The sequence below is a fragment of the Lampris incognitus genome, chromosome 9, assembly GCF_029633865.1.
Source record: "Lampris incognitus isolate fLamInc1 chromosome 9, fLamInc1.hap2, whole genome shotgun sequence".
NCBI classification, from domain to species: Eukaryota; Metazoa; Chordata; class Actinopteri; order Lampriformes; family Lampridae; genus Lampris; species Lampris incognitus.
In genome coordinates, this window is record NC_079219.1 from 25,157,664 (window position 1) to 25,446,021 (window position 288,358).

Here is a 288,358-nt window from a genome sequence, read left to right on the forward strand (position 1 = left end):
ACTGATGCACGTCCAAGAAACGTTATATTCTGCAATGTGTCTTCTATTTGTACAGTCTGTTCTCTGGGACAAACGTCAGCAATGTGTGAATCTCAACCAGTGCCTCTCCTCGACACCAGTTCTTCAACTTGTCTACGACCATCGTATGACACTCTGCATGTTTCATGTATTGTTATAAACTGCTATGGTCACTAAGCTATTGACCCTGACCAAGGGCAATTAGAAACACAAGACACATCCTATCCCAGCGGTGCGTCCATTTATGTAGCCCACTTATCCCTAGTCTAATCAGGGAAGGACCTGAGTTCTTTAATTCACTTAAATTAATGTACAATAAATAATACTTAGATAACGTGGTCCTGTTTCTCTTTTACCTATATACCCTTTTTATTGTCTTGAGTCCCTTTAAGTACCGCTAATGAACCGTGACACTCATTATTAGGCTATGTTTACATAATCCTATCACATCTTTACACTAATCAACCTTTGAGCAATTGGAATGATGCTACTGCAATAAAACTCCTTTTTATGAAACTGTCACTACTATCTAGCTCCTAAGTTTTAATACCTATATTAATATTATTGATATTAATTAATACATCTATTAAAAGGAATAACCAAACATCACACTGGAATGAGTTTTAAAATAATGAATTCCTGTTTACTTTTATCAATGTATTATAAATGTTATAAAACAAACAAATGAAATAATGTTTGGTCTATTTGAAGTTTCATTTTTCCTTTCTTCTCAATAACTTGAGTTACAGGAATAATTCTCTTCAACTGTAAAACACAATCCAAATGAAATTCAGATTTCCTCAAATTTAACCTCATAACAAAATCAGTGGGCTCACACTCCCCAAGCATGCACATGCAGCACGCATGCGCGCACACACACACACACACACACACACACACACACACACACACACACAAAAGCTGGCAGATATTAAAATAAACTCCTGTTGCAGGCCTGATTTGATGCTTGGGAGCGGAGAGGCCCAAAACTATTTGGCCGCTTCACTCAATAGAGCAACAAAACAAAAGTGTGGTACCTTGATAACGAGTTCTGAGTTCAATCTGCAGCTTATACCGGTCTCTCTGTCTCCAGGGAGGAACTAGATGGTACACAGGTGTCTGCTTCCGGTGTGGGAAAATGGCGGTGCGAACTTACGTTTTTAGCGGCCTCACCCAGTTCCGTCCATGCAGTGTCTTTGTCCACGTCTGCATTTAAGATTGTGTCTTCATTTGATGGCTGGGAGAGTTGGCGCTGGGTTGTCTGAGAGAGCTTAGTCTGCTGCATCCTGTGGGCCCAGGGACCACGGCCCTGCCCGGAGCTGCGCCCAAAGAGGAAACGCCGAGGGCGGTCTGACGGGAAGCTGGGCAGGCTAAACTAACTGCTAGCCAATGCAGGCCGACCGTTCCGATAACACCGAGCACCGAGGGCGGTCTGAAGGCACCTCGCCTAGTGTTGACTGTGTTTTTAGTGTCGTCGTCGTCGTCGTGTGGAGTGCGGGGAGGTGTGTTGAATGTGCTAGCCCATGCAGACCGGCAGTCCCGACAGTCAGCCTCACAGCCTGCGTTCCTTCTCTTGGACAGTGATTTTTTTTTCTTTCTTTTTTTTTTTGTAGTTTGATATATGTGTTTTTGTAAGTTTTGGATATATGTTTTTGTCTTTTTGTTGCACTGCTGTGGGCTGGGGGAAGCGATATTTTATTTCATTTCATGTACGCAAGTACATGAAATGAAATGACTAGTGTTCCTGATTCCTGAATGGTGGCGAGACTGTCCGTGTAGTCACAGAATCTCAGAGCATTGACTTGGAAACGTTAGCTCGTAGCACTATCTGGTAAATCCTCAGGGGTTCCACGTCGGAAACTATGAACTAAAGCCTATAATGTTAGCTGGGTTAGCTCTACGGTGGCTATGAGTCCATTCACTTTGCCACTGAATGCATGGTTCTATGTTAATAAGCACATCTGATATGTTCTCTTCTGAAACCGTAATACTTTTCTAAAGGTTTATATTATGTTTTAAGAAAGAAATTTTTTTACACTTTAATGAGATCTCAGTTTGGAGGTCGAGTGAATTAACCTTTACCTAACCTCATACGAAGGTTGGCACTTTAAAAGTCAGCTGGTAGAACGAGATGAAACCATAAAAATATATGTTCACTTTAATTAGATTTCACAATTTGAGGACAAGAATTTTTGTTTAGTAGTAAGAGTTTGTTGTATTCAGTAGTTCCAGAGAGGGGCACTACAACAGTCTTTAGTTCCAAAAAACCAATATCCTTAAATTCTTTTAATTTTAATTTTAAATTTTTACACCCTTTTTGTGTATGTCTTCTTATGTTCTCTTATGTTTCACTTAATACTAAGGGTCGAAGAGATAATATAAAAAGAAAATCGGCATTCCTGTTTTGTAAAAATCAAAAAGCACAGTGATTTCTTCTTCAAGAAACTCATTCAAAGGACATGGATGAAAAATTCTGGTCAAACCAATGGGCAAAAATATGTTTTAGTCACGGTACAAATAGATCAGCAGGAATTGCAATTCTTCTAAACAATTTCCCTGGGAAATTTTAGCTACTAAAAGGGATACTTTTGGTCATTGGATAATTTATGTTTTTGAAATAAATGATGACTTTCTGATCTTCGGTAGTGTGTATATATATATATATATATATATATATATATATATACTACTTTCGGCTGCTCCCGTTAGGGGTCGCCACAGCGGATCATCCGTTTCCATTTCTTCCTGTCTTCTGCGTCTTCCTCTGTCACACCAGCTGCCTGCATGTCTTCCCTCACCACATCCATAAACCTCCTCTTTGGCCTTCCTCTTCTCCTCTTCCCTGGCAGCTCCATATTCAGCATCCTTTTCCCAATATACTCAGCATCTCTCCTCCGCACATGTCCAAGCCATCTCAATCTTGCCTCTCTTGCTTTGTCTCCAAACCGTCCAACCTGAGTGGTCCCTCTAATATAATCGTTCCTAATCCTGTCGTTCTTCGTTACTCCCAGTGAAAATCTTAGCATCTTCAACTCTGCCACATCCAGCTCCGCCTCCTGTCTTTTCGTCAGTGCCACTGTCTCCAAACCATATAACATAGCTGGTCTCACAACCATCTTGTAAGCCTTTCCTTTAACTCTTGCTGATACCCTTCTGTCGCAAATCACTCCTGACACACTTCTCCACCCACTCCAACCTGCCTGCGCTCTCTTTTTCACCTCTCTACTGCACTCCCCGTTACTTTGGACAGTTGACCCCAAGTATTTAAACTCCAATGCCTTTGTCACCTCCACTCCTTGTATCCTGACCATTCCACTGTCCTCTCTCTCATTCACGCATAGGTATTCCGTCTTGCTCCTACTGACCTTCATTCCTCTTCTCTCCAGTGCATACCTCCACCTCTCCAGGCTCTCCTCAACCTGCACCCTACTCTCGCTACAGATCACAATGTCATCCGCGAACATCATCGTCCATGGAGACTCCTGCCTGATCTTGTCCGTCAACCTGTCCATCACCATTGCAAACAAGAAAGGGCTAAGAGCCGATCCTTGATGTAATCCCCCCTCCACCTTGAACCCACCTGTCATTCCAACCGCACACCTCACCATTGTCACACTTCCCTCATACGTATCCTGCACCACTCCTACATACTTCTCTGCATATAGCAATAGCAATGAAGTTGAGTGTGCATTTTAACTTCTGGAGTGATTCTGAATTGCTGGTTCATCTAGAATAGAGTAAGTATCATCTTTCTTGCTTAACAAGTTGCTACTAGTCTTATTCCAGCTGCTTCAGTATTACTCCTCTTGTCTATCTATACATCTGCTGCTGGTTCCTAGAGGGATCTTATCCTAGCTGTAGCTGTCTTTTTCTGTTTACTAACTTGTCTTATTTACTTATTCTAGCTGTAGCTGTTTTTCACCTAGTGTGCCCTTAAATATTTCTTGTTGCCTAGCTGTTCTGACTTGGTTATCCTTTTAGCTTGTAAATATATTCCTTGGTAACATGCTGTTTGCAGTTTTAGTAGTATTGTGTGAGGTTTGATAGAGTTTTACATAAGTGTCCAGTTTCTGGGAAATAGGCCTCTTTTCAGTGTACCTCTTTGGCCAATTGGGTGTTAAGTGGCCAGGGTGTGGCCTGCACTCATGGCAGACAATTAGCAATCAGTGTTCTTTAAATCACTGCTGCTACTTGGAAACATCAGCTTCCAATCATCAGGCAAACAAGCCTAGATTGAACGAAGGCTAGAGTAAACCAACACAAGCGCGACTTTTTCAAGCCAAGACTTCGTCAAGCACGGACTGCTCTTTTTAGATCCGGTCAGTTGTCTGTATTTATGTACCTAGTGTAGACTATGTGTTTCCTTCGCATTCTTGTCCTTTCCTCTTCCTGGGGCTGGCATAGACGTTGGGTCACTCCTAGGCGCTGTGACCCTACCAATCTCATCTATCCCACTCTCTCCACTCATTTGAGCAAGTGGTGACGGGAGGGCTCTGGAATTGCCAGTCTGCGGTGCCGAAAGCTGAGTTTATCTCAGGCTACACATCCTTGCTCTCGCTCAACTTTCTTGCTCTAACTGAGACCTGGATCATGCCAGAAAACACTACCACACCTGCAGCTCTGTCTGATGTGTACTCTTTTTCTCACACTCCCAGAGCTGGGAGGCGGGGTGGTGGTACTGGCCTGCTGATCTCCCTGAAATGGGAATACTCTCTTGTTTCCATTCCACAATTTTCTCCGCCCTCTTTTGAATTTCATGCTGTTACTGTCTCTTATCCAGTCAAACTCACCATTGTGGTTGTGTACCGCCCACCAGGCCCCCTTGGTGAGTTTCTGGGGGAGCTTGACACACTTGTCTCGCACTTCCCTGTTAATGACTCTGCACTTATCCTTCTCGGTGACTTCAACATCCACACCAACAAGCTAGATCCTCTTCTCTCTTTCCTCTCCTTCTTTGGCCTTCACCTCTCACCCTCTCCTCCTACCCACAAGGCCGGCAACCAGCTGGACCTTATCTTTACTACTGTCCTATTTCCAATCTCTCTGTTACTCCCTTCCAGGTCTCTGACCACTATTTCATGTCCTACTCTCTCTCCCTCTCTTCACCCCCCTCAGCCCCTTCCCCTACCCACATGGTTTCCACCTGTAGACACCTCCACTCTCCCTCCACCACTGATCTTTCTTCCTCTGTTACCTCTATCCTCCCTACACCTGAATCTTTCTCTCTTCTACCCACTGACACTGCTACTGATCTTCTTCTCTCTACCCTCTCCTCTTCTCTGGACAATCTCTGTCCCCTCACCTCCAGGCCTGCACGCCCAACTCCACCTGCCCCTTGGCTGACCGACTCAGTACGTACTGACAGATGGAGCCTGAGAGTGGCAGAGCACAAATGGAGAAAAGGCAAACTCCCAGAGGACCTTCTCAACTTCCAGTCTCTTCTTTCTACTTTCTCCTCCTCCCTTTCTGCTGCTAAGGCTGCATTCTATCCTCTGCCTCTAATCCTAAGAAACTCTTTGAAACCTTCTCTACACTTCTTCAACCCCCACCTCCTCCTCCTCCTACGTCCTCCCTTCTCCCTGATGACTTCGCTAACTTCTTTGACAAGTAGGTAAACGACATCAGATCCTCCTTTTCTCACCACCCGGTTAGTGCTGCTTGCACTATCCCACCCTCTGCACCCTCCTTCACCTCTCCACGTCCCACCCTATCCCACCTCGCTCCCCTCTCCCCTGATGAGGTTCTAAACCTCATCACATCCAGTCTCCCTACCACATGCTCCCTTGACCTGGTCCCCTCCCCTCTTCTTCAGTCTATAGCACCTGAACTCCTTCCCTATCTAACCTACCTCATCAACACCTCCCTCTAGGCAGGATGCTTTCCATCTGCCTTTAAGACTGCTAGAGTCACCCCCCTTCTCAAGAAACCATCACTTAACCCCTCTGATGTCAAAAACTACAGGCCAATTTCCCTTCTACCCTTTCTATCCAAAACTTTCGAACGTGCTGTCTTTAACCAACTTTCTTTGTACCTCCACTAGAACAACCTCCTGGACCCCAACCAGTCTGGGTTCAGGGTGGGTCACTCGACAGAGACGGCCCTCCTTGCAGTGACAGAATCGCTGCCCTCTGCAAGAGCAAACTCTCTCTCCTCTGTCCTGATACTCCTGGACCTGTCAGCTGCGTTCGACACAGTGAACCACCAGATCCTCCTCTCTACCCTCGAGGGGCTGGGTGTCACAGGCTCTGCACTCTCAATGTTTGCAACCTACCTGATGGGTCTCTCCTACCAGGTGATATGGGGGGGATCTTTGTCGGAGCCTCACAGACTGACTACAGGCGTTCCACAGGGTTGGGGTTCTGGGTCCTCTCCTTTTCTCCCTGTACACAACATCCCTGGGTTCTGTTATTCGGTCGCATGACTTCTCTTACCATTGTTATGCCGATGACACCCAGCTGATCTTGTCCTTTCCTCCCTCTGACACACAAGTAGAGACACGCATTGCTGCGTGCTTGACTGACATCTCGGAGTGGATGGTGACACACCACCTGAAGCTCAATCTGGACAAGACATAGCTGAAGTTCCTCCCGGGGAAAGGTTGCCCGCACTGAGACCTGGCCATCACCATTGACAACACCGTGGTGACGCCAAATCGGACTGTGAGGAATCTGGGTGTGATCCTGGATGACCAACTGTTGTATGCTGAAAACGTTGCATCGGTTGCTCGCTCCTGCAGATTTCTCCTCTATAACATCAAGAGGCTTCGCCCATTCCTCACCGACAAGGTGGCACAAGTGCTCATCCAGGCTCTGGTCATCTCCCGGCTGGACTACGGCAACTCCCTCCTTGCTGGCGCTCTGGCATCCATTATCAGACCTCTGGAGCTTGTTCAGAAAGCTACAGCTCGTCTGGTGTTCAACCACCCTAAGTTCTCCCACACAACTCCCCTTCTCATGTTCCTACACTGGCTCCCAGTAGCTGCTCGTATCCAGTTTAAGACTCTGGTGCTAGCCTACAGGGCAATGAAAAGAACAGCTCATTCCTATCTCCAGGCCATGGTCAAGCCCTACACCCCCGCCGACCACTTTGCTCTGCTGCCTCGGGACGCCTGGTTGCCCCATCGCTCAGAGGCCCTTGCTGCCGATCGACCCGGTCACGGCTCTTTTCTGTCCTGGCCCCACAGTGGTGGAATGAACTCCCTACTGATGTCAGGACAGCGGAGTCACGGCCCATCTTTCGACACAGGTTGAAAACTGACCTCTTTAAGAACTACTACCCTGTTACTTGTTCTTAGCACTTTTTGTATTCACTCATTAAAAAAAAAATCTCTTTCTTGCACTCTTACTTTAGAACTGGTTTTGCTCTTAGATGCTTGTTTAGATCCACTTATGACCTCTGATGTCTAGTAGTTTTCCTGATTTCCTACGTTAAATGCACTTATTGTAAGTTGCTTTGGATAAAAGCATCGGCTAAATGACTGTAATGTAATGTTAAAATGTTAATTTGGGTGTCAGTCGTTTCTTAACAGACATATTAACATACTATGCAATGCATTAATATCTCAATTTGGTATTTATCTTGACAGAATATAGAGTTTAAAACCCGTGGTTGTTCTAGTAGTTTTTAAGTTCCTGTCATTGTTTGGGACCGTTTCAATATTTATTTTCAGTTCTTTTTTTTTTTTTACATTTCAAGTTTATAAGCCTAGTTATGTTTGTAGATTAGCAACATGTGTTTTCCCTTTTGTTTTTCAGGTAATATTTTCATTCTATTTTGCTATTGAAGATCGACCATGTCTCTCTGAAGTTTAAATTGTTTAAAATATTATTATAGTTGTTAAAATGTTAATTTTGGTGTAAGTCGTTTCCTAACAGACATACTAACATTTGCAATGCATTAATATCTCAATTGGGCGTTTATCTTGACAGAATATAGAGTTTAAAAACCGGCCGTCATGGTTGTTTTAGGTAAGAGTGAAATCCCAGACGTTCTTAAAGAAATCAATTATATCTGTAATAAATCCTCACTGAGAAAGACAATCAAAAACTTGTTCTCCTGCAGTCCTCGCTAGGAAAAATTTACATTACTAAAGCCAAAGAATCAAGGGCGAAATGGATAGAGGGGGAAAGAAGTTCAGCATATTTCTGTAGATTAAAAAAAGAGAGACGAGCGGAATGCTGTAACAGCACTGCTAATCGATAATCAAGAATGTGCGGATCCTGATAAGATCTCTAATGAAATTTTCCAATTCTACAGTAAACTCTACTCTTTATGTACAGATACTGATGCTTTCTTTGAGCACGTTAAGGAATTGGTCCGTAAAGTGCACAAGAGCTTCAAACATGTATGTGATGCAGAAATCCATATGGGTGAAGAAGCCATTAAATTTTTATCTTGAGACAAATCCCCGGGTTCGGGTGGTTTAACAAGTAATTTCTGTAAGCATTTTTGGGACTATCTCAAAGAACTTTTTCCATATGTTAATAGAAATCTCCGAAACCCAAATTCTTCCAACTACTATGAAGCAAGGGATCATCACCCTCATCCCCAAACCTGATAAAGATCCAAAATTAATCGACAATTTAAGATCCATAACCCTGCTTAATAATGACTATAAAATTCAAACTCATAACTATGCAAACAAATTGAAAACCGGTATCACACAAATTAACTTGGAAACACAAGCAGGCTTTATAAAAAGACACTCAATTCATAACAATATGCGACTTGTACTTGACTTATTGGCTTGCAACTATTTGATTGAAGAGGAAGGTTTTATCTTTCTTTTTTTAAGGCTTTGACACGATTGAACACAAGTTTGTTTTGTACTTTAGAATCGTTTGGATTAGGAGAAACATTTTCTATATACAAAACTATAAATTTATTTAAACTCATTGATAAGGCTACCATAATAGCACAGTCTTATTACCACAAGGTCCATGTCAAAGATTCTTAATTGACAAAGGAATTAAACAAGATTGTCCCATCTCTCCTCTGCTTTTTATTGCTGCGGCGGAAATGCTCTCCATTCTTGTGAAAAATTCAGATTTTGAAAAACTAACATTATTAGGCAAACAGCTGATGATCAGCCAACTGGCAGGTGATACAACCATATTCATGAAAAATGAAAATGAAATTCCAAAAATTATCAATACAGTCGATTTCTTCTCTAATGAATCTGGCTCAAGATTAAACCTTAAAACATGTGAAATTCTTCCAAGTCATAACTCTCCTCTGACAGCAATTCACAATCTCCCTGTTAAATCAACTGTGAAATACTTACGTATACACATTACAAAGGATAACACACTGGAAAATCTCAACATTTGGAATAATCTAGATAAATTAAAATGTTATCTGAATTCGTGGTCCCCAAAGAGACATCTCTATTATTTGCCGAATATTTCTCACAAAAATTGAGTGCATTTCAAGATTAATTTACCCAGCTTACTCGATGTCACTCCCCAAAAATGCAATGAAAGCAATAAACCATCTCATCTCATCTCATCTCATCTCATCTCATCATCAGCCGCTTATCTGGGGTCGGGTTGCGGTGGCAGCAAACTAAGTATTCCAGATGTCCCTCTCCCAAGCAACAACCTCCAGCTACTCCTGGGGAATCCTAGGGCGTTCCCAGGCCAGATTGAACATGTAGTCCCTCCAGCGAGTTCTGGGTCTACCCTGGGGTCTCCTCCCAGTTGGACGTGCCCGGAAAACCTCCATAGGAAGGTGCCCAGGAGGCATCCTAATCAGATGCCCGAACCACCTCAACTGGCTCCTTTTGATGCGAAGGAGGAGCAGCGGCTCTATTCCGAGCTCCCTCTGGATGTCCGAGCGCCTCACCCTATATCTCTAAGGCTGAGCCCAGGCACCCTATGAAGGAAACTCATTTCAGCTGCTTTTATCAGCGATCTCACCCTTTCAGTCACTACCCAAAGCTCATGATCACAGGTGAGGATTGGAACAAAGATTGACTGCTAAATTGAGAGCTTTGCTACCTCTTTGCCACAACGGTCAGGTACAACATCTGCATTACTGCTGCTGATGCACCAATCTGCATGTCATTCTCCCGCTCCATCCTACCCTCACTCATGAATAAGACCCCGAGATACTTGACTCCTTCACTTGAGGCAACAACTCACCCCCAGCCCAGAGGGAGCAATCCACCATTTTCCGGTAGAGAACCATGGCCTCAAAATTGGAGGCGCTGTCTTTATATTAGTATAACGACCACAGATGTGTAGACTTGCTAGCCCTTGGCTAACAGGTCTGACCCTTTAGTCGACTGGTTATCCCAGCTGTGGCGGTTCCCAGCTGCCCCCTGAATTCGCTACATTGGTGTCAGAAGTGGGACGGTGAGACCGTGAAGCTATTGGAAGTGCGTGTGCCCAGAGGTGTGTGGGAGTTGGTATGCTGAAACATGGGGACGCGCTTCCCGAAGGAGGGGGGTACTGTATCGACCACGGATGTGTAAACTCGCTAGCCCTTAGCTAACGGTTTGGACCCTTTAGTCGACTGGTTAACGTGGTCGACCACGGTGCGGGAGACCCAGGTTCGCGTCCTGGCTGGCCCCTGAATTCGCTATAATACACACACACACACTCACACAACCAGGTGTGAGCTTCCTCTGCATCCTATTCTTCCCCATAGTTCTGTTAAACTTGAGCTTCCTTGTTTTTCATCCCTTGAAATGTGTTGCTTAAAGAATAATAAGGCAGCCAGACGCATTATTAAGAGAGAGCATGTATTCAGATATTCGTCTAAAGTTATGGGGGCATGCTGAAAGTTATCAATATTTCAACGTTTGAATAATTACATTCAATATTTATTGAGAATGGTAGATCTGTATTTAGCAAATATAGTTTGCTTTTGTATATGAGGTGAGGTTTTGTTTTGGGGGGATTAATGTGATTTAAATATTGTCATGAGTAAGGTATTAATTAGTTCGGTGTGAATATTGTCACAAGTACATATTAAAGTGTGGATTTAAGATTGCATGTATTTACTGTGGTTTCAAGTACCGTGCAATATGAATGCAGAGCACAAACAGCCTCATAAATGATTACCGTAATGTCCCACATTGTTTTTATCTTCAGTATTCCAAACAACAGCTCAAATTTCACCCAGATCAAGAGAATAACATATTCTAATCTGGTTTGGTTTTAGTTTCCTTGGTTCCTTGTTCACACATCTTTCTCCCTCCGGTGTCACTGATTGGATCAGGCCCACAGCTGGTGGTAAAGGCTACGGAAACTACTGTTAATTAAGAAAGTGACAGTTCTGGAGAAAGACAACAGCAAACGCCATTCCCTATTCTTCTGTATCTTAAACGTGTGTGTGTGTGTGTGTGTGTGTGTGTGTGTGTGTGTGTGTGTGTGTGTGTGTGTGTGTGTGTGTGTGTGTGTGTTGCTTCATGGAGTGACCCTCTGCAAATAGGATTCCGCGATACATCTGGTCCCAGTCAGAACAGTTTGAGACTGGCTATGGCTCAATCGCTGCTGATGATTGGTGTTGTTCTCGCGTGTGGTACTGCACCTGTCCTTCCCTTTAAGCATAACATCCTCAACACAATGATGCCAGAGAAGCACTGTATTTAAGCTGTGTCCGAGGCAAGCATGACAGTCCACTTATTTATCACTTGGCTTTGCAAGATATGACAGCTCTAGTGTGATTTTGGGTTTTGACAAATTCGCATCAATGCAAGTAACCATTAAGTTGAATTCCACTGGGAACACAAAGTGGGCCAAGATTTAAAAAAACAGAGTATCCTAAGTCCCTGTTTCACAGCTTCATATTTCATGTTTGTCATTGAATTGCATCATTTCTCCCACCCCCCTCCCCTCCCCTTTTTAAATGCGGCGTCACCAGCCGCCCCATAAGAAATTTTACCATGGTAAACTATAGTACATACCATGGTATACCATAACAGTACCATACCATCTTACCTCAGATATTACCATGGTACACACCATGGTACCTCAGACATTACTATGGTACACACGATGGTACCTCGGACATTACCATGATACACACCATCAATCAATCAAGTTGCATTGTATATAGCGCTTTTCTAGCTGCAACAGCCACTCGAAGCGCTTTACACTTATTTCACACGCGCACACCCACACGCTGATGGCATGTCAACTATGCAAGATGTGCAAGACAACAACTGCTCATTGGGAGCATTGAGGTACTTCAGATATTACCATGGTCGATATCATGGTATCTAAATGTGGTACCTCAGATATTTCCATGGTATCTCAGATAGGCTATTACCATGGTACTACATGGTTCCTCAGATAGGCTTTTACAATGGTACTACATATCATGATAATCGCATTAGACCCATGGTACCAACATGGTAACAGCTCAGGTACCATACACCACAGTACATTGGAGGGTACCATGGTAGTATCAGTGTAGATCACTCTGAATTGTGACACACCAGGCTGAGTGTTGTGAAATACCAAAACAGTGTACCCACATGTTGTGTCAGTAGTTGAGAAGTCCCCTGTTCAGTACGTACTGTCTCTTTAAGAGACCTCAGTGCTGATGATGTCATCCCGTGAAGTCTCGTGGGAACAATGTAATCTTGTAGTAGTTCGTAGTAGGTATGATACCTACTGCATAGTTGGTTAAGGTAGGTTGAAGGTTAAGTTAACATCTAGATCCCTATCTAATATTATCTTTTGTCATTTTGAGTTTGGACCACATTTTATATTGTATTAGTGTATAGTGTATTGTGTGTGTTTGCTAATATTGTGCGGACATAAGAGTCAGCTAAACTTTAACTGCTGGTTATAAAACAACCTTTGAATGTGTTTAAAATACTTACTTTTAATACCTACCTTAGTCGTTTATCCATATGTTTGTAGCTTATACCTCGGTGAGTCTTAATTTCATTTGTTGTTTCCCTTTTGTGGACAAAATATTGGATTTGATTATGTATGTTATGTTTACGTATTATTAGGTTTGTATTAGACTCCAGCATATCTGATGCATATTTTATTTATGTACAGTTTACAAACATTCATGGTATTGTATCTTTACAGTTTTACCGTACCTCTAATTCACCATTAAAGATAGATAGATAATTTTATTAGCCACACAACCAAGGCCAGTGAAATTTGTTTTTGCTACACTTTAAACTCTGCAGCACAATACATACATGGACAACAACAGACACTTCACATATTCTCACGAACAATACAGTTACACAATAACAAAAATAAACATATCACACATAAAAATTAGGTGAATGGTGGTGTTTATGCCAATGGTGGGTGTGGAGGGGACTATAGGGAGGAATTCAGAGTCCTTATGGCTAGGAGAAAAAAACTGTTTGCGAAGCGTTTAGTCTTAGTGGACAGTGACCTGTAGCGCCTCCCTGAGGGGAGGAGCTGGAAGAGGCGATGAGCAGGATGTGAGGAGTCAGAGATGATCTTTGCTTGCCGGTTAGTATGTAGAGATTCAGCTGAGGGGAGTGGGTTGCCTATGATTTTGGATGCCCTGTTGACAGTCCGCTGCAGTTTTTTCCGTGTTTGACTGTCCATGTTGCCGTACTCTACTGTAATAGAATATGTTATGATGGACTCGATAATCAGTCTTTCGGTCGTGATGTCACAATGCCTCTGATCCTTGGAAGATGGCACCCGGCATCGCATTGCCCTTGGAAACGGCCCAGTCTGAAAGACCGATTAAACTCGAGAATGGGTTTCACTTTTTTTCTTTCCCTTCGTGGAAGAGAAGCGAAGGAAAGAACATAGAGGACTTAACCAAGAGGCGCAGGATGGCCTGGGTTGCAGCAGTGAGACACAAATCGATCACGTTCAAATACATTTTGGCAGCAATGTTAGTGTGTTCTTTGCATTTTCACAAAGGTAAGCTTTCCTTTCTCTAACATTGTTAGAGAAAGAGACGTTAGCCAATAACATTGGCTAACGTTACGTAGCTAACATTACCATACAGTTTCACAGGCACAGAATTGTTAAACCAATTAACTGCATTAGATGGGTGATGATAACATTGGCTAACTTTGTACATGGATACGATTTGAGTTAGCTCTGATCGATTTAGCTTGCTATGATACGAACAATTAATGATCCATAACATTAACGTTAGCCAAGTAACATTTATGCAAACGGAAACAATGCTTCTGATCCTTGGAAGATGGCGCCCGGCATCGCATTGCCCTTGGAAACGGCCTCAGTCCGAAAGACCGATGGCTGAGTAAAACAGAACGAGCAGTTGATGTTTGATCTGGTATTTTTTTAAGCTGCTTAAGAAAGTAAAGTCATTGTTGACCTTTTGCAATGATGTGTTCAGTGTTAATTTTCCACTTCCAAGTTATTGCTGATGTATGTTCCAAGGAATTTAAAAGAGTCGGTGGTGATGATGGGGTCTCCGTTCATTTGTATGGGTGTTTTAGGCAGGCATGGATTAACCAACCATAGGCCCCTGGGCTGCCCACCTTTTTGAGGCCCCTATACCCCATCTAAAACACATACATTTCTGCATGAAAACAAACTGACTTAATTGTGTATTGCATCTCAATTCACCTACACCATATTCATAAAGACAACCCCTCTACATTTTACTGAAATACCGTCTGCGCTACAAACAGCAGTGTCGCATTTTATTGTCAGAATGCATCACTGCAACGTGAAATCAGAATTATAACACACATTAAGTCACTCCCTCAACTTGTCAGGGCACACTCTACCAGTCAAATTCACAATCCAACAGTTAGCAATATGGTCAGTGTCAACCTGCAATCGAACAACATTGTCTAAGTAGTAGCTAGCTATTGCTATTAAACAAATACAGCAAATTAAAGCCTACCTTAAAAGCATTTCCTCCTGGTTTTTCGGGCTGCAAAATCCGTGATTATGTCTGAAATCCAGGGCCCGGAGCAGGTCACTCTCAAGTGACATTAAAGTCAAATAGTTCAGTCTCCCCTGATGCATTTTAGATCGCAGTCTGTTTTTCACCAGAGCCAACTTTGAAAAAGATCTCTCACCTCCCGCGTTTGTTACCGGTAAAGTCAAGAATAGCCGTAGTGTAATGTCTATACTTGGAAACACAGCCTGTAGATTCCTTTGCCTCAGCAGCTGCAGCAATGTCTTCGCAGATTTCTTCTCCTCATTTCTGATGAATTCCCTGAACTGGGCCAGTTCATCCGCAAAATCATTTTGCAAATCCGTGCGGTATTTCTTTTGCAGATTAAGTGCAGAAGAACGAAGGTCCTGTGGGGAGAGGTTATGTAGATTGTTTAAAAATCGAAAGTTGTGGTTAACCTCCTTATACGACTTATACCTTCAATCTAGCTCCGCGACAAGTTTGTCAATGATAGTGAAGACCCCCACGGAAAATGTTTGTCTGGCTGACATTGACATGTGACAGTCAGGTTCCGATGATTCATCAGAATGTTTTTTTCGTTTTGACCCGCGTTGCGTGTCCGATTTGTAGAGTTGTGAAACTGAGGGCGACAAGCATTTTGCTGCCACTTTTGAACAGAACATGGCCCCTGATTGGTTATAAACGAGGTCAGCTAAGGTAGCATTTAGATACACCTACAACCCAGGGTCAGCTAAGGTAACGTGAACATGAAAGACGCACATTGCCATTTCGACGATAGACTACAAGCACCATTTGGAGGGGGAGGGGGCTCGGATTCGGGGGAGATTTCGGACTTGGAGCCTCTAAAAAAATGAAAGTATATATGTTTTCCCCTTTTATCATAGGCCCTCTCTCCTGATTGGCCCCTGGACTCAAGCCCAGGTAAGCCTGTGCATAGATCCGTGCCTGGTTTTAGGATTCGGCATGCATCGGAACTCAATAATGAGTTCGTGGGTTTTAAGCAGAAGATTGCTGTTTGCGCACCAAGTCACAGCTTGGTCTACTTCAGTGCGGTACTGAGTTTCTTCATTGTTGGAGATGAGGCCTACAATGGTTGTGTCGTCTGCTTATTTTATTATTTTCACAGAGTTATCCGTGGATGTGAAGTGGGTGGTGTAAAGTGAGAAGAGCCAGGGGGAGAGAACACAGCCCCGAGGAGCATCTGTACTGAAGGAAGTTGAATTGAATGTCGTCGTCATCATGGTGATTAGGGGAGGAGTTATCTGTCTGTTGGCTCATGCAGGACGCATGCGGGTTACAGAATAGTAAAACAACAACTCCCCGGCAGACTGATCTTCAGCAGACAAGACCAGTTCCACTGCTACATTGTCACGTCGCAGAGCAAGCCAACGTCAGCACAGCAGTCTATGGACAGGTATGCAATACATGATGGAAGAAAACAAAACGCCGTCTCACTGTTCCTTTGGTACCAGATCAAAGGTCTCCTCATCATCTAAGTGCTCTCATAGCTCTACTAGTAGCGCAGCTGCAGTTAAAGCTAGAGCTGAAGCTGAGGCAGCTACAGATAAAATCCAGTTTGCTGAAAAAGAAATGGGGATAACAATGGCAAAAGCCAGTTTGGATGCAGAAAAGATGCTTGGATGCACGTTTAGATGTACTAAATGTTCAACGAGAAGCAGCAGTAGCAACAGTCAAAGCCGACGCCTTTGCAATGGCACTTGTGAATGAGTCAAGTTGTAAATACCACAGTGTGCATAGAGGTCAGTCTTTTGACTCCTCACAACGTGTTGAAGAGTATGTTCAAGAACAAGCTGAATTACAGGCTAGGCATTTGACACCAGAACTACAGCACAGGGACCTTACACCTGCAGAGATCCCTTTGCAAAGCAGGCTGTCCATGGACAACATTCCTAGTGTCAAAGTGGATCTCTCTCATCAACACATGCGTGGAGTTAAGAGAGAAGTAACTGACATCAGCGCAAACACTGCTAAGTTAACCCCCAGCAGGCAGCACTCACCCAAAAGAGAAGTGTCTTATAACCCATTCTATAGCTATAGTCGGCAACCAGATGATTATGATTACCCACATTCTCATACTCACCAGTGTGCAGGCCCACAGCTGTCAGCTGACCAATAATACCATGCTCACCAGTATGCTGACTGTCCACACGCACAGCCTCCCCATGCTTACCACCATGTAACAGCAAAACAGGCAAACAAAGGTGAGCAACAGAATACAGCAGACTTTGTCAACTTTATGGCGCAACGTGAACTCGTCACTACGGGTCTACTGTAGTTCAATGAGCACCCTGATCATGGAGAGTGTCATTCTTAAATGCAACCAGAGACCTCAGCCTGACAGCAAATGAAGAGATGGACCTCTTAGTTAAGTGGTTAGGCTCAGAGTCAGAAGTACAAGAGAAACGCATAAGAGCTGTGAATGTGAACGACCCAGTAAGTGGCCTCCAGATGATTTGGGAACGTCTCGATGAATGTTGTGGAGCTCCTGAGGTCATTGAAAACTCGCTACTAGAAAGAGTTGACAGCTTCCCAAACATTTCTAATAAAGACTACAAGCAGCTCGGACAGCTAGGAGACTTACTGATGGAACTCCAAGCACCAAAATCAGAGGCACACCTTCCAGGCCTAGCATGCTTAGACGCGGCTCAGGGTATAATTGGCATTGTGCAAAAGCTACCATTTTGCTTACAAGAAAAGTGGATGACACTGGGTTACACATACAAAACGCAACATAAGGTTGCTTTCCCACCATTCATGGTGCTTGTTGACTTCCTCTGTTAGCAAGAAAAGATGCGTAATGACCCAAGTTTCTTCTTACCCAGTGCTGATAACGGTAAGCCAGAAAGACACACTTTCAAGCCCACTAATCAAGTGCCCATCTCAGTCCACAAAACGGAAGTTTCTTCAGACATCTCCCCAACAGATTATAAGCATAAGACATAGACTGATCCTGCTAAGCCCTGTCCTATACAGAATAAGCCACACCCTCTATACAAATGCCGTGTGTTTAGAGAGAAGTTCCTCGAAGATAGGATATCCTTTCTGAAACAAAATGGTATCTGCTTTGTGTAGTGTCGACAACACATTAAGCAAAGAACTGTGAAGAGTGTCCAATGAATTGAATGCAGCAGTGAATGGCATCACTCAGCACTACACCCTGGGCCTGCCAAAGAGTGCACAAAGGCTCCCACCGCTCCAGAGGAGCATGGTGGGGAGGAGAAAATTGATCCCCTCCCAGACAGTGTCACCCAGGTGTACTGAGGTTTGTGAAGGTGGTCTCTTTGGAAAATCTTGTTCTAAGGCTTGCCTCGTCAAAGTCTTTCCCAGTGGTCAGCGAGGGAAGGTAATCAAAGCCTGTGTGATTGTTGACAATCAAAGCAACAGATCACTGGTGAGGTCAGACATCTTTACCCTTTTTGACATTAAAGGTGACAGTGCTCCATACTCACTTAGAACTTGTGCTGGTACAGTTGAGACAGCTGGGAGAAGAGTGCAGGGTTTCAAGGTGGAATCAATGAATGGACAGGTCACCCTCCCTCTACCAACCTTGATAGAGTGCAACCAGATTCCAAATGACCGTTCAGATTCCCACACTGCAAGCTGCCCTTGGTCATTCACACCTGCAGACTATTGCCAGTCAGATCCCGTAACTGGATCCTGAAGCCCCAATCTTGCTTCTCCTCGGAAGGGACATCATTAGGATACATAAAGGGGGTAAGCAGATCAATGGCCACATGATACCCCCTATGCACAGAAGTACACCTGGGTGTACTGACCACTGGATAAGGTATTGACGAGGCAAGCCTTAGAACAAGATTTTCCAAAGAGACCACCTTCACAAACCTCAGTACACCTGGGTGACACTAGACTTAGGGTGGGTTATAGTGAGTAATGTCTGCATCAGCAAGGTTCACAAGCCAGACAAAGCCAACATCTTCTTTACAAATACTCTGGAGAATGGTCTGCCATCTTTTAAAACCATATCCCAACCTCTACAATGTGAAAGAGAAATTCAATAACAGCAACATGACAGGTTTCCACACAGGTGTTCACATGGAGAAGTCACCTGAAGAGGAAAAGGGAGACCATGTTGGATGTGATTTGTTCAAGAGGACAAAGGATGATGACAAGTTGGCCCCTTCTGTTGAAGATGCCATCTTCCTCAATATCATGGAGAAGAGTGTCTATAGAATGACAAGAACAACTGGGTGGCTCCTCTTCCCTTCAAACTAGAAAGACGCCATTTGCCCAACAACAAAGCTCAGACACTGCAGCGCTATGGGTCATTGCAATGCTCTTTCAGTGGAAAGCCTGAAATAAAAGATAATTTCTTTGGGTTCATGGAAAAGGTTTAGAGAAAGGCCATGCAGAGGTAGCCCCTGTCCTTGAGAAAGATGAAGAATGTTGGTATTTACCCCTTTTTGGGGTTTACCATCCCAGAAACCTGGGCCAAATCAGGGCCGTCTTTGACTCAAGCTGTCAGTACGCTGGAGTCTCTCTTAATGACGTCCTCTTAACTGGCCCTGATCTAACAACAGCCTCCCCGGAGTACTCCTCCATTTCAGGAAAGAAGCTGTTGCTATTACCGCAGATGTACAGCAGATGTTCCAATGCTTCTTGTTCAGCCTGAAGACAGAAACTTTGTTCGCTTCTTCTGGTACAAAGATAACGACCCTAATCAGGACGTTATAGAGTGTAGAATGAAGGTCCACATCTTTGGCAATAGCCCTTCACTGGCTGTGGCAATTTACAATCTCAAATGGGCAGCACGAGAAGGAGAGTCACAGTATGGAACGGATGCTCGGGAATATGTAGAAAGAGATTTCTATGTCAATGATGGAGTAAAGTCACTACCGACTGCAACGGCTGCCACTGATCTCCTGCAAAGGACACAAAGGATGTTAGCTTGTTCCAAAATGAGGCTGCATAAAATTGCCTCAGACAGTGAAGAAGTGATGAGAGCATTTCCTCTTGAGGATCATGCCAGTGATCTCAGGGACTTGGATCTTGCTGTCAACAGTGAATGGTTTGTATGAACCCCTTGGTTTTGCAGCACCAGTCATCATACCTAACAGCTGACTCATGTGATTGGGACATACCATTGCCTCCAGAGAAAGTGGAACAGTGGGAACAATGGAGAGATTCTCTAAAAGAACTCCCAACTCCTTCAAATCTCTAGGCCCTATGTTCAAGCTTCTCTACAGACTGCACAATGCAGAGAGCTTTGTGTCTTCCCTGATGCCTCCGTGAAGGCCATAGCTGCCGTTGCCTATCTTATGGTCTTGGACATGGATTGAAACTACCACTCAGATTTTAACCTTGCGAAAGCAAAGCTGGCGCCTCGCCCAGATTGCACTTTTCCTCGGCTTGAATTCTGCACAGCTGTGTTAGCTGCGGATATTGCAGAGCTCATTACATCGGAAATGGACTTAAAATTAGATGCAGTGACTTTCTTCAAAGACAGCAGGGTCGTCCTTGGATATATCTACAATGGAAGGCTTAGATTCTATGTCCTCGTGAACAACAGAGTCCAAAGAATAAGAAGATGCTCCAACCCTCAACAGTGGCACTATGTATCTACTGAGCAGAATCCAGCAGATCATGCGACAAGGTCTGTCCCAGCAGCTCGTCTCAAGGATACTACATCGCTTACAGGTCCGACATTCTTGACGCAACCAGGGTGGATGTCTCCTAATACAGACACCTACGACCTTGTGGATTCAAATGACGATGTTGAGATTCGTCCTCGGGTGTCAACTCTCCGTACTGCCACTAGAGAAGACTGTCTTAAGTCGCAGCGCTTTGAGCACTTCTCTAGTTGGAAGACACTCTCTCGGGCTACAACATGTCTCGTATACATTGCTCGTCTCTTCAAAGGAGACAAATCTGAAGATTTGAGACTCTGCAAAGGATGCAATCATTGTGAAAATGTGTACACTGTGGATGTGCTGACACAAGCCAAGAATGTCATAATCAGAGCTGTAAAGGAGGAAATCTATGCAAAAGACGTTTAGTGCATCAGAACCCACAAGGATGTACCAAGGGACAGTCTCTTTCATACACTGAACCCCATCTTAGATGAGAAAAGTCTTCTTATGGTAGGTGGGCGCATATCTCAAGCTAAAATTAGATATGAGGAGAAGAATCCCATCACAGTTCCAGGACGACACCACATCACAACTCTTGGTAAGGCACTATCACGAGCAATCACAACATCAAGGGCGACTCTTCACAGAGTGTGCTGTCTGTACAGCAGGTTTTTGGGTAGTGGATGCCAAGAGATGTCTGTGTTCCGTTATCTACAAATGCGTTACTTGCCGCAGGCTCCGTGGAAGCTTTCAGGTGCAGAAAATGGCTGATCTCCCCACAGACAGACTCAGTGTTGACCCCCCCCCCCATTCTCCTATGTTGGCATCGATGTATTTGGGCCCTGGACTGTCTCCACCCACAGAACCAGAGGTGGCCATGCTAATCACAAGAGATGGGCCGTCTTATTTACTTGTCTGAGCATCCGAGCTATTCACATGGAAATCATTGAGTCCATGGACGCTTCTTGTTTCATAAATGCCCTGAGGCGTTTTATAGCCATCCATGGGCCAATCAAACAGATACGGTCGGACAGGGGAATCAACTTCATTGGCGCCTGTCGCGAATTTAATATGCTTTCTAATCTTGATGAAACCAAAGTGAAGAGATATCTCACAGATCAAGGATGTGTTTGGATTTTCAATCCACCCCATGCATCACATATGAGGGGAGCGTGGGAACGCATGATCGGAATCACCCGGAAAATCTTGGATTCCTTGATCTTTCAGTTGGGATCGTCTAGGCTTGCACATGAGTTCCTTTCTCCCATGATGGCTGAGGTGACAGCTATTGTGACAAGACCTCTGGTCCCAGTGTCCACAGACCCGGAAGAGCCTTTCATGCTTACCCCTATGACACTACTCACTCAAAAAGCAGGTCCTCCTCCTATGCTTCCTGGTGAATTTGACAACAAGGACCTCTATAAGCATCAGTGGAAGGAAGTACAAAGTCTGGCCAGCACCTTTTGGGATCGCTGGCGGAAACAGTATTTGTCTATGCTCCAACCAAGATCGAAGTGGCAGTCTGACAGGCAAAACATTGCAGAAGGGAGCATAGTCCTCATGAAAGACTGTCAGACTAAAGGCTTATTTATGCTCCTTTTACGAACATAAATAGATACGTCCGTTTCAAATGTTCTAAACGTCACTGCCCACATACTTCCCATCCGTGTTTTACGTTGGCATGGTTTTTAAGCAATACATCCACTAGAGGGCAGTTCAGAGTTAAATTCAGAGGTCACTTCCGAGTTCAGAAGTAAGGTGTCTAGGCTGCCGGAAATTCACATGAAGAAGAAGAAGAAGAGAGCAAACATGGCGACAGTGGAGGAGATCATGATCATGTATCATTTCACATATTTGCATTGTGGTTTAATAATAAGACAACATCAGCCCCTGTATGTGTTTTACTAGCTGTTTGGCATCAGCTTCAGGAAGCTCCAGCAGAAACGTGTTTAGGTAGGCCGTGAAAGCGGTAAACATGTTTTTGTTTGCCTTTGTCTCTTAGCGAATTTCCTCCTGTCTTTGTAGGAATGCTGTGTCGACTGGATCTGGCTCCTGGCATCCCTTTCTCTTCTTTTTCTCATGGGATGGTGTCGCAGCTGGGCTAGGAGGAGGAAGGCTTGCCACATCAGAAGATGTGCCAGAGTTTGACTCAGGTGAAGAGGGATCGACGGTGTACAGAGTCAGCGTTGTTGTCTCTTCGCCATTATCATTTGGTAGCTGGAACAACAAAGAAGCCACATGCAAAGGGTTAGCAGTGTGAATAAATAGGTGCCAAATTATTTTTTGTGCAATTCATAATTTTTTACGAAGTAGTCGAGAAAAACATGAATAATTTATTGTCAACTGGGCCAGCACAGCATAGCAAACGTCCAGCTAGTTTGTCAAATAACACAATGTTAAATAAGAAACTCACCATATCATTATTTGGGTAGTTGGTCGCCATTGTTCGGTGATTAACGTATGCCTTGAGCCAGCCCAGACGCCGAAGAATTGGCGGATCATTCGCCCCATCAGCAACATCACCACTCCGTTTGCTCATGGACTTGTTGTGGGTTCGAACAAATCGGTCCCGCACAGACCTCCACTTCTCCTTTGCTGCTGTCCAACTCCCTCCCAATTCATGTCCAGTCTCCTCCCAGCTGTTCTTTAGCAGTTGTTTGTCTCTGTGCCCAGGCAAGGTAACATCATAGATATGTTTGTAACTGCGTACTAACTCGCACAGCCTTTCCTCAAAAAGTTCCGCCATTTCTTCGTCTTCTTTGTTGTGTGTTGCTGGCTGGTCGCACGTGAGCTATTAACTGCACTGTGCAACACTGCCCCCACAATTTCCTGTGGTATTTCCGGTGGTACTGCTCCATTTGTACGGATCCGCAAGCTCCCAGAAAATGTGCAGAAATACGGATGAAATGAATGCAGAGTACAGACAGAAGGCTCCGTCCGTATACATGTTTAACGTTGAGCATAATAAATGAGCTCTAAGCGAAATGAATGGCCTTTGGGACACGTCAATAAGGCTTTCCTTAGTAGTGACGGCAAAGTTCATAAAGTTGAAATTAAGATAGCAGACAAGGACGGGACGAAGTTGCTCCTTAGACCTATATCTGAAATAGTCTCACTTCTGCTCTCTGACAAACCAGGAGAGTCTACCCCCTCATGTTTGGATAGCAGTGGTAGTAGTGTAGTAGTGGTATCCTAGGAAACCAGAACAGGGAGTGTTGTGTCAATAGTTGAGAAGAAGTCCCCGTTTCAGTACGTACTGTCTCTTTAAGAGACATCAGTTCTGATGATCTCATCTCGTGAAGTCTGGCAGGAACAAGGTAGTCTCGCGTTAGTTCGCAGTAGATAAAGAGAATAAGCAAGAGCATGGCAGATCATCTCCTCATGGCTTCAGTATTCGCCGACATCCTGCTACATTTCATCCTTTGAGAGTGTTGTCGGTAGGTTAAGAGTTAAGTTAACATCTAGATCCCTATCTAATGTTATCTTTTGTCATTTTGAGTTTGGATGACATTTTATGTTGTATTAGTGTATAGTGTATTGTGTGTGTTTGCTGATATTGTGCGGACATGAGAGTCAGCTAAACTTGAATTGTTGGTTATAAAACAACCTTTGAGTGTGTTTAAATACTTACCTTTAATACATACCTTAGTCGTTTATCCATATGTTTGTAGCTTATACCTCGGTGAGTCTTTATTTCCCTTTTGTGGACAAAATATTGGATTTGATTATGTTTATACACATATGTTTATCTTAAAATAGCAGGTTAGACTCCAGCATATCTGATGCATATTTTATTTATTTACAGTTTACATCAATTTTTTCCAATTTTCCTTATACAGTGTGTAACCAAGTATCTATTTGTCCCTCTCTAAATAGAAATAAATCAAAATGAGACCAGATTTAAATTGTACTGTAACAGGAAATTTATTCCAGGGTCTGGTAGTAGTATGCTACCTAAGTCCAAATAATTAACTAATGGACTGGAACGTATCCTCCCTCAAATAAATGTCAACCCTTTGTTTTAAGTAAATGCACATAATAAATAAATAAATAAATAAAATTAGCTTCTGCTATAATTTGTAAGTTATTATTTATAAATGAAAGAGAATGAATGACAATATAACAAACACGAATTAATTACATTAAAGAGATAGTTAACTATTAAGAAAATTTAAAAAAAATCAAATTCTTGTTCAATATTATTTTCTTTCAGTCTTAATCAAAAGTGACATTTTTACTGTTGTAAACCAATGAACAGTTAAACCTCCCAGAAAGGAATGTCTTTATCCTTGATTTGATCGAACTGGCAATCCCCATGTTGGTAGACAACAGAATAGACCGCTACGCTACCCAGACGCCAAATTGCATCATTTCTTACCTCTACCATCTCACTTCGACATCTGTTATTTCTGTTATTTTGGCTTCATGAAATCATCTTTGGAGAATCCTGCCAAACATAAAGTAAATTCCCTAGCATTTTGAATCGCTTCTCATTCAGAGCATGCCATTTTCAACTGAGAGGACAATGAGAGCTGTGATAAAGATGAATTGGTGGGTGGAGGTGCTTGGTTTATTCAACTTTAATCTCATATTTAGCGGTAATAAATGTAATGCATTATTGTTGATATGCCGCATTAATGCTACGACTGAAACCAAAACACATTCATGTCACACCACTGGAACAGACTGGTATTGCTGCAACATGGAGTATTACAGAGTAATGTTTTAACAACCAACAGTGGCTTCCAGAGAAGTAGCTGCAGGATACAGCTGCTTTAGCCACCTCCATTTATTTCCTCTTGTCTTTACAAAACAAAGGTCTTCAAACACCATTCTGAAAATAACTGTGGCTTTCCTTCACGGTTATCCTTTATTACTGAGACCAGTGTCTTATCACTGTTTGTCTGACACATCTCAGTCAGCAGTACAGACGCTGTCGATGTGTATGGAGACAGGTGTGTGTGTGTGTGTGTGCTTGCTTGCGTGCCTGCGTGCTTGCGTGCGCACGCACGCGTTTGTTGGTGGGGGGGTATCAGCATGGTTGCCAAGGAAACAGGAGATCCCATCCCTGTTCTGTTACAATGGGCAGCAGGAAGACTCCATCAACTCTGGGTGACCCAAGAAACAAACATGCAACTCTCTCTCTCTCTCTCTCTCTCTCTCTCTCTCTCTCTCTCTCTCTCTATCTATCTATCTATATATCTAATCCATTTATCTCATGTCTCTTTCTCCCACACGCCCACAAACACACACTGCAACACAATTTTATCACCCCATGGTCAACACCTTGACAAGCCGAACGAACCCCTTGACATCCATACAGACCACTATTATCGGATGAGGGGGGTCTGACATATTGGGGGGGTGGGAGGACAATTTTGGTGTATGGAGAGAGGGAAAAGGAGGACAAAAAAGAGGGAGAGGGAAAAGTAGGGACATATTGGAGAGGGTGTGAGAGAGAAAGAGGTATATAGAGAGAGATGAGGGGGACATGAAGAGATTGAGGGTCATAGCTGGGGCAAAACATCACTGTAGTAGGTATGAGGATCATCAGCCTATCTACGCAGCGTGCAATAGGTGGCTTGGGAGGAAACGTGCTTGACCTCCATTCAAGCTGTACACTAGTATAATATGCATGGTACGTAGTCAGCAATAGGACCTACACTCACCGGCCACTTTATTAGGCACACCTGTCCAACTGCTCGTTAACGCAGATTTCTAATCAGCCAATCACATGGCAGCAACTCAATGCATTTAGGCATGTAGACATGGTCAAGACGATCTGCTGCAGTTCAAACCGAGCATCCGAATGGGGAAGAAAGGTGATTTAAGTGACTTTGAACGTGGCATGGTTGTTGGTGCCAGACGGGCTGGTCTGAGTATTTCAGAAACTGCTGATCTACTGGGATTTTCACGCACAACCATCTCTAGGGTTTACAGAGAATGGTCCGAAAAGAGAAAATATCCAGTGAGCGGCAGTTCTGTGGGCGAAAATGCCTTGTTGATGCCAGAGGTCAGAGGAGAATGGCCAGACTGGTTCGAGCTGATAGAAAGGCAACAGTAACTCAAATAACCACTCATTACAACCGAGGTATGCAGAAGAGCATCTCTGAACGCACAACACGTCGAACCTTGAGGCAGATGGGCTACAGCAGCAGAAGACCACACCGGGTGCCACTCCTGTCAGCTAAGAACAGGAAACTGAGGCTACAATTCGCACAGGCTCACCAAAATTGGACAATAGAAGATTGGAAAAACGTTGCCTGGTCTGATGAGTCTCGATTTCTGCTGCGACATTCGGATGGTAGGGTCAGAATTTGGCGTCAACAACATGAAAGCATGGATCCATCCTGCCTTGTATCAACGGTTCAGGCTGGTGGTGGTGGTGTAATGGTGTGGGGGATATTTCTTGGCACACTTTGGGCCCCTTAGTACCAATTGAGCATCGTGTCAACGCCACAGCCTACCTGAGTATTGTTGCTGACCATGTCCATCCCTTTATGACCACAGTGTTCCCATCTTCTGATGGCTACTTCCAGCAGGATAACGCGCCATGTCATAAAGCTCGAATCATCTCAGACTGGTTTCTTGAACATGACAATGAGTTCACTGTACTCAAATGGCCTCCACAGTCACCAGATCTCAATCCAATAGAGCACCTTTGGGATGTGGTGGACCAGGAGATTCGCATCATGGATATGCAGCCGACAAATCTGCAGCAACTGCATGATGCTATCTTGTCAATATGGACCAAACTCTCTGAGGAATGTTTCCAGTACCTTGTTGAATCTATGCCACGAAGGATTAAGGCAGTTCTGAAGGCAAAAGGGGGTCCAACCCGGTACTAGCAAGGTGTACCTAATAAAGTGGCCAGTGAGTGTATGTTCTATTGCTTTGGCGTTTTTACGAATAAAAGGCAAAAACCGAGAAGTTTCCATGCAAGGCATGCATGTGTATACCCAGTCGCTGTTGCACACAAGTTGATTGCAGAAGCTGATAGACTTATCTGCTGCTGCGGCACATCATATTTATAACAAGACCTTTTCATTATAAAGGTGCGCTATTGTGCTACAGATACCTTCTACATGTGATGAAATACAATGTGGCTGTGATGCAGGCGGAAAATGTCAGACCACTTTGACAGACAGAGAGGAGACACACAAGATGGATGCCAAAGGTAATAAAAAAAGGAAAGGAAAATGAAGGAAATGACATTATGATTGTGGTGTGTCCCCATTTCAAATGCACAGATAACTGCTCTGTGTAGCAAGTCTTTAAAGGAAGTGAAAACAGCTGCCTTTCTCTTTGCAATTTTTTTAATAGATTAGATTGTCAAAAATAATTACATGTACAAGACAAAAGGAAGTAAGAGTAAAAGATAGAGAATATCCTGATCCTCCGTCTGGTTGTCTCTCCAACAGGAAGTTTGGGGGGACGTGTGGCATGCAGCCCTCTCCTTGGCTCTGTGCCTCATGACTGTAATTTGGATGAGTGCAGCTCGCTTGCCTTTGGGCTCATTAACAACAATATAAACAGTAATTACTGTGATCGCCTAATTAATTCATTTAGAAATGCTGCATGGTTTAAAAGGCATGAGCAAATCTTTTCTGGAGATAACAATTTTACGGAATCATTGTTGACATAATTTGCAATTTCATGTTCCAAAATGTGCCCGAAATAATTGAAAAACTTTTTCGCCCATTTCATACATTTGAGCTTTTGTTATCCAGCACCCCCCCCCCCCCGAACTCCCCTTTCTTTTCCCAGTAAGCTGGCTCTCTGTGAGTTATCCGCCTCAGATCCAGTCTTTCTCTGCTTTCCCCAGTATTACCGTAAGTCTCCCCTCCATAGACACACCCGGGCCATTTCAATGTTAATGTCTGATCACTGAGTCTTACTCATTATAGCAATTATCCGGTTTCATTCTATTTGTTTTGTTGAGGTAAAGAATGGTCATTTTGCCCCTCATTCTTCATTCATCCTACTTCAATTACTAGACAGTTGATTGTGATTAACAGTGATTAAGAATCAGTAAGACAAAAAAAAAGGATTTACAGGGAGTTCTGGGCAATATGCATAATAGATGATGAAATCTTTACATTACTTTTTACAATGCTGAGATGTTCTCCAAAATTTTTTTTTCATAATCTCATATTAATGCTGCATGCATTAACTCTGTTCCATTAAAATAAATTGTTGTGATAATTGCTATATGAGCTATGAGAGATATGATCACAATTTACATTATTATAGCAGATTTATGTTAAATGCATATTTCTTATTTTAGAATACACCTTTAGGCCATATTGAGGCTTGCTCAAGAGATTCCTCTGTTGCTCTGCATGGCTGCGTAACGAACAGCTGAAGCTGAGGACAACAAGCATGTGACAGTTTGGTTTATGTCACACATGCAGGTCTTTGACCCTTCAAAACCCTAATTAGTATTCCTGCAGAATGTATTACCCATCCTAGCATCACATCTTGTTGATTGCCTCTTTGCTCATTAAGAGGAGAGTAGATTAATGGACAGACTTCCTTGATGAATGCTGTAAATGTGATAGGAGACTCCTACAAGCACAAACTCATGTGTCAATCAGGGTACTTTAGTTGGATAAAAAAACTCAGGAATTGCAAAGATTGACCATTTATGTAGCCTATGTATGGGTAGGTGGGATTGTGTGGTGTAGTGGTAGCCCTATAGAGTATTGGACCCGGTGACAACAATCTTGTAAATCAATTTCTGACCAGGTCTATAAATGAAATGGGTTATATGGTATATTTTGCAATCTGACAAAGGTCGAAAAACCACTGGCCATGTTTCAGACACCTTGTCTGAACTGAACAAGTGCAATTAGGAGGTACAATACACACACACACACACACACACACACACACACACACACACACACACGGAGCGCGCGAGAGAGAATTTAATTCAATTTCTCCTTTCAAATGTTCTTTTCCGGTGGGTTTCTATGATTGCACTTAGATTGATGTACGTGTGTATAGCCGACTTAGCCTTCTAAACGTAAAATATAAAATGTAATATTACTGCAGTGAATTCTGGACAAAAGGGCTTTTTGAAATCAGTCTATATATCTTACCTGTATATCATATCTAGTATGACATTTGTTACCTGATCTTTTACATTGTCACCTAATGCTTCATTGTGAAATCGTAAAAACAAATTCAGACCATTTTCCATCATTGGTCGGGCTACAGTACTCCATTACCACCTGGTGGCCGAATCTATAGTGAACATAATATGTTGTATTCAGTAAACACCCTGAATGTCAAACCGGGCACATTGCAACCATTTTGATTGATTGATTGATTGATTGAAATTTGTCTGTTGACATTTAGGGTATTTAATTTGACAATAAATACTTAATAGTCCCCTTCTTATAAGTCATGATTAGGTATAAAGCTGCCATAAATAGTTTGTTGAATGTTGAACAGAAATTTGAGCTAGCCTGTGTATTGTTTGGATTGTCAATTTAGGCTGCATGTTGTGATGGGTAGATTTGTCCTTTAATAATTCTAGAAATGTGCTTTATAGGGCAGCTGGCCTATAAACTAAAATGAGACCGGGGCTACTTGCCGCCCCCCCCCTTTTTGTGCCGCAGGTTGAGGGCTCCCTTGCATAACCTAAAAAAGCTTTTGTACTAATAGCATTTTTTTTAACCTGAAGCACCAACATTTCGTTGTAGGGTATCGTTTTTTCATTTCGCCAGGGAACGTCTCACGGGATGAAACGCCCTGTCTTCTCTCGTTTGGCCGCTAGATGTCACCAAGCCCATTACAAAATGGCGATGTGAAGCGTGTAACGCGTCCTACCACTGTTTAGTTTGAAAGTATATACACTCATCCCACCACCCAGTTTTAAAAGACGATTACTTTGACGGTGCCCACTGCATAACCCACACACTCCTGGATATTTAATTCATTCAGAAATATAGCACCAGGTCATATTTATGGCCGCCTGTCCAGCATGCCCTCCCTCTCGTGCGCTGCGATGCCCCGCCTCCTTCAATGAACGGGACAGTCTTTCCGCCTGATGGGTTCGGCGGTGTCTAATGAGCTGGGGTCCGCCAACACTTGTGGGATGGTGCCCGTGTTCCTCCATCCGTGAGGAGACTTGGTTGGAGAGGACCGGCTCAGGTCTTTCCTGACGGAGCTCCGTGAGTTTCCCCACCTCGTTTGAATGTTTTTACAGTCGCTTAAAGTGACTTATTTCCTCCCAGCGTGGACAGCCTCCGTACTAATCAACCGCGGTACTGTTTAAAAGCCTGACCATAATAACCAGCCTCCGTCATTCAGGAGCTGACAGTGTTGTTTTTTCGTTTCGTTTTGTTTTGTTTTTTGTCGAAGACTTTGCAAATAAAATGTGATTTCACGGACACGGTTATAACGTCCAGGAAATGGTGTTAGAAGGCATGCGTGCAGAAGTGTTCGCTGTGGCTTTGGTGCGTGTCGCCACGCATCAAGGCCATTTAAATACATGACAACAAATCACTTATACAACGTTATACGACGGTAACGCTGTAATTACGCTCTCCGTTTGTCGACGCTAACAATTACTAATCAATAAACGCGTTATTGACAAGTGCTCCTTCCAGCTTCCTGTGTTTGAAGGCAGGCTGGTTGCAGACTTTGTGGTTGCATCACTGCTGTGTTTATTGCTACACTGTTGTCCTGCAGTACCTGTTCAGAGTTTACTGTTTACTTACATCTGATTGATTTTGGGTGACAAGGTAACAGTACAGCCCATGTATATTATTAACCCCACCTGCTGTACTTAACATCAGGTGCACCACTGCTTCCAAGAGTGTCAGGTTTTCCAAGATTCGCTCTTAACTCACATTTTGTTCACGAAAGCTCACAATTCAGTTTTGAGACTCAAGACAGTAATGGTGAGTGTTATTGAATAATTATGGCGGCACGGTGGCCCAGTGGTTAGCACTGTTGCCTCAAGAGCAAGAAGAAACGGCGGTCGAACCCAAGGCCGTCCCAGATCCTTTCTGTGTGGAGTTTACATATTCTCCCCTTGTCTGTGTGGGTTTCCTCCGGGTGCTCCAGTTTCCCCCCACCATGAAAAAGACATGCAAGTTAGGGTTAATACTCCTGTCTGTGCCCCTGACCAAGGCAATGGAAAGAAGAACTGGAGTTGATCCACGGGCGCTGCAGTTGCCCACTCCTCCTATATAATAGGATGGGTTTAATCCAGAGAACAAATTTCATTTTAAAGAATACAATGTTGAATAAAATGGCTTTATTGGTATCCATCACCTACAGTGAGCGATGAAATGGTAGCTGAGGGAGATTCGTTGCCCTCCTGCAGACATTCAGTGGGATTAGATGGTGTGATTTTGCATTCATAAGCCTCAAGTTAACCACTCTCCATAGTTGGAAACATTTCTTTCTTACCTTTCTGAAAGTATACCTCGCTTCCTTTTTCTTTTTTTTTAATATATATATATATGCTGTTTATCTGTAGGTTTGGAAGCATAGCAGCACTATAGAGATGTAGATGCATTAAGAAGGAGATGAATGCAGGCCTTTTGCTACACAACACACAAAGTGCATTTCTCACATTACTGTTGTTTATACAGAGAGACAGATGAGCTGACACCGGGGACAGAGCAAACATCATCAGGCAGAGTGACCACATCAAGAATATCTAGAAGTCAAACAGGTACGCATTTCACACATCTGCCTTTAGTTAATATTTGTTGATCTGGTTAAATGTAATTAGGGAAGTGGTACGACACACCCTTTGTCTCTTTTTTTTTGTCACAGTAAATGTGTATACATGTCAAGTAATGCATATTAAGAATATTATGTTTGGGTCAGCATTGCTTTTGACTTGACACATTTAAGCAGTGCTCCTGGAGGGCTATTAGTGTGGGTTTCCATTGTGAAGTGCCAGGGTTGAAACCTGTTACATATTTATGCAATCATTTGCAAACGTGCTTTGGATAAAGGCATGCCGCTGAATTCCACAGTACCACTGCAGGATAAATACTGGAAACTTCCACAGCAGCTGTTATTGCGATTATTGGATCAATCACTGGTTGAAGTGGGATGGTATCACCAGTGTGCTGTACTGGTACTTCTATTTTTTGCTCATCCAGTACTGGGTCTTTTCCTTGTGTATCGCCACTAAGAGATCTTATTTGTAACTTGCTAGTTTATAATTGAAACCCATGTCCTTTTGATCTCAGTAATATGTGTTGTGAAAATCATCAATACGTATATTAGCATAGCTCTTAGTACATTTTATTCCCGATAGAAATTCCAAACTTGATAATACCCAACAGTTTGCTGTTATGCATGTCAAAATGCCAACAAGGGCAGTACCACACTTGTTTTTCCCACTTCAACACTGGCAACAACAACACAGCTATTGGTTTGTATCACACAATGTGTCTTAACTTTAAACTGGATCTGCTCCCCTACTGTAGGTTGACTAGGATGCACCAGATATTTCTGTGTTCATGGTCAATATTTGTGACTGCAGAAATCGGAAGTGTGGAAGCACAGCTAGTTTTAGTGCAGTTTAGTGAAATATTATGAGACAGGAATTGCTGTTTTGAGGTTGCCCTGGCCAAAAAAAGCTTTTCAGATCAGGAAATGCTTTCAAGGGCTTGTAATTTCTTGCCAGAGCAAACTCAAATGTGGATACATCACTTGAAAAATGAGGGAAATTAATCAGCCGCTCCTTTTTTGTACTTGTGTGACAGTCAAATATTTGAAATGAGCAGGGCTGCACTTAAGTTTGCCAGGAGGAATAACTTGAACGGAAGCAAATGAAATCCGTCAGCCTCTGTGATCAGCAGTATAAGACTGTACAAGAACATTTCATGATTACTAAATCAAATTAATACATTATTACTGTAGTGGTCCCCTCTTACATTGTCCCTTGCCAGATGAATAAGCTCCATAAAAATGAATATACATCCCAAAATAATTTTTTGCTTCACTAGATTCTGTTATCTCCTCATATATATGACAAAATAAGAAGACACAAGTAGGCAAGATCCTACTTCAGAGGCTCAAAAGAGACAGGGGGGGATGGGGCTCCCTGATATCCACCACTATTACTGGGCTGCTAACATTCGCTGTCTTGCTTTTTGGAACCACTTCTACCTTCAGCCCAACAGCAGAATGGACATCTCTGGAACTGAAATCATGCCAGGATATTTCGCTTCCAGCACTCCTTGGTTCACCGCTTAGCTACTCTCTGACTAAATCAGTAGACACCCCGGTTTTGTGGCATACCCTGAGAGTGTGGGCCCAGTTCAGGAGGACCTTTGGCTACAGACACCTCTCTCTTTTGAGTCGTGTTGCTTCCAACCATCTTTTCATCCCATCTCGACATAACTCAATTTTTCAGGACTGGCACAGGAAAGGCATCAGATTGTGTGAAGACATGTTCAAAGAAAACTTTTATCTCTTTCAACCAACTGTCAGAGAACTATGACATACCCAAACACGTCTTTTTTTCTTTGGATTTGCCCCCCCTCCTTTTTTTTCCTCCCCAATTGTATCCGGCCAATTACCCCACTCTTCCAAGCCGTCCGGTTCACTGCTCCACCCCCTCTGCTTATCTGGGGAGGGCTGCAGACTACCACATGTCTCCTCCAATACATGTGGAGTTGCCAGCCGCTTCTTTTCACCTGAGAGTGAGGAGTTTCACCAGGGGGACGTAGCGCGTGGGAGGATCACCCTGTTCCTCCCAGTTCCCCCTCCTCCCTGAACAGGCGCCCCAACCGACCAGTGGAGGTGCTAGTGCAGTGACCAGAACACATACCCACATCTGACTTTCCACCCGCAGACACGGCCAATTGTGTCTGTAGCGACGCCTGACCAAGCCGGCGTAAACACGGGGATTCGAACCAGCGATCCCTGTGTTGGTAGGCAACGGAATAGACCACTACGCAACCCAAATGCCCCCCAAGGCATCTACCCTTATATTACCCCCACTTGCAACAAATGCAAAAACAATGTTGCTATCCTGATCTATATTTACTGGCTGTGCCCTCACTTACAAAAAAAATCTGGGGAGACGTCTTTCATACCCTATCCAACATCTTAAAGCAGAATCTAGACCCAGACCATCTGATAGCTCTGTTTGGCATTACTGATGGAGACGATCCTCATCTGTAATCTGCAGAGTACCGCATGGCTGCTTTTGCCTCACTCTTGGTGAGATGAACAGTTCTGCAAAAATGGGAAGATGCTGCCTCTCCCACGTGTAGTCAGTGGCTTCGAGACATAACGTCCTGCCTTAACTTGGAGATGATACGCTTCTAAGTCAGTGGTGCTGAGAAGTTCTAGAAGATCCGGGGATGCTTTTTTTTTTTAATTTATTTCTGATTTTTCCCTTTTTCTTCCAATTTAGTGGCCAATCGGTCCCTATTTTTGATTCAAACACCCACCCTCGCACTGCATGCGTTCGCCAACTGCATCTCTCCGGCCGGCAGTCTCGAAGTAGATGTCTCCAAGGAGACGCCAGGGATGCTTTTTGACATACTTTCATAATGTTCAAATGACAGAATGACGTGCACTCTAACTCTGCCCTTGACACGAAAAATATCACCTGAGTTTATGGAAATAGCTTCATCTTTAGTTTTATTTCGTGATTTCTAGACATTGTGCCGTATACCTGTTTTAGATAATCAAGGGGGTGGGGGGAGTTGTCTTATTTTATTACTGTTATTATTGTCATTGTTATTATTTTTATATGTTATACATTGATTTATATTTTATAACAATGTGGAATATGTTTGCCCAACCCTGGGAACTTTTGATAAAAAGATTCTGGAAAGAAAGATATACATAAATAGAAATACAATTCGGTAGGTTCATGTGTCAGTGGACAGATGGCTCTATATATAAAGATTTATTTTTTGTTAATAATTGGCCTCATAAAATTGTGAATTGTGAATAACATGAGTGGGTGCATTTATGACTGCTGGGATAGGCTCCAGCATCCCCGTGACCCTGTGTAGGATAAGCAGTTTGGACGATGGATGGATGGGTGGATGTGGTGCTCCTTGTTGGCTGGACTTAAAATGAGTAAATGTGATTTTTGCTTTGCAAGCCAGACAACTTTTGCAAGTTGATCACACTGAAGGCACTTTGTGAATATCTCTATCCTCCCACTGAGAGAAATCTCAGAAAGACACGCCGGGATATAAAGTGATGATTCCTATCACAGCTTTGCAGGCTACTCCAAGGGTGCCTCATAGGGGAGACATGAGGCAGCAGATGGAGACGAACAATGGTGGCAATGTAGAATGTCGTATTTGCTAAATTTTGTGTCAGTTCACTCAAGTTGGGTTCATGTTGTGGAAGATATGGCCTCTGAATGTGACATTTAACTTTAGGACCTCAATTCTGGTCATGGTTCTCATTTGGTTAACTGATCACTATTTTGCATATGCTAACTTCAATGTTATAGTGCAATATCTAAGAGGAAAGTGTAAAAATATTTGAAGGAGAACCATTCAAAGGTGATCAGTATTGAAGCCTGCATGCTGGAACCCACAAGTCTCAGGTCCATTAACTTGTGTGCAGTACTATACGTATTCTGGTGTCTGCGGTGATAGACACTGTTACTGTCTTATTTTGGGCTAGTGTTAAAGGCCATCCTTTCTCCTCTTCTTAAAAGTAAGCCAGCCATCTAATATCAATAAAAACTGAGTAATCCAGTTGGACCTATGTTAACTTTATCCAGAGCCCCTTCTGTACAGGCTGAATCATGATCCCAGTTGTTTGTGATCACGGATGAATGATTTGGAGAATGAGAGTATGAGTTGCATTGGTAAGGCAGAGCAAGTGCAAACATGTTTTACAATTAAGTAATATCTGCGCGTAAATGACAAGATATTTTGAATTAGAATTGATGTTTTTTCGGTATCTGACACACATCATGGAAAAAAGCTTTACATTTGTCATCAAGTTTCCCTACAGTGGCTTTCTAGTATTAATAACATTACATATTGAAATCCAGGGCACAGATAATATAAAGTTGCAGCTGCTAATGCTCTCCGGTTTGCAACGAGGAATGCTAACAAACCATTTTAGGGAAACTAAAAGACAAATTCCCACAATGTGACAAGAGCCTAGCGATAGAAAAATAACATACTGAAATGTAAATGTCCAGACAAGCCTTTCATGAAACGTCTCCAAAACACTATACAGAGGAAAGAGCATATTATCCCACACGTCCTCCAGTTTCCAGCTCAGTGTGTTGGTTTCATCACACTCTTGATCTCATATCAAACAGGGCTGTCAGCTGTCAGCCTCATGCGTCCTACAGTGGAGATGTAGCGGTGACAACTTGGAAGTGATGAACATGGCATGCTGCCTGCTGCTCACAGGAGATAGCCTGGCACAGTACACCCACTCACTCCATACATTCATACAATGATTTATGAGTTTTTAATGTTTGTTTGTGTTGCTACATGGCTCGCTCAGGTAATGACGCCGAGTCGTGTTAGGTTTGTCTGATGCCACATGACAAAGACTGGGGTTTTTTTTGGGGGGGTTTTTTTTGCTGTGGAAACACAGGACTGTTTGTCTCACGTTAGCTGCTCGTCCCATTTATCCTGGGGATATATGCGATGATCTCTATGACAAAACTTGTGCAATACATTAACAGTGTCTTAATCATTAATCAGTAGTTGAGGAGCATGTGGGATGGGGACCTCAGAGCGCAGGACAAACCGGTTCAGGAGATCTTTTTTTTTTTTTTTGGCTATTTCTCCCCAGTTGTACTTGGCCAATTACCTCACTCTTGCGAATCATCCCGGTCGCTGCTCCACCCCCTCTGCCGATCCGGGGAGGGCTGCAGACTACCACATGCCTCCTCTGATACATGTGGAGTCGCCAGCCACTTCTTTTCACCTGACAGTTAGGAGTTTCACCAGGGGGACGTAGCATGTGGGAGGATCACGCCATTCCCTCCAGTTCCCCCTCCCCCCGAACAGGCGCCCCGACCAACCAGAGGAGGCGCTAGTGCAGCAACCAGGACACATACCAACATCCGGCTTCCCACCTGCAGACATGGCCAATTGTGTCTGTAGGGATGCTTGACCAAGCCAGAGGTAACACGGGGATTCAAACCAGCGATCCCCATGTTGGTAGGCAACGGTATAGACCGCCATGCTACCCGGACGCCCCCGGGTTCAGGAGATCTACCAAGTCTATTGTTCGGTGGCTTACGTCCAGCAGGAGCTGGCAGGGCCTGTAAGCATGGTGAGAGTTTTAGAAATGATCCACTCGCGATCATTTAGATGGTGGACTGGATCTGGAGGGACTCATCCATGGAGACTGTGAGGGATGTTGTTTGTGCTCCAAACTGTAATGGACGAAGTGTAAAGTGCTTGCTGTGGTTGGTGTGCAAAGGACAACCCGTAGGCATTGATCGACTGTATTTGTTGAGCTTTCCAAGAAAGTACGGCTCCTGCTGGGCTTTGCTGCAATTATGGTCATGCTGATGGAATGGATTGTTTATTTAAAAAGCTGTTTTTCATCTCTGTTGTCCATTTTTAGAGGTTCAAAACTGGGCTGTATTAGAAACGGCAATGTGGAGTAATAAAGTAAAATTTAGCCACATGTTGCTAGATACTAGTGATTTTAGGCCTTAAACTTGAAAAACTGTTTACTGTAACATTTGTTGTTTATTTGGTCTTTGGTTTTAGTTATATTTGGCCTTTAGCATCTACTGTGTACATGTGACTTCAAAAAACACGACTACCAATTTGCATAGATTGTGGTTACCCATCTGATGCTGTTTTGTGTTTCCCATCATTAACTATGATAAACCTCCCATGTGACAGACCACAATAGCACATGAGATGCTGCCTCACATGTTCCCTATGCTGACATGACAGAGGCCCTCTATCTCTATCTATCTATCTATCTATCTATCTATCTATCTATCTATCTATCTATCTATCTATCTATCTATCTATCTATCTATCTATCTATCTATCTATCTATCTATCTATCTATCTATCTATCTATCCATCTGTGTCTCTCCATTTGCCCAGTATAATTTAATATTATTATGATATTATTATTTAAATTAAATCTAATTTAAATCAAAGGTGAATTAAACTTCATTTACTTTTCATTTACTGAGTTTAATTTGGTTTTTGTAAATTTTGCTTTTTATAGTTACAGTTTCTCTCAGTTGCTTTTGCTCATTTCTTGAAGCCATGTTAACATCCTCCCAAGCTCTAGGTGCATTTGTCATAACAGTTTATATTGTGTAGCACCACACCATAGTCCACCTGCAGAAGCTCACAACTCACCCAAAACATTTAATGTTTTCCACCAAAGTTATTGTCTCATATAAAAAGTCAATGCTCCCAAAATTAAAAGTTTATTCGGCAGTGTGTAAACGATGGTGGTCAAAATGTTTAGATGTTTTGTCAGTATGGCAGTGAACCCTGGAAATGTTCCTTATTTCCACATTGCAGTCTTGTCCTATTTTTTTCATTGACCCTGAATGTTTACTGAACTACAATGTTATTTTTGTCTATCAAACTGAATACTATTCAGATGAAGATTTCAACACTACAAGGTTTTGCATTACACATTGCACTCATATTTCCATGGATTTTGTTGCGTAAGGGAACTGTCTTACACCACATTAATTAGGAGACCTGGACAGCACAATATAATGCAAAAATACATCATTACAAAACAGGGAAAAAAACCGTAATATATATAGCCAAACACTCTAGCACAGTAAAGCTGGCGCGTTACACTAAAGACTCCGCGTACTGGATGTCCTGTCGTTCCTGTCTGTCTGGCCACAGATTTTTATCACCATCACACCTGATTTTTCCCCCTTGTGATGCAAGGGGGAAAAATCTTCTTGCATGCCGCAACCATCCCCTGCATTCAATTTCTGCTGTGATGTCATCACAAGCAGCATCCATTGCTGCAAGCAGAAACATTTGGTCTTGAGACCAATGAACATACACCTTCCACCTCCATGTAGAAAAGAATTCCTTGGTTGGATTCCTGATGGAGAATATGGTGGAAGGAACACCATCAGCATCCTTTGGTGGACATTAAACCATTCCCTGATGACATTTGTCTGGTGGAAGCTTATATTATCCAACACAGTTACAAAAGTTGGCAAGTCATGCCTTACCAAACCTCTCTCATTCTCGGGGATAAGATCTCTGTAGAGGGTGTCTGAAATCATTGGGAGTTTCTGGTTGTTATGTGGGCCAGTATTGGAAATATGTGTACTCACACCATTGTCAGATATTGCAGCACACATAGTGATATTAGCTGGCACATCCATCATGGCTCAGTGGCTTATAATATTTCGGCCATGTCTCCCGCCTTTGGCCAAATTAAAACCAGCCTGATCACAAACACAAGGGTGTGAGGGATTTCACTTCCTTCCAGCTCCATTATTCTCTATAATAGAATAAGCATCAAACCAGTTTTACTGTAGAATCATGCAGTTACAGCAAAGTAAAAATGTTCTGTGTTCTTCTTTTCAACTTCATTAAGTATACAGGCCTATATACTGTAAGTATATACAGGCCATAATGAAGGAAAACCCCTAACACTATACAGTATGTAATACACATCACTGCTTTACCTCTACATACTGGTACATATTGCATGCGTACATACCCTACCTGTCTGAGCATGAAGCACAACTCCAGCCCTTGTAATATCACACATTGACTACAGCAACTCCTTACTGGCAGGTCTCTCTGCATGCACTTTCAAACCTCTGCAAATGATCCAGAATGTGGCAAGCACATCTGGTCTCCAACCAACCCAAAACAGCACGTCACCCTGCTGTTTGTATCCCTCCACTGATTTCCAGTTGCTGCCCGGCCCACATCAAATTCATAACCCTAATGTTCACTTACAAAACAAGGGGAAAAAAAGCTCTGAGCCCTTTCTTGTTTGCAATGGTGATGGACAGATTGATGAATGCGATCAGGCAGGAGACTCCATGGACTATGATGTTTATGGATGACATTGTGATCTGTAGCGAGGGTAGGGTGCAGGTTGAGGAGAGCCTGGAGAGGTGGAGGCATGCACTGGAGAGAAGAGGAATGAAAGTCAGTAGGAGTAAGATGGAATATATATGCGTGAGTGAGCAAGAGGACAGCAGAATGGTGAGGATGCATGGAGTAGAGGTGGCGAAGGTGGATGAGTTTAAATACTTGGGGTCAACTGCTCAAAGTAACGGGGAGTGTGGAAGAGAGGTGAAGAAGAGAGTGCAGGCAGGGTGGAGTGGGTGGAGAAGAGTGTCAGGAGTGATTTGCGACAGAAGGGTACCGGCAAGACTTAAAGGGAAGATGGTACAAGATGGTAGTGAGACCAGCTATGTTATATGGTTTGGAGACAGTGGCACTGACAAAAAGACAGGAGGCAGAGCTGGAGGTGGCAGAGTTGAAGATGCTCATTGGGAGTGATGAAGGACAGGATTAGGAACGAGTATATTAGAGGGACAGCTCAGGTTGGACAGTTTGGAGACAAAGCAAGAGAGGCAAGATTGAGATGGTTTGGACATGTGCGGAAGAGAGATACTGGGTATATTGGGGGAAGGATGCTTAATATGGAGCTGCCAGGGAAGAGAAAAAGAGGAAGGCCAAAGAAGAAGAAGGTTTATGGATGTGGTAAGGGAGAACATGCAGGTGGCTTGTGTGAATAACGGAAGACACAGAGGACAGGAAGAGATGGAAATGGATGATCCGCTGTGGCGACCCCTAACAGGAGCAGCCAAAAGTAATAGTAGTATTAGTAGTAAAGCTGGCTTACAAAACAGCAACTAAAACGGCTCCTGTCTACCTGAACTCCCTCATTCAGGTCTAAACTCAGTCCCACTCACAACGCTCTGCCAATGAAAGGCGCCTGGCACTTCTGATACAACGGGGCCCTAAGTCACTTGCTAGACCCTTCTCTTCTGTAGTTCCCCAGTGGTGGAACAAGTTACCAAACTCCATTCAAGTCCACTGAGTCCCTGTCCATTTTTAAGAAGAAGCTAAAGATACAGCTCTTTCTCCAACACCTCCACACCTGATGGTATTAATAAAATACAACAAAAAAAACGCTTCTATGCACCCTATGCATTGCCTTTATGTACTGCCTGTTGACACCTATATGTCCTATCAGACTTGAACCTAGTTTTTTGGCACTTACTGCATTGTCGCCTCCTGACTAGATCCTTGCTTGTGTTGTATTAACTCTCAGATGTACACTACCGTTCAAAAGTTTGGGATCACCCAAACAATTTCGTGTTTTCCATGAAAAGTCACACTTATTCACCACCATATGTTGTGAAATGAATAGAAAATAGAGTCAAGACATTGACAAGGTTAGAAATAATTATTTTTATTTGAAATAAGATTTTTTTTACATCAAACTTTGCTTTCGTTAAAGAATCCTCCATTTGCAGCAATTACAGCATTGCAGACCTTTGGCATTCTAGCTGTTAATTTGTTGAGGTAATCTGGAGAAATTGCACCCCACGCTTCCAGAAGCAGCTCCCACAAGTTGGATTGGTTGGATGGGCACTTCTTTGAGCAGATTGAGTTTCTGGAGCATCACATTTGTGGGGTCAATTAAACGCTCAAAATGGCCAGAAAAAGAGAACTTTCATCTGAAACTCGACAGTCTATTCTTGTTCTTAGAAATGAAGGCTATTCCATGCGAGAAATTGCTAAGAAATTGAAGATTTCCTACACCGGTGTGTACTACTCCCTTCAGAGGACAGCACAAACAGGCTCTAACAGGTACTATTTAATGAAGATGCCAGTTGGGGACCTGTGAGGCGTCTGTTTCTCAAACTAGAGACTCTAATGTACTTATCTTCTTGCTCAGTTGTGCAACGCGGCCTCCCACTTCTTTTTCTACTCTGGTTAGAGCCTGTTTGTGCTGTCCTCTGAAGGGAGTAGTACACACCGGTGTAGGAAATCTTCAATTTCTTAGCAATTTCTCGCATGGAATAGCCTTCATTTCTAAGAACAAGAATAGACTGTCGAGTTTCAGATGAAAGTTCTCTTTTTCTGGCCATTTTGAGCGTTTAATTGACCCCACAAATGTGATGCTCCAGAAACTCAATCTGCTCAAAGAAGTGCCCATCCAACCAATCCAACTTGTGGGAGCTGCTTCTGGAAGCGTGGGGTGCAATTTCTCCAGATTACCTCAACAAATTAACAGCTAGAATGCCAAAGGTCTGCAATGCTGTAATTGCTGCAAATGGAGGATTCTTTGACGAAAGCAAAGTTTGATGTAAAAAAAATCTTATTTCAAATACAAATCATTATTTCTAACCTTGTCAATGTCTTGACTCTATTTTCTATTCATTTCACAACATATGGTGGTGAATAAGTGTGACTTTTCATGGAAAACACAAAATTGTTTGGGTGATCCCAAACTTTTGAACGGTAGTGTATGTTGCTTTGGATAAAACGTCTGCTAAATGAAATTGTAACATTGTAACATACTGGTACTGCTTCTCCTTCGCTCTATCACAGTTCCTCTCAAATGGTACCTAGTAGAGTTGTTTCATGGTCATCTGCTGTGTTTTCAACACTATCTAGATGCTTACATAGTTGATATTTGGAAAGATATCAATTTACTAATTCAGCGAACCTTTCAAAAAAACAACTCATATTACTGTAATGATGTTCATATATGCTGACAGATTTGGACAATTGAATGGGCTATTGTGCATGTGATGACACAATTAAAGAATTCATGCATGTTTTGGAGAGTACAACTATTCAACTGAGAAGCAACAATTTTTGATCAGCAAAATATATTCAGTTGGTAATTGTGCAAATTGTATACAATTGTAATTACTCATCTGCATGGATGTACCAAAACATTTGCAATTTGTTTAAAAGAATGAGAAATTCAAATCTGTTGCGAACAAGTGCGCAGGCATTTGGAGGTTGGCACATGTTGTCTGGAAAATATTCATTATCATTTAAGAATTGCGCCAGAGCAATTGAGAAAAACTGTAATTTGATTTTAATCTGCTGGAGGAAAAGCACAGGGACTGTGCAAAACAGAAAGAAATGACGCTGAATGGAAAGCACCCAATGTTTCTGCTTGTCAGGGATGAGGCACAGACCAGCAGTCCACGGATGACAGGCGGGTAACACCCGGCCGTGTGATTGGTCAGATTTTTCTCACTGACCTATGAGTAATGACAGCTATGCACGTCCATCCAATCAAAATAAGTTATGTGTCAGCCTATAAGGATAACCGATATAAAACTTGTCAAATGCCAGCACTAAACACTCTCCTCTGAACCTTCAGCCTTTTTGTTTTTTGTTTTTTTGCCTTTTCGTAGCATATGGTGACTTAGCGAGCATATATCAAATATTTGCATTTGGCTCTAAATCCCACTCACATGATCCCTTTCTCTCTTGTCAGCACTATAACTTTTATAACTATATAACTTTTCTACTAAGGCAGATATGGAAAGTATATCTGTTTACAATGCAGAAATGCATATAAATATGGGGAACTGTTTTGTAAAAAAGAGGAAGGCAGAAAACCAGCGACTGATGGCACCAGTCCCAGTTTGTCTTCATGACTTACTTGAATGATTTAAAATGGTATCCTATCAGCATTGATAGTTAAAAAAAAAAATACTTCCTATACTGTCCATAAATCATATGGACATCAGATTTAGAGCACTTGTTCAGATAGATCTGACTGATTAAGAATATATTAATTTTCGAATAGTTTGTCCATGTGGATTACAGAATCAAGGCCATGCTGTGTGCTTGGATCAGAACAGATCGAATAAAACTTCACTCCATTTGAAAGTAAGATGAGAAAATAAGCAGACAGTACAGGAGGTAAAATATAACCACATAACCGTTACTATAACCAGAAAGAGAGAAAAGATAGAGACTGATGACAAATAAACAGAAAGAGAAGGGAGGACCATCAAACGTAAAGATAGATGACAGATTTGAGGTTTGATCTGACGCCGGCAGTAGTCTCTCTCTACCATTCGTGTGTCCTCAGGAACGATACTTGTTTTTGATGATTTGCCGGTGATCATCACTGAATCCTCAAACACACCCCACACTGCTGTTAAAGCTGAAAACCAATATCCCTCTGCGGCCTCCTATTCAAATGTCAGCTGCACAGACCAGCTGGCTGGGACAGTTCAGCCCTACTTTGTGTGTGTGTGTGTGTGTGTGTGTGTGTGTGTGTGTGTGTGTGTGTGTTGGTTTGGGATGACTTTCCGCTCTTCAGAAGGTCAGAGGGACCAACTGCTTATGTTTGACAGTCTGGTTATGTGCTGCATGGTCTGATACTAAATAATGTCATACCAGTCATTCCACATTCACAAATAATCATAGCCTGAGGGTTTAGATGTATAACATGAAGGTTTAATACATTCGAGTTTTTTTGGGTTATGCTGAGCGACAAGTAGCATAATAATTTACCACGTAGATGTTTGTCAGTGGCCCTGTGATGGCCTGGCGGCCTGTCCAGTGTGTCTCCCTGCCTGCCGCTCAATGATTGCTGGGATAGGCTCCAGCATTCCCGTGACCCTGAGAGCAGGATAAGCGGTTTGGATGGATGTTTGTCAATAATAATTTAAAAAAAACTCATATTGTTGAGGTCATATTAAAAATAATATTTTTTGTGTATTTATTTTATTTAGTTCATATTGCAAAGCTAATTCGCAAGTGAATATTTTGGTCCAAAAAAAAGTTAATTATGAGGTTGATTCACAATAAATTGTTGCTATATTCTCTTGGGTAGATTTGCCATATTTGAACTATTCTCCACAGTAAGCCATAGAGAGATTTTCTGGACCTGATAAATGACACACCTCTTTTAGACGACACCTCGAACCTTGTTCACACATCAGGAACAATCAAGAGTCAGGAACAATTTATTTGTCATTTCATATTATGTACTACGTACACAAAAGAAACAAAATTCCGTTTCCCCCAGCCCACAGCAGTGCAACACAAAAACGCATCCAAAAACCTCCAAAAACAACACCACCAAAAACATACAAAAACAGAGAGAACAAAGCAAAAAAAAACAAAAAACAGCCAACAGTCTACCCACAATCCAAAAACTCCACTGTTCAGGAGAACGAACGCCAGCCAGGACAGGTATGCATGAGCTAGCAGTTAGCCTAGCCTGCCCCGCCTCCGCCTCCCATCAGACCGCCCTCGGTGTTTCCCCCTCGGGTGTAGCTACAGGCAGCGCCGTGGTCCCTGGGCCTGTCGGATGCAGCAGACGAGGCTCCCCAGCCGATCCAACGCCAGCTCTCCAGCCAGACACCCTCGACCCACCTCCCCCGCACTCCACACGATGACAAAAACGCAGAAGCAGACAAAAACACTGCACAGTCGATGCTAGGCGAGGCCGTCGCCATACCGCCTCAGTGTTTCCTCTCAGGCAGGGCCGTGGGCTAGCAGGTAGCTTAGCCTGCCCCGCAGCAGACCAGCTCTCAGCCGATCCAGCGCTAGCTCTCCTATCCAGACGAACTCGACAATCAAAATAAAAACTTAGCACGATGACAAAAATTTAGACGCAGACGTGGACAAGGACACTGCATAATCGGCACTGTGTGAGGCCGCCGCAAATGCGAGTCTGCGCCACCATCTTCCCACAGATGCCGTCTAACCCATAAACTTCCCCTCAAGACAAGTTTACATGTCAGGTTCAAGTTTTATCGGCAATTTGCAACCTCGCTACCTCGTAACATTTATCAGGGATCAGGAAGACTTTGTCACCCCCCCCCCATGTACTTGCGCACATGAAGTGAAACGAAATGCTGTTTCCCCCAGCCCGCAGCAGTGCAACATACAGACAAAAACGCATTCAAGAACTACAAGAACACACATATTCAAATTAACATATATCCAAACCAAAAAAAATCACTGTCCAAGGGGACAAATGCCAGCCAGGATGACTGTCGGGACCGCCAGTCTGCATTTATGGAAATGTTACCAAATGACGATAGTGTGAACAAACTCATCAGACTGATGTATTGAGATGCATTCACAGGTGCATGAACCAGTCATAAGGAATGCATTCATGACATGTTCACAGCAGGTATTTGTCTCTGAAGTGAGAGATTTATTTGTAAACCGGTAAAAGTAAGAGCATGTTTACAGTACCCCTCCACTCAAAAATGTGTTTCTCTTATGGTCTTGTCCGCTAAAATGGCTGGCGTTGACCATACTGACTTGTATCTGTGCAGTTTGTGACTAGAGCAGTGTTTTCACATTCCTCTACTGTAGCAAAAGCTGTCCGTAAAATCTGAGATTCAAACGTACCCCGGGTAAGATAGAGTTTGTACGTCACAAATCCGAAAGCCAATCGCTGTCTAATATACAAATACAGGGCGTGCAAAGAAACCTGAAACCTCCTGCGTGGAGCGGACTTGTCAGTACAGAGAGCGAGTTTGCGTTAGCGTAGTGAAAGTTTTGACAGCAAACATGGTAGAGTGCAGTTTTTGGCGCTTCCACTATCTACCAAAAAAAAAAAATCCCACTATACTACTGAAATAGCTGGAATTTATTCACAGATATCAGGCTCACATGCGTACAAATCTGTAGAGACTGCATATCTGCCATGCTCATTTAAGTGAGGAGTGTTTCCATAAACTAATGCAGAAGTCACTGGGTTTTCACAAGAAATTAGTTTTGAAGTCTGATGCTGTGCCAACTATTTATCCTGGGACTGCGACAGTGAGTGGGAGTCAGTATGCAACTCAACCAACAGTCACATGAAAGTTTTCTGCATAAAACATATTTCCTTTGTGACTTAGAAACAGTGGTGTAGTGGGGATTTTTTTAGTGGGGGGGGACGCTATTTTAATGACATCGTCACAGAGAATGCTGCACATTGACACATGCTTCATTTTTATAATTACAGGCCGCAGTAGCTCCAAGCCGGAGGGGGAGTCAAATCATTGCCACTACTTATTATTATATTCAACACCAGTCATTTCGATTGGGCTACACAGTATAGGCCTAATTAAGTTTGAAGTTGAGATTGTAATCCATAAAAAACATCAAGCACAACAGGCCATGCCTAAAAAAAAAGTCACCAGTGTTACTCACAATTTATGTTTTTATTTTGACCACAGGACGTCCTGTTCAAAAAAGTCAAAGAAATCGCCTCACTGGGTCAGGAAGAGAATCCTGAGAGATTCGGTTGAAGGTCTCATTCTCATGTCTTCAGCTGAGCGATGGTATCTCAGCCAAGTTGTCACATAGCCTGTCGGATCCCACTGGTTTAGAGGTGGCCTGTGTACTTGGATGAACATCAAGGCGGATACCTGTTCAATCAATAACTTTGTGCGGATCGGGGTGACGATTAGATTCATCTGGCACTCTGCAGTGCTACATGGGATGAGTTTGGTGCAATTCATTAAAGGCTTGAGCTCATCAGGTGTAGCATCCCTATTGCTCACGATAAAGTCTCTGAATCCATTAATTGCTCTAAAAGTTGGCAGCCTGAATCTTTTACAGAGTTCACTTATTTCCACCGCTCCAAAACCGGGTACTGGTGCTGGTGGCCAGTTGTCGCGTTCCAGGACTTTCAGTTGTGCAATCAAATGGACCTACTCCGACTCGGCTTGGGAGGTTGCTGCTGGCCCTGATGCAGTGGTGAACATTCAGTGGTTCAGATTATTGCTTAGACTTCTAATAAACTGTTGACGATCGATGGAAACTATTTTTGAGTTATTTGTCAGCACAGCCGTGCCAAACCTGCCCGCTGATATTGCCATTTCAGCCGCAAGGACTTTAGTTCCTGGTTGGTCTCCCAGTCCACCAATGAACCGAATGCTACGTCTGATCAGTTTGTCTGCATAGGCTACTGACGGTGTGCATTTTTGTAAGCATTCTGATAGCAGGGCTAGCTCGTTTAATGTGTCATACATGAGTGCTTAATCTAACTCGAACTGCTTTGAAGTCAGCCGCCTTAACAGACTGTCATACAGTTTCCTATTGGAGGTCGATCGTTTCTCATCTGTGTTTGCAAAGCTAAAGTGAGCACACAGTGACTCAAAATTATTCCAAACAGCAGACACGGTGCAGAAAAAAACTGGCCATCTCGTGCTCAACACACAGCCGATTTTTCCCACTTGTTGCAACTTGGTAGCACACTCTGTCAGTTCTCGTTGATTTTGGGGTGATCTGCTGTACACAGTGTATAATTTGTCCATAAATGCCTGAAAATGGTTAAGACCACTGACGTCAGACACAGTGTCACCCACAGCGAGCTCCAGTCGGTGATTTAGGCAATGCCAGGTCAAGATATTAGGATACTGTTCAGACAGTTGTTTAGCTACGCCAGATTTTCACCCCCAACATGACGCTTGCACTGTCACTTGCAAATGAAACCAAGTGCTTCTTCAAGTATGTGTCATCGAAGCTATGTGCACTGAGGCATTTCAACAAATGTTCCATAATTGTGTTGGCTCTTTGGTTTGGAAGTTCAGTCAATCTAGAAACATAAAATGCGGGTCACAGCTCTTGTCTGTTTCACATTTAAGGTACACAGTCAGTGTAGTTTTACATCCCAGGCTTGTTGATTCGTCTATAAGAGTTGAAATTTTACCTTCTATGGCTTGGATGTTTTGGCAGATTTTTTTTACGCATCTCTGAACCTATATGGTCTGTAATCTGTGCTGTGCTGTATCTGTAGTCTGAACCGATGCCAATGTCAATCCCATTTGCACGTTGTAACTTCAGTAATCCATAGTTATCAGAATATTACCTATTGTTACATGCTAAATAGTAAACAGAACGGAATACGGCACATGATGTAGCCCTCAGGTACGATGCATTCATATTATCACACTTTCTCCAGGGTCTGTTTTTTGGCATTCTCGTGTATACGTTCAGCAGCAGTGTGGCTATTGGACTGTTTATGTTTAATTATCTTTTTTCTCAGCGAAGTCAAAATTGCACTCTTATCCTTTCCGCTGTGCATTACAGTGTAGTGATGCCATTCATCCCCCATTTGGGAACCCTTTGATTTGAACACTGATAAATCACCAGCAGATGACCAGAGCTTGCACCCCAGTTTCCCATCCTTACAGTCAATCCAGGGGTATGCCTCCTTCTTTTTGGCCCACATCTTCTCTGTCCATACTGTGAATGGAGAGCTTCCCACCACCACCCCTGTGCTAATGTTAGCAATCACGGGGGGGGGGGGGGTGCTGGACTGTTGGTGGTGCAGGCTGTTTGAACTTCAGACTCCTGAATTGATGCTGTTTTTCCTTGAGCTTCATTATCAACATCCTTACGGGAAAAAAACTATATTTTTTCTGGCAATTAGCCATTTTAAACCATACGTTCTGTTTTAGGAGAGAGCGGCAGCGATATTAGTTTTCAAATGTTTATGCGGAATTGTAGATGGCAGTGTCACAGCTTGATGAAGGTCATCCTGTAGCATCTTTTTGGGGGGAGAGGGGGGAATTTGACTTTTTTATGACAAAGAAGACATTATTGGAGAGGTTTTCTTGATGTGTGAAATTATTGTTACCGTTGGTGTTAACGTAGTTTTAATATTAGAATGTGAAAAGTGTCAGAAAAATTAAGGGAAAATAAAACCATGCCGGAAGAGGTGGGGGAACGGCGATTGTTGCTAGCTGCTGCTAGTTGTTTGGTAATAGTAAAACTGTAAACTATGTATTTAGCTAACATGACGGTAGCATGAGGTGCGTCGTTTTTCACCTGACAAATAGTGCGGTATGCAATGTAAACTTTTTTTCTAGTCTGGACTTAGATCCCGACCGGACTCTCACAGGTCCCCCCTGCTCCAGTGGTGCCACTAAAGGCATCCATCATCGTACTCTCAGAGGGCTGACAAGAGCAGCGTCCGTGGCATTGAGAACCATCGGCAGCGGGGATTTCCCCCTCTGGTGTTTTCCAGGCTTAGTTCAAAACAAAACTCTCGGAACTATAAACTCAAGTGCAGTGCGGGTTGCCTCGCCCTGATGTCCTAGCGGTTTTGAATTTTAGACTACTGCTAATGAGGCAGTTCCTAGGCAAATTTGTTTGGCTATGAAAATAAACGGATATTACACATGATATAAAAATCTCAGCCAGATGGAATATATTTTTCTGCAAACTTTGATTAGCCCTCTGGTGTATGATTACGTAATAACAATGTGAACACTGTAACATTGTAGCAGATATTGTATGTTTCACAACCGCTGCTGTGTCAGCCACTGCCTGTTACAAGCTAGAATTTTAACAGTATTGTGATGCTTGTAGCTGGAAAACATCTGTGCCCTGGCGAGGAGGTTTGTGGGTCTATCAATAAACACTTCAAAGCAATCTATAATAACAGTAGCTTTTAGACCAAAAGCATCCACAGAACATCTGGGCATTGATTTTTGAATGTCTTCTCATTCTGGCCAGATTATGAGAGGTGATAATCTGGCGTCCATTGCTTCAATCCAGGCACTAATAACTTTTGAAACAACTGGCCTCGATACAGAAAATCGATAAGCAAGGTCCTGATGTGGGACATTCAAGCGTTACTTCATTAGGACCATAACAAATTCCTGAAATGTTGTTAAAATTGCTGGTTGACATAAAACATGTGGTGCCACAAAATCAAATGTTTTCCTTAAAACCTCAAAAGAATGAAGACCAGTGTAGAATTTAACCTTAGCATCATCCTTAGAAAATTCTTCTTTGTCAGGAATCCTAACTGGTGCTCCCTGATTTTGAAACAAGAAGCTAAATTCATCTGTAGATGTGGCTGCATCTTTTGTAAGGCATAGCTCTTCCAGAACATCAGGTATTTCATCAAATTGTTTGGAAATATCATTCTGTTTAAAGATGTCTCTAATTGAAAAGCTTGTTTCACTTAGTTTTGAAGCCTTTGCTTCCTCTCTTTCCACATTTTCTTTCTCAGCAGCCTGCTTTTGTCGTCCAGTTGCTCTATCACTTCAGGCCTGCATTTCATCTCTTTTTTCATTCTGGGTTTCTGATTTGCCATGTCCAAGTTTTCAGCTTGGTACCCTGTCAGGGTTCTATCTATCCCATGGCTGTGCAGCTGCTCAACTCAAAAAATGCTCACCGCAAACACGATCATTTTTCAAATCTTTTTGGTTAGGCGATCTCGACTGATAGCAGCAAGCCCTAGCCTATGTCGCTCACTTGACAGTTCTTTGGCTTGTTCTCCTTGGTGCCTAATGTTTTTTGAAACATGACAAGACGTTAAGTGTTTACATTTATCGCTATTATTACCACATTTGTAAATTAAGCAAAATTAAGGCATGTCTGATTACGACGACGATTTTTCTGCTAAAGTGCAATTTGCCCACAGCGTTCTTATCCTTCAACATAGCCGACAATACATTTTTGGTGACTTTTAGTTACATGTTCGAACGCACACTAATAGATCCTTTGTCGTGCTGGACACACAAATTCCCTGATTCAACAACATCATGCAATGAGCAGTGTTTAAAAAATACTATGAGATGATTAAAATATTGTTTAACATGGTTTTCCCACATAAAAAGTAAAAAACTCTGAAAAGGGGCTACAAGTCAACATGATCTCACAGAAATACGTGAAATGACCACGACCTCTTAACAATCGCATTATGTGGTGGTGGCACGTAATGTGTTAAAATTACATGCCGGCACCATGGAAACAATGCCAATTGAAAGTCAAATAGGATCCTTTGTCATGCTGGACACGTAAATTCCTTGATTCCGATTTTTTGTTCTCTTAAAAACACCGAATTATGTGTGCTTTAACTCATTTTGATGTAATGAGGTTAGGGTTTTTAGAGAACAAAAATCCTAATTAAGGCACTATAATAAACTCAGTCAAATGACAATAAAATAGCAATAAAATAAAAAAAAAATAAGTAGGAAATATTAAACTAAAACTTTTCTGGAAGGGAACTTTGAACATATCTGGAAAATGGACCGACTTAGAAATAAGAGAACTTCTTTCAGTCTGTGCAGAGAATGAAACCAGTTGGCAGCTGTGTGGTGCAGTTATATAAAAGAATGAAGAATGTCGAAAAATAAACAAACAAACAAAATAAGGTTGGAATTACAGATGCTGTAGGTTTTGATATAATATAAAACATCCTGCACAACCAGAGAATGAGACAGAAGACACCGTCATTTCAATTGTGAATAAACGCCATCTGTAAATATTATGGATAGAAGCTGTATGTGGGAATGGAGAAATATCATTCCAACAATGTTACAATGTATGTGTGAAAGAGGCTTCTATCAGTATGTATCACCTTGGTGCTACAGGGCAGTGCGCAAAATCTGCCCTGCCGGGCAATATTTCATAATGAATCCTGCAAGGTGGCTAAAAATCTATACACCAATCCCCCCTTAAGGGATAACATTCTCCATCATCTCTTTCTCCTCCTCCCTGTTTCGGCTTTAAACTAATCTACAATACATGCATGTATTTCACATAAAAATATAAATGTTACACAATGAACATATCTGATTTTAATTGTACATCTTTACTGCCAAAGGAGGCATCCATTATCGAAACTGCTTATCCTGCTCTCAGGGTTGCAGGGATGCTGGAGCCTATCCCAGCAGTTATTGGGCAGCAGACAGGGAGACACCCTGGACAGGCCGCCAGGCCATCACAGGGCCGACACACACATACACATTCACCCCTAGGGACAATTTAGTATGGCCGATTCACCTCGCGTACATGTCTTTGGCCTGCGGAAGGAAACCGGAGCACCCGGAGGAAACCCACGCAGACACGGGGAGAACATGCAAACTCCACACAGAGGAATGTGAATACAATGAGGCAAAATTGGCAGTGACTGTATCCAGACAAATACAGTGACACGCAATGAAGCAGCACTGGTGATTCAGTATGCCACAGTGTTGAATGTTATCAGTGTGCATACATAGAGTACATGTTGTATATCACACATGCACAGTGAAATAAACCATGAATAAATGGGAAGATGTGCTTGGCATGCTGCACAATGATGTACATGGTCAAATATGTTCAGCTGAATCTTAAAATGTTCAAAAAGCTCATTAAATTCAGCAAATCATGCTAAAAAAAATAAATTAAAAAAAATCCATTAACATGAATATGCCTGTTGGCTTGTCTCGTCTCAAACTGTGTTGGTAGCTACTGGGTACGAAGCAACCTGCCCTGACAAAACTTCCATTGAACTTGTTCCTCCACAACCAGTAAATGCCACTGGTGTGATAAAGTCAATAGCATCAGTGGTGTTTTTGCCAGCTGATGTTGCTAACATCCAACATGTGAGTAATCTTTTACAACAGCTGCTAAACCTCAATGTGAAGCATATTTAGCCTGTGTCCAGACTCCAGCCCTGCAAACTCCCCAAACCAAATGTTTAAACAGACAGAGAGACATACAAAGGGGTAAACATAATCAGATAAGCAAAGGCATAAGGACAGATACGCATAGGGGTATACAGTTAAGACTACACAAACCAAAAAGTGCTGTAGACAGACAAATGCACACACACACACACACACACACACACACACACACACACACACACACACACACACACACACATATTTATTTATAACTCTGTTAAAAGAAACACTCAACGGTAGGGAAAGTGCTCAACAAATAAGGAGCAAACTAATCCAGTGATTCAAGTTAATTCTTTAATAGAATATTAGAATTTATTAAAGTCTATTAAAGAATGTACTTGAATCACTGGATTTTATATATATATATGAGTCAAGTAAATTCTTTATGAGACAGTACAAGCTTGTTTCATGCCATAAGCAATCATTAGCTATCAATCAAGCTACTCGGGAAAGAACATACCGTTTATTGCCTCATCATGCACGGTATGTTCACTGGATTATTTCACGCCTTATTTGTTGAGCACTTTCCCTACCATTGAGTGTTTCTTTTTCTCTATGAGACAGTACAAGCCTGTTTCATGCTAAAAACATGAAAAGAGCATGAACAGGCTTGTACTGTCTCAGAAAATTTACTTGACTAACTGGATTATATACTGATACAGGAAAAAAGTTTTATACATTGCAGTACAGGCCTGTTTCGTGCATCGCGCACTCATCAGCTGCTAATTAGTGCGCAACGCACGAAACAGGCCTGTACTACAATGTATTAAACTTTTTTTCCTGTATCAGTATTGATATTCCGTTCCTCATTAGTTGAGCACTTATAACAACACCATTTTACGGTTTTGGAAAAAAACGCTACATACATATACACGGTGGTGCTGGAAGGTTTGTGAACCCTTTAGAATTTTCTATATTTCTGCATAAATATGACCTAAAATGGGCATCTGGGTGGCATAGCGGTCTATTCCGTTGCCTACCAATTGTTGGACTTCAGCTCACTCTACCAACTCATTTTCATCTATGTGAGAGCGTAGTCCTGCGTGTTTGTTGATAAAGCAATAGGAGAAGATGTTCGGTCTCAAAACCATCCGTTTTATTTAGCAGTAAATGGATAAAGCATACAGAGCTCTGGGTCTAGATCTTCCTATCCCTGACAAACAACAGATTGTGTCAGTTCACGAAGTCTGACTGTCTCTCATTTCCCTGACCCAGTCTTTATACTATACAAAGTGTTGACTGAATATGGATGTGTGGTCTTCTTTCTGATTGGTCCATTCATCTGACTCCTCACTGATAACACAGGGATCACCAGTTCAAATCCCCGTGTTACCTCCGGCTTGGTCGGGCATCCCTACAGACACAATTGGTTGTGTCTGCACGTGCGAAGCCAGATGTGGGTAGGAGTGGAGTAATTGGCTAAGTACAACTGGGGAGAAAAATGGAAGAAAAAAAAAGACCTAAAACATCATCAGATTTTCACACAAGTCCTAAAAGTAGATAAAGAGAACCCAATTAAACAAATGAGACAAAAATATTATACTTGGTCATTTATTTATTGAGGAAAATGATCCAATATTACATATTGAGTGGCAAAAGTATGTGAAGCTCTAGGATTAGCAGTTAATTTGAAGGTGAAACTAGAGTCAGGTGCTTTCAATCAATGGGGTGACAATCAGGTGTGAGTGGGCACCCTGTTTTAAAGAACGGGGCTCTATCACAGTCTGATCGTCACAACACATGTTTGTGGAAGTGTATCATGGCAAGAACAAAGGAGATTTCCGAGGACCTCAAAAAAAGCGTTGTTGATGCTCATCAGGCTGGAAAGGGTTACAAGACCATCTCTAAAGAGTTTGGACCACCAATCCACAGTCAGACAGATTGTGTACAAATGGCGGAAATTCAAGACCATTGTTGCCCTCCCCAGGAGTGGTCGACCATCAAAGATCACTCCAAGAGCAAGGCGTGTAATAGTCAGCCAGGTCACAAAGGAACCCAGGGTAACTTCTAAGCAACTAAAGGCCTCTCTCACGTTGGCTAATGTTCATGAGTCCACCATCAGGAGAACACTGACCAACAATGGTGTGCATGGCAGGGTTGCAAGGAGAAAACCGCTGCTCTCCAAAAAGAACATTGTTGCCCGTCTGCAGTTTGCTAAAGATCATGTGGACAAGTCAGAAGGCTATTAGGAGAAAAAAAATTGTGGATGGATGAGACCAACATAGAACTTTTTGGTTTAAATGAGAAGTGTTATGTTTGGAGAAAGGAAAACACTACATTCCAGCATAAGAACCTTATCCCATCTGTGAAACATGGTGGTGATAGTATCATGGTTTGGGCCTGTTTTGCTGCATCTGGGCCAGGACAGCTTGCCATCATTGATGGAACAATTACTTCTGAATTATACCAGAGAATTCTTATGGAAAATGTCAGGACATCTGTCCGTGAACTGAATCTCAAGAAAACTTGGGTCATGCAGCAAGACAATGACCCTAAGCACACAAGTCATTCTACCAAAGAATGGTTATAGTAGAATAAAATTAATGTTTTGGAATGGCCAAGTCAAAGTCCTGACCTTAATCAAATCGAAATGTTGTGGAAGGATCTGAAGTGAGCAGTTCATGTGAGGAAACCCACCAACATCCCAGAGTTGAAGCTGTTCTGTACAGAGGAATGGGCTAAAATTCCTCCAAGCCGTTGTGCAGGACTGATCAACAGTTACCAGAAATGTTTAGTTGCAGTTATTGATGCACGGGGGGGGCGCACACCAGATACTGAAAGCAAAGGTTCACATACATTTGCCACTCACAGATATGTAATATTGGATAATTTTCCTCAATAAATAAATGACCAAGTATAATATTTTTGTCTCATTTGTTTAATTGGGTTCTCTTTGTCTACTTTTAGGACTTGTGTGAAAATCTGATGATGTTTTAGGTCATTTATGCAGAAATATAGAAAATTCTAAAGGGTTCACAAACTTTCAAGCATCACTGTATGTAAGATAAACAATGGAATAGCAGAATCTATAGATGTTCCCACAAAGGCAAGACCAAAATGTGAAAAATGTACCTATAACATATAAGCTATTGCCATCAGCTGCTATGCATTTTCTGATGCAAAAATAAGAAATAAATTCACCAGCTTGTGGGAAATATTTTAAATGCATGCTGCTCCATAACATCACAACCAACCAGCCACACTGACCCCCCAGAGCCCAGGCCTGACTGTGGCTTGACAGAGATGTTAGCATTAGTTTCATTGGTTTCATACTCTGGCCGGCTGTGCTGCCATGGGCATGCCCTAAATTAGCAGAGGACTTTCCCAGTATGTGAGAACAAGGAAACAAGGTGGCTGGAACGACGCCTGTCACTCCCAGCCAAGTGTGAAGACATCAGTGTACAGTAACTAAAGATGGATTTTCACACAGACAATAGGCATCTATTATTTTAATCCCTTAAGTATGGGTTAAGGGCATGAGTCAAAATCATCACTGACCATTCAAGTTGATAGATACTTAATCTACAACCTTTCTGGTTTGATTGTAGCAGCTTAAGTTTTCTTTTTGTTTTCAGAGGGGGGCTGAAAAATGTGTGTTGAGAAAGCCTTGGCCATGGGTATGATGATAATACTCAAATTAAGATATTTACCAATATTATACAGCCCAAGCATCACTCATACATTAACTAACTAACTTGAACATTACAGTTAGTCATTTTTTAAAACATAAAGTATTAATAATTTTAAGCTTCGAAGTGGGGTGGATTTCACACTGGTGGGCGACTCTATAAGGTCATACAACAGCCCTCAGAATCTAAAATAATGCTTTTGGAACCAATTCAGGAACCCAAGGCAAGAAATACACACTGATACAATTCAGCTAAAGAAACAACATGTGCTGGATTTGTCACATTTTCTTTTGGGTGTTTTATTCGCGGAAAGCTCGAAAATCTTGATCTTTGTGAAAATCTTCTCCTTTCAAGCTAATTGTTAGTCATCATTGGCGGTCACTCGGTGTCGAGTATGACCGTCCTCCCTCTGGGTCTTCAGGTGGGTATGGAGGCCAATCCTGAAGTCGCAAAATGGGAGGATGCCTGTGCGTGACAGCTTTTTATGTGTAGAGGCTGATACGCTTGCAGCCACCACACGGCCCTTGGCAGGGGGGTGGCCAGAGTCCAATGGCATGGAGAACCAAGACGATCGGGGACCATCCTCTGTTGCAGCCTTCATCCATCTTCACTGCCACTGTGACCTGTAGACACCTTCCACTAGTTCCACCGTTGAGGTCTTTGTTGAATCGTGCTATGTCTGGAACCTTCACCTTGACCTATACGCTTTGGGTAACCCTATCAGCAGCCAAGCTGTGGACTGCATAGCTCTTGGGATCATTGGTACACACAAGCTTTTCCACCAAGGCAAGGTGGCGATCCAGGAAAAGACGTGTGCGCGCGCACACTTCGCACACACACACACACACACACACACACACTAGAGTGAGGCTCAGGCCACCTATTTTTTGCCTGAACCTGAGCCAGGCTCAAGGGCATATTAATCACACACTCATATATGTAATTGCAATAATGCATCAGAACCACATTGTCTTTACGTAATGTGCCAGTTTGCCAGTACAGGAGAGGTAGGATGAAAGCATCTCAGAGTGACAGTTACATGAGAGGAATGCTGATGAGTGGGTTGAAAATCGTGACAGCCGGTCTGCTGCAAGTAGGAAAGAGTAGAGAGAGAGAGCGAGCGAGAGAGAGGTACACGGTAGAGAATAGCACAGGGAATACGATAGGCAGACACCCGCTGCTGGAGCATCCTAGTTTTATTGAGCGGACAATCGAATAGCAAGCGAGCGTGTCTCGTCCAGACACCCACACTGCCTGGGCTGGAGTCCTAGGAGATTAACACCACGCTGTTATGTCTTTGTCGTCTCTACTTTTTCTATTCTATCTTTTTTTTTTCCCCCACACAATATATCCATCTCAAAGACAGTAGGTACTTGCCACTGAAACACTTTCCCAAGTTTCACATTTAAGTCGTTGAATCTTTCCTTGCACACATTGAATAAATCATCCCACCTTGAAAGGATTTTCTGGTTACCCTTATATGACAAACAAGACTCAGTTTGGTCTGCTTTTCCCTGACATGAGTGTGTGTTCAGTCATTTGATTTAGCATCGGTTTCCTTTGCTCTGTTGTAATGTCTTACCTTTGCTAGCACTGTAAATTGTGTAGGACATCCTTGGTTATATTGACCCTTGAGCAAGGTTGGGCAGAATGCTTTGAAAAAGTGTTTGTGTCTGAATACTGAATATACTCTCCTAAATGTAATCAGTAGCATATTCATTAACAATTCTCAAAAAGAATCACTTATTCAGATATTATGTTACATGAACGAGAAATATGGTATGACAGGGAAGCGGAAATTTACAGGCTTGAACTGCGCACGTGTGTGACACAGACGAATGCGCACACTACAGGAACTATGATATATTATAATCATTGCAGTTTTTGTGTGAGCGCGCACTCGAAGCGTTAAGACGTCTTCCCACCCATAATGTCAACACCAATTAGGAGGGAAGTATTCTACAAGTATTCTCAAAATGTATAAAGTAAGTGTAATCTGAAAACTGGTGTTTTGAAACATAACGTGGGTTGAATACAAATACTTCATTCATGTATTCTGAATAGCTAGCACGGTTACTTACAACCCAACCATGCTCTTCGGTCCACTGACTCCACCCTAGGAATCTATCATCTGTTAACAGATAATCTTCTGGATCGCCACCTTGCCGTGGTGGAGAAGCTTGCATGTACCAATGATCCCAAGAGCTATGCCATCTGGAGCTTGGCTCCTGGTAGGGTCACCCAAGGCAGATTGGTCAAGAGGGAGGTTCCAGACGAAGCGCAATCCAAGAAAGACCTCAACGGCGAAACTGGTGGAAGATGTCTCCAGGTCACAACAACAGTGAAGACAGATGAAGGCTGCAACAGAGGGTGGTCCCCAATTGTCTTGGTTCTCTTTGCCACTGGACTTTGGCCACCCCCTGCCAAGGAACATGTGGTGGCTGCAGGCGCATCAGCCACTCCACGTAAAAAGCTGTCACGTGCAGGCGTCCTCCCATTATACGGCTCCAGGATCGGCCTCTATGCCCAACTGAGGACCCAGAGGGAGGACGGTTATACTCGACCCCGAGTGACCGCCGATGATGATGACGAATAAATATCCATTATGATATTTACCAATCATATTTGCCTCCAGTCATGAAGAAAAGCTCATTGTTCTTGACAAACAGCATGGCTCTTTCACACAGTGGTACGATACATCTGTTTAAGATGGCGACCTTTGTGGAATCTGTCACTCTATAAAATAGAGCTGAAGGTGCTGTGTGCTACCGCAGTTGTTAGAACCAGGCAGACATCTCTAGTCCTATAACTGAAATCGAGTGAGGTAGCTCATAGCTAATAGACTGTAAATCCCTTGAGTTACATAATCCCCTTATTCAGTTGTCAGTGTCATTGGTGTGTTTGTAATTTGTCAGAAAACTTTATCTGGCAGAAATCTATCAGCTCATCGCTAATAGATTTCTTGAATTGCATATCTCCCTGTTTGGATGTCATTGCCACTGGTTTTTGATACTTTGCATTAATGCGGGCACACAGTAAAAGAGGAGTTTATTTTTAAGGGTACTCTGTCAGCTTAGTAAGGTATTAGTTTGTCATGTTTAAAACATAAGATCTAAGCTCCGCAGGCTCCCCCGTTCTTGCTTCTCGCTCTCTGTGCTTCCAAAAGGGAGCTGACTGCGCTGTCTTATTCTCTCAAAGACTTTGCAAGACTGAAGCAAGACATTATTCAGAAAATATATTGCTACGGTGATTAGATTTTTTTTTCACAATTGGGGACTGTGTAATCCCTTACCACTGTATAAAATGAGAAATCTGCATGGGGATCTTTACCAATCTACCAATATGGCAGTTTATCCCTAAAACTTTCAACGTTGGATTTGCCTGTCACCTGATTAGAAAACAACCTCTTATTGACAGCAGAGTCGTTTGTTGTCAGCGTGCCAAAATGCTTCTGAGGCGACGCAATGGAACTGAATATATTCTCATGCCATAGCTAAACGTCTGGCTTCCTTTGTGAAGTTTCTCTATTTTTAGCTAATTTCTCTCCTTTTTACCTCCCTCTTTCACATCCTGTCCCATCATTGTGATTGAAGAGTTTTGCTATAGAGCCATGTAGGGCTTTCATATAAACCTCTGAATCATTAGTGTTTATCTCATTTTAGAAATTGTTTGCAAGCAGCCAGTGTTGCTGCATTCAATCATGGCTGTGTTGAAATAGTGCTAAGCCGATCCAGCTTGCACCTTACAAGGGGAAATACGGCCATGTGATTTAGGGCCATTGGCAGAGTTAAGAGAAAGGTTATTGAACTGAACTCGATGGATTATCTTTTATCTGTGGTAAAAATCATAGTTTCATGTACCCTGAAGAAGCAATAGCTTCTTGTTTCCCTCCCTCCCTGGTGTTGGTTGCAGAGTGCTGAGCTGAAGATGGATTTGTATGGTAGCTTTTTGCATAGTGAAAACAGTTCATCCGACAGAAAAAACAGACACAAATATTAACAGATTCATAATGATTTGCAGAAAAAAAGATATGTATGTATCGCCTATGTTATTGTATCAGGTACGAATAACTGGATAGTTAATTTGACAATTTCTCAGCCCGAAAGGTATTTGTGTGCTCTAAACATAACCTTCATGAACAAGGTTCCTCACAATTACAAAGTATAGCTGTTGATTTGATGTAGCCTGTGTACTGGAATTAGCTAATTCTGCTCACTGACTCATTTTTCTGTGGAAGCCATGTCAGCAACATGTCATATTTGTATAGTAATAGCTGTTATGGTTTCCCTCACCAGTCTTCAATACTGCATCAGTTCCCTTTTGAGTTGAAGCATCAATGCAGCAACAGTAGAACAACTGTGTAAGAAGTGGTACTTATTTTTGATTGCTCAATTTGTACATGTTGACTTTACGTACAGTGCATCCGGAAAGTATTCACACCCCTTCACCTTCCCTACATTTTGTTATGTTACAGCCTTATTCCAAAATGGATTAAATTCCTTTTTTTTCTCATCAATCTACATACAATACCCCATAATGACAAAGTGAAAAAGGTTTTGTAGAAATTTTTGCAAATTTATTAAAAATAAAAAACTGAAATATTGCATGTACATAAGTATTCACACCCTTTGCTATGACACTCAAAATTGAGCTCAGTTTCATCCTGTTTCCACTGATCATCCTTGAGATGTTTCTACATCTTGATTGGAGTCCACCTGTAGTAAATTCAATCGATTGGACATGATTTGGAAAGGCACACACCTGTCTATATAAGGTCCCACTGTTGACAGTGCATGTCAGAGCAGAAACCAAGCCATGAAGTCAAAGGAATTGTCTGTGGACCTCCGAGACAGGATTGTATCGAGACACACATCCGGGGAAGGGTACAAAAAAATTTCTACAGCTTTGAAGGTCCCGTAGAGCACAGTGGTCTCCATCATTCATAAATGGAAGAAGTTTGGATCCACCAGGACTCTTCCTAGAGCTGGCCGCCCAGCCAAACTGAGCAATTGGAGGAGAAGGGCCTTGGTCAGGGAGGTGACCAAGAACCCGGTGGTCACTCTGACAGAGCTCCAGCGTTCCTCTGTGGAGATGGGAGAACCTTCCAGAAGGACAACCATCTTTGCAGCACTCCACCAGCCAGGCCTTTATGGTAGAGTGGCCAGACGGAAGCCTCTGCTCAGTAAAAGGCACATGACAGCCCGCTTGGAGTTTGCCAGAAAGCACCTAAAGGACTCTCAGACCATGAGAAACAAGATTCTCTGGTCTGATGAAACCAAGATTGAACTCTTTGGCCTGAATGCCAAACGTCACGTCTGGAGGAAACCAGGCACCTCTCATCACCTTGTTAATACCATCCCTACAGTGAAGCACGGAGGTGGCAGCATCATGCTGTGGGGATGTTTTTCAGCGGCAGGAACTGGGAGACTAGTCAGGATCGAGGGAAAGATGAATGAAGCAAAGTACAGAGAGATCCTTGATGAAAACCTGCCCCAGAGCACTCAGGACCTCAGACTAGGGCGAAGGTTTACCTTTCAACACGACAACGACCCTAAGCACACAGCCAAGACAATGAAGGAGTGGCTTCGGGACAAGTCTGTGAATGTCCTTGAGTGGCCCAGCCACAGCCCAGACTTAAACCCCATTGAACATCTCTGGAAAGACCTGAAAATAGCTGTGAAGCGACGCTCCCCATCTAACCTTACAGAGCCTGAGAGGATCTGCAGAGAAGAATGGGAGAAATACCCCAAATATACACTACCGTTCAAAAGTTTGGGATCACATTGAAATGTCCATATTTTTGAATGAAAAGCACTGTACTTTTCAATGAAGATAACTTTAAACTAGTCTTAACTTTAAAGAAATACACTCTATACATTGCTAATGTGGTAAATGACTATTCTAGCTGCAAATGTCTGGTTTTTGGTGCAATATCTACATAGGTGTATAGAGGCCCATTTCAAGCAACTATCACTCCAGTGTTCTAATGGTACAATGTGTTTGCTCATTGGCTCAGAAGGCTAATTGATGATTAGAAAACCCTTGTGCAATCATGTTCACACATCTGAAAACAGTTTAGCTCGTTACAGAAGCTACAAAACTGACCTTCCTTTGAGCAGATTGAGTTTCTGGAGCATCACATTTGTGGGGTCAATTAAACGCTCAAAATGGCCAGAAAAAGAGAACTTTCATCTGAAACTCGACAGTCTATTCTTGTTCTTAGAAATGAAGGCTATTCCATGCGAGAAATTGCTAAGAAATTGAAGATTTCCTACACCGGTGTGTACTACTCCCTTCAGAGGACAGCACAAACAGGCTCTAACCAGAGTAGAAAAAGAAGTGGGAGGCCGCGTTGCACAACTGAGCAAGAAGATAAGTACATTAGAGTCTCTAGTTTGAGAAACAGGCGCCTCACAGGTCCCCAACTGGCATCTTCATTAAATAGTACCCGCAAAACACCAGTGTCAACATCTACAGTGAAGAGGCGGCTGCGGGATTCTGGGCTTAAGGGCAGAGTGGCAAAGAAAAAGCCATATCTGAGACTGACCAATACAAGAAAAAGATTAAGATGGGCAAAAGAACAAAGACTTTGGACAGAGGAAGACTGGAAAAAAGTGTTGTGGACGGATGAATCCAAGTTTGAGGTGTTTGGATCACAAAGAAGAACGTTTGTGAGACGCAGAACAAATGAAAAGATGCTGGAAGAATGCCTGACGCCATCTGTTAAGCATGGTGGAGGTAATGTGGTGGTCTGGGGTTGCTTTGGTGCTGGTAAGGTGGGAGATTTGTACAGGGTAAAAGGGATTCTGAATAAGGAAGGCTATCACTCCATTTTGCAACGCCATGCCATACCCAGTGGACAGCGCTTGATTGGAGCCAATTTCATCCTACAACAGGACAATGACCCTAAACACACCTCCAAATTGTGCAAGAACTATTTAGAGCAGAAGCAGGCAGCTGGTATTCTATCGGTAATGGAGTGGCCAGCGCAGTCACCAGATCTGAACCCCATTGAGCTGTTGTGGGAGCAGCTTGACCGTATGGTACACAAGAAGTGCCCATCCAACCAATCCAACTTGTGGGAGCTGCTTCTGGAAGCGTGGGGTGCAATTTCTCCAGATTACCTCAACAAATTAACAGCTAGAATGCCAAAGGTCTGCAATGCTGTAATTGCTGCAAATGGAGGATTCTTTGACGAAAGCAAAGTTTGATGTAAAAAAAATCTTATTTCAAATACAAATCATTATTTCTAACCTTGTCAATGTCTTGACTCTATTTTCTATTCATTTCACAACATATGGTGGTGAATAAGTGTGACTTTTCATGGAAAACACAAAATTGTTTGGGTGATCCCAAACTTTTGAACGGTAGTGTAGGTGTGCCAAGCTTGTAGCTTCATACCCAAGAAGACTTGAGGCTGTAATCGCTGCCAAGGGTGCCTCAACCAAGTACTGAGTAAAGGTTGTGAATACTTACGTACATGCAATATTTCAGTTTTTTAAATTTTTAATAAATTTGCAAAAATTTCTACAAAACCTTTCTCGCTTTGTCATTATGGGGTATTGTATGTAGATTGATGAGAAAAAAAAGGAATTTAATCCATTTTGGAATAAGGCTGTAACATAACAAAATGTGGAGAAAGTGAAGGGGTGTGAATACTTTGCGGATGCACTGTATGTTACATTGTTTTATTTGATTCTAGCGTCATTGAGCAGTCCTATGTATAAAGAATAGTAGAGCAGTTGCAGCTATCTTTCCAGGTATCTGTGTATCCATGTGTGAGTGTATGGATGTTTATAAATTCATGGGGTAAACTTGTATTTTAATGTACAGGCTGTGGCAACAGATCTCCTCACTTATTTACTTACTTTTCTCTTCGCCCACTATGGGGCATAACGCATCGATGGTGTTCCTCCACCTAACTCAGTCTTTGGCAACTAGTTGTGCCTCGCCCCATGAAAGACCCATCTCCAGCAGTTCAGCCTCTACCATTACCCCCCCCCTTTTTTTTCCTCCCCAATTGTATCCGGCCAATTACCCCACTCTTCCGAGCCATCCCAGTCGCTGCGCCACCCCCTTTGTCAATCCAGGGAGGGCTGCAGACTACCACATGCCTCTTCCGATGCATGTGGAGTTGCCAGCCGCTTCCTTTCACCTGACAGTGAAGAGTTTCAAAAGGGTGACGTAGCACTTGGGAGGATCACTCTAGTCCCCCCAGTTCCCCCTCCCCCACCGAACAGGCGCCCCGACCTACCAGAGGAGGCACTAGTGCAGTGACCAAGACACATACCCACATCCGGCTTCTCACCCACAGACACAGCCAATTGTGTCTGTAGGGACACCCGACCAAGCTGGAGGCAACACAGGGATTCGAACCGGGATCCCTGTGTTGGTAGGCAACAGAATAGACCACTACGCTACCTGGACGCCCCCTACCATTACCTTTTCATCTCCTTGGGGATCTGAGCTCCTTTTGATGGCTCCCACATGATTCGGACATTCCATGTGCCAATTTTGATGTTACATTTTGGCTGGAGCAGACTGTTTTTCACGCCCATGGTTTCCAAAAGGCTTTCACCATAGGGGATCACTCTGCCTCCATGGAAGCTTGAGTCTGCTCCAGGCTTTTTAATAGGTGTAGGTGACATTTTTCACAATTTCCATAACAAATATTTTTTACAGAATTTTTTACAGCAGGTTTTGGGTAACTTTCCATTATCCATCCGCCTGTCCACCAAGGTTGAACCGAACAGGAGTTTAGCTCTCCAGACCGCATAGCCTTCAGGGTCATTGTGGCATGCAAAACTCCCTATCACTATAAGGTAGATACCCACAGGAAGGAACAGATATCCTCAAGAAAAATAAAGTATCTATTTAGCTAGCTATAAGCAGTCATTTTCAAACTTTTGCAGACTCTTTTCTTAAGTTTAAGCATAACTCTATGTGTACTGAAGCTTATGTGATCAAATAAAAAAAAATCCAGTTATTTGAAACCATGAAATTTCCCTTTTGGAATTTATCTTTATCTAGCGCATGCACGCACACACACACACACAGCTGTCATGGCCTGTCATTCTGTCAGGCTCCAGCTATTGCTAAAGACAAAGGCTCTGCAGACAAGAACCAGGGATATGAGAAGCAGGGTAGTGATGGAGAATGGGAGAGGTTGTTGGAGAGGGTGACAATGAGAAAGGTAAGCGAAAGAGTTAGAGAGATAGCTTGAAGCGAAAACAGCAAGAAAAAAATGTTTTGTCAGCTTGGGATAATAGAAAAAACAGATTTGACGAGTGGGAGATAAATTCTGATATGAAGGGTATTTGGAAAAATGTGTGAGGAAGAGTGGGGGAATACTAACAAATTAGAGGAGGGAGGCATGGGGCAGGCCTCTCTGACCTATGCTGTCAAACCATAATGCCAGAGATCATATACCACCTCCCCAGTGGTTTCATACATGTATCTGCTTGCTTTTCAACCTGTGCAAGTTCTTTTAACTGCCAGAGACCTAAGGGCTGCAGTTCCCACGATGATCAGAGGATCAATAAGGGTCAAATGGAAACCAGAAAAAGAGCACTGTCTGTATTCTTGTATTATTTTCTATAGAAAGGTTGCGCTTTTTCGACTTTTTTGTGTTCGATCCAGTGTAGTGTGATGAGCGCGCCACCTCTTTCCAAAGTTGAAACAGTTTCACCTTTTGCTGAATTACACAGCTCACCAATGTCATTTCTAGATTCACCAATCATTAAGGATTAAAGGCCCAATGTGATTAATTCAACCACATAAAATTGAGATGTATATTTACATATATTATTTTTAAGGTTACCAGACACTCGCTGGTGAGCTCCCCTCCCAGGTCTGGCTCCAGGAGGGGGCCCTGGTTTCCCTTTTCTGGGCGAGGTGCTGTAACTCTGCTGGTGCAATTTCATTGGGAAATTAATGTTTTGTGTCTTTACAAACTGATCGTAGTCGAAAATATGAGCTTATTTTATTCCATTTACAAGCATTATCGATGCAAACAAAACCTTATAGGGTGAATGAAAACATTAAAACTCAGATTTAGTTATTATTTAGTGTTAGTCATGGTATTAAGAGACCTGTCATAGTTCCAATTGTGTGTTTCTTATTTTGATAATGGGACTACCCTTTTGTTTACACCAAGGATTATACCTTTTAAGAGAAAAACAGAGAGGATACAAAAGCTGGGTCTGCTTTGTCAAGAGCATAGAGGAGAGCCAAAAAAAATCAGTGAAAATAAAAAACAGTGTTGAAAACAGAAAACCCCTGTTTATTTGACATGAGATCTTTGGATTAGAATAAAACGAACAAAGAGAAAGCAGCATGGAGCTTGTCATGGAACTTGTCTGGTTGCCTAGCAACAGCAGTCTGGTGTCTCCTCCCAGCTCTCAGCACCTATTGTTTTTGAACAGCGCTAATCAGACCCTCATCTCCAGTGCTAGCAATGTCTCTCTGAAAGAGGTCTCTGGTGGACACATGGATGAAGCCTGTTTTCACTTTGTGTGTCCTGAAATGGCCTCTATGTTCACTGGGGGGAAGGCGGGAGAATTACTCGTCTCATCAAGCAACAAGAGGATATCATCAGCTTTCAGTCCTAATTGCAGTTGCATCTCACAGTCACAAGTATAGTATATGAGCTTGTGCAGGAAGGACACCAGTGCAAAGAGCTATCTTGAATGTATAGTTTATTTCCAAATGCTAGAAAATACTACTTGCAATAAACGCAATTAAAATCGTCTTCTTCTAGGGTGATGAACAGTAGCTCAATTGAGAAAGACACATGGACACAAGAGAGAGCGAGAAAGAGAGTCCTATATATGATACTGTCTTCAGGTTCAGTGGCGCTGTATGGAGGGGGGTAGGACGATTCACGGGGCCCTCAAAAAACATTAGAACTTTAGGTTAGTAAGTTCTTGTTTGTCAAAGTGATTTCTTTTCATGGGCTCCAACATCCCAGGCAACACGCCAGTTCATGTTCCTCTGTTTGTGCCACCTCAAACACATATATATCCTTTTCACTGGCCATAGGTGTGAATCGATGACCAGCTGGTCCACTCCTGATTTGTGTTGCCTCATTGTCAGTACCATCAGTACCATTCCCACATTCACTGTACAAAACTCTAAAGCCTGGCAAACACTAGAGGATTTTTCAAATCCTTATCTACCTGATATTGAAAAAATAATTGACCGCATATTTACAGACAGATTACAGGGATTATTTATGTTTCCATCACCAAAATGCACACACAAGATGAATCAGTCAGGATGGAGTATCACACTAAATAATTAGACTCAAGCCTGGTGCACACTTACAGATCAGCCCGATTTTAGGCCTGATTTTCTCATCCGAGAATCAGAGTGGCAGTCCTGATTTGAGGGTGCTCGGAACCAAAAATCTTCCCAGATTATCCTGTAGAGTAAGGTTTTAAGATGCAATCTTTAGCCTCCCAATCTCCCCACAAGCCAATCAGGGCCACCCTAATTGATATCAAAATATTTCTTTATATTTACGACTGGAAATCCAGTAGTGTGAGAGGAACAACAATGAAATCTGGAACAAGAACTCACAACAGTCAATAGGAGCCAACCTGAGTGGTAAGTGGAAATTTCTGCGGTCAGCTGCTAGCTGTCTCTCAAAATGTCCGGACTCAAAACAATAAGACAGTTACGATTATTTTGTAATTGTTTGATTTTTATTTTTTTATTTTTTTAAATTGTACATAAACAGTGGAGATTGTCTGTCAACCTCCTTGAGATTAAGGCCAATTCATACGTTCCGCTTTGGTCTGCGTGACGTAAATGTCATTTTCCCATGTCCTCAAGGGTCCGTGCGGACCCATTGGGCCGACATCTGCATGCAGCCAAAAATGTGTGACCATGCGAACTGTTCGCATAGCAAACGCACCGAATGCACATGCTCTAGATATCAAAATGGATGCTTGTTTTGAATAGAGGTTATGCGAGGAGATCTACCATTACCCACATTTATATAATTCATCTTGTATTTATTATATTTTCTCTTTTTGCCTTTTTCTTGTTGTTCAGCCAAAAACAGCAAACACAAATCTCTTCTTGCTGTCATGAGGTCGCCATTTGCACATTTCTTCTTCATGTTTCTTCTTCACCTTCTTCTTCTTCTTCTTTTTCTTCTCCTCCTCCTCCTCCCCATCAACTGTGGATCAGGAAATGCATATGTGTTGAACGTCAGACCGACGTGGACCCTCAGTTGTAGTAGGCATGGAACCACGTCCATGCAACTGATACAAGTCCGCAGCTGTCCGTGGACGTGGAATCCAAAAAGTATGTCCGAACCTTTACATTGCTGTTCATTTCATACTAAAGGAACACAGCCAATTTTGAGTCATAAATATCAAACATGGCTGATATTACCAGGTCAGCTGCAAATGGCTTGTTGGTAGATATTGAGGTTTAAGATTGAATATATACAGTGCTGCTTGAAAGTTTGTGAACCCTCCAGACATGGTCACTGTTTTTGTAAAAAACATTAAAATAAGCTTATTACACATACATCCAAATCCCAATTTGTAAAGCACACCTTCCAGATAATGGACACACACACAAAAAGAGATATATTTTCATTATTTAATTCAACAAAGGTGGTTTATTTCACAAAAACTGAAAATTTAACATGTGCAAAAGTATATGAACCCTTGTATTAGTAGCTTGTGGCTCCTCCTTTTGCAGCCATTACTTCAACCAAACGTCTTCTGTAACCACTAACCAGTCTCTCGCATCTGCTTACGGGGATTTTTGCCCACTCCTCCTTGCAGAATTCAGCCAGTTGAGAGAGGTTGGAGGGACATCTGGTATGTACCAGCTTCTTCAAGTCTCGCCACAACATTCCAATTGGATTAAGATCCGGACTTTGACTGGGCCTATCCAGAGTACGAATCCTCTTTCTCTGAAGCCATTCCTTTGTAGTTTTGCTGGAATGCTTTGGGTCATTGTCTTGTTGTATAATCCATTTTCGTCCCAGCTTCAACTCCCTGACTGATGGCAGGAGATTCTGGTCAAGAATTTGTTGATATGCCGGAGAATTCATGATTCCTTGGATAATATGGAGTCGTCCAGGTCCAGAAGCAGAAAAGCAGCCCCAGACCTTCACATTTCCACCACCATGCCTCACTGTTGGGAGGAGGTTCTTTTCTTCATATGCAGTGTTGGCTTTTCTCCAAACATGTTGATTTTGATTGTGACCAAATAATTATATTTTGGACTCGTCTGTCCAGAGAATGGACATCCAGAAGGTCTCTGGTTTGTCCAAGTGCTCTCTGGCAAAGTTGAAATGGGCAGCTTTGTTCTTTTTTGAAAGCAGAGGCTTCCTTCTAGCAACCCTCCCATGAATGTCATGGCTATTCAATTTTCGTCTGATTGTAGACGCATGCACATTTGTCCCAGATGCTACCAGAGAGGTCTGCAACTCTCTAGAGGTGATGTGTGGGTTGGCCTTTACCTGATTTATTATTTTTCTGGTGCTTCTGGGTGATAGTTTTGATGGGCGTCCACTTCTAGGCAGAGTTGCTGTCATGTTGAAGGCCCTCCATTTGTAAATTATTTGTCTTACAGTGGATGGGTGGAGCTGGAATCTTTTGGAGATGGTTTTATAGCCCTCTCCAGACTGATGGGCTATCACTACCGTCTTCTTCATGTCCTCGGATATCTCCTTTGCTCTCGGCATTGTTGATTTGTATGGGACCACAGTGGTTTGGTTGGTTTCCTCTCTCTTTTAATTAGTGCAGGCCAAACCCATTCCCAAGGATGTCTGATTTCATTGGTCTGCTTAAATGATTAATTAAGCACTCAAATGTGTTTCACCCGAGTCTGTTACCTGCTTGACTTAACCAATGCAGCTGGGGGTTCACTTACTTTTGCACATACACTAATTCCATGTTTCATGTAGTTTCTGGGCTACTTAAACAAGTCCCACTAAACAAGTACATGCAACTGATAAACATATATCTGACATTTCATACATAAAAACTGGTGATGATAGAATAAGAAAATCATGGTAAAACAACAGAAAAATCTAAACTGCTCAAGGGGTTCACATACTTTCAAGCAGCACTGTAGATAAGACTTAGACAACAGGATAATCTGGGCCCAAAATCAGTTGCAACCAACCTCAGACTGGAAAAGACCTCACGATTTTTGGTAGAGGTAATTCATGCCTAAAATTGGCCCTATTATCCTCTCAGTTTATGCCAGACCTTAGAAGAGTCGGGTAGCAGTCTATCTTATTCTGTAGTTCAAATTCCATTTTATCTTAAATGATAAAGGGAATAACTGGTTATATATCTACCTGGTGGGTCTTCTATAGTTTAATAATGTATTTTCCCAGCTTCTGTACTTATGATTTAATGGAGTAGAGGCGCAGTACAGTGATGTCTTTATGCATGCTTAATAATCCAGGTGAGGAAATCACAGAAAGTAGAATCAGTTGAATGAGTTATCAAGCTGAATTCTGACAGAGCGATCATGTTACTTGAGAGAGTACATGGAAGTGAGAGATGAGGAACCCAAGGACTTCTTCTGTTCTTCAGTCTGTGTAAGGCAGTCCCCCTCACCCACACCCACCTTCAAAATCTTGACAGGGATAACCCCTCAATGACAATGGTCTTGTTAACTTGTGTTTGAGTTAGTTATATTTTGGCTTGTGGAAAGCAGGTCATGTAGCTGTGTATTCAAAAAGCATGCTAAATATTTACTAGATGGTAATTCTTGTCAGTAGTAAATAACACATGAAAACTAGAACCATTCTCTCACGATAATTCATGGTAAGTGCCCCTCTATTGCTCTCCCACCCAGTTTACGGTGAAAGTCATTATTTTTGCAGGTTATTTTTGTCACAGTAAACTAAGATCGTGATGACAGGTATCACGACTGTTTCCGTGCAGCCTTGTTTGGCGTGATTGTGTAGTTGTTCCAGTAAACAGATGGGACTTCTGTTTATCATTTCATCCTTCTTCTGAATTCTCTATCTATTCTGTTCCCTGGACCACCTGTTTTCAAATGTTTCCTCGCTTTTCACTATCAACCAGTCATAAAAGCTAAATACTTTCCAACACACACAGCCTTTCTCAGCCTTCCAGGGGCAAAGTTCATTGCGTTTCTCATTTTAAAGGCTGATCTCTGATGTCCTAGAGGGAGTGAGACAGAAACCAGGCACTAACAGAAAACATACTACATACTGGAGGAGTATGCAAGTAATTCAGCATACTACCCAAAATATCAAAAGACTGCAGTATATTCAAATGGCACATCACACTTCTGAGTAACTTTCCCCCATCTCTCATACAAGATGATTGAGTTCTCTGACAAATGTTTGTTCACGGTCGAACTCGAAACTGTACTGAACTTGCCTTTCCACTCCTGTTTCTCAAATACATAAGATTTATTATACGAAGGGCGTCCAGGTAGCGTAGCACTCTATTCGGTTTCCTACCAACACGGAGATCGCCAGTTCGAATCCCCATGTTACCTCCGGCTTGGTCGGGCATCCCTACAGACACAATTGGCCATGTCTGCAGGTGGGAAGCCAGATGTGGGTATGTACATGTCCTGGTCACTGCACTAGTGCCTCCTCTGGTTGGTCAAGGCACCTGTTCTGGGGGAGGGGGAACTGGGGGGAATAGCGTGATCTTCCCACACGCTATGGCCCCATGGCAAAACTCCTCACTGTCAGGTGAAAAGAAGCAGCTGGCAACTCCACATGTATCTGAGGAGGCATGTGGTAGTCTGCAGCCCTCCTCGGATTGGCAGAGGGGGTGGAGCAGCGACCGGAACGGCTCGGAAGAGTGGGTTGATTAGCCAGATACAACTGGGGAGAAAAAGGGGGAACTTTTTGTTTTAAATATTATATGAACTGTTTAAGTATTGTGATTCTCAAATTTAGAAAATGACTCAGATTGATAGTGCACAGATACGCTAAGAGGCTGAACTACTAATTTATGCATCACAGATAGAATACATGTAAATGTTTGTTATAAAAAGTGGTGATTAAATGTGAAGGCACCTGCAACCACACACCAGTGTGAACATTATCTCAGTTGATCTTTCAGTTTCAGTAGCCTACTCTGCCTGTTCCCGTTTTTACCATGATGGTATATTGGATGTTGTTGGCACATGTTGGTGTAATGTATTGGAAAAGGTGTCTCTCACTATTCGCTTAAAACCATCTAATGGAAATGGCCACTGACTTGCTTTTTTTTTCAACTTTTCAAATTTTAATATTAAAGTTCACTCTGTATTTTGATTATTGTTGTGTGAGTGTATGTGTATATATATGCATGTGTGTGTCTGTGTTTACCCTTGAGATTTGTTGGAGTGAAAGATACAAAGAAAGTTTGTTCCAGACTGTTCTTGTTCATTATGGGGCATCTTTGTCTAGTAACACTGGCAACATGGGATGTGTCCGAATACCCTTACATGTCCGAATAGCCTTAGTGCGTACTTAGCAGTGCCTATTTTTAGTATATAAGATTAAAGTCAGGAACACTTTATTTGTCATTTCACTTCATGCACTTGCATACATGAAATGAAATGAAATGCAATTTCCCCCAGCTCACAGCAGTACAACGCAAAGACAAAAACACATCCAAAAACTACCAGAACACACATATCCAAACTAACACATATATCAAAAATAAATAAAAAAATCACTGTCCAAGGGAACGAACACCAGCCAGGATGAATGTCGGAATCGCCGGTCTGCGGCTAGCAGTTAGCTTAGCCCACCCCGCGTCCTGTCAGACCGCCCTCGGCATTTCCTCCTCGGGTGCAGCTCCAGGCAGGGCCGTGGTCCCCGGGCCCCCCGGACAAAGCAGACCAAGCTCTCCCTGCCAATCCAGCGCCAGCTCTCCCAGCCAGACACCCTCGACACACCTCCCTGCACTCCTCACGACGACATCAAAAACACCACAGTCAACACCAAGTGAGGCTGTCGCCAGACCGCCCTCGGTGTTATCGGAGCTGCTGGTCTGCATGGGCTAGCAGTTAGCTTAGCCTGCCCCCTCTCCCAGCTGATCCAGAGCCAGCTCTCCCAGCCATCAAATGAAGACACAACTTAGACACAGACATGGACGAAGACACTGCATGGATGGTACTGGGTGAGGCTGCTGCAAACGCGAATTCGTGCAGCCACCTTACCACACCGGAAGCGGAACTGTGTCCGTAGTATGGAAAATTCGAGTTCTCTAAAAGCAGTGGTTTTCAAACTTTTTCTGCCCAAGGCACACCAAAGGACAAGCCAAAATGTCAAGACACACCTGTATTCATATCCATGCAAAATAGCCTCTAGAACACATGTTATCACTCTTGTCACTCTGTAAACGTTTTTATTTACTAATGCCAAATAAAATTTGACAAACAACTATATTACTCATGAAATATCCATCCATCCATTATCCAAAGTGCTTATCCAGCTCTAAGGGTCATGGGGATGCTATCCCAGCAGTCACTGGGCGGCAGGCGAGGAGACAGGCTGCCAGTCCATCACAGGACATGAAATGTTTATTAACAAAATAATTCAAGAATTCATTTGAAACTTTGTAAAATTAAATCAAAGCATTAACACACCCATTTAAACCAAACAGGTCACACACCCCATTTAAACCAGACAGATTACAAAATTAGAAATGAGGTTTTGAAACCTAAAAAAGGGAGAGACAGAAAAGTATATGCAGTGTAGGTGTGTGTGTGTGAGAGAGAGAGAGCGAGGGGGGAGAGGTAGATCTGGCCTTGAGAGGGCAGCATCCCTTGTCGAGCAAAATGTAATCATTTTCTCCCTCACGGATTTCTCTTTTTTAATGTTGTTATCATCCTTCACACTGGCTGTCAGTCAGGCTTTTTTTTCTTTTCTTTTTTTTTTCTACCACCCACACTCTGGGAAGAGTCGCCCCTACTCTAACTCTGATTGGCTAATCCCTAACCCTATCCCCAGCCTAATCCTAATTTAACCAACATAACCAATGAAGGCAACGTGTACTAGCCAATCAGAGGCAGAGTTACTGGAGTGCAGCTGGGGAGAAAAAAGCATTAATCAGGGCCTTTGATTTGTCACACTAATAGTTCCCACCGTCTGACAACTGTACAAATGGCAAAAAATGGGGTTCGCTTTCACAGGAAGTTTTTAAAAGAATTTATGTTAGGGTGTAGAATTTGCCTCTGTATTGGGAAATGTGTGCAAAAGTACTAAAATAGTAAAGTAAAAATTCATTCATAACTTTTTGTATAGTTGTATATTACAGTAATACACAGACCAGCTATGCTGAATGGTTTGGTGACGGTGGCACTGATGAAAAGACAGGAGGCAGAGCTGGAGGTGGCAGAGTTGAAGATGCTAAGATTTTCATTGGGAGTGATGAAGATGGACAGGATTAGGAACGAGTGGACATGTAGAGGGACAGCTCAGGTTGGACGGTTTGGAGACAAAGCAAGAGAGGCAAGATTGAGATGGCTTGGACATGTGTGGAGGAGAGATGCTGGGTATACTGGAAGAAGGATGGTAAAGATGGAGCTGCCAGGGAAGAGGAAAAGAGGGAAGCCAAAGAGGAGGTTTATGGCTGTGGTGAGGGAGGACATGCAGGCAGTTGGCGTGACAGAGGAAGATGCAGAAGACAGGAAGAGATGGAAACGGATGATCGGCTGTGGCGACCCCTAACGGGAGCAGCTGAAAATAATAGTAATAATAATAATAATAATCATCGTCCTCATCCTCATTAGTAGTGGTAGTAGTAGTATATTACAATAATAATCTATGGCTAAAACAAGAACACAATCCAGGCACTTCAAATATAAGAAAAAGCAGTGAGGAACGAAAATATTAAAAAGCCTTTATTGTAGTGGCTGAATCATTAAAAAAGCCAACATGTTTCGACCACTGTAGGTCTTCGTCAGGGCTTCAGAAACGATAACGTGTATGTTTGTCACAAAATCCCACAGCACACCTGGAGTTGCCTCAGGCGGTACACCATTTGGGAACCACAGCTCTAAAGATGCCAGGATGTATACTATTTTGGCCCAAAAATACAGTATGAATCAACTGGACACTATTCTGGAAGAAAATCACTGCCTTGCATGGTTAACATGGAGTTATAGGTTGCACAAGCCATACCCACTTGCCCTCGCTTACGCAGGTTAACTGAGGATAATATAATTATACCACATATTAAATGCATTTTGAAGGAATAGCACATACTAGACAGTGTGTAATACTGTTAGTATATGGCATTTTTTCCCCACCCAGTCCTCAGGGAACCCCTATCCTGCAGATTTTCTTTGCAACCCTGAATAGGTACCTGTTTGTAGTTATTCAACCAATCAGCAATGAATTATGTCAGATGTTGCACACCTTGCATAATTAAGTGCTGTGAGATGATTGATTGAGTAAGTACAAGCAGGGCTACCTATGCAGGGTTACAATGAAAATCTGCAGGATAGGGGTTCCTTGAGGACTGGGTTGGGAAACGCTGGTATATGGTGTATATTAGTAGTCTGTAATACATAGTGTATTTGGACACAGCTGTGGGATGTATACTCAGAAATGAGTGTAATTGTAGAAAATATTCAAGCATTTCTTACACACAAAAGGTCTGTAAAACACACTACATCCTCATTCCATATCAATAGTAGTGTGAGTTGTATGGCTAGTGTGCAGTTTCAGACATAGTCATACTGTAGCAGGAGAAAATTAGGTACAGATGCACCCTGTTGATCAGATGGATCCAGACGTACTAATCCCATAATACAGGCCACAACTGTTCACTTGTATTCTACTGTTACCGAAATGTGTGTTTGTGTGGGGGATTTTGCTTAAACTATATCAGTCTGTCTCCTTATATAATGGTTTATAACAGTGTTTGTGGGCATGCAGCTTCCTGAACCATTTTGACCCTTAGAGCTTTACATGTTTTGCCCTCTCTAAATGTCATAGCTTTGGGTTGGTGTTAAAATACAGGTAGGGAGGGCCTCCATCATTTTTGCACCTACCTATTTTCTCTTGAACCTACAAATAGTAGACTGTCCAACCAACCTACGTAATATATCATGTTGTACATCGTTGTGCACTGACAAAAATGATGTGTAAGATTTACTTCAAAGAAGTTTGGTAACAACTTCCATTAGATTTTTGAATAATTTACACTTGTAAATTTAAGCAAAATCTACTCACTATAAATCTTAATTCATTGACATAGTAAGTGAAGCAAACTTTTGTTGCGCTTTCACATCACAGGTGACCTCAGAGCTACTTGTAGTCACTTATGTAACTCAAATGCACAGATCAAATACATGGAACGATATGAATTGTGTAAATTCCTTTATTAAGACAACTAACAGAGTCTCTTCCAATCTGAGACTGCAGAAGGAGATTTATCACTGACATTGTTGAAGCAAAATAGACTCGATGTTGTTGCTGAAACATAGCCAGTTAAAATGGCTAGCTAGAACAAATCTTCACTCTATTGTAAGCAGGAAAGTTAGCGCCGACCCTTTGAATTAGCAAACTAGACGGAAATGATTTTGTGTGTCGGCATTTCTTTCTTTTTTTATTTTCTTTTTTTTCCCCTTTTTTTCTCCCCAATTGTATCCGAACAATTACCCACTCTTCTGAGCCGTCCCAATTGCTGCTCCACCCCCTCTGCCAATCCAGGGAGGGCTGCAGACTACCACATGCCTCCTCCGATACATCTGGAGTCGCCCTTTTCACCTGATAGTGAGGAGTTTCACCAGGGGAATGTAGCACGTGGGAGGATCACGCTATTACTCCCAGTTCCCCCTCCCCCCTGAACAGGTACCCCAACTGACCAGAGGAGGTGGTAGTGCAGGGACCAGGACACATACCCACATGCGGCTTCCCACCCGCAGACACGGCCAATTGTGTCTGTAGGGACCAAGCTGGAGGTAACACAGGGATTCGAACTGGCAATCCCCATGTTGGTAGGCAACAGAATAGACTGCTACGCTACCCAGACACCCCTGTATCGACATTTCTAAAAGAAGGATGGGGAAAAAAAACAAGAAATAGCAACTGTCACAGAAGTCAGTGATGAGAACAGCAAAATAATTTCTGAATATAGCTGACGTATGAGCAGACGTATTCTATGTTTGCAACCCTTCAGATCAAATTCCAGGCCAAACTGAGCCTTGGGACCCACATTTTCCCATAGTCATTAAGTCGCGACCCACTTTTATAGAATTAAAAACAAACAAATTTATTTCAAAAATGGGCTAGTAAACACACATACACAATGTCATCATGACCTTTTTTAAGCATAAAATAAACAAATATTTTCATCCCTGTGTTCAGAGCACATTACTCTAGCAATAACAAACTGATCCTGATTAATAAACTGATGAGTATAAACTTCACAACTGTGTGCTGCTGATCCTGGTTAATATGAATAAAATGATCATCATAACTGTGTTTGCACACATGATAATATCTCTGAGCAGGCCTACTAAATGGGCTGTTTTCACTTGACAGGCATTTGGGGAAGCTAATGAGATATAGTTGGGGATGTGCTTTACTCCTGATAAGAGTTTCAGAGTCTGGGGTGATCATGCTCAGTGTCCAACCTGTTCCTCTGCTTTGACTTGCACCAAAGCACACGTTAATGTACGCAGGCCCTTAAAAGAATATATTTCTCCAAAGCTAAAAATGCAAGAGACTCACTCTTCCATGACTGTCCCAGAGTACTTGTGATTTAAATGCATGTGTTCCTAAAGTTGGGAAAGATTGACTTTGACTATTGACGATCTCTTCAGCCAGACAATACGTGAATGTGCAGCGTGTGAATGTGTGTGCTCTCCTATGGCTTCCTCATTCTAACTGTAAGTGCCAACGGTCTAAATTGCCAGCCATTGAAGCTAACTTCATGCAAAGTATAATTGATATGGCCTTGGAACAATAGTGTGATGACGATGATAAAGATTGTTTGTGGGAAAATGCATAATTGTGGGCCGAATTACAAAGAGGTAAAGCTCTATGCACTCACCTAAGATAAGCTAGGAACACACTTGGGAGTAAACAATTTGTTGCTTAACACTTAGTCATGGCTACAACAAAACGAATGGACCCACAAGAAGTCCTCGCTTTGCTACTAGATTCTGATAGATCAGCGGCACGATATGAGACATGAGACGGCGCGAGACGGCATAATTAGGCTACATTGCATGCTATTCTAAATGGAGACAGCTCCAATTGATGATGCCTAAACAAAAATATCCAGTAAACTCGACTGCGCTCTTTGTTTATTTGACATGGTCATGCTGGCATGTCAGGGATTGTACTGTGACTGAGGCGCACAGCGTCTATGGTTGTCTATTAATGAACTAAAAGCTTGCGTTGGATATGTTCATGGAATATATGGTAGCAAAAACCTGAATATTGAGAGCTTTTGGTTGGAGGTTTTTTTTTTTTTTCAGAGAAACAATGTCAAGGAGCCGCTTCGAAGAAATCATAACAATGGATGAATGGATGGACTACAGAGAGGAAAGGCTTGAGCGTCTGTTGGCTGATCTCTACAACATGAAAGTGTTGAAACTGGGGGCGTCTGGGTAGCGTAGCGGTCTCTTCCGTTGCCTACCAACACGGGGATCGCCAGTTCGAATCCCTGTGTTACCTCGGGCTTGGTCGGGTGTCCCTACAGACACAATTGGCTGTGGGAAGCTACAGACATGAGTGTGGGGTATGTGTCCTGGTTGCTGCACTAATGCCTCCTCGGGTAGGTTGGTGCGCCTGTTCAGGGGGGAGGGGGAACTGGGGGGAATAGCATGATCCTCCCACGCACTACGTCCCCCTGGTGAAACTCCTCACTATCAGGTGAAAAGAAGCAGCTAACGACTCCATATGTATCGGAGGAGGCATGTGGCAGTCTGCAGTCTCCCCGGATTGGCAGAGGGGGTCGAGCAGCGATGGGGATGGCTCATAAGAGTGGGGTAATTGGACGGGTATAATTGGGAAGGAAAGGGGGGGGGGGAATCCACAAAAAAAATGTTGAAACTGATTTGATTGTTTTTTGTGTTTGAAACAAAACAACAGGATTTGTAGATTAGTTTATACGCATGGTGTTTAATACTTTTGCATTAAAAGTAGGTTTTGACTGAGAACATTTGCAGCCACAGCACCCCCTTCTGGTAGGCACATATTCACCACGTTTGTCTGAACGTTGATGTAGAATTAAACGTTTGGCTCTTCTAGTGTTAAAACCGGGGGGGGGGTGTTCTTTCTTTTTTTGGCCACACACTCCGCGACCCATTCAGAATGAGTCCATGACCCACTTTTGGGTCGTAGCCCACCAGTTGAAGAACACAGGCTTAAAGTTTTATAAATTGTTTAGAGGCATTATTTTAGATGAGGAGGAGATAAGCTTCGATTTGGGACTTTTCCCAGCCTCTCCCCTCTGCTTTGGCCTAAAAATAGAAGGTTCAAGCACGAAACTATTTCATATGATTCCTGATTAATTTGAAAATATTTTCTCTAAAAAGCAGGCCATTCCAATGTCAAAGGACAGCACTTATTTACAGCTTGGTAGGATGAAATATGAAGTCTGCATAAATCTGTATTACTATCGTCATAACAAAAAGAACAACAAAAACTGTTTGTATCCCATTTTTCTTCAAGAAAAGTCTACATTTTGTAAAGTATTAGACAAACAAATGAACTGAGGTTACACAAGAAAAGAGCGGCATCTGTAGCAAAGACATAGTCAAAGAAAGAACGGGATGTGAACAGAGTTGCTGACAATTAGAAATTGCATTATGCTTATATCTGATTTTGATAATCTAGTCTGATTTTCCCCAAGCTAACAAGAAAATAGCCACCACTGAAGTCATACATGCCAGTCATTCTTGTTTGTGAATGGCTTGGAGACGTTCCTTGGGTAATGAACAAGAGAATGGCTTGGCGGATTTAACATTACATAATTAGTTTGAACTGAATTAATTGATGCAACACTGTGTATGCTCAAGTGTTGTTTCCCACATTTCTGCGAGTTGAAGGGGTTCAACACAGTTCTCAGACCCACAGATAATTTCCAGCACGGAAGACTAAACACAGATACCCACACACCCTCTCTCACACACACACACACACACACACACACACACACACACACACACACACACACACACACACACACACACACAAACTCACAAAAACATGCAAACACACTTAGATGAGGAGTCTGTGTGTGTGTGTGTTTGTGTGTGAAGAGAAATGATTATTGATAGTAAGCAGTGGGATGCATGCATCTGTTTATTGTGAATGTGTGTAGACCTACATAAAAAAAATCACAAGTCTTCACTGAAGTAAGAAGGTGCAGGAAAAGTAGAGCTTAATTGAAAGGTTTCTCTGGAGACTGACTAGTTGATTACTAGCTCAGACAACCTCCCCACTAGTCAACCTGGAAAAAATTGACTTGCATACCCCTAGCAGCAGGCTCTCGAACCCTTTGTGCTATGCACACGTTAGCTTTGATTTATCAAACACTACCACATACACCCATCCACTCGTGGCCACTCACTCACACACATATACACACACACACACACACACACACACACACACACACACACACACACACACAGTCAAAAGGTTAGCTGCATAACTTAGAGCAAACGGATGCTTTTTTTTCTTATATGCGTCAGCGTGTTTATACACATATACTGCAGCAAAGTCACTACTGACATCTGCATGTTCATGCTACGCTTATGCTAATGTAAAAACTAAGTAGCAACACAATGTGCAGTATTTCCAAGACAACTGGTGAAGTCGCAGAGGTTAATGATGGAGGATGGCATGTAGGACATCTGTTAGCTGTTACTGAGGCTGTAAATACAAGATTACAGACATCCCTTTGGAAAGCACAGGAACTATAGGCATATGTAGATCCCTATCTAGGTATCACAAAATCCTGCTTTTAGATTTTTTTTTGAGATTAGTCATAAAATCATCTCTGTTAACACATATGGCCTGATATATGAAAGGTTTGCATGTGGAAAAACATGTCCCAAAAAAAACCCAAAGCTGACCTACTAGGCTTGGCATCAATGGCAGCAGGGTGATTTCTGAGATGGAAGGGAAAATGGGCAGGGTTAATATGGTGTTTTCAGTGCATGGAAAATTAAAAGATTAAGTCTGGATCATATCATTATTCTGTCAATAGATGGGATTAACTTTAATGGCTCTGCATTTTAGTTGCTTTTATTTCTTTATCTTATCGCGCTACACACACACACACACACACACAGTCAAGAGGTTATCTACATAACTTAGAGCAAGCGGATGCTTTTTGTACACGCGTCAACATGTGTACACGCTGCAGCAAAGTCACTGCTGACATCTGCATGTTCATGCTACGCTTATGCTAATGTAAAAGCTAAGTAGAAACACAGTGTGCCATATTTCCAAGACGACTGTTGAAGTTGCAGAGGTTAATTTTGTTAGACTGAGGATGGCATGTAGGACATCTGTTAGCTGTTACTAAGGCTGTAAATACCAGATTACAGTCATCCCTTTGGAAAGTGCAGGAGCTATAGGCATATGTAGATCCTTGTCTAGGTATCACAAAATCCCATTTTAGATTTTTTTAGATTAGTGGTAAAATCACCTCTTTTAACACATATGGTCTGATATACAAAAGGTTTGCATGTCAGGAATCATGAACACTTTATTTGCCATTTCATTTCATGTACTTGCATACATGAAATGAGATGAAATATCATTTCCCCCAGCCCACAGCAGTGCAACACAAAGACAAAAACACATCCGAAAACTACGAGAACACTTTTACTATATGTACAAAAGTATTAGGACACTTGGCCATTACACCTACAGGGGCTTCTGTGACATCCCATTCTAAATCGATAGGCCTTAATATGGAGTTGGTTTCCCCTTTGCAGCTATAACAGCTTCCACTCTTCTGGGAAAGCTTTCCACAAGATTTTTGAGTGTGTCTGTGGGAAATTTTTGCCCATTCATCCAGAAGAGCATTTGTGAGGTCAGGCACTGATGTTGGACGAGAAGAGCTGGCTCACAATCTCCGTTCTAGTTCATCCCAAAGTTGTTTGATGGGGTTGAGGTCAGGGCTCTGTGCGTGCCAGTCAAGTTCTTGCACACCAAACTTACCCAACCATGTCTTAATGGACCTTGCTTTTGTGCACTGGGGCACAGTCATGCTGGAGCAGAAAAGAGCCCTCCCCAAACTGTTCCCACAAAGTTGGAAGTATAGAATTGTCCAAAATGTCTTGGTATGCTGAAGCATTAAGATTTCCCTTCACTGGAACTAAGGGGTCTAGCCCAAACCCTGAAAAACAACCCCGTACCATTATCCCTCCTCCACCAAACTTTACAGTTGGTACAATGCAGTCAGACAGGTAACGTTCCCCTCTCATCCACTAAAACCAGACTCATCCATCAGACTGCCAGACAGAGAAGTGTGATTCGTCACTCCGCAGAACATTCCACTGCTCCACAGTCCAGTGGCAGCGTGCTTTACACCACTTCATCCGACGCTTGTCATTGTGCTTGGTGATGTAAGGCTTGCATGCAGCTGCTCGGCCATGGAAACTCATTCCATGAAGCTCCCGGCACACAGTTTTTGTGCTGATGTTAATGCCGGAGGAAGTTTGGAACTCTGCAGTTATTGAGTCAACAGAGCACTGGCAACTTTTATGCACTATGCGCCTCAGCACTCGTTGACCCCGCTGTGTGACTTTACGTGGTCTGCCACTTCGTGGCTGAGTTGCTGTTGTTCCTAAACGCTTCCACTTTTCAATAATACCACTTACAGTTGACCGTGGAATATAAAGCAGGGAAGAAATTCCATGAGCTGACTTATTGCAAAGGTGGCATCCTATGACAGTACCACGCTTGAATTCACTGAGCTCTTCAGACCGACCAATTCTTTCACAAATGTTTGTAAATGCAGACTGCATGGCTAGCTGCTTGATTTTATGCACCTGTGGCAATGGGTCTGAATGAAACACCTGCATTCAATGATTAAGAGGTGTGTCCCAATACTTTTGTATATATAGTGTACATCCAAACTCCAAAAAAATCACTGTCCAAGTAAACGAACGCCAGCCAGGATGACTGTCGGGACTGTCGATGTGCATGGGCTAGCAGTTTAGCCTACCCCACTTGGTCCTGTCAGACCACCCTCTGTGTTTCCTCTTTGGGCGCGGGCCAACCGAACACAGCAGACCAGGCTCTCCCAGGCAATCCAATGCCAGCTCTCCCAGCCAGACACCTTCGACACACCTCCCCGCACTCCACACGATGACACTAAAAACACAGTCAACACTAGGCGAGGCCGCCACCAGACCGCCCTCGGTGTTATCAGAACTGCTGGTCTGCATGGGCTAGCAGTTAGCTTAGTCTGCCCTGCTTCCATGTCCTGTCAGACCGCCCTCAGTGTTTCCTCTTCACGCGATGCTCCAATCAGGGCCCGTGGTCCCAGGGCCTACAGCACGCAACAGACTAGGCTCCCCCAGCCGATCCAGTGCCAGCTCTCACAGCCATCAAACGAAGACACAAACTTAGACGTTTACAAAGACACTGCATGGACAGTACTGGGTGAGGCCGCCGCAAACATAAGTTCGCGCCGCCATTTTCCCACACCAGACGCGGGGGGGATAAGAGAGGCTTCTCTGTCCAAACTCCTCTGTCAGCTTGGCTTCATGTGTAAAAACATGTCTAAAAAATGTTAGAGCTGACCTACTAGGTTTGGCATCAATGGCGGCAGGGTGATCTCTGAGATGGAAGAGACGATGGGCAGGTTAATGTGGTGTTTTCAGTGCATGGAAAGATAAAAGATTAAGAATGGATCATATCATTATTCTGTCAATAGATGGGATTAACTTTAATGGATCCATGTTGTAGTTGCCTTTATTTCTTTATCTTATACCACTACAGACTGCAAGGTTATCAATCCTCTAAAGTAACCCATTCTGCTGTATACTTTATTTTATGTGAAACAAACAACTATTACATCTTTACAAATCCAGGCTCATCATCATACACAATACTGTTTTTTGTTTTTGTTTTTGTTTTTTGTTTGTTTTTTTTTTTACTATTTTGAATTTCTTAAAACAAACATTTTATATCATGTGGCTTTGTCTTTTATTTTACCAACTGGTCCTAAGACTGTGATATTTATGCAGTAACTAATTACCTTTGCCTGGTTTCATTATCAGGTGATATCGATTACATTATTTGAAGCACAATCACTATGTATAGATTCGAGGTGCTCCTTAAATGGATTACTAAACTATGATTGACAATATTCACCACCGTTCTAATGTGTACTGTTTGACTGCCTGTGCCCACAATGTGTCATCTGATGCTTGATAGGCAAGCTGCAACCATTCATTCCTGTGTCGATATTATTTGTTCAGGCGGACAACACAGTGGATGTGTGTTTCTTTTTGTGTGCATGCATGTTTGCTACCTCCATGTGTGTGTATGCACAGTTATATATTTGTGCACATGCGCACACACACACACACACACACACACACAAACACACACACGTGTGTCAACAAGCAGCACCAATGAGCAGAAGAATACAGAATGACTTGGAGGAGGTAGTGCCCTTTTCATGCTCCTGCTCCTCTCTGATAAGGGAGACAGCCTGAGCGTGCTATGGTTTATCCTCTCTCTGCATTGGACCCGCTGTCTGGCCTGCTATAAGGAACAATAGGGGGAGTGATTGGTCATCAGTTCGCCTTGGCTTCTGTTTATAGTCCCTGAATCACCAAGCAGGGAGTGGGTTGTAAAAGCTCTTGAGGTGCTCTTGAGAGACTGTAAGTGTTATATGAGACATCTTTCTTGAACTCTCTAACTTCCTAGTTTTCACGCTCCCATTTCTGGAAAATTCCTACACAAAAATACAGCCAAATGGATTATGTAACAGGTGGTGTTTTCTCCCCCACATACATAAAGATACAGCCACCTGTGCATTGTGTAAAAATATATCCAGGTCTAGCTTGCCAATGAGAGTTAAAGAGTCATTAAATATTAAATGCATGAAGTGTTTGTTCTTTTATTGCTGGGGAATCTGCAGAGTCATGAATTCTGTTTAGACGCTTTTTAAGAGACATGACAGATTGTATATCAAACCTAATACTGTTATTGACTTCCTGGTTGACAACTCTTTATAAGCAATTTATTTACTTTTTAAGAGACACGACAGATTGTACATTGAACCTAATGCTGTTATTGACTTCCTGGTTGACAACTCCTTATAAGCAATTTATTTACTTCATTAACATCGACGGTTGCATGTGCCAATGGTTCTGAAGTATTGAAGCATCTTAACTTCAAAATAATGGTCTGGGGGGGGCGTCCATTAGGCATGGTGGTCTATTCCGTTGCCTACCAACACGGGGCTCGCCAGTACAAATCCCCATGTTACCTCCGGCTTGGTCGGGCATACCTACAGACACAATTGGCCGTGTCTGCGGGTGGGAAGCCAGATGTGGGTATGTGTCCTGGTCGCTGCACTAGCGCCTCCTCTGGTTAGTCGGGCATGCCTGTTCGGGGGGGAGGGAGAACTGAGGGGACTAGCATGATCCTCCCACGTGCTATGTCCCCCTGGCGAAACTTATCACTGTCAGGTGAAAAGAAGCGGCTGGTGGCTCCACATGTATCGGCAGAGGCATGTGGTTGTCTGCAGCCCTCCCCGGATCGGCATGGAGCAGCGACCAGGATGACTCGGAAGGGTGGGGCAAATTAGCCAGGTACAACTGGGGAGAAAGGGGGGGGGATCCAAAAAGAAAAAGAAAAGCTTCTCCCAGGAGGAAACTGATGTCCTTGTTCGGGAGGTGCAGAGTCACCAAGTGTGCATGCAACAGACATTAACACCAATTCCATTGTGATATGAGACAACACACAAACATGATTATTTGACAGGCTACCGTTTACCATGTCTTTGTTCTCGCCAGCGTCTTTCTTTCCTGCTCATTCTACTAACACAGCAGGACACCTTAAATAGTTGTGATCATGGATTGATTAGCCTAGGCAATCAGTTCGTTCTTTCAGGTTAAATGAGCTCAATTGAAATTTTGAAATCCCAGTCAGCATGTTGTTTTCCATGTGTAATGACGCACATTGACTGTTTTATGTTGGACAGTGATACATGTGAAAATATTCTGTCTTGTGATTAAAAAGGTTTAGGACAGTAGTCATCATCTAAATTGTTCACAAAATAGGCCAACATTACTGTGGCTTGAGCATGCTCAATAATCCACATGCCACAAAAGTGGCATTTGTGATTTTGGACAAGTCTATTCTTAGTAGACCTTTGCCTAAACTGCCTGGAAACTACCACACAACACTCGTGTCTGTGCTAAGACGTGGGCTGACCAGGCGTAATATTTGGTTTTATTTGACACCAAACTAGCAATGCGCCACCTGGTTTTGACTGACACACCCTCTACTGCGCCGCCATGGCCATTTCGGTGCAAGTGATGTCGTAGTGAGCCCGGAAATTAGCAAACGTACCCAAGCAAGAGAAAAAACACCTTGCACCCAATGAAATGGTCACTACGTCTGCATTAACACTACTGCTGGCCTTGCGCTGTCCAGAAACTAGAGCCCCTAATCTCATCCTCGTCTCTTTCACTGAGATCCACTAATGAATTATGATTTAACTTAGTTTGAACCGCTAGCACACCTCCCATTATGACTTCCTTATAAATCTGCTTCAGGGAAAATGGGACACTCATGACCTTCCAAAAAATACTTTCTTGACAACCCAGAGCCCTGACAAGTTGGTAATGTTGTAATAAGTTAACAGAATGACAGTGTGCTTCCTCACTACAACAGGCTGCTAGCCCAAGATAAGAGTGAGAAGGACAAAGATGGTGGGAAGTCTGTTTCTGTCTGTCTGTGTCTGTCTGTCTCTCTCTCTCTCTCTCTCGCCCCCTCTCACAGGGAGCTGTGCCAGTCCTGTCTGTGAATGTATGCAATTGTGTGCAAGTGTGTGTGAATACGTTTTGTACTGTTTTTGTGCATGTTTATTGCATGAATATATTTGTGTGTATATCCTTAAATTGTGTGTGTGTGTGTGTGTGTGTGTATGTATGTATGTGTACCCGCCATCCTTCATCCACCTCCTCTTCCTCTCTCCTGGTGAGTCATTCTGTTTTTCCTCTAACCGTGATTTCCCATCATCCATATACTCCACTCAGGATTGATGCACCATACTCTCTCTCTCTCTCTCTCTCTCTCTCTCTCTCTCTCTCTCTCTCTCTCTCTGGCTCTCTGGCTCTCTCGCTCTCTTGCTCACTCACTCACTCATTCACGCATACACACACTCACACACAAACACTCTCTCTCACACTGGAGAATCAATCAGTCAATTTTGAAATATCTGTGTAAGGGGGTTAAGAAGGTGCTTATTCTCAGTGAGTGCACTCCATATCAGCTTTCCAGGGCTGCTAAATATTACGTTCCTCTCATGAATCTCAAGTCCTGAATTGATTGAACAGGGGGATGTGTTTTGAAGGTACATCTGCTAAAATAACACAGAATATCAGGATTTATTGTCTGCATCACCTGCTGAAAAGTTGCACGTTTTCAATATGTGAAGATGCTATTGCGTCAGCTTTAATGCATGAGTAACACTCCAGCTTTACATCATAAGTCTTTTTAGTCTTTGCACACACACACATAAACACACACACATGGATATTTATAGTATATATATTAGATGTAGTTTTAGAATTTTTGTTGCCGTTGGGGCATCCACGTAGCATCGTGGTCTATTCCGTTGCCTACCAACACAGGGATCACCGGTTCAAATCCCTGTGTTACCTCCGGTTTAATTGGGCATCCCTACAGACACAATTGGCTGTGTCTGCGGGTGGGAAGCCAGATGTGGGTATGTGTCCTGGTTGCTGCACTAGCGCCTCCTCTGGTCAGTTGGGGCACCTGTTCAGGGGGGAGGGGGAACTGGGAGGAATAGCGTGATCCTCCCACGCGCTACATCCCCCTGGCGAAACTCCTTACTATCGGGTGAAAAGAAGCGACTGGTGACTGCTCATGTATCGGAGGAGGCATGTGGTCATCTGCAGCCCTCCCCGGATCAGCAGAGGGGGTGGAGCAGCGACCAAGATGGTTCGTAAGAGTGGGTAATTGGCCAGGTGCAATTGCAGAGAAAAGGGAAAAATCCAAAAAAAGATTTATTTTTTTTTGCCCTCTTTAACACACGCAGATGGCTGGTTTCTTAAATGTTGACTACCTCTGCCCTGGATTAGTGTACATTGACGTCATCTCTTAATTACACAACCAGCTCGACATTTAAGATCCTCTTGTCAATGATTTTGGCAAGCTGTGTGGTACATTGGATTAGCTAGTTCAGTACAGTGCATCGCTCGCCCACCTCACGTCTTGCAGTTACGTAACACAGAAAGAAAAGAATTAAGGTCTTCTTGTCTACTCCATTCGGCAAGCTGTGAATCAACCTACTGCACCGATATGAAACTGTCTGGACAGCTGTGTGTTGCACACACCTTTCATGAAAGGCTCAACGACTGCAGCTGTGGGCTGTAGGATAACGTGTCTTTGTTCATACAGTTATATGGGGTGTGGAGATAATCTAAGAAAAAATTTTCTTTCAGTTGATGTTAAATATTCTTATGACGACTCCAAGATAAACACAGATAGGGTCAGGAACTCCCTTTTGACAATATCTTGTCCTGAGAATCAGCAGAAGGGAGGATTTTTGATGTTTTAGTATTGAATTGTGTTCATGCACTTTACACAGGATGCAGCTAATAGAATGAATGAATGAAAACTATGATTGTAAGTAGTTCAGTGCTGTTATGAGAGTTGTTTAGGTCTGGCTGAAAGGCTCTGGGAGAGGTAGCATTTGTAAGAAATGGAAGAAGTTCGAATCTCCGTGTTACCGCCAGCTTGGTCAGGTGTCTGTGGGTGGGAAGCTGGATGTGGGCATGTGTCCCGGTCGCTGCACTAGCGCCTCCTCTGGTTGGTCGGGGTGCCTGTTCGGGGGGGAGGGGGAACTGGAGGGAATAGCATGATCCTCCTAAGCGCTACATCACCCTGGGGAAACTCCTCACTGTCAGGTGAAAAGAAGCGACTGGTGAGTCCACGTGTATCGGAGGAAGCATGTGGTCATCTGCAGTCCCCCCCACCACCACCACCACCGGCTTGGCTGAGGGGGTGGAGCGGCGACCGGGATGGTTCAGAAGTGTGGGGCAATTGGCTGGATGCAATTGGGGAGAAAAGGGGGGGGGTCCAAAAAAAAAAGAAGAACAAAATGGAAGAAGAAGCTATGATGATGATATCGATTCTGTAGCTTAACAATAGTATGTTGCTTTCAGTTAGCACGCTGATTAGATCTTGATGGTAGCTCTGTAATATTTTCTCCATACTCTTCTAAAATCCACTTTATGGTGGAGGGATTAACTCTTATGAATCCTTCCCTTTGAGTTTGTTGTTCCACTCTGTATTCAAAACAATGCATTTTTTTCTTAGTTTTGATTTTTAATTACTTTTCATACAACTTTTCGTTGTATACCAACACATCTTGCACGCTACACAAGTCAAATCAAGTCAAGTTTATTTATATAGCACTTTTAAAACAACCACAGTTTAACCAAAGTGCTGCACAAGCTTAAAATACAATATAAAAAAGGGACACATATAGATTTAAAAATATGTTTAATACACACACAGAGATAGGTCAGTGTAAACATCCACTCATGCAATATCTATTGTGCATTATGCATGCAGGGTTTTCCAAATAATGGCACTTGGGGGCAGAGTAACAGTGCAGCATTTAAGCATGCAAAAGGGAGAATGATACATAGCATGACTATTTTGACCTATACTAGCATAACCAACGTCTTACCAGGAGCTTTCACCTGACGAAGGCGACATTAGCAAGAATGTTTGTGTCCTGATGATTTTCAGTGAACTTTTACACATTCCAATATCTCGCTATACATCGCTGTGTGTGTGTGTGTGTGTGTCTGTCTGTCTGTCTGTCTCTCTCTCTCTCTCTCCCTCTCCCCCCTCCCCCCCGGGCATGAGCCTGCATGTGCGCTCGCCTGCTTGTTATTTACACTGACTGGTTAGATAAGAGTAATCAAACCTTGTTAGTAGCTCTGGAAATTCCCAATCTGGCTGCCCTATAATCTCTTATTATCTAACACCTCCAGTCAAGCCTCTGAATCCCCGATAAGAACTCTTTGATACCAGTATACTTTGAGTTCTGAGGCAAGCTTTCCAAAAATAATCTTTGCCTTTGACTGAATTATTTTCGACATTAAGCGAGTGTATTGGTGTCGCTTTAAACAAAGTGTTAATGACACATGTTGCTATAACTTATTGCCAGATGTACAGTTCATAAATATACATTTTAAAAGTTACATATTCTTTTTTAATGATTTAAGTTTTGCCTTTTTTTTTTTTTTAGCTTTTTCGGTATATTTTTGTGTAAAGATAATAATCTGGCAATGAAGACTATCTGGAGGGACTTAATATCCACAGCTAGAAGTTTGAAGTAATCTTTTTTTACTGGGGGATATTTTCTGAAGCAGTCAGTTTATTGTTCCCTGTGGTGTTTATTCGATTATTAGAGAGAGAGAGAGAGAGAGAGAGAGAGAGAGAGAGAGAGAGAGAGAGAGAGAGAGAGAGAGAGAGAGAGAGAGAGAGAGAGAGAGAGAGAGAGGAAAAAAAGAAACTCCAGAAATGAGTTGACAAAGCCCATTGTTTGGTACTGTTTTTCAAAGTAGTTTTATAACTAAAGTTGAATTTAGCAACAACTTGTTGGCTGTAAGTGAAGTACGTGGAAGTGAAATTCTGATTGTTGCGCTGCGTTGAAGGTATTTCCTTTTCAGAGGGACAACTTCTGAGGGGGTTTGCCTTGGAATGAAAACTTGTTTTCTCTTCCGCCCATGCTGTTGCTTCCTGAGTCTTCAGGAGGAAGGAATTCCCTCTAGTGCCTGTTGCAAATTCAACATCCTCGTGTAGGCTTGCACGCACACACACACACACACATACACACACACACACACAGTCACCTCCCAGACAGAGTAAGCTAATCCCAGGGCTCAGCTCTTAGTGTAAATAATTTATCCGTCTGACAATTACACTCTCGTTTCTTTTACTTACATCATCCGTGCTCAGACTGTCGTTTCTGTCCCTGAGCCTGAGTGTCCCCGGATCACTCTCTGTCCCTAAGCCGGTAAACATGCCTCTAGTTTTCCCCTCCGTTGCAGCCGTGGAATTTCATTTGTCCAAATAACAGGCTTTATTAAATTCCTTTTCATTGCACCGTCTGTCTGTCTGCGTCTTATTTACCATTTGAACTTTGTTCTAGTCGCTTCCCTCCTTCTCTTTCTCTGCTTCACCTTCTCTTCTCCATAGTTCTCCTTCCAGTTTCTTCATTCTTTAATACAGCCTTTTTTTCTTTCTTCCCTCCCCCACAAAGGCAGGTCCAGCCATATGTACTTACTTGCACACGGTCATCCAGAGAAGGGGGCTTTCTCTGGGCTGACCTTGCTCCCCTCTGTCCCGCCCCACCCTGCTCTTCTCCTCCTTACTCTGGGCCCCACTGCGGCCCATTCAACCAGCCAGCAAACACTTGCTATTGAAATGAAGATGATGGAACCAAAGTTGTCCCATACACACAGCTTGGGTGAGTGGGGGGAAGGGACGAGGAGGGATGTTGCTTGTCCCCCTCATTGTTCTCGCTTCCCACAGATGCCTCCCTCTTTTTTTTCTTTTTTTTGGGGGGGGGGGTTACATGGGCTGCCCTAGAAAATTGAAACACACTGCACCATACATTGTATCATGGGTGTGGGTGGCACAGATGTTCAAAAACTAAGTGCAGGTTTGCCAGTTTGTGTAACATGTAAGACAATCATCAATTTCATTAAATCTTAAATTGCCACAAAAGATGCTGATAAGCACGAAAAAATATGAGCTATATTATCTCAGTTATATGAGCTATATGAAACTGGCAGGATATTTTTTTTGGGGGGGGGGGATTTTTCCCCCCATTTTCTTCCAATTGTATCCGGCCAATTACCCCACTCTTCCGAGCCATCCTGTTCGCTGCTCCACCCCCTCTGCCGATCCAGGGAGGGCTGCAGACTACCACGTCTCCTCCGATACATGTGGCACCACCAGCTGCTTCTGTTCACCTGACAGTGAGGAGTTTCACCAGGGGGACGTAGCGCATGGGAGGATCACGCTATTCCCCCTAGTCCCGGCACCCCGACCGACCAGAGGAGATGCTAGTGTAGCGACCAAGACACATACCCACATCCAGCTTCCCATCCGCAGACACAGCCAATCGTGTCTGTAGGGATGCCCGACCAAGCCGGAGGTAACACGGGGATTCGAACCGGCGATTCCCGTGTTGGTAGACAACGGAATAGACCGCCATGCTACCTAGATGCCCCCGAGACTGGCAGCATTTTGATTAGGGCCACCCAAGACAGTAAAATTACACTTGGAATTGTTGTTATTACCAAATCGCAAGTGGATTTTTTTTTCCTTCTCAGTAGCAAAGACATGTCTGGCAGTTTTCCAGAAGAAGTAATTCAGTGATGTGGGGAATTGTCAAACCGTGTTGTCGTTTTGTCATTGTCAAACCTAATGTGCTTTATTTGCAACGTGAGTTGAGTCGGGACTGTAAAGTTGTTTAAAGACAGATGCTCAGGTTCTCACGTCTGTGCTGAACGTTTTTACCGCTACTAGCCAAGAGAGTTGAGTGTGCATAATTAACGCTGACATAGTTACGACAACATGTCTGTCTAGTCCTGCATCTGCTTATGGGACATAAGTGTAACTTACAGTCACATCTGCACAACACTTGTGTGCCTCTGTCAGTTTCATCGTTTGATCTGCTGGCAAGCATACAGAATAAAACGCTTTAAACCGTTGTGCTGTTGAAACTCTTCTCAGTTGTCCCATGACACGAGCTTTGAAACTGAAGCTGCACCTTCTCTAACTCCCTGCACCCCTTAAACTTTTTTTTAAAATCTGTTTAACTTTCTTCTCTGTTTGCTCCCATTTTATTCTTGCATTTTCTTTTCTAGGGATGTAGGGAGTGCAGGCACTGAAAGTATGAGGAGGCTATAACAAAGTGACTGCAAGACCTAAAAAAGTTGTTTTAAATGAATTTAGATCTAAAACATTTTTTTTCACGTTGATGTGATTGCAGATTGGTCTTAGAGTTCATTCTAGTTCTAATTTGCGTGTAAAACCTATTTAGATTCAACCTCACTGAACCTCCCCTACCTTTGATGAACAAGACTAGGTCAAAACCTAGTATATGGCTGGACCGTGTGTGGTCAATGTTGGAAATTGTGGCCAATTTGTTACAGGGACAGTAGTGTCTAGAATGTGAATTCCTGGATATTAAATTTTCATCTGCAATTTTCTGTAGTGGTCCCAGTAATATTAGTTGTTAAAGTGTACTGAAGTAGCATATCATGACACAGTTAAGCTACATTTGAGTGGAAAAAAGGGCTATAGATGCAGTTGCAGTCAAATTCCTCATGTGCATCGGCACACTTGGCCAATAAAGTTGATTCTGATTCTATAACATCTCTATTAAATCCAAAAACTGAAATGGAAGTATCTGCGATTGAGAATTGTATCCAAGTGGACCGGTTATAGGAACATTGCCTCTTGACTAGAAAGGAAGCAGAGAAAAACTATTATCTGTCAAATTAATGGATGGATCAAAGCGGACAGCCGGCTCGCTAGCCGACATGTCAGAGTGTTAGTGAGAGCCAAGAAAAAACCCAGCACTACACTACACTACAACACTATTTATTAATCACTTGAAGCATATTACATTTTACTGTTCATGAGATCAAGTATATTGAACTTGTCCCTGTAGTGAGATACTAATCTATTCAAATTTGCCAAAATGTGTTAAAGTACATATGTGTACTTGATACTACAGGCAGCCAGTATTAAATCTCGTAATGAAAAGTTATCAAATTAAGTAAATCCCCGCTCTATATATGAAGATCAGCGTTTTCTGCTTATTTCGGTTGAAGAGACCAACACGCCGGATCAAAAGTACAGTGCGTCTTGTGTTCTTTCCTCTTTGATTGCATTAATCTCTGAGAAGTGAAAATATATTGGACACCATGTGGCATTCTGACGCTGTTCTCAGTCTGCAGTACTGAGCAAGTTTTTTTTTACAACTTTATCTATACAACAAGAAATAGTACTGCGTGTGTGTATGTGTGTGATGACCTATTGAAAATCATTTCAGCGCAGTATGCCTGTTGCCATGGTAACGTAGGCTTCTCTCTTGCTTTCTTTCTCTCTCTGTCTGTCTCTCTCCCCCCTCCCCTTTCATTTCCCCACCACACCATAGAGGTCATGTGACCATTGCTGACGTCAAGCCAGGGAGGCAGGCAGAGGAGTGAGTTAGTTTGTTACTCGGCAGCTGTGGACTTCCAGCAAACCTCCTAGTCGGCAGTGAGTGGCTGGGAGTTGTCGATCTCTTGCTCGCTGTGCTTCAGTCAGTCACCCAGTCAGTCAGCAAGAGTTGCTTTCCCTCCTCCTCCTCCCGTCCTCCTGCTGTGTATTGCTCTCTCTCTCTCCCTCTCTTTCTGTCTGTCTTGGTCTCTCTCTCTCTCTCTCTCTTGGTCTCTCTCACCCGCAGTCTCCCTTTTTTTTCTGGTGCTCTCTCTATCTCGCCTGTTGCTTTTTTCCATCAGTGCTGCAGCTGATACCTAGCTTTGATAGAGAGTGCTGGGGAATGGACCTCTGAAAGGCGTGTACATATCTACAAAGTGAGGTAAGCTCTCTGTGCGTTTCTGTTGTGTGTGTATTGTGTACGCCGTGGGTGCTTTATCAGCCACTGGTTGCTTCCAGAGAGGTGGACAGTGTGTCAGAGCTGCAGGCGGTGAAGAAAGGCTTCTCCTTGTGTCGCCTTCCATTTTTTGCATCGCTGTGAGAGTCACATACTTTGCTGAGGGGAAGTTGTATTTCAGATGAATTCTAAGACAGCAGTGAATGAGCGTGTGTGCGTGCGCGCACGTGGGTGTGTGTGTTCATAAGCGTGCACGTTTGTGGTTGATTATGTAAACTAAATAAGGAAGTGAAAGGGGTTTGCTTATTTTACTAAACTTTAAAGCGATAGAAAGGTAGCAAAAAAGAGCAGGAAGGAGAGATTGATGTTTGGTGTTGATGGAGTAAAGAGGGAGAGCCCGTGGTGTCTGTGGTTTTCAGATATGTGGGTCACAATTGCTAATCTCCAGAGACATGCAGGACTAGTAGCACCCTGCTTTCACCCTCCTTACCTCTCTCTTGTTCTATCTATCTGTCTGTCTATCTATCTATCTGTCTTTCTCCATCTCTTTTTATCCTTCTCCCTCCCTCACTGTATTTATTTCCTCCTCATTATCTCTCTCTTTCTCTCTCTCTCTCTCTCTCTCTCTCTCTCTCTCTCTCTCTCTCTCTCTCTCCCTCTCCCTCTCTCTTACTCACTTACACACACACAGCATACCTAGTCAGATCTCTTTTCAAGCTCCCAGCAGGAAGTAAGCGAATGATAGAGAGAGAGCGAGACAGAGAGAGAAAGAAAGGATCTTACCACCAGACGCTCAGTGTGTTATGTGATGTGCAGTTGGAAGTGATGGGCAGCTCCATATGGTTCTTTCCCCAAAGCGGTGCTAATGTTGGAGCTTGTAGTGGGCTGGGGCTGGCTGGTTGTGTCTACCAGGGCATTGGACTCAGGCCGTGACGGGGCAGGGCAGCTGCCAAAGGGACCCCTCAGAAGAGACAGAGAGGGCTGAGAGTCGGGACTACGGTGGGGTTATTGTGTGTGTGTGTGTGTGTGTGTGTGTGTGTGTGTGTGTGTGTGTGTGTGTGTGTGTGTGTGTGTGTTTGAGAGTGAGAGTGTAAAAGAGAGAGTGGGAGTTTCATTTAAGGGGGGGTAGTGTGGGAAGAGTTGGGCTTAGTCTGATGTAAGACCCCCACCCCCCACCCCACCCACCTCCCTGCATGCCTCAGACAAAAGCATGCCAGCCCACATTTAGCCCAAACAGTGTGGAAGAGAAGGGAAATGCAGTGAGCAGGCAAACAGTCCTTGGGGACACGAGATAACAAGGGTGGTTTGGATATCGGAAGATACTGAGTTTTTTTCTTTTTTGCTCTTGCTCTGTCTCGTTCCATTTTTTTTCTTTCTCCTGTTTTCCAAAATGTGTCCGTTTCCAGGCTTTACTTTCCCTCTTCAGCTCTGCAGTTCCTGATTTAAATTGATAGAGGTGTTTGGAGAATGCATCCATAATACTAATGTATTAAAGTTGCAGCTCTTCGACATAATTGGACCCAATTGAAACCTAATAAAACGCAAGGTGAGGTGCAGTAGATTGTCCCTCAAATCATGTTAGAAATTAGATTAGATTTCTTTTCTCATTTCTTGATAATTCTATCATATCTTAATACTTCAAACAATTAAAAAGACTGAGAAGGGGCTAAGTGGCAACCGTAAACAACACGTAAGTTGTAGGGCTGGACAGTAATTCAATATTATCATTTATCATCTTTCAGTGGTATTTTATCAGGGTGAAATTTGGATATTTTCATATCGGGATTAATAACGAGAATCTACCACCTAAAATTTCTCACAAAATAGGGTCTGAAATATTTGAGGAAGTATCTTTAGGAAAGGGGTTTTGGTTTGCTATCATCTTATACTTAACATTACCAAACAGTTCAATGTGATGAACCTCAGCTGGATCCATAAAAATGTCATTTTTGCATATATATAAGAAGATATTGTGATGTGTCGATATAGTGTAAAATTCCCTGTGATTAAAATGAAAATAATATTTCCCATATCAGCCAGCAGTGCCAAGTTGGTGAAACAGGTCAGGCAAGAATGTAGACTGAAATATTAGAGAGAAATTTCTCAATGGGGTTGGAGTACTTCATTTCCTAGAGGAGGAATATTTCTGTTTTGTTTGTGGTGAACTGCTATAATGGAAATCAAGAATTGTCACCCCATTGTATATCACATTGCTTCCTAGGAAAAACACAAATGATATCCAAGCCTATTTTAAAACAATGGGACAAACAACATGTATCACAAACATCTAAGTACGTCGGATAGTTCTTCATACACAACAGTCAAAAGAAGTGTGGGGAGTTGTGGAGTGTGTGCACGCATGCAAAGGCTCGTGTGCATATGCATGCGTGCATGTGACTCTTTCCACAGCACATGAGTAAACCAGCTCCAACAGTCCTGTACTGTAAATCCAAAGGGACATCATTCATAACAACCGGCCTCTTCCTGTTGTGAAATGACCTGTGTAAATATCACCGGACTGTGTAAAATGGCAGACAAAGTTTTTCTACTATAGTCATTTCATCTGACTGTGTCTGTTTTTGTGCATGAGTGTGTGCCTGCATGGGTGAGTGTGCGCGTTTGTATGCTCAAGTTGTGTGCTTTGTTGTGCCTATGACAAAGGAACATGTGTGGAAAGCAGCCTACCAGAGGCACTTCTCGAAAATAACCAATAGCTTTATCTCTCGTTTTGTTGCAGGAAATAAATGGTCTGTTTATCTATCTATCTATCTATCCATCTATATTTATACACACATATGTTTGCAGTGGTTTGCATCCAGTGTCTATCTGACTCCAGGTCCACCTCCATGGACAGGGTCCAGTCTGTCCCTTTAACAGATCAGAGGCAGTGATGGCAGTGATTCAAGCCAGCCTCCCAGATGGAGGATGCGATTAGCTCTGCTGCTGCCATTGTGTTTTATCTGCTTTACTGTTATTACTGGCACAACTCTAACACGCCAGCACTGCCCATGTATGTGTGTCATTGTGTGTGTTGGTGAGTATATGCATGTTTTGTAGGAGAAAGTTTTGTACGCTTTTAGGTGGAATAGATATATGATTGGCAGATGCGTCTGTCAATATATCTGCACATATTGTGTGTGTGTGTGTGTGCGTGCGTGCGTGCATATTCTTAATGTAAGCAAGTCTGCTCAATTGTGTATACATGCATACTTGGATGTTTATGTGAGACAAACATGTATTTGTATGTTTGCATGCTGTCTTCTGACCCTTGTGGGTGGATATGTTGGTGTTTAAAATAAGTGTGTGTGTCTGTTTGTGCAGTAAATGAGAAACCAGTGTTGCGTGAGGTTTATCACCCTTAAAAGCCAAATTATTCTGCATTGGCTGTGATGGACTGGCGGCCTGTCCAGGGTGTCTCCCCGCCTGCAGCCCAATGACTGCTGGGATAGGCTCCAGCATCCCCGCGACCCTGAGAGCAGGATAAGCGGTTTGGATAATGGATGGATGGCTGGTTCACAACTCCAGTTAGTGCAACCAGACAGTGAGGTAAACTGTACTGTCAGGTCTCAGAACTTTTTTCCTTACCATCTTATTACTGTCCCGAACTCTGAAATCAATCGACCTGAAGCCAATTTTTATCTCCCTAAAGCTGTAACTCATAGTTGCAGTTAGACAGGATTGACTGATTGATAGCTGTTTTGCAGTTCTGTGGTGGTGATGCATAGCCGTTCGGTTATAGTTAGTGGAGCGATTTGTCTGGTTGATAACAAACAAAACTCCAGCATGCTAACTAGTTAAGCAGCCCAAGCGGTGCCAAGTGGCATTTAGCCATGCGAGATTAAGTGGAAACACATCTGTAATGTGCTTAGACGTCTCCAGTAGCCTGCATTTCCCTCCCCTTTGTCCCCTGCTACCTGAGGGGTGAAAACTTCCATATTTCTTGCCCCAAGGCTGTGGCTCACTACTTCACTATCCCATATTTCTGTTCAGTTCAGTTCTGTTCAGTTCTATAGCCCCAAGGTGTGGTTTGGTTGCAGCACACCGTGACACAGAACATATGCAGAACATAGAACATGCAGATAACACGAGGACTTAAATGAGGAAAACATTTCTGTACAGAGACGAAAGTGTACAAGTTCCTCAGAGGTCTCTGTTAATTAATTTGATTGTGGATGGAGTAACCATTTATATCGGTTACACTTCAGTTTCGGCAGCCTGTAACATAAACCAGATGGAAGAGCAGAAAACTGAGAGTACAGTGGGACGGCTGCAGTCTGAGAGGAGGACCTGAGCTTTCTACAAAACCCTCCTTTCACACAGATCAGACAAACTCATCTGCCTGATTCCAATTATTTTCCCATTCTGGGTAACTATGCCATTTAGTTCATTCCTGCACTTGATTCTGAGATTATATAAAACCCACAAATCATGGAAGTGGCTCAGTATGTGATTTATAAAACATTTTGAGTGCCATGTTGGGAATTGAGATGGATGCTTTTTGAAAATTACCAACAAATTGTTATAGCCATACCCGCGTTCAAGATAATACTTTCCAAAAAACTAAATCATAAGTGAGTCATGTGCATTGGCTTTTCCCGAACGTCTTCTGAAAGCATCCGAACCAGAAACATAAAGATGACACTGTTTGTTAACCTTGGTTGTGATTGACCAAACGTTTTCCAGAATATAATATAGTATGCCAGCTTCTGCAGAATTATATCCCGTTCACTTTCCAGTAAACGGGATATAAGGCCAGTGGACGAGACTCACAACTGATCTATGACAATTCTTCATGTTTTATTGTCGAGTTTGCCAAATCAGGATAATACACAGCTTAATGCAAAAATATACTTTCATCCCATGATTGTCCCAAAAGCCATATTAAAACGCCCCGAGTCCGTTTTTTTTTTCCCCCGGCCTGGGGGCAAGGGGACACCATTAAGCTGGAACGCTCACTGTACATGGGGATTTAAAAAAGATGGCAACTATTTATCTGCTGAGAGCCCTGCTTTTTTAGGTGTGAATTCATCACACTGCAGATTTAATCTTTCCTCATCCCTGTTATTTTTATGCAACAGACGCCAGGCATACATTTTAAATGATAAGATTTTGTACCCATGTAAAATTTGAAAAAACAAGGACATAATAACGTGCACATGCATACTACTGCACCTATACACAAATGCACACACACACACAATGCTGGACCATCACGACTCATGACTTGACTAGACTCAGCTCTTGCAAGTTTGGCTGTGTTGAACTCTATGAACCATGGTTCTATAACATCCTGTGTTGCACTGCAATGAGTTTCACATAACAGTGGTGGAAACTGGTTGGAAGGTAGTTTATGTAACAGGTGATTTATGATCTGGCTCAGACAGAAAGACAGGATTGAGATAGACAGAGCAAGACACTCAGATAAGCGGCTAGGTGTTTTAAATCTGAAATCCTCTCTGCTTTTGTCAGGTGTAAAGTCATTGGTAGCTTTTAGTGATGGAGTATTTGCAGCACCATAGCTCTGTATCAAGCAAGCCCTCTCTCCCTTTATCTTCAATGTACATTTACTTAGTAAAATTTCAAATGAAAAGCACACCATGTAAGATGTAATATTCATTCCATACCTGTCAAACACTACAGAAAATTGTCAGCCTTTATTTATGCTGTACTGCAAAAGCTTGTAGGCCATAAACAATATCTTATGGTGCATCTTTCTTTCTGCAGTTTATTCTGAGTGTTAAAAAGTTAAGGTGTATTTAAACAGAGGTTCGATTTTGTTTTGAGATTTCATTTTACAGTTGAGCTTTATGCATGTCTTTCATTCGAAGTGGAAACAGTCTCTAAACTCTGGGTTTAAACAGTGACGATAAAAAGGCGGCTGTCCAACACATTACTCTGACACGTTACTTAGGTGGTGGCCTTACATAAACACCCACTTAGTGTGAGCACCATTGACGTTACAGACTCCGGTCTAAAATGGGGAGCAAAACCTTCACTTGGCGAGTTTAATGTCAGCGAAGGGCAATGGATACTTGACACTTGGGGTTTGAGGACATAATAAGCCTGCTAATGCTTTGTTGCGTCCACTTAGCTGTTTGTTTTTTGTTCCACAGCTGGCGATTTTTACAATGGCACTACACCAAATTCCAACTCGCGTTCGTTTAATTACCATTCTAATTTTGAAGCAGCCATTACCAAGCAGAACTGAACTGAGGTGAAGTCTGGCTGACTGAAGGCATCCGCTAGGCAGATGCTGAAGTGGCTTCTTCAGTCATCTTATAGCTTTCCCTATACCCATCTTAAACGCCAGCCAGTGGACAACCAGAGGGCTTACTCTTTTTTTGGGAGGGGGGGTTTGCCCCTTTTTCTCCCCAATTGTATCTGGCCAATTACCCCACTCTTCCGAGCCGTCCCGGTTGCTGCTCCACCCCCTCTGCCGATCCGGGGAGGGCTGCAGACTACCACATGCCTCCTCCAATACATGTAGAGTTGCTAGCCACTTGTTTTCACCTGAAAATGAGGAGTTTCACCAGGGGGACGTAGCACGTTGGAGGATCATGCTATTCCCCCCAATTCCCCCTCCCCCCTGAACAGGCGCCCCGACCAGAGGAGGTGCTAGTGCAATGACCAGGACACATACCCACATCCAGCTTCTCACCTGCAGACACGGCCAATTGTGTCTGTAGGGATGCCTGACCAAGCCGAAGGTAACTTTGGGTTCGCAAAGCGAACCCTAGTTATATGAACAACGACAAAATGGCTGAGAGGGTTATTGCATTGTGACATCATCCACAATAGCTCGCTGGAACAAAGAAAAACGATGGAGGTGCATTCCCCGTGCCAATCCCGGACAATATGACCCCCTGTGGTCATATGTCCTCCCACCGACCCCGTATTGGCACGCCCACCGGAAGCGCTATTCCTCTTTGTAAGTCGAACCATCTCCAACTAAATGAGCACCACACCTGTGGCCCGGGTAGGAGGAGAACGGCTCTATTCTCAGCCATTTTGGAGTTCGTGAAATGTAACTTTGGGTTCGCGAAGCGAACCCTAGTTATATGAACAACGACAAAATGGCTGAGAGGGTTATTGCATTGAACAACGACAGGATTCGTGCCTCCGTTCCCTAGCCGTCCAATGAACCCTTCAAACCCCTGGTGGGAAGGGGTAGGCGTTCTGATGAGAGCATCCTAAGAGGCCTGCTCCAGAACAGCGTCGGCAACCGACCGCACCTTAACGTGCCGGTAATAATGCCGTAAGAAAGTGGTCTCACCACTCCAAACCGCCGCCTGGCGGATGACCTCGCAGTCGATACCTGGCAACACAGCTATCGACGTAGCAGTCCCTCGGGTAGAATGCGCCTTCAGCTTAGGAGCTGTTTTACCCGCTTTGGTATACGCCTCCGTAATACCATCCACCAGCCAGTGTGCTAGCCTCTGGGTGGAAAGGGCATAACCTGGTTTGCTCACTCTGTAGGTCAACAGCAGCCTGTCAGACCTACGAATATCTGCTGTGCGCCGCATGTAAATGCGTAAAGCCCGTACAGGACACGAGAGGTGCAAGCGTTTCTCATCCTTAGTCACCGGTGACGGATGAAACGCATGTATCACCACCGGGGCCCTACGCGTCAGGGCAGACACAGTTTTGGGCACGAAGCTGGGGTCTGTAAAGAGCGTGACCATCAGATCACCAGAAAACACCATCCCCTTGATGGTGAGTGCAGTGAGCTCACAACCCTTCGCTGCGGTGGTAAGTGCCAAGAGCACAGCCAGCTTAGCCGAGACATAACACATGTCTGCCGTAGACATGGGTTCAAAGGGATCTTTCTCTAGTGCGCGCAGAACAAGGGAAGCATCCCAAGTTTCAGCTCTCGTAAGCTCCTTAGCTGAGAGCTTCTTAGCACCCAACAGGTACTGCGTCATGAGCGGGTGCGTGAAAACCGTGCTACCCTCGATCTTCCCCCGGAAGAACGTGAGAGCCGATACACAGACTCTGACCGAGGAGAAAGACCATAGTCTATCACTCCTACAGACCTCCACAAAAGTCAGTATAGGGCCAATCCCTACTGACAAAGGGTCCATGTTGCGTTCAGCGCAAAATTGGTCAAATCGATTCCAGTACCCCTGGTACCTGGAATACGTGGAGTCTTTACGCGCCGCTAAGATGACACGAATCACTTGCGCACTAAGTCCCATAGCTAAGAGCCTGGCTTTGTAAGCATCCACGCCGCTAATCGGGAGCCTCCTATCCAGGGGCCCTCCCGTAGCAGCCCTCCTGCTTGCGTGAGCACGTCTGCCCACTCCAGGACGTCGAACCGCTCGCCTACTATCCAGGGCACTATTCGCGGAAACCAAGGGGTGCTCGGTTCGTACGGGGCCACGAGAACTAACCGACCCCCTGTGCGCTCGAACTTGACCACCAGGTCTAGGAGGCACCTGTGCGGGGGGAATGCGTAAAGCATCTCCTCGGGCCATGGATCTAGTCCAAGCGCGTTGACCCCCAACGGCGCTAGGTCGGACGGGAGCATCGAGTACCAACGAGGGCACTTGTAATTGAGTTTCGATGCGAACAGATCCACTTGAGCTACCCCGAACCTCTCCCAGATCATAGCCACTATGGCTGGGTTGAGGCTCCAATTGTCCGCATGCGGGCCGCCTCTCGAGAGGATGTCCGCTGCTTTGTTGTCCTTCCCAGGAACATGAAGCGCCCTGATTGATAGCGCGTTGCTGTTGACCCAAATCCAAATTTGCATGGACAACTCTCTGCAACGCTTGGACTTCATACCGCCTTGGCGGTTGATGTAGGCCTTGGCTGTCATGCTGTCTGTCATTATCAGTATGTGACGGCCTACGAGATCCTGAGCGAAATGCTGGGTAGCCAGCCAAATCGTCTCCGTCTCGCGCGCGTTGATGTGGACCTTCTCCCCAGACGGCCACACTCCTCGCGCTGTTTTGTAGCCAAGGATGGCCCCCCAACCCGAGAGGGACGCATCCGTATAAATCGTTATCTCGGGTCCCCTGGGGCCCATAGGGACCCCAGACATGTCCACGCAGGCTCTGTTCCAGTGGTCTAGGTCCTGTGCTACCACGCGCGGGACCAGGATAAGATGGTTGTTGTACCGGCGTTCGTTGCCGTATTTCAAGAAGTGAACTGCGAACCACAATTGCAGTCTCCTCATGAACAACAGACCTAAAGGAACAACTTGGTGAGCCGATGCCAGAAGGCCCAGCAGCCTCCTGATCATCCGATAAGTGACATATGTCCCCGGGACGAAATGTGCTAACGTGGTCCTGGTGGAATGCCATCTCTCTTGCGTAAGGGTTGCGCGCATGGATACCGTATCCAAACTCAGACCCAGATACGTTGCCTGGCACGAAGGCCATGGCGCGCTCTTCTTTATGTTGATAGTGAAACCCATGTACTCCATGAATTCCATCAACTCCTGAGTATGGAGTATTGCTTGTTCCGGCGACCGGGCCAACACCAACAGGTCGTCTAGGAACCATGCCAAGCGCATACCTTTGCGCATCAACACTCCGAGCGCTGCTTTCACACACCTTGTGAATGTCAGAGGAGAGAGGCGATATCCGAACGGGAGGCATGTGTACTGGTAACACTGACCCCGGTAACAGAACCGAAGATACTTTCTGTGTCTTTCTGCAATCGGACAATGATAGAAAGCATCTTTTAGGTCGACCGAAGTTAGCCAATCGGACTGTGTCACCATTGACAGCAGAACCGGTGTGCGTAGCATTTTGAAACTGACCTTCTCTACATACTTGTTGAAGGGTTTCAAATCTAGGATTGGGCGCATGCCCCCATCCTTCTTCGGGACCAGAAAGTAACGGCTGTAAAACCCGTCTTCTCTTTCTAGGGGAGGAACCACCGTGATTGCCCCTTTCGAGAGTAACTCTGTGAGTTCGTTGTCTAGGATTTGTGCTTCGGCCACCGACCCCGGTTCCGTATGCACTATTCCCAAGTACGGGGGTACAATACCGTTCTCGAAAAGGATTTGGTGTCCGTGGGCTATCTGATCCAAAACAGAAGCCGACGGGACCAATTCCTTCCACCTGTGTAACATGCGTGACAGAGGTCTCGTTGCCTCCTGTACCTTGCTGTTCAGGTAGCGCGCGTAAGTTGCACGTAAAGGGTCTGGGGAAGCCCCGCCTGCCATGCCCTGCATCCATGGGGGGGCTTCGTCCTTGTAAAGGAGACCCAAATGGGGGAATTGGCGTTTTAAACCTTTCCAAATTACCATTTGACCCATCAGAGAGACTAAACATTGTCGCATCATAGTCCCCTCCCAGGGGCACATTTGCGCTCATGTCATTATTATCCAATATTTCCAGCAGGGATGTTATTACATTGTTATCATCATCTTTACCTAAAGATTCAGACAGACAATCAGACTTGCGTTTCAAACCTTTTAATACGCAATCACCATCATCACCAACATAAAAACTTTTATTCACATTCACAACCTTTGGAATAGAACAAGTAGACTGTGCATCAGAAACCAAAATAAAAGGCGCAGTGTTTAGCCCTGCGCACGCTGTGTCCCCTGAACAAGCATCTATATTGCCGGAGACGGCTCTGGAATCAGTCTGTTGGTGTGGGTCGTAACATCCTGCCGAAACACGTCACTTGGCAGCTCCCTTCTTGGAAGTGTCTGTGCTGTCCGGCTTGGCCGCCTTGGCCGCTGGTTCTGTGGAAGACTGGGAGTTTAGACGTGAGCCCTGTCAACGCCCGCGCCCCGCTTTACCACCTCTTTTTGGATAAGTCTCTCTCCATTTCTGCTTGCGCGCAGGCTTGTCCCCCTGTCCTTTGCCCACCGTGGGCTTAGGGGTAGGCGGGTTCTTCATCATCGGGAGAAGCTCCTTGTGCAAGGTTTCGCGCTCGGCCTGGGCGGCCTTGTATTTGCTGATAATGTCCGGGGTTGTTCCAAACAGGCCCTGGTACCCTGCGCAGGAGTGGGCCATCCACTCCTTGCAGAATTCCTCTTTTACCCCGGCTGTCTCTAGCCAGAGACGTCTGCGCAAAAGGGTGGAGGCAGCTGCGCTAGAACCGCACTCTAGAGCGATGGAATACAGCAGCGATCCAAGGGAGTAAGCTATGCGTTCCATTTCCAAGATGTACTCACAACCTGCTTCGCTGGCCACTACGTCACCGAACTCAGCCCCGTCGATACCTGCTGTAGCGATGGCGGCTTTGCTTTGCTCGACGTTTGATAGGCTGCAGAGCTTGCGCATGTACGCCGTTATCATCCCAGCTGTTGAGACGAGTCCAGCTGCATGTGTACTGGCGTGCCATGCATCACACGCGTAACGATCCACCTGTTGGCCCCACTGCGAAGGGTGTTTGGGAGTATCGTTCAACCCCACCTTGGTGTTAGGGTTGAACGATAAAACGTCCCTCTCTGGTTGCGGAATTTTCCAGTCTTTGTAGTTCAGGTTCCTAACCTGGACTGCTAAGACATCAACCCCCTTCTGACTGAACTTTGAGGACGATTTAAGTAGCGGATCCGCCTCCGCCCGCTTAAACGCTCGTTCGATGTGAGGATAAGGTGGTAGAGTGGAGTCCCTGACCCTCTCTGCCATTCGTGGAAAATCGGCTACCACCGGATCTTGAGGATTGCCCGGCTCGGTAACGATGTCGGCAGACTTGACCGCTCGCGCGAATAGATCGTGGAAACTGGCGAGGAATGTTTCGGACCCACGTTGCATGGCGTCGCCATCTTTGTTTGGTTGAGACGAACTTGGCTGGTCGTCTTCCACGCCCTGATCGTCTACTTCCTCAGGCAGTGAATCCTCGGGTTCCGCACCCGCCGAATAACATGCCACGGATTCACCAGGGAGAGATAGGATCTCATTGGTCCAGTCCTCTCTAACTACCCCGGATGGTGGGATAGCCTCTGGCTCCGGAGGGATGCTAATTCTAGCCGCCGTCCCGTGACTGTAGCTAGGAAGCATCGGAGGGATGTTGCTAGCCTCCGCCCCATGGCTATAGCTAGGTAGCACCATGCTAGCCGCCTCGTTAGCAGGTGCGAAGGGATCTGCAAGTCCCCATCTTTGACGGTACAGGGCAGCCAACCTTTGGCGCCCCGATCCTCTGATGGTTTTACAGAAATTGCAGTCGATCTCATTACGGTCTACATCCCTCAGTAGCCCGTGTAGTGAACATGCGGGATATGGGAGACACAGTCCAGATGGGGGTCCCATTGGAGCGTCGCCGGTTTAACACACCCGCACCAAGCGTAGAATCCGGCGACATCGACCGGATTAACGAACATCTTGGCGATAAAAGGTAATCTAACTATAAGTTAGTATCTAATATACCAGTATATCACTAGATTACTTGCGTATTTGCAGGTTTACTCTTAGTCCCAGCGAGAGAGAAACAGCCATCGACCGATCTCATTTAGTTGGAGATGGAAAGAGTAATAGCGCTTCCGGTGGGCGTGCCAATACGGGGTCGGTGGGAGGACATATGACCACAGGGGGTCATATTGTCCGGGATTGGCACGGGGAATGCACCTCCATCGTTTTTCTTTTTTCCAGCGAGCTATTGTGGATGATGTCACAATGCAATAACCCTCTCAGCCATTTTGGAGTTCGTGAAATGTAACACAGGGATTCGAACCGGCGATCCCCGTGTTGGTAGGCAATGGACTAGACTGCTACGCTACCTGGAGGCCCCGAGAGAACTTCCTCTTCAGCCTACCAAGGAAAAGCGTGTGATGTGTATTTAAGCTGAATATGACGTAAGGTAAAGTTTCTCTGGGCTACTTGATTTTTTTCTACAACGTGGACCTCAGTTCATTGCACTTGTACTTTCACAATCGAGCCATCTTGTGGAAGATGAGAACTCGTTAGCTCTGTACACTAATGCGAGAATGGGCCTATTAATTTTTAATTGGGTTAAATCTTTATTTAAGCGGACACATGATTAAAGAAGATATTCTCTTTACAATGTGTGCCTGGGGAATAGGCTGGCCTCCTGCAGCAGTGAGTTATTAGTTGTTGATAGCGGCCCGTCTGTGATGGTTTGCAGAACAAAATGATGTATATTGAAAGGAGACCTTAAGCGTACTTCAGTAGACACTTCAGGTAAGAGTAGACGGGATGTTAGATGTACTGCAGTGCTAGCCATGAGCAAATAAATGAGTCTCCGAGGAAGAGATTAAACAGAAGAGTTTTAACAGTGGTGTATCAGCAGCTGAATGTTTTTGCTGTAGGGCAGGGGTCGGGAACCTTTTTGACTGGGAGAGCCATAAAAGCCAAATATTTCTAAATATATTTCATTGAGAGCCATATAGTATTTTTAACGTATAATAAATTAAATATGTCTTACTTTTAATGCGACTTCTGGTGCTGCATGGTTTTGCTGATGGCCTTGTAGTCTGGTTCATACGTGGTGAGGTTGAGCTTCATGCAGGCGTTGAGGCTTCCATCAGTTAAACGTGAGCGTAGGTTGGTCTTAATGTTCCTCATATGCGAGAAAGACTGTTCACATGCATATGTAGAGCCAAACATGGTCAATACGGCAATACTCACACGCTGCATTGTGTGGTATGTCACAGGAAGCTCGTTCCAAGTTTTAAGAATCAGCTGGTCTTCAGGTTGAAGATTTTTAATTTCTGTCCACTTGTGTTCCCTCGCCAGCTCTGCTCGCTGTCGCGCAAGACTTTCCAACTCTCCATTAAGTGACTTGAACTTACTCATCCAAATGTCTGATGCCTTCAGGTCAGCAACTTCCAGCTCAAAGTCTCCGATAGAGACCCCGGGGATGCATGTCAGGTCGATTTTGTCCACTGCACACTCATGTGGATGAGTGATGAACTTGAAAAGACCAGTGCGCGCACGAAATTCTCCAAAACGTGCTTTGAATGACTGCAGGAGATTGAACGTAAAGCCAGCTAGCTGCTGGAGATCCAGATGTTGAGCGGAGTCACTTGCTAAGCATGCATCTCTAAATTGTTGCAGTCTTTCAAAGTGCAGAAGACGACCTGTTTCAATATCCCTGAGAAAGACTTCCAGCTTGCTTTCAAATGCAAACACTGCTTGTTGAAGGGATGAGATTGTATTTCCAATACCTTGCATTTTCACATTGAGCTGGTTCAGATGGCCAGTTATGTCCACGAGATAGTGAAACTGCAGGAGCCAGTCAGTGTTGTCTAGCTCAGGATGCTTGACGCCTTTCATTTCAAGAAAAGTCCGGATTTCACTCAGGCAAGCTGCAAAACGGCTGAGCACCTTCCCCCTTGACAACCAACGCACGTTGCTGTGTAAAAGCAGACCGGGATAATGATTCCCAACTTCTTCTAACAGAGCTTTAAACTGGCGATCATTTAAAGCTCAGGCAACAATAAAGTTGACCACTCGAATGACCAGAGACATCACCTCGCCAAGCTCCTGGCCACACGTCTGAGCGCAAAGCGCCTCCTGGTGCAGGATGCAATGAAAACTTAGGATGGCTCTCTTTTCATGTTCACGGAGAAGCGCTACAAATCCTTTGTTCTTCCCCAACATACAGGGTGCACCATCAGTACAGACAGAAATAAGTTTATCCATCGGTAGTTTTTTTTCTTTAGCAAACTCCATGAAAGACATGAATAAATCCTCTCCTCTTGTTGTCCCTTTCATTGGCAAAACAGCCAAGCTTTCCTCACGCAGTGTGTCACCTGCAGCATACCTGGCAATGATACTGCACTGAGATAGATGGCTAACGTCTGTTGACTCATCTAACGCGAGAGAAAAGTATGTCCCGGCGTTTATGTCCTTAATTTGTGTTTCCTCGACTTGATTTGCCATCATGATGCTACGATCGTGCACAGTTCTTGCTGACAGGGGCATGTCTTTTATTCGTTTGATTATCTTGTCTTTATTTGGGAAGTCATCAAACAGTTCATTGGCCACATCAAGCATGAATGTTTTGGCATACTCGCCATCTGTGAATGACTTTCCATTCCTTACTATTGCCAAAGCCCCCGCAAAGCTAGCGGAATTCCCGTCACCTTGCTTGGTCCACACACGTAGTTGCTGCTGACTCGTCTGCACTCTCCGCTGTAGCTCCTCGCATGCCCTTTTCCTGCTGTCCCCCGCTGGAGATTTCGATGCAAATGAAGCATGGTGCGTATCGAAGTGCCGCTTTATATTTGACCGTTTCATCGATGCAATTTTATCATTGCATATTAGACATACCGCAGATCCTGCTCTCTCCACAAATGCAAATTCCTCTGTCCACGCAGCCTGGAATGCACGGTAATCATCGTCTTTTTTTCTTTTCGCCATCTTTTCCGTTACAAGGGTTGAAGCGGATAAACTAGTTGGCTATCTGATAAAATTGATTTCTTCACCTTTACAATGACCCGGACATGCTCGCGAGCCTTTGGTTCCTGACCCGACCCACGGGTGACCCGTGACCCGTGAAATTTATCTTCAAAACTAATTTCTGTTTACTTTAAAATGACACAGTATTATTAAGAAATATCACAAGTATTTTAAAATCAGTTCCAAACTGATTTTTTTGAAAAAAAAATAATTTTCAACTCAAAATTGTCTGGGAGCCATATGCCGTCACCGGAAGAGCCATATATGGCTCGCGAGCCATAGGTTCCCGACCGCTGCTGTAGGGCTTTACCTTACAGAGGAGGGAGCGATGTATACGTGTAAGGAGGAAAGGCTGCACATAGGAATGAATCATGAAAGTCTACGCCGGATCAACAGCGTAGAAAGAGTCCGACTGGCTCATCCCCCCTGAAAGAACACATTCTGCTGCAGACAAGAGGCCCGTCGGTGATGGCTTCTAGGGACAGCTGGTCTACCGGCCTTTTTGTCGTACTCCAATAGGCTTCTTTATGTAGGGGTCAAAGGTCATTCTCTGAGTCTCAACCCCATAGGGTGGACACAGCTCTAAAGGCTTGGCGGGCACATATACGGGTTTTAAAGGGTGGCTTTGAACTATAGGTTACCATGTATTGGTTTGGGGGGAAGCAGTGGGAAACACCTGTTTTATTTTTAGCCTGCTCGGTGGAATGCACACTCGCTGTGACGTCATGGTGATTTACATGCTGCGTGATAAAACAACAGAATGGTAAAAATGGAAGATATATTGAGCACCTCGAAGTGTAAAACATATAATGGCGTTATCTCGGGTTATATCTTAGATGATAATGAAGTTGAAAAAAATATTTTATTATGAAAACATGATATACTTCATAACATTCTCTTTTCTTTTTTTTGTCTGTTTGTTTTTTAGTCGCCTGTGCTTTGCAGTAATTTGTAGTTCTAATTCATCCTTCTGCTTTCTTGGAAATTCCTCATTCCCCCTTCATCTGCAGTAAGAGTGACATCTTGAATACAGCTGTGTGTAAGTCATGATTTAAGGTGTGTAACAGTGATCTATGAGCATGTCTGATGCCAGTTCATCAGGTGTACCAGTCTTACACTACCTAACAAAGAGCTTTAAAGACCCCTTCCAGTCATGTGTTCACACATAAAATGCTCTGTTTGATATAATTGTCTGTTTTTTTTTTCACAATCTTCAGTTATCTTGTTAAACTTCTTAAAATCACATCCACTCCTCTCTCATTAAAAAAAAATCCAGAATCTATGAATATGCAGATTATCCCTGCCCTCAATTCAGATCTCCCTCGCCCCTCCCCCGCTCGTCTGCAGCTGCCCACCCCTCTGCAGCTCGGCAAGTGATTATATCCCTAGGAATCCAGTCACATATGTACGAACCTGAAACCCATTCTGACAAAGAGCAAAATGGACGAGTTAGCGTACAAGTGGACGTATAAGAATGTTAATGTATTTTATTTTATGCATCGCTCTCTACAAATGCAATAGTTATAGATGACATGAGCTTTTGGCTTGACTACATCATTTATCAGCTAATAATATGTTACTAATGTTAGAAAAACCTTGGTCCCACTCGCCAGCAAAGATAAACCCTCAGATGCACCGTTAGGAAGATTTTTTTTTCCCTCTTTGTCTCCCCAATTGTATCCGGCCAGTTTCCCCACTCTTCCGAGCCGTCCCGGTCATTGCTCCACCCCCTCCGCTGGTCCAGGGAGGGCTGCAGACTACCACATGCCTCCTCCAATACATATGGAGTCGCCAGCCACTTCTTTTCACCTGACAGTGAAGAGTTTCGCCAGGGGGATGTAGCGTGGGAGGATCACACATTCCCCCCAGTCCCCCCCGAACAGGTGCCCTAGCCAAACAGAGGAGGCGCTAGTGCAGCAACCAGGACACATACCCACATCCGGCTTCCCGCCCACAGACACAGCCAATTGTGTCTGTAGGGACGCCCGAGTAACACGGGGATTCGAACCGGCGATCCCCATGTTGGTAGGCAACGGAATAGACCGCTACGCTACCTGGATGCCCCAGGAAAAAATGTTTTGAATACCATAGAAAGTCTCTGTCACGCCCTCCACGTACACCTAGCCTGCATCCCCTCTCTCTCTCTCGCTCTCTTTCTCTCTCTCTCTCTCTCGCTCTCCCTCTCTCTCTCTCTCTCTCTCCCCTAATTTACATTCACCTTACCTCAGCTACACACCTGCTTTCCATCAAGCTCATCAACCCTAGCAGTATAAGAAACCTGGCTCTTCAACCACTCGTTGAGCAAATACGTTAGCCTCGTGCGCTCGGCTGCTCTGCAAATATTTCAGGGTATTTTCCCAGTGTTCTTGCTTGTTAGTCTAATCACCTTTTCATTGTTTTTAGTATTGCCACTCTCCAGTTCATCTGCCTGCTTGCCTGCTGGTCCCCAAGCTTGGCACAGTCCAAACGCATCTGGTTTGGTGATAAATGTCCAAAACTGCTCTTGATAATGGCTACTGCACACCTGCGTTTTCTCTCGAAGTTGGCTGGGACATTAGAATTTTTCTAAATAAACTGCACCCATTTCTCTGATTTTTGGATCCTTCGGTAATAAATGAAGACTCGGTGTTTCTCCGTTTGTATATTTGCAGCCAAAAACAAAGCATGTCTCCGCCATTGTTTGGAAAGTAGTGAAACATAGCTGGCAAAATTACGACAAGGAGCTACTCCTGGCTTCTCCTCTGGCTCGTACTGTCAAAGCGGGTGCACATAATATGTAAAGCACCACCCCGTCCGTTAAAGGGATTGATTCCTTAGGTTTGTGATGTGTGAAATCCTGCCTGACTGAATCTGTTTTTTTGAATCTGTCCTTGGTACACTGCCGTTTCAAAGCAGATATGCTCAGCCATTGTATTCACTGCTTATTTTGCTCCCGATATGTCTTGTAATATTAGCCTAACATCACAGCTGTATGGTCCATCCATCTATTATCTTAACCACTTATCCTGCTCCCAGGGTCACGGGGATGCTGGAGCCTATTCCAGCAGTCATTGGGTAGCAGGTGGGGAGACACCCTGGACAGGCTGCCAGGCCATCACAGGGCCCCCCCCCCACACACACACACACACACATTCATACCTAGGGACAATTTAATATGGCTGATTCACCTGACCTACATGTCTTGACTGTGGGAGGAAACCAAAGCCCCCGGAGGAAACCCACGCAGACATGGGGAGAACATGCAAACTCCACACAGGACAACCTGGGATGACCCACCAAGGTTGGACTACCCCGGGGCTTGAACCTAGGACCTTCTTGCTCTGAGGCGACTGCGCTAACCCCTGCGCCACTGCGCCGCCCATCTACATGTTAACAAGGTTAAAAACTTGATTTTCATTGGAGGGGGTCTTTAAGAACCACCGTGTAAGGGCGTCCGGGTAGCGTGGTGGTCTATTCCATTGCCTACCAACATGGGGATCACCGGTTCGAATCCCCGTGTTACCTCCGGCTTGGTTGGGCATCCCTACAGACACAATTGCCCGTGTCTGCGGTTAGGAAGCCGGATGTGGGTGTGTGTCCTGGTCGCTGCACTAGTGCCTCCTCTAGTCGATCGGGGCGCCTGTTCAGGGGGCGGAACTGGGGGGAATAGTGTGAGCCTCCCACGCGCTATGTCCCCCTGGCGAAATTCCTCACTGTCAGGTGAAAAAAAGCAGCTGGCGACTCCACATGTATCAGAGGAGGCATGTAGTAGTCTGCAGCCCTCTCCAGATCAGCAGAGGGGGAGGAGCAGCGACCGGGACAGCTTAGAAGAGTGGGGTAGTTGGCCAAGTACAATTGGAGAAAAAAAAAAGGGGAGGGGGTCAAAAATTTTAAAAAACAAACTTCCATATAGAGCAGAGCTAATTCAGCGGTAAGTCCATCAGCTGTAATGACTTGGCCACAACTAATGACAGAGGATCATAGATCACAGTGAAGTTACAGATGTTAAGAGTCTGACAGACACCAAGTGGTAGGGATGTGAGCTGGCGAACAAACACACGCGCACACACACACACACACACACACACACACACACACACACACACACACACACACATACATATGAATAAGGTAAGGCAACAGACTAATCCTTTTTTTTATCCTCGCCCTTTTTTCTCCTTTTTATAACACCCTTGTCAGGTGTGTTATTTCGTCTTCCTGATCGAGGGCAAACCAGGGAACTCCACTGCTGTTATTTCTGTCTCCACATCAAGGAGGTCATTTAAGTGGATTTCATCTTACCTCGCATCACCACTTAGAGAAGAACAGATTACCCTTTGTGTGGTGCATTGAGGCAAAGAAAAAGTGAGGAAGTGCTGTGGCCTTGAAGTGACAACTATTTTAGGTAGTAAGCCGGTCTAGTGAAATGATTTTCACAGGCTCCATTGTGGGTGCGTTCCAGCTGACTCTGGGTCATGTCATTTATGGCTCGAGGTTCTTATATCCACCAGCAGACGAAAAGATGAAGGAAAGGAAAGGAAAGGAAAGGAAAGACGAAACGAGAGCAGCTTGGTTCTGCGGTATTTGCAGTATTTTGCTCTTCCGTTTGATTGAATGCTGATCCCAGAGGTTTTTGCGATAATAGACAAATAGTGCAACATACATTTCCTTTCATATATGGATAGACAAAGCTGATAAGACATATAAAACAGAACTGATAAGACAGAAAACAAAGTAGGCCACATAGCGCAGTTAAAATAATGGCCTAAGTCATATTTTCAAGTTTTTCAAAAAACAGAATAAACTGACAAATTTTGTTTCAGTTTCGATTTATTCTGTTTTTTGAAAAACTTGAAAATATGACTTAGGCCATTATTTTAAGAAGGTGACGCAATGTAATTTTGTCGGACAATACACTGCATTTCAACTGAAGCCACTAGATGGGACTGTTTCTCGATTAAAAATACTGCACTGCCATACACCGAAGCGATTTAAACTATGTTGTTTTGTTTTGGGGCTTTTTTTTTTTCCCCTCACGACAACACGATTTTTGCTGAATGTGACTTACACTGTCGTCCTGGAAATACGGTAGATCAAAATGTTTCCTAACTCCCTGCCTTCAGTCTGGTTTTTTCTCCTCGGTGTGAAACTTCTAAAGGCACTCATATTGCATCCGGGTGGCGTGGCAGTCTATTCTGTCGCCTACCAACATGAGGATCGCTGGTTCAAATCCCCGTGTTACCTCCGGCTCTGGCAGGCATCCCTACAAACACAATCGGCCGTGTCTGCGGGTGGGAAGCCGGATGTGTGTATGTGTCCTGGTCGCTGCACTACCACCTCCTCTGGTCGTTCCTGGCGCCTGTTCGAGAGGGAGGGGGAACTGGGGGGGAATAGCGTGATGCTCCCATGCAGTATGTCCCCCTGGCGAAACTCCTCACTGTCAAGTGAAAAGAAGCGGCTGGTGACTCCACATGTATCAGAGGAGGCATGTGGTGGTCTGCAGCCCTCCCTGGATCGGCAGAGGGGATGGAGCAGCAGCTGGGATAGCTCGGAGTGTGGGGTAATTCGCCAAGTATAATTGGGGAGAAATCCACAAAAAAACCCACTCATATTGATATAATGTCCAGCTAACAGGATATCGTCTAAATAACTGGCCTACACTGAGCCTATGGACTTGCCTTGTGAAGCAGGATTTTAGCAATTGTGAGGTCAAAAGAGAGCAGCCAAAGCAGAGCTGTTGGGCTTCAGATTTGATATTAATGGACAAAGCTATCAAATAACTTTACAGTTTTTTTTCCACTTGGTCTCAACAAGGGGCAACAGCAGTAGCTCTCTCATTGTTAGCACTGTGGAATATGGCTTTATTCACAGTTCAACATACCGTTTCAGCTGATTTGCTAGAGGGAGTATTGCAAAATGACAGTGTTGCAGAGAAGAGGTGATGGATCTCGGATGTGCAGCCTGGAATTCAAGTCCCATGGTAATTTAGAGATATTTGGCATTCAGTGTACATGCTTCACTTGAGTGTGTAAGGGGAAGGGGAGAGCACAATCACAGAATTGGCACTTGAAAAATCACATGCAATTTGTGTGTGTGTGTGTGTGTGTGTGTGTGTGTGTGTGTGTGTGTGTGTGTGTGTGTGTGTAGATTTCCCTCTTGTTCGCTCTCGCTCTGTCTTTCTCTGTGACAATGAACTCCCTTTCAAGGAGGCTGGGAATCAGTGAGGTAGATCAACCTGGTCTATCATAGCTGCTCTTTGACTGACCTACAGGCCTCTGACTTACTGTACTCGCACCGTATTAACGACGTCAGACTACATCAAGAGCTGTGTGTGCGTGTGTGTATGTATGTGTGTGAGAATTATCAATATCGGTTGCTGCTCTCGTATCCATAATTCATTACTTTGCATCTAGTGGCTAGCATTCATCACAGAACATCTATGATGAACTGTTGTAGTTGCTGATAGGAAACCGCAGCTAATGAAGGAAGGGACCCATGCTGAGTATATATCAGTGCAATTGAGGTTAGTTTCCCCTGTCTCACTGCTGATGAACGTGTAGATGTTTGTTCTGTTGCTCTGGTGTCAACATTATATTTGATAACCTACCCCCATGTGTAATTTACATCTCTCTAAGGGCAGAGAGAGACAGGGAGACTGCGAGAAAGCAAGTTGTGGGCAATGTGGTTAGCTTTAAAGCTGCTGTTAGATGAATTTTCCCATCAATATATCCGTGTTGTGATGGCATATCCTAATGCTGACAAAAGAAAAATCGGCTAACAGCAACCCCACTTAGCTGTTTTGTGCTTCAGTTTGGTGGAGCATGGAAGCCAAAACAATTGGTAGATTTTATTCGCTGCTTATCAGTTTAGGGACTGTAAAGATAGATAAGTAAGTGTCCATGAGAGACAAGTGAATACGCCAGCCAAAACACTGGGGTTATGTAATGCTGTGTTGCACAGATCTAATCATAATAACTTGTCAATGGTTTCCTTAACTAGTGTTGTGTCGTTCAAGAACGACTCGGTCCTTTTGAACGGCTCTTTGGTATGAACAAAGGCGACCGGGTCGCACTGCCAGAGAGACGTCAACAAAAAACACCAAAGCAGAGTTTTTATTCCCCAGTGCATTTTACTTTGCTATGCATTAACTATATATACTCCACATTACCTCGCTCTGTATGTAATCTATTATGTTACATTATAATTCTGTTACTTTTGTGTATTCTGTGCATTTGACACCTATTGTATGTCTGTCCTTCCTGGAAGAAGGATCCCTCCTCTGTGCTCTTCCTGAGGCTTCTTGCATTTTTTTTTTCCTGATAAGGTTTTTCTTGTGGTGTTTCTCTTCAGCCGAGCCCTCCAGGAATACCTTGTTATGTTGGGTTGTACAAATAAACTTGATTCGAGTGTGATGCCTGCAACAGAGAACGAGCAGTAGGGAGTGGGTGGGCAGGGGGGCCGAATGTCCATGATGCACTTCCAATATCCCTTAACGCAGCTTTAAATATCAACAAAATTAAAAAGATGATGTAATAGAGGGTAGCAATAGACAGGAGGGAAAATCTGACGTGTATGTGCAAGAGAGCAACAGGACAGCAGAGATATTCAACAGGAACGGGTGGTAGGCCTACAGGAACAAGGGAAAAAATGTGCAGGCCAACAGAATACACTGAAGCCTACTTTAAATCATCATCATCATAAAAATGAACAAATGAAAACAGGCCTTCATCGATTCTGTCATCATCATTTGAGTTTAGAGAGATGCACTACTGTGAAAAAAAAAGTATCCCTCTTGTCGTGTGGTTTCAGGTTTGATAGGATAGCAACTAATGGTATTGTAATGAATTCGGTGGGCAACCACAGGAACCGCCACAACCGGGACACGAACCTGTATCTCCCGCACCGCGGGAGACATCGCTAACCGCTCGACTAAATGGTCCGACCCCTAAGCCAAGGGCCAACATGTCTACTAATCCATGCACGTTACAGTATTTTGAATGTGGCAGCTTAACCATCTATTATCCAAGCTGCTTATCCCAATTGGGGTCGCGGGATGCTGGAGCCTATCCCAGCAGTCATTGGGCAGCAGGCAGGGAGACACCCTGGACAGGCCATGACAGGGCCAACACATTGACACCTAGGGACAATTCAGTATGGCCGATTCACCTGACCTACATGTCCTTGGACTGTGGGAGGAAACCGGAGCACTCGGAGGAACCCCACACAGACACGGGGAGAACGTGCAAACTCCACACTGAGGACGATGAGAGGACAGCTTAACGATGAGAGAGAAAAAAAAACAAAGGAATGGGATGAGTTTTGAGTAAAGACTCTGGTATCACATTATAGCCTCTTTAACATGATATCCTTTCCTTTGAGAGGTTCATGTGTAGCCTATATACAACTTTGTTGCAGAATTGTCGGTGGGTAGTTTCAGTTTAAATGAGATGAAACGGGACATGAGTCACGATGACACAAGAAAACACCAAGGAAAGTCGTGTTATTGGGGCAAGATTTTTTTGCAGGTTCTGGATGGGACGAGCTAAATTACATGTTTGTGTAGCCCTCCAATATTGAGGCTCCTATACATTTGTATTCTGTAGCTATTCATGGTATTGATCGATTCGTTGGTGTAATCCTGCTGCTGAAGCTTTGCTGTAGTTCACTGATTAACATAGATCCCTTTCCACGAGAAAAAAAAAATGAAGCACTGTACTTTGGAAACGGTTCTTGGAAAGGAACGAAGCCGTAAGATCCTGCTTTCTTCAAAGAGCTGTAATTCCCATACTTCCCATACTATTCTTGACAATTAAATGTTGAGAGTAATGAGCTATTTGAAATACTTTGCGGCCAGCGGTACAGTGATATCAAACGAGCAGCATGATGTGAAATCCTGTGACATTTTACTTGGCAAAAACGTTTCGCTTCTGCTGAAATAAAATACTCGAACCACGAGCCAGCTCGCATTCTCTCAAATTTCTGCTTGTGGAAATCTTTGTAACGTTTTATATGTCAGTGTCTTCACGTCTTAAGAAAGCCATCCCTGTTCCCTGGGTTCATCCTGACCTTTGAACCGGGCTGTGATGTAACTTCCGTTCCATTTGTTTTTTTTCCATGATGCTATTTCCTGTTTCTATATTTCTCTTTGACCACAGGAAGCAGAGTTAGCTTTGTTTGGATCCCAAGAGGCATTCTTTGAGTCAGAACCATCTCAAGGCTGAGGCTCAGTGTCTCAATTGCGTTCTATCTTTCCCGCTCTTTCTCGCTCTCGTTCTCTCTCACTCTCTCTTCTCATTATACATGATGACTATGACAAGCGATTACAGACTTTTATTGCCATCATTCAAGGACCACCATACGTTCTCCAGCTGCCTTTTATAGCTGCACTCTGTAAACACCTTTTATCACTCATAACCCAGCCTCAACCCACAGTTTTGGCATATTTTACGACCAGCTTTTACTACATTGATGAATACCGTCGCAGGTGTGATTCCATAGCTTGCCGTACTTTTTCACCATCCGTTTCGTTTTGTTTTTTGGAAAATTATGTTTGCTAGGTCACAGCAAAGCGTGACTGACACAGCAGTTAGCACATAGAAGACCTAAATTTCTTTATTTTCTATACTTTTCCTAGAGTGTGAGATTGATATTTCTTGCATGTTTACTCCAACCCAATAAGTTCATTAGTATCTAATCAGTAACTGATGAATATTGATGTAATCAGTAACTGATGAATATTGATAAGGGCCACCATGTACAGTGCTGTAGTTATCCTCAGACCCAGTGAGCTGTTCTGATAATGCAGACTGGATGGGTGGATGTCAGAGGAACTACAACAGACAGACAGCCATGCCTTTCTGTTCCCCTCTATTTTCCCACTGTTGGGCCTCAGGGGTTAGCCATCCGTCCAATTAACCAGGTCCAATGATCCTGTTCCAGGGAGGCATAAAGCCCCCACCAGAGCACAACAGACAGGGAGCCAAACAAATTAGTCACGACCCCAGTGCACAAGGCAGGGGTCATTTCCTGTTCGACAGAGAGGAGGGGAAGAACAACTGGGATTCAAAAAAAGGCACGTAACCAGCACTGGTTCTCACATATGACCAACAAAGTAGATAAATATATCTCACCAGAAAAAAACATCAGAAGCACTCGATTGCATACCCAGCCAGTGGCATTACTACTTGAAAGGTTTTCCAAATCCCAACTTAAACTGGTTTGAATTTGGATACTCGGAGCAATGCGTCGGACAAGTTTCTATGAAACTGGAGTCTCATCCAACACATACATTAACTTATAGCCAGTCAGCATACCAGCACCATTAGTATAAGTGTTACATAATTCATATTTTATGCATTTAGCGTTAGGGATGCACTGATACCGATACTGGTATCATCTAAAAAATGTTAACTCCGATACCAAAAGCCATGAGTAACATGTCATAAACATAATCAAAATGGCTTGATTTACTGTATTTTTGGTACATGGAAGGCCGTATTTATTTAATGGTGGAAAAAAAACTGATTCTCTCTCAAAATATTGACCATTTACCCCAAATAATAGTCCGAGTGTGCACTGTTCAGCAAAAGTAATGGATTGGATCAGTATTTGGTGTCAGCCAATACTTAATAACTCGTACTTGGAATTGGTATCGGCAGTGAAATTGCTGCATCTCTATCTAGCATTGTCATTGGCTGTTCAGTGAAATTGCTGCATTAGGTGACACACTTTTTTGAGGCATCATGTGACGAGTTGTAACCCCCCCAAGAGTCACGTTTCTTTTTCTTTCTTTCGTTTTTTCTTTCTTTCGTTTTTTTTTTTTTTTGTACATTGACTTAAGGAACTGTCGTTTTCCAGATGTGTTTCATATAAGTAGTGCACTTATCCTCTTAATCAGTTGATGCGATGCTTGGTTGCCCCCTCTTCCCCCTTGCCATCGCGTCTGTTACCATAGCAACCTAATGAGGGCTAAGCAGGGCATTTTAAGTATAAGGGATGGAAATAAATACTGTGGGCAGCCTCTAGCTAGCAGCCCCAATCAATCTGACAGGACATCAAATGCTGGCTGTCTGCTCTATCAGGTTTGATGTTCAGTCAGAAAGAAGCAGTGCTCACTAGTGGGTGCACTTTAGTATGAAAAGAGAGATTCAGAGAGGCAGATCCTGGAAGAGCTGGCTGTTATCCAAGTGGTACAAACAGGACCATAGGAGCCAGGACTGCAGTGTGTTAATAGAGTAATGATGTCCTGCTGGTCAGTGTAGTCTGCAGCTGTGTGTGGGGTGGGGGGGGTGTCAAGAGTCACTGTCAATTCAGCTCTCATTCATTTGTTTTCTTATTTTAATCCTCTCTCTGTAGGTCTGTTGTCCACTCTCTTCCCCCCTCTCTCTCTCTGCCATGTCTTTCTTTGTGTCTCTTTTCCTACCACTTTGTCTCTCCCTTTGTTGTCCTGGTGCATTGAGCTGCTGCCCAGTATTAAGAATAACATGAGTACAGATGTCTCCCAGAAAACCCAACACACCCCCTCAGGGGCACAGGAGGGTTTTCTGAAGGGAGGGGACCAAACTGTGACCAAAAGGTCTCAACTTTTAAGCTTATACGACTATGCTTGATGAGGCATTTCGAGTAATTTGGGCTAACGGTTTAACACTCTAAAAGTCATGACGGGTTTACTGACTTTTTTATAAACTGGTCAACATAGGCCTACATGATCAGCACTGGTCAACATACATGATCAAACTGTTAGTTCGTTGTCTACAACAGATGAATTTTAACCTTTGACTTTTCAAATCGAAGTATCAGAAGTGAGGTCTATAGGGCGTCCGGCTAGTGTAGCAGTCTGTTCCGTTGCTTATCAATATGGGGTCATCGGCTCAAATCTCCATGTTACCTCCAGCCTGGTTGGGTGTCCCTACAGACACAATTTTCTGTGGGTGGGAAGCCGGATGTGGGTATGTGTCGTGGTATCTGCACTAGTGCCTCCTCTGGTCAGTCGGGACACCTGTTCAGGGGGGAGGGGGAACTGGGAGGAATAGTGTGATCCTCCCACGCGCTACATCCCCCTGGCGAAACTCCTCACTGTCAGGTGAAAAGAAGCGGCTGACGACTCCACATGTATCGGAGGAGGCGTGTGGTATTCTGCAGCCCTCCCCGGATCATCAGAGGGGGTGGAGAAGCAGCAACCGGGACGGCTCGGAAATAGGGTAATTGACCAAGTACAGTTGGGGAGAAAAGGGAGGAAAAATCCAAAACAAAAAAAAGTGACTTCTATATGCATAGTGCAGCCAAGCAAATATACTGTCCAGAAGCAGGCTCCCTGAAGGACCCAAAAACTCTTAACCTTTCATTACCCTACACAAATTGCTGAGTAATTTATCTGTTGTCCAGTATGTGGAGCCTCTCGTTTTGAATATTGCACACAGCAACGCTATCGATGTTTTTTGACTCATGGTAGATAGCAACCATAGTTTCAATCTACGCAATCCACTAAAGCTGTGCCTCAGCAGATGATATGGGCACCATCAACAACCTAACTAGTGTCTCTGCCTGATCGAATAGGCTGCGAACTGCAGGGACCATTTCCTTTAAAGCTTGCACAGCATCTGCGGTTGTCTTGATATTGTACTTGTTTTTAAACAGAGTTAATTGGACTCTCAGGTTTTCTTCATTCAGTTTGGGATATTTACAAACAGCTTCATTTGTAATGCCAGTCAGGAGTGTGTTTTCAAATTGTTTTATCTTTTTTCTTTTTTTTCTGATTTTTTTTTTTCGCCTTTACTTGGCAGCGATAGCAGAGAGAGAAAGAGACAGGAAAGGCAGGGGACAGAGAGGGGATGACATGCAGCAAAGGCCCCAGGCCGGATTCGAACCCAGGCCGCTGTGGTAAGGGTACGTGGTACATGCTCGTTCTTTTTCCTTTTATTATGAAAACACATATCACGCAACACTTCTTTTATATTTACATATTTACACAAATATATATAATATACATAATAATATACATAGAACAAAAAGCAAAAAGCAAAATACAAAACATTCAACTAAAGTTTAAATCACAGATAGACGCAAAATATCGTTTCTATGCCTTGTTGCATAAACTTGTCACTAATTTGTGTATCTACTGTGTCTAAGACACAGAACTCTGTTCTGTAGAAATCCAAGGCGGATCCAAGCATATAAGCTGTGGCCTGCCCAGAATATCAATGTGTGCATGGTAAAACAATAGGCTGTAGAGACAGATTGTCACACCTGTCTTCTGCCTCCCAGAAGATCACCTGAAAGTGTTCAGTGTCTCCTTTTGCCCCCAAGCTATGTCAGACAAGGGAGACAGAAGAATGCATGCCTTCCACTGTTGCTGTTTCTCTGGAGAGATAGATTTAGTACCTTTAGTTCACTTATAATATCTAGGGCAAGCATGAGGCTCAGTACAACATTATCTTGATGCAGTCGATCATGCAAGCCCTGTGCCTGGCTTGCAGATTCAGAGCTCCAGTTACTTGCAGCCATCTCCTCCAGTGCATTTAGCACCATTTCATATTGGGTCATCACAGCATGAATGGAAGATGACCACACAGTCCACCTGGTGGGACATAAAGGCCTGATTGACAGGACTGGCTCTTCCCCAGCACCTGCAGCAATAGATTTAAAGGTATTATTTAGTTTAACAGACTGTGCAAAGAATGCGCCAAGCTGGTGTATCCACTGAAGTGTGTTTCACACAATAGGGGAGGCTGAGCATGCCTGTTGTGTTGCTAAGTTCACACAATGGGCTTCACGATATGGTGCTAGTGGCTGTGTTTGACAAATGACTGTCTGTGCACTCGAGTATTTCCCAGCCATATTCGCTGCACCATCATAGGCCTGACCTCTAAGGCCTGATACTGGTAAATTCAGACTCAACAGTACGTCCATCATCTTGACAGGATTTTCACCTGTTGTTGATGTTGTCTCATACAACCCAATGAACTCTTCAGGCACCACCAAATCAAGGTCAACCTAGCGTAGGCACAGGGCCTCCCGCTCAGCACCTGACACATCCTGTGTCCTGTCCATTATTACTGAAAGCTGCAACACAGGCATGGCCCGGAATTCGTCTGTGGTTGCCTCGACAATTGATGAGCTCATCAAATTGATAGATTATTCTGACAGTCCCAAAAAGTGTACCACCTCCCTCTTGGCAGACAACCTCCTGGTTAAAGATGAATTGTCCTCAGCTTTATAGTATCTTCAGAGCTGGTCTATGTTCCTTTTTCAATGATCATGCCCCCTAAAGGCCAAACCCTGTCTGAATAGAAACATCTCGCCACCAATAACTTTTAACAGATTAGCCCTGTTTTCTCTCTGTTGTTCAATGTGCACGCTGTTCAGTTGTGTACTGTCTGATCTCTTTTCATACGCTGCAGTTGTGAGAGCAACTTTGTGGCCCTCCAACTACTCATGTTTGCTAAATTTTTCTAGCACCTTTTCCACTTTTAAAAACTGGCACTGACCGGGTAGCGTAGCAGTCTATTCCGTTGCCTACTAACACAGGGATCGCCGGATCAAATCCCCGTATTACCTCCGATTTGGTCAGGTGTCCCTACAGACACAATTGCCCGTGTCTGCAGGTGGGAAGCTGGATGTGGGTATGTGTCCTGGTCGCCGCACTAGCGCCTCCTCTGGTCGGTTGGGGCGCCTGTTCAGGGGAGAGGGGGAACTGGGGGGGAATAGCGTGATCCCCCCATGTGCTACATCCCCCTTGCGAAACTTCTCACTGTCAGGTGAAAAGAAGCGGCTGGCGACTCCACATGTATCGGAGGAGGCCTGTGGTAGTCTCCAGCCCCCCCCCCCTCGGATCGGCAGAGGGGGTGGAGCAGTAATCAGGACAGCTCGCAGAGTGGGGTAATTGGACGGGTACAAATGGGGAGAAAAAGGGGGGGAAATTTAAAAAAAAACTGGCACTGAAAAAAACAGTCTGTACTCTGTGTGTGTTGGTTTCCCTGTCTTAAAGTACATGGAGCAGTGAAAACACCATCAATACCCTGATCGACATGCAGCCAGAGGTGCTAATCATACCAAGTTTTTTGGAATGGTAATATCTGCTCACCAAGCACTTGTTTTTGTTTTTGTACTTAAGGGGCAGGTTGACTTGGGTTGTATATGTCATTATTGTGTCCTCAATCTCAACCTCCTCTCCTTCTGTCTCTCCTTCTGTCTCTTCTTCCTCATGTTGTCTTTTTCTACCGTCTCCACTGCCCTCCAGCTGATCCGCTGTGTGATCTCCGTCTCTTTCAACCTGACTTGGGCCTGTCTCAATGTCATCAGAAATTGCCTGAAAATATTCGGCCATGGCGAAATGTTGTATTTAGCCAGGGCAATGTAAAAATCCAGTTAACAACAACAAATACCTACTAATGAAAAAAGTCCTGTGAATTTTGACTGGAACGCTAGACTAGGGTTCTCCTCACCTCCAGTCCAGGAAGTCCCACTCTTATTTTGTATTTATCACTTCAGGCAAGTCCAAAACTATTAGCGTTACTTATTAAGGCTATTATAGATTATGTTTTAAAAAGCAGAGACAGTGCTCCTGGTCGGTCTGCTGGTCTTCGTGGTTTTGATCAGCCAGTCATAGGAGCATCTCTCTGGTAACTGCTGAAGAAAAGCCACTGCTGCAACCACCAAATCAAAAACAAAAAACCTTTTATTGCATTGATCCTATCCACTTGTTATTCATAGTTGCTTTGTTTTCTATCTGTGCAGAGAAAACTACAGGCAGGTGTGTCCCATGTCCAGATTGTGTGTAGTTGTGATTTAGTTTATTGTATTTACACATGGCTTGAGAATAAACAATAGCTGCACCCACTGAAATCAGACTACCATGTCTTTGTTTTGGGCTGGGGTTGGATCTGCCCGCAAAAAAAAATTATTTCCATAATTGTGAAATGTGGAAATTATAGAACAATTAAAACACATCTAAAACAAGAGATGACACTTGGAGAGGAGCACGCCGGTTCTTACCCCTCCATAAATCTTATGTGTCACTAATAGTCTCTCAGCACAGTAACAGGACCACCGCTGCTAATGTACACACTGGAACCAAGTCCATCAGTCTTTAATAAATGACGTTACCCTCCCAGGGCACGAGCAACAGGCCGTGTCCACAGCCTGGCCTGGATTTCTAAGACTTAATGGATAGCCAATTGCATGAAGCTTCAGTGCTTCTTGGTTGCATTTATACATATTTTCACTTTATTCAAATCTGATCATCCATCCATCCATCCATTATCCAAACCGCTTATCCTGCTCTCTGTCATGGGTGTGTGATCTGGGTCATCGGGGCTCGCCCGTCCCCATCCCCTGATTGGTGTTTCAGTTCACCTGCGCCCGTGTGCCTGAGTGATCCTGATTGCCTGGCTTCACGCACCTGTTCCCTTCTCCCATTGGCTGTGCGGCACCTGCGCCCAATCTCCCTCCCCTTTCTCCCGGTTTCTCGGGCTCCTTGTCGGATTGTGTCACACACTCACAGGGACTCTTGGTCATCAGATACGCCACATCATGTTGTGAGTTTTTCCCGCTGTCTCTACCTGCTGTTTATAGTTTTGTGTTATTAAAGAGGTGTTCTGGCCCAGTTTGTCTCCGCTGTCTGCACTTGGGTCCTCTCCCTGCTCTCGCCGTGACACTCTCGGGGTCACGGAACGCTCGAGCCTATCCCAGCAGTCATCTGGTCATCTGTAGGGATTAGTCCAGGAAAAATTTTTTAAAAAGTTCAGCGAATCAAAACAACTGTTTAAAAAAACCTTTGTTAGTGGAGGTGTCATACTGGAATATTAATTTGCCACATTTCAGGTGTAAGAGGTTTGTCTGTCTTTAAAAAAAGGGCCATTTTAAATCTTTTTTAAAAAAAAAGCTTTTTGGCTTTGTCACTCCTGTTGATTGCAGTGGACTTCTTGCTACTCACCTCGAATACCTACAATTACCCAACCACCCACTCACATACACACACACTCAAGCATATACATGCAACCTGCAATCTGTGACTCAATAGTGTACTGCAGTTGGTGTGTGTGTGTGCATGCATGCGTGCGCGTGTGTGTGTGTTCTTCCGAGGAACTTAACAGTGGCTGGGAGTCTTTGCAGGCGGTTTCTATGGAAACGACTGTAAAAGGTCTTGAAAATAGAGTGAAGTGGTGATGTGTAGGAGAGGGAAGATGAGGGAAGAAAAGAGGAAACATGATGAAAGAGCAGTGGAGGAGAAAGAGGGGTACATGAATAAGGATGCAGAGAGCAAGAGAGGATCAAAGAGAGCGATGAGAAGAGGAGATGTGTTATTGTGGCATGTAAGTCTTCTTTGTTTGCATGGATCATGTTCAAGCATGTAAACGAAAAAGTATTCAGCACTTAGTTTTCTCTCCCTCCCAAATTTTTGACATATATTAGCATTTATGTATATCCCTTAGATGCAGGCTGTTTCACTCCAACTCTCTCTGTGGTAGTTATTTTGCCATAATGTGTTCACAAAAATAATCCCCCTCACTGTTGTCCTTTCAGCCATCCCTCACACTTCCACAAGAAGTTGAATTATAGGGCGTCCGGATAGCGTGGCGGTCTATTCTGTTGCCTACCAACACGGGGGTCGCCAGTTTGAATCCCCGTGTTGACTCCGGCTTGGTCGGGTGTCCCTACAAACACACCTGGCCGTGTCTGCGGGTGGGAAGCCGGATGTGGGTATGTGTCCTGATCGCTGCACTACCGCTTTCTCTGGTCGGTCTGGGTCGGGGCGACTGTTCAGGGGGGCGGGGGGGGCAAATGGGGGGAATAACATGATCCTCCGACGCACTACGTCCACCTGGCGAAACTCCTCACTGTCGGGTGAAAAGAGCAACTGGCGACTCCACATGTATCGGAGGAGGCATGTGGTCGTCTGCAGCCCTCTCTGGATTGGCAGAGGGGGTGGAGAAGCGATCAGGACGGCTCGGGAAAAAATTATAATTGGCCAAGTACATTTGGGGAGGGAAAAAAAGGGGGGGGGGATCTAGAAAAAAATTTATTATACATAAAATTGACTTTTGCCTCCGCTTTAAGTTGTGGCTGCAATATCTGTAGCGTTACTGGTGAGTGTATGTAAGCGTTGGGTGGTTAGGTTATGTGATTTTAATGCATATTTGAACTGTGAGGTTTTTGTCTGTACACTTTTTTTTTTATTTGAATATGAATGAATCATCGTCTCCATGTGCTTCAACACTTGATTTGGATTTGGATTTGAATTGAATTGGTGAGGACAGATTTGTTTAGAGTCAGAAACCCTGGGATTCTGGCCTTGGCAGAGAGCAGAGGAAGCCTGACACGAGCTCGAGGAGGCTCAATTAAGTTTTTGTGTCGCTCAGCATGGCCCTCTTCAGTGTGTGTCACCCTTCATCAGTCTGATTTATACACGCAAACTAGAATTTCTTCAGAATAGGGAAGCTGTTGTTTCTACATACACACACGCAAACACGCAAAAAGTCCATGTCATATTACTAATAATGGGCAGTCAGTATTGACTGGCTGAGCATGTCATCCTGGGTGACTAGTGTGTGTTTGTGTCTGTGTGTGTGCATGAGTGTGTGAGGGCTGAAGGAGGGGTTAAGAGGTGGTTTCATGGTCAGGGTCATGACTGGATTTTGCAGGTCAAGAGCCGGATGACAGCGGGGAAATGCCATTTCTCGAGCCATGTTAGTGTCTCAGCACCTTTTAGGAGTACTGTTTACCGCTGTATTTGGCCCAAGCCCAAGGCTTTTCAGCTGTTTCAGCTCAGTAGTGTTTCAGTCCCTTTTCACAGGACCCAGGTTCATGAAAACATGACACTTGTCCATATTTCAAGTCTTGACTCCTTGTTTTAGAAACCAAGGGCTTAACAGATTTGTATACTTTTTAAATAAACACACTAAACTCAGTCTAATTTCTGCAGCATTCTCCCTTATTTGTTCCTTGCGGTCAGGGAGCAGATGTAATGATTATATGTAAAGCAAAGTTGTGTAATATTACGTAATGTGGGGAAACATTTTGTGCTGCAGGGAATACATCTAAAGTGCTCCCAGAAATAAACACATGTTCAAAGTCATATCAAGTTCCTTAGTTTGCCTGAAGACCCATACAGCGGGTCTCGGTCGCTTTATAATCAAACTTCAACGATTGTTATTTCCGTTAAGGAAAAGCTGTAAAAATGATAACGTACAATATAATTGCAATATTGCAAATTGTATTATTGACAACCCAGGGAGTGTTTTGCCCAGAGATTAAACACCTGTGGCCAAAGTTCGTGCTATTACCTTAGCTTATGTGCACATGCCCTTCAGAAAGTCTCTATCCCGACTGTTCCCCGATGTCAGTCCTCGGGTTGGTTTCTGTTCTTATCACTAGCAGGTCGCCCGCTACCTATATCTTGCTAGCTGATGTTGTAGCTGGTGTATTATTTCCCTCCACCTTATTATCGAGTCACTGTTTGAATGTGATGCAATCTTTGCCGAGATCATTGTAACCGAGCAAACAGAAGACAGCGATATGTGTTATCAACAGAATGTGTGTGTGTGTGTGTGTGTGTGTGTGTGTGTGTGTGTGTGCGTATGTATATATATATATATGTGTGTGTGTGTGTGTGTGTGTGTGTGTGTGTAGGCCTCACAAATATCCATGTGCCCTTCAAATGATTCCTCTCCTCTTTTATGTTATTCTAACTTTTCTTAAGAGCCATTTTTAATCATTGCGTTGAAAGCTGTTTAGGCACAATTAATCTTCTGGCTGGTTACTTTAATGTGTTTTTGGCAGGGCCTTGCACTGCGTTTTTCCGTTGGCCAACAAGAGCATATTAAGTTACATTGTGATGTTACGTCTATGCATAAGTCACTGCCATTGTTTAATTCCTATCCAGTGGCATCGTTGATAGGACCTTGAATACGGGAGGTCTGTTTTCTTATAACCTTGACCATTTGATTATGTCGGCCAGTTTTTGCTTTTTTTGTTTTTTTGTTTTTTTTTTGCTTTTAGGTATTTGCTCAGTTCACTTTTTCACTCCTCTCTGTATCTTAGATTGTAGGCTAGTCATAGTGTACAGCTATGATATTTGTAAGAGGAACCTTCTGCAGTTGCAGCTATATTTGTGATTTCCTACACTAACACTGAATTCAAAGACTTGCCAGTTTGTTTTGAACACACAAGGCACTCATTTCCTGGCCCATTTGGGACTGAAGGCCACGGGAAAGCCAGCGAGGCACAACACAGGGTCTGAATACATGCAGGACATGACACAAACACCGGCTTCACCCGGGGCACAAATAGAATAGTGGAATTAAAATTTATGGTGAAATAATTTCCTGCCCCTTATATTTAGCTGGAATATACATATGTTTGAGTTGAGGACAAAAAGATAACCCACATCAGACAGACAGAAATAGTTAACATATTGTGTTAGAGAGCATGGTTAATTAGAGCATTGTCTCTGTCTCTCTCTCACTCACTCGCCCAGCTTGTTTTGTTTATCTTGCACTCCCTCGCTCTAAAAAACACTGTGGCAAGGTTGTTGCCACTGTCTGGGTTCCCCTGACACAGAGACATGGACACAGATCGCTGATGAGGGCACAACAGCCCCTTTATTAAAAAATCGTTTAAAAACACCAGAGTTAAAACCATATGAAAAAGACTAAAAACAAATGTTCATTAAAAGTCTTGTCAACAGGGAGAGGCTCTGTGGCTCTGGCATCTGCATTTGGGGTGTGGAACCAGTTTCTGTCCTGAGTCAATTAGACCAACTCAGGACAGCTGGTCCACTCCCCACTCTGCCACATTCTTCCCCCTTCACTCTGATGCTGGGGAGAAACCCTGGCAGAAGCCTACCCCCCACCCCCAGAGGGCACTGTAGGGAGAGAGTGCTTTCCTGCTCCTCTTCTTCCTCAGCGTGGGTCCAGGGCACTGGCTCCAGTATGTCTGGTGGTTAGCCGTCCGGACTCTGACGCAGGGTTTCCATACCTCACTTAGCTGGCCACCAGCATGTCCCCAGTGCAAAATCTCCCCGTGGTCTGCTGATGGAGGCGTCTTCCCCGACCCTCCACTCTCCCCTGCTGGGACGACCCAGCTTCTTCGATGATGACCTCTTCCCCGGTCCTCTCCACAAGGCAGCTCCCCACTGTTCATCCTCGCAGACCTGGAGAGGTTGTCACATCCTCCATCGCAGGGCAGCTGGACTATGGGCTGCAGCATTTGCTGCTGGGCGAGACACAAACCCTCCTGATGGGGACAGAGAGAGCTGGCCGTGTAGGGCTAGGTTAGGCACGGGCTGTTGTCCCTCAGCAACTGCTCGGCACCACCCCGACTGCCGCTGGCCCACGATGCAGTGAGATCTTCTTCCCCCAGTGCTGTGGCCCAAGCTGCCAGTTTTCTTCTCAACATGCCTTACCGTTGCCAGGTCCGTGTCGCCTGCCGTGGCAGGGTCCCCATACAGGCCACCACTGTGGCAAGGTTGCTGCCACTACCTGGGTTCCCCAACACAGAGACACGGACACAGATCATTGATAAGAACACAGCAGCCCATTTATTAAAACAACATTTAAAAACACCAGTTAATACCATATGAAAAAGACTAAAAACAAACTTTAATTAAAAGTCCTTTCAGTAGATAGAGACAGCCCAGCTGTCTCTTTAGCTCTGGCATCTTCGTTTGGGATGTGAAACCAATTTATCTGTCCTGAGTCAATTAGACCAACTCAGGACTGCTGGTCCACACCCCACTCTGTGTGTGAGAGAGAGAGAGAGAGAGAGAGAGAGAGAGAGAGAGAGAGAGAGAGAGAGAGAGAGAGAGAGAGACACACACACACCCACACACACAGAGAAACACAGAGTATGGTTACAGACACTCGGCCTTTTAAGTGCTGAGAAATACAATCTTACTGAGACCAGAGGAAGACACTTCCTGTTTGCTGCTCTTAATGTCACCAAAAATACTGATAAAAAACAGACTTACAGTCTCTCCTAGCCTCGTTTGTCCCTCCTTTCTATTTCTCTCTTCTTTTTCTCTCAATCTGCATCTTTCATGTTTTGAAGACCATGGGATATCACTTTTTATGGTTCTTGTGTGACTTAGTCATTACTGGCTGACACGGTCAGACGGCCTCATGGTGTGACATTACCTCAGGCCAACATGACTTATCAATATTGTCTGTTATAAATGGACTGGCGCTATAGCACTGTGAAGTGCTCCTTAGTCACTAGTCAAACAATATGTGCATGCAATATTGAAGGAATATTCCTTAAGGTGTTTTATGACCCAGATATCCGGGTCGCCAAATCCTCCTTTAGCTTGTTTCACACCTCCAGGTCGGCAACAGTTTTCTCTGCACATGAGGTGAAATTCCTCAGAGACGATGAGCAAACGGACTAGAGACTGTTTGTGCTAGAGGATAAATTCTGAGTCTCATCACCAGCCAGTCAGACTAGCTTGGTCTAGTCAGAAAGGCACGAGCTGAGGAAGCCTCTTCGATGAGAGGCGAAACGTCTTCACGGATATATACCAAGTCCAGTTGCACTTGATTCAGCTCCTTTGGATAACCATGACCTGGATGAATGAGAACATTCACAGACAGACTAGAGACATTTTCTATGGTAATATAACTTATATTGTCCGAGGAATACATACCTATAAATTTTAGTTTAGCAATATCTCGGAGATGTCTCATTATTGTTTCATCGCGTAAAATCCACATCCTTCATTTTTATAGACTTGATCCAGTGCCAATATACATTGATGAGCCAAAACATTATGACCGCCTGCCTAATATGCTGTTGGCGCCGTGTGCCACCAAAACAGCGCCAACCCACCAAGGCCATGGACTCTATAATAAGGTGGATTAGATACCACAGGAATGTGAACCAGGCCGCTCTGATGGCTGAGCAGAATAGACCGCTGTTCCGCTGGGATGTTCGTATCCCAGACTCGCCGTAACCGGTCACGGCCACACCGTCCACGGAGTAAGGCATTCATTAGGCCACCCTTACCCGAGGGATAGTGGGTGTAGATCGGTGTAGTGTTCAGGGACTCATTGTTCTCCAGCGACCCCTCTGGCCCATCCGGGCGCCTGCAGCTAAGGAACCGAAAGCATTCTCCGTACGTCTCCTTTGCGGCCTGAAGGTAATGCAATCCATGCGAGGCTTCAGCGTGTAAAATAGCGAGAGCAGCCGACACGAGTTTGAAGGAAGCTGGTGTTACGACTATCTCCTTCCTGTGGAAACGTGAGCCAGGGGAGTTATTCAACAAGAGTTCCGGCCATATGCCATTGGGTTAATCAGGTGGGATAAGGGGGAAAACTAGAAATAAACTTATAAAAAAAATAAGATTAATGTGAACCAGATACCACAGGACCTCTGAAGGAGTGCTGTGGTATCTGGCACCAAAACATTAGCAGCAGCTCCTAGTCCTTTAAGTTGCGAGGTGGAGCCGCCATGGATCGGACATGCAGTCGAACACATCCCACAGATGCTCAATCAGATTGAGACTTGGAGACTTTTAAGGCCAGGGAACACCTTGAACACTTAGTCATGTTCCTCAAACCATTCCTGAACAATGTGTGCAGTGTGGCAGGGCGCATTATCCTGCTGAAAGAGGCCACTGCCATCAGGGAATACCATGATTGCCATGAAGGGGTGTACCTGGTCTGCAACGATGTTTAGGTAGGTGATATGTGTCAAATTGACATCCACATGAATGGCATAACCCAGGGTTTCCCAGCAGAGCATTGCCCAGAGCATCACACTCCTTCTACCAGTTTGCCTTCCCACAGTGCATCCTGGTGCCATCACTTCCCCAGGTAAACGGCGCACACATACACAGCCAGCCACGTGATCTAAAAGAAAAAAGGACTCATTGGACCAGGCGACCTTCTTCCACTGCTCCATGGTCCAGTTGCGATGCTCGCATGCCCATTGTAGGGGCTGTCAGTGGTGGACAAGGATCAATATGGGCACTCTGACCGGTCTGCCGCTATGCAGCCCCATATGCAACAGGGTGCGATGCACTGTTTGTTGTGACACATTCTTCCCGTAACCATCATTAAAATATTCGGTAACACTTTAGTATGGGGAACGTAGTCACCATTAATTAGGTGCTTATTAGCATGCAAATTAGCAACATATTGGCTCTTAATTAGTCATTATTACGTACTCATTAATGCCTTATTCTGCATGGCCTTATTATACAACCAGTAAGCCATTAACTATGAGTTTTCCCTCTATAACCTCAGAATTATTGCTTATTAGTAGTACCATCTCAATATGCTTTGCTTAGTATGGACTTTATAAGGTGGTAGTACCACAAGAAGAGTTATTCTCCCTTACTAACACTTAATGAATATGGTCTGTTCTTACATAACAAAACACAAAACTAATAGTTAATAGTGTTAAATTACTGTAAATTAAGTTTTTGTTACTTAGAATATGTTCCCCATACTAAAGTGAAATCTTGATCATTACTAACTCACTAGTAATTAAGTTTTTTTTATGTTCCCCATACTAAAGTGTTACCAAATTTTCTGACTTGTGCCACAGTAGACCTTCTGTTGGTTTGGACCAGACGGGATAGCCTTCGTTGCCCTCATGCATTGATGAGCATAGGGCGCCCAACACCCTGTTGCCAGTTTGTGGTTTGTCCCTCCTCGGACTACTGTCAGTAGATACTCGCCACTGCTGACCAGGAGCACCTCATGAGCCTTGCCGTTTCAGAGATGTTCTGACCCAGTCGTCTGGCCATAACAATTTGGCCCTTGTCAAAGTCACTCAGGTCTTTACCCCTGCCCATTTCTCCTGCATCCAACACGTTGACTACGAGAACTGATTGTTCACTTACCATCTAATCTACCCAGACGTTGACATGTGCCATTGTTTGGAGATGGTCACTGTTATCCAGTTTACGTGAGTGGTCATAATGTTTTGGCTCATCTGTGTACTTTCTGCAAAGGATATGAGGAACAGTTTCCACCTCCATAAAGAGGTGAATGAGATTAATCGCATGGGTTTTATAAAGAAAATTAAGAAGCGCCTATCTCAGGAAGCTATGAAACTGAAAGCTTGTTTGTCGATTAACTTGACTTAAAATCCAGTTTGGTTTTTTTCCTTAGCCTTGTGCATCCAAGCTTGAGCTCTGTGTGTGTACAAGGGGTTTTATTGACTAGTTAAATCTGTGGAAGACATATGGTACTGTGTGTGCTGAAAGTACACTGTTTGTACTATTTTCCATGGAAAGTTTCTTAGTTTGAAAGACAGGGGTGCTTTTCATTATGATACTCATGCTTCAGTGAAAACTGAAAACAACGGTTGCTTATTATTCTTGAAGTAAGGCTACATTAGGACACAACGGCTTCTGCAGGTCAGTGTAGTGGTGGAAGTGCCAGTGAAGCCAATATATTACTTGGGAAGTTAATGTTATTCTTAAATTGTATAAAGCAGAATTCAGTCAGCCCATTAAAAGTACAAGACTTCTTCAGAGGAGTGGTTGTCATTTCGTAAGACCTTGGACTTCTAAAAAGAGAGCAAAAGTAGAACTTCCAAATATTTCTTTTGGGCAATAGTCCAGCAGTGTAGCAGCAGTACGTTGTTGTAAGCAGTGCATTTTGCCATAGTGTATTTCCTGTATTTGATCTATGAAGCAACTCATTGTGCAGGACTGTTAAAGAATCTGGTTCAGCTGTTATTTATTTGTTGTTTAACTGTTACCTTAGTGAGCCTGTAGTAATAGAGGCACATGGCAGTGGTATGGTGGATCAACTGCACAATTTGAACCATGAAACAAACACTAATTTAGTACTAGTATAGTATGGAACTAATATAATTAATTGTTTCCACACGGCCCTAGCAGTGCCGCTAGGACCACAAAGCGGGTCGACTAGTAATCAGAATGTTGCTGGTTCAATCCCAGGCTCCTGTGGAGAGCGTGTCGAAGTGTCCTTGAGCAAGACACTGCACCCTTAACTGCTCCTGATGAGCAGGTTGGCACCTTGCATGGCAGCCTCCGCCATCAGTGTATGAATGTGTGTGTGAATGGGTGAATGTGAGGCATACACTATAAAGCACTTTAAGTGGTCAGTAGACTAGAAAAGCGCAATATAAATGCAGCCCATTTACCATATAGTTTCGAATAGATGAGAATATATGGGGAGCTCTCACTGTGTCTCATTCAATAAATGAATGCAAATCCACAAGTCCCACTTAGGAAAATAAAAAACTTCGGTTATATTTGACATAATTCAAGTATTTGAAATCATCAACCTCTGTGACTTCATGTATGTTTCTGTGTCAAGACTTAAGCTGACAGTTTTCCTGCTCTCATCCCTCTCTTCTTCCAGTTGGGAAGAACTGGAATAAGAAACTGATGTCAAACATTATGTAAAGTTTCTCAATGTAAAATAAGACTCTGTCTCTCTCTCTGCCTCTCTCTGTCTCGCTCTCTCTCTGTCTCATTTCATCCTCCCAGCGGTGAGCCAAGTGACCGACAGCTGCACCAGAAATGGGGAAGCAGAACAGCAAGCTCCGTCCAGAGGTGATGCAGGACCTGCTGGAGAGCACCGACTTCACCGAGCATGAGATCCAGGAATGGTACAAGGGCTTTCTGAGAGATTGCCCCAGCGGCAACCTCTCCATGGAGGAGTTCAAGAAGATCTACGGCAACTTCTTCCCGTATGGCGACGCCTCCAAGTTCGCCGAGCACGTCTTCCGCACGTTTGATGCCAACGGAGATGGGACGATAGACTTTCGGGAGTTTATCATCGCACTGAGCGTGACCTCCCGCGGCAAGCTGGAGCAGAAGTTGAAGTGGGCTTTCAGCATGTATGACCTGGACGGGAATGGGTACATTAGCAAAGCCGAGATGCTGGAGATCGTCCAGGTGAGGTTATACTTTGTATATTAAAAGAGTCAGTGGAGGACCCTGGTTCCTCTAGACTGAAATATAGTATAATAAAAGTGAAATTCAAAAGGCGGTTTGAAGTATTGGTTTATCGCCAACCACCCGATTGTTTAGTGAGTGTGGATATTCGTTCGACTGCTAACATTTGAGTTTCAAAACAAAGGGAACGTAACGGTTCTCAAGCAAGATACATGAATATACATTAAATTAAAAGGAGAAGTGACTGCCCCGGGGCTTATGTCAAATGTGGGCGTGGGAAGTTAAGTATACTGAATGGAAAAATAATGCTGAGAACATGTAACAGTTTATAGTCAGATAATAGCCTCATGCTAAGTTCTCACTGTGGCCCTAGGACAGTCTTAAGCTAATTTCCATCAGGTGACACACACACACACGGATGCAGATACACACAGACGCAGAGTGTAACATTGACCAGGGCAGGGATTATTAAACACAGACACATAAACATCATAAACAGTACCAGCAGCGTATCCATAACACTCTCTTTATGAGACATGCAGGTCAGAAGGAAAAAAAAGCGCTGGCATTTTAAGACCCAGAAAACAATGAACGGTAATCCATGAGGCGGCGTTGCAGGCATGAATTGAGCTTTGCCTCAGACTCGCACAGGATTTCTGTGGAGATTGACAGAGACCTTTAGTTGCTATGCATAGCATTTCATTTCCTATCAGGTTATTTGCTTACGTTTAATGCAGCCTAGGGCTTTATCTAGACAGAATCTAGATGTGTTTTCCATCAGCTGTGGGGTTTTGTACCACCAGGTGCAAATAAACCCCAAACGAAGCCTCATCTTTTGTGTGCTGCACCAGCTGTAAATATTTTCTTTGTATAGTTCATTGGAGGTAGAAGCTTACTCTGGATTTCCTTTTTTAGGAAAAGCAGTCTTTCAAGCTATCTCTGACATCTAAGTCTTGCGTTATCGCGGTAATAATGCAAGCATGTTCTATGCTTGATCATTAGCATATGTTGCAGACAATTAATGTTTTTCTTTCTCATAGTCAAAAAGGCTATTCTTGATGTTCCTCCAATGCAATTAATGGCCCCGGTGCTTATGTGGAAAAAAACTTCAATATTTAGATATTGTTGTCTTTGAAAACAGTGCTTGATGCCCTTTTGAAGTGAGGCAGCCTCACTTAGTGGATTTTTTTTTTCCAAAATCCTATAAGCGCTCTCTTTTTTTGGAAATGAGATGTCATTGTCCAATAATTATATAAGGAAAACCAGCCCAGATGGTGTCAGTGTTTGTGCAAAAAAAAAAAATACAAAAGATTATTTCTCAATTGTTGGGGGTTTTTTTGGGGTTTTTTTAAGCATGGAACACCATTTGTCTCTGCAATAGACTCAACAGGCCTTGGGTTAGGAGTATGAAGATGGAGAGGGTCATGGAAAAGAGAAATCCATTATCTGACCTACAGAGCACTGTCCAGTTCACCAGATCGTCTTTAAAAACAATGAAGACAAGAGAAAAAAGAGAGTCAGGGTGGCAGTTTCCTGCTGAAGTGCTTTTTGTGTAAACAGACCTGCTCCATGTGCGCAGTGTGTGTGTGTGTGTGTGTGTGTGTGTGTGTGTGTGTGTGTGTGTGTGTGTGTGTGTGTGTGTGTGTGTGTGTGCGCGCGCGCGCGCGCAGTGTGTGTGTGTGTGTGTGTGTGTGTGTGTGTGAGACCCAATCCCACACACCTTTAATACTGTCTATAGCCATAGTGGCAGCTTGTTGTGTCCCAGTGTTCAAATTCACCTCGCTCTTTTCTGGGTCTCACTTTTCGAAACGAGAAGTGCCCAGGTCCCCCCCCCCCTTTTTTTCTCCTCAATTGTATCTGGCCAATTACCCCACTCTTCCGAGCCGTCCCAGTCCCTCTGCCAATCCGGGAAGGGCTGCAGACTACCACATGCCTCCTCCGGTAGATGTGGAGTCGCCAGCCGCTTCTTTTCACCTGACAGTGAGAAGTTTTGCCAGGGGGACATAGCATGTGGGAGGATCACGCTATTCCCCCCAGTTCCCCCCTCCCCCCCAAACAAGCGCCCCAAACGGCCAGAGGAGGTACTAGTGCAGCAACCAGGACACATACCCACATCCGGCTTCCCACCCGCAGACACAGCCAATTGTGTCTGTAGGGACGCTCGACCAAGCCAGAGGTAACACGGGGATTTGATGCAGCAATCTCCATGTTGGTAAGCAACAGAATGACTCGCCATGCTACCCAGACACCCTGTGCCCAGGTTTAAATGGCATTCTCGGTCACTGTCTTCCCAGAGAGGAGACGAGGACTACAGAAAACATATGTAAGGAATGAGAGGTATTGGATAGATTGAAGAAGAACAGATATGGAGGAGAGAGACATAAGGATAAGTGACGTGTTGGAAGAGGAGGGAAGTGTGCACATATGTATGTGTATGCATGCACTGTACATGTGTCTGTGTCTGTGCTGCACAGGTCCTTGCACATGTTTGTTATGTATGTGTAGCTTAGTCTTGGTTTTCCTAATGCATGTTCGCTATAAGAGATCCTTACTGAACACCTGTTTGGGGAAACCCAACCCTTGCTTGTTTGTTTATCTCTATGTGTGTGTGGGGGGGGGGGTCTTGCTGCGTACTCATGTCTGAGAACAGGTAGTCTGACGTCGTTTCGGTGAAGTTGACAAAGAATTTTTAAAATGTGCTCGAGCGAGCTTCGTGTTGAGCGCACTTTTGGTATTTTTGTGACAGAGACTTGCAGGACACCTGCGGTGCATTTGGGAACAGGGAGGAATAGATTATTGGCAAGTGTCGGCAGGGGTGGTGTTGAATCCAATCTCCAAACCAATCCAATCCCCTCTTTTTAAAAGGAGCACCTGCTGCGCTGCGAGCGCACTGTCAATTTGGCGGTGGAAGCAAGAGAGCACAGTCTGAAGCTTTCCCACGCACAAAAGGTTCCTCCCAACAAAAGACTGGTGCCTTTGTGGAAGAAGTGATTGATATTACGTGGTTCAAATTTCTAGGCGATTCTGCACTTCCCACTCAATGACATCAGTTTTTATTGTGAAAATGTAATCTCCGTAGTTAATTTTTCATTAAAAGTGGTAACCTGGCGCCGCCCTGATGGCCAAGCAGAATAAACTGCCGTTCTTGCATTATGCTCGTCATGTGGCTGGGAGGTTCGTATCCCAGACTCGCCGTAACCGGTCACGGCCAGAGCGTCCACAGGGTAAGGCATTCATTAGGCCACCCTTACCCGAGGGATAGTGGGTGTAGATCGGTGTAGTGTTTGGGGACTCGTCGTTCTCCAGCGACCCCTCTGGCCCATCCGGACGCCTGTAGCCAAGCAACCGAAAGGGTAATGCAATCCATGCGATGCTTCAGCATGTAAAATAGCGAGAGCAGCCAACACGAGTTTGAAGGAAGCTGGTGTTACAACGATCTCCTACCTGTGGAAATGTGAGCCAGGGGAGTTACTCGACAAGAGTTCCGGCCATGTGCCATTGGGTTAATCGGGTGGGATAAGGGGAAAAATTAGAAATAAATTTGTTTTAAAAAACATAGTAACTTGGGGCGGTCGGGTAGCGTGGCGATCTATTCCGTTGCCTACCAACACGTGGATCACCAGTTTGAATCCCCGTGTTACTTCTGGCTTGGTTGGCCGTCCCTACTGACACAATTGGCCATGTCTGCAGGTGGGAAGCCAGATGTGGGTATGTGTCCTGGTTGGTCGGGGCATCTGTTCAGGGGGGAGGGGGAACTGGGGGGAATAGCGTGATCCTCCCACGCACTATGTCCCCCTGGCGAAACTCCTCAGTGTCAGGTGAAAAGAAGCAGCTGGTGACTCCACATGTATCGCAAGAGGCATGTGGTAGTCTGCAGCCCTCCCTGGATCAGCAGAGGGGGTGGAGCAGTGACCAGGATGGCTCGGAAGAGTGGGGTAATTGGACGGGTATAATTGGGGAGAAATCCACACAAAAAAAAGTAGAAACCTAGGCCTATATGGAAATAAGCAGGTCTATTGTGGTGCGCCCTCATCAACTAAAGGATGAAAAAGGCACAAAAATGAAGTGTGCTATGCGCTGTTGGTGGTGGCGGGTGGTGGACGGCGCAAATAACGGTCATTCTTGACATTAAAATTGCAGCATGCCACCAGATTGACTACGATACACCCGCTACTGTGCCTTTCCTCCCACCTCAGCACACAGCAAGTCACCAAATTACCAAAGAGTGCAACATGCAGACAAAATACCAGCTCGCCTGCACAAATCCCCATGTCGCACCACACGCCTTGGCGAAAATACAGAAGGGCCTTGAATTAGCCTACCTGCACTAAGATGGATGTGAGTCAGACCCCACCTGTCATTGTTTTCCATACATAGACACTGTCTCCCCAGCTTCCATTAAAAAGGTGTTGCTATTCCAGTGGACAAAAGAGCGCACAGCATGACTCAGTCCTGTTTTTCAGCGGGCCACATCCGTTTAGAAGGTGATAAGAGGATAAGAGCAACTTGAAGTTGGGGGGGGGGGTTTACCTTAATGAGTCAGAATACATGTGTCTAAGCGTGTGCAAGCTTTGCACCTGAAAGAATGTTTATGTGGTGTGACTGTGAATGGGTAAAATTGTTAGTCATCCTGGACATCAGCTAATGTATTTTCTTTTGAGAGCATAGTACAGAGCCTGCTTCAGTTTCTTTCTTTCTGAGGAAATATCAAGCCTTGACCTGACTTTGGAAAGGCTGATATTCAACTCAGTCTAAAGCAGGGATAGGCAACATGGTCCAGAAAGGTCCGGTGTGGGTGCAGGTCTTTGTTCCAACCAAGGAGTTACACACCTGAGTCTACAAATCAAGGTCCTTAGCAAAGACTATTGGTTGATCTATAGACTGTATAACTGCTTGATTGGAACAAAGACCTGCACCCACACCGGACCTTTCTGGACCATGCTGCCTATCCCTGGTCTAAAGAATCCATCCTCAGCTGCATAGGAGACCAGATTGTCAGCTGGATTTCATTTTGCACTGTTCAAATGGAGGTGGTATGGGCAGATAGATGGTAATGATGGTGAAAGCTGAAAAGTGGGGGAAGATTGTTGGTTTTTAATTTATTATTGCTTATTAGTCTTTTCATTTGTTTTGTTTTTTTCTTTTTGGATTTTTTCTCCCCTTTTTGCTCCCCAATTGTATCCGGCCAATTACCCCACTCTTCCCAGCCATCCCGGTCGCTGCGCCACCCCCTCTGCCAATCCGGGGAGGGCTGCAGACTACCACATGCCTCCTCCGATACATGTGGAGTCACCAACCGCTTGTTTTCACCTGACAGTGAGGAGTTTCACCAGGGGGACATAGCACATGGGAGGATCACACTATTCCCCCCAGTCCCCCCCCCAAACAGGCGCCCTAACCGACCAGAGGAGGCGCTAGTGCAGTGATCAGGACACATACCGACATCCGACTTCCCACCTGCAGACATGGCCGATTGTGTCTGTAGGGACGCCTGACCAAGCTGGAGGTAACACGGTGATTCGAACCGCCGATCCCCGTGTCAGTAGCAACGGAATAGATCACCACGCCACCGGGACGCCCCTTATTTGTTAATTTTTATTCATACAGTAACTTGTTGATAATATTTTACAGTCTGTGAAACACCAATTGGCTTTATGATATGCAATTATAATTGCATATCATAAAGCCTAACACGATGAACTGACACAATGTGCCAGCATCATTATGCAATTAAACACGTTAAATTCAATAAATGTTATTTTAATGTTTTCTGCAAATTCCTACGTGATACAGCAAATCTGAAATTATTTTTGTGTTCAGTTTGACATTGTCTATCATAATCTCTGATTTTTTTTTAAGGAAGCAAAACGTTTGAAAAAAAAATGTTGTACAGTGTTATTAGGATTAGCTTGTGGTCTCAACACACCGTTGTCTCATTTAAAAGAGATAACATCTACTAACTGTTGTTATCAAGGACAGTGTTTGCCAAATACTTCACAAACACAAAAAAAATCCTGTCATTCCTCCCACACTGCTCTCAGTGTTCTCTCTTCACATTTGCCTCCATTTACCAGAGTGTGCCAATGCTGGTGCTCAATCCTGCAGAGAGTGTGTAAATGCTAGTGATGCTTGTAATTGTCCTTGCTGTGGGAGTAATTGAATGAGATGGATTAGAGCCAGCCCGGCTCATTTTCTTCAGATAGTGACAGAACCCCCGAACGAGACGGATAAAAACCACCTTGTCCTCTCATCAATTGTTGAGGTTTTACCTTTCCATCTACCTTTCCATTTGAAACACAGTGCTATCATGGCTGTGCCAGACAGGCTTGAGGGCCATTGTCTCAAAAGAAGAGGTGTGTGTAAAGAGCTTCCCCGGAGGTAATTAACGGAGACTGAATGGAGCAGGAGGAGGCTAGATGGATAGATCGCCACTCAATTGGATTATTGGAAGGAGTATTTATTGTTGCAGTAAAGATAAGAGAGAGTGGATATGCATCCACTATGTGTACCCTGGTATATGTGCATGTGTGCATGCTTTAAGCCAGTGAGAAGGATGGTAATGTGATTGTGTTCGCTCTTACTTTCCTCTCTGATCCATTAGTGGGAAGTTATAGACTTGAGTAATGGCTGAGTAGCTAAATGTTGTTATTGTTTTTTTCATATTTCCCTCTCTGTCCTCCACCCAGCCCAAGGTCAGGTTCCGTCAGGCTCCACAGAAATTGATGCTTTGATCCTGTTTGGGAGCACCCTGCCATATGAATACAAAACATGCACGATAGAGCCCCCATCTCTCTTCTGTGTGGGGCATTCAGGATGCAGCATGGATGCTGCTGAAACCTTTAGTGCTTTGTAAAGGTTGGCATAATGTCTGTGAAAGATGCCAAACTAGGTGCCTCTGTGTGTGGGCGAGAAAAACGTAGAGAGAGCGAGAAAGGGAAGCAGAGTGACTGAGAGGCGGAGAAAAGCGCCCTGAGAGATTTCCTTGTGAAATTACAGAAAGAAATAAGGGAACTCTCACAGTAATGCACAAGACGAGGTGAGAGTGGAGACACATACAGACTATCAACCAGGGTGAGCGAGTAGCAGGCAGAGTGTTATGTGTGTCGAGAGATGCCTAGAAAGCCACAGCATGTCAAGATGGGAATCATGTTTGCTGGATATTGGTAAGAAAAGAAACAGCCCTGTTGGAAATTTGGGAAATGGGCCTCAGATATTGGATTTCTGTGAGGTCTGTGAGCATTTCCTTTTCTAGTACCTAAATGGCCTCAAAATTGATCAGAAAGAGTCACTGCAATAATTAATGGGTTTTTTTTTCAGTAACAACTCAGTGATCACCATTGTCATAATCAATACCTTATGGTGATCGAAAGTCGCCAGGAAAAATCATTCCTATACTAATTGGATTATTGTGATCAAACTTTATACTTAAAGTAATCACCTTGGGTCTTTCATACATGTGAAAATTTGTAAAAAATATATTTTAAAACTGAGTTAATTAAGAAGGTTTGGGCCAGCTGGGTGGCGTGGCAGTCTATTTTGTTGCCTACCAGCACGGGGATAGGCAGTTCGAATCCTCGTGCTACTTCCGGCTTGGTCGGGTGTCTCTACAGACACAATTGACCGTGTCTGTGGGTATATGTCCTGGTCGCTGCACTAGCACCTCCTCTGGTCGGTTGGGGTGCCTGTTCAGGGGGGAGGTGGAATTGGGGGGAATAGCGTGATCCTCCCATGCGCTACGTCTCCCTGGTGAAACGCCTCACTGTCAGGTGAAAAAAAGCGGCTGGCGACTCCACATGTATCGGAGGAGGCATGTGGTAGTCTGCAGCCCTCCCCGGATCAGCAGAGGGGGTGGAGCAGCGACCAGGACGGCTTGGAAGAGCGGGGTAATTGGCCAAGTACAATTGGGGAGAAAAAAAGGGGGGGATTAAGAAGATCAAATGTTTTGTTTGGTGTGTGTGTGTGTGTGTGTGTGTGTGTGTGTGTGTGTATATATTCTCTCCCTTGATACTGAATGGCACCACCTCCACTCCAAAACTTTGGAAATCCTCCTCTGAACTCACCTAACAATGGTATAGGTTTATTTTCATTTGTAGGCTTTGGTATACTGTTATTTAAAATGTACTTATGGCAACGCGAAGCAATGTTACGATAACAAAAGTTTATTTTTGAATTTCCTTTTTGACGTGTTTTAAGCATTTTCCTATTTCGTTACAGTACAATAGCCGACAGTAGGCTGTCTGTCATTCAGTTAAATACAATAAAATGAAGTTGTGTGTTTCATTATATTATATTTATTTAGCAAGTGTACGCTTTTCAATTAGATGATCATTTAAAAAAAAAAAAAAACAACAAAAGCTCAACTTTGCTTTAAGTGATCAACCGCTCATGATAAACCGGCCTGGACAGAGGTGATCACACTAAGTGGTTTCCACCGTATTTGATACATGCATTCGTACCTTTTTTAAAAGAGAGTGGGTAAAGACTAATGTTATTTTCACTTTATAGCAGACCAGGCTAGGCTGAACATGGCTGTTGGTTGTATCAGCCTGCTGAAGCCTCAGACCGGACGGACACTTGCTGGTGTGATAGGAGGCATAACCAGAGCCTATGCAAAGTTTGCACAGCTCAGCAATCACACTCAGTTCTCCCCTGGTCACATGTCAGCTCCCATCCCCCTCGAATCCCCCTCCTTATTAGCAATAGACAAACCCCCTAATGCAACACAAAGGAGGGAAGACACAACACTGTTGAGTGTGATTTGCACCTTCGTGTTTACCTCCACCCATATTTCACTAAGCCCTGAAAATCTGGTATTTGAATGGTGACTGTATTTTCATTCTGGTTCTCGTTTGTTATTAACAGTTATCACCAGCACAGTTGCTGGACGGATATTATTGTGACTCTGTCTAATGTTTGGTAATTGTCTTTCTTTTTTCTTTTTTCTTTTTTTGTTTTTTTCTTTTTCTTTTTTCTCCGCAATTGTACCCATCCAATTACCCCACTCTTCTGAGCCGTCCCGGTCACTGCTCCACCCCATCTGCCAATCTGGGGAGGGCTGCAGACTACCACATGCCCCCTCCAATACATGTGGAGTCGCCAGCCACTTCTTTTCCCCTGACAGTGAGGAATTTCGCCGGGGGGCCATAGCGCATGAGAGGATCACATTATTCCCCCCAGTTCCCCCTCCCTCCTGAACAGGCACCCTGACCGACCATTGGAGGTGCTAGTGCAGTGATCAGGACACATACCCACATCTGGCTTGTGTCTGTAGGGACGCCCAACCAAACCAGAGGTTACACGGGGATTCGAACCGGCGATCCCCGTGTTGGTAGGCAACAGAATAGACTGCTACGCCCCCCGGACACCCTATTGTCTTTCTTTTTTAATTGCATTTCCTCTGTTTATGTCCGCTGCTGATGCACAGCTCAATTTTCCAACATGGGGTATATAAAGCATGTCCTTTTGTCTAATTTTGCTGCATATGGTATGGTATTGTAGTGTAAATAAATTGACGGCCCTGTTAGATGGTGTCACCTGAGAGGGGATGCACCACAGCCGGTGTCTCTTACTGAAACGGCGAAATAAATTGAATGTATTTGAATTTGAACATTAAATAGCACAAAGGATGATCCCATCAGATCTTGCGTGTCGGTAAATGACTTGCCCGTACGGTGTGTTGCAGTTACAACCCAATTTGATAGACTGGCTGTTAATTAATTGTGTTGTGGAACTGTTGGAGTTCCATGGTCTTGGGGGGGGGGGTTGTAATAAAGGTTTTTTGTAATAAAGGGCTGTTATTTTACAAAGACGCTGTGTTTGTAAGATGATAGCAGCAGCATACAGGCTGCTGCAGTACAAGGTCATTTATTCTACTTTTAGTCTATTTTTCTCCATCTATATTGCGTAGAGGGTCGAAGCAGCAACAATTGTCAAGCTGAAAAGTAAATAACAAGAAATTCAATCACAAACAAGAATCACAAGATGCTTGTATGCCATGATCATGGATTAGCCCTTCGTGTAGCTAGAAATTAAACCATAACCAAGAATACTGAAGGAAGAGGGTGAGGATAAGGACAGGGGTTCGGCCAGGATTAAATCTGTGTCTGCATTACAATTTGCCGCCTTCCTGTCTCCTGACACTGCTTACATGCACATTGTGTCTGAATGGTGTTCCGGCTATGTATCTGGATGCGAGCCTGTCCACTTCCATATCTGGTTTTGAAGATGTGAAAGTAACGTTGTCCATTGTTGAATGGCTGTGCTTGTTCTAACTCGTAAGCTTCTGAATTAATCTGTCTTTATGGCTCCCATTGGGATGTAGACAGGAACGTTGTTGAACTTAACATAGGGGTGGCCACATGACTGGCATTTTCATGGCAAGTTTGGCTGCAGAGTGATGCGATCTCTCTACATTTGAAGAATCACATGAACACAAGTCTAACTGTAGCCATGTGAGTCGTTGTCCAGTCGTTACACCTTTATTTCAGCATGCACATAATAAGCAGATGTATTCACATCATTAGTTGTTTATTTGCTAGGGAGTCAGTCCAAAACAATCCAAAACATAAGTCCTATTCTTATCAGTCTCCTCAAGACAAGAAATTTCCTTTTTGCCCTGAATCCCAAAACCGAGACAAACCCTCAAATTTGGGTAAAATTTGGGGGAGTCTTATGTTTTGTTTTTTTCTGTAAACACATGTACTTTAACTTGTTCCCATGTAGGCAATCTATAAAATGGTTTCATCAGTGATGAAGATGCCTGAGGATGAATCGACACCTGAGAAGAGGACAGAGAAAATCTTCAGGCAGATGGACACCAACAGGGATGGTAGGTCCCCTCTGTCCATAGGCAGAGCATATGTCCTTGGTTTCGACTTGGTGTTCACCTTGTGGTATGGACTCCATGTGTTGGAGCAACTCATGTAGCGCTGCTATGCTGAAGCATACCCATTGTCCTCCAGCCTAAAGGAGCGACTCAGCAGTAACACAATTCACCAGTGACCTGGGATTGCACTTTCATACACAATACACTTCATTCAGCCACTGATAGCGGCTCCGTCACACACGCTCACATTGACAAACTACAGTACCATGCATAAGAAACAGGAGGAGCGAGATAAAGAGAGGGACAAGAAGAAAACAATAGGGTGTAAAGCTAGTCAGAGGAGAAAAAATGTTGGAAAAGAGAAAAAAGTGAGAGCGAGAGAAACAATTTGGGCTGTTCAAAGGTGTGAGACAGACCCAGATAGCAAGACAAAGAAGGAGCAATCACTGTGTCTTCTTTCTTTGGCTCTTATGATGAGAATCACGAGCACTCAGGGACGCTGTGTGTGTGTGTGTGTGTGTGTGTGTTGTGTGTGTGTGTGTGTGTGTGAGAGAGTGTGAGAGTGTGTGTGTGTGTGAGAGTGTGTGTGTGTGTGTGTGTGAGAGAGAGAGAGAGAGAGAGAGAGAGAGAGAGAGAGAGAGAGAGAGGAGAGAGAGAGAGAGAGAGAGAGGAGAGAGAGAGAGGGAGAGAGAGAGAGAGAGAGAGAGAGAGGGAAAGCCCTCCTGTCTGCTTTGAGTGTGGTATAAAACAGTAACGGGTAGTTAGAGGAATAGAGAGCCTCCTCAATACTGCCACCTCATGGTGAGAAGTGAACCCTGGCAAAGTATTCAATTTATAAATCATAACTTAGTTGAGTGGTAGAAAAAGAGAAGGGGGGACACAATCACTTTAGAGTTTTTAGCACCTAAATTGCCTATGCCTCGTTATGATTTTAAAGTTGAAATTAATTTAGTCTAATTGCCTCAGTTATAGTTGAACCCAGTCAGATTACATAGAGATTGCAAACCTCACTCATTTTTCCGTCCAGGAGGGCGGTTAATGTCAATGTTGAACCAGTACTGTATATTTTCCAATTTTTATCCATCTGGACCTACCTTGGAATATCAGGCTAATGTGTATTTACAACAATGTCTACCCGTGTGCACATAAATTATGAGTGTGCTTAAACTTCTAGTGTGTTGCGTCACATTAGTAGCCATGGTTCCATCCAACTTTCACATAGATTTCATGCAAATAATTAAATGTTGCATAAAAATAAAACCTTGTGAATGAAGGTATTATGAAATTCTATTCAGATATCAATCTTTTCTTTGTCATTTCCATCGCATTTATCGCACGTCTTTTTATAAATTAAAAATGTACCTGCCTCAAGTGAGCAAAACCTTTTTTGGGGGGGGGTATTCAAATCTGCTATTTCTATCAAGTTCTTTTTATTCAAAATAACAAAATTTGCACAAAAGAAGTTGGATGGAAATGTAGTTATTGTTTCTCTCTGTTTCTTGCCTGGCTTTTCCTGTTCTTCTATGTTGTGTTATTCAGGGAGGTGCAAATTACGTAATGACAATGCTCAAATCACTTCTTGTTCTATTTCTGTGTGTGTGTGTGTGTGTGTGTGTGTGTGTGTGTGTGTGTGTGTGTGCGTGCGTGCGTGCGTGCGTGCGTGCGTGCGTGCGTGCGTGCGTGGTGCGTGCGTGCATGCATATCTGTAGGCAAGCTATCTCTGGAGGAGTTCATTAAAGGAGCGAAGAGTGACCCCTCCATCGTCCGCTTGCTGCAGTGCGACCCCAGCAGTGCTGGACAGTTTTAAACCAGGGGTCTCAACATGACGTGTAAGGCTCTTCTACTCACTGTCTTAAAAAGAGTCGTCTTAACTGTCATATGGTCTTCAACAATTAAAAAACGAAAAAGAGATTCCTCCCAATTATCTAAGTCTTCAAAAACCATAACGTCTTTTTTCCATTGAAAAAATTAGTGGCAAACCACACTTTTCTGTCAAGTGAAAAATTATTTTCTTTTGTATTTCTGCAAACTTTCCTTGCTACATTAGCGCAATTAGTAGTCGTACTACAGGTTTCCTCCTTTTTGAGGTGTATTAAATCAACATCAAATAAACAAAGAGACATGCAACTGACTGTATGGTGACCTTCAGTTTTCCAATACTGAAGCAGTCAGTGAAGGATTTATCTGCACAATTCTCAATGGAGCCCAACAGTGTTTAAATGAGGTCTGAACCTGTCCTTTAATGTTTGTTTTACCCAGTAAATTCAAAATGTCATCAGAGAGAGGGCTTTTTTGAGTGCTTTAGTGAATTGCTTTACTGTGGTCATAAGAAGTTATTCATAAATCACAGGCGTGCTTCTTCAGCAGGGCTCTTACCAGATGAGTGCTTTCCCAACTCCCGGTCTGAAAGTCTACAGAGAGGCATTACCTTGGCAAAATCCACCAAGGCACATTGCCTTAATGTCTTGTTATATTTTCTTATGGGAACAGCGAGGAAGGAACTTGGCAGATATAAGCTATAGATGGGTTTAATTTGTTGTTTTCCTTGCTATCGTTATTAAGTCCAACATTCCAGGGGATCATAACTGCAAAAACAAGAGCCTAGTAATTCATTATGTTATGTTCAGATAAATGCTCACTGCTTTCATCAATTCTTTACAGTCACTCCTCTTAAACACTGAAATATGATGGGGTAGTAAAGGCTTGACTCGCTTTAAAGTGTAAATCTTTAATAAATGGCAAAACCCCATAGTGTCTGTGTAGCTCCTGAATTGCTCCTTGCTAACTTTTAAGCAAGGCCTGCGACCAGACTGTGTCTTTGACTGATACTGTGGACATTTACTGCAACCTGTGTGTATCTTATCTTCACAGTACTTTCTTCGGGTGACTCCAGATATCCCTTTTCCTCCACTACGGAGAAGACTGATGATGAAGGAATAATAAGATGATGATGATGGTGGTGATGATTACGATGAAGAGGAAGGACAGGCCTTCAAATTACACACTGAGGAAAGAAGGCACATGGGGCCATAGTTTCCTCCCTTCCCAGACCCATTTGCCTCTCTAAACCCCGGCAGAGACAGACCCCAAACACTTCCCAACCCCCACCCACCCACCCCACCAACACCACCAACACAATCAACTACCCACCAGTTGACTACAGTCCCACCGTTTCCCAATTGGCATGTCATGTTATAAAGAAAGACCTACAGTACGCTGCATACATACAAACTGGAGTTTGCAATATTGGCTTGACTGCATTTTCTTGGCTCTCTGTGCCCTGCAAGGCCTTTGGTGGAGAAACCCCAGATCCTCTGTCACTCTTCAGTGTACCATAGACAGAGGGAGTACATGAGAGGAGAGAGAGAGAGAGGAGAGAGAGATGATGATGATGATGATGATGGCTTTGATGTTGAACGAGAGGATATCACGATAGTTCCGAATTATTTAACTGCAGAAAGGACTTTTGATATTTGTCCCTTTGCTCAGAAAGAGAACTGATTTTTTTCCCCTTTTTTCTACTGTGAGAATGTGTTTGTGTGTTTGTGTTTTTGCAAACTTGATACACTTAATTCATATTTTTGTGCTGGGATTTAACGCCTCAAGAAGTAAACATGTGCTACTTATGCATATACGCCCTCGTTAGTAATTTGACTTTGTGAAGTATCACATTTGTAATGAAGGATAAAGTGCATCCCTGTATCTATCCTCCTCCACCAAGGCTGTCTGCATGGATTAGACATCGAGATCATTTTGTAGTTGCAGTGTGCAACTGCCCCTCTGTAGAGAAAATCAATAAGGAATGTTTCCGTCAGTTGCTCTCTTAAGTGTAGATAGACTTCAAGGCATCCAAATATATTAAACAAACAGACTTTATGTCAGACAATTGCGGATGCTCCATTCTCAAAAACAAAAAACTCCATTGTTGTCAAGATGCAATATTGCAAAATAAACAGTTGGGGGGGGGGGGTTCATTGAAGCTTTGAGGACTATTCTAGCATGCAAATCTGTTTCTATTTTGTCATTTACTGTGTGTGAAAACAAAACCCAACTTATTCACATTGAGTTTTAGATGTTTTCCGTGCAGCATGTCAAACAATTTTTGATGAGTAGGCTGATGGGGCATAGGGCTCATGTATGCATGTGACTTATATGTGCATGTGTGTATATGTGTGTTTTATGGATATCAGTGGCTAACAGTTCGTTGCCCACCCGGCTCGGTATCAGCTTCACAATGACATAATATTGTCATTTGAACTAGCCCGAATCAGAGTTATTGACAGCACATGGACTGACAAAGCTGACATCTAGTAGATGAAGTCAATGTTACACAACAAAAATGAAAAGGAGTTGCTTTAACTAAGGAAAGCACGACCTCACATCAGGCACAACAACCTGTCCAGAAGCGTACATCTACTGTAGGCGTGCACTGCTGATGGGGGTGCTATTTTAGTTTGTAGATGTGTGGTTTCCCTCCCAACTGGTGAGCTTAATAATCAAATCGTGGTCCGTCACCATTGTTTGAACCCTTTGTCATTCTACAACCCAAACGGATCTAAGCCATGGCCTAACATGTTGCAGATGCACAAGAAGGACTGAAATCCTGCAGGGATATTTGTGTGCAGTCGCCCCAATACTGAGTACACTCACCCCCATTCAAATTAAAATGAACTCGTCAACGTGAATCGAATTTACGCGAGTACTTAAACAATTCAGTTTTTAGGCATGACATGCAGTCAGCCACACATCAGCCCATCAGTGCCGGTTACCCCAAATCATCTTGCTACTGAGAGGATTGCTATCCGTTTCAAAATTGTCTTCAGAAGAAAAAAATGGAAGAAAAATGGAGCGTCTTGTTAGCTCGCTGGACTGAGTTGCACACAACACACTTGTAACATTGTGAGTCCGCCTCATGGGCATTTTGCGTTCATCCCATTTTCTCCCCCATCTTTCCCAACCTTTTCCACTATGTACTACCTAGTGAAGTTAAACTGCAATGAAATCCTTTTTGAACATTTAGGAAAACATCCCTCTTCTTTTTACGGCACCCAACCAAGGACCATTTGGACCCTGCCCTGAATGTAACCGAAGCCCCTCAGGGCTGAAATAAGTAGTGTCGGATATTGAATCGTTTTCAGATTGGAATATTTTGAATGTTTTGTTGAATAACTGCTGTTTGTAAAGAAAGAAAAAAAAAGACGTGGACATTGAAACAACCAAGGATAACAACTACTGCAATGATATGGTCACAATGTATTGCTTTTATTGTGTTTCTACGAATTTTAAAATCTGCGTCAGGTGTAACATTTCTGTTAAAACACAATAGCATCTTGTGGTTAAGTGCCAAATAAAAACAAAAACAGTATTATAGAGATTTATACTGTACAATTATCTGTTGGAACAAATTGTAATTGTTGCATTTTGTAGGTTTTGTATGGTATCCTGTATTAGTGACTGTAGTTTTTGAACACAATGCTGTTTTTCTTTTTTTTGGGGGGGGGTCAAGTTTAAAAGCAAAAATTAAATCTGCAAATCTTGTCCGCTATTGTTGATTTTGTGTCTGTTTAATTGTGTAACGTTGGTGGTTACACAATTGGTGGTTTGTAATGCAAGTCGTATGTCATCTATCAAAAGTGATTATGGGGGTGTCCGGGTAGCATGGTGGTCTATTCCGTTGCCTACCAACATGGGGATCGCCGGTTCGAATCCCTGTGTTACCTCCGGCTTGGTCAGGCATCCGTACAGACACAATTGGCCGTGTCTGCGGGTGGGAAGTCGGATATGGGTATGTATCCTGGTCGCTGCACTAACGCCTCCTCTGGTCAGTTGGGGCGCCTGTTCAGGGGGGAGGGGGAACTGGAGGGAATAGTGTGCTACATACCCTGACAAAACTCCTCACTGTCATGTGAAAAGAAGCGGCTGGCGACTCACGTGTATCTGAGGAGGCATGTGGTAGTCTGCAGCCCTCCCCGGATCAGCAGAGGAGTGGAGCAGCAACCAGGATGGCTTGGAAAGAGTGGGTAATTGGGAATACAATTGGGGAGCAAAAGGGGGGGGGGGTCCACAAAAAAAATGGTTATGGCCCAGTGCAGTGTAGGTCTAAATATTAACAGCCTTTTTTAAATGCATTTATTTCAGATTGTGGCAGGGCAACACATGGATCCCCGCTATCTAAATATATTCTAATGTGAAGGAAGGAACAGAAATGTGCATGTGGTTTGTTTGATTTCAGATGATTATCACAGAAGCCACACTCTCCAAAGTCATCTAGGAGCAAAGCAAAGTCCTCTAGCAGTAGCCTGTACCATCTTATGGGGCTACAATGAGCTGAATACAGTACTCCAATAACAGTTGTTCTCCAGTCCCGGTGAAAAAGACAAGAGTCCTTAGTTTGATAGCGAGCGGTTACTGTTAGCATCCATGTCTAAATGCAGCCTGTGTGTTTACCAGAGGTGGTGGAGATGTGCTGTACTTCATAAGTTGCAAAGATATATTTCATGGCCTGGAGCCTTTGAATTATTCCCTGCAGAAGAATATTGGTGCACATCTGAGGTTAAAAGATCTCGGATGCACACGTATTACCATTGAGGTACCATGTAAAATGTCCTCCTTGTTTGTACATCAACCAAGATAACTCAGGATTGCCAAGAAATTCTCTCCAGCTTCAGGTCCTTTTAAAGTCCTGGCACTTTTCACCCTCAACAAACAGCACACCCCGACTCTCGTGGTAAACAGAAAACTTTTATTGTTGTGGAGGGACTTTCTCACCCTCTGGCCAATAATAGTTTGCTTAAGCCACTTGTTTAGCTAAGATATATACAATAACTTAAAGCTACCAAGCAAGGCACTTTTTAAGTACAATGAACCACAAGGGACACACAACTGCATATAAAACTAAACATATTCAGTTAAAAGAGATTTCACAACATGTTGCATGGAAGTACTGCAGGACCGAGAAGCCTTCACACACTTCTGTAATAACTCAGTGAACCAAGTGTTTCCCCCAAGTATCAGACTTTGTGGTTCTGCAGATGGATAGATACGTTGGGGACCAGCTATCTCGATAATATCGCAAATATGAACCACTTCCAGTCAACGACATGAACAGTGAAACTGAGAAAGGGAACCACACAATCGTTGTCCCATAACAACCTCCTAACAGACGACAGCGGTACGACCTGTTGTCTTTGGGAATGTGTTATGCCCTGACAAATCAATCAAAATTATAGTCATAGACATTAGGAGTAATTACAGATCACGTACTATCCACCTTGATGAAAATACAAGACAAACGTTTTCAACAAACATCTCCAAACAACTAAATCACATAAGCTGCTTGGAAAACAACTTTCAACTACCGCAGATTGAGTCCCCATCACCATTTTAGGACTTTGTGTGTTGGCAAATGGAGGTGTTGAGCCACCTTTTAAACACCTGATCATGTAACTCGATTGCATCCTCCGCTAAAGGCAGGAGCAGAAAGGGTTGATAGGGGGTACAGAGGAAGCTGATTGTAGGAAATGTTGCTTTTCAGTGCAATTATTGTACCTTCTTGTCTAGATCATACAAAACAGATGAGCACTGATAAGATAAGATGGTCGGCTCCTTTGTTTGAGATCTGGCTTATAAACGTGATCCTGTTTTATGACTTGAGACCCAACAGGAATAGTTAATTGCCCTTTTGGAAAGTCGACTATTCCTGGGCAGAAAGATGGTGTGGGAAGAGCATCATCCATCGGTCCAATCCAGGCCTCTGTAACACCTCAGATCTCTGACAGGGTGACCCACCAGGAGTCCGCTGAGCTTTCCATAGCCAGGATGAAGGTGTCCTCGTTGGCACAATGCTCAATGATGTTGTTGTCCATGTTCACAAGGACCCTTAAGGAGATAAAATCAGACAGGAATGCAATTTAGTCTCAGGTGATATTTTCAGTATGACGGGCCTACTCAAGTTGATTATTATTAGAGTCAGTTGATTCAATTTTTCTCACCCTTTTTTGCTCTTTTTGTAAACTTTGGCAATCTTGTCAACAGGCAAAGAATATTTCTCCGCAATCTGTGAGAAACACAATGCCACTTTAAAAAAAATGAAGGAAGGATATATATAGTAATGGTATATAAGCATTTTTAAGGATAGGAGGTTGATGATCAAGTGTCACCAATGGGGTGGCATAGCTCCCCCCCCCTTTTTCTCCCGAATTGTACCCAGCCAATTACCCCACTCTTCCGAGCCGTCCTGGTCGCTGCTCCACCCCCTCTGCCAATCCAGGGAGGGCTGCAGACTACCACATGCCTCCTCCAATACATGTGGAGTCGCCAGCCGCTTCTTGGGGGCATAGCACATGAGATGATCATGCTATTCCCCCCAGTTCCCCCTCCCCCCTGAATAGGCGCCCCGACCGACCAGATGAGGCTCTAGTGCAGCGACCAGGACACATACCAACATCCGGCTTCCCACCCACAGACACTGCCATTAGTGTCTGTAGGGACGCCTGACCAAGCCGGAAGTAACGGGGATTCGAACCGGCGATCCCCATGTTGGTAGGCAACGGAATAGACCACCATGCCACCCGGACGCCCATCATACCTCTTTTTAAACAAGGTTTCAATGACGTTGCAGATACAGACTGATCCAGTCTTGCAGAATAGAAACACCTTTTTTCTTTCTTTTGCCCTCAGTTTGCCTTAATTTGCACTCCTGGCAAAGTCAAACAGTAGATTTATAAATACTTACTGCTTCCATCAAAGCCTGGAGGGTTGGAGAGTGAAGCATGAGGGCATCAAACACCTCATCACACGCTTTCCTCACATAAAGCAGGACTGGTAGGGCATGGGTGAACAACACACCAATATTAAAAAATATATTTGATTTGTTGAAATGCCAAAAAAAAAAAAAAAAAAGGTATTGAGACCCTAGACACAGACAGACAGGGAGAGCTGACAAAAACGAGGGGGTATCTACTAACCTTTCCTCTCAGGCTCCACTTTGCATTTCTTGGGGAGTGGTGGACAAAGGTCTTCCTCGATAGGGTATGATAACCTCTTCATGGCATTGCTGAAACACACACACACACACACACACACACACACACACACACACACACACACACACACACACACACACACACACACACACACACACACACACACACCGCTATTTAAATGAAATGCAACTGCATCCAAGCTTTGAGATGTTTTGAGATGCTTCCATCTCTGGGGCCATTTCTATGTACATGAGTGAATATTCACTCCTGTTCCTGGATAGCCGGAAACCCAACAGGCCCCTTTCTGGATTTATGTCACTGATACGGGTAAGACAGTCTATACCAAGCCCTGAGAATCACATATGCAAAATATTAAACTGATTGGTTTCCCTCTTTTTGTAGGTTTTTGCTATGAGGAATCAAAGGAACATGACCTTATCTCTCTCATCTAATCTGTCTCTCGGCGGTATAGTGAGATCCATCCATTTGTCCATTATCTGAACCACTTATCCTGCTGGCAGGGTCGCAGGAGTCTATCCCAGCAGTCATTGGGTGGCAGGCGGGGAGACACCCCAGACAGGTCACCACACACACACACACACACACACACACACACACACACACACACACACACACACACACACACACACACACACACACATTCATACCTAGGGACAATTTAGTACGGCCGATTCACCTGACCTACATGTCTTCGGACTGTGGGAGGAAACTGGAGCACCTGGAGGAAACCCACACAGACACGAGGAGAACATGCAAACTCCACACAGAGGATGACGTGGAATGACCCCCAAGGTTGGACTACCCCGGGCCTTGAACCCAGGACCTTCTTGTTTTGAAGCGACCGCACTAACCACTTCGCCTCCGTGCCGCCCTTCGCCACCGTGCTGCCGGTACTGTGAGATGAGGATCCTAAATCATGCAGCCGTGAAACGTACATACAATTTCATGCTGCTGAGAATCCAAATGCACAGGCACATTTAGGTATGGAGGAGCTTAATTCACTCGCACAGTGTGAGGAGACACCATGAAATGCAAATGCAGCCAGATTTCACAAATCTCCCACTGAGGAAATTGAAAAAGAAAAAGAAAGTAGAGGAAAGGGAAAAAAATTATGTTCTCAAATGACCTAACGTGGGGGTGCAAGGTGGTGGGTGCATTAGATCTGATTTGGTGCACCCTGCAAGCTTTCATACAGACCACTGATGCCAAACAACCACAGGACTCTCACCCGTCTCCGTCTTTATCCTCTGTGTTCAAAGCAAAGACCTGCAGAGGAACAAAAGCAGACAGACACATTTGGCAAGATGAGATCCTGATGAAGTGTACAGGAGTGCCAGTGCCCTTGTGAAATCTGTATCGTCTACTGCCAGTCTGTGTGTGTGTGTGTGAGAGAGAGAGAGAGAGAGAGAGAGAGAGAGAGAGAGAGAGAGAGAGAGAGAGAGAGAGAGAGAGAGAGAGAGAGAGAGAGAGAGAGAGAGAAAGAAAGAGAGAAAGAAATCAGTTTTATTGTTTGAAACAGAAAGTAAGAGGGTGGGTGATTGCTCACCTGCCCTGCTCTCTGCAGGTTCCCAAAGTGGATATCAGGAATGAAAAGGACAGGTTGGGCATCAAGGTCTGTCATGGCTTTAAAAAATGTGCCATCAGCCTTTTTAGATGGAGACGCTGGCCCGCCGTGGTTGCAATTTTTCCCTGATACGGATAAAACACGGATTAAGCATCAGTTGCTGACTCCGAAGCCCTCTGTGAGGAGTGAATCCATCCTCCACACATGCTGTACCTTTCCTTCCTAATTTCAATCCTCATAGCTCCTCTGACCAGCTTCACTTCTTGAGTCAAAACATCTTGGGCTGTCTGACCAACATTCGTATTTTTTGAGGTTTTAGACACATTTGGAAAGCAGAAAGAAAAACAAGAGTCAGGGTGACACACAAGAAAATGCTTGTCCTACACATCCATCCATCCATTATCCAAACCGCTTATCCTGCTCTCAGGGTCACGGGGATGCTGGAGCCTATCCCAGCAGTCATTGGGCAGCAGGCAGGGAGACACCCTGGACAGGCCACCAGACCATCACAGGGCCCACACACACACACACACACACACACACACACACACACACACACACACACACACACACACACACACACACACACACACACACACACACACACACACACACACACATTCACGCCTAACCCTAACTCCTGAAAAATACTAAGACCTGAATATTGTGCACAAAGTCAATGCCTCTAAAGTTCTTTGTCTCTCCATATAGATTACACATGCTGGGGAAAATATGAATTTGGCTCCTCACCTTGCTCACATTTCATTATCTCTTTTTCATTTTGATTGCTTTCCCGCTTTTTCTCCCCAATTGTACTTGACCAGCTACCCCACTCTTCCTAACCATCCCGGTCACTGCTCCACCGCCTCTGCCGATCCAGGGAGGGCTGCAGACTACCACATGCCTCCTCCGATACACGTGGAGTTGCCAGCCGCTTCTTTTCACCTGACAGTGAGGAGTTTCGCCAGGGGGACATAGCGCGTGGGAGGATCACACTATTCCACTCAGTTCCCCCTCCCCCCTGAACAGGTGCCCCGACCCCGCAGTCACGTCCAACTGTGTCTGTAGGGATGCCCGACCAAGCCGGAGGAAACACGGGGATTCAAACCGGTGATCCCCGTGTTGGTAGGCAATGGAATGGACCGCTACGCTACCCGGACGCCCACATTTCATTATCTCTAGTCAAGTTTGGATTTTGATTTTATCTAATGGTTTCCTGTTAAGTACTTTTTAGACAGTTCCAAATCAAGCTTATATTAACAATAGCAATAATCTGTATATAAAGAACTCCAATATTGCATCACCTTTTGTCTTCCTTCTGTGCTGCTTCTTCTCTTCATCACGTATCTTTCTTTCAGCTCCCTGTGAGTAACACATGAGCTTTTAAATGAAGAAGCAATTGACAGAAGGACACAGACGGATGGACGGACAGACGGGTATGCTGACCTTGTCACAGAACACCTTGATCTGAGAGAAGGCTCTGTGGATGGGCCTGTTACTGCAGCTGTTGTAGCTGTAGGTGTCTATCTGGATCATCAGAGGCATCCCCTTCACCCCCTTCTGAGAGGAGAAGTCCGTACTCAGACAGTTCACAGAAATAAAGACCTGAGAGCAGAAAGGAGTGTCGGAAGATTGAGACATTGCAATTTCAATTTACGCTACAATGAAGGTACAGCTCTTGTGATTCATCTACTGACTAAAGCAGTGAGATAAAAAGACAGAGAAGATTATCATCAAATAATTGCCACACATTAAGTTTTAGGCATGAATGAGTTAATTTATCAAACAAACATGTAGACATGCTGCTGCTCAGCTCATTACCGGGACAAAGAAGCATGTATCACCCCTATGCTTGCCTCCCTACACTGGCTCCCTGTTATATTTCGAATTGATTTTAAACATTTCATTGCTCACTTTTAAGGCCTTAAGTGGTCCTGCTCCTACATACATTTCTGATTTATTGACCTGGTATATGCCCTCTCGACCACTCAGCTCCGCAGATGGAGCCCTGCTTTATTCCTGGGTCTTGGTTTGTCACAAAGGGTGACCGGGCTTTTGCTGTTAGAGCCCACACGCTATGGACCTCTCTTCCTATTCAACTAAGACAAACCAAGTGTCTAGTTTCCTTTAAATCTCATCTTAAAACTTTTCTTTTTGTGAAAGCTTTTACAAATGTTTGATATTTGTTTTTATTTATTCACACCATTTTTACTCTTAATTATTTGGTCTTATTCTTATTTTTGCCTCGTCTGGTTTTATTTCTTTGTAAAGGACTTTGTAACATTGTTTTAGAAAAGTGTTATTGCAGGGCCCCCTTCTATCTGCGGTGCATTCGCATCCTGGCAGTCGGGACATCTTCGCAGGGTAGTGTCTGATGCTGTGCTGGAAGGTGGGCTGGTGGAGAGGACTGGGTACGCCGGTGTGTGGCAGCAAGATGGCAACTCCTCAGCTACTCCTGCCCATGCTCCTGCCTCACACATCCACGCCCCCTCCCAACTCTCCCCACAGCCCTCTCAGCCCCTTGCCTAATTTTTACTTACTTACTTATGCTCTTCACCCCCTATGGGGCATAAGGCATCTATTGTCTTCCTCCATCTATCATGGACTTAAGCAACTAGTTGTTCCTCGCCCCATGAGGTACCCATCTCCATCAATTCAGCCTCTACCGTTCTTCGCCAGGTGATATTTGGTGGGCCTCCTTTCCTTTTTCCTGGTGGTGTCCATTTGAAGTCAGTTTGCTACCCGGTGTAGTAAAGTCAACATCCGTTACTGCTTCAATGGCAGCCTGTTCAATCTCCAGCGCTTGAAGTCTAAGAACAAGACATCTACCAATGTCATCACTGAGCTTCAATATGCCGATGATAATGTTGCTCCTGCCATGACTCCAGAAGGTCTTCAGTCAATCACCCACTCCTTTGTTCAGGCCTATGAAACTTTTGGCTTTTCTGTGAACATCAAGAAAACCAAAACACTTGCTGTTGTGCCTCAGGATACCCTAGGAGTTCCACTTCAAATCACCATTCATGGCCAAACTATAGAACAAGTTCAATCCTTTCAGTACCTTGGAAGTATCCTTGAAGAAGCATGCAGTCTAGAACCGGATATGACCAACAGACTGAAAGCTGCCCACACTGCCTTTGGCTGACTTTCTCACCATGTTTTCTATGATTGTGATCTCAAGACATCAACCAAAATCATGGTTTATCATGCACTGGTTCTTCCAACCCTCCTGTACGTTGTGAAGCCTGGACCCTCTACAAGTACCAAATCCATAAACTAGAATGCTTCCACTGGCAAAAACTGAGAAGTATTCTGGGAATTTCCTGGCAAGAACGGGTCACCAACAATCAAGTTCTCGAAAAAAGCCGATCTCATTTCCATCGAGACGACAGTTGAACATCACCAGCTGCGGTGGCTTGGCCACATCCAGAGGATGCCAAACACAGACTCCCGAAACAAATTCTATACTCCGAACTGACTGAAGGTCAAAGAAAAAGAGGAGCTCCCAAAAAACACTACAAGGACTGTATCAAGGGAACGCTGATCACCTTCAACATCGACCCTAAGAACTGGGAAAAAGTAGTGGAAAATCGAAAGCACTGGAGAGCTGCCAACCTGGCTGGTTCTATCAAGGCCGAAACTGACAAACGAATGCATGCGGAAGAAAAATCCGCCAAGAACATAGAGCCGCAGGAAGGGGTCCACCCCCTACTATCCCCTGTCCATGCTGTTCCAGTCTCTTCTATTCTCACCTTGGACTGTCAAGCCATCTTCGTCTCAAGCACACACCTTAATCTCTTGGAATGGATCCTCTGACACAGAGACACCAACGACGCCAACGCTGCCCAGTGTGGGTCACAAACCTGGAGGACTGTATAATGGGACTGGATGTTCTTGGGGAACTGGACTGTATCATTAACACAAGGAGAGGAACTCTCACACTTCCAATCCAAATCTCAGTATGGATTTAGGTATTCTTTTACACGTTTGCAAATCTGATTACGCACACACGGATGGAGATACAGTTACACAACTCTCCACACACATTTGCAAATGATTTTGCTACAATAATGGACCCATAGCCAGCTTCAGTATGTCTGGTAGCTAAACATCCGGACTCTGACACAGGGTTCCGTACCTCACTTGGCTAGCCACCAGCACGTCCCCAGAGCAAAATCTCCCCGCGTTCCACTGGTGGAGGCGTCTTCTCTGATCCTCCACTCTTCCCACCGGGAGGGCCTGGCTCCCTCGACAATAAGCCCTCCCCCGGTCCTCTCCATGAGGCAGCTCCTGCCATTCATCCTCACAGACTGGGAGAGGCAGTCACATCCTCCATCGCAGGACAGCTGGAATATGGACCACAGTGTTTGCCACTGGGCGAGACGCCGACACTTCTGGTGAGGACGGAGAGAGCTGGCCGGGTAGGGCTGCGTTGTTCGTGGGCTGTTGTCCCTCAGCAACTGCTCAGCACTACCCTCACTACCGCCGGCCTGCGATGCAGCAAGGTCTTTTCCTGCTACCGCAACCAGAGCTGACGGTTTTCTTCTTGTCATGCCTTCCAGTCCCCAGGTCTGCATCTCTTTCCCGTGCCAGGGCCCCCATATGGGCCACCACTGTGGCAACACGCTGCCACTACCAGGATTCCCCAGCGGTACAGAGACATGGCCACAGATCATAAATGAGGGCACAACAGCCCATTTGTTAGAAGAAATTTTCAAAAAAACATGTTGAAAGACTGTCCCGAGTCAATTAGAGCAACTCAGGACTGCTGGGCCACACCCCACTCTGCCACATGAATTTACAAGATCTCCTTCAGATCCCAAATCTCTCCTGCACAAGGTCAGGAACATAAAAACTTGGTTAAGTACATGTAATGGCCACTGGACAGCAATTCTTGGAGGTTATGTTTGCCAGTTTAGTTTTGATAGTTTAGAGTCATGTCCACGGTGATGAAATTTCTTGTTTATGCAAAGCCACCTCAACGGTCTCCACTACATCAGCTCTTAATAACATTTCCAGTTCAACAGGTAAAACAACCTGAGCCGTGGGTCTGCAGAGACAGATAACGGTAAGGATATTTTACCACGGTTCAAAGTATTTTTCCCACTACACAGCATCAACAACAACATGCCTGAGCCTGCAGAGGTGGTGGGTGATTCAGGCTAAGGCCTGGAGCACAAATTACCCTCCAACACACCTCCACAAATCCATATCACTTCAGTTTTACCGGCTGTGTTGGCTGTGGTGGTGTGCCAATGTGTATGCTTGCCTGCACATCTGTGTGTGTGTGTGTGTGTGTGTGTGTGTGTGTGTGTGTGTGTGTGTGTGTGTGTGTGTGTGTGTGTGTGTGTGTGAGGTCCATGCATTTGTGAATCACCCTGGCACTAATTTGTACGTCACACGAGTTTGTAGTGGTATTGTGAAAGGCTATGCAAAGCTATCCATCTACCCTAGTTAAAATAAATAAATAAACACACACACACACACACACACACACACACACACACACACACACAGACGCCATCACCATCAGGCTGTTCCTGCAACCAACACCTTTCTCACTCTAAAACACAAATGCAATGGTGATGATTGTTGCTTGGAAACTGCGGAGCACTGCCGAAATGAAAGACAAAGCTCATAATTCCCCTCAAGTACAATTTCTGTATCCCAGCTCAAATTGGGAGTCCAATATTATTGGAAATGGAACCACAGAGGCAGAGGAAGTGAGAAAGTCTTGAGGCATGCTCAGTAATCCAGGTAAGAAAATTAAGGACGGTTGAATCAGTTCATCTGGACACGTGTATTGACAGATACGTTTCATCACTCAGCTAAGTGACCTCTTCAGTCTCAACTGACTGTAGGTATCCCCACCCTTATAAACAACACAGTGGCATAACGACCCAAACCAATGATCAGCTTCATATGCAAATTTGGATGTGACCATTAACTAGGGTTTCGATGACCATGTGTACTATTCACAGAGGATTTGGGAATGTTTACAACCACAGCATTGTAAGATGGTGACAGATGTGCTCTTACATGTCAGGCCACATCAGGCCAGGACTCCACAGTCTACACCCATCTACAGGCCAGTGGCCACTCTTTCAAGGATGAGGATGTACATATCCTTGATAGGGAGGAATAATGCTGATTTGAACGGGGAGTCAAAGAGACCATCCATGTGAAGACGGAACAACCATCCCTGAACCGAGGGGGGGCCGTAAGAGTACATCTGTTGCCATCTTACAATGCTATGATTGCAAACATCCCCAAATCCTCAGTGAATAGTACACATTGCCATTGAAACTCTAGTTAATGGTCACACCCATATTTGCCTTTGAAACTGGTCGTTGGTTCATTGTTATCAACTGTATTGTTTATAAGGGGTGGGGATACCTGCAGTCAGTTTAGACTGAAGAGGTCACTTAGTTGAGTAATGAAACGTATCTGTCAGTGAACGTATCCATATGAACCGATTCAACCTTCTTTGAAGAAATGAGAAAGCGAGAGCAAGAGAGAAGAGAGAGAGAGAGAGAGAGAGAGAGAGAGAGAGAGAGAGAGAGAGAGAGAGAGAGAGAGAGAGAGAGAGAGAGAGAGAGAGAGAGAGAGAGATTGAGACCTTTATCTCATCACAGTGACAAACCAGCTATGCTGTTCTGGCCAATGGGACTCTGTTAAGCCCCAGGATAATGGGGGGAGAGAGAAGGATGTCATTTTCTCCTCCTGGTCTTTCCTGACGCTACGGTGCTCTGACCCCTCACTGCTGAGTGAAGTAGTCCTTGTAAAGGAACGAGGGTGGCAAAGAAGAGGGAACATCAAATGTGTCTTCAGTGGTCCTTACCACCATGTACAGGAACACAGGCCTGACCCCACACATGGTCACTAAACAAGACCAACGTCAAAACAGCCTCCAGTCAGACAGTATTTAGTGTTCAAACAACATTCAGAACTTTGAAGGAATTTCACTTTATCACCTTAACTATTACCATTATGTTATTTAACCAACGCTAGTGTCATCAGTTCACCGGGGTATCACTTCACATTGGCATGCATCACAGAAAACCATGTAGATCCTTTTAACCAAGCCTGCTTCAGGCTAAAAACGACAGAAATGTGTCTGTTTTCCACTCACACTCCAGTAATTAACAGACCACTACAGATTGATTTCGACAAAATAAAGTGGAATAAAAAGTAATTAGTGAGCTCAATGGCATCATATGACCACTGAATACTTGAAACAGCCTCAGGCATGCCAAACAGTAAATATTTATCCACAAGGCTGCAACTATCTCTCCTCAAGAATGTTTGTTGATTTCCTTCTAACCAAACCTATTGAATAAGTTGCTGCCACAGTTGTCCAAACACCAACACACCCTTGAGGGTGTGTGTGTGTGCATGTGTGTGCGTTTGTGTCCGTCCGCATGTCATTTGCTTTCCGTCTGCGTGTGAGGCTTTATGTGAGGCTTAGCTAACCTGTGAGGCACCCTTGCAGGTTTACCATAGTGAAATGTGAGCAGTTGCTTTCTTGTGCTGCTGCTGTTGCTGTGTGCACAGCAAAGGACCGTTCCCTCATTGACACACAAAGGGGGGGGGGCGATGGAAACAAGGCATGTGCTGCAGAGTAATCCCCATCTATTCTGCAACCTTATTTAAACACCGTTTGATAGATTTAGGGACGCTTTAAAGACAGTACATACAGTTTAAAGGTAATCTGTACATCCAAGAATCCATTGCGCAAAGGGTTTTGGTTTTGCTGAACCATTTTCACCCACATCAGTGTCTAAGAGCTTCATACTAAAAGGAAGCAGGACAGGCTAAGCAACTGCTAGCCCATAGAGACCGGCAGTTCTGACAGTCATCCTGGCGTTCGCTCCCTTTGGCGGTGATTTTTTTAAATTTATATATATGTTGGATATATGTGTTTTTGTAGTGTTTTTGTAGTGTGGATATATGTGTTTTTTGTAGTTTGGATATGTGTTTTTGTCTTTGTGTTGCACTGCTGTGGGCTGGGGGAAACGATATTTCATTTCATTTCATGTACGCAAGTGCATGAAATGAATTGACAAATAAATGCTCCTGATTCCTGATATTAGCAACAAGAAGGAAAAAAAAGCAAATCCAAATGGTCACCAACACCGGTGGGTGTAAAGGGTTTGTCAATTTAATTACCATGAAGGCTGAAACATTAAATAGAGGAAGAGGAGCACTGGATAATGAAAGTAATTTCATTTCATTTATTTCACTTTCCATCTATATAATAACCTCTTCTTTTTACCTTTGCTTCTTCGGTAACATCCCAGGTGAAGGACACAGCATTGTATGCGATTTCCTCGACATTGCAGATGGTGTTGAAGCTCTCTTTGTAGTCGGCTGCATGTGAAGCAAGAATCCAACTTCAGTGAGATTTCACACAACTTTGCCACCAATACTGCTTTCAGCTATTCTAAAGATTTAACATTTAATGTTTTACAGTAAAAAAATTTACCAAGCTGACAAACTCTATGTCTATGATGTATTAGCTTTTGTGGAAGCATTGGAATGAATTCAGATCGACCAAAATTCAAATGCAGATATGGAGGTAGACTAAATTACACCCATGGACAAGGCTAGCCAAATGCCTTTCAGCAACACAACCCCTACAATGCTCCCCCCACAATACAGTGTGCATTGAAATTCCATTTAAACCACAAGTTGAGGCCTATTTCTCTGTGATCTTACAGGGCATGGCCCCAGTCCAGGTCTCCACCTGTTTCTCCTGCTAACGTCTATTCGAACAGAAATTCAGAGACCGTCTCCTCCTCAGGGCTGCTCTAGGAATCTGGGTTAGGTTAGACCGTTATTCAAATTAGCTCGAATGTTTCTGGTTTCACCCGAAGAGGAACATGAAGGCTTTCTCTTGGAGCTTATGACATGTTTGCCACCTGCTGCATCTCAATACAGGGTCTCAATACAGCCATTTAAATATGACATTCACTGACCTAAGGTGAACAACCTCATTTTGAGGCTCTTTAGATATTCCCCATCTGTTAAACCCTCAACCCCCCCCCAAAAAAAAGGGTGACTGCCCATTGTGTGCTGTATAAAAGCTATGGCAGAAGGACATACTGGAAAGGAGAACAACAGTATAGAGATCTTACCTATGTCCAGGACTCGCTGTTTGGCAGTATGCTGGCGTGAGTGCCAATATTTCCAATTCTTTAGTTGCTCATCTCTGCACTTGTCCTCGCTAAAGACCACCATAATAACACTCTGAAGTGGAAAAAGCAGCCTTATCCTCAAGTTAAAAAAGAAAATAATCATAGTATCAGAAACCATATAACTCATCCCAAGTGTTGCAGAGCCTCCCATAGGGCCACAGTGACAAGTCACATGTGTTGTTGACACCAAGGCAATTCTAGCAGTTTTAAAAGCTCTACTTTATACCTCACTAAATACCTCAGTCCCTACCTCCCCTCCCTCACCTGTACAATACTCTGCCGTGGTATCTCAGAGCCTTCCATGGTGCAATGCTCACCACTGCCTGGGCTCTCGTCGGGCCCCTGTGATGGCAGCGGTCCACTCACCCGCATTTTGCTTCTGGGCTGTCGCAGACATGCTCTGACCCCAGTCTCACTCAACGTCACAGCGTAGAACTGGCCCCGGTTCAGATAAGCCATGGGCCCCTCTCCCTGACGCTCGCGAAGAGAGATGCTGGCCTCCAGAGAGTACTGAAAACTGTCAATGCAAAATTATGAGAACATGCGGAAAAGTAACATGATCTCTTATATTGTTAATGCTGTTGCAACTGCCCCGTGTTCACCTCAGGAGTGAAAATGTGACTTTTTTAAGGTCGACCAACTCTATGCCTGTGCTAGTGTTATATCCATTGCAAATGGGCCATGAAAATTACACCACCACAGCAAGAGCTACCTCTTGGGGCCTATAATTTATTGAATATTAAAGACGAATTTAAAAATATTTCTGCATCAGAACTTAAAATGTACAGGCAGCTTTCTTTTACACTCAGACAATATTTGCACACGCACATTTACTAGAATCTAAAATGTGACTTACATATGTTGGCTGTAGATGAATGCACCAGCTGTGGGACTTGGGTGGTATCCCTGTGAAAGAAATATAATAATGATTATTCAAACTGAAAAGCAAACAAGATACCAAGATGCCCACGCAAGGAACAATACAAAGAGCCCACTTTCATCACTATTCGTTAATTTACTTTCAGTTAGATCCCAGTTTAATGGCACATTCATGAAGCTAAAAAGCATGAGATGAGATTTACCCCCAGCCACTTTGTACAACTGAGTCTCACCTCTCCTTCTCTACAGTAGGAGTCATCATAGGTGCTGTCCGGGGTGCTTCTGTCATTGTCTTTCAAGTAGCCAGAAAGACTCAGGTCATAACGACTCCGTTCATATCCCATCCTAGTCTGCTCTCTCACCTCCGCCTTGTGGGAACTCCCAGAACAGGACTTCATCAATGCCGAAGTGAATGTTGGACCCTCTGTCTTTACCAAAGCCAGAGCTGTCCTACCACCCTCAAGTGCATCAACTCGGACGTCTGCTGTCAGCCCTACAGCTCCGTCCTTAGAGACCTGATATTCTGCAGAGCCAGGGTTGTTCAGAGAGAGGTTGACAGGCATGGACTTGAGAACCTGAAGATGACTATCTAGCATCTCAAAGTTCCCTGGATTATGGATCCCTGGAGCAGAAAAGTCTGTGGGTTTAATGGTGTTGGAGAGCAGTCTTTTTTCTCTAGGAACCTGATATGAATAACAGACAAAATTCTATTAACGTGAGGTAGAAAAAACACTTTGACAAAAGAGGCAGAATGGAGAGGAATATGATGGCAGGATGATTGAAAGTGGAACACTGTCCATATTCTTGGAACAAGTTATGAAAAATCATGATGCATCTCCTCTTTTAACTGAACAGTTTAGAGGAATAACGTGAAGAGAAATGGCTGTTTTGGCTGGTGATCCCCTCACTTGTTAAACTTCATTTTAAGGACAATGGTTATTTTTTAACCTCAGCCTGTGTTCCTATTGTTCGGAGACAAGCTGAGCAATGGGTAGCAGAATCATTTGAATTGATTTAGTGCTGAGCAAGCTAGCATCAGCCAACTGCTGCACACCAAGCTGCAATGTAATCCTTATTACAATATCACTTGCCAAATAACGTTCACTGAAAGAGCTTCTTTTTTTCTCTCTTTTTTTGTGTGGCATTAACAGGTCAAGAATACTATGAGAAGTGTCTGAAAACACATTTTACACTATACTGCATTCCAACACAACCAACTTTCCTTGGCACTTCTCTCCAACCCTCTCATGCTTCTGTTGTCTTTCTGCAACGACTCACTCCTCGCAGGATCACAGCGCGAGACTTCTGCCCCTGTATAGAAATGGATATTTATGATATCTATTTAATTCCATGATTGATATTATGGCTAAAGCTCTTTAGACTCCTCTCAAAAATGTTGAGCCTATTAGTGCCAAAAAAGAGCTTTGGTGAGTCTGATTGCCTGATACCCATTGCTCAGTTCGACTCCTGAATGATAGGAAAAATGGGGTTTACATTAAAAAAAAAAATACCGGAGTTTTCCTTTAAACACCAAACGGCAGTTAATATTTTTTATGTAAACACAGAAGTGGTTTCAGCTTTGAATAACAAATAGCGTTCTGCTAACTTCACTGAAAAGAGGGTGGAACTAAGGAGAATTAAGAAATAAGAAAAGCGTGCCAGTAGATCTACCTGTTGAGCCCCTCCCACCTTATAGTAGTCATAAAGAAGTCCCAAAGCCGCTGCGCTGTCCTCATCCCCGTTGATGCTCATCATGGCCTTGGTGGCAGCTGTCAGAGGGTTTTCTAGATAGGTCCTCCATGCCTCATCCTCATTGCTGAAGACTCTTCTGGAAGGCACCGACATTTCGTTGGGCACCACCACCACCAGTCGTTTACTGTGGGGTGCAGACAATGGCGAGAGACAATGAGGCAGGTAATTATTACAAAGCCTGCGTAACTGTCGAAAAGGGCATGTCTGCCAAGCCACCGACTCTGCCCCAGGCTGGTTCTCACCAAACTTCAATCAAACTGCTATCGTCTTATGAGATGTGTTTATGTAAGAGCTTCTTTACTGAATCACTGCATAAACATCCCGTTCAAACTTGCATTAAAAAAACGCTGCCCGAGTGTGAAATTACTGATATATGCTCAAATTTAAGTGATTTTTTTTCAGTCAACCCAATTAGACAGCAGCCCTTAATAAGATCATGTGATACATTATTCATGAAGTGTCAGCTTCTAGAGGAAGCACTATGTGTCTTAACCTGAAAGGCAAGTCCAGAACGGAAGCTTTTACAGTGCAAAACAAGCAACAGTTACAATAATGGCGATAAGAATAACGGCATGGAAAAGTGCAATTGCATGCACTTTGGTAAAATAAAAACCTTTTTTCGGATGAAAAGTATATAGCCTTTAATGTAATATAAGTATATTTCGAATTAAACCTAAGAGAAAGATGTAAATAAGGTAAAACAAGACGTCAATTAACTGTTAATTAAGCATTTAAAAAACAGGATGAAAACATCATTAGTCTTTAATGTCATCCGTAGCACTTACTATTAACGCGAATTGTCTGCACTTACTTGTCCAAGTCCATGTTGTCTCATGGATCTCCGGGATTCTCCAGGCTTTGCTTGAGAAACTCGACTTTCTAGTTAGTCCGGGCAACTTCGTGTGGGAGAATGACAGAGGGAGATGACAGAGGGATGATCTCAGGATGCATGTGACTATTTTTTTGTCCAAAATCCAGTGAAAACACTTTGTGGCGTCCCTCAGCTTGAGTTTTCCCAACGACTTTTTTTTCTCTTCACCAACATCAACACGATATGAGAGTGAGGCAAAGCCAATAGACCACACACCACATCCGTGTGCCTTCCAGTGTGGATGACGGGGTGGATCATTAGGGGAGGTGCACCGGGGGCAGGGAACCTGGAGCGTCTGTGTAAATAAGGAAACAACTATTCCGGGTTTTGATTGGTCAGAAAACAAGACCCACCCTCCTTAAAACAAGTCCTTCATATTGATGAATGGGAATTATTTAAGGCTGTCAATGGTAGCCTGTACAAAAAGTGTAAGTACAGATGAATAAAGTATATGTGACAGCTTTTTAAAGTGTTCTTGTGCCAGTGCACACCATGTTTTACACTATTTGGTTTAGGGTGTAGACATACTTGGTATTTTATTCTGCATGTATTATGTTAAAAGAGTTATGATTCATGAGCAAAATAGCACAAATATACGTGAATAATTAGTTACAAAAGCAGTTACATGGTCTTTACCATTGAGAGAGAGAGAGAGAGAGAGAGAGAGAGAGAGAGAGAGAGAGAGAGAGAGAGAGAGAGAGAGAGAGAGAGAGAGAGAGAGAGAGAGAGAGAGAGAGAGAGAGAGAGAGAGAGAGAGAGAGAGAGAGAGAGAGAGAGAGAGAGAGAGAGAGAGAGAGAGAGAGAGAGAGAGAGAGAGAGAGAGCGGGGGGGGCAGCCCTTTGAGACCAAATCCAGACCAAGATATTAAGGTAGTGAATCTGACTCAAGACCAATGCGGCCGATACTGAACGAACGAATCTTTTTGAAAGACTCTTCGTAGCGTCTGGTATGTGGCGGGTCAGTCTGTCAAACGTACGAAGCGCTCATGAACCCCGACTAGTCCCGCTCATACTGCCACGCCCATTCATTGTTATCGTGGGTACTGCTCACGCTGCCTCCTACGGTGGTGCAGTCACTCAAAACATGGGCAGCGGGAATAAGCGGGAATAGTCTCCAACGAGGGCGTCAGTGAGTGACCGGGTTGAGAGCCTGGGAGCCACTCGCTGAACGAGATGAGATGAACCGTTCGCTCGAACCGGGAGGTGTGAGTGAATTAGAGGCGACTGAATCAAAACTGAGTCCAGACAGACGGCAGGTTGACCTGAACGAGACTGAACGAACTGCTCCTTCCAACTAGGACGTCTGCAACTTTGCCCCTCAAAAAGATCGACAGATCGTTGGTCAGTGACATTTCTGTAACATGATATTGAGCTTGCATAGCATACCTACATACAAGTGGGATGCTGAATCAATGCATTAAAATTAATATTTTATCTTTATTAATATAAATGTATACACGATGACTGGGTGGAATGGTTAGCGCGGTCGCCTCACAGCAAGAAGGTCCTGGGTTCGAGCCCCGGGATAGTCCAACCTTAGGGGTCGTTCCGGGTCGTCCTCTGTGTGGAGTTTGCATGTTCTCCCCATGTCTGTATGGGTTTACTCCGGGTGCTCCGGTTTCCTCCCACAGTCCAAAGACATGTAGGTCAGGTAAATCAGCCGTACTAAATTGTCGCTGTGTGTGTGTGTGTGTGTGTGTGTGTGTGTGTGTGTGTGTGTGTGTGTGTGTGTGTGTGTGTGTGTGTGTGTGTGTGTGTGTGTGTGTGTTGGAGGGGGGGGGGTGGTTGATGGCCTGGTGGCCTGTCCAGGGTGTCTCCCCGCCAATGACTGCTTGGATAGGGTTCCTGAGAGCAGGATAAGCGGTTTGGATTATGGATGGGTGGACATGATGACTATCAACTCGAAGAAACGGATTCTGTGAAAAGAACTGGTCCGCCCATCACTACTGACGGCGAAACAGTGGGGCAAGTCCTTGCCTGGGTCCAGACCTTTGAATCCACCCACTCCAGTCCAGCATCATTGCATGAAGCAGCGGTTTCTAGGTGGAAAAAGCGATCAGGAGCAAGATGGAATACATATGCGTGAACGAGAGGGAGGACAGTGGAATGGCGAGGCTGCAAGGAGTAGAGGTGAGGAAGGCGTATGAGTTTAAATACTTGGGGTCAACTGTTAAAAGTAACGGGGCGTCCGGAAGTGAGGAAGAGAGGGCAGGCAGGGTGGAGTGGATGGAGCAGAGTGTCAGGAGTGATTTGCGACAAAAGGGTATCAGCAAGAGTGAAAGGGAAGGTCTACAAGATGGTAGTGAGACCAGCTATGCCCCCTCCCCTTCCCCCCCAATTGTACTTGGCCAATTACCCCACTTTTCCGACCTGTCATCCATAGATGTAAATGTTCACAGAAAAGCCCTGATAGATGTTTGGACTAGTCTACATCAGAAAACATTCAGTGCACTATTTGATATACCATATTAATATGGTTATTCGTTTATTTTTTCTATTATCTGCTGTAGGTGGTCTGTTTTTTTCCATTCATCCTACTACTGGTATCTATTTATTTATATTCATTATAGGTGATTTGCAATTTTATTGATTTAAAAGTATCTTCATTCTACGTATAGTTGCAAATCTGTTTGTAAAAGCAAGGAGTTAAACACGCGGACCCTGCTTTAGCGGAGATAAACTGGACCATTGGGGAAATTTGTCGGACAGCTCCTTCAACTGAGATGCCAGAGTATCGCTGTCTGTAGCGTCACCTTGTGGTGTGATTCTGCACCGTGCAGGTACAGCAGGTGCAACTCTGCATTTTGTTGGAGAGTCATGTTGTGCTCGGATATAAAAGCGGGGGAGATTGTTTGAGTTCATAATCATTTACACGATTTATTCTACAGTCGTGTCGTCCTCTCTTTAAGCTTGTGAGAATAAGGGTGCCATCAGATGATTAGAAATTTGCTCTTCGCTCACCGCGAGGTAGGACGCATAGTGCAGACACTTGGTGCAGATGCAAAACGCAGCGTAGGTAAAGCTAAACTAACGTTAGCACTGGATTAACTAAATTCGTATACTGTATGCCTATTCACACACCTGGTAGCCCTATCTGGCTGCGGACATTTCGCCATGCATTAATTTACCTGTCGAGATCGTGGTATGTTTTTAATGTTGCGTTATAGAGTTCGGGGAACTTTTTCTTCCATCACTCCCTACCTCCCCTGCTTGCACGTGCTGCTTCTGTAATCTTCTAATCGTCTAGAAGCAAATGGGGATGTATGATCTTACAATGATTTTTGTTATAAATTTTAATTTTGATTGCAATCTCAACGAATTTAAATCTCTTATCAGTGCCATACCCAGTACATTTCTAATCTTAGCAAAAAATATAGCAGTGTTTATTCTCAGTCCCCAGCCCATCTCCCCACACCTTTTACACATGGAAATCGTCTTCTTGATGAACGGTGTTCAAAACAAATTCGCTCGGTCTATTCTAACAAACGATTTATACCCTGCACAGTCTTATAGAAATTGTATTTTAAACATTTTTGACCAGCCAGCAGTATCCAAACTGAGGACCAAATTCTTCAAATACCCAGTTCCACCCAAAACAAAAGAAAGTATCTCTATCCTCCCAGTGAATTTTAAGATTAAGATTTGGCTTTGAGAATAATGAATGCGTTTTCTGTAATGGTGATACTGAAACAACAGAGCATCTCTTTGTTTCTTGCCCACATACCCAATTGTTCTGGAAACAATTTATGGAATGGTTAAGTAGAAAAACCACAACAATGCATTTTATAGATCATAATAGTATTATTTTTGGTGTGTTATTAGAAGATAAAGGATTGGACCTGCTGATCAATTGTTTACTTATTTTAGCCAAATGTTTTATTCATAAGGCTAAATGTATTAAGACTCCACCGATCTTCATGTGCTACTGAAACTCAACTCTACATTGTCCCTGACTTTAATGAAATCAAAATGTGCCAAAGATCTCTATATAGATTACTAGAAAATTATTTACCAACGTAACACCTTAAAAACAAACAGTCGTTTAGTCAATCCTTATTTACGATTTAGTTATTTTGTTGTTATTTTACGTTTTATTCTGTTTAATTGGTTTACTTTATGGTTATTTTACGTGTGATTCTGCTTAATTGATTGTATGCCTTTTTGTATGGTTTGTGTACATGTTTTACATCTGTTATGCTCATTGTTGTCATTCTAGAGGATGAAAAGTTTTCAGTTGTGACGTCCGCCTTATTGTAAATTTATCGTTTGAATAAAAAAAGGGAAAAATGTGTCGCTTCTCGTTACGTCACATACATCTGTGATCGCATTGGTTGCGCTTTGAAAGGTCAGCGGCAAACGACGTCAAAGTTGAAATCGTTTGAATTTAGAGCGCAGCGCTCGGTGGCAATTTCGAGCGGCGCGACACGCCATGGATAGCGCTTTCGTCTAGCTGGGCGCCACCGCTCTCCTCATGAGGGCAATGGGACAGCCAGGGCAGAGCGGTTTTACCGCTGGTCGTGTGTGAGCGCCAGAAAACATCGCCCTGCCTCCTTTTTGTCCTCACACGGCAGCACCCAAATCGCGGTAATACATCTCTAAGCTGTTTTGCCAACCGCCAATAAACACTGGAGAGGGAGAAGAAGCGCCACCACTCACTACCGCCACCCAAATCGCGGCGAGCATGCGTACAAGAGCGTTTGGGACAAGCCGCGAAAGGGTTGCATTGTGTTGTCGGATTTTATTTCAAAGTTGAATTAACGCTGCCTATCATAACAAAAATCTGTTTCTGCAAGGTAAGACACTTTTATGTGGTTCTCATAGATATCCAAGTTGTCAATGATAATGTAAAATGTACCTATGGAGTTTAATGTGAATTATGACCTCCACAATCTGCCCAATACTACTACTAGCCTGTGTTAGCTATGTTGCGCTAACTTGTTAATAGGAGCCAGCGCTAGCCGTCTGTTACATCGAGCTACTATTGTCACCGATTCCGTGTTCGGCTTTCAGTCAAGAGAAAATCAAATGTTGATAAATCTTTAACTTAAGCTAAAGGATATAATAATACAACATTTAATTTGACCAAATAATCTACATGGATTTATAGCTTCACAATAAACCTCTACGTCTTTTCGAGTCAATGAGCTAATATTGAGTTAGCTAGCGATTGTAAATTAAATTGGTTTCTATTTACTTTCATGTTATTTATTTTTTTTTGAGGGGAGAGATTGCTTTACGGAGACCGGTATCTTATTATTCCCAGACCAGCAGTTGACAGTCAGAGGTCTTTGATTCAACTTGCGCCCTACACACATTTTAGTCAGTTCGTAAGTGAATGACACTTGGCAATAGTGTGGTAGCGTCACTTATTCTTACAATCCATTCAAATTAAACAAAGTTCACGTCTAGAACTTGCGCCCTACACACATTTTAGTCAGTTTGTAACTGAATGACACTTGCAAACAGTGTGGTAACATCACTTATTCTTACAATTCGTTCAAATTAAAGTTCACGTCTAGATGTCCTCAATCATTTCTACTGACCCAGTTCTAGCTTATGTGTCTCACGACTTTTGATGGCTGTAGTAGTGTGATTTTCTTAGGGGAAATTTCTCTGTTAATTGCCTTTTTTCCCTGTGACCTAAAAACCAGCAATTAACTTATTTTTGTAAAATGATGTTCACTTGCTACCATTGTCTCATAATTGTGATGAATTCAGTTTGTTTCATCAGATACATCTTTACATAAACACATCATCAACCGTGGCCACAAGCTTACCTGGCCAACATGCCAGGCAGTGCGATTACTAATGAATAAGTGACACTTTGGTTTCCAGTAGAAACAGAGTAGTTTCTTTGCTTCCCACCTTCTCACAACTGGACAGAAAGGATCTGCCAGTTGAATGAATGAATGAATGATGATGATTCATTTTGAACATGTAAACAAGCAGGATATACCATACAGATAATCCATTGCCAATAATCTGAAGTGATCAACAAATCCACACATCAAACAAATCTCCATCTATATCAGATTATTTGTTACTTGTTCGAAAAGGAGTAGGAGGAAGTATACTTGTTTTTTTTCCTCCCCTTCTCAGTTATTCTTAAGTTAACTCAGCTACTATACATTACAAAAAGGAAAAGAAAAGAAAATATATATAATAAAAAAATTAAGATAGATGTGGGAAAAAAACTTTTAATACATAGCAGAACAAGCCTGTTTCGTGCGTCATGTACTCATCAGCTGCCAAGGTGGCTATAACAAAAATATATATATATATATATAACAACGGGGAGTGCAGAAGAGAGGTGAAGAAGAGAGTGCAGGCAGGGTGGAGTGGATGGAGAAGAGTGTCAGAAGTGATTTACGACAGAAGGGTACCAGCACGAGTTAAAGGGAAGGTTTACAAGATGGTTGTGAGACCAGCTATGTTATATGGTTTGGGGACAGTGGCACTGACAAAAAGACAGGATGCGGAACTGGTGGTGGCAGAGTTGAAAATGCTAAGATTTTCATTGGGAGTGACAAAGAAGGACTGGATTAAGAACGATTATATTAGAGGGACTGCACAAGTTGGACGGTTTGGAGACAAAGCAAGAGAGGCAAGATTGAGATGGCTTGGACATGTGTGAAGGAGAGATGCGGAGTATATTGGGAGAAGGATGCTGAATATGGAGCTGCTTGGGAAGAGGAAAAGAGGAAGGCCAAAGAGGAGGTTTATGGATGTGGTGAGGGAAGACATGCAGGTGGCTGGTGTGACAGAGGAAGATGCAGAAGACAGGAAGAGATGGGAATGGATGATCTGCTATGGCGACCCCTAACGGGAGCAGCCAAAAGTAGTAGTAATACTAGATATATATAACAACCCAAATATCTACTCGGTGTCATATAAAGGAAAATAGAAAAATGTAATTAGACATTTTGTAGTTTGGTGTTGTTGCATACAATTCTCCAGTTGATTTGAGAAGCCAAGAAACGTTCATCCCTTTGTCCTGCTTTATTATATGCTGATTTCATTTCTGCATCATTTTTCAAGGTTCTGTGGTAGATATGGCCCGAGGGCACCAGAAGTTCCAATCCCAGCAGAAAAATGCCAAGAAGCAAGCAGAGATAAAGAAGAGCAAAGGTCATGACCAGAAGGCTGCAGCTAAAGCCGCCTTGGTGTACACCTGCTCTGTCTGTCGGGTAAGTGATATGTTAAAGGTAGTGCTTGAAATGATTTGATTATCTGTATATCTATCTATCTATATATATATATATCTATATATATATAGATATATATATCTATATATATATGCAAAATTCTCAAGTTTTAAGATTTTTTTCACATTTAACCAGGAACATAATATCGTAAGTGTCTATTATGTTCAGAGATATCCCACTTTTTTTAACTTGGAGCAGAACGCATTTAAAAACACAATCTAATCTATAGTAATGTCTGGAAGGCAAAAGATTAAAAAAAAATACTGATAGTTGTTCGAAATATAAATGTAAATGTATATATGTAAAGAATCCAATGTAAAGAATTTCCATTTGCGTTGAGTAAGCAAATACACAGGGTACCTGCACGGGTATGGAAAATATGGAAAAGTAAGGAATTTTATTCACATAATTCCAAAAAGCAATACAGAGTCTGGAAAAATATTCATGTTTCTGGGATATTGCTTCTGTTTCTGAAGTATTACGCAAAAATTGCAATAATACATTTAACATACTTCCATAAGGAAAATCTTTTGACCAGTGACCCCCCCCCCCCCTAGTGTGGTCCAAAAGTTAGCTAACATATGGCTTCATAATAACATATTCCGTAATGCAACATAGCGTGTATCTGATGGATTTTTGAATAACTTATTTTCAATACTTGACTATCATTTCATGTAGTCTGACATGTTAAACATAGACAGAAAATGTACAGAGATGTTTGGAAAAGTCTGGAATTTTTAAATGGAAAATATGTAGCGATAACTTGGAAAAGAGCATTTTATAAGCAAAGAACATTTGAAAGCAAGGGTAGAGTACATGACTTCTGAATTTAGGGGACTGTGCAAATGTGCATTTGTAAAAAGGGGAGTTTGAAGAGCTTTGTCATTATGAAATAAACTAGGCTTAATCAGAAAAGCGCTTTTATTATGATGTAAAATATTTCATTAATTATGAATTAAAATTCAAGAGACTTTGCCTGGTTTTCCAGTTGAAGACATGTAACTTAAAGCTACAATCCTTAAGATTTACTCACAAATAAAAAGCCTTTTAGTTACTTTCTATCGCTGGTATATTTAAAACAGTGGCTAATCCACAAATAGCCAAATCATGAACGCATTTGTTGTTCACTTCAGAATTACTGTCTGAGGGGCGTCTGGTAGCGTAGCAGTGTATTCTGTTGCCTGCCAACACGGGGATCGCTAGTTAAAATCCCTTGGTCAGGCGTCCCTACAGACACAATTGGCCGTGTCTGCAGGTGGGAAGCCGGATTTGGATGTGTGTCCTGGTCACTGTACTAACGCCCCCTCTGCCCTGACCAGTCAGCCGCGGCGCCTGTTAAGGGGGGAGGGGGAACTGGGGGGAATAGCGTGATCCTCCCACGCGCTGTCTCCCTGACGAAACTCCTCACTGTCAGGTGAAAAGAAGCAGCTGGTGACTCCACATGTATCGGAGGAGGCATGTGGTAGTCTGCAGCCCTCCCCGGCTCAGCAGAGGAGATGGAGCAGTGACCGGGATGGCTCAGAAAATAGGGTAATTGGCCATGTACAGTTGGGGAGAAAAAGGAGGGGGAATCAAAAAAAATGAAAATTACTGTCTGGTAGGACTTTTTTGGGAAATACAATTCTACACATAGGGCTTTATGTCTTCACCCTAGCTGTCAACTGTAGAGGTACCAACATGCTTGAAAGAAAGAGCCTTAAGTTGTTTTGGCAAACCAAGACCTTGAAGACTTTTACTTAGTACAGATATAACTAGCCAAAACTCAGGTTCAACCATGTTAGTTTTGTCCGGCATTGGGGAGACACTACAGCATTGGTGGCTCTTTCATAAAAAATTAATATCTGGATTAGAAAGTAGTCAAAACGCAAATGCTTTACCAATATAGCCATGAGGATCTTCAGGTTTGTAGCTGTAAGAAAAAGTTTAAAGAATCAGTAAAATGAGTTGGTGATGAAATGCCCAGAATTTAGATCCCTGCTGTAATGTGAATGTTAAATGTAGGGGCTTAATTTTAAACAATTCACAGTGGTCAATGGCAAAACACTCCTACTGTGGGGACTTGAATTTAAAAAAAAAAAGTAAAATGAGTATTCTTTTATTGGTGTTTTGGAAAAGTTGACATTTTTTAATATCCATTGTCTTTGTTCTTTCCTTCATTTTCTCAGACACAGATGCCTGATCCGAAGACCTTCAAGCAGCACTTTGAGAGCAAGCATCCAAAATCCCCAATGCCTCCAGAATTGGTTGGTGTGGAGGCATGAGAGACTGGTCCATCAGTAAGAAGGTTGAAGCAGATTCTGGATGAGGCAACTACATTTTGCCATGTTTCAGATAAAAATATCCTCAGTGACATTTAAATGATTGGCACGCTGCCTAACATAGCAACTGATGTACGACAGTTCAATGCGGGGATTGAAACTATTTGCCCTCTTGCCCAAGGTTTTTGTTTTTCAGTCCTGGTTATTGTGAATTTGTCTTCACTTGCCAGACTTAGAATGGTGGTTAATAATGAAAGTGTGAACATTGCAGGCAAACCTGTGGCAGCTTCGGGCGCCTCCATAGCCAAATGGTTACAGCGCATACCACATGGTCGCAACTGTCGCCAGTTCGATTCCAGCCGGCGGCCGTTGTTGCATGTCTTACCCCTCTCTCCCTCACCATTTCCTGTCTGCCTCTTCGCTATCACTGTCTAACAAAGGGGAAAATAGCCAAAAAGCAATCTTTAAAAAAACCTGTGGCAGCTTTGTGCTAAATACGAGCGAGCTGATCCCTGGTTCTATGTGGTATTTCTACCTGATCCTTTCAAAATGTTTTGCTCATAAAGATCAGCTTATCCCTGGGTTCCCCTACAACTACTCCATCTCAGGGCTCCCACTGTTTAAGGACACACTTTGAATTCAGATGAAGTTATGAATTAGCACTGACTGAACCGAACAGCGTTGTAATGGTATTAGGAAAATCCTCTTAATAGTGTTATCCAGTGTACTGTGAAAGCCACAATGGATCTATTGAATGAAAGAAACTAATGATGCACCAGGGTTGGATCCAAATGAGAGTTCATTCATAAGTACGAAGAACGTTGGAGTTCACTGAATGATTGGGAAAATACTCATCTGAAAATACTTTTGAGTTTGTTTGAGTAAATTTGCATTTCAAACTAGCAATGACTCTTTTTTTTTTTCATCCAAATATTTTCAAAGTGGCTAAGTCTATAGTTATGTAGTGAAATGAAAAATATATTGGGGAAGATGAATCTGCATTGGCATTTAAAGCTGAAATCTGTGATGTTCCCTGATCTGTCCCTCTTTGGTAGTAAGAAACAAACAAGTTGTCACTTATGTGCCATCAGCTCAGCAGTATTCTGTTCCTACCTTTATAAAAATGGCACAAAATAACACACATCCACCCATCCATTATCCAAACCACTTATCCTGCTCATAGGGTCGCAGGGATGCTGGAGCTTATCCCAGCAGTCATTGGGTGGCAGGTGTAGAGACACCCTGGACAGGCCACCAGGCCATCACAGGGCCACTAACGCAGGCAGTCTAATGTATTTTAAACTATGTTGGGAACACTGTTCTGCTGTAATATTGATTGTAGAATTGGCAGATGATCTCAACAGAAGCATCTTCATATCATCTTTCAGTCCTTTGTCTTGTCTGAGTAGGAACATGTTTGCTGCTGCATCAGTCTTCATCCTACCCGCTCAAAAATTTCTACAGCAATATATGGAGAGTTTCTCCATCCATAAGATGCCGGTTAGTATTATGTAACCCGACTCCATGGTCCAGATGGATAGAATAATTATTTATTAATGGTGAAAATTCAGATTTCAGCTTTTAACCTGTACATTGTGTCTTCTCTAATACATTTTATGGCAATGTATGAAGTTAATGTTTGATGTTTTATGTTTTATGTGCCACTTGTCATATCTGTGAGGGTGGCCATGGAGGGTGCTGTGGGGTAGAGCATCCATATTTCTGATTCTGATATTTGACACAATTTCTCTCTCTGGCTGCATTTTTCATATGAAAGTTACTGTTGCATATGATATTTCCACTAATCCTGACAGAAATTGTCTATTAAGAGAATTCTGATGAACATGGAAAATTGCACTGGTTCCTATTGATGATGGCATTGATGAGTTTCTACTGTCTCCCTTGCAAACGCTCTGGCTTTGTAATAACATGAATGGCATTATCATGGACCATCATAATATCTCTTAATGAATTTTCTCACTACTGTATTTTCAGCTGTTTGACTTGTCAGAAATTTCACAGTCGTCCTGTTGCATTTGTGAGAAACTAAGTACAGTCGTGCTCTTTCATTTTATCCCTTCATGATGGTGCAGAACTATTAAGATTATAATTCCATATGTGTTAAAGCTCTTTCCGGCATTACATTGTTAGTTTCGGGTTGTTATTTGGTTAGTAGCCTCATGTAATGGCATGCCAATAGAGAAGTTTTCATTTATAGAAATTGTCTATTTTCAACACATTTGGACCTACTGTTATTAACCACTAATGTTATATCACTGTGTTTTAAGTCTGGACTGTCATCCAGCTATGTTTATACTTTTATATAATCATGTCTTTGTCCACACAATGTAATGTTTAACCTGTTGATAAAGGCATTTTATATTAACTATTAAGCTGTGTTCATTAACAAGTGTGGATAATTTATGTTGGAAATGCGAGCAGCACGATGGCGCAGTGGTTAGCGCGGTCGCCTTACAGCAAGAAGGTCCTAGGTTTGAGCCCTGGGAGTAGTCCAACCTTGGTGGGTCATCCCGGGTCGTCCTCTGTGTGGAGTTTGCATGTTCTCTTGATGTCTGCGTGTGTTTCCTCTGGGGGCTCCAGTTTCCTCCCACAGTCAGGTGAATCGGCCAAACTAAATTGTCCCTAGGAATGAATGGGTGTGATGGCCTGGCGGCCTGTCCAGGGTGTCTCCCCGCCTACCGCCCAATGACTGCTGGAATAGGCTCCAGCAGCCCCACGACCTGAGAGCAGGATTAGCTGCTAAGAGATGGATGGATGGAGGTTGGAAATGCTTGATACTATTTTGTGTATGTGTGTGCGTGCACGTGCACGAGTTGACACATTTTCTTGTCTTTGTAGTGACCTGATCGTACTGGCACCGGGTGAATATGCTGGCCGTGTTACAGTAAAGCCTTTGCCAGACTTGGCCTGTGCTGGTGCAGATAGCAGTAGAGACGTGCCAAGCCCACCCCAGGCATCTTGCTGTGTATTTCCAAACCATCTGTGTTATTCTACACCTGGCTTGTCTTCCAATATATTGGAATGAGAAAAGAATGAAAAGCTACCATTTAAAAAACTCTTAAGTTATCGCCATTTCAAATTCTTAAAGTGTGAAATATGAATTGGAAGACACTACACATTTGCTCAGCCACCCCTTCCTCTCCCTCATGCTCTAGGTATGGGTACCAAATGTCTAGTTTCGACTCGCTTGCTGCTGACCTTATGCTCTTTGTCAAATTACATCAGGGTAAGGGTCCCACGCTTCACCTTCAAGTGATTCTACAATCATTTATGTTCTCTATTGAAAATGGAAATGGCTTGTTTTTGTTTACATGGGGGGGGGGGGCTTTGCAAGGGTAATAATAAATCAGTTCCATATGAGGAAGTATTAACTCCCAGTAATAATGTGGGATTTGGATTAGTCAGAAACTTTTGTCGACTGAAGGCCTCTTATCTTGAGTGTTATAAAAGATCTTTGATCTTTTGGCAACTCTCGTTAGGGGTCGCCACAGCAGATCATCCGTTTCCATCTCTTCCTGTCTTCTGCGTCTTCCTCTCTCACACCAGCCACCTGCATGTCTTCCCTCACCACATCCATAAACCTCCTCTTTGGCCTTCCTCTTTTCCTCTCCCCTAGCAGCTCCATCTTCAGCAGCCTTCTCTCAATATACCCTGCATCTCTCCTCCACACATGTCCAAGCCATCTCAGTCTTGCCTCTTGCTTTGTCTCCAAACCATCCAACCTGAGCTGTCCCTCTAATATACTCGTTCTTAGTCCTGTCCTTCTTTGTCACTCCCAATGAAAATCTCATCATCTTCAACTCTGCCACTTCCAGCTTTGCCTCCTGTCTTTTCATCAGTGCCGCTGTTGCCAAACCATATAACATAGCTGGTCTCACTACCATCTTGTAAACCTTCCCTTTAACTCTTGCTGGTACCCTTATGTCGCAAATCACTCTTTAAAAGATCACTTTAAAAGGTCTTTGATGCTGGAGAGAATTTACCCAAAGTTAAGGTGGATAATGCTGAGTGAGTATTAAACCTCTGACAGAATGCTGTTTACCAGAAAGCACTAAGTACCACATCTGCCCCTTCATTTTCCCGTGTTCTCTGCTTTTTTATTAGCCCGAGAGCTGTCATGGTTGGAGATCTTATCCATCTGGTTTTAGCAGCAGAGAAGTTTGTAATTGAGACTGGTCTCTATTCTCACAGAAAGAAATGGGCACACACTACATACAGAACATTCTTTTACATTTAAAGAGGGGAAATGTTTGGTTAGTAAAGTTCTGTGAAAGTTGCACTTTTTAACCCATGTCACAAATAAGGTTGCATTTCAAAAATTCTTGTTTTCAAATTTTTAACCACCCCAAGATTACTGCCTATGGAAAATGACAAACAAAAAAAAAAACTTAATAATTCTTGGCCTCATTTTTCAGTGGTAAAAAACCACATGGGTAATATTTGCAGCACAAGACCATCAATTAGTGCCTATAATTAAAATTGTTTCAATAGTTTTAATTACAAAGCTGACTTTCAAGTCAGTTTGTATACTGTGATTACTTTTCTGACGCAATTTGCATTAGCTAGGTGTGGTAAACCTGAACCACCTGGTTCTCCAAGTACAGTAACAAACAGAATGACACGCACTATCTGACCCCTCCCTGCACACACTCATGTTCACACCCTTGACTTCAGGGCTGAATAGGTTCAATATCTCATTTTAGACACAGACAAGGTGCTTATCAATAACACGAAACACTGTCTTCTTGATCAGTCAACTAAAGGGTCTTTGACTTTTTTTCCATTCATTTTATTTTTTTCTATGTTATGTGAGTTAAAAGCAACCAACTTATAACAGCACCATCACAATATTCATTGTACATACAATATAATAGTGTCTGATCAACACTATTGAAAGATGCAATTTTTTCAGGTGATTTTGCTCAATTTATCTACATGTCTGAAAGACAATCAGAATAATAATATGCACAGGGTTCTTGCAATTCATCAATGGCCTTTGTCCTGCAGGGAACACAAAGGACACCCTCCGGGAGATGTACAAGTCAAGATATAAAACAAGATATAAAAAGAGACATTCTAATACAATACCCCACCGAGGCTCAGTCAAACATCACAGAAGCACCTAATACAGACACAGACATACATGATGGTCACGCTAACTCCCACACATGCATATAGAGACACCCGCAAAGACATGCACGAGTAATCATTGGAAACACAAAAACAAAAAGAACAATGATAATAAAAAAAACAACAGTGTCATCTTAACACTCTTGCAAGGCTGCCACAGCAAAGTATTTTTTTTTTAATTTGAGCAACAAAATGATGTTCAATAGTATTTTGCATGTCTGTTTTATATATATATATATAAAACTCAAAACTTATATTGAGATGTTTGAAAAAATATAGTTAAATTTTAAACTGTTGGACACAATTTAACAAACTTTGCTCCCTAAAGGTGGCTGACTATGTGAAGATTAAGAACGGCTGATTTTCTATAAGAAAGGTGAAGACTGGTATCTGGGTTGAAGATGTAGTGATGTAATGCCCTGTGATGACCTGGCGGCCTGTCCGGGGTATCTCCCCGCCTGCCGCCCAACGACTGCTGGGATAGGCTCCAGCAACCCTGCAACCCTGAGAGCAGGATAAGCAGTTTGGTTAATGGTTGGAATGGATGTATTGATGTAACTTTTTAATTTTTTAACTTTTTTTGGTAAGCAATGAAAATGTTCAAGTATATTCTACTGGAGACTGTCCCAGACAATATAACATCATTATACAGGTAAACTAACTAAAGAATGGTGATAATTGATAGATAGATAGATACATACATGTCTGTTAGAAAAATCCAAAAATGTTGGAGAATTTTCCTGAATTTGTTTGATCGCATGGACTTTTTGGTCACTTGACTAAGAACTTGCTGGTGTAAAGCTGATTTAGTCAAGAACAAGTAAACATGTAAAAGTTACAACTGAAGCGTGTACAAGGGAATTTGCTATTTCCATGTATTGTTACACAACACAGGAGCTTAGTAGCACTTCCACTGTATTGTGTAACTCAAAGACATTAAAATTATAAAATGCCATCCACTTTTGTGTAATTACACAGTCTTATGTAATTGAAAGTAAAGTAGCTGTTGCAAGGCCAAGCATCTGTCTGGGAAACGTTTTAGGATGAGCTTGTGTGTATACACATGCATGTGCTTGTGCTCTGTATGTGTATGTGGGAGTAAGCAGGTTTATGTTATTGCGTGTTCATGCGTGCATGTGTGTTCATGCCTTTCTGGGTGTGGTTGATAGTAGTCAGAGAGAGCAACCCACCTAACCAGTCACGCATCTATAACCAGTCCCTTACTCAACTTGCAGACTTTCACTTTAAAACCATACAGTATGCTCATACCGTAAACCCTATTGCTACTGCCTCTCTTTAACTCACTTTGACAACTTAAATTGAATTTGTTTCTTCTTTTACTCATTGCATCACATTCACTCTAGTGTTTATCGATGTCTGTGCATTTCTGCAGCAATAATATCTGATTTCCCCTTAAATAGGTTACTGGCTTGAAATCTTGGCCCTATGGGAAAACATGTGACGAGGCAAAAATAGCTTCACTCTTTCCCTGTTGAAACCAGCCAGACTGCAGAAATAGCACTTTCTATTAGGCAAGCAAGCTCTGTGTCCTGTATTCTCCTTAGTTTGCGATGCCCTCTGCATCTCTATCAAATAGGTTAACACCATTTGTTACAGGGCCAGTTTGACTTGGCCACCACGACACCTTGCAGTTTTCTCATTTAATTGCTGGAATGACCCTCTTGGTCAGTGTTACACTATTAGATATAGAAGTTGAAAGCGTTATATTGCTGAAGAGAGATGTGTGTTCTGGTAATCCTCTTCATGATGTGGTAATGTTTCTCACCAATGATTATAACATTGTGGACAGGTGCATTTTCTCTGTAAGGTCTTAAAAAGAGAACATACGGCCTTGGACAACACATCTGCTGCATGGAGACTCAAGGTGTTGGCAACGAAGGCTTTGGCTTGCCCGAGTCCTGGCAACATGCATCAGTCTGGACACAGTAACATTTCTATATAAATTGTGGAGTCACAACACCAAAGTAGCTAAGCTGTCAGTCATGTTGGTGAAGACAATAGTCACCTGTCAAGCAGGCTCTTCATTCTCTAGGCTAGTAGTCCTAGTTCAGCTTTTAGTTTGCTGTGTCAAAAGCATATCATTCAGGTAGGCGAAGACCCGTATATTAACAGGTCAGTGGGCTACGTCTAATTTCTCTGTTACCGCTACCGCTAAGTTATTGGACCGAGTTTGCATAAAAATTTGCATATCTTGTTACTCAGGCCTACCACCAAAACGAAACGGACCTTCCCATGACCCAACAATTATAGTTTATCGTTAGTCTTTTTTAATGTAGGCCATTGGCGATTACATTATTTTAAACTGTTGCAATGGGGGGGGGGTTGAGGGGCGTTTTCGCCTGGCCTAACCCCCCCCCCCCCACACACACACACACACACAATCGAGCTCTGTCTGAGACACGCGTTAGAGGAAAAAAAACAGTGAGAAAACTACAACACCCACTATGTTTTGTGCTCCGTTGCCTCGGTAACGATTGACGTCAGCGCCCCCTGCTCACTCTCTGCTTTGGGCCGGTGTGATTGGAGGGAAACCCCGTGGATTAAAGTCAGACTGACGGGCTGTGAGGGCATCAGCTGTAGTCTGGTAGACCGAGATCACTGCTATCTCTTAGCACTCAGGTGAGAATCGATTTATCACTTACAAAAAAGTTACACATGTTCGGTGACTATAGTTATACCTTCCACATTGTTGTTGCGAGTGGTATTTAAGGGAAATGATTGCCCCAGATTTGTCGGATAGCTGTTGTTAGCAGCGACAGTCAGCCGACCAAGAACAATGGCTAGCCACAGTTTGGGGTACGTCTAATAGCTGGTGTAAAAATGGACTGTTAGAAGGCAGACGGAGAAGGCGTGTCAGGGTGAAATGTTCCCGGTTTCATACCCGGTCAATTTAATTATCATGTCAATGTAATAAACTGCTCGAATAGGCTCGGGTTATTTATTGATTTTGCTTTTACTTTTTAGCATGTAGGTTAAACTAAGTACAGAACTGTAAGGTGAATTTTAAGTCGGGCGTCAGCGGCGTTAGCTTATATTGCTATTATTTCCAGAAATTAGATTGTGCCGGTCTTTGATGTGGTGTTGACGAAATTTGCCTAACCGACGTTTTGAACGGTGACACGGTTTTGCCATGTGTCACTTTGATTTCAAGTGTTGGGCAGCGCACAATTGTAATGAAGTCACAAAGGCAAAGTTGTGATTTCTAAAACATATTACACACATCAATTGGCAGCCTAGGTGATGGAGGCACGCCTTCGATGTCAAGGCTGTATGTAGTTTTAACGGCGCGTCAGTGGAGATGAAACCAAATGCTTACGGGTTTAGTCGGTGCTTTGGCGTTTTCATTTTTCAGGATTGTCTAATTTTTCTCGGCACACCGTGCCAAGTCACCCGTTACCATGTGTGAGATGGGGTGTCCTCCGTTTCAGGAAATAGCCTGCACCATGCTAGAAACGGGTCACGAGGACCAAGTCGTCCTTTGGCGTTTGCCGGCTTGTGTCTGGATGAAAACGAGCGTTTTGATTGAAATGTGTGTGAGGGATGGGATCGCATGCTACAATTAATCCTAATCTATTCCGGCCCTTTTTATTTTAGTGAAGAGATTTAACTCATTTCCGTTTGCATGGGCGAGACATCCCAACAGGTACAGGGATGGGTGTGGTATCTGCACGCAGGGCTGAGATCGCTCTGCTTTTATGCATTCATAGAGGAAGGGACTTGTAATAAATATTACCACACAACTAGGTATAAGTATGACTGCGATTTTACTTAACGATTCAAGTCGATTCTGTCAGAGAATTCAGACTTTCTCATAGTATTGTCTTGTACCTGTGGGGGAATTGCCAAGCTTTTGTCATGCTGGTATTACCAGACACCTGAAAATTTGCCTGTTCTACCCTACAGGGCTGCACAATAATGACAGATCCGTTTGGATTTCACGGGTCTATGTGCAACTCTTTGTGGACAGTTTTTTTTTTGTACCAGCGTGAAAATGTTAGAAAAAATATTTTAAACTACTGTTTTCTTCTGATATGCAATTTGATATTTGGTCAGAGATTCAGCAAAACGTAAGACAACATTTTGTGATCTTTGGAAATCATCTCCTATGTTTTTTTTTTTGTGTGTGTGTGTGGGGGGGGTTGTGCAGTGTATTGAACCTTTTCTTTGTTGGATGAAATGTTCTGATTTGCTTACCTGTCTCCCAGGACAGATTACAATAGACTAAACTACGTGCAGTCTGCAATGGAAAATAAATGATTGATTGAGTAGAAGCCTGCTGGCAATTTTACATTGCCTGAGCGGATATAGGCTATTGATCTAGAGATAAGGACTCCTGTGCACGCGCGCGCGTGTGTGTGTTCAGAGGAGGGCTTTACCCTACTGTAGTACAGTTAATGAGGCCTACAAGTCACTTTCATTGTTAGTTTAATACTTTTTTTTTGTAGCGCATGATAATAATACCTGTCACTTTATGATCCCCACACCATGATTCAGCTCTTACAGGTTTTTTTTTTTTTTTCAATGACTTCGGCCTGACAAACCCAAACTTATGAGTCATTTATCAGCCATTGCAACTTGTGAGGGGCGGGACTTGAAAGTCGAATAGGCTGAAAAGCAGTTCATTTATAAAACTATAATGTTGAAAAAACTTGTTCTGGGGAATAGTGATATTGAGGAATTCACAGGTTTGCCCTGTTTAGCCCTGTAATGGAGAGCAGGGTATTGTTACAAAAGCAAATTTCCTTCCTCCGAACAAGCAAGGCAGGCCAAAATGTTGGCCTAGAAAGCTTAGAAAAGTTGTGCTGCCTCCTGTATTGCCCCGTTTCTCCATCTACTCTTCCTTGTCATGTCAGAAAGGTGATCAGTTTAAGCATTAGAATATTCTTGCTTTGCTCTTTACTTCAGCTAAAAGTACCTCTGTCAGATGAAAACCTTTTTGGACGATTTTTTCCCCACATTCTTAATTGCTCCCTTTATCCCACTGCCTGAAATAGCCATGGTGTACCAATAGTTATTTGTGGGACAGAAAGGCCTAAAAGACAGCATTCAGACCATGTGATGCAACACTAAAAATGCTGAGACCCATACAATTTATATTCTTTTGGAGAGGGTGGCAGCTTCTTTTGACAAAGCAGGTTGCTTCAGTTCATTTGCAGACCTATACAACTCGTAAATAAATAGTTGTTTTCGCTGAATAGCTTCAGTGGGTAATGAAAAGATAGTCTTAAGGATCTTTCATATATTGTTCCTGGTAAATTATTGGGATAACTTTTCAGGCACTGCTAGTGGTTTTCACTTTTCACACATGAAGCAACATTCAAGGACTTTTCTGTCTTGCGCCTTTTCACACGTGCCATGGCAGTGCCAGAATAGATGGGGCAAGGGACAGTCCAGCAGCTTTTTAGCAAGCTTAAGTAAGCTTTTCAGCTTACTTAAGACTTGGCTCTTCTGCTTCATTGTGCCACGCTCACATAGAATTTCTGTTACTTTCTCAAACATTACAGTGTCTCTAATTGTTTTAGACAGCTGCATCAATGTCATCCTCTGCACGGACTGAGAGGAGTGCCCTCATTTTTGAATCTCCAGTTTCCAGCCATTTTTGGATGAAAAAAAAAAAACAACTTGTAGTTATCAAATCGCCCACGAGGCAAGGCAACCTTCGCGGACTCAAATATGTCTTCACCGGAGTCTTATGATTGGTTCGCTCGTTCCACATGAAAGCGCCTTTCGTCAGATGGACATGGCCCTTTTCGTGCGCTCCCCTGCAATGTTACTGCTTTCATTCACAACACAGCCTTACAGGCATTTTCCCTGAAATGATACACGGTCTTGAGGCGGGAAATTGGCTGCTGTAAAGATTTCCCAGAATATCGATCCCTGCTCCCATTCACTGATGACCCCATGCAGGAAGCATCCCTGAACATATCAGGGAAAGACTGCATTTGTGAATGAGGAATTAGTTCATTGCTTTTTTTAGGTTTATCCCACTGCATTTTTCTCCCATTTTTACGTTTCTCCAACTTCTTGTTGGTCATCCTTGTAAGTTAACCTAAAGTCAGAAATTCGTCTGGGCTAATTTATTTCTATTCTAAGTCCTCTCCTTTTTATCTATTATGATTTCTTTTTCCTTTCCTTCAGTCTACAGTAAGTAGCAGTGGTATTTGCGAGGTACAGAAAGCCCAGAAAATCTGCCCTCTTGCTCAATGTATTGATCTAGACTTTCCTGTTTTCTCCCCTCAGTGAGAAACCATGGTGGATAAAAGCGAAGTGGTCCAAAACTTGGTGCAGAAGGCCAAGCTGGCAGAGCAGGCCGAGCGTTATGATGACATGGCTGCCGCCATGAAGGCTGTGACGGAGGAAGGCTCCCAACTGTCCAATGAGGAGCGCAACCTGCTGTCAGTGGCTTACAAGAATGTGGTGGGTGCCCGTCGCTCCTCGTGGCGTGTGGTGTCTAGCATTGAGCAGAAGACTGAGGCTGGCGACAAGAAGCAGACCATGGCCAAGGAGTACCGAGAAAAGATTGAGAAGGAGTTGAAAGAGATCTGCCACGATGTGCTGGTGAGATGATCCCGTACATTGCAGTGCTTCACATAAGTTAAATTATCATTGCTCCCGCTGTTAAGTGGAGCTGGTTCAGTGCTCCATATTTATGTTGCATGGAATAACGGATACAGGCTAACGATTCAGCCATCTCATATCATCACTCTATTGAATGATTTAATCTAAAACCTGATCTATTAAAATTACATTTTATTTGAATGAAAAAAAAAGTTGTTGGCAACATGCAAGGGCATTTCTGGGTTGTGTTAAAAAATTTGGAAGAAATCAAGGATTCCAGATAAGGGTCATCACAGTAGTACTATAATATATTGCAAATATTAATCATATTTGACACTATTTTCAGTACCATGGCAAAAAAGCAACACAAAATAGAAAAACATTTATTGAAAAAATTTATACTGACCAAAATATAAAAGTACTTCTATTAAATTTATGAGACCAGTTGTTTTCTTTTTAACAAAATAATATTTTTATCCAATTCAAAATTAAATGGTGAAACAATAACAGTTATTACCTAGGCACAAGTTATAGTACCATGTATTTAAGAGGGGGTGAGATCTGTTTATTTCCTCTCCTTCTCTTTGTGCCCATTTGTGTATCTAAGTGAACTGAAGTTCTCTTGCATGCAAACTACTGAAAAGCTAGGCTGATATAGTCTGGCCAGTCAGTCAAATCTTGCAGAACTGAAAACTTGCGATTGCAGCCGGTCAGTTGGCTGGTTGAGCCACACCAGAAGCCAAACCACCACAAATGTTGGGCTCTTCATTTCAGCGCCCATGTTAACAGGAGTACTTGTTAACTGCGCTTTGAAATGGCACAAAAATGAAGCAAAGATTTTGGCGTAGTCCATTTCCTAGTACACTCGCATGTGCTCCCGTTTGCCACAGAAAGAGAGTTCCAATACATTGTGATCGTGTTAAATCTCCATACTGTTTTTGTTGATATAAATAGCAGTTGAAAAACGTTTTTTTTATGGGTTGATAAAATTGGACTATTTACTTTTCTCTTTGCCTCTTAGAAGAGCAGTATTATGTTAATGACTATGAGCCAAAATACATAGATACGTAGTTTCAAAGATTAGGCTAATTCTTCCATGAAGTGCTCTTGATAATTTGTTTCATTTGTTGTGACTGCTCTGCAGAATAAATTCTTGGCATGCTCCATATTTGCCATTCTGCTACAAGGCTGGCATATTGGCATTAAAAAAAAATCAGAACCGACATTTCTCAAATTATCTATTTTTGACAACCGGATATAGGGCAGAAATGGGGCTTGATATACAAGTTATACAATACTTAACCTTAGAGGAACAACCTCCAACATTGTTCATGTGTAGCATGGATCACTGAAGAGCCTTTCATCAGTCAACCCCTTCAATAGCCCAGTCATTTTTGTTTTATTTTATCTTATCACTTAATTTTTTTTGGAAGGGTTCATCTTGATTTGACCTTTAGGGCCTGCAAGAAGCACATCCTTTTTTACAACATTGAAGGGATAGTCTCCAGATACCCAGTGTTCAGTCATTATGACATTGTGTCTTTGTACCAGTCTACCACTTTATCAAGTGTTAAATCTATCTTGTAGGCCTCACCTGTGGTAACTTTGGGTATGTTAACATGCTAATGAGAAATTTTACTGTTTGGAGTTATCGGCTCATTTCAATATTTTGATTATTGCATAAACATGGTTATTAATGCAATTACTCTTAATAGCCATGTCTACATTATTCTTTGGATAATTGCTGTATGCTCCACTGAAACATATTAACTGCTTCCCTCAATCTTTCCACACTTAAGCTGGTGCAGTGGATTTCTGTCATTTAAATCTATACTCAGTTTTATTTTTGGTGTTATCACAAAATTAACTTACAACATGGAGATTTCTTCGGTCCCCTGACAGCCATGTATATGTTGTCATCCAGGATCTGCAATTTCTCCCTGACATGCAGTTTCGTAAACCGAAATAAATTAGAGTAAGATGGTCACATGCTTCAAAAGATTGAAAGGTTGGGCAAAACTCCAGGGGTCTTAATTGGATTTTGAATGCGTCGATTAAGCCCTTACCCCATACGGCGGCGTATTTGTGTGTATGTATGTGTGTGTGAGTGAGTGAGTGAGTGAGTGAGTGAGTGAGTGAGTGAGTGAGTGAGTGCATCCACTGAAGTTGCATGCGTCCACTGATAATGCATGCTGTTGCCCCAGGAGAAGGTTGGCACAGATGGCAGAGAAGTTATTACCTCATATAATGTAAGAAACAGCATGTTGTATGGCCTGCTTCCTCAAGTTATACATGCATTTGCTTCTTTGCTAGGGCAATGTTGCTGTACTTTTCTTTTCTTTTTTTTTTGGTTTGTTTTACTTCTGGTCTATGTCTACTGTGGTTTGAAATGCACACTTCAAGAAAAGGTTTTGATTTAGTGCTGCTTTCTTTGTAGGTGGAAGGATGATTGTACTCTCATTGCTTTGTTTCCTCTCAAATCGTAAAATAATATAACGTACATGTTTAGCCTGATGTCATGTTATTCCTGAGAAGAGGTGGGTCTTTTTAGAGGGAAGATGTATTCTATACTACTAGTGAAACTGGAGAACACCCAGGCAACAGCAGCAACCTGACCCTTTGCTGAACACTGCTCGTTCCCTGTCAGAGTGGGCTTTCATCGGGGTCTGTTGGCAACTGATCCCCATGCGTGTATCGCTATGCAGGGAAGTGAAGTGCAACATTGGTTTTTCCATGTATCCATTTGATGTAAAATGTAGTTGGCAGATCAGAAAACTGTTGTTAGTTTCATATCATTAATGTATTTACTTGACTTGTGCCTTCCCTCAGCGTAAAGCAATAAAACTCGGTTTTATTGGATGGGAACCCTGTTCTGTACAATGAAACGGGAGCTGCCCAGATGAGATCTTTGCATGCTGATTTCTAGCAGGTCCTTATAATTGATAATAAGAGATTTTAATCAGCGCGGGCCATTGATTTTTTTTTTTTAAATGGCGATCCCGGCTTCTTTTTCTTTTTTTTACTCTTAGCACTATTTTGTTGGTTTTGTGGTTGTCCCAGTCATGTCCTTGATGTACCAGTCTAAAGTATCTGTGCCACTGTTTTATAGTACTTTGCGCCTCTCTGCCTGTGCATTATCTTGCCTGGTGAGTCACTGAGTGCTAATCTCATAATGACAGCAGCTGAGCCACCAGCGTCCTAGGCCACTGACCTCCACCTGTGTCTAGCACAGCCTCATGGGGTCAGAAAAAAGGAGGAGGGGTAGAGGTCGAGGTTACCTTTCAGTTTCAAATTGTAATTGTACACTTGAGTTCTTGACTGACTTGTGCCTGTCACTTATCCAATATAGTACATTTAAATGTCCATGAATTTAAAATGGCAGAAATTAAAATTTGGTATTTTCTACATAAATTGATAATCAGAGTAGGTAGTATTTATTTATTTCTGTGATGGTTTTTCAACAATCAATTTGGTACTGCACTTTTGCAGTTGGTACACAAGGTTCAGTTGTGGTTAGAACATAAATTCAACTTTCCCAGATTGTTCAGTTAAAATGAAAACTAACTTGTTAAATTCAAAGTGACTGTCATGAAGGGCTGTTTTTTTTGAGGAATCTGAATTATTGTTCAGAGTACATCATTTTGTAGTATACTGCTAACCATGGTGTATTAGTGTTGCATAACTCATATGCTACCCTATACTGTTCCCGCATACCAGAAAACATGTAGCTTAACTAACCTCCCTCTGGCATTAACTGAAGTGCATAAGACTTACCATTTGTGCTACAGAAAGAATATGACCCATTTTTTTAGCAGGCAGAAATCATCATCTCTAGTGCCTCCCCCTGTGTGTCTCCTTCTGTTAGGGCATGTGACTTGCCAGTTTGTAGAGCTCTGCTTTCTCTTTCCCTTCCCTACTGCTCGCTACTGCTCTGTTTATATATAATTGTTCACCTTTCTTTTCCTTTATCATTTATCTTGGCGATGTGTCGATCTTACAATTGATGGTATATAGCAAGCCTAACTTTTTTTTTTCCATTTGGAACACAAAGGCCTTTGTGCTATGCATTGATAGAAAGTCCTGCTGTCTCTCAGGCAGTTTTAGTGAGATGTTTGATAGAAAAGGATGACTGAAATTTCTGTTTCTCCCGCTTTTAAGCAGCACTCTTCTGTCATGTTGGTAGGTTGTTATCAGCTGTACCCCTACCAGTGCCCCAATTCCCCATCCAGCTCCTAGAGAAGCACTCTGCCCATTGTAGGCGCTGGGCAAGTGAGTGTCAGAACTGGACCTTGGAGCTGTGGAAGAAGGTGGCCTGGCCTGATGAATCACATTTTCTTTTACATCATGTGGGCGGCCCGATGCGTGTGCGTTGTTACCTGGGAAAGAGAGGGCAAGCAAGAATGCAAGCAAGCAGGCATTCGTGTGGATGTTTCTTTGACATGTACCACGTACCTAAACATTGTTGCAGACTAGGTACACCCCTTCGTGGCAATGGTATTCCCTGATGGCAGTGGCCTCTTTCAGTAGGATAATGCACTCTGCCACACTGCACACATGGTTCAGGAATGGTTTGAGGAACATGAGAGTTCAAGGTGTTGCCTTGGCCTCCAAATTCTCAATCTCAAGCCAATTGAGCATCTGTGGGATGTGCTGGACCGACAAGTCCGATCCATGGAGGCCCCACCTCGCAACTTACAGGACTTAAAGGATCTGCTGCCAATGTCTTGGTGCCAGATACCAGAGGACACCTTCAGAGGTTTTGTGGAGTCCATGCCTCGACGGGTCAGAGCTATTTTGGTGGCACAAAGGGGGAGCTATACAATATTAGGCAGGTAGTTTTAATGTTTTGGCTGATCGGTGTACGTGAACACAAGTCTAAAACCTGTCCTTTCAGCAACATATAAAGGGCACACAAAAAAAAGACAATTGGTGTCTCAGTTAGGCTGTGTACATAATTTTCCCATTTCAATTGCACTGGCTGGAAAGTTAGACGATTAATACTACAACCTACAGTAAGTATAGCTTGGTCATTCCTGCAAGTTGAACAGCTCAGCAGTGCAATTGACTAGTGATAATAATGGACATTTTAGGTTGTAACTTTTGACGTGAACTTTTTTCACTTCCAATTCATGGTTTAGATAATTGGGTTAAATTGGACTTGTTGAAACATGTCTGACACTCATGTTCCGTTACCCTATGAGATGATGTTGTGAAGCAGATTGCAGCTATGGCCCCATATCCAAAACCACAACAGTGGAGCCAGTGAGTAAAATGATATCATAACCGATATACAAAATGGCAAAAACTGTGAAAATAAGACCCAGGTTTAAAAAAAAGTTGTCCTTTTTAAATGTAATTTTAAGTTGAATAAACGATACACTTTTTTCAAAATTGTTTCACTGGTCATAGTCCAAAAAGAAGTCAATCAACATTTCCTTCCAAAACCAAAATCGAACAGAATTCAGAAAACACAAATCACTCGTCACTAGGCAGAGTTCAACTAACACAGGTGTATAGTTGGCATAATAGAAAATGCAGATATCATATTTGCACAGCAACGTTAATTTCATTAAGGACTTTCTCTGAAATGTAGCCTGATATTTCAGTTTTTCACTCAAAGCAAGTTTTGTTGTTTTTGTTTTTTTAGATTACTTTTTGGTATTTTGTATCTTTATTGTATAGCGACAGTGGAAGCAGACGGGGAATGGGGGAGAGAGAGAGGGATATGACTTGCAACAAAGGTTGCTGGATGGATTCGAACCAATGACATTGTGACCATGTGGTACGCGCTGTAACTATTTGGCTACAGAAGCACCCCACTCAAAGCAATTTAGGTGTGGCATTACTCTGTAATGCTAAATTTTGATGTGTAGTAAAACTGATTTAATCTCTTAGCACACAGGATTTTTTTGGTCACACTTTATTTGAAGGGGTGTGCATAAGACTGACATGACACTGTCATAACCATGACACGTGTCATGAACATGAAGGAATCTTCATGAATGTTTATGACTGTTGTCATTAAAGAGGTAATAAACACTTAAACATGATTTCTAAGCTGTAAACTGAATGATTTTAAAAAAAAATTTTTATTACTAATTATTGATCCCCGTGGGGAAATTCTTCCTCGGCATTTAACCCATCCTAGCTGTGTAGCTAGGAGCAGTGGTCAGCTGCCATGCAGCGCCTGGGGGTTTGATATGACTGTACGGTGATGAAACAGATCAATGCTGGTGTTAATATTGACATTTCTTACCAAATGTATTAAAAAAATCATCATTTCATTAGTTGGAATTTGCTCAACATGCCGTCTACTGTTTTAAATCAGCCCTGATCCTGCAAGGCCAATGCTGACAGAGTCGACTGGGTTGGACTTCGCTACATAATGAGATTTTTAAAAAAAGAAAAGAAAAAGTTAACGCCCTCTAATCAGAGATGGGTGACCCACCTCCCCCATCCATGCCCTTGACTGTGAGTCTGTGAAACTGCACTCATCTTCAAATGTATGCTGATCAAGATTCTTAATTCACAATTTACTCGCTAACCTTGCTCCTTTATTACGTTTTCTACCATCCTTTTGAGTTTTTCTTGATTTACAGTTAGTTATGGTTGTATGATTTTATCATTTTCAATTTTGGCACAGTGGGTTCAGATTTGTGCATTTGATGGCTGTAGAAGCACCACTGGACAACTGGGGTCAGTCGGGTTGGGCTCGCACCATGGCAGGGAGAGCAGTCACCCGCCTCTCCACCGCTGGAAAGCTGTGTGCGGTGTTGCGTAGCCCCCTTCTGTGGGCAGCGCATTTGTGTCGCGGTGGTCGGGGCGTCTTCATGTGGTGTAGTCTGATGCAGTGCTTCAAGGCGGGCTGGTGGAGGGAGCTGGGTACAGCAATGCACGGAAGCGAGCGTGTGACTCAGGCCATGCCCTTCACACAGATCTCCCCACGTACTCCTGCCCAATGCTCCTGCCCCGCCCCTCCCATCCCCCATTTTCAGCCCTTATGCAGTGGGTGGAGTTGTTTGAGATGTCTTTGTTGTAACAACCGGAGTGGGACCAAGCCGCTCTATTTGATATATTTCTCGTGTCTGTAGCTTGAAAACAGACATCTTAAACATGTCAACTTTTGCATAAAACATTTTATAATTGACCGAATGACACTTAATGACAGCAGTCATACACATTCATAAAGACTCCATGTTCATGACAGGTGTTGTGTTATGGTTATGATTGTGTTGTGTCACTCATAAATGCACACCCCTTCAAATAATATTAACTGATTTTTTTTTAAAATAATGACTCCTCCCTATCCACAAAAATGTCTACACTACTAGCAAATTATGCTTTACTGTATAAATGCAAGATCCTGCTGAGAAACTGACCTGATTGTCTGTTGCGGCAATGACCTAAGGACCCCATGAAATCAAAATAAGTTTTTGTTTTTTTTTTCTTTCCTTTTTTCTAATCACATAGGTCTTGCACTGATTGTCACCTATATGCCAGTATCTGGCCCAACAATGACAAAATAGCTGTTTTGTAGGTATTCTTTGTGCTATTTTAGATTTTGTCATTTCTTGGAAAACAATAATAAAATTACTCATGCTGCACTTGGGGGGCATAATTTTATGTCCAATAAAACGCTCTCTCGGATTTCCATGTCTGTCCCCTCTGACTATAAATTGTGCCAGTTACCGACAGGACCTACGAGCTAGCTTGCAGTTATGGGTCGTTGCTGTGTTTTTGGTCTTATAAACTCCTGCAAACCCCCCCCCCCGGTGGGTCGCCCCGGCTGGGGAGATCCGCGAGAAGGGCTCAGCGCGCATCCAGAGTTGCAGCCGTACCCAATCCCCTCTGTCAGCATGTTGTCAGACACCATTTCTCATGGCCCCCTGCTGTCTGCGGCGTATTTAGCGCTATTGGCTACTGTAAACGCCAATCAATATACATGACAATTCCTATTTACATATTTCCTGTAAAAACAGGAAATACGTAAATATGTGGAATCAAATAACATTCTGATAGCTGTTTCATGGGGTCTTTAAGGTGTAGGCTCACCAGTTACTTAAAGGTACAGTGCCTCTCTGCCTGCCTGCACTCAGGCTATTAGAAAGGAGCTTTGGCTGAGTGGTGGACCTGTGGGTCCTAAAGAGCCAGGCTTGGTTCTGTGAGTGACCTACTTTTCCTGTCAAAGCTCATCAGGAGTTCAGCATATTGGTTCCCTCCTCTGTCTCCTCCCTTACTCTTCCTCTCCAAACCATCTTCTACCACCCTAATTACCCCATCATGTTACTTCGATCATTCCTCTCCTCCCCTACCCTTCATGCTCCTCACCATTCTCCACCCTCATTGCCTTAGTTGCTCTCTGTGGCATATGTGATGCAACCTGGCAAAATCCCAAGCCTCTGTACTTAGGCTATCATAGGTAATACATTTCTCTGCCGTTAATTCAGGGTGGATCACAATGGAAACTCCAAGATCGCCTCCTTTTGCCTACTTGTACCATGATATTAAACTTATAAAATCTCAACATTGTCTGCGTTTCATGCAACCTGTGAGGGTAAGTTCCTTGTGTGTAAACTATCTAATTTAATAAAATCATTCTTATGGATGTTACCCATGAGTTGTTGCGTTCATGTGTGGCATTAGTTTTGTTCTCAGGTGGCTAGTTAGACCTGATTTTATGCTTCTACGTTAAGGTCTGTGAGGCACTGCCATAGACTATGGTGATGTCTCTGTAGCTACAACATACCCTCCTCAAAGTCACATCCTCAAAAATGTGACTGCTCATCAAGTCTACACGGACACACCTCAAGAACTGCTTGGTTTGCTTGAGCTGCTTACGTGCTACATGTGTCCAGTGCCAGCACCCGGCAGTTCATCCATTCCTCGCATCTGGTGAACAAAGAAGGGTGAATTCCCCTGCGTCCTGCTCAACATGTTTAGTGGTCTCACTGACCATCTCGTCTACCAATGAAATGTTCTCAATAATGCCAACGAAATTAGCTCTTTTTCCTAATGTAGCACAGCCATTTCTATTGCAAACCTTCACTGCCTTTGTTACCAGAGAATGTAAACGCGAATACTTTGGCACCTGATTTGTTTTCATGCTATGGCGTGTCATGTATGACACTGCCATCTAGTTTGTGGTAGTGCTATAACGGTCTACAGGTTTACCACTACTTGTCTGTGCAGTAGTATAAATCAAATGCTTTGCTGTAGACACCTATGGCGGGAGCCCCACAGTCCATGAATCATGCAGAACCATAAATCCGACATTAGAGGTAGATGGAAAGATGTTGGATTTGTCTTTTAGGGGGAACCATTAAAGGTCCCATGAAATATATATTTTCATTCTTAGTACCTTTCATCTGCATTTAATTTACATCTATTGAGCACTATTCTAGAATTTCACAAATAAAATAACTTTGTTTTACTTGAAGAAAAACAAATTTTTCCTCCTGAAAAATACAATGTCCAATGAATGAAGTGCGAGGTTAAGAAAAGACAAGTGATATTCTACCACCAAATTAAAACTATCCAATAGAATATCAGTGCCCACATTCATCTAAAAAATGCCTGGCCATTATTTGTTGTTAATCAAATAAACTACCTTCGCGCAATCCCACCCAACAGTTCCGTTTCATTGGGATATCTTTTTTTGGGGTTGGGGGGGGATCCCCCCCCCCCCCATCATTAGGCTATCTGTCAAATCATTAAAGTTCGGTACTCCAAATGCTGTTTTATGGGATCATTTTAAGAAATTTGAGTAAAATCTGGCCTTTATCAATGCTATTTGTACCACTTATACCTCAAATGGTTGTTGGATACAAGTCCTCACCCATACAGACTGCATATGAGTGGCACACTGAAGTTAGTTTCATATTCACAGTTTCACATAAGTACATTTCTAACCTTGTGCTTTCTGTCTCCCTTTTTGTCTGTGTTCTGTACTTCAGGAACTCTTGGAAAAGCACCTCATTCCTAAAGCCTCTGCAGCAGAGAGCAAAGTCTTCTACTTGAAAATGAAAGGAGATTACTACCGCTACTTGGCTGAGGTTGCTACAGGAGAGGAGAAGACCTGTAAGCCCTGCAATAATTTTCTTTTTTTGTGCAGGAATAGTCAGTAGTCAGTGTGTTTGATTTAAATGTGAGTCCATGCGTGTTTGTGACGCTGGCTGAAAAGTTGAATTGTGAATGACTTAAAGAAGAAAAATACTTATCCTTGCCAAACCAGGTTGTCTAGATCCTATTAAATAATGCTTGAGTATTAGGAGCAGATTGGCTCCTCCTCACAGATTACAACAGTATTACCATGTGCTCGTCTGGCAGTGTTCAGGAAGATCTTTATTTGTTATTGAATGTGGCCTTGTTTCCTTTAAAGTTTCTCATTTCGCACATTTAAATTAACATCTTGTGTATACTTATGTTAAGTCAGTTATATTTTTTATGCAGTAATTTTAGTTTTCAGTGCCCTTAGCAAGCCTATCTAAAAGTTAGGTTTGTTTGTTAAATCAAAAACGGTAGTCTGTAAATCTTGACAAATACAGCCATAATTCATCTTTGCTTATGAGGAGAATTTCAGCTAAGAAGAATCCTTCAGAAGGACATTCACGATACTTAGAAATAGATATCTGAAATGGTAAAGAATCGGCGGCACAGTGGCGCAGTGGTTAGCATGGTCGTCTCACAGCAAGAAGGTCCTGGGTTTGAACACCGGAGTTGTCCATCCTTGGGGGTTATCCCAGGTCGTCCTCTGTGTGGAGTTCTCCCCGTGTCAGCGTGGGTTTCCTCTGGGTGCTGCGGTTTCCTCCCACAGTCCAAAGACATGTGGGTCAGGTGAATCAGCCATACTAAATTGTCCCTAGGTGTGAATGTGTCAGCCCTGTGATGGACTGGTGGCCTGTCCAGGGTGTCTCCCCGCCTGCCACCCAGTGACAGCTGGGATAGGCTCCAGCATCTCGCAAACTGAATTCGGATAAGTGGCTTGAATAATCTATGGATGGATGAAGTATTACAAGTTTGAGAAAGCACATTTAACAAGTTAACAGTTAATGCAAGATGTACCTTATTGTGCGTCTGAGACTTCTGCCAGTTTATTTTAATGGTCGTATGACAGGTGTACACTACACAATTTTAGCCCTGATCTGCCTTTAGATCTGCGGCAAAAACATTGAGTCAGATTGGTGCTCTTGCCCAACATCAGTGCTCTTCTAGACGTGACCTGAGACACGAACTGACCCAGTGTGTGACTCGTTCCAGATGCCCTGACATTTTCAAGCATGAAATGATTAGCAGCACATTTTGTATGAGTGTATCTGACACTGGTGATGTGCAGTAGCAACGAGAGAACAAGAGACAACCAGGTGCAAGGCGAGAACAATTTCAAAAGACATGCGTTCCTTGCTGCCCACATCTCCCCAACCATTCTTTCCTCCATACTTCACTTTTTTCCCTCTTTGTCCATCTATCTACACAAATGAGTGCACAAACGGTTTGAACAGCAAGCTTCTCTTTTGCATGATCCTCCATTTTAGCAAAGTCACTTAACAGAAACACACCTCTCGCATGTGTTTCTGTGAACCAACGGAGTTTCGGGAGCAGATCCTTAATTTGTGAACCTTGTTTAAAGATCGGTTTTTGTAGTGTGAGCACCACTACGTCAACAAGACAGGTTTCAAGACACAAAGTTGTCTAGTGTGAGTGGTACAGCGTTTTTCACAGTTGTGTAGTGTGCACTTGACATTAGCAAGGCTTACACATCTTGAGAGCTTCTACATGCTGGGGATGTTGTGTAGCCATACTGTGTAGTGTTGTGTTAATGTTAACAGTAAATTACTTTAAACTGCCTTTTTAAAATCAAGAAGGCTTATTTCATCTGAGTGTGATTGTCAATGTATATGTCAGGTGTTTTACTTGTAACTCCCAGTATCAGATTTTTCATATTCCCCTGGCTGCAGTTTTTAAATCACATGATGTAGCAACATAACACTACATTAAGCATATAGGTACAAAGTTATGGCATGCAAGACCATACTGTAACTCACTTTTCTGCAAGATTCTGTAATCGCTTTAATTTTCTGCGATTGGTTCAGTTTTTCATGGAGAAAATGGGTGTCGATAGTATTCACAGTTGTCCATTTATCGGACCGTTTGAAAAGTCTAATTTCAAGAGGGACACAGCAGACCAATAGGTTTACCTGGAGCACAGATTAATCAACACTTATACACCCTTTCACGATTGAGGACTTGTCTACATTTTCTACCCACAAACCAAATACAGTTTAAGCATTTCCTGAGAACTATCCAAAAACAGCTACAACAACTGCATTTTGTGCTGATTAGATGCCAATCTCAAACAGCCATAATAAATTCTCAAAGCCAATGTGCTCCCATACAGTATGTATGTTCATTGTTCGTCACACTGTAGTACTATGTGTCTGTCACAAGGTGGGGGTCTCCAATAAGTATCAGCAAATATAGAGAATAAAGCAACAAAACAAATCGAGTCATCTCAGCCATTGTGTTTTGCATGTTACATGGTCAGAAGATTTATAGAGCTTTGCTAAACTAATTGTGGGAGCTGATCAATGCATCATGGTTGGGGGTGGATGTAATGCTGTTGGCTTGTTAGATTAGAACTAATATTGGGATATTGATTCAGAAAATGCGCCAAATACCCAAAGCTTGAAAAAAGGTATTCAAAGACTGAACCAAAGCTTGAAAAAAGGTTTTTGAAGACTGAATGTGGTCGAAAGTGACAGGGCAGGCAGTGGATCACACCCAGATGAGTGAGGCACAGAACAGGGTGCGGTTTTGGCTATACTTCCTGTGTGCTGCAGCAGGGGAGTGGGCTGCCTGTCTGCCTGCCATGAACAGGTGCTGACTTGTGCATCTACTTACGAGAGAATTAATGAATAAGTCAAGGCTAGGCCTCTCAAATCATCAAGCTTTATTTTATTTGGCTCGACCCCCCCCACACACACACACACACTCATACTTGATTGGCTACATTTTTTAAAGTTGTAAATGCTTCTGTCCCAGCAAGATAATCCATCCTCTTAAAACTTTGAAAGAATACATAAGCACTTGTAAATCGAGCACAACCTCTCAGCTAACTCTTTCACAGAATGTTCATGTGCAAACGAATAACCAGATTTGTAAACCAATAAAGACATAACTCCCACTTTAGAAATAATCATGTATGTGATTTATAGGTGGTTTATAATCATCTTTTTGAAACAGTGCATGGAAAAGGTCACCAGATGCAGTGAACCTGATGTTTAATGCTGTATTTTTAGGGAGACTTGAAACACACAACTCCAAACTGCAGTTGAGTCCACGTATCGTCGCAAACTGAACAGCATTGTAATCAAATTTGTGCACCATATGTCATGGTGTTGTTAACGATCCACACAGTAAACAAGGGAACAGCTTGTTATTCAAAATTTATCCCCAAGACTAGAAAGAGCATGACTAAAGTTGACTATAGACTAAAGGTGCTCGATAGATTTTCAAAAGATAAGCTTAAAAAAACGACTCAGTGAGACTCCTTATCAACCATACATAACGTTGCATTTTTTAAACATTGGAATTTTATTGTGTCTCTCCATTCTTCATTTATCATAAAAGTTGTCATTCAGCTGTTTGACACGGTATTCAGTGAACATCATTCATTACAATGCCGGTGCAGAGTTTGCAATGGTTTACACTCTGCCACTGCTTGCACTGAGCTGGTTATCTGGTTAACAGCTAACTTTAAGGTAAGATGGCAAGTAGGAATGCTTATGTGAAGACCTTCACATGTACAGAAATGATTTGACAAAAAATACAAATACAGGTGTACTTGCTTGAGGACCATAGCTGCTACAATCGAGCACTGATAACAGGAAGCATTGAAAGAGCTGAGGTACCATAAACTGATTATTGAAAGAAGCAATGTATTCCTTGCTGGGCAGATTATTGTTAAGATTTTAACTGTACTGCTACTTTTACTGATACTGCTTATCGAGCCAGTACTTTAACTGTACTCTTATCGATTCTTTTTTATTTTTTTAAGAGAGAAAAACAGAGCATTACTTTTAATCGTCAACCCATGTTTGTATACTTTAGTTAACTCTGTGTGGGCTCTGGGCTGCTAGCATACGTAACACACCGGAGGTGGATGGGCCAGCAAGAGATGAACTAGTTGAAAACTGTGCATTTCTCTGTCTGTATTTGATGCACTTTTGCTAGATGTTTCGAAAGATTGCTTGTGTTCCACCCTTACATGCAAAAGACTTTTTGCACGTGTTGCAATGAGCATTGTCAGCATCGACTCTAGTGAAGTATAACCAGACTTTTGACTGTTCAATTCTCTGTCCACCATTGTCACTAAGACGTGTGTGTGTGTGTGTGTGTGTGTGTGTGTGTGTGTGTGTGTGTGTGTGTGTGTGTGCGCGCGCGCGCGCGCGCGCGCGCGCAATCTCTTCTGGATTGAGAATAGTGAAAATGCATCATAGACAAAGTCTTAATCTTTTTGCAAATTAGAAAAGGAGTCGGTGAGATAAAAGGTGCAAGATAACGTTCATGTAGCCTTAATAAATATGAAATTTATTTTCTTAATGTCTCCAATACCGATAGCACAACCATTAACGTCAGAGCTTATCAGTACTACAGTCTTTAATAATTTAGCCCCGGTGCCCGTTTTAATACCGGGATTCAGGAAATCATCTATTTCCATTCATGTAAACTCTTTATTCAAAATACTGCCAGTAACTGGTTATTAGGGCACTTGGTTTCTATATAAACGTTCTCGCTAATTCACCACCTAGCCCACAAAGGATTAAGAAACCATTGTGCTCTGAAATTTCAAACATGCTACTCATCTCTACCCCACACCCAAGTGAAACCTAGGCTCTTGTTAATCCTTCAGGTGTGTCCCCTGACATATTTGCACTATTAGTCACCACTTTATCACCTCCATATTATGACAAGCTTTTTAAGAAAACCATTAGATGCTTTAGAAATTTTGCTACCATATGTCAGTGATGGCCAGCAGATCTTAAAATTGAAAATGCCCCCTAGAAAGTGTGGAAAGTTTGTATTCACAACTAGTGTTTGGGATGCTTAACAAACAGAAGAGGCATATACATTCATGCTGCAATGTTGTTGCTCTGGTTTCTATGGTTTTTATTTGTCCTTAGTCAGGAATGGGATGTATGGGTCAAAGTAGCTGGGAGACCAGTGGGAATGCAACAGGGAAACTAACACAAGGCAAGGTTCCCTTATTGTCCAACTGACAGTCAGCCAGCCAACTGTGTTCATCAGAAAGCGGAAAACATATGCATGAGTATTTCCCTGTCTACTGAGAACTGCATAGAATCTAAACTGAGAGTGCTTTTAAATTCTGTGGAACATACATCAGCAATAACCTGAAGTGGAAAATTAACACAGAACACATCATTGCAAAAGCTCAATAATGACTTTACTTCCTTAGGCAGCTTAAAAAATACAGAATCAAACATCAACTGCTTGTTCTGTTTTACTCAACCATTGTTGAATCCATCATAACATATTCAATTACAGTATGGTACGGCGGCACGGACAGTCAAACACGGAAAAAAACTGCAGTGGATTGTCAACAAGGCATCCAAAATCATAGGCAACCCACTCCCCACAGTTGAATCTCTACACATACTAACCGGACTGTAAAGCAAGCAAAGATCATAGCCGACCCCTCACATCCTGCTATTCACCTTTTCCAGCTCCTTCCCTCAGGGAGGCGCTACAGGTCACTGTCCACTGAGACTAAACGCTTCACAAAGGACTCTGAATTCCTCCCTATAGTCCCCTCCTCACACACCATTGGCATAAATGCCACCATTCACATAATTGTTATGTGTGATATGTTTATTTCTGTTATTGTGTAACTGTATTTTTCGTGATAATATGTGGAGTGTCTGTTGTTGTCCGTGTGTGTATTGTGCTGCAGAGTTTAATGTGTACCAAGAACAAATTCCACCAGCCTCGGTCGTGTGGCTAATAAAACAATCTAATCTAATCTAATCTAATTTCCCCTGAAGTCGATCTGGGGGTCAGATGTCTTTTGAGTCGTGAATTTTTTTTTTTTTCCTGCCATTCAGTTAATGTTTTCAGATGTTAGTGTTTATTCCCTAGCTGTTTTAATTTTGTTAGTTTAAGGTGCAATGGTAGTCAAGGCATTCTGTATTGCCCGTGAGGAGTTATGTTGTCGCTCAGTGAAACATCCTGCTCACTGCATGTGTGTTTCAGCCTTCTGGTACTTGTTCAGTTTAGATATATCAGTCTAAAACATTGTTATTTTATGATACTAATGGATTCTATAAAATCTCTCACCTTCTGTAAGACACACCAGTTCATTAGTTGGGCTACAAAGTGCTGACTAGTGTTGTCTCCCACAGCCATCATTAACAACTCAGAGGAAGGCTACGATGGTGCCCTTGAAATCAGCAAGAACGACATGCAGCCCACGCACCCCATTCGTCTCGGCCTTGCCCTCAACTATTCTGTCTTCTTCTATGAGATACTTAATTCACCTGATAAAGCCTGCAAGTTGGCCAAGGCAGTAAGGATATAGCACCACACACGATGGCATTGCTGTACTCATGAAGACACTGAATCAGCTACATCACTGCCAGTGTTCCAAGTATTGCTATACCTGCCAAACAAGCATTTTTGCACCAAAATGTCCAGAGGTTAGATTTTGTCTTGGCTATCTCAGAAAACTAGGACAGCGCCCTTTTGATTTTATCATTTATTGCCACAAGGATGTTTCAGGCACGATACCCTTCTTCAGCGCAAAATTGAACATGATTTAATGTCAAAGTTGTGGGGAACTTGGTTTGTGTTAAATGTGTCGTATTTTGCACTAAAATTTCCCTGTAACCTGTATTCATTTGGTTAGAGTAAGTTAAGAATTTAAAAACTGGGATTTCAGAACATAAACGCATGTGTTGCATATTTGCAGTTAGGCTGACAAATCAGAAGTGGTTAGACATTTCATTTGCTACCTCTGCAGCGTGATTTATGATGCATGGTTAATGATCCTTTTAGAATGTTTCATAGGGACAGAAATAGGGACAACGTTATTCTCCAAAGAGAATAATTTTGGATTCAATTCCTGATACTTTGATGCCAGCAGGCTTTGCTTGTTTTTTGTAATACTTAATGTCAGGACCCATGGGGTTCCGCCAATTGTGCCAGGTTGATTACATACGATTTTCATCACGTTTGCCAAATATGCTGAGGAAGGGCTTCTAGCCCAAAATGTCTGTGTGGCAATAAAGGTAAAATGAGTTCTGGCCTGGATTTTTGTTAAAAAAAAATTTTTTTAAGAGTTGAGCCACATCTTCAGTTTCTATTGAATCATTTTTAGTGTTTTATTAATCACTTGCCTTTCTTATCAGTTTTTTTCCCCCAGCTCAGTTGAAGTTATACTTGCACACAATTGGGCAAAATAATAAAGCATGAACATACACAAATACTGATCACCTGCACACGTAACACAATCATATCCTTCTGTCTGTTAACACATAATAAAACTGGACTGCCCATTTTAACTTTTTTTAATGATCAACTGTCTTACTCCCTCAGGCTTTTGATGAAGCCATCACAGAGCTTGACTCACTGAGCGAAGATTCATACAAAGACAGCACATTGATCATGCAACTACTGAGAGACAATTTGACAGTAAGTAGAAAGCATTTCTGATTCATTTTGTCTGACATAATGTTGGAAAAGGGAGCAGAGTACATTTTAGAAACGAATTTAATTAGGAAGTTATATATTAAAGTTGCTGTAAGTTAACTTGGGAGCAGTGGGAAATTTTGACAAGGGGGTGTCATGGGGGGGGGAATGAATGTGTGTGTGTGTGTGGGTGGGTGGGTGGGTGGGTGGGTGTGATGGCCTGGCGGCCTGTCCAGGGTGTCTCCCCACCTGCCGCCCAATGACTGCTGGAATAAGCTCCAGCGACCCTGAGAGCAGGAAAAGTGGTTAAGATAATGGATGGATGGATTGGACCCCCCCCCCCCCCCCCAAAAAAAAAATCACATCCCCCACACTCTACTTCTCCTTCCCTCCCATAACCTCTCTCTGAACCAGGTTCATGCATGTGCATGAGATTGCCTATCGTAACTGGCTATTATTAATAACTTATGCACATAAAAAAAAAGAAATTCAGCAAATCTTTACAAATACTTGTCCTAGGAGCAGACGGAGACCGGATTTTTCAAAGTACATTTTCTTGATAGATACCTGCCAGCAGATAATGGGAATTTCACCAAATGGGCCGAAATAATGTTTAAAAATTTAACAAAAGAATGTTGCCTACAGCAGCTTTAATGTAATATATTTATTTATTATTCGGCAAGATAGAAAAGCATTTAGTACATCATTGTCTGCATGGCATTAAAACTCCCTTGAAACCAGTAAATATGGAATTCTTTTTTGTCATGACAGTTTACAGCTTATATGACAGTAACTTGGCCATGTCCAATAACAAGCCACTGGTTTCATGGGATTATAAATGCTCATGATATCAAGACATTTTTCCCAGTGGCGCAGCGCCCTGTTCAATGTGTTAATGTGTGCAATTTTACTTTCTCAACTCCTGCCAACTGCTGTTTACTCTTCTACCTTCTGTGGTTATTCTTTATCTTTTTTAGCTGTGGACGTCTGAGAACCAGGGTGATGGTGAAGATGCGGAGGAACCTAGAGATTGAGGCAGAATCCACCCCACCCCGTTGTCCCCATCTGCCTGTCATCACCCCTGCCTCATCTTCACTAATATCTTTGAGTCCACCTCATATTCATCCAGCTCTCTCTATCTTTTTTTCTTTAGTTCCCTCACTGCACGTCATCTCACATCTGTGTTTACCATTTCTTCTTAGTTACTGAGGGAAGGGAAGGTAGCTTTGGAATTATGGGATGGAAAGGGCGGGGTAAGGGAGATTGGTAAGGAAAAGGTGTGTTTAGGGTTAGGGCGGTTGTCTACTCACCTTTTGTGTTTGATTGTGGGAGCAACAGGGCTTGTTGCGTTATTAATGCGGTGGGTGAAGGGGCAAGTTCTCAATTCATGCAAAGTGTGGCAGATTATTTTTAAAGTCTGAACAGTTATACTGTATGTATATTCCATCCATGTTAACGATCTTGCTCTTGACTGACACCATCACTTGAAAATATCTGTGGTTTCACAATATGAGAGTCTGCTCCTCATATCTGAAGATGCTACACTTTTAACTCTGTACTTTGTTAGAGAACTGACAAGTAAAAACGGCAGGACAGGAGACAGTTTTGCCAGAACAGAAAGGTTACATTCCATTCACTGTCACTTGCCGTACTTTGTATTCCTCTTAATTATTGTTTTTGGTTGACCTGCATTTGTATTTCTATGTATCAGTTACGAGGTATAGAAACCTTCAGAACAAAAGAGCACACAAGCTTGTTACTGTTGCTATTTTGTATGAGCAGAGCGGTAAGATTTTGTCCTCATGAGCTGATCTAGTTACTGCTTTTTCAAATTAAGGTTTTTATTTTTATTTTATTTTCTTTTTTTTTCTTTGGATACTTACCTAAATTGCATGTGGCTAAGAAGTATTTAGCAGAGAGGTAAGGGAGGTTGTTGTTGAGCTGGCTAGCTTTGTTCATGTCTTTGGAATTTTCATACAGAACACCTAAGCATAACTGTTATTTGGAGGGAAATATGTAATTTCATGTATGTGGAATTAAAAAAATTAATTTAAAAGTTGAATGCTGTCCACTTTTATTATGGTTCTAGTCCTACCTGGGGTAATAATGTCCTTGGGTTTTAGTTGTAAATTTAGCCAAATAATCGTAAATCATGTTTGGTTGATAAGATCCATGATTTGTGGAAATATATATATATATAATCCAGTGAGTCAAGTAAATTCTTTATGAGACAGTCTCATAAAGAATTTAATTGACTCACTGAAATATTTTGCTCCTTATTTGTTGAGCACGTTCCCTACTGTTGTGTTTTGTATATACACACACACACACACACACACACACACACACACACACACACACACACACACTGATGAGCCAAAACATTAAAACCACGAAAAAGCACTGATAGGTAAGTGAATAACATTGATTATCTCGTTACAATGGCACCTGTCAAGGGGTGGGATATATTAGGAAGCAAGTAAACAGTCAGTTCTTGAAGTTGATATTTTGGAAGCAGGAAAAATGGGCAAGTGTAAGGATCTGAGAGACTTTGAAAAGGGCCAAATTGTGATGGCTAGAAGACTGGGTCAGAGCATCTCCAAAATGGCTGGTCTTGTGAGGTGTTCCCGGTATGCATTGGTTAGTACCTATCAAAATTGGTCCAAGGAAGGACAACCGGTGAACCAGCTACAGGATTGTAGGTGACTAAGGCTCATTGATGTGCATGGGGAGCGAAGGTTAGCCCGTCTGGTCCGATCCCACAGAAGAGCTACTGTAGCTCACATTGCTGAATAAGTTAATGCTGGCTATGATAGACAGGTGTCAGAACACAGTGCATTGCAGGTCGCTACGTATGGGGCTGCGTATCTGCAAACCAGTCAGAGTGCCCATGACAACCCCTGTCTACCACTGAAAGTGCCTACAATGGGCACATGAGCAACAGAACTGGACCATGAGCAGTGGAAGAAGGTGGCCTGGTCTGATGAATCACGTTTCCTTTTACATGTGGATGGCTGAGTGCATGTGGGTTATTTACCTGGGGAATAGTTGGCACCAGGATGCACTATGGGAATAAGGCCAAGCCGGTGGAGGCAGTGTGATGCTCTGGACAATGTTCTACTGGGAAACCTTGGGTCCTGGCATTCATGTGGATGTTACTTTGACATGTACCACCTACCTAAACATTGTTGCAGACCAGGTACACCCCTTATGGCAATAGTATTCCCTGATGTCGATGGTCTTTTTCAGCAGGATAACATGCCCTACCACACTGCACCTCATGTATCAATCGTTACTATGGGCAAATTTATTCTTACATACCCATGGGATTTTCTTTAGCCCTGAAGTTTGTCTCAGACACCAGTGGAGAACTTGGGTAACCCCTGAATTTAGACACCAATTGGCTAACACTGATGTCTTTGCAGGCCTGGGTGATTGCTCATTGCAAGAGGTAGACAATAGATGTTAGGAGGAATGAATTGCAAATAACCATCATGCTTTGCTACTGATTGTCAGACAATTTCAAGGGCTAAAAGATCCCATGGGTGTGTAAGAACAAATTCGCCTGTAAGGATTGATACACGAGGCCCCAGATCTCGATCTGATCGAGCATCTGTGGGATGTGCTGGAAAAACAAGTCTGATGCATGGAGACCCCACCTCGCAACTTAAAGGGTTTAAAAGATCTGCTGCTAATGTCTTGGTGCCAGATACCAGAGGACACCTTCAGAGGTCTTGGTGGAGTCCAGTCCTCAACAGGTCAGAGCTGTTTTGGCTGCACATGGAGGAAAAACCTGCCTAATGTGCTGTTGGTCCTCCGTGTGCAGCCAAAACAGCACTGACATGTTGACTACCAGAACTGATTGTTCATTTATGTACCCTTGTGGACATGAGCAATGTTCAGTTCACCTGTGGGGGGTCATAATGATTTGGCTCATCAGTGTATAATGCCTAGTGCAGGTGTGAGATTATAAATATATGGGTTGTCAAGTGGGCAGCTCTTTCCCCTCAACCACTCTATTTTCTATGAATCATTGTCTAGACTTGAATGAATGAATCACCCTGAGGTGTAGGCAGAGCAGATGAGATTGGCAGAAAGTAAATTTTCCCTCTTATCCCACATCAATTTGGTGAACAGTTTCCATTGTAAACACCCCATGGTTGCTGTGATCAGGTATGGCTTTGGCTCTTTATATTGTAGTCTTGGAGCTAAATCCATACATTTGTCCTTGTTGGAACATCATGAGTCTGTGCCCGGGATATTTTTTCAACTGTCCTACAAGTATATAGACCATACCCATGAATTCAGTGGCAGGCCTACCAAAGAGACCGGATTAGTTAAACCTTAACGTTTTTGTGCAAAGCGATCAGCTTTACCTTTTGGATATTCAACTTGGTGTTGTACAAGAGTGTTCGACATACTGGCAAAAGCAAGACAAAGAGCACAACAGACCTAAGTATGATCTTTCCCTCAGATTCTAACATAAAAGAGCCAGCTCTGCTCTCCTATTGCAAATCCAGTCTTCTTTGAAGTGTTTAGCAGCAGAAAGAAGCTGGAGTTATTCTTTTTCTTTTTTTTAAGCCAAACCCTTCCACGAAGCCCTCTGGGTGTGTCTGGCCTGCTGCCATGAGTGCAGGACGTGGGACGAGGGCGCTGCAAAGCTACCACAGAGGAATGCTGAGCTTAAATACCAACTATTAAAACTTTATGAGAGAATGGAGAAGTGGCATCCTCACTCACTAAATAATGGCCTTAGCAGATTTTTTTTTAGTCTTGAGACAAGTGTGGCCAGAAGTAACTTATGTAACTGTAACCTTGGGTGAGCAATTGCCAACAGCTCCCCTGCTTCTCCTTTGTCCCAGTTTGCTGTACGGTTGTTTAATTTGAGTCTCCACGGGTTTGAATTGAAAGATAAAGGATACATGACTGATGTGTATTTTCACTTGTACAGCGGATCAGTGTAAATGCACCAACAATGGGGTAGGGACATGCGGTCACATCTCTGATGAAGAGATTTAATGCCCCTTTCATTTTCTCATCTCTGAAGTCTGGTTTTGAGCAGGCTGAATAGAGGAACTGCATTGGATGCTGAGAATGAGATGCCCTGATGAGATCTGGGAGAAATGGGGGAGGTCATGGGAAGCAAGGAAAAAAAGGGGGGGCACATTCTCACAACCCTGAGCTGCACAAAATAAAATGACCTAAAAGTGAATCAGAGTGAATCGGCTACAGCTGCAGAAATGAGGCTCCCCCACCAACACTACTCGTTTACAGCAACACAAACAGTGTCGGCACATCAATACCTTCCATGTAGAGTTGAATAGCTGCATTCAAACACGAATACTTTACCGCAGATACTCATCCCACCTTCCCACTGTGGTCCCTACTGCCTCTGACAACTGCTATGGTGGTCTTACCTTAAAAAGACCTCCATGGGAAGTGGTGGAGAATGCCTGACATGCACAGGGGCCTGGCACAGACTGTCCTCTCTCAGGTTGACATCTGTCAAGGACCATGGGAGGGCATCTGCTCTGACAAGGGCTATTGTCACATCCTCTCCCTTCTCGGCAAGAATCAACTTGACAAGCAATTCATATTTTCACAAGAAAACTAATTTTAGACCACATTCAAAACAAACCCCACGAAGGTGGTCATGCCAGGTAAATTTATTATGAAATTGAGGTACTAGAGAACATTTAACCACAGGGTCGCATAAACATGCTTGTTCAGCAGACTTGAACATACCTGATATGCAGAGGTGTAAAAACCAGGTCCAGAAAGTAAATGTCCAAATCGTGTATTTGTTCCAGCCATGTTACTAAACCAGCTGATGTCATTAGCTAGTTTCCCTACCTAGTTGAGGAGTGGTGTTGACTAGAATGTGCATGAGTGGAGCAAATACATGGTTTGGATTTTTACTTTCTGGACCTGGTTTTTACACCTCTGCTGATATGTATATGTATCATCACTATGTAAAAAAAAAAAAGGTAAACGTGAGGCAAAGGACATCATTACATGTCAATGCTCTTTCTATGGTCACAATATATATATATATGCACAGTGGTTAGCATGGTCGCCTCACAGTAGAAGGTCCTGGGTTCGAGCCCCGGGATAGTCCAAACTTGGGGGTCATCCCGGGTTGTCCTGTGTGGAGTTTGCATGTTCTCTGCGTGGTTTTCCTCCGGGGACTCCGGTTTCCTCCCACAGTCCAAAAACATGTAGGTCAGGTGAATCGGCCATACTAAAATTGTCCCTAGATATGAATGGGTGTGTGTGTGTGTATGTCGGCCCTGTGAGACAGTCTGGCGGCCTGTCCAGGGTGTCTCCCTGCCTGCCGCCCAATGAATGCTGGGATAGGCTCCAGCGACCCTGAAAGCAGGGTAAGCGGTTCGGAAAATGGATGGATGTATATATGTATATATTGTAACGTGCACGGATAAGTAGACACGTTGGCCCTTGGCTAACGGGTCGGACCCTTTAGTCGACTGGTTAACGTAGTCGCCCGTGGTGCGGGAGATGGGGGTTCGCGTCCCGGCTGCGGTGGTTTCTGTTATGGGTGGTATTATATCACCACCCAGTGGATGTTAACTGTAGTCAATGTTACGTAAGGCACGCGCATCAGTTCGTCTCTGTATTGTTGATACTTAACAGTTAGACACTAAAGCCCCTTAACTGTTAACTTGGAGTATGCCTCGTTCTTACACACCGCGAGCTCAAACAAGGTGTCAGAAGTGGAGCTTTGATTCGGCGATTTGGTGGCTGAAGGGACATTGAGCCGTCAAGCGAGTTTTGCAAGTTTTTTGTTTTGCTGATGCTAGCTAGCCGTACCGCAGTAAAAGCAGTGAATAGCCATGGCCGCGACCATACCCCCGCCAGCTCCGATGAAGCTCAGTGGCAACCGGAGTGCGAATCGGGAAATCTTCCGAGCAGAATATGAAGATTATGTTTCAGTAGGCTATCTTATAAAGAATGACACACACACGAGTTGCTCAGTGCAGCCAAGTATATTCAAAGTGATGTAACATGTTCCTGAGCGCGGGTCATGTGTATCTAAGGTAAACTAGTGGATAGCCGATGGCATCGATCTATCTAGACCCGTAACATCCTCCTTTTCCAAGTATAAACACACACATGAAGTTAGTGCAAAATAAAATTACTTTCATATACGAACAACCAATAACAGTGCAACAGCAGTAAATCTCTTCATATCCCATACCAGTGTAATAACCACAGTAGCGTATGATAACATTTCTCCTCTTTTCCCCCTCTCTCCCACATAGCAACCATCAACATTATTCAGATTACATAGTGAGTTTCAGTGGAGGTTTAGACAGCCGTCCAGCCCTTGTGTAAGTGTGTCCATCCGAACGCGGAGCGCCAACAGGAGTAGATGGCGCCTTGGGCATGGACCTGATGGGGCTCGGCTCGAACACAGCCTGAGGGGTCTCAATGACAGTTTCTGTAGCTGGATCCCCGTCCGGTGTGTGTGCCGCAGCGGGTTCAACAGGATCGTGCGCGGCTCGTGCAGCTGGCTCAGCCACTCTGAGATCGATCCTGTTACGACGGTACAGGGAGCCATCAATGTCCACAAGATAAGACCTCGGCGCAACCCTGCGGAGACAAGTTCTGACTCTCCAGCGGCCAGTGTTATCACCTGGCAGGGGCTTCATCCGTACGACTTCCCCAATTTCAAGTGCAGGGAATTCACGGGCAGATCTGTCATAGAAGGATTTGGCGAGTTGCTTCCTGTGGCGCAGCTTTTCAGTGACGCCCACGACAACAGCTGGTTCCAGGAGCTTGCTTGCCGCCGGGATGGACGTCTTCAACCGGCGGGACATGAGGCGTTGTGCTGGGCTGCTGCCCATGTTTTCCGTAGGTGTATTCCTCCAGTGAAGCACGGCTTTCCAGGGGTCTTCACCATCATGCGCGGCCTTACGCAGAAGATTTTTTACAATCTTCACGGCCGACTCGGCCTTGCCATTCGCTTTCGGGTGTCTGGGAGAGGAGGTCACGTGCTCAAATTCCCACTCAGAAGCGAACCGTGTGAACTGAGCTGTGAACTGAGGGCCGTTGTCTGTAATAACCTTCTCTGGCTGACCATGTCGGGCGAACTGTGCCTTACATCACTTGATGACTGTCTCTGCAGACATGTCGGGTAGAAGCTCAATCTCCCAAAAATCGGAATAGTGGTCGACTATTAGGAGATAGTCTTTCTGTCTGAAGCTGAATAGGTCCATGCTCAAGACCTGCCATGGCCTGGTTGGTACTTCGTGAGAGAGCATGGTCTCCTTTTGCTGATTGTGGGCGTACACATTGCAGGTCGAGCAGCTGCTTACAAAGTCCTTTATCTCTGACTGCATGTTGGGCCAGTACAATGTCTCTTGAGCGTGTCGGTAGCATGCATCACCCCCTATGTGACTTGAATGTATGCGCGTCAACATTTCTGGGCGGAGTGACTTTGGGATGATGACTTTTTGCCCCCGGAACAGAACTCCGTTCTGCACACTGATTTCATCCCTGAAGGGCCAGTACTCCCTAGCGATGAGGGGCGCTTCCTCCTTTACATCTGGCCAGCCCACGAGAACAGTGTTCTTCAGTGCCTGTAAGCATTCATCTCTGTCGGTGTGTCGTCTGATCTGTTCCAGCCGCTGGTTAGTCACATTCAGGTACTCTGCCTGGTTCACGTGCTGTATGTCTTCCTGCTCTTGTTGCAGAGAGCAGATAGCGTGTCGCTGATATGCAGTCCCTCTGCCGGAGCATCCAGCCGTAGCTCTGCTGAGCGTGTCGCTTATGAACATCTCTGGGCCTGGTTTGTAGATTACCCTCAGGTCGTAGTTCTGCAGAGTCATGAGCATGCTCTGGAGTCCCTTGGGCGCATTGAGAAGTGGCTTGCTGAAAATAGAGATCAGAGGCTTATGGTCCGTCTCTGCTGTGATTGGGTCGCGGCCATATAGGTAATGGTGAAACCTCTGGCAGGCGAAGACGATACTGAGACACTCCTTCTCAATTTGTGCATAGTTTTTTTCGGTGGGGGTAAGAGCCCTCGAGGCAAATGCAATGGGCTGACCTTCCTGCATGAGACAACAACCGCTCTGGCTGGCGTCGCTCTGGATTGCGATTGGCTTAGTTACATCATAGTAGCGCAGGACGGGCATGGCTGTCGCCAGCGCCTTAAGCTCATGAACCGCCGCCTCGTGCTTAGGCAGCCAGTGCCAGGGTGTGTCCTTGTCCAACAGGCGTCGCAACGGCTCGCAGACAGTAGATAGATGAGGCATGAACTTGGCTAAATAGTTAGCGAAGCCAATGAGACGCTGCATGCCCTTGGCATCTGTTGGGTTCGGCATGTCAATAATGGCTCTCACCTTCTCTGGATCGGGCTTCAGTCCAGCAGATGAGAGAATGTGGCCATGAAAATGCACCTCAGCCACCTTGAACTGCAACTTCTTCAGGCCGAGGCGAAGCTTGACCTCACGGCAGCGTTCCATCAACGCCGCAAGCTTGACGTCGTGGTCGTCCCCAGCCTCCTTGTCTGTGTCCCCGCAGCCGACGACCAGGATATCGTCTGCAATGGGCTCAACGCCCTTCAGACCGGCGAGGAGCTCATGCTGCTTGCGCTGATATACCTCGGGCGCCACCGATACTCCAAATGGTAGCTTGAGCCACCGCTTCCTCCCCCAGGGGGTCCAGAACGTGGTCATGAGGCTACTCTCATAGTCCAGTTTGCATTGCAGGAATGCATCCCGAGCGTCCACTAACGTGAAGACTCTGGCCTTGGGCAATTTATACAAAATGTCCTCCAAGGTAGGCATGATGTAGTGAGAGCGCTTTAGGGCTTTGTTCAATGGTTTAGGGTCAATGCATATTCTCAGCTTCTCCGGTTTTTTAACAATCACCATGTTGCTGATCCAATCTGTAGGATCTGTGACAGGCGCAAGGTGGCCGTCAGCCTCGTACTTGTCCAGCTGGGCTTTGACTGCTGCTTTCATTGCGATTGGGACATTGCGAGGGGCACTCTGTACTGCAGCAACACTAGGATCAAGGTCAAAATGGACCTCCCCAGGCACGGATTCCACAGGGGAGTTGAACACGTCACTGTATCTGTTGATAAGCTGTTCTTTAGTTAGGGCTCCTGGTTGTGTGTATTCCATTTTGAGCACATCCTCTGGAATTGTGAAATGCATGAGCCCTAAGCGTTCACAGGTGGAGCCTGACAGAAGAGGATGTTGGCTGGTCCTCACTATTTCGAATGAGAGCTTGTGTGTTTGGCCTCTCACAGTACAGTCAGTCTCAAAGGTGCCCATAGAGCTCAGTGTTTCCCCCGAATACAGCTTCAGTCTGGTGTCACTCGGGCGGAGAGGTGTGTTTGGGGCCAGCCTTTTCTTGTCTTGAAAGCCCATTACATTGCAGGTGGCTCCAGAGTCCAGCTGACATTGTTGTGGCTTGTCGTGGAGTTTCAGAGTCACAAACCACTTCTTTCCTTTGGTGTGCACTGCGCCGATTGACTCAAACATGTACAGATCATCTGCATCATTACTATGCTCTGGGGGTTCTTCTGTGTATTCCACACAGTTTACCTTGCCCTCAGCATGCCCCTTTTTGCTCTTTAAGCACACTTTAGAAAAGTGATTAAGTGTCCCACATGACCTACATTGTTTCCCGAAGGCCGGGCAATGCTCTCTGCCCCTTGAATGCGAGCTGCCACAATATTTGCAATTGCCTGCATCTCCTGCTGTTCTGGGTGGATTGCTCTGTTTCCATTGGTTTTGTCTGGGTTGCCTAGCAACGGCATGCACTGCATCCGGCTGCGGTGTTGTTGCAAACTCCATTGCTCTCATACGGATGTCAGTTTGCTCTGCTGCGCGACACATGTCAATAGCTGTGACCATGTTCAAATCCTTCTCTCTCAACAGCCTGCGCCTAACGGCCTCGCTTGCAACTCCCAGGACTATCTTATCACGGATCATTTCATCTTTCAACTGTCCATACTCACAGGTTGCTGCCCTCTCTCTCAGTCTCGTCACAAAGGTATCAAACGATTCTCCTTCCTCCTGCTTGCAACTCCCGAAAATGTACCTCTCGTATATTGTGTTTTTTGCTGGCTTGAAGTATTTCCCCAACTCTCTCAGTATGGCGTCAGGATCCCCTTGATCATCTTCTGAGAGGTTCAGATTGTGGCGGTAAATATGCCTGCATTCACTTCCCATCACACTCCTTAGAATAGCCGCTTGTATTTTCTTGTCCTTGCCAAGTATGCCCGTGACGAGGACGTAGTCTTCATATTCGGCCCGAAAAATGTCCCAATTGACACTCCAATCGCCTGTGAAGCTCATCGGGGACGGTGGTGGAATATTCACGTTAGCTGCCATTGTATGTGATGCTATCGGCGCCGGTAATGCTAGCGTTAGCTCCTCTGTGACAACGTCTTCAGCAGAAGTACTTTGCTCTGAATCGGAATCCTCCGACATGTGACCAACTCAGGCCTACAAACTTAAACATGCGAGCTAGTAAAATAAGAAATAAGTTCTCCGACTTCTGGCACCATGTTTCAGTAGGCTATCTTATAAAGAATGACACACACACGAGTTGCTCAGTGCAGCCAAGTATATTCAAAGTGATGTAACATGTTCCTGAGCGCGGGTCATGTGTATCTAAGGTAAACTAGTGGATAGCCGATGGCATCGATCTATCTAGACCCGTAACAGATTATGCTTTAGCCACAGGGCTGGTGGTCAAGGACAAGAAGGTCTTGGCGGTGACTGAGGAGTGTCATGGGAGTTGAATGTCGACATGTCTACAAACGGTGTGCAGACAAATGCTCACAAGACAAATGCTCACAATACTAATAGAAAAAGAGACAAATGCTCACAAATTGTTTTACAAGAAAGGAAATCGATTTCATGTACATATTTTACTAGTGCATTGGGTTTTGAAAGTATTTGTACATATTTTCATAATTAAATCGATATGTAAACATATTTCATATTTGTATATCTGTATACTATCATTTTCGCTGTAAATATAGATTATAAAACAATTTGTGAGCATTTGTCTCTTTTTCTTTTAGTGTTGTGAGCATTTGTCTTGTGAGCATTTGTCTTGTGAGCATTTGTCATGGAATCCTACAAACACAACTTAAATCTGACCGACGCACAGCAAGACGACACGACCGTCATACTGGACTCATTGGAAAGGTATTTCAAACCCGCTAAAAATGATTCATGAGTGCTACGTTTTTGGCTGTTGTAAACAAGAGGAAGGTGAAACAGTAGACTGTTTTGTGACACGGCTCAGGGAGAAAGCTTCCACATGTGAATATGGAGCCCTAAGAGATGACTTAATCAGGGACAGAATAGTCATCAGCATTGCTAAAGAGGGCACACGCAGACGGTTAAGGGAAAAGGACTTGACTCTAGTCAGTGCTATTGAAGCATGCAGAGCAGCAGAGCTGAGTGATTTGCAGTTGAGATCCATGGAGCAGGAGAGATCACTCGTGGACAATGTCGATGTTGTAGGGAAACAAATATTCAAAAGATCAGCCAGTACTACAGAGAAAATGAGTGGGAACCCCAGATCACAAGGTGGGGGCCTCTCCACATGCAAATACTGTGGCACAGCACATGAGTGGGGAAGAGAACACTGCCCAGCATATGGCAAGACCTGCAATGCTTGTGGTACAGCCAATCACTTTGTGAGAGTTTGCAATAAAAATAAGAAAAAGGATGGTAAACTCCACGCAGTTGAGGGACTGAGCATGGATAAAGACAACACAGTCATGGACACAAATGATGTGTATGCAACACAAAGCATTGGTGCAGTGGGAACAAAAGGCAAGAAATGGTTTGTCAGTCTCCGCCTGAATGGCAAACTACAGAGATGCCAGCTTGACTCAGGAGCTACGTGCAACGTCACGAGTCTCAGGGACAAGAAGAGGCTAGCTCCCAGAGATAAACTAAAGCATAGTAGCACCACACTGAAAATGTACTCAGACCAAGGTCTGCCATCATTTGGGGTCCTTACCACTGAGTGTGTTGTACGGGGCAGCAAATACAAGCTGGATTTTGAGGTTGTAAATACACGACAGTTGCCACTGCTGTCAGGGTCCACATCAGAGGAGATGGGGCTCATACACTTTACCATCCCAGAGGAGCTCAGAGTAGAAGGGCTCAATGCAGTGGACAACAGCCTCACCGTGCCTCTCACCAGAAGTACAGTCATCAGAGCATATCAGGATGTCTTCACTGGTCCTGTGGCCCCACTCCCCAGAGAGGTTCATTTTGACTTGGATCCAGTGGTTCAGCCGGTGCAGAGTGCACCACGCAATGTTCCGGTGGCTATGAAGGAAGCTGTGAAGGCTCACCTCGACCAATATGAAAGAGAGGGTCATATCATATCAGTCAGTGAGCCCACGGATTGGATCAGCAATATGGTCATAGTCAAAAGACCAAAAAAACTGCGTATATGTCTACAGCCGCACCATCTCAACCAGGCACTCAGACGCTCGCATTACCTCATGCCCACACTGGAGGATGTGCTCTATAAGCTGCATAAAGCCAAGGTCTTCACACTGGTCTATGCAAGAGATGCGTTTCTTCAGTGTAAACTGGATAAGGCTAGCAGCCTCATGACCACCTTTTGGACCCCCTGGGGCTGGAAGAGATGGTTGAAACTTCGGTTTGGTGTGCCAGTAGCCCCAGAGGTCTACCAGAGGAAACAGCATGAGCTGTTGGAAGGGCTTGAGGGAGTGGAGCCTATAGCTGACGACATCCTCATCGTTGGTTGTGGCGACAGCGAGGAAGAGGCAAACAAGGACCATGATGACAAGCTGGTAGCCCTTCTGGACTGCTGTCGACAACTGCGGCTCAGTGTCAAGAAGCTGCAGTTTAGAGTGTCGGAGGTGCGGTTCCATGGCCACATCCTGTCGGCTGCAGGTCTAAAAGCTGACCTGTAGAAAGTCAGAGCGGTTTTGGACATGCCAGCCCCATCGGACGTCAAGGGTATGCAGAGACTCATCAGATTCGTCACGTACTTGGCTAAGTTTCTCCTGCGGCTCTCAGAAGTATGCGAGCCTTTGAGGGGACTCACAGACAAGGACACAGTCTGGCACTGGCCGCCGAAGCACGATGCAGCTGTCAGGGAGATAAAACAGCTTGTGACACAGACGCCTGTGCTTCGATACTATGATGTGTCAAAACGCGTCACAGTACAGAGTGACTCCAGCCAGCACGGCATGGGCTGCTGTCTGATGCAGGAGGGACAGCCTATTGTTTTCGCGTCAAGGGCACTCACGCCTACAGAGCAAAACTATGCGCAGATAGAGAAGGAATGCCTTAGCATAGTATTTGCCTGCCAGCGTTTCCATCATTATCTGTACGGTAGAGACAATATCACAGCGGAGACAGACCACAAGCCCCTCGTAGCAATCTTCAGCAAGCCTCTCCTCAATGCTCCCAAGCGCTTGCAGAGCATGCTACTGGCTCTTCAGAATTACAACCTGAGAGTGATCTACAAACCAGGACCAGACATGTTTGTGAGTGACACATTAAGCAGGGCTGTCACTTCCAAAACACACCCTGGCTCTATGCATGCAGAGCACACAGTCTGCAGTATGGTGGACGAGCAGCTGGCAATTGAGCACATAAATATGGCCGACTATCTGAATGTCACAGACAAAAGGCTGCTACAGATACAGCAACACACAGATAATGACAGACAGCTGCAAGTCGTGAAGTCTACTATCCTGAAGGGTTGGCCCGCTGATAAGGATGAAAACAGCAGGCAGTCAGAGAGTTCTGGCCTATCAAAGAGGAGCTAAGTGTCCAGAACGGAGTCTTGTTTATGGGGCAAAGAGTGGTGATCCCAAAATCATTGTGTCCTGAGATGCTTGCCAGAGTACATAGCAGTCACATCGGTGGCGAGGCCTGCTACAGACAAGCACGGGAGACCATATACTGGCCTGGAATGCAGAGCAAAATCAAGGATTATGTCAGTAAATGCTCTACATGCAATGAGTATGCGATTGAGCAGCAAAAGGAGACAATGCTGAGCCATGAACTGCCCACACGCCCCTGGCAAATCATAAGTCTGGATCTTTTCCAACACAGTGGGAAAGACTTTCTGATGGTAGCTGATCACTACTCAGATTTCTGGGAGATTGATGTTCTGCCAGACCTTAGCGCGGAGACAACAATAAAACGATGCAAGGCTCAGTTTGCTCATTATGGGCAACCTGACAGGGTAATTTCCGACAATGGGCCCCAGTTCGCCTGTACTCAGTTCCGCCAATTCGCTGTGGAGTGGGGATTTGACCATATCACTTCCTCACCAAGGCATCCCAAGGCCAACGGAAAGGCGGAAGCAGCGGTCAAAATCGCAAAGAACCTGTGCAAGAAAGCACTACGGGATGGCAAGGATGCCTGGAAGGCAATCTTACAATGGAGAAACACCCCAACGGAGGGTATGGACAGCAGTCCTGCCCAACGACTGATGTCATGGCATTTGAAGTCAGCTCTGCCAGTGGTTGATGCACTTCTTGAGCCACGCGTCGTTACGGATGTTGTAGATAAACTGCGGCACAGGAGACAAATCTCGAAACTCATCTACGACAGGACTGCTAAGGACTTACCTGAGCTTGCAGTGGGAGAAGCAGTTCGGATGAAGCCACTACCAGGGGACAGGACAGGCATCTGGCAACGGGGAGTGTGTCTGCAGAAAGTGGCCCCACAGTCATATCTGGTAGAGGTTGAGGGCTCCTTGTATCGTCGCAATCGGGTCGATCTACGTATGGCAGAGCCAAGGCCATCACAAGACCCTAGGGCTGGTGCAGAGGGGCCTTCATCTGAATGCAGTGGGTCTCAGCCACAGAGTGAAATGACGGAGGGTGAGAGGGCATGCACGTTCTCTCCTCGACCCTCTCCTAGCAGGCGCTACAGCAGTCCACAGGCTCCGGGCCCACCACAGACTTTGGACACTTCTGCTGTCCCATCGTCACCCCATTCCCCTGCTCTCTCTCAATATGGCCATCAGATACGGCCTCCCAACAGACTGAAGCTATAAGCTCACATGGACTTGTTCTAGTGTTCAGTGTTTAGACAGGCTGTTGAATTGTTTTTGAGATTTAGATATACCATGTCTTGGGTGAAGTTCACAAGTTGGTATTTCAAGAAGTGTTTTGTTTACTTAAAGGAAAGGGAGATGTTACGGGTGGTATTATATCCCCACCCAGTGGATGTTAACTGTAGTTAATGTTACGTAAGGCACGCAGTCTCCTGCGTGCATCAGTTCATCTCTGTATTGTTGATACATACAGTTCGACACTAAAGCCCCTTAACTGTTAACTTGGAGTATGCCTCGTTCTTACACATCGCTAGCTCAAACAGTTTCCGGCTGCCCCCTGAATTCGCTGCATTGGTGTCAGAAGTGAGATGGTGCGACAATGAGGTCATCGGAAGCGCGTGGGCCCAGGAGCGTGAGGGAGTCGATATGCTGAAGCGCGGGGACGCGCTTCCCGAACGAGGGGGGTAGCGTAACGTGCATGGATAAGTAGACACGTTAGCCCTTGGTTATATATATATATATATATATATATATATATATATATATAGAGAGAGAGAGAGAGAGAGAGAGAGAGAGAGAGAGAGAGAGAGAGAGAGAGAGAGATCAGGATGATGGGATTTAAATTAAATGGAGTGGTCTATTCCGTTGCCTACCAACACAGGGATCGCCGGTTCGAATTCCCGCGTTACCTCCGGCTTGCTCAGGCGTCCCTACAATTGGCCATGTCTGCGGGTGAGAAACCGGATGTAGGTATATGTCCTGATCACTTCACTAGCGCCTCCTCTGGTCGGTGGGGGTGCCTGTTCAGGGGGAGGGGGACTGGGAGCAATAGCGTGATCCTCCCACGCGCCACGTCCCCCTGGTGAAACTCCTCACTGTCAAGTGAAAAAAGCGGCTGGTGACTCCACATGTATTGGAGGAGGCACGTGGTAGTCTGCAGCCCTCCCTGGGTCGGCAGAGGGGGTGGAGCAACGGCTAGGACGGCGCAGGAAAATTCCAATAAAATGTAAAAAATGTTTTTAATGATAATAATAATTAATTAAATCAATTTAATCACTGTCATTCCTCTCATTCATATGTGTGAATGAGAAGGAGGACAGTAGAATGGTGAGGATGCAAGGAGTAGAGGTGACGAAGGCGCATGAGTTTAAATACTATGGGTCAACTATCCAAAGTAACTGGGAATACAGAAGAGAGGTGAAGAAGAGAGTGCAGGCAGGGTGGAGTAGGTGGAGAAGAGTGTCAGGAGTGATTTGCGACAGAAGGGTACCACTAAGAGTTAAAGGGAAGGTTTACAAGATGGTTGTGAGACCAGCTATGTTATATGGTTTGGAGACAGTGGCACTGACGAAAAGACAGGAGGTGGAGCTGGAGGTGGCAGAGTTGAAGATGATGAGATTTTCATTGGGATTTACGAAGAAGGACAGGATTAGGAATGAGTATCAGATGGACAGCTCAGGTTTAACGGTTTGGAGACAAAGCAAGAGAGGCAAGATTGAAACGGCTTGGACATGTGTGGAGGAGAGATGCTGGGTATGGAGCTGCCAGGGAAGCCCAAAGAGGAGGTTTATGGATGTGGTGAGGGAAGACATGCAGGTGGCTGGTGTGACAGAGGAAGATGTAGAGGACAGGAAGAAATGGAAACGGATGATCCGCTGTGGCGACCTCTAACGGGAACAGCCGAAAGTAGCAGTAGTAAATTCATAAAATCAATTTAATTTAAATTCATTTAATTATTTAGATTTAGGCGCACGGTGGCGCAGTGGTTAGTGCGGTCGCCTCACAGCAAGAAGGTCCTGGGTTCGAGCCCCGGGATAGTCCTACCTTGGGGGTCGTCCCGGTTTGTCCTCTGTGTGGAGTTTGCATGTCCTCCCCGTGTCTGCATGGATTTCCTCCGAGGGTTCCAGTTTCCTCCCACAGTCTAAACACATGTAGGTCAAGTGAATCGGCCATACTAAATTGTCCTATAGGTATGAATATGTATGTGTGTGTGGGTCCTGTGATGGCCTGGCGGCCTGTCCGGGGTGTCTCCCTGCCTGCCACCCAATGAATCCCTGAGAGCAGGATAAGCGGTTCGGATGGATGGATACTTAGATTTATCTCGCTTTGCTATTGTATGTATTGTTAGTCACCTGGGAAGCCGGAACGCAGGGTTGGCTGGGGACGGCATCCCCGCAGGTAAACTAGGATTCAGCTTCTTGCTCGAGGGTACATGGTCAGGGCTTCGGTCCCCGGCCCTCGCTAGAGGCCCCGCCTCCTCCATCTATCGACCACCTTTCCGGCGTCACGTGGTATTGACAACATGACAGATGCAAAGAAACAAGGCACCATTTCATGTCCTATTCATCAAAAGTCTCCTGCCTCAGGTTGAGCAAGAATGAAACCAAATACAGAAACGACAAAGAAATAAAACTAAAATAAAAATACATAGATTATAACAAAACAAAGGCTATCTCACTTTAACTTAAACATATCTAGTAGTGAAAACAGCTTAAGAGCTAGTTTCAGTGACTTATTAAGAGTTTTAACTCATTCTGGGTTTCGTCTTAAAGTATCTACATTTATGTATATAAAACGTCCCCACTAACATCATATCGAGAACAAAATTTAAGTTCCTATTTGCGTGGGCAGCACAGTGGTCAAGTGGTTAGTATTGCCTCACAGCATGACGTCTCGGGTTCGAACCCCATGCCGTCAGTTCAGCTGGACACGTTTATTGACAGATACATTTCATCACTTACCTAAGTGGACCTCTTCAGTCTCAACTGACTGCAGGTATCCCCACCCTTACATACAATACAGTGGCATAACGACCGGAAACGCCGATCACTTTCATATGCAGATATGGGCGTGACCATTAACTAGAATTACAATGGCCATGTGTACTATTCACATAGGACTGGGGAATGTTTGCAATCACAGCTAGCAATACCACTAGTGCTGGTCTAAGTAGCTGTAATGCGTTTAGATGACATCGAAAACCCCTGCTCAGCCCCACGGGAAAACAACTGAATTCATACACATTTCAGGCACACATCAATTTAACTGTGACAAACAAATTATGATTTTTGCTTTTGACAGAGCCAACAGAGAAGGCACCGATGGCCCTGGCAGCCCATCACTGCTGTTAAGTGAATATAACATGCTGCATATAACAGACTGGCATTGCAAAATGCACAATGTAATATTTGTTGTTTGTTTTTCTTTTCTATTGTGTGTCTGTTTGTATATCTGTGTATGAACATGGGTACAATAAAGAATGTGTAAAAAAAACAAACAAATTCTCATTTCCCCTGCACCCTCTACTGGTTGCTCTCAAATAGAAAAGAGAGGTTCAATTTTGCGGCATGTTATCCTAACATGAACCGCATGGTAGCCTCACAACAAGAAGGTCCTGGGTTCGAGACCCAGGTCTTTCTCTGCGGGGATTCCATGTTCCCCCGTGTCTGCGTGGGTTTCCGCCGCGTGCTCTGGTTTCCTCCTCCTGACTAAGGCAATGGCAAAAATAATTATATAAGTGGTCCCCGGGCATTGCACTGCGCTTGCCCACTGCTCCGATACCATAGGATGGGTTAAATGCAGAGATTGAATTTCGTTGTACGCTTGCTTACAATAACAAATTAAGTGTCTTTCTTTTCGTTCCATCTATACAAGTAGAAGGCAGAATTACATGACATGAATGTTTTCCATCTATACAAGTAGAAGGTAGAACGACAGTAGTTTCCCTTCCTCGTTTCCTCTTTCGCGACAGGAGGGAGAACGGGGAAAAATACAAAAGACCAATCACTGTGCGCCTGAGTCATTCGTTTCACACGGTTGGTTTTTGAACCGCTGCGGTCGGGCCAATGTGGCGACGTGACGTTCCTGGCCATGAGGGGGAAAAAGCGTCGACACTGCCCCCTTGGGTGAGTAATGCACGATGACGTGATCAGATGACGTTTGCCAGGTTCCGTCCGCGAGCGAATCACGGAACTCGCCCGCTGTGGTAACGTCAGCATCGGGCGTCCACGCTCCCCACGTTCGACTCGAGTCGACTCGGCAGTCCTCGTGCCGCCCTTTCATCCTCGTAATCCGTCTGCGCAGGGTGTGTGCTCCGGAGCTAGTCTCGGCGCACATTTTATTATTATGAAACAAACCACAAGCTAGAGTACAGACGCAGACATATTTTTATAAGAAAAAAAGAAAAAAATCGGTGAAGCAGGATTCGATTTACGAAACTATAACAACGCGACGAGGACGCGGAAAGAAAGCCTGAAAGACGCAACGGGTGGAACGTTAGCTGAGCTAGTTGGTTAGCATCATTGTTGGAAGCGTGGGTGATTAACCTCGGCCTGTTAATAAACCGTTCACCTCTATGTCCCATGTGAAGGGTACTGTCGTTTCATTTGTAGTCGAGAATATTGAATTTGTGTAATACACGCAACCTGGCTTGTCAACTTGCTGCGTATAAAACGGCGATAACAATTTAAACGTGCCATCTCCGGTTAGGCCAAACTCCGATATCGGGCGATTAAGCTTGCTAGCCCACGTTGCTAACTGAAAGATTCCGTTAACTCGCTAATTTCAATTTGTCGGAGTGGTGAAACGGGCCACTGAAGAGAATAATCGTCCCATTACGGAGACGGTTCTGTCATTTACCGTCTATATATTTTACGTTGTCATATTTTTTTAGCCGTGTAGTTTGAAAACGTGTCGTCAGGGATGAATCCTAGCGCGCCCAGTTACCCCATGGCCTCCCTCTACGTGGGAGATCTGCATCAAGATGTTACAGAGGCCATGCTTTACGAGAAATTCAGTCCGGCCGGTCCCATCCTCTCCATCCGAGTGTGCAGGGACATGATCACCCGCCGGTCCCTTGGTTATGCCTATGTCAACTTCCAGCAGCCCGCTGATGGTAGGTTTTCTCTGACAAAATGTAGCTGCGTCAGTAACGCTCGATGAAGCATGTTGTGTCATTCCTCCTTTAAGATTTGCCATCATGCAATATATATTAAACATGTGACATTGACAGGCGGGTTTTATTTACTGCAACGTTCAACTTTTGTATTTCACTGCAGAGATGACGTTTGCAGTCTTTTTGACCTTGATGAAGTTTGCAACACACATTCATATCTTGTTAGGTGTCTGTAATGACACTAAAGGTATTGAGGATTAACGACAACGTTAGATGGCACCTAAGCAACTAGATGTGTCAAGTCCTAATTAGATTTATTGAAATACAGCCACTATTCCTAATGTCAGAGGGCAAATAAAGGATTGTTCAAACTTGTCTACATTTTGTCTTCACTGCTGTTCAACTGAGCGAGCTTTAGACACCATGAATTTTGATCGAACAGAGGCAGACCCCTTCGAATCGTGTGGTCTCGTTTTTAAAACTTGTCTACATGTCCTCTTTTTACTGTTTTTCAGCTGAGCGTGCTTTAGACACCATGAACTTTGATGTGATCAAAGGCAGGCCCCTTCGAATCATGTGGTCTCAACGTGACCCCTCACTGAGGAAGAGTGGAGTGGGCAACATCTTCATCAAGAACCTTGACAAGTCCATTGACAACAAGGCTCTGTATGACACCTTCTCAGCTTTTGGAAACATCCTCTCTTGCAAGGTATCCAGAAAGACGATCATTTTGACTGTGTATGTGTGTGTTTTCCTATGTGGGAATGCTGCGTAGTACTCAACACTGCACTGGTTTGAAATGGATTTGGAGTGTGTGTACAACAAGCTTTTGATATGCATGGATTCCAGATTGTTGCTCATGTGCCCAAATGTCCTTTCTCCAAGGTGGTTTGTGATGAAAATGGCTCAAAGGGCTACGGGTTTGTGCACTTTGAGACCCATGAGGCTGCTGAGCGTGCCATTGAGAAAATGAATGGCATGTTACTCAATGACAGAAAAGTGTAAGTGGGACTAAACTTACTTCAACAAACAAATATTGTTTGAGCCGATTTCATGAATATCGACTCCTTGGTGTATCAAAAGGTCCCATGGTGGTTTTTGGGGTGTTTAAATGCATTGTGTTGACTAACTCAGTTGCCAGTTATATATAATCAGTTTTTGTGTTCTTTGCGATTCTTACACTTATAAAATAACTATTTTAGATTGTGAAAAGTGCTTGACTTGCTAAGTAATTACCCCTTTTTGATTTGCTGAATTATAAACGGCCTTTTCAGGAATTTGTATCACATGATTGATGCTAATTCACTTTCATTTGAACAGGTTTGTTGGGCGCTTCAAGTCCAGGAAAGAGAGAGAAGCTGAGCTTGGCGCCCGTGCCAGAGAGTTCACAAATGTGTACATTAAGAACTTTGGGGAGGACATGGATGATGAGAAGCTGAAAGAGATGTTTGGGAAATATGGTAAGAAATATGGGTGTAAATCACAAGTTTCATCACAATACAATACTATATTGATTCTTTTGACAATGACATGATATTTACTGATATCACAAAGTATGCCACGATGCGATTTCGATTCAGTGCGGGCCCGCGGTAGATATGAGATGATATCATACCCATTTAATGCAATCAGTTACATTTTATTTTAGTTGCTTTTAGTGAGTTTATATAACTCACTAAAAGCAACTAAAATATGATCTGACAATTTTATAACTGAGCTCTTCCAGACATTTAAATGAAAAACAATTTTTTAATAAAAAGAATAGAAATGGACCTCCTGTTGTTCACTATAAAGTGCCGCATTTCTCATGTTTAAGTGCAAATGTTTATCAGTTAAGTTAAAGAGCCCTTGATGACCTGTCAATTATGGAAATAAACCATGCTAGTCTATGCTTATCACCTTGGATTTACAAGGTTCTATCTTTGTACTCAAGTGGTTTAGAGATATTGAGCTTTAAAATTTTCTCATCCTTGGCGTATTCTATAGATGATGATATGATTGATGTTTTCGCTTTGTATCGATGTTATTGAATCGTTGATCATTGAATCGAGACATCGATCCAGATTGATTGATCCTTACACCCCTAGTAAGAGAATGGTGTGGGGCCGTCTTGACATTTCAGTGAGTGAATATTTTTAGACAAGTGCATTGCATCATATTGATTTGACTTTAGAGAAATTGATGAGAAAATATCTTTTCCAGGACCTGCCCTCAGTATACGTGTCATGACAGATGACAGTGGTAAATCAAAGGGATTTGGCTTTGTCAGCTTTGAGAGACACGAGGATGCACAAAAGGTAATGTCAGAATGTTCTTTACCCTTTGTGAATTTGTGGAATATTGAAGTCATGAACCAAACATACTAAGAAATTTTCATATTTTGCACTTGAGCTGTCAACTTGTTCATGTCATTGCAGCTCTGATGTCTACCTCCAAGTCTGTTCAAGAAAGTATATAGTTCTGGAATTTGTTTCAGTGAACCCTCTGTTTTTCTTTGCAGGCTGTTGATGACATGAATGGGAAAGAGCTAAATGGCAGGCAGGTTTATGTGGGCCGTGCTCAAAAGAAGGGAGAGCGCCAGAATGAACTCAAGCGCAAGTTTGAGCAAATGAAGCAGGATCGCATGACTAGATACCAGGTGGGTGTCTTGTAGCTGGTCTTCCAAAGCAGTCATAGATGCTAATTCTTCACTACCATTCAGTCATTGTGAATTTCACAAAGCACTTGTGTCTCATATTCACTTCCCTCCATACCAGGGTGTTAATTTGTATGTGAAAAACTTGGATGATGGCTTGGATGATGAGCGTCTCCGCAAAGAATTTTCACCCTTTGGAACCATAACAAGTGCTAAGGTAAATGGTTCAGTATTTGTCATACTTGGAAATTATCAGATGTTCTGTTAGAACTGGGTAGAAACCAGGCTGAAGATTTCCCAAGAGCATCTCATGCTGCCTACCTTCAGCACTTAAGTATTAACTAGGTATTTAAAGTTGATATCAGCAATTTTTCTTCATTAACAAATCTTAATTTTATCCATTGAAACATGATGACAATGTGGCGATTCTGTTGGACAATCAGTATTATAGTAAAACAGTGTTCTGATATAGTTTGATGCAGGAGGCTGTTAAAATGGGATCCTTGGTCCAAAGCTACTGTAGACTGTCTAATGTATTACAAACCTCATCAGACTATATCACATCCCTGTTCTGCAATAATATTGCTTGTCTAGCAGGAGCATTGACACATTGTCATCATGTGTCAACCTTTTTTTCCTGGTGAAGTTGTTTCAAACACGAACGTGTTTGCCGTTGCAATGGTATTAGTGCAACTCAGTTGAAAAAAAATTAACAGCGGTATTTAGAGACTGGAGGGTGTCTCCAACTATGGCCAAGATGACAGTGTTATGTATCCTGACTCCATGGCTCAGATGGATAAAGTATAGATTCATTAATAGAGAAATACACGGATTTCAATTCTAAGTGCTGTTTTTTGTGTCCTCTGAACCAGTCTGAATGTTCTTTGCTGGGATCAGACAACATGAGTTCAGCCCGATTTTGACATGATTTTGTCATGGCCAACAGATTTCCAGTGGCAGGTCATTTATGAATGTCGGGAATGATGAACGGACGTCTTTACCCCATGTAGTGTGACAATCAAAGAACAGCGATGAGGCATCTGGGATGCTCTGTGACACCCCGACAAAAAGTCCTAACATGTCAGAATTTTTTGTTTTTTCCTGCCTAGTCTGACACCTCCTACGATGTGTTTCTTGACATTGACCAGTAGGATAAAAGAGTGCTCTCTGGTGCACATATGTAAGTAAGCATGGCAAAGAGAGAGAGCGATGCAGCTGTTGCCGCTGTAAGGAGGAACGACAAAACCGAGGAAAAGTTCATTAAGCAGTGGCAATAATACCCCTGGCCTTTTTTTACATTTCCTCGAAGAAGTACCATGACAGAGTCAAAAAAAGATAGGCTAAATGTTGGTGAGAAGTAGCGGAGGCACTTAAGCAACCCGATGAATAGCTGGGTAAGTTATGCTAGGTTGTCATTCCCCAGTAACACTAACCGCAACAGCGTCCACAATTGTTTTTTCTTTCTCTTCTTTTTCTTTTCGGAACACAAGATCGCCAGCATCACACATAGCGCTTCTGTAGCTATGATTGACAATTTCTTGACCCTCCTCCCTGACGACCTATGAACTCGTGCAAGATCGTGAAAGGCAGCATACGATGATTGGTCAGGTCATACTTGTAGTGTTGCCAGTCTCCCGGCCAAGACACGGCAAGAATTTATGGCACTATGATTTCCTAATCTGACATGGTGACCATCGTGAAAGACAAAAATATTGTGTTGTCTGATACTGGAATTAAACAGTAAGGAACAAATTTATGGATGAAATCTGTGATGTCGTCCCCATAGGTAATGATGGAGGGCGGTCGCAGCAAAGGCTTTGGCTTTGTCTGCTTCTCCTCTCCTGAAGAGGCCACCAAGGCTGTGACAGAGATGAATGGCCGCATTGTCGCTACCAAACCACTGTATGTGGCCTTAGCCCAGCGCAAGGAAGAACGTCAGGCCCACCTGACCAACCAGTACATGCAGAGGATGGCTACTGTCCGAGCTGTACCCAACCCTGTGATCAATCCCTACCAGCCTGCCCCGCCTTCTGGCTATTTCATGGCTGCTATTCCTCAGGTGAGAGAGAGCAGGCCAGTCTGTGCAACAACATGGTTACTGGAGTTAATTTACTGTATTTGGAAGTGCCAGATTGCTCAACCAGTTCTTTTATTGCATGATATAAGATTGAACTTTGCTCTTCAAAGATACGGTTAAATGGGAAACATTCTGCCTCATCTGCTGCACCTGTGTATTTTTGTAGCTACCGTTTTGTTCCTTATCTCCCCATAGGCTCAGAACCGTGCTGCATACTACTCAACCAACCAGCTGCCCCAGCTTCGCCCCAGCCCCCGTTGGGCTGCTCAGGGTGTGAGACCCCAGCGTAAGTAGCAAGTCTATATCGTCTAGATTTATAGATGCATTACATTTTACCCTTCTGCTGAGTGGAATGTGATCAGTGATAGAACTAGTAGAACTAGTTGTGAGTAAAGAGTCTATAGAGCCCTCCTAAGTCTGTTGGGAAAGCCACTAAACCCCATGATGTTCCAGAGTAGACGTACCATGTTTTAACATTATGGAGTCAATAGTTTCTTTTGTGTGAGATATTTAGATGTACTCTGGTCCGACCCTCCCATGTGCTTTTCCTGCAGACTTCCAGAACATGCCCAATGCCATGCGTCCGTCCGCCCCCAGGCCCCAGACCTTCAACGCCATGCGACCCACCACCACCCAGGTCCCACGCATGATGACATCTCAGCGTATGCGTGAGTATTTCAGCAGACATGGTGCAACAATGTACTGAATTTCGCACACCCACCACACACACACATACCCTCCCCCAGTTCTTGCACAAGTTCTATATAATGTATGTGTTAATGATGGTCATCCCATGTTCTCTTGACAGCCACTCAGGCCCTCAGTCAGCGCCCTGCCAGTGCCTCAGCCGCTGCTGCTCCAGTGCGCGCCATGCCCCAGTACAAGTATGCCGCTGGTGTACGCAATCCCCAGCAGCACATGGCTTCTCAGCCACAGGTCACCATGCAGCAGGTAAGCAACTCTATTCACACGGTCACAATATACTGCATACATTGTAATGCTTAAAGGGAAGCTCCAGTATATTTTTAAACTAAGCCCTATTTCCTTATTGTTAAGAGTCAAATCAAGCAAAGGGTAGCAGGTAATTGCGCTCACCAAATAATGTCTGCTAAAAGCACTCTTTTCTTTGGCACTAATAGACTAACATTGCTATGAGAGGAGTCTAAACAGCCTTAACCATGATATCAATCATGGAGTTATGGATATATCAAGTAATTTCTTAACTGGAGTAGAAGGTTTGCACCGTCATCCCGCGAGGTGAGTTGTTTCAGGAGCGTTGGAAGGAAGTATTGAGGAAAGTTTATGTTGAAATTAGGCTTTGGCGATTGGTTGTGTCCAGTTGGCAGTTTTTTTTTTTTTGCATGATTCTTGTCCTTTTATTTTGCTAATCTAAGGGTCTGTCTCCTCAAGAATTCAACTTGGTAAATAATTAACCTGTAAAGGTTGTAAAATTAACCTTCAATTCAAAGCGTGGGCGAATAGGAACTGGCAGTTTGAGTTGGGCCATATGTATGTTCTTGTTGCACAGATTTCCAACGAGTCTTTCACATAACAGGGCGGTGATTGCAGTGACTGCGCAATCTGTGACAATTAAGCCATCTTTAGTGGTTGTTGTCAGATCGATTGGTGCGGAAAAGCAACGTCAATTCATAAATCATATTTGAGAATTGGACTAAAAACTATCTGCAGTTGTGCACCTTGGTCATTTAATAGCATAGTTATGTTATCCCCACCTGTTTTCATTTGGAGGCATCCTTCATCTGACGCCATCAGACTATTTTTCAAATCATGTCGGACAGCTGTTCAGCCTTTCTTTACAGCCTATTGCTTAGCAAAGATCTCAAGATGATTTATTTTGTTGTAACTGAAGAAGAGTAGGCTGTAATGTTTCAATAAAATTAGACTTTCATATTAAAGACCGCGGATGTCAGAGGATAAGGTGAAGGCAAATTTATTCAAACAGAATAAATATTTGGTCCAATTTTGACCTATTGCTCAACCCTAGTTGAAATGCAGCTTAGTGTATGTTTTTTTAAGAAGACAAATTTCATGATATTCTGACCATTAGTGTCCAAAAGAAGAGCTCTTTTAGTGGATGTTATTTGATGAATACTGTTGCCCCAAAGGGTTACATTGCAGCTTGGTGCACTGCAGGTAGACGATATGAGTTTCTTCAATACCGAGTCAGTTTAAAAGATTGTGCTACCCATTGCTCGGTTTGACTCCTAACAACAGAAATATATGGCTTAAGTTTAAAAAAAAAAAGTGTGAATAAAGGAAGAAAATACCTTTGGTGTGGAAAGGCAAAAGAGCCAAGTTTGTTGAATTGATAGTCTGAAGGGATTGAGCACAGTCAGGGTTCAAGTTCACTGCAATAGAAACTCATTTATCTTCTTTTTTTTTTTTTTTTCCTTTTCCTCCCTAGCCTGCTGTTCATGTCCAAGGACAGGAGCCCCTGACTGCTTCCATGCTGGCTGCTGCACCTCCTCAGGAACAGAAGCAAATGCTGGGTTAGTCCATCATCTTGTAACATAAACTGTTGCCAAATGGTGATTTACTCTGTGATCTGGGATGCATTTCTCTTGTATTACTTAAACTGTATAGACTTTTTGGAATCTATTCTTTTTCCCCCTTTTGCGTTCTCTAAGCAATGTTTCAAGTACCTGGTTACTAGGGCTGTCACGATCATGAAATTTTAGTTGACGATTGTCATACAAATAATTGCAAGTAAAGATTTAATTGTCTTTTTCTGATAATTTTATGCCACTATTATAGTGTAAGCCTAATCATAGTCTAATAATACACATACCTTATGAAGAAACAATTTATTGGCACGGAACATTGGAACATATAGATAAAAATTAAATTTCTGTAAATAAAAATGTCATAGGGCAGATATGACATAAATAACTTAAATATCCAAAGCCTATTACTGAAAAATACAAAGAAATTACTGAAAATGGAAGGTACCAATAATCAAAATAAAAAATGTACTATGGCCAAAACCGGCCATATCCTTGTCAACCACAGCCAGTCATGCTCCTCACTGGTTCGGTAGATTCCAGGCAAGGAACACCAACATGTTGACCTTATCTGGCTTAAGGCAATCACGCTCATGTATGGGGTCATATTTGAGCTTGACCACATGTCCGTTGTGGCTGAGTAAATGTCAATTTCTTTTAAATCCTTGAGCCTGTCATCCTTTACTTGGTTGTATAAATTGGGGATTGCAGTTTTGGAGATGTATGTTTTTCCTGGTAATTTGTACTGCTTGTTAAAACTTTTGCAGAATTTCCTTAAATGCTGGTTTTTCAAGCGTATTGAATGGCTGCATTTCTTTGGCTGTATACCGCGCCATCTGGTACTGTCACATTTATATTTAGACACTTGTCCGAAAGCTTCAGGAACAGACAATTGCTGGGATGGAACTGCGACGGTGGCTGTCTTTCCAAGTTCGGCGAATTGGGTAGGGTGTGGATCCGTAGAATTTTTTTTTTTGTGGTATTAGTAAAGCGAAGAGAGGTGACAAAGGTAAAGGCGTATGGTTAGTTGTATGACAGATTAGACACTAAGGAAAGAGAAAAGGACTTGTACCGTTTGGCTAAACAGAGGGACTGAGATAGGAAGGATGTGCAGCAGGTTAGGGCGATCAAGGATAGAGATGGAGATGTGCTGACAAGCGAGGAGAGTGTGCTGAGAAGGTGGAAGGAGTACTTTGAGGGGCTGATGAATGACGAAAATGAGAGAGAGAAGTTTGGATGATGTGGGGATAGTGAATCAGGAAGTGCAGTGGATTAGTAAGGGGGAAAGTGAGGGAAGCTATGAAGAGGATGAAGAATGGAAAGGTGGTTGGTCCTGATGACATACCTGTGGAGGCATGGAGATGTTTAGGAGAGATGGAAGTGGGGTTTTTAACTAGATTTTTTACCACAATCTTGGAAAGTGAGAGGATGCCTGAGGAGTGGAGAAGAAGCATACTGGTACCGATTTTCAAGAACAAAGGCGATGTGCAGAACTGTAGCAACTACAGTGGTATAAAGTTGATCAGCCACAGGATGAAGATGTGAGAAAGAGTAATGGAAGCTAGGTTAAGAGGGGGGGGACAATTAGCGAGCAGCTGTATGGTTTCATGCCACGAAAGAGCATCACAGATATGATGTTTGCTTTGAGAATGTTGATTTGAGAAATATAGAGAAGGCCAGAAGGAGTTACATTTTGTCTTTGTAGATTTAGCGAAAGCATACAACAGGATGCCGAGAGAGGAGGTGTGGTATTGTATAAGGAAGTTGGGAGCTGCAGAGAAGTATATAGGAGTGGTGCATGTGTATGAGGGAAGTGTGAAAATGGTATGTAGGAGTGGTGCATATGTATGAGGGAAGTGTGACAATGGTGAGGTGTGCGGTTGGAATGACAGATGAGTTCAAGGTGGACGTGGGATTACATCAAGGATCAGCTCTGAGCCCTTTCTTGTTTGCAATGGTGATGGACAGATTGATGGACAAGATCAGGCAGGAGTGTCCGTGGACGATGATGTTTGCGGATGACATTGTGATCTGTAGCGAGAGTAGGGTGCAGGTTGAGGAGAGCCTGGAGAGGTGGAGGTATACACTGGAGAGAAGAGGAATGAAAGTCAGTAGGAGCAAGATGGAATACCTATGCGTGAATGAGAGGGAGGACAGCGGAATCATGAGGATGCAAGGAGTAGAGGTGACAAAGGCATATGAGTTTAAATACTTGGGGTCAACTGTCCAAAGTGCAGAAGAGAGGTGAAGAAGAGAGTGCAGGCAGGGTGGAGAAGTGTCAGGAGTGATTTGCAACAGAAGGGTACCAGCGAGAATTAAAGGGAAGGTTTACAAGATGGTTGTGAGACCAGCTATGTTATATGGTTTGGAGACAGTGGCACAGACGAAAAGACAGGAGGCAGAGCGGGAGGTGGCAGAGCTGAAGATGCTAAAATTTTCATTGGGAGTGATGAAGAAGGACAGGATTAGGAATGATTATATTAGAGGGACTGCTCAAGTTGGACGAAAAAGCAAGAGAAGCAAGATTGAGATGGCTTGGACATGTGTGGAGGAGAGATGCTGGGTATATTGGGAGAAGGATGCTGAATATGGAGCTGCCAGGGAAGAGGAAAAGAGGAAGGCCAAAGAGGAGGTTTATGGATGTGGTGAGGGAAGACATGCAGGTGGCTGGTGTGACAGGAAGACGCAGAAGACAAGAAATGGAAATGGATGATCTGCTGTGGCGACCCCTAACGGGAGCAGCCAAAAGTAGTAGTAGTAATTTGTGGTATTAGCGCGTTTGACTGCCACCTTTTTGCTGCAAGTCCAACAAATCACTTCCTCCAAATTCTTGGGCTCCTCTCCTTTTTCATTTGGCTTAAAACCAAAATGTGCCCACAGCGGTGCTGTGGTGTTTGGCTTTGCAACTATGTCCATGATATTAATGTTAATAGATGCTCATCAAAATGCAGTAGTCGAATATTAGAGAATAAGCCTCTCGAAATAAAGTTTGTTGGTGCTAATTCACCACTCGTGCCATTAAACCATCGCAGAAGGGGTGCAACAAGATGACTTCAATAAAAGAGCGCCAGTCAAACAACAAACGGTGGAAAACGGCGTGGAAATAGTGATGGAAATATGACATTTCTGTTAGTTTCATTCAGCTGTTTTTATACAAATGAATGGAAACGATTCTAATGATTATGCAAAATTATTGCGGTCAGGTCAAATAATCGCGATCAGGAATAATTGTGACAGCCCTAGTTGTTACCGACAGTGGCCTGTTAGTGACGTTGCTGTTTTTCCCTTCAGGTGAGCGTCTGTTCCCCCTGATCCAGAATATGCACCCCAGCCTTGCAGGGAAGATCACTGGTATGCTTCTGGAGATTGACAACTCGGAGCTGCTCCATATGCTGGAGTCACCAGAATCTCTCCGCTCCAAGGTAAGTCAACAGCAATATTTTGGGCTTTTTTTTAATTATTATTTCTGATTTTTCCTTTTTTCTCCCAATTTAGTGGCCAGTCGATCCCTATTCTAGTTCAAACACCCACCCTCATACTGTATGCATTTGCCAACTGCATCTCCAGCCGGCAGTCTCGAAGGAGACACCTATATATATATATATATGAGAGAATATTAATACTTGTGATATGTACAAAAGAAAAAAACACGAATGTGAACATTATATGTATTCCAAAGCACATTGTAATATAAACATGTCTTCATTTATTTGTGAATGAGATTGTATGACACATGGCCTGGTCTCTGATATGCCACTTATAATGAGACTTCATTGCCTGCAGTGTTGAATCTAGTGTTGTGTTTTAGGTGGATGAGGCTGTGGCTGTGCTTCAGGCCCACCAGGCCAAGGAAGCTGCTCAGAAGTCCACCACCCCTGCTGGGGTTCCCAGTGTCTAAGAAGGTAAGGGCTGAATATGCTTTGATATCAGATGAACTAAATCATGAATAAGTAGAAAGTCTGTCATCTTGTCACGAGTCATATCAAATATAGCATTTTTTGTGCGTTTGGAAAAACGCTGTCTAAGCTTTGATCTGTTTTCTTTCTTACAGATTAAGCATTTTGAAACCTGCTTCACCGATGAAAAAGAGAAAAAAAATTAAACATTGAAAAACCTAAAACTCTGAAAACATCGCAAAATGATAAATTATTTCTTAAAAAAGAGATGAAAACAATTGACTCTGCCAGGTCTAGGGATGGTTTGACTAGACCTTGATCATAAAAAAAGGAAAAAAATTGTTTTAAAAAATAGTAAAATATAGAAAATTGAATTAATAAATTTGATGAATGCATTTTTGATTTATGTCATTTTACTGTGTCAGTGCTCAGAATATCTACTGTGTACAGGAGGATGATAGCTGAGCATTTTGAAAAGTAATTTGTATCGTAAACTACTGGCTGTTATAAACTTAAACAATATTAATACCATGTCTCCATTACTTTTTTTTTAATTGACTGTCTACTTAATATTGGACCTATCATATTGGAGCATATGTCAATCCAGTGTACATGAGCAAAAATTATCAAATTTTGATCATTAACTTATGAAGGATTGTTTCAATTTGGGAACACAGTGCTCCTATTTACCAAATGGACTGGCCTCACTATATTTCTTCACATCATGGGATACCTGTGTTCTGCTACTAGACCCCCCACATCCACCCTTGGTTATGTACATTTGCAAGCTGGGTCACTTTCCATTGGAGGCACCTGTTCTGCTTTTGATATTGTAATCTCTAAAGGTGAAGTCATAACTTTTTTTGATATTTAAAGAAGAAAAAAGCCCAAGCTTTTTGTGCTTGTATATGGTGATGGGGATTTTGTTCCACCGGTTTAATTCAAAACTTAAAAGCGAGAATTTGTTTTGGCTGTAACCCAAAGTCATCATAAGGCATTATGTAATATTAAGGGCCAGGAATGAATAGGCACAATTTCTACACTATAATATCCATCAAGGGAAATCTCAATGTACAGGCTGCATCTATTGGCAATGGTAATGTTAGGTACACTCAAGGATAGAATAAACAAGGACGAGGTTTTAGAAAAGCAGCATAACAAAATTTATTCACAAAGCAATACCTTCAGTGTAAGCACTCATACATTGGCGGCACAGCCCAGTGGTAAGCATTGTCACCTCACTGCAAGAAGGTCCTGGGTTTGAGCCCCGGGGTTGTCCAACCTTGGGGGTCGTCCCCTGTGTGGAGTTTGCATGTTCTCCCTGTGCCTGCGTGTGTTTCCTCCGGATGCTCCGGTTTCCTCCCACAGTCTCAAGACATGTAGGTCAGGTGAATCGGCCGTACAAAATTGACCCTAGGTGTGAATGTGTGTATGTGTGTGTGTGTCTTATCTGCCCTGTGACGGACTGGTGCCCTGTCCAGGTTGTCTCCCTGCCTGTCACCCAATGACTGCTGGGATAGGCTCCAGCATCCTGCAACCCAAATTCGGAGAAGCAGCTTGGACAATGGATGCAATATCAATCAAGGTAAACCTCAATGTACAGGCTGCATCTATTGTCAATGGTAACGTTAGGTACACTCATGGAGGACAGAATAAACAAGGAAGAGGTTTTAGAAAAGCATAGCAACAGTTATTCACAAAACAATACCTTCAATGTAAGCGCCCATACATTGGCGGCCCAGTGGTTAGCGCTGTCGCCTCACAGCAAGAAGGTCCTGGGTTCAAACCCTGGGGTTGTCCAACCTTGGGGGTCAGCCCAGGTCGTCCTCTGTGGAGTTTGCATGTTCTCCCCGTGTCTGTGGTGGGTTTTCTCCAGGTGTTCCAGTTTCCATCCATCCATTATCCAAACCGCTTATCCTACTCTCAGGGTCATGGGGATGCTGGAGCCTATCCCAGCAGTCCCCCACCATCAAAAAGAAACATGCATGTTAGGGTTTACACTCCTGTCTGCCCCTGACCAAGGCAATGGGAAAAGAACTGGAGTTGGTCCCCTGGCGCAGCATGAAGGCAGCAGTCCCTACTACTAGCTACACAGATCACAACTAGGATGGGTTAATTTGCAGTAACTGAATTTCCCCAAGGGAACTGATAAAGGAAACTTAATTAATTAAACTTAATTAATATATCATCAACAGGTCAAATAAAATAACCATTCAATGTATATTGAATTCTTTCCAACAGGAAAATACCGCTAAGTATTAAGATTTTAGTATCAAGTGCACTAGTTACTTTTTGTTAAATAACAAAATAAACTGGCGAATAAAAGGGAAAAGAAAAGAAAGAGTTTTTCTGTTCAGTGTTCATCTTTCCGGCGGGTGGTATGATTTTGTTTTGCAAAGATCTAAGCTGAGTAGAAGAGACGAGTGTGCTCCTTTCCCTTGGACACACGATGGCGCAAAAGCTGAAAAGTCGCACCCTCCACGCGTGCTGGCCGGCACTCTGCTCCACGAGGCTCACTGGTTTGGGCTCTGGCTCGCCATCTTGTTTCAGAATCCACTTTTGCGAGCGGGTATCAAAAAAACAACCTATATACAGCAGTTGTTTTTTTTAATTAACGTCTTCATCCATCCATTATCCAAACCGCGTATCCTGCTCTCAGGGTCGCGGGGATGCTGGAGCCTAGCCCAGCAGTCATTGGGCGGCAGGCGGGGAGACACCCTGGACAGGTCGCCAGGCCATCACAGGGCCGACACACACACACACACACACACACACACACACACACACACACACCTAGGGACAATTTAGTATGGCCGATTCGCCTAACCTGTATGTCACTGGACCAGGCCCGTAGCCAGAAACATATTTGGGGGGGGGGGTTGGGCAACACTGCCGAAAGCTACTGGTAAATAAAATTCCCACACTGTATATTATAGCCTAATACCCAACCGTACGGTAAATGTCAACGTATTAATGGCCCATAGATAATCATCAATGCATTAATAAATAAAAGTGGGTCTTACCTTATAAAAGCAAATCCAATCGTCTTTTTTGTCTGCAAAAGATGTCTAGTACCTCTTCCGGCGTCACCACAATGTCTCTGTGCTCCGAGAGCAATGTCAGTCCATTAAGCCGTCTTTCCGTCATTGTACTGCGCATTTTGTCCTTGATCCTCCCCAGACGGGAAAAACTTCTCTCGACATGGGCACTGGTGACAGGAAGCGTGGTCAAAACGCGGAGAAGCTTGAAGATGCTTGGAAACAACTCACTGTTACAGGCATTTAATGCCTCAATGGCATTTTGTGGAACATAAGTTGCATCTTTCCATTTATCCCGCCAGGTGTCAATTTCTGACTTTCCAACTTCCAGATGCGGTGACACTTCCTCAGGATACAGGTTGGAGAGCGCTTGAGCTGAGCTGTCGTTCAGCATGCTGACCTTAGATGGCAGTAAGGAGCAGAGGTTGGAGATCACATTTCTGTGTTTGCTGAAGCGTTCCTTCTATCTGTGATGAATAAAAGTCAAGCATGACTATGAAAAGCTTTTGCCGGTAGTGATTTTCACAGGCCTTCAATGGATCCTCATTGCAGTCCATGCCTCTTCGTGGTCGAAATTCAACCCCATACTTGGCTGCTTGGGAAGAGGTCTTTTGGAAAATCTGCCTGAACTCCATCTCAGAGTTAGCCCTCATCTCATCTACCTGCTTAATAACAGCATCAGCAGCTGAAACGCAACTCACCAAGTCACAATTTTCCTTCGAAGGAAGGTGGACAGGTGGTAGGTTTTTGCAAGCATCTTCCCACTCACATTCATGGACAGCATTAATTCTGCATTGTCAATTGAATTAAAGAGCTGAGTGGCTTTGACAGATGTGTCCCCTGTGAAGGTTTCACTGATTTCCTGCAGGCTGGATCGCACAGGGTCTAAAAGCTCGTTGAATGTAAACATTGCGTCGTGGCGTTCGACCCATCTCGTTTCACACAACTTCGTCAGTCGCGTTTTCTTGCAGTGGGGTAAAAGATGCTCCGTCTCGTGTCGCAGACTGGCAGACCGCAAAGCCGAATCATGGAAAAAGTGCAGATTTCCGAGACAATTCCAAAACAATTTCGCACCATTTGTACAGTGCAGCACTTGTTTAGGGCCAAATTCAAACTGTGGCTGGCACAGTGCACATAAACTGCTTGCTTGTGCTTCTCTTTTATTTTAGCTTGGGTACCATTTAAACGGACACTCATGGCAGATGCGCCATCGTATCCCTGGCCACGTAAAAACTGTAAATCAACGCCTGCATTTGTCAACTGACTTTCGATTGAATTGGCGATTGCCTCCCCGGTTAACTTCTCGATATCAACAAAGGACAAAAAATCCTCTCTGATGCTATATTGGCTGTCATGCTGGTTCACGTATCTGACACAGACAGAAAGCTGCTCCCGCCCTGAAACATCTTTCATTTCATCTGCCAACACAGCGAAACACTGCGCGGAGTTTACTTTCTGCACCAGTTTGTTTGTTATCACATCTCCAATTATGCTGATTATTTCATTTTGTACATCAGGACTGCAGTAGCTAGCGTTTGCTGCACATTTACTCAAGTGTTGTAACAGTACTGTGTCGCCAGATGTCGCCCTAAACCTGAGTAAAGCCCTGAAATTTCCGTCATTGTGAGTTGGCTCATTCAATGTCACTGGTCCTGAATCAATATCACCTCTCAGGGCGAGTTCTTGGCGACCGCAAAAAATCAACGTTGCAATGATGCTTTTGAGTTTTTATCTGTTTTCTTGGGCTCGCTTTTTTTCTCTCAGAATCTAGCCTCAGTGAAATTGCATCCATTTTATTGTTGAGAACCATTTGGAAATTGTCCGCTTTCAAACTTGCATCCTTGTGATATGCCTTTTGTGCGTGGTCTTTGAACGTCTCTAAAGCATGTTTCCAGTCTGAGAAGTGGACATTAATTAGCTTGCCAGCTTTTCTGTGCCCTCCCTTGCCCACATGCTCGACTGCAAACGCAACACAGTGCTTACAGAAACAACCGCCGGACCTTGTTGAGTATACTAGCCAGCTAAACTGGTCAATCCAATGACGTTGGAAACGTAGTTTACCTCCTAGTTTTGTAGGGAATGTTTGTCCGATATTGGCCGTCCAGTCCAGTGAGTATATTTCTCTTCTCTGTTCGTCTGATATTTTCCCACCAATATAATCCACAAAGTCGTGTGAAAACGTTTCCGAGGTAGAGGACGGCGGGTCTGCTAACTCTGGCTCCGTTTCCGAGGAGGAGGGCAGTGGGTCTGCTAACACTTGCTCCGGGAAATCGGTAACGTCAGTGACCAGATCATCTGTAATGTTCTTGTTTTTCTTTTTTGAGTCGGGACACGTTGAAACAACTGATTTTACGAATATTAACTTCACTGCTCTTGCCTGATTTACAGGCAGCTTTCGGCGGCTCCATTGCTTTTGAAAAGCAAACTATAGATCGACCATTTAGCTAGCATAACCAGTGGCAGGTTGCTTAGCTGACTCGTCAGACCCCTGAGTCAATCAAAAGCGTGTGATTTTATTTGTTTTACGAAACAGACCAATAAGATACATCATGTTTGGAAACAAATTAACTGACAGGTTTAACGCCTGTCAGTCACCATAGATGCAGTGTATGAGTAGGCTAGAGGGGCGATGACAAATAATCAAAACGATAACTAAATAATTATTGGTGCCATTTCAGACGGGCCGTGGGGTTTCGGGGGGGTTCAGACACGAAAACCACCTACCTGGCTACGTGCCTGCACTGGACTGTGGGAGGAAACCGGAGCACCCGGAGGAAGCCCACGCAGACACAGGGAGAACATACCACACAGAGGGCGACCCGGGACGACCCCCAAGATTGGACTTGCCCAGGGCTCGAACCCAGGACCTTCTTGCTGTGAGACGACCGTGTTAACCACTGCGCCACTGTGCTGCCTCAATGTTGTGTTGTCTTTGAGTTAGCAAGCTAACAGGCGCCCGGGTACTGTAGCGGTCTATTCCGTTGCCTACCAACACGGTGGTCGGCATTTCGAAGCCCCGTGTTACCTCCGGCTTGGTCAGGCGTCTCTACAGACACAATTGGCCATGTCTGCCGGTGGGATTCGAGCCCGATTTGAATGTGAAGAGTGTATGCTTGATTGCGACAGTGTGAGTGACGTAAAGCAGAGCGGTATAGCCGTAAAGGGGGTTGGACGTAGGCAGAACGAGGATTGTGATACGTGAACGTCGTGCTTAAGTTACGCCAAGTAAAGGTTAACAAACGAACATCCTACACTGGATTGTTTTAACAATAAACAGCTAAATTATTTATTACATGGTGTCAGAAGTGGCGGAAAGAAGATGGCAAATTAATCCACCGCAGGATTTCTGATTCGAAAAACCAGCGGAGTGGGTGGTAACGCTTCACGCTCTATCGGACAGCTACAAAGCTAGATAAAGAGGATGGAAGCGTGCAGGTAAGCATTGTTATGTATGCTTTTTAGGTGGTGAGGCAGAAAATATATTTAGTTCGTTCACCTTTGAGGAAGGTGAGGACACGGACTATGGGGTGGTTATGGAGAAGTTTGACGCCTACTTCATACCGAAGCGTAACGCCATTCACGAGAGGCCTGTTTTTACCAGCGGGTGCAGCGTGAAGGGAAGAGATCGTGGTAGGAATCCAGGATAAGGAACTGTTTCGCAAGCTACAGCTCATCCCAAACCTCACCCTGGAGATGACGGTGCAGGAAGCGCGTCCACTGGAGGAGGTGAAAGCCCATGTTAGCCAACAAGGTGAGGGGGCATGCATACCCCATACAGGAAGTAGCGCAGGGGCACGCAGAGCACACAAAATGGCAGGAAAAAAATAAAGACAGGGAGAGGGGCTTCAAAGTCGATGAACGCGGCAAAACGTGCGGTAGATGTGGTAAAGCAATGCACATGAAGCAAGATAAATGGCAAGGACTGGAAGCCCATGGCATACTGCTCCCGACGTCTGAGTGACGCAGAAACCAGGTACACTCAGATTGAGAAAAAGTGTATGGCGAGCGTCTGGGCCTGTGAAAGGTTTTGAAAATATCTGAACTGTGTAATACTTGAAATATTATTGGAACCATAAACCATATATATCAAACGATGGTGGGTTAACTAAATGTCATTATGTGAATTATATTACTTGCTACATGTAGATAGTAATGCTTGTGTAACCAAGGCCAGTGAGAGGAGGTAAGAAGTCTGGAACAGAGAGACTCTCGAGGTAGACACGACATGTCAACACAGGATGAACTCTCCCTACCCAAAAGGGGGATAGCTAACAGAGAGGGGGGGTTATGCAGACAGAAGGGATATTGTAGAGAAGTAAAACAAGTCGGTAAGAAAGCTCAAGGCCATGTGTGACGAATGAACAAGGGAAGTTTAGCATATAAAGAAGCTCACACACAAAGAAAGACAGACACATAGGGAGGATTGACTGTTTGTGTCTCCAGATATCTGTCAAAATAATAATTGCGGAATTATCTCCAGAAACATTTCGACTGTCTTTTCTTCACATTAACGGACTCGGATGAGGGGATAGCGAACGATACCTCGACAATTTATGGGGGCTCCGTCCGGGATGTGAAGAAAAATCTAGAATTGGACATTACGGCCGCCCGCTGACTTTCCGAGAGCTCAAGGTCGACCTACAATAAAAAGGTAAGCAGAACCTGTTTTATCGAACTCTGCATATTGGCCAAAATGATATGAGCTCATAAGGAGGGGAAGTGGGCAGACCAAGAAAAAGAAAAAAAGGGGAAAAAAAATTGTAAAAAAAAAGAGAGGAAAAGAAAAAAAGGGGTTAGAGTCCTCGTGGAAAAAAGGGGTTAGAGTCCCTGTGAAAAGTGATAAAGAAAAAAAGGGGTTAGAGTCCCCCGTTAGTTCCTAGGTTATGGCAAACCCACTCACCCCCTGACGAGGGAGTGGAGATAACACTCCCGGGGAATTGAGGACCCCCAAAGAAAAAAACTAGGAAGCCTAGAAGGGCTAAAAAGGGGTTAGAGTCCCCAGTGATAAGTCATAACGAGAAAAATGGAAGATAGGAAAGAAAAGGAGGCGGAAAAACCGAAGTGGAAATCACTTCAGGAACAAATAGAAGTATTGACGAAGATAATAATAAATGCAAGAAAAAACGATAGTGGAAAAGAAAAAGCGAGAGTGTAAGCCGAGGTTCAGACAAAGATAGAAGAAGTCATAAAACAGGAGGAAGGAAAATTAGAAGACGCAGTACCACTGGGTAAAATACTGTGGAAACAGGAAAAGAAGTGCAAGGAGAGTGGGGAAGAAGCCAGTAAACAAAGACAAACGTGCAGGCATTAGTAGATAAGCTCCCACCCATTTTGGAGGGAGGGGGAGCGTGGTTGAATGAATTGGATAAATTAACACAAGGAAAAACGTTAGCTCTTGGCGATTGGAGGGCGGTGGCTGCCTGCAGCATGTCAGGTCCCGAGTTGAGGGATATAGAGAAGGAGGCTAACATAGAATATGAGCGGGATGATATACCTCTGATGAGGGATGTGGCTGAGATAAATACCGCAGTCAGAGACAAATTCCCTCCACCCAATAGAGGACATGTTCCAAAGCTAGAATGGAGCAAAGATCACACCCCTAGAGAATATCTTAACAAATCAAAGGAAGATTGGACCCGGCAAATGGGCCAACACCCAGATAGAAAGGGAGTACAACAGGAGTGGTTTAGGCGAGCCATATTAGAAGGAGTCCCGGAAAAAGTAAAAAAAACCAATGCTAGACAACCCTGACCTGCCGGGGAGCGACCCCGGCATTTGGGAAAAACACCTTATACATCACCTGCAGAGGGCCAGGGATGAGGAAAAGGACAAAGAGGAGCAAATTAAAGAGCTTCAACAGCAATTATTGAAGTTTGAGTTGGGAAGAGCCCGCAAGGAAGCGACGGATGTAAAACAGAATAAAAAACAAATGATGGTCAGTGGTGGACCCGCTCCTCCACCGGACTTCCCACACACCTCTGACTTATACCCACTCCCTCCTTGGGAGCAGGGACCCTCGCCAGGAAGACTTATGAAGTACGGTGGGGGCTATTCAAACAGAGGGTTCCGTGGCGGGAGCGGTTTGAGAGGTGGCTGGGGCCGCGGGAGGGGTCGGGGGCAGGCCTCCTACCAAGCCCGGTATGGGGCTTGTCGCATCTGTGGAACACCGGGGCATTGGGCAAGCGAATGTCCTCAGAACCAGTCACCGGGGCGGGGCCGGGGAGGATTCCACGGAGGAGGAGTCAGGGCTCCACATCCTCAGCTGGCCCCACCGGGGTCTGGCGGACAATATCCCCAAGGACAGTGGGAAGGCCCGGAACAATGATACACCCCACGGACAAACCCTTGCATGGGGGCATCGGCAGACCCCATGTTGAAAGTGACAGTAGACAACGATGATTTGCTGGTGTTGGTTGATACAGGAGCGACATACTCTACTATGAATAAAATGCCTTCAAAGGATAAGCTGTCCGACGCCACGGTGAGCGTGGTAGGGTTTTCCGGGGAAACACAAAAACTGCCAGTTACTAAGCCCCTGGTCACAGCCGTGGGGGGACAGACTTTCGCACATCCGTTTGTATATTCCCCCTGTGTACCTATCAGCCTATTAGGACGAGATCTGCTTATGAAACTACATGCCTCCATCCTGTGTAGTGCCGACGGCCTCACTGTGACTTTGCCCAATGGACGTACCCTGCCCTGCCTGTCACACACGGCTGGACAGGGTCAATGGCTTTTGAAATCAACCAAACCAGAGTATGCTGACATTTACTGGGGACTGTTGCCCGACGGCCCTCCAGGTGACAGCAGTCTTCTGGACACCTATAACGCCTGGAAACCTTGGATCACCCACCTTGCGCCCTATGCTCCTCCCCCCAACCCGCCGCATCTCACTCTGTTTTACGATAGGGATGGTGACGATTGCTACCAACAAGAATTTGACGACATACAGGGCAATCAATGGGAGGTCCGGTTGACTGACCTTTATGTGGCTCCGGAGGGGGTGGCGGCTGGGGGGACGAGGCGGTACCACACGTGTCGCTGGCCCTCCATCCTGACCATCAGGCCAAGGACTTGGGTCCCATGACTAAAACAGCCACGTCAGCGAGTGACTGGCAACGCTCTCAACTTCCGGGCGTCTTCTTCTCCCCCACTACTAACATATGGAAGATTTCCCATTCTTCCGTAGACACAGTGATGCTGTGTCACGAACAAATTGGTAGGAGCCATGGCAGGGAGAAAACGAATCACCCCATAGCACAAGCCCTTATCGACAACCTACCAGACTCATTATGGTCATCTGGACCAACGGATGTGGGGTTGGTCGATTGTACCCCTATCTCCTTCACTCTGAACACTGACTGTCCCATTTGGATACCTCAGTACTCACGAAAGGCTGAAGCGGAGGAAGGCATTGCTGAGACCATTCAGGGCCTATTGGCATCTGGGGTCCTCGAGCCCTCCACTTCGGCCTGGAATACGCCCATCCTGCCTGTAGAAAAACCCGGTACAGGTACATACCGCATGGCTCATGATTTACGATCCATAAACAATGTCCTACTGACCCCTACCATTCCTGTCCCCAATCCATATACGACTCTGAATGCCCTGGACCCCCGACAGAAGTGGTTCACCTGTATAGATTTAGCTAACGCTTTTTTCTGCCTTCCCTTGGCCAACCACCTACGTGATGTTTTCTCTTTTACATTTCGTGGCCGTCAGTTCCGGTACACACGTGTGCCGCAAGGGTTTGCTAACTCGCCCGGCCTTTTCAATCAGGTTCTCAAAGACATCCTGTCTGACTGCCCCTTTCCCCCGGACTGCACTTTGGTACAGTACGTTGACGACCTGTTGCTTGCAGCGCCTAGCCCCAGCTCTTGCGCATTGTCTACCGCTGGGTTTAAAGTCAGCAAAACCAAACTTCAGGCTATTAGGATGCAAGTCTCTTTTCTTGGCAGGGTCATTTCTCAAAAAGGGGCGGCGATATCGGCGGCCCACAGAACTAACATCCTCTGCCACCCCAAACTGTTTAAAGTCAAGGACATGCTATCTTTCTTGGGTTTAACTGGGTACAGCAGACATTACATCCCCAATTATGTTGGGCTAACGACACCTCTCCGCCACATGGTCAGAACATGTGGCATGCGTAATCTCAATGCGCACCTCCCTTGGTCCATGGAAGCCAAGCACTGCTTCACTGAGTTGAAGCAATTGCTCGCCCAAAGTGCCGAACTAGCTATTCCAGATCACACCCTGCCATTCTTTTTAGATGTTTCTGAAATAGAAGGTGTGGTAAATGGCATTCTGTTCCAGAAAAAAGGGGGTGAATGGAAGGTGTTGACATACGCTAGCATTATGCTAGATGCAATGGAAAAACGTCACCCCCCATGTACACAACACGCAGCAGGAATAGCAAAAATTTTGCTAAAAACAGCACACATAGTCATGGGACACCCCCTTACAGTATTAACAACACACAGCGTGGTGGCATATGTGAATTCACAAAGATTTACCATGACCTCACTGCGGCAGCAATGAATAACCAAGGCGTTAGAAGCCCCGAATGTCACGTTTATACATAAAGGGATCAACATGGCAGACAGAATGGGAACAGGAGAACCACACGAGTGTGTGCGTAGAATAGAGCAGGAAGAATAGGTTAGGCCTGATCTAGAGGCCCAGGCCATACCAGGGACAGAAACATTGTATACAGACGGGTGCTGCTATAGAAATGAAGAGACAGGCCTCCAAGCAGGATATGCAGTGGTGAGACAAACAGAGGAGGGATTTGAGACAGTAATAGCCAAAAGAATGGAGGGCCAGTTGTCAGCCCAGCGGGCAGAGATCAAGGCACTTATAGCAGCCCTGGAATGGAGCAGGGGAAAGGAGATAACCATTTATTCAGATTCTGCCTATGCTGTGGGGGCAGTGCATATTGAAATTCCCCAATGGAAAAGAGTAGGGTTTCTTACGGCAGGGGGGAAACCGATCAGACACGAACAAGAGATGAAAGAACTACTGGAGGCAATACAGTTGCCCCAAAAGGTGGCCATAGTAAAATGTAAGGGTTACGATCCCACCAACACCCCGGTGGCGAAGGGAAATCAGGAGGCGGACCGGGTAGCCAAACAAGTGACAGGGTACAGGGTATCCTATCAACTAATAGTGTATGAAGACGAGGTGTTGAGGGCCAAATGGGATCATGAAACGATCAAATACTTTCAGGGGGAAGTAGGCATCCACGAGAAAGCAGTATGGGTTCAACGGGGAGCCACAGAAGTAGAGGGCCTGTGGCGGGGCCCAGACGGGAGAGTGGTCCTACCCCCGGGAATAAGAAAAGGGGCGTTACAAGAGGTCCATGGGGTAGGTCATGTAGGAACCTCTCAGATGAATAGAAACCTCTGCCACTGGTGGCACCCGTTTTTGTCTGACATGACCAAGTATCACGTTAAAAGTTGTCCGATATGCACACACTATAACCCAAAAAATATGATAAAACCAGAAATGGGAAGTTTTCCGCTAGTCCTGTGCCCTGGTCAGGAGATTGTCTTAGACTACACCGATATGGGTGAATCCGGAAAAGTGATGGGATATCAATATCTATTGGTATGTGTAGACCAGTTGACTGGATGGCCCGAGGCATGGCCGGCGAAAAAGGAAGACAGTGCGACGGTCATCAAATGCCTAATTAACTATTACATCCCAAGACATGGGTTTCCAGCTAAAATAAGGGCAGATAACGGCACTCACTTTAAAAATTCAGACCTGCAGAAAGTGGAAGCCATGTTAGGATTGAAGCACGCCTTCGGAACCGTGTACCACCCACAGTCACAAGGTAAGGTAGAAAGGACGAACCAAAACCTCAAACAAAAACTAGCTAAGATCTGCGCGCAGACAAAAATGAATTGGGTGGATGCCTTACCTTTGGCACTTATGACAATAAGGCCCTCCGTAAACCAAGGAACGGGATTCACACCGTATGAATTAATGACAGGCAGACAGTTTCTGGGGCCGGGAGCGGCCCCCCAAGATGAGATGGGGAACCGGGGAATGAATGCCGGAAAATGCTTTAAGGAATTACAAGCTCTTGTTTCAGACTTTTCCCAACAGGTGGGCGAGAAGCAGACACTGCCAACAGGGACGACCTTGCCAACGGCCAAGTGGGTCCTCCTGCGAGTCATTAAGAGGAAGTGGTCAGAACCCAGGCGGACAGGACCATACGAGGTAACGGAAAGGACCTCACACGCGGTGAGGCTGAAAGGGAAGGGGACCACCTGGTACCACTGGAGCCAGTGTGCGGCAGCCGAGGAACCAGGTAGAACCCTGCAAGACATACAGGACGATCTGCTGGAAGCGTCCACCTCTTCGGGTGGACTCGAAGGTTCACCGATCCTCCCCGAAGCCGACACTGTTAGCAGAAGTCAGAGTGAAAGTGCTGGTAACCTCTCCCCTAGGTCATAGATGAACTAGCCGGACGATCACAATTCCCGGCCAGAAGTAGACGTAGACGGAGAACCGAGGGGCGGACGACTAGACAGACCAACGTATTAACAGATATAACTACGAATGACAGTCATGAAGACAAGGGGAACAAGGGTTATAATCGGGATAATGACTATGATGATATGCCTTTGTTTAGGGTTGTGGGCCCTGGATCAGTCCCTTCTAAGAGCCAAAAGATATGAAGTGAAAAAGGGGGAAGAGTTCAGGTGCAGTCAGGGCCCAGGCGGGAATAGGGGGTGGTACAACTCGTGGGTTAATTGGACCCATCCAGTAGGCACCACTGCCACATACCAGGTAAGGCTTTGCGACCTGTTCCCGTGTCCAGAAGGTCAGGAAGATTATTGGAAAAAACAGCCAGTCTACATATGCCGGAAGGTGTTGTGGCCCAGCTGTTATAAATGGTCTTATGTAGACGCATACACAGGGGACATAGGGAGTCACCGCAAAGAAGATTATGGCAAATATATGAAAGTTCAGTTAGGAGGAGATGGTAAGACCATTATGATCTCGATAGAACAAACAGTTGACCGACAGAAAGGGATCGAGTTCGGATTGGCGGGACACACTGCCAGTACAGGGAATGACGAAGGGCCTGGCCTATTAGAAATGTGTCCGCATAAAGGAGTCAATGACACACAATATACTCCGCCTGGCCAACTTGACGCGAGATGCTGTTGCCAGGTTGTCGGAACAATTGGCGGCCACTTCTTTGATGACTATACAAAATAGAATGGCTTTAGATATGTTGCTGGCTGAAACGGGGCGTGTGCTCAATGTTCGGAGATCAGTGTTGCACCTTTATCCCCAATAACATGGCCCCCGACGGTTCAGTGACCAGGGCCCTAGAGGGTTTACGTACCCTTTCAAAAACTATGCACGATCATTCAGGTATTAGCAATCCTTTTGAAAAATGGATGACTCACTTCTTTGGAAAATGGAAGGGACTGATCATGTCATTATTTGTATCCCTAGCCGTTTTATGGGAATTTTGGTTACCTGTGGCTGTTGTTTCATATCATGCTTTAGATCTCTCATTAACCAACTAATAGTTATAGCAATTGAACGTCGAGAGGGGGATTTTTCACCTCCTGTGATGCCCCTTCTGGTACCGACACCTGTGGAAAGGGACCTAGATGAAGATATTAAATGTAGTTGGTGATCTCCGGTAGGAGATCAAAAGGGGGAAATGTAATACTTAAAATATTATTGGAACCATAAACCATATATATCAAACGATGGTGGGTTAACTAAATGTCATTATGTGAATTATATTACTTGCTACATGTAGATAGTAATGCTTGTGTAACCAAGGCCAGTGAGAGGAGGTAAGAAGTCTGGAACAGAGAGACTCTCGAGGTAGACACGACATGTCAACACAGGATGAACTCTCCCTACCCAAAAGGGGAATAGCTAACAGAGAGGGGGGGTTATGCAGACAGAAGGGATATTGTAGAGAAGTAAAACAAGTCCGTAAGAAAGCTCAAGGCCATGTGTGACGAATGAACAAGGGAAGTTTAGCATATAAAGAAGCTCACACACAAAGAAAGACAGACACATAGGGAGGATTGGCTGTTTGTGTCTCCAGATATCTGTCAAAATAATAAACTGCGGAATTATCTCCAGAAACGTCTCGAGCGTCTTTTCTTCACATTAACGGACTCGGATGAGGGGATAGCGAACGATACCCCGACAACTGCCTAGAGGGATTTAAGTTGATCACAGATCACAACCCCTAGTGGATTTGTTGTTGTTGCTCGACTGATATAAAAACATTGCAGTGGTGCATTGTTTTTCTGCCTCTTTGTGTTACATGGATGGCTAGATTTTCTCCTTATGAAGTGAAATGTTATTGACAGTTAACTATGTAGTAACAGTAGAATGTTTTTCGCAGTAACCCTGCAATGACCATGCACGTCCATGTATGCGCGTGCATTTGACATGCATCGTAGTGCACCAGAAAATAGGGCAATAAAATAATAAAATAGGAAAACAGGGAAAGCCACAGTGTAATTCGAACCCTGACTTTAACTCCTAAAGCCAGCAAAGACTCTTCTATCTACTCTTTAAAAATGATTGAGCCCTGATGGATTCATTTCCAACAGACATTAAATTATGCGCCTCTTGTAGTCTAAATCAAGGATAGACAACATGATCCAGAAAGGACCGGTGTGGGTGCGGGTCTTTGTTCCAACCAAGCAGTTACACACCTGATTCTATTAGTCAACCAATAGTCTTGTTCCAGCCAAGCAGTTACACACCTGATTCTATTAAACCAATAGTCTTGTGCCAGCCAAGCAGTTACACACCTTATTCTATAAGTCAACCAATAGTCTTGTTCCAACCAAGCAGTTACATACAGTGCATCTGGAAAGTATTCACATCCCTTCACTTTCCCCAAATTTTGTAATGTTACAGCCTTATTCCAAAATGGATTGAATTCTTTTTTTTCTCATCAATCTACATGCAATACCCCATAATGACAAAGCGAAAAAGGTTTTGTAGAATCATCTCTACCCAGGAGACTCAAGAAGCTTAGCCTCCAAGAACTACAGTCGGTCACTAACAGCTCCAATGACTCATGACCACTGAATGGAGCACTAACCAAGTTGAAACGAACACCCCCAACGACCGTCGCTGCTTAACATCGGATCACAAAGAGCCACGCATATCAATAGCTCTGATAACGACGGGCGTTGCTAAACATCGGAACACAAAGAGCCATGGACATCGTTAGCTCTGATAACGACTCCTAAGAGGATAAATATCTGAGTTTCATCACCAGCCAGTTAGACTAGCTTGGTCTAGTCAGAAAGGCACGAACTGATTAAGCCTCTTGGATGAGAGGCGAAACGTCTTCACGGATATATACCAAGTCCAGCTGCACTTGATTCAATTCCTTTGGATAACCATGACCTGGATGAATGAGAACATTCACATGCCGGTTTTGTATAAATTTTTGCAAATTTATTAAAAATAAAAAACTGAAATATTGCATGTACATAAGTATTCACACCCTTTACTCAGTACTTGGTTGAGGCACCCTTGGCAGCGATTACAGCCTCAAGTCTTCTTGGGTATGAAGCTACACGCTTGGCACACCTATATTTGGGGTATTTCTCCCATTCTTCTCTGCAGATCCTCTCGAGCTCTGTAAGGTTAGATGGGGAGTGTCGCTGCACAGCTATTTTCAGGTCTTTCCAGAGATATTCAATGGGGTTCAAGACTGGGCTCTGGCTGGGCCACTCAAGGACATTCACAGACTTGTCCCGAAGCCACTCCTTCATTGTCTTGGCTGTGTGCTTAGGGTCGTTGTTGTGTTGAAAGGTAAACCTTCGCCCCAGTCTGAGGTCCTGAGCGCTCTGGAGCAGGTTTTCATCAAGGATCTCTCTGTACTTTGCTCCATTCATCTTTCCCTCAATCCTGACTAGTCTCCCAGTTCCTGCTGCTGAAGAATATCCCCACAGCATGATGCTGCCACCACCATGCTTCACTGTAGGGATGGTATTAGCAAGGTGATGAGAGGTGCCTGGTTTCCTCCAGACGCGACGTTTGGCATTCAGGCCAAAGAGTTCAATCTTGGTTTCATCAGACCAGAGAATCTTGTTTCTCATGGTCTGAGAGTCCTTTAGGTGCCTTCTGGCAAACTCCAAGCGGGCTGTCATGTGCCTTTTACTGAGCACAGGCTTCCGTCTGGCCACTCTACCATAAAGGCCTGATTGGTGGAGTGCTGCAGAGATGGCTGTCCTTCGGGAAGGTTCTCCCATCTCCACAGAGGAATGCTGGAGCTCTGTCAGAGTGACCATCGGGTTCTTGGTCACCTCCCTGACCAAGGCCCTTCTCCCCCGATTGCTCAGTTTGGCTGGGCGGCCAGCTCTAGGAAGAGTCCTGGTGGATCCAAACTTCTTCCATTTACAAATGATGGAGACCACTGTGCTCTTCGGGACCTTCAAAGCTGTAGAATTTTTTTTGTACCTTTCCCCAGATCTGTGCCTCGATACAATCCTGTCTCGGAGGCCCACAGACAATTCCTTTGACTTCATGGCTTGGTTTCTGCTCTGACATGCACTGTCAACAGTGGGACCTTATATAGACAGGTGTACTACAGGTGGACTCCAATCAAGATGTAAAAACATGTCAAGGATGATCAGTGGAAACAGGATGAACCTGAGCTCAATTTTGAGTGTCATAGCAAAGGGTGTGAATACTTATGTACATGCAATATTTCAATTTTTTATTTTTAATAAATTTGCAAAAATTTCTACTAAACCTTTTTCAGTTTGTCATTATGGGGTACCGTGTGTAGGTTGATGAGGAAAAAAAATGAATTTAATCCATTTTGGAATAAGGCTGTAACATAACATAATGTGGGGAAAGTGAAGGGGTGTGGATACTTTCCGGATGCACTGTACCTGATTCTATTAGTCAATCAATAGTTTTTACTAAGGACCTTGATTTGTAGGCTCATATGTGTAACTGCTTGGTTGGAACAAAGAACTGCACCCACACCAGCCCTTTCTGGATCATGTTGCCCATCCCTGGAACTGGACTGAATGACTTACGGAAGGTCTACTACTACAATTATTATTTTTGGCTGCTCCCATTAGAGGTCGCAACAGCGGAAAATCTGTTTCCATCTCTTCCTGTCCTCTGCATCTTCCGCTATCACACCTGCCACCTGCATGTCTTCCCTCACCACATCCATAAGCCTCCTCTTTTGCCTTCCTCTTTTCCTCTTCCCCGGCAACCATATTCATCATCCTTCTCCCAATAAACCCAGCATCTCTCCTCCGCACATGTCCAAACAAGCTCAAACTTGCCTCTCATGCTTTGTCTCCAAACCGTCCAACCTGACCTGTTCCTCTAATATACTCGTTCCTAATCCTGTCCTTCTTTGTCACTCCCAGCAAAAATCTTAGCATCTAAACTCTGCCACCTCCAGCTCGGTCTCCTGTCTTTTTGTCAGTGCCATCATGTCCAAACCATACAACATAGCTGGTCTCACGACCATCTTGTAAGCCTTCCCTTTCACTCTTGCTGGTACCCTTTTGTTGCAAATCACTCCTAACACTCTTCTCCACCCACTCCACCTTGCCTGCACTATATTCTTCACCTCTCTTCCGCACTCCCCATTACTTTGAACAGTTGACCCCAAGTATTTAAACTCAACCGCCTTTGTCACCTCTACTGCTTGCATCCTCACCATTCCACTGTCCTCCCTCTCATTCATGCATATTCCACCTTCCTCCTCCTGACTTTCATTCCTCTTCTCTCCAGTGCATACCTCCACCTCTCCAGGCTCTCGTCAACCTGCACCCTACTCTTGCTTACAGATCACAATGTCATGCGTGAACATCATAGTCCACAGAGACTCCTGCCTGATCTCATCCGTCAACCTGTCTATCACCATTGCAAACAAGAAAGGGCTCAGAGCCAATCCTTGATGTAATCCCACCTCCACCTTGAACCCATCTGTCATGCCAACTGCACCCCTCACCACTGTCACACTGCCCTCATACATATGCCGCACCACTCTTACATACTTCTCTGTCATTCCCGACTTCCTCATGCAATACCATACCTCCTCTCTCAACACCCTGTCATATGCCTTCTCTGTATCCACAAAGACACAATGTACAGTGCCTTGCAAAAGTATTCAACCCCCTTGACAGTCACCACTAATTTGCGGATTGTAAAAGATACTCACATGTGTTCCTGAACAATATCATTTTCGTGAACCCATAAGCGCTAAAGCATGTTCCCAAAGCCAAAATGAATTATGTTTTGCTGACTTTTTATTAATAAATTAAAAACTAAAATATAGTGCTTGGTATTCAACCCATTGAGCTCTGAAATTCCAAGTTTACACAAATAACAAATTATTCCTAAAACAAACTCAGGTTAACACAATTGGACATAATTAGTGTGCACCTGTAAGATAAGAAAGTAGTGGTCTCGTTTATGGATATAAAAAGCAGTCTGTAAAGTTCATTAGCTGGACATGAACTCCATCAGAACATGAAGTCAAATGAGCATAAAACTGAAGTAAGAGACAACGTGATTAAAATGCAGAAGGCGGGAAAGGATTATAAAATAATATCCAATTGTTTGGATGTCCCACGGAACACTGTTGGATCCATTAACAGAAAGTGGAAGCTGTATCACACCACCCAGATGCTTTTTTAGGACAGGCCGTCCCTCAAAACTAAGTGTCCAAGCAAGACATGCGCTGGTGAGGACAGCCACGGATGATCCTGCAATCACTTTGAAGGAGCTCCAGAGGTCAGGGGCTGAAACGAGTAGATGTGCATGAGTCAACCATAAATGCTTCATAAATCTGGCGTGTATGAGAGGGTAGCAAGAAAGAAGCCTTTGCTCAAAACTGCATATAAAAGCACGCTTGAAGTTTGCTACCAAGCATGAGAGAGAGACCCAGGTAGGATGCGGGTAAAGGTTTTGCGGTCAGATGAGATGAAAGTTGAGCTTTTTGACCAAAACTCAAAGCATTATGTGTGGCGCAAACCTAACACTGCTCATGCCCTAAAAAAACACCCTCCCTACAGTGAAGCATGACAGCGACAGCCTAATGCTATGGGGTTGCTTTTCATCTGCAGGCACTAGGAACCTTGTTCAAATTGAGGGAAGAATGGATGGAGCTAAATACAGGGAAATATTGGAAGAAAACCTTTTGCAGTCTGCCATAAAACTGAAGGTTGGGAGAAGGTCCACCTTCCAGCAGGACAATGATCCTAAGCACAAGGCTAAAGCAACAATGGCATGGCTCAGCAACAAAAAGGTGAGTGTTTTGGAGTGGCCAAGACAAAGTCCAGACCTCAACCCCATTGAAAATCTGTGGCACAGACTGAAAATCGCAGTCCAGAGGCACCACCCCACCAACCTGCAAGACCTGTACAAATTCTGCAAAGAAGAATGGGCAAAAATTACTCTAGAAGAATGTGCAAAGCTTGAACATACTTACCCCCAAGAGAATCATGGCTGTTACTGCAGCAAACGGGTACTCTACAAAGTATTGATATGTGGGGGTTGAGTACTTGTGCAAGCACTATATTTTACTTTTTAATGTATTAATATAAAATCGATGAAACATTATTTTGGCTTTGGGAACATGCTGTTAGAGCTTATGGGTTCACAAAAATAATATTGTTAAGGAACAAATGGAACAAATCAGGAACAAATCTTTTTATAATGGGGGTTGAATACTTTTGCAAGGCACTGTAACTCCTTCTGTACTTCTCCAGCAACATTCTCAAAGCAAACATCGCATCTGTAGTGCTCTTTCATGGTATGAAACAATTCTGCTGCTCGCTAATCATCACGGCCCCTCTTAACCTAGTTTCCACTACCCTTTGCCATATCTTCATGCTGTGGCTGATCAACTTTATACCTCTGTAGTTACTACTGCTCTGCACATCACCCTTATTCTTAAAAATCGGTACCAGGGGTCCACGGTGGTGTAGCGGTCTAAGCATCGGCTTTGTGTCGATGCAGTTGCCCACTGGGGCTGGGGTTCACGCCCCAGTGTCGTCAGATCCGACTATGGCCAGATTCGATGAAGCAGCAATAATTGGCAACGCTGTCTTCGGGAGGGGGGCGGAGTCGGCTTGTGTTCGTCACATGAATGCGTCTCTGTGTGTGTAATGTCCGTAGACGCCTTGTCTTACTGACATAAGAATAATTCAAGAACGAGCCGACTTCGTAGGTTCTTAACTGTGTAGCTTTTACTAGCGTTCATCCGACATACAACCTTCATAACATGCGCTTCTCACTTCCTGTATACGTCACACGCACTGCACGTACATCCGTGAGTAGGTCAAGTTAAACACGTGACCTTTCATTCATTACATCTCCCCCTCTAAGATTATTTTCTAAACATTTCTCTGAACATTTACTGCCAACAATTTTAACCTGTATATCACCCCCCTTTTCACAAAAAATTAAAAATCTCCCACAGTACACAAGTCCATACGCCTCACAAATCCAGCCGGATTGCTGGCTTGCTCACCCTGCCAGAGCGAGTAACATATGGTGTGGAAGTTGGCATTCTGCTGCTCGGGACTCATCCGTGTTTCCACTCTCCCCTGGAGTGACATGGACAGGATCCCTGCTGACAAAGGTGAGTGTTTTGGGTGTGGCCAACAGGTGGCGCCTGTTCCTTCTGTAATGTTCACCTTGAGCTGTCTCCACTATGTAGGATCTGGGAGTGGAGCTCTGACTGTGAACAACTGCTGGCATTGTCCATGTTTTCTGTCCATCAAGTTTGGTGAGTACTGCGTCACCCGAGTTCAGTGGGCGCAGTGTCCGCACGCCGTTCCTGCGGTTGTAGTAGAAAGCCTGCCTCGATTTGGCTGCGGCGTCAGCGGTTTTGATCAGTTCCTCTTTAGGCCAGGCCGGTTTCAGGTTATGCTGCAATGTGGGTAAGGTGGTTCTGAGTCTCCTACCCATGAGCAATTCCGCTGGACTGGCTCCAGTGGAAGAAGAGGGTGTAGCTCTGTATGTCAACAGGGCGAGGAGAGGGTCTTCCTGCCTTAATATGCTTTTGGCTATCTGAACAGCCCTCTCTGCCTGTCCATTACTCTGGGGGTAGTGTGGGCTTGAAGTCACATGGATGAAATCATAATCCTCACTGAACCTCCTCATCTCTTCTGAAACTAGCTGTGGCCCATTATCACTAACTACAATTTCAGGGATACCAAAACGTGCAAATGTAGCCTTCAGCCTAGCTACAACCTGACTGCTAGTAGTTGTTGGTAGATTTAGAATCTCCAAAAACCTGGAATAATAGTCAGACACTATCAAGTAGTTTTGCTTTTTGTACTCACACAGGTCTATGCCAACTTTCTGCCATGGTCTGGATGGGAGCTCACTTGACATTAAAGGCTCTTTTCTCTGTGTGTTCTTGTGTTCTCTGCAGAATTGACATTGCTGTATCTTTGTTGTAATGTGCTCTGTCATTTTTGGCCACCACACTGACTGGCTAGCTCTCTCTCTGCACTTAACTATCCCCTGGTGCCCGTCGTGTATTCTGTCTAAGATCACCTCCCTCATCTCTGTGGGAATGACGATACGACTGCCTCTGATGACTAAACCATCTACCTCAGATAACTCCCCTCTCACCTGATAAAAGTCTCTGACTGTCTCCGGCACTTTATCGACATACTCAGGCCAGCCGTGTCTGATGAAGCCCAACACTGTCTGGAGCTGCAGATCCCCATCCGTGCTCTGTTTTATCTCCTGCATCCTTTGAGGTGTGGCAGGCACCTGGCACACAATGGCATCAATGTGCGCTGCAACATCATCATGAGAAGCACCATCTCCGTAGCGCTGCTCTGGGCCTCTGGAGAGTGCATCAGCCACAGCTAAAGTTTTGCCTGGTGCGTATTCAGCCACTGCATTGAAACGCATCAGCCTCATTAACAGTCTCTGGCACCTAATGGGCACATTATCCAAGTCTTTGCTGTTCATGAGAGGCACTAGTGGTTTATGATCGGTGACAAGTCTGAAATTGTCAAGCCCAAACAAGTACTTCTCGAACCTTTCACATGCCCAGACGCTGGCTAAGCACTCTTTCTCGATCTGTGCGTACCTTGTCTCTGCGTCACTCAGCCGTCGGGAGCAGTAGGCCACGGGCTTCCAGTGTTCCCCGTGCTGCTGGAGCAGAACGCCTCCCAGCCCGTAGCTGCTGGCATCTGCTGACACCACCGTAGCCTTAGTGACGTCGTAAAAGGTGAGTACCGGGGCGGTGGCGAGTGCTGCTTTAAGGTCTTGGAATGCTGTGTTCTGTGCAGGTCCCCACAGCCACTCTGTCGTTGCTTTAAGCAGTCCATAAAGCGGCTGACCTACAGTGGACAGCTCTGGGACGTATTTTGCCAAATAGTTCACCATCCCGAGGAACCTCTTGAGCTCCGTCACGTTCTGGGGCTGAGGAAAGTTCTCTATTCCGGCCACTTTGTCCGGGTCAGGTCTGATGCCTGCCTCGTTGATGATATGACCAAGGAAGCGGACTTGTTTCTGTTTGAACTTGCATTTCGCTTGGTTCAGTTTGAGACCTGCTGTTTCAATGACCCCCAGCGCCTCTGCTAGGCGCCGGTCATGGATTTCCTCAGTCTCTCCATGTATAAGGATGTCATCCATGTACACCTCTGTGCCCTCTAGCCCGGTCAGAGTTTCCGCCATCTTTCTCTGGAAAATCTCTGGAGCACTCGTTATACCAAATGGAAGGCGGCAGAAAGCATACCTCCCAAACGGGGTGATGAAAGTGGTGAGCCCCCTGCTGTCTTCATGCAAGGGGATCTGGTAAAACCCACTTGCTGCATCCAACGTTGTGAAGAACTTTGACCCTGCGAGCCTTGGCATTATTTCCTCCATAGTGGGCAGCACGTATTTCTCACGTTTCACCGCTCGATTCAGCCTCCTGAGGTCAGCGCAGCAGCGAACCTCTTTCTTGTTCGGTTTCAGCACCGGCACCATAGCGGCGCACCATTCTGTGGGCTGAGTCACTTTTTCAATAATGCCCTCATTTTCCATACGCTGCAGTTCTTTCTTAACCAGTGGTACAAGTGGCAGCGGTATCCGTCTGGCTGTATGCACCGCGTATGGCTGGGCACCCTCCACCAGAGTTATTTTCACTGGGTCTGTTTTCAGCAGTCCACTTGAACCGAAAACTCCACTGACCTCATTCATCCGCTTCACTAGACCCATCTCCACTGCCTCTGGACGACTCAGCAGACAGCTGCCTCTCCCCTTGATCACATACACTGGAAAGGAGTATTGTTTCTCCTTGTAGTTGGTTGTGGCTTGAAACTGTCCTATGCAGCTGATGTTTCCACCTGGGCTTATGAAGCATGTGTCAGGAGGTCCCAGTTTTATGTTTGGCTTCAGCTTTTTAAATGTCCCTTGGTTGATAACAGTAGCGTCAGCCCCCGTGTCAATTTTAAAGGTTATTGGTACATCACTTATTGTTAAACTAACAGTCCAATCTTCCTGACTGCTCTCTTTGCCAACTTCTCCCAGAAAGTACAGCTGTTTAACCTCTTCAGTGACTTCTCTCACCGCTTTAGAGTGACATACACGCTCCCAATGTCCCTTTTTATGACACTTGTTGCACTTACTGTTCGTTGCAGGACACTTCCGCTCATCGGTGTGCTGCGTCTTGCCGCACCTCCCGCATTCATCTACTTTGTTGGTTGCAGGTCTGCTGCAACCATGACGCTGTCCGCCCTTTTTGTTTTGGCGTTCGTCCCGCCATCGGACAACATTGACGTTAGCCAGCTGGGCCTCTGGTTGGTTAACTTGGAGGCTGAGCTGCTTTGTTATTGCCTCCGCCTGGCGCACTTGTTCAATGACTTTCACCAGAGTAAGGTCCGCGGTGAGCTGGAACTGACGGGAGAGCACTTTGTCTTTTATGCCCACTACCAGACGATCTCTGATATGTTCATCCCTCTTGTCCCCAAACTCACAGTGTTCAGACAGCTCATACAATGTCCGGATGTACATCTCCGCTGTCTCTCCTGGCTGCTGGCTACGTTGATAGAAGCACGCCCTCTCATGTATGATGTTACGGCGGGGAATAAAGTAGTCGTCGAACTTTTTCAGTACGATATCATAGTCCACTTTATCACCCTCCGCCGCGAAGTCAAACGAGCTGAATATCTTTTCAGCCTCGCTGCCCATTGCATAAATCAGCGAACTCACTTGAATCTCCCCGTCGTCTTTATCCAGCTTTGTCGCGAGCCTGAAGCGCGAAAACCGTTGTCTCCACTCCGGCCATTCAACGGGGCAGTCAAACTTGAATTCACTCGGCGGATTAAACTTCGGCATGACCGCTCGTGTTCCGATACACAGACTATTCCGACACCATGTAATGTCCGTAGACGCCTTGTCTTACTGACATAAGAATAATTCAAGAACGAGCCGACTTCGTAGGTTCTTAACTGTGTAGCTTTTACTAGCGTTCATCCGACATACAACCTTCATAACATGCGCTTCTCACTTCCTCTATACGTCACACGCACTGCACGTACATCCGTGAGTAGGTCAAGTTAAACACGTGACCTTTCATTCATTACAGTGTGTGTTGGAAAAAGCAGTGGTTCGGCCTGGATTCACCTTGTCACGAAAGTGGCGAGGCAGCTCCTTCGAGACTGCCGGCCGGAGAGATGCAGTTGGCGAACGCATGCAGTACGAGGGTGGGTGTTTGAACTAGAATAGGGAGCGATTGGCCACTAAATTGGGAGAAAAAGGGAAAAACCAGAAATAGATTAAAAAGAAAATCGGTACCAGCATGCTTCTTCTCCACTCCTCAGGCATCCACTCACTTTCCAAGATTGTATTAAACAATCTACCTGAAAACTCCACTGCCGGGGCATCTGGGTAACCTAGTGATTTATTCCGTTCCCTACCAACACGAGGATCTCCGGATCGAATCCCTGTGTTACCTCCGGCTTTGTCGGGTGTCTCTACAGACCCAATCGGCCGTGTCTGCGGGTGGGACGTTGGATGTGGGTATGTGTCCTGGTTGCTGCACTAGCGCCTCCTCTGGTCAGTCGGGGCGCCTGTTCGGGGGGGGGGGACTGGGGGGAATAGCGTGATCGTCCCACGTGCTCTGTCCCCCTGGCGAAACTCCTCACTGTCAGCTGAAAAGAAGCGGCTGGTGACTCCACATGTATTGAAGGAGGCATGTGGTTTGCAGCCCTCCCCGGATTGGCAGAGGGGTTGGAGCAGCGACTGGGACGGCTCGCAAGAGTAATGTAATTGGCAGGATACAATTGGGGGGGGAATCCAAAAACCAAAACCGTCCACTTCCATCTCTCCTAAACACCGCCATGATTCCACAGGTATATCACCTGCACCAACCGCCTTTCCACTCTTCGTCCTCTTCATAGCTGCACTCACTTCCTCCTTATCCACAGCACTTCCAGATTCACTATCCTCACATCATCCAACCTTCTCTCTTGCTCTCATTGTCTTCATTCGTCATCCACCCTCAAGAGTACTACGTCCACCTTCTCAACACACTCTCCTCACTTGTCGGCACATTTCCATCTATATCTTTGATCGCCCTAACCTGCTGCACATCCTTCCCAGCTCAGTCTCTCTGTCTAGCCAATCGATATACGTCCTTTTCTCCTTCCTTAGTGTCCAGCCTCTCATACAACTCATCATAAACCTTTTCCTTTGCCTTCACCATCTCTCTCATCACTTTACACCGCATCTCCGTGTACTCCTGTCTACTTTCTTCATCCCTCTGACTATCCCAATTCTATGTCAACATCTTCCTCTGTATGCTTTGCTGTACTTCCCCATTCCACCACCAAGTCTTCTCTTCTTCCTTCCTCTGTCCAGATGACATACCAAGTACCTTCCTAGCTGTTTACCTCACTACTTCTGCAGTAGTTGCCCAGCCATCTGGCAACTCTTCACCACCACCCAGTGCCTGTCTTAACTCCTCCCTGAACTCTGCACAACAGTCTTCCTTATTCAACGTCCACCATTTGATCCTTGGCTTTGCCTTCACTCTCTTCCTCTTCTTGGTCTCCAAAGTCATCCTACAGACCACCATCTGATGCTGCCTAGCTACGTTCTCCCCCGGTCACCACCTTGTAGTCTCCAAACCCATTCAGATGGCACCTCCTACATAAGATATAGTGCAGGTGTGCACCTTCTTCCACTCTTATACATCATCCTGTGCTCCTCCTCTTATTGAAATGTGTATTCACCACAGCCATTTCATTCTTTTTCTTAAAATCCACCATCATCTGTCCTTACACATTGCTATCCTTGCCACCATACCTGCCCATCACCTCCTCATCACCTCTGTTCCCTTCACCAAGATGACCACTGAAATCTGCTCCATTCACCACTCTCTCATCCTTGGCTACACTCTCCACCACTTCAGCCAACTCACTCCAGAATTCTTCTTTCTCTTCCATCCCACACCCAACTAGCAGACATATGCGCTGATAACATTCATCATCACCCCTTTTATTTCTAGCTTCATACTCATCACTCTTTCCAACACTCTTTACCTCGAACACACTGTTGACATAGATGGGTTTCCTGTTTACAAACATTACTGGATGCGCGCGCAGCCAGGGGGCAAAACCACTTTGGTAGCTCTCAAAAGATTATGAGACGCATAATCTTTTGAGCGCTATCGAAGCGGTTCAACACTGATGTTCAACATTCCAAATGTGACCCCTTTAGAACATTTTCCACCCATCCCTTTGGTGGTTTGTGCAGTTTATTGCACAACAACTGCGCGTCATCTCTGCTGTATCTGAGCTCTAGCTTGGTTAAAATCTGTGCTGTAGCTGCTTTCTGCCCCCTATTTGCACACGCATCTCTGATGACGTTGCATGGAAACCCTCCTATACTCTTCCTTCAGAATTACCCCTACCCCTTTTCTCCTCCATCTGCACAATGGTTGGAGTTTGAACCCACCTCCAATGCTCCCGGCTTTACTCCCCCTTCCTCCTGGTCTCTTCCACACGATATCTATCGTCCTTCTCTCCATCATATCAGCCAGCTTTCTCCCTTTGCCAGTCATTATCAGGCTCACAATGACGAAGGACCCACAAAGCCGACTGACACAGGTAATAAAAGTTCAAAAATTTTTAATCAGGCAAAAAGGTCGGTACACGGGACTCTATCAGATCAGGCAGAGGTATCAAAAACGGCAGGCAAAAAAGGCAGAGTCACAAAAATCAGGCAATGGTGAAAACACGCACTGGGAAGACAAGAAAATATTGCTGGAACGCTCACACGGGGGTAAAGACGAACTGGCAACACGAGGGAGCAAACACCTGGTTGAAATACAACACATGGGTCGATGCAGTTGCCCACTGGGGACTGAGGTTCGCGCCCCGGTCTCGTCAGATCCAACTATGGCCGTATTCAATGAAGCAGCAATAATTGGAAACGGGGAGCAGAGTCGGCTTGTGTTCGTCACATGAATGCGTCTCTGGGTGTGTCGGAAAAAGCAGTGATTCAGCCTGATTTGACTTGTCACGGAAGCGGCGAGGCGTCTCCTTCGAGACTGCCGACCGGAGAGATGCAGTTGGTGAACGCATACAGCACGAGGGTGGGTGTTTGAACTAGAATAGGGAGCGGTTGGCCACTAATTTGGGAGAAAAAGGTAAAAATCATGAAGAAATGAAAGAAAAAAATACAACACATGGGGGAGACAATGACACACAGGTGGAACACATTAGGGCGGAACCGGTAATCACACAGGAGGGAAACTTGACTGGAAGAGACATCTGAAACGAGACAAACATTAATAGCAAAATAAATCAGGAAACATGAAAAACACATAAAAATTACCTAGGATCTGGAGTGGGTCATGACAGTTACCCCCCCCCCCCACAGGCGGCACTTGACAGCCCAGGATCTTCAGGATGCTGTCAATGGAAATCCCTGATGAGGTCGGGGTCCATAATGAACCTGGCGGGGACCCAAGGCCTCTCCCTCCTGACTGTAGCCCTCTCAGTCCACCAGGTACTGAAAGCCACGCCCTCGACAACGCACAGCCAGGAGCTTCCTAACCGTGTACACTGGGCCACCATCCATGAGCCGGCGGCAATGGTGGTGGTGGGGGGTCTGGAGGCAGGGACCACAGCACTTTACTTGACTTGGCTGACATGAAATGTGGGGTGAACTCTCATGGACCTGGGTAATTTGAGCCTTACAGCAACGGGATTAACCACCTTGGACACAGGAAATGGGCCAATGAACTGGGGAGCCAACTTATGGGACTCAGTGCGCAGAGGGAGGTCTCGGGTCAAGAGCCAGACCTTTTGGCTACTCTGGTAGAATGGTGCCGGGGTCCGATGCCTGTCAACAACCTTCTTTCATGCCGCCGAGCTCTTGAGCAGGATCCGACAAGCTCTGGTCCATGTCCCCTGGTAGCAATGCACCAGAGCCAATGCAGAGGGGATGCAGACCTCATTCTCCAGGGATGGAAACAGTGGAGGTTGGTAACCATAGGCACACTAAAACGGGGACAGGCCAGAGGAGGAACAAGGTAATGTATTATGTGCGTATTCAATCCAGATGAGATGCTTACTCCACGTAGAGGGGTTCTGCGAGGTCAAACACAGTAGTCCGGTCTCCAACTCCTGATTTAACCTCTCTGTCTGTCAGTCTGGGAATGGTGGCTGGATGAGAGGTTGACGATGGCACTGTTGAGGTCACAGATTGCCCTCCAGAATTGAGCCACAAACTGCGGCCCCCAGTCAGACAGGATGTTTCTGGGGAAACCATGGAGATGGAAAACATGGTGCAACATAACCTCTGCTGTTTCCTTGGTGGAGGGAAGCTTAGGCAGGGGAATAAAGTGAACTAATTTGGAGAAGCGATCAACCACAGTGAGGATGGTGGTATTACCTTCTGAGAGAGGCTTTCCAGTAATAAAGTCCACAGATATGTCCGACCAGGGGTGGTGTGGCACAGGCAGAGGGTGCAGGAGACCCATAGAGGGACACTTGGAGGACTTGTTCCTGGAACAGGTGGGACAGGCAGCCACATACTCTTACCTCCTTTCTCATGGCCAGCCACCAGAAGTATTGACAGATGACAAAGAGGGTGCATTTAACTCCAGGATGACAGCAGAGAGAGAGAGGTATGGCCCAGTGAATGACCTGCGAATTGAGCACAGAAGGCACAAACAACCAATTTGGGGGAACCCCCCATGCACGGTGCAGTCTTTTAAGGCCTCTTTAACCCCGTTTTCTATCCCCCATGTGACTGCTCCCAAGAAACGGGTAGCAGGAAGGATGGGAGAATTGGCTTTGGGTTCAGACTCAGGAGAAAATAGTCTTGAAAGAGCATCTGGCTTAACATTTTTAGACCCAGTGTCACGTCCCTGCCTCGTCAGCCCCGCCCTTGTCAGGCCACTCCCACTGCCTTACCCAGCTCATCTGGTTCTTCGATCTCACCTGGAGCTCTCCAGAGCTCACACCTGACCGGCATCTCCAGTTAGGCCAATCATCTCATCTCGGCCAGGATAAGAAGCCGGTCTGCCAGGTCGTTGAACCACTACAAGTGCGTAAGACGATACTAGCTCTAGCTTTGACCCTTTGTGACCAAGCCTAACCCCTGCTCCCTCTGCCTCTAGTTTGACCTCCCTGTCATTGCTTGGACCACGCCTGTACGAGTACCACGACCCGGCCAAGACCACCGCCTGTACGAGAACCACGAACCCGCCAAGCCCACCGACTGTACGATTACCATGACCCTGCCAAGACCACCACCTGTATGAGAACCATGAACCTGCAAGCCCACTGCCTGTCCAAGACCCCTGTCCCTGCCTAACCCTGCAAGACAAACTTTTGGCTTTTCCCCCCATTCTGTCTCTAGTTCTGCTTTTGGGTCCTACACATGGTAGCCCTGACAGAACGATCTGGCCAACATGGACCCAGCAGACGTTGAGGCATTATGTACTGCCATAGCCGGCCAAGGAAACCTGGTCGAGAGACACGACGCCGCCCTCCAGGGCACTGCCACCTCTATGCAAGCTCTCTCTGCTAGCGTGGAAACCCTCACCACTCAAGCAGCCCTAACAAACCAAGGCGTACAGGCCCTAACCCAGCAATTAAGCAGTTTCATGGCTCAACTAACCCATCTACTACCCTAAACCCCAGCACAGCCCCCTGCCCAGGCCCCAGTCCGAGCCCCAGAACCTAGTCACGCCTCTGCACAGCCCAGGCAAGAACCTAGCATCCCCAACCCCAAACCCTATGATGGAGACCTGGCTACTTATGGAACTTTTCTCATGCAATGTGATTTAATTTTCACTCACCAAACCAGGCATGTATTTTGACGACAACAAAAAGATAGCCTTCATCTCCAATCTTCTCTCTGGTCCTCCATTTCAGTGGTTCAAAGCCGTGCGGAGGGCTAAAGCAGCCTGTTTTGGGTCTTACGAACTGTTTTTTCAATTTCCCCCTTTTTTCTCCCCAATTGTATCTGGCCAATTACCCCGCTCTTTTTGAGCCATCCCAGCCACTGCTCCACCCCCTCTCTGCCGATCCGGTGGGCGCCCCGACCGACCAGAGGAGGTGCTAGTGCAGCGACCAGGACAAATACCCACATCCGACTTCCCACCTGCAGACACGGCCAACTGTGCCTGTAGTGACGCCCGACCAAGCCGAAGGTAACACGGGGATTCGACCTGGCGATCCCGTGTTGGTAGGCAGGGGAATAGACCTCTACGCTACCCGGGCACCCGTCTTACTAACAGTTCTGTGCGGAATTCAGGAAAGTGTTCTTTCACCCCGCCCTTGGTCGTAACTCCGCCACTCACCTCATGCATATTCAGCAAGGCAACCGAAGTGTAGCCGACTACTCCATCGAGTTCAGAATCTTGGGTATGCAGCCTGAAATATCAGGGTAAAAGTCTTAATAAATAGAGCTAGTAAGTTACAAACCCATTACCACGGCTGCACTCCGCTGTGGCCCAGGCTTTCGCTCTGCCCGTGAGATGAGAGATAATGTAAGCAATTTTGGCTCTTTCAGAGTGAAATAAAGGGGCTTGGAATTCAAAATGTAACTCGCATTGTATCAAAAAGGCGCTGTAGTCTGCGGAGTCTCCGGAGAATCACTCTGGTTTGGACAAGTGGATGGGAGTGGCCACGGGTGGTGCAGTGACAGGTGGCGGCACAGAAAGAGCAGGATCTGGACTCACTCCAACCCTGGAGCCAACAGCTATATCACTGGAAGCAGGAAGTGTGTGCAGCTTTTGCATCTGGTCGACTAAAAAGTTCATCTGGGCAGACAAACTCTCTTGTCGGTCTGTCATTTCTCTCATTTTATGTCGTTATGTATGCACACATCGACAGTGCTGCATTTGATTTGGTGCTGTTCTATTGTGCTGGGATCGATTGGTGATGCCTGCGGGCTCTGGGTTGTTTGATCGGGTCTGCCTTTAATGCTGTGTCAGTCTAAATAAAGAATGCCACGGAGAGGTTGTGTCGAGCGACAGCGCTGTGTCCTGACGTGATTTAAAAATACAATATTGGCGACGAGGATGGCTGATATCTCCCTCCCACCACCTGCTCCCTTCCTGGCATTACCTGGCGAGCCTCCGATACCATGGACTCGCTGGCTACATAGTTTTGAAAATTACATCATCGCCTCAGGGCTCGACGACGTGAGCCAGGCTAGGAAGACGGCTCTGTTGCTACACTGCTTGGGAGCAGAGGGTCATCGTGTGCTCGGGTCTCTGGGGAACGCCACAAGCTTTGCCGAAGCTGTGGGACTTATGAGCACCCATTTCGCTGCTCCACAGAGTGCCCTCCTTCGGCGATTTATATTCCGTCAGCGACACCAACTGCCTGGTGAGTCTGTGCGGCAGTACGTAGCTAATTTGCGAGGGCTAGCTGGCTCATGCAAGTTTGGCGCGCTTCAGGACGAGATGGTTCGCGACCAGCTAATCGCACACACCAACAACGCAAAGGTGCGTGAGACTCTCCTGCTGGAAAAAGACGATCTGCTGCTGTCCAGAGCGATTACCATCGCACTACAGGTTGAGGGAGCAGCTGAGTGTGCTGCTATGCTAAATACACAGCAAGTGGCCACCTCCAGTCAAGCTGCCAACGACTCCTCCCTCTACTCACGGCTGCCCCTCGGGACGCAACCCAACCAGAGCGAGGCGGGCGCCGACTCCACTGGGGACGTCTTGCAACTGCAACGACGGCGTTCTCGGCCCCGCCCTCAACAGTCCTGTGGTAACTGTGGGTCTCGGTCTCATGTTTCAAGGGCTCAGAACTGCCCTGCCCGTGGCCAGACATGCCGTAGCTGCGATAAGCACAATCACTTTGCCAACGTCTGTCGATCTTCCCCGGCTGGGTCAGAGGGCCACACCCCCCAGTCTTCAACCGCCGTCATTCACAAGGTGAGCTCTGCGCCAGTGTCATTCAAATCATGCACAGTCAACATTAATGATGTGTGCATCCCCCTGCTGTTGGACACCGGTGCAAGTGTGTCTCTCCTGAATGTTGATACCTACAGTCAATTTTTCGGTTCACTGCCACTGTCCGCACCCTCAGCTGTCCTCTGTGGGTATGGTGACTCCAAAATCGATCTGGTTGGCTCTCTCCAAGTGACTGTCCGCTATGGAACCAAGCTGGTGCCCAATGCAGTTTTTCATGTGGCACGCCGTGGGGCCAACCTGATGGGCCTGGACCTGTTCTCCGCTCTGGGGTTCTCCCTCTTAGACACAAGGGGGGCAGCAATCCTGAATGTCGCCACACCTTGGCAGCAGAAGTGGCCATCGCTGTTTATGGGGCTGGGCTGCCTCTCCGCCTTCACCCATCAACCTCTCCTCAACCCTGCTGTGAAATCTGTCATCCAACCACTGCGCCGCATCCCGTTGGCTCTCCGTGATGGGGTCTCCGCCGAGCTGCAACAACTGCTGGAAGCTGGCATCATTGAACCGGTGGACACGTCACCTTGGGTCTCAAACCTTGTGGTGGCTAAGAAGAAGTCGGGGGGCCTGCGTGTCTGCGTCGATCTACGTGCAGTAAATAAGGCAGTGGTCCCTGATAAGTATCCACTGCCCACCTCAGAAGAACTCACTGCTCAGTTCTATGGCTCTGAGGTGTTCTCCAAGCTCGACCTCAGACAGGGGTACTTACAGGTGCCCCTCCACCCCAGCAGCCGAAACCTCACAGCCTTTGTGACACATGCAGGAGTGTTTCGCTACACCAGGATGCCTTTCGGTCTCAGCTCCGCCCCTAGCTGCTTCCAGAAAATCATGGTCTCCGTGCTGGCTGGCATACTGGGCGTGGCCATTTATCTGGACGATATAGTGGTACACGGGCCCACCAGTGAAATCCACGACAAGCGCCTTAACATGGTCTTCGCAGCCCTGTCCAAGCACAAGCTAACTCTCAATGCTGAGAAATGTGTCCTCTCTGTGCCAGCCATCGACTTCGTGGGGTTCTGGCTGTCAGCGAGCGGTGTAACTCCACTACAATCCAACGTGGACGCCATTCAGGCCATCCCTGAGCCCAGCTCGGCCGCCCAGGTCGCCTCCTTCCTGGGTATGACAAGTTACTACCTGAGGTTTCTTCCCCAGTACTCTGCGACCACAGCCCCCCTGCGCCAGCTGCTGCGTAAGGACGAGCCATGGGTGTGGTCAAAGGCATGCAGTGACGCTGTGCGTGATCTCAAGACTCAACTGACTTCACCACCAGTGTCGGCTCACTTCGACATCTCCAGCTCCACCTTTGTGACCTGTGACGCATCAGCCACAGCGATAGGGGCCGTGCTGTCTCAAACCCAGAACGGTGTGGAGAAGCCCATTGCCTTCGCCTCCCGTGCCCTCAACCTGACCGAGCAGCGGTACTCCGTGGGTGAGCGTGAGGCGTTAGCCTGTATCTGGGCTTGTGAAAGCTGGCACCTCTACCTCTATGGCCGCTCCTTCACCCTCAGGACAGATCACCAGGCCCTGACAGCGCTGCTGTCCACATCTGGGACAGGCCACAAACCCCTGAGGCTGCACCGCTGGTCTGACCGCCTCCGCCAGTACAACTTCAGCCTGCAGTTCACCCCAGGCAGAGACAATGTTGTCGCCGACCTGCTCTCTCGCTCTGTCTCCACCCCAGCTCCACAGACGGACACTGACTGTGTGGAAAAGGACATTGTCCAAATGCTACACACACCCCTCCAGGCCACTGTCTCTCTGCAGGAGCTGAGGGCAGCCTCCGAACAGGACCCTGTCCTCTCCCAGCTCCGCACCTACATCCAGAACGGCTGGCCTCACAAGGTCCCAGAGGAGCTGGCTGCGTTCGCCCGAGTCAGACAGGAGCTCTCCTGCTGGAACCACACCTGTGTGGCATGTGGGTTTTGCACAGTGGTCCCAGCTGCTCTCCGTGCACGTGTTTTGAATACGGCGCATGAAGGGCACCTGGGCATTGTGAAACTGAAACAGCGCTGCCGAGACCTGGTGTGGTGGCCGGGGATAGACAGAGATATTGAGGCTCTGGTGAAGGACTGTTCTGCCTGCCTTGTGAGTGGCAAGACTGGCCACCAGGCTCCCCCACCCCTGCAACCTCTCGCCTGGCCCTCTCAGCCCTGGGAACACCTGCAGTTGGACATTTGTGGTGAGATCCATGGAGTTCCCCACCACCAACGCTTCATGGTGGTCGCCTACGATCTACACTCAAAATGGCCTGAACTCACCACTTCCGGCACTGTGACCTCACAGATCATCATCGACTTCCTGGACTCTCTTTTCTCTCGCTGGGGCCTCCCAAAGGCCATCACCACTGACAACGGCCCTCAGCTGGTCTCTGCTGAGTTCACTGCTTATCTCGAAAGCAAGGGCATCCGTCATATACGCACTGCGTACTACCACCCCCAGGCCAATGGCGGCGTTGAACGTTTTCACCAGTCACTGAAGAATGGCCTCAGAGCACACATGGCCCAAGGGTGCTCTTTCACGCAGGCCATCCGTCACACTCTGCTGCACTATCGGGCCACACAGCACTCGACCACAGGCGTCTCCCCAGCCTCTCTCATGCTAGGCCGGGAACTGTGCATGCCCCTTGACAGGCTCCGCCCCTCCACACCTCAGGCACCTCCCTCTGGGGTCAGAGCCTCAGTCACTCGTCAGCAGACGCGGATGAAGCAACGGTTTGACCAGTCAAAACGAACCAGGGTGCCAGACATAAATGTGTCAGACTGGGTCAGGGTCCGCAGGCCCCACAGGGACAATAAAATGGCTTCATACTGGTCCTCTCCTCTCCAAGTCACCCGTCAGTTGGGCCCAGCCACTTACCTCCTCAGCGATGGCATTCGGTGGCACTCCAGTCGTCTACGGAAGGTGTCAGCTCCGCCACACACAGCTGGTGACACAACCATAGCTATTCCCTCAGCATGGCGAGACGCCCCGGGGCTTCATGCAGCTCCTACACGGGCCCCAGACATTTCTGGGCCTCAGCTTCCCCTGCCATCTCCCTCCCCACCTCGGCCTTCCCAGCCTCAGGCCGCCCCGCGACCTGTTCGCACACGTTTACGCCCTGGCCACCTAGAGGACTTTGTGTCAACCTTTCATGTTTGAAATCCTGCCGGGGGGGGGGGGGGAATGTTATGTATGCACACATCGACAGTGCTGCATTTGATTTGGTGCTGTTCTATTGTGCTGGGATCGATTGGTGATGCCTGCGGGCTCTGGGTTGTTTGATCGGGTCTGCCTTTGATGCTGTGTCAGTCTAAACAAAGAATGCCACGGAGAGGTTGTGTCGAGCGACAGCGCTGTGTCCTGACGTGATTTAAAAATACAATAGTCGTAGCACCCTTATCTGCTCCTCTTAGAAATGAATCCGCTGTCCTTGAGCTTGCTGAGCAGTATGAACTGGGTCCGAGTCTGCGGAGTACATATTGTGGCCAGTTTGTACTATCAGGCTCACAATGACGAAGGACCCACAAAGCAGACTGACATAGGTAGTAACAGTTCCAAAAAGGTTTAATCAGGCAAAAAGGTCGGTACACGGGAATCAATCAGATCAGGCAGCGGTATCAAAAACGGCAGGCAAAAAGGCAGTCACAAAAAAAAAAACGGCAGCAGTCAAAACTAACTGGGGAGACAAGAAAATAATGCTGGAACGCTCACACTGGGGTTCTGACGAACTGGCAACATGAGGCAGCAAACACATTGCTTAAATACAACATGGGGAAAACAATGACACACAGGTGGAACACATTAGGGCGGAACCGGTAATAACACAGGAGGGAAACTTGACAGGAAGAGACATCTGAAACGAGAGACAAACATTACTACCAAAATAAATCAGGAAACACTGGGAAAAATGAAAAACATATCTGGAGCGGGTTATGACAGTCATAGTGCCAACATTTAAAGTTCCGACTCTCACCTCCACAGTCTTACCCTTCCTCCTCTCCCGCTGCCTCTGAACATGCCTTCCACCTCTCCTTTTCCTTTGCCAAACAGTAGCATAGTTTCCATCGGCACCCTGCTGGCCAACAGTACTGGTGGCAGTCATTGGTAACCTGGGCCTCGACCAATCCACTGTATGAAAGCCACTTTATTTTGTCATTGTTCGGTTACAACGAAATTTTTCTTATGCATTTAACCCATCATATGGTATAGGAGGAGTAGGCAGCTGCAGCACCTGGGGGCGAACTCCAGTTCTTTCCATTGCCTTGGTCAGGGGCACAGACAGGAGTATTAACCCTAACGTGCATTCTTTTTGATGATGAGAAGAAACCGGAGTACCCGGAGGAAACCCATGCAGATATGGGGAGAAAATGCAAATTCAACACAGAAGGACCTGGGACGGCCTGGGCTTCAAACCCAGTACCTTGCTGTGAGGCAACAGTGCTAACCACCGGGCCACCATGCCACCTGGTATGGAAATCGGATTTATGATCTGCATATTTGATTTGGCAAAGGTTTAATGCCGGATGCCCTTCCTGACATAACCCTTCTCATTTATCCGGGCTTGGGACCGGCACCAAGAATGCACTGGCTTGTGCATCCTCAGTGGCTGGGTATTTACATTTTTTTTTACATTACAGTCATTTAGCTGACACTTTTATCCAAAGTGACTTACAATAAGTGCATTTAACGTGGGAAATCAGGAGAACTACTAGTCATCAGAGGTCATAAGTGTGTCTTCTCTCTAAACAAGCATCTAAGAGCAAAACCAGTGCTAAAGTAAAAGTGCAAGAAAGAGATTTTTTTTAATGAGTGAATACAAAAACTGCTAAGAGCAAGTAACAGGGTAGTAATTCTTGAAGAGGTGAATTTTCAACCTGCGCCGAAAGATGGGCAGCAACTCCGCTGTCCTGACATCAGTGGGGAGTTCATCCCACCACTGTGGGGCCAGGACAGAAAAGAGCCGCGACCGGGTCGATCGGCAGCAGGGGCCTCTGAGCGACGGGGCAACCAGACGTCCCGAGGCAGCAGAGTGAAGTGGTCGGGCGGGGGTGTAGGGCTTGACCATAACCTGGAGATAGGAAGGAGCTGTTCCTCTCACTACCCTGTAGGCTAGCACCAGAGTCTTAAACTGGATGTGAGCAGCTACTGGGAGCCAGTGTAGGGACATGAGAAAGGGGAGTTGTGTGGGAGAACTTTGGGCGGTTGAACACCAGATGAGCTGCAGCTTTCTGAACAAGCTCCAGAGGTCTGATGGCCGACACCGGGGCACCAGCAAGGAGGGAGTTGCCGTAGTCCAGCCGGGAGATGACCAGAGCCTGGATGAGCACCTCTGCCATCTCGTTGGTGAGGAATGGACGAATCCTCCTGATTTTATAGAGGAGAAATCTGCAGGAGCACGCAGCCGATGCAACGTAGGAAGCAAACAACAGTTGGATATCCAGGATCACACCCAGATTCATCGCAGTCCGAGTTGGCATCAACACGGTGTTGTCAATGGTGATAGCCAGGACTCAGTGCAGGCAGGCTTTCCCAGGGAGGAACATCAGCTCTGTCTTGTCCAGATTGAGCTTCAGGTTCTTATGGAAGGCCTGTGATACCATTAAGCAGTCATTTTTGTTACATATACCTCTTTTGGTTTTCAAACTACCAAAGTACAGTCAAGTCAGTTTTATTTGTATAGCCCAATATTACAAATTTGCCTCAAAGGGGCTTTACAGCAACACAACATCCTGTCCTTGTACCCTCAAATCGGGTAAGAAACAACTCCATTTGGCCCTGATATGCATCTTTAGTAGATTCAGTGTATATAAAAAAAAAACAACAAAAAAAAACAGCCAGGGTACTCAATAAGAATTTGTCTGGTGCTCCTTGCGTATGTTTAAAAGTCAAAAAGCAAATAACTACTGGTCTCCATGACTCACCTGACCACCATTTTACTACGTTTGAGATAAGAAGACAGAAATATCTTTGCCAAAGTGATAAGATTGCTTCTGTTGAAAGCAGAAGGCTGATCTTTTTTTTATATCCCTTATTCGTTAATATTTCAACCAGCAAAGGTATTACTGGTATACTCATGAGATAGAAAGTCACGAAAAGTAACCCGGGTGAAGGAATGTGTGAGGTTCTTTCTCTTTATTTTGTTATCTCTAATAATATATATCTTACAACTTTCATGTCCAAACGTTACGATAATTTATGATTTACCCAAAAATCTATACACTGTTCAGTTTTTTAATCTGTTTACACTTTTTGTGTTTCTTTAAGAATACATGTTTATGTTGATGTATTCAGACACATTCTTGCAAACGTCTGTTTGTATCACAGAGCACGAGGTATTTACCGCCAGATGTCACTATAGTTCAATGACGTTTCTCAGGAAGCATTTCTTCAAAAATGATACCCGAGCTGGAACACAAGGTTCACTAGTGTTTCTCTCTCTCTCTCTCTCTCTCTCTCTCTCTCTCTCTCTCTCTCTCTCTCTCTCTCTCTCTCTCTCTCTCTCTCTCTCTCTCTCTCTCTCTCTCTCTCTCTCTCTCTCTCTCTCTCTCTCTCTCTCTCTCTCTCTCTCTCTCTCTCTCTCTCTCTCTCCCTCTCTCTCTCTCTATATATGACAACTGATGAGTGCACTGAGCACGAAACAAGCTTGTTCTGCCATTTAACAACTTTGAGCTATTATATATATGTATGTGTGTGTGTGTGTGTGTGTGTGTGTGTGTGTGTAACTGTTAAAAAAGCACCTAGTGAATTATATATATATAAACACGGATACAGGGAAAGAAAGGTTTTAATACATTGCAGGAAATAATTTCCTGTATCCGTGTTGATATTCCGCTCCTCATTAGTTGAGCACTCTCAACACCATTGACGGTTTCGGAAAAAAAACGCTATATATACACTACCGTTCAAAAGTTTGGGATCACATTGAAATGTCCATATTTTTGAAGGAAAAGCACTGTACTTTTCAATGAAGATAACTTTAAACTAGTCTTAACTTTAAAGAAATACACTCTATACATTGCTAATGTGGTAAATGACTATTCTAGCTGCAAATGTCTGGTTTTTGGTGCAATATCTACATAGGTGTATAGAGGCCCATTTCAAGCAACTATCACTCCAGTGTTCTAATGGTACAATGTGTTTGCTCATTGGCTCAGAAGGCTAATTGATGATTAGAAAACCCTTGTGCAATCATGTTCACACATCTGAAAACAGTTTAGCTCGTTACAGAAGCTACAAAACTGACCTTCCTTTGAGCAGATTGAGTTTCTGGAGCATCACATTTGTGGGGTCAATTAAACGCTCAAAATGGCCAGAAAAAGAGAACTTTCATCTGAAACTCGACAGTCTATTCTTGTTCTTAGAAATGAAGGCTATTCCATGCGAGAAATTGCTAAGAAATTGAAGATTTCCTACACCGGTGTGTACTACTCCCTTCAGAGGACAGCACAAACAGGCTCTAACCAGAGTAGAAAAAGAAGTGGGAGGCCGCGTTGCACAACTGAGCAAGAAGATAAGTACATTAGAGTCTCTAGTTTGAGAAACAGACGCCTCACAGGTCCCCAACTGGCATCTTCATTAAATAGTACCCGCAAAACACCAGTGTCAACATCTACAGTGAAGAGGCGGCTGCGGGATTCTGGGCTTCAGGGCAGAGTGGCAAAGAAAAAGCCATATCTGAGACTGACCAATAAAAGAAAAAGATTAAGATGGGCAAAAGAACACAGACATTGGACAGAGGAAGACTGGAAAAAAGTGTTGTGGACGGATGAATCCAAGTTTGAGGTGTTTGGATCACAAAGAAGAACGTTTGTGAGACGCAGAACAAATGAAAAGATGCTGGAAGAATGCCTGACGCCATCTGTTAAGCATGGTGGAGGTAATGTGATGGTCTGGGGTTGCTTTGGTGCTGGTAAGGTGGGAGATTTGTACAGGGTAAAAGGGATTCTGAATAAGGAAGGCTATCACTCCATTTTGCAACGCCATGCCATACCCAGTGGACAGCGCTTGATTGGAGCCAATTTCATCCTACAACAGGACAATGACCCTAAACACACCTCCAAATTGTGCAAGAACTATTTAGAGCAGAAGCAGGCAGCTGGTATTCTATCGGTAGTGGAGTGGCCAGCGCAGTCACCAGATCTGAACCCCATTGAGCTGTTGTGGGAGCAGCTTGACCGTATGGTACGCAAGAAGTGCCCATCCAACCAATCCAACTTGTGGGAGCTGCTTCTGGAAGCGTGGGGTGCAATTTCTCCAGATTACCTCAACAAATTAACAGCTAGAATGCCAAAGGTCTGCAATGCTGTAATTGCTGCAAATGGAGGATTCTTTGACGAAAGCAAAGTTTGATGTAAAAAAAATCTTATTTCAAATACAAATCATTATTTCTAACCTTGTCAATGTCTTGACTCTATTTTCTATTCATTTCACAACATATGGTGGTGAATAAGTGTGACTTTTCATGGAAAACACAAAATTGTTTGGGTGATCCCAAACTTTTGAACGGTAGTGTATATATATATACACTCACCGGCCACTTTATTAGGCACACCTGTCCAACTGCTCGTTAACGCAAATTTCTAATCAGCCAATCACATGGCAGCAACTCAATGCATTTAGGCATGTAGACATGGTCAAGACGATCTGCTGCAGTTCAAACCGAGCATCAGAATGGGGAAGAAAGGTGATTTAAGTGACTTTGAATGTGGCATGGTTGTTGGTGACAGACGGGCTGGTCTGAGTAGTTCAGAAACTGCTGATCTACTGGGATTTTCACGCACAACCATCTCTAGGGTTTAGAGAGAATGGCCCGAAAAAGAGAAAATATCCAGTGAGCGGCAGTTCTGTGGGCGAAAATACCTTGTTGATGCCAGAGGTCAGAGGAGAATGGCCGGACTGGTTCGAGCTGATAGAAAGGCAACAGTAACTCAAATAACCACTCATTACAACTGAGGTATGCAGAAGAGCATCTCTGAACGCACAACACGTCGAACCTTGAGGCAGATGGGCTACAGCAGCAGAAGACCACACCGGGTGCCACTCCTGTCAGCTAAGAACAGGAAACTGAGGCTACAATTCGCACAGGCTCACCAAAATTGGACAATAGAAGATTGGAAAAACGTTGCCTGGTCTGATGAGTCTCGATTTCTGCTGCGACATTCGGATGGTAGGGTCAGAATTTGGCGTCAACAACATGAAAGCATGGATCCATCCTGCCTTGTATCAACAGTTCAGGCTGGTGGTGGTGGTGTAATGGTGTGGGGGATATTTTCTTGGCACACTTTGGGCCCCTTAGTACCAATTGAGCATCGTGTCAACGCCACAGCCTACCTGAGTATTGTTGCTGACCATGTCCATCCCTTTATGACCACAGTGTTCCCATCTTCTGATGGCTACTTCCAGCAGGATAACGCGCCGTGTCATAAAGCGCGAATCACCTCAGACTGGTTTCTTGAACATGACAATGAGTTCACTGTACTCAAATGGCCTCCACAGTCACCAGATCTCAATCCAATAGAGCACCTTTGGGATGTGGTGGACCGGGAGATTCGCATCATGGATGTGCAGCCGACAAATCTGCAGCAACTGCGTGATGTTATCATGTCAATATGGACCAAACTCTCTGAGGAATGTTTCCAGTACCTTGTTGAATCTATGCCACGAAGGATTAAGGCAGTTCTGAAGGCAAAAGGGGGTCCAACCTGGTACTAGCAAGGTGTACCCAATAAAGTGGCCAGTGAGTGTATATATATAAGTTCCCCTTGAAGAAGTGCTTGATGTTTAGATGGGACAACCAACAGATTCATTCTTTTAAGGCACATGTGTCTTGTACTTTGGTATAGGGACGCATGTTTAGTGTACGTCCAGATTCATCTTTAATTAAAAGTGGAATGATAAATCAGTATGACAAAACACCGCAGACGCGTGTATGTGTACGTGTGTGTTTGGCATCAAGCGCAGACAGTTGCTGTTGCTCATAGGCAGCAAAGTAATAATCGCCTTCAATGTGTGCTGAATGCGCAACTGTGTAACAATCTCTATTCAAATTCGTTACTGCTAAAATGGTATTTTTTGGCCTTACCTTTATGCCCCCCATCTACCTTTGGGCTAGATTCCAGCTCACATGAACATTTTGGATAGCTCAAACCGGAATTGATTAGTAAAATTCCAGCCTAAACTTCATCTTTCAAAATGTTTGAAAAATTGCATTGTGTGTTTTTTTTTAATTCAGATCAGTGTTCCAAGTTTTATTCCAGTATGCTAGTCTTGTATGCTGCCCAGTCCCAAGTATGAGGAGGGCACTGTATCTGCTGGCATCTTCTGACCGCTCTTTGTTTACATTTGCGGTCAGGCTCTGTTTAGTGTAACTATCTCACGACATCTACAGTTATTCCAACCGATCCACCGCTGTTTATTTTCCAGTACTTAAAATAGGACACTGCTGCCAATGTTAATAACCGTGAAAATGCCATTTCATCACATCTTCGCTCCTCAAAATGAGGATAATCCTTCAAACCGGGACAAAGGGGACTTGGCGTGATGTGGGCGACCCGGAGCAAGCTTGAATGTGTTAAAAGGGTAAGAGCGGGTCCGGGGAGACTGATATGAAGTTTCCAAGAACACTTATTTTTACAGGGTTTTATTTTTTTTAAACAATGTTCTTATGGGAAACTTTTATCTTAGAATACTGTGGCGCTAAGCCACCATTTTAGTGCCTGGTATGTGATCTTTCCTCTAACACAGACTCGGGTTATAGTGCGCCCACCACCGCAGATCTTTGGATAAGAGTCATGAGGATCCACCGTCAAGTCAGTCTTCCCAAATTTATAATTTGGTTTTGCTTTGCTCCGCTTCTACTTTCTTTTCTGACGTTTTGCCTACGAGGGAAAAAGAGGAGTCTTGAAGAAAATATATGTTAATAATACTAATAATAATAATAAATTTTATTTGTGGACGCCTTTCAGAGCACTCAAGGACACCATACTAACACAGTTAATTAAATAAACAAAACAAGCAGCACTGTATCAGACAGCATAAAATCAAAACAAAGCAGGGTAGACAATAAAAAGTTAATACAACAAATAACTATAAAATCATCATCTGCATAAAAGTCAATGAAGCGTGGATCAGACTGAATATACCGGTTTGAAAAGATACGTTTTGAGATGGACTTTGAAGGTTGAAAGAGAGTCAGTGTTGCGAATGTCTTGTGGGAGAGAGTCATTCTGCCCCCCACAGGCAGGGGGCAGAATGACTGAAAGCTCCAGACCCCATGGTAGTCAAGCGGGTTGATGGTCTAGTGAGTTGG

At 44.2% G+C, this 288,358-nt stretch overlaps 4 protein-coding genes and 1 pseudogene across 6 annotated transcripts; 4 read left to right on the forward strand and 1 right to left on the reverse strand.

Moving 5' to 3' along the window:
• The first annotated feature begins 30,528 nt into the window (after positions 1–30,528).
• LOC130117724 (neurocalcin-delta A) lies at positions 30,529–152,703 on the forward strand. 3 transcript variants are annotated; one of them, XM_056285901.1, is made up of 6 exons: positions 30,529–30,667; positions 32,099–32,181; positions 138,116–138,526; positions 149,249–149,354; positions 151,061–151,180; positions 152,223–152,703. In XM_056285901.1, exons 3-5 carry the CDS (start codon positions 138,149–138,151, stop codon positions 151,156–151,158), a joined length of 582 nt encoding a protein of 193 aa, XP_056141876.1. In that variant the 5' UTR covers positions 30,529–30,667; positions 32,099–32,181; positions 138,116–138,148; the 3' UTR covers positions 151,159–151,180; positions 152,223–152,703. The 3 variants fall into 3 exon arrangements, with proteins under 3 accessions (XP_056141876.1, XP_056141877.1, XP_056141878.1); XM_056285902.1 differs by lacking the exons at positions 30,529–30,667; positions 32,099–32,181 and adding an exon at positions 95,995–96,328; XM_056285903.1 differs by lacking the exons at positions 30,529–30,667; positions 32,099–32,181 and adding an exon at positions 99,801–99,889.
• A 4,411-nt stretch (positions 152,704–157,114) lies between these two features.
• LOC130118235 (grainyhead-like protein 2 homolog) lies at positions 157,115–172,573 on the reverse strand (annotated as a pseudogene).
• A 4,728-nt stretch (positions 172,574–177,301) lies between these two features.
• LOC130118279 (zinc finger protein 706-like) lies at positions 177,302–183,645 on the forward strand. The gene is made up of 3 exons (XM_056286687.1): positions 177,302–177,411; positions 179,657–179,805; positions 181,989–183,645. The coding sequence occupies exons 2-3, from the start codon at positions 179,671–179,673 to the stop codon at positions 182,082–182,084; spliced, it is 231 nt and encodes a 76-aa protein (XP_056142662.1). The 5' UTR covers positions 177,302–177,411; positions 179,657–179,670; the 3' UTR covers positions 182,085–183,645.
• Positions 183,646–189,763: 6,118 nt separating this feature from the next.
• LOC130118427 (14-3-3 protein beta/alpha-A-like) lies at positions 189,764–213,567 on the forward strand. The gene is made up of 6 exons (XM_056286872.1): positions 189,764–189,872; positions 193,494–193,811; positions 203,765–203,888; positions 210,227–210,390; positions 211,419–211,514; positions 212,489–213,567. Exons 2-6 carry the CDS (start codon positions 193,503–193,505, stop codon positions 212,543–212,545), a joined length of 750 nt encoding a protein of 249 aa, XP_056142847.1. The 5' UTR covers positions 189,764–189,872; positions 193,494–193,502; the 3' UTR covers positions 212,546–213,567.
• Positions 213,568–231,608: 18,041 nt separating this feature from the next.
• Positions 231,609–244,116, forward strand: LOC130117495 (polyadenylate-binding protein 1A). The gene is made up of 15 exons (XM_056285586.1): positions 231,609–232,458; positions 232,974–233,167; positions 233,344–233,459; positions 233,779–233,918; positions 234,661–234,755; positions 234,959–235,096; positions 235,215–235,310; positions 236,880–237,152; positions 237,366–237,456; positions 237,725–237,838; positions 237,979–238,121; positions 239,596–239,680; positions 242,984–243,114; positions 243,501–243,594; positions 243,744–244,116. The coding sequence occupies exons 1-14, from the start codon at positions 232,266–232,268 to the stop codon at positions 243,588–243,590; spliced, it is 1,899 nt and encodes a 632-aa protein (XP_056141561.1). The 5' UTR covers positions 231,609–232,265; the 3' UTR covers positions 243,591–243,594; positions 243,744–244,116.
• The last annotated feature ends 44,242 nt before the right edge of the window (positions 244,117–288,358 follow it).

Bases quoted from the DNA above. Each gene is read 5' to 3' on its own strand.
- LOC130117724 (XM_056285901.1), top strand. From the start codon at position 138,149: ATGGGGAAGCAGAACAGCAAGCTCCGTCCAGAGGTGATGCAGGACCTG. The intron at 138,527-149,248 runs GTGAGGTTATAC...GTTCCCATGTAG, and splicing joins AGATGCTGGAGATCGTCCAG to GCAATCTATAAAATGGTTTC. The intron at 149,355-151,060 runs GTAGGTCCCCTC...GCATATCTGTAG, and splicing joins GATGGACACCAACAGGGATG to GCAAGCTATCTCTGGAGGAG.
- LOC130118279 (XM_056286687.1), top strand. From the start codon at position 179,671: ATGGCCCGAGGGCACCAGAAGTTCCAATCCCAGCAGAAAAATGCCAAG. The intron at 179,806-181,988 runs GTAAGTGATATG...TCATTTTCTCAG, and splicing joins ACACCTGCTCTGTCTGTCGG to ACACAGATGCCTGATCCGAA.
- LOC130118427 (XM_056286872.1), top strand. From the start codon at position 193,503: ATGGTGGATAAAAGCGAAGTGGTCCAAAACTTGGTGCAGAAGGCCAAG. The intron at 193,812-203,764 runs GTGAGATGATCC...TCTGTACTTCAG, and splicing joins AGATCTGCCACGATGTGCTG to GAACTCTTGGAAAAGCACCT. The intron at 210,391-211,418 runs GTAAGGATATAG...TTACTCCCTCAG, and splicing joins CCTGCAAGTTGGCCAAGGCA to GCTTTTGATGAAGCCATCAC.
- LOC130117495 (XM_056285586.1), top strand. From the start codon at position 232,266: ATGAATCCTAGCGCGCCCAGTTACCCCATGGCCTCCCTCTACGTGGGA. The intron at 237,153-237,365 runs GTGAGAGAGAGC...ATCTCCCCATAG, and splicing joins TCATGGCTGCTATTCCTCAG to GCTCAGAACCGTGCTGCATA. The intron at 243,115-243,500 runs GTAAGTCAACAG...GTTGTGTTTTAG, and splicing joins CAGAATCTCTCCGCTCCAAG to GTGGATGAGGCTGTGGCTGT.